The sequence below is a fragment of the Pleurodeles waltl genome, chromosome 3_1 (genome assembly GCF_031143425.1).
Source record: "Pleurodeles waltl isolate 20211129_DDA chromosome 3_1, aPleWal1.hap1.20221129, whole genome shotgun sequence".
NCBI lineage: Eukaryota > Metazoa > Chordata > Amphibia > Caudata > Salamandridae > Pleurodeles > Pleurodeles waltl.
In genome coordinates this window covers 679,140,079-679,428,436 of record NC_090440.1, presented here as the reverse complement: position 1 = coordinate 679,428,436, position 288,358 = coordinate 679,140,079, and the positions used below count along the sequence as shown (strand labels likewise).

At 45.3% G+C, this 288,358-nt stretch overlaps 1 protein-coding gene across 4 annotated transcripts; it reads left to right on the top strand.

Moving 5' to 3' along the window:
- Positions 1-45,649: 45,649 nt before the first annotated feature.
- On the top strand, positions 45,650-285,821 carry LOC138284478 (4-galactosyl-N-acetylglucosaminide 3-alpha-L-fucosyltransferase FUT6-like). 4 transcript variants are annotated; one of them, XM_069223284.1, is made up of 3 exons: positions 45,650-45,707; positions 147,747-147,876; positions 281,298-285,821. In XM_069223284.1, exon 3 carries the CDS (start codon positions 281,306-281,308, stop codon positions 282,365-282,367), a length of 1,062 nt encoding a protein of 353 aa, XP_069079385.1. In that variant the 5' UTR covers positions 45,650-45,707; positions 147,747-147,876; positions 281,298-281,305; the 3' UTR covers positions 282,368-285,821. The 4 variants fall into 4 exon arrangements, with proteins under 4 accessions (XP_069079385.1, XP_069079386.1, XP_069079387.1 ...); XM_069223285.1 differs by lacking the exon at positions 45,650-45,707 and adding an exon at positions 57,656-58,045 and having other exon boundaries at positions 147,747-147,867; XM_069223283.1 differs by lacking the exon at positions 45,650-45,707 and adding an exon at positions 57,658-58,045.
- The last annotated feature ends 2,537 nt before the right edge of the window (positions 285,822-288,358 follow it).

The window sequence follows — 288,358 nt, the reverse complement described above, 5'->3', positions numbered from 1 at the left end:
ACCCAGTTGTGCATTTAAAGTGGAGGACAAATGTATAGAGGTTTCCCTTTGAAGTCCACAGGCATCCTGCCTTCCCTGCTCTGGCCCAAGATTAATTACAGGGGTTGTGCAGCCCTTTTTGTGGAGGCAGGACACAGCCTATTCAAGGCTGAGTAAGGTTGGATCCAACTCTGCTCTCTGATCCTCCGGTGATGGCCCATCCAAGCACAACTAAGCTCTTGAACGTATGTGACTGTCTAGGAAGAATACACAAAGCCAAACTGTCAGCTAAACCTTGTCATGTAACCCAGATTCAGGCTATAGGCACTAAAGGGTTAAGGTAGAAAAATGCCAAATTTCTAAAAGTGTCATTTTCAAAATTGTAATTAAAAATCTGAATTTACCATAAATTAGGATTTTTCTTAACCACTCCAAAGACACCAAACATGAAGGGGTTACCTGGTCCCATCTGGGAAATTACAGCTTGTAAAATGTAATAAGGTAGCACCATTGTTATCCCATGGGCCCTTGCAGTAGTGAAAAATAAGTTTGAGAGTTTTCACTACTAGGAAATAAAAAACTTAAGTACATGTCCTACTTATTATTGTCCTGGTCCTGCATGACCAAATATTCCACAGTTGGTGCTTTATGCCTTTTGGTGCTATTTTTACTAAAATGTATAAAACTGAATATCTCCAGGTCTACTAATTTGATTTTTGGCAATTTGGGTTTGGTTTATGTTTTAAAAATTACTCTACTTGCCTAACTCTGTTGAAGTATTGCACAAATACTTTACACATTGCCTCTCACTTAAGCGTGCCTGCTCTGTGCCAAGCACTAGTTAATTTAGGGTTTTCTTGTGACTTCACCCTGAGAAGAATTGTGACTGCTGCTTAAAAAGGGTTACCTCCAACCCCCAACCAGTACCCCAATTTCTTACAGAGGAATTTATTGTTTTGGGCAAGACATTTTGTGGGATTAGAGAAAGGAGTTGCTGATACCTTGTTTTTTTGCACTGATGTTGAGAACCTGTGAGTTGATACCAGAAGCAGACTGGCACGAGTACCCAGTTCTAGAGAACATGTGGAAGGTAAGCAAAATTCAGTTTTAAGCACTGATGGAACTATTGAAAAGTGGAAATGAATGAGAATGCAGGATGCAGTTGGCACTTTGAGAAACTTCAATCACAAATTAGTGAACTATCATCTTTTTTAACAGTTTTGACCTCCTTTAGATTATTTGTATGTTTCATATTTTAATTAATTTTTAATGTAAATCTCTCTCAAACTTAGCATGTGTTTCTGAAGTCTATTAATAGATTTGATCAGGAATACAAATTATTTATGTTATGCTATCAAATATTAGGTTGCCTTTATTTTTCTAATTCCTTTGACTAGACATTAGATTATATATCCTTTACTTGTTTATCTGACTAATAGGCTAGGGCAGTGGTTCCCAACCTTTTGACTTCTGTGGACCCCCACTTTATCATTAATTGAACCCAGGGACCCCCACTGAATAATCATTGGAATCCAGAGACCCCCCCACTGAGTCATCACTGGAAGTTTGGGACCTAATTTGTCAATATTTATTAATATTTTTTGATTTTCTAAGCAGTTGGCCCCTTGAGAAGGCTTCGCAGACCCACAGGTTGGGAACCACTGGGCTAGGGAAAAACCTATGCATTTAGCATGCTATTAAGAGAGATATTTCTATTTAATTAACAAAAATATCTGCTTGTGATTCTGATGATTGAGTTCTATTCAACAGAACTCTGTTTTCCTACGTTGACCATGCAAGGCTTGAACTAGATCTTATCTCCTTTTTTAAACTCAGATTGCGCCTGTGTTTTCATTGCTTCCCTCTCCACACTTAGCAAAATGTGCATAAATGAAATGCTTTGTGATGGCATGATATTCTTGGTAAGTAACTTTTGAAGGTTCTGGTTGCCTGAAGCTCAATAAACCATTTCTTTCATTTCATAAGTCTGGCATTGTTTTATGAGCAGTGAAATTTGCGCTGTCACATCTGATTACATTAGGGGGCATATTTATACTCTGTTTGCACCGAATTAGCGTCATATTTTTAACTCTAATTCGGTGCAAACCTAACTCCATATTTATGCTTTGGTCTAGACCTGTCTAGCACCAAATTTATGGAGTTAAAGTAATTTTTTGGAAGTGGAAACCTACCTTGCCTTAATGAGATGCAAGGTAGGCGTTCCTGTGCAAAAAATGACTCTATGGCCTTAACGCCATATTTATACTCCCATGCAAAAATGGTGTACGGGAGGGAGGAGGGGTCAAAAATGTTTTTTTAGCTTGCTTTGGCACATTTTTTAACGCCTGGGTCAGAGCAGGCATTAGGGGATCTGTGGGCCTATTTCCACGGTGGAACACCATGGAATAAGCCCACAGGTGCCCTCCCCAGGCCCCAGGGACACCCCTCCCCCACACCAGAGGGACTGCAGAGGATGGGGGACCCCATCCCAGGTAAGTACAGGTAAGTACAGGCAAGTATTGCATTTTATTTTTTTAAAGTGCCATAGGGGGCCCTGAAATGTGCCCCCATACATGGCACAGGGTGCAATGGCCATGCCCAGGGGACACTGGTCCCCTGTGCTGGCCATTGGTGTGTTGGGCATGACTCTTGTCTTTTCTGAGACAGGAGTCATGTGGTATGGATGGTTTTGCATCAGAAAATGACTCTAAGCAGATTAAAGTCATTCTTTTTTACTCTAACCTGCATAGCATCATTTTTTGGGGACAAACCCCCTTCTTCCATACCGCCAGCCCCACCCGACTAACGTCATGTTTTTATGCTAGCCTACCCTTTGCACTGGCTTGCATCATTCCATAAATATGGAGCCCGGCTGGTGCACAGAAATGGTGCAAACCGGTGCTAAATGTTTTGGTGCGAAACTGAGTTAGTGCAATTTTGCACCAAAAAGTATAAATCAGGGACTAGGTCTGAAGGGGTGTCACAAAATGGCTCAAATGTGGCGCAAAAAAAGTACAAACCAGGGCCTCAGTATTCTTGCATTTTATACTGCATTGCGATTTGTTGAACCTATGTAACATTTTTCTTATCACATACTTTCTGTTGTGTATTTTGATAGAAAAAAGGGCTCATTTTGGAGGTGATACAGAGCTTCCTCTCTCGTTCTTGGTGAGCTGATCTATATTCTCAAATTACCAAGATAGCCCTTAAATCATCTCAAACTGCATCTTGTTGCTATTTCACTCTATACCATTGAAAGACTAACTGTATTTTTGCTTTCTGTTATGATTTTAAACTTTTAATAAAACTTTGTGGGTTTTATGCTAATACTGACCCAAGAAGGCCTATTTCTTGTTTAAGCTATTAGATTTCTTGATAATCTCAGTATTATTAGGGGCATATTACCTCATACATTCTTGAGGATAACACTATCCCGATCCTGTGTAGGCTCTCAATTTTAGGTAATCTGAAAGCATCATCATTTTTGGTGGAGAATGAGGACAATCTTTATAGATAAGCGATTAGAGAAGATCAAAAGATTTTCCTATCCCTTGGATATAGCTATACTCTTGGTTCCAATGCTCTTGACAAATTCGATTATTAGCAGTGTTTCAGTGTTTCTAAACCAATTCCCAAGCGGAGGGGTTTGTTTATTAACCCCTTAGCTGCTGGGCATTTCCCCTCCAATGCCGAGCCCTTTTTTGGCTCTTTGGGGTGGTTTGTGCAAAGGGCTCCAAAACATTTTTTCCACCTAAGATATCCACCCCATATTTGCGTCCTTTTTTCCAACATACTGCGAATTCTGAAGGTACCCAGGGTTTGTGGATTCCCCTTTGAGGGGACCGAGAAAATAGGCAAAATATAGCAATTTAAAAATATTTTTAGGAAAAGTGGGCAAAAGTGCTCCAGATAAAAGTACCTTGCTTTAGGAGCATGGCTAACGAGATGGCAGAGTAGCAGTGAAATTCGAGAGCACTGTTGGCCCAACTTTAATCCCTGTTTATTCATGTGTTCCCAGTGGAGCCTGCTGCTCCAAATGATGATCTTTTTACCCTGAAAAGTGGCTTTCAGTGGTGGGAATCAGCTGGAGCCCCCAAAAGATTGTGAGCCATGTGATGTCTCTTTTAAGGACTGGCTGGGCCCTCCAGCAAAATGAATGACGGAGGAGAGTGAGGAACTCATTGGCCCAGAGGGCAAATGTGGCAGGGCTGGTAAAGCCAGAGAGGGTGCAGGTGAGGTGGTGAAGGGGATTGGAGTGCCTCCGCTCTTCTTACTTCCTCCCCCTTCCATCTCCTGTGCCAGCGGGGAGACATTTTCTGCATCAGAGTGGGGCACAGAGCTGGTCCAGGGTCTCCAAATGAGACAGCAAACCCAGAGGGCTGCAACGCTGGGACAGAAGCCACGTGGTCCTGACAGCCTAATCCATCAGAGGGGGCAACGTCATCAGGTGCGGCAGCAGAGCAAGGGAGAGCTCTGTGCGACCCTCCCCCCAATCTGGGCAATGGCCTTATAGTGGAGCAGGCATTCTTTATTCATGTTTCTCCTCCAGGACATAGGCCAGTGACGCGAACAACCTAGGAGCGGCAGACAAGTCCTGGGGCATGGAACATCAGCGCTGCTGAGGGGCCATAGATGAGTGCTCAGGAAGACTGCAGTGGAGAGCAAGGCGGCTTCATGTCTCCACCCCAGTTGCGGAAGCCATGAGGACCAGGTGCACAACACTGAGGCCTGCAGGGTAACAGCACAGAAGAGGTGTGGGGAGTGCTAGAAAGTGCCAACATGCCATCTTTGTCCCATGTCTGAGGAGCAGGATGGAGCAAAGTGGAGAGTGTGTTCTTTACACCTGGTTCTCTCTTCTTTGTCTGTCTTTCGCCCCCCTCACTCTCCCTGCGGGGTCATTTGATACTGGGGGCACAGAGGAGAGGCCAATGCGGTGGGGGTCACTGAAGAGCTGTGTGGTGCATGACACACGGGAGTGAGCAGTACAGTTGTGCATCTACTGGCCCCTACGGACTTGCACTGGGCTATGTGAGGGAGAAGTGATACCCTCTCCTGGAAAGGACTTCACGGAGGAGGGTTGCCAATGCTGGACAGTTAATGGCAGATATGAGGGTAGGTGCAGTGAGCGGAATTACCCCACCTGAAACACTAGACAGAAAGTGCACTGACACAAGGGGTTGTCCTTTCACTCTTCTGCTTTCCCGCTCTAGCTGGACAGGCTGAGGGAGGCCCCTTGGGACACCGCTCCCTGGTTCTGGGGGGAGGACTATAGTCCTGAATGATGGCTAAAGATAAGGACTCAAAACCACCCCTCCAGGGAAAACTGAACCGCATCCCTAAGGTGGTGGCTTCACCGGCAGAGGAGGTGCTGCAAACCATGCAAGACAATGCTGCTTTTCTCCTCATGATTAAGTCAGCCTGAGAGGCCCTGGAAGTGAGGCTGGGGAAAGTGCCCTCCGAGGTCACTCATCTACATCAAGACCTCTGCAATGTGGCTGAAAGAATGACAGCAATTGAAACAAGAAACTCTGAGCTGGGGGACAAGGGACATGGGCTCCAAAAGGAGGTGAGAGAGGTCGGGCCACCACCAAGGATGTGGTCTAGAAGCTGGAGGATCTATAAAATCATGCTAGACAAAAAAGTTTGAGATTTGTAGGGGTCCCAGAAGGGGTAGAGGGACCTAACTTGGTGATATTCTTGGACACTAGGCTGAAAAATACCCTTCCCCATGACACATTCTCCTTCTGCTTTGTAATAGAACTGGCACACCGAGCACAGGGTGGAGGGCCTCCGGCAGGACCACCCTCAAGACCTGTGATTGCAAGGTTTTTCAACTTCCAAAATTGCGATTTGATCCTTACTGAAGATGTGTGCCTGGGGAAAATACGTTTGTTTAATAGGGCATGCACCAGTATTTCTTAATACTTTTATTTGATTTTTAAATTTCATTGTAGTGGGTGGCCTAGAGTTTCAGTAGGAGTTTCATGAGGGGCCTAGTTATTTTTTTGCATTTCATTTTTCACCCTCTTTTAAGGAAAAATGTTGCACAGTTCAGTACCTTTCCTCCATGTTTGTTTGTTACATTTGTAGTGTTCATTTATTTTACTATGTGGTCTAGTCTGCCAATGGGCCATCCAGCCAATGTACCCAATACTAGTCATCAGTGCATGAAAAAACTGTTTCTGTGGTATATGTTGTTGTAATTTAAACATCACTAGGGCAGGGATGGCATTGCATTAAATAAAAATGTGGGTTATTGTTTGTATTTCTCGTGGGGTAATATTTGATGCCATAGGAGAATGTGTGTTGTTCTAAAGTTTTTATAGCTCAGTTAATTTTCATGTTTGGCATTGCTCAATTATTGGTAGTGTTTCTTCAATCTTATCATGCCACCTTTCCCTGTGTGTATGTGTGTGTGTGTGTGTGAGTGTATTTGCCATAGGCCACCATTTATCATTGTTCTCCTAGCCTTGTGGCCAGGGGCCTGTTTGTGTAGTCTGCATCCACAGACCATAATTTCTTCTGTCCTCCTTGTTTGTTAGTTCAGCATGCTGCTGGTGGCCATTTTGTGCAGCCAGCCAGTGTGATGTTGTCATAGGCTAGCATGTGTTCTTTGTTCTGCATGTCTCCTTGTTTGCTGTTGTTTTTTGACCATGTGGTCGGCAACTATTTTATGCAGCCAGCCAGTCTGCTTTTGCCATAGGCTTGCATATGTTCTTTGTTCTCCATGCCTCCTTGCTCACTGTTGTTGTTTGACCATGTGGCTGGCGGTCATTTTGTGTAGCCTGCCTGTGTGCTTTTCTATAGGTTTACTTGTTTTCTTTGTTCTCCATACCTCCTTGCTCGCTGTTGTTGTTTGACCATGTGGCTGGTGGCCATTTTGTGCAGCCAGCCAGTGTGCTTTTGCCATTAGCTTAAATGTATTCTTTGTTCACCATACCTCCATTCTCATTGTTGTTGTCTACCCATGTGGCCAGCGGACATATTATGTAGCCAGCCAGTGTGCTTTTGCCATAAGCTAGCATGTGTTTCTTTTTCTCCATGCCGCCTTGCTCGCTGTTGCTGTTTCACCATGTGGCTGCAAGCCATTTTCGGTAGCCAGCCAGTGTGCTTTTGCCATAGGCTTGTATATGATCTTTGTGCTCCATGCCTCCTTGCTCACTGCTGTTGTTTGACCATGTGGCTGGTGGCCATTTTGTGTAGGCAGCCACTGTGTGTTTCCTTTAGGCTTGCATTTGTTCCTTGTTCTCCATGCCTCTTTGCTCACTGTTGTTGTGTACCATGTGGCTGGTGGCCATTTTGTGTAGTCAGCCATTATGCTTTTGCCATAGGCTTGTGTGTGTTCTTTGTTATCCACTCCTCCTTGCTCACTGTTGTTGCTTGACCATGTGGGTAGTGGCCATGTTGTGTAGTCAGCCATTGTGCTTCTGCCATAGGCTTGCATGTGTTCTTTGTTCTCCTTTCCTCCTTGCTCGCTGTTGTTGTTTGACTATGTGGTTGGTAGCCATTTTGTGTAGCCAGCCAGTGTGCTTTTGCCACAGGCTTGCATATGTTCTTTGTTCTCCATTTCTCCTTGCTCGCTGTTTTTGTTTGACCACGTGGCTGGCGGACATTTTGTGTAGCCAGCCAGTGTGCTTTGCCATAGGTTTACATGTGTTCTTTGTTCTCCATGCCTCCTTGCTCACGTTTGTTGTTTGACCTTAAGGTCAGTGGCCATTGTGTGTGGCCAGAATGTGTGTTTTTGCCATAGGCCAAAAATCGTTCTTTGTTCTCCATGCCTCCTTGCTCGCTCTTGTTGTTTGACCATGTGGCAGGCAGCAATTTTGTGTAGCCAGCTAGTGTACTTTTGCCATAGGCTTGCATGTGTTCTTTGATCTCCATGCCACACTGCTTGCTTTTGTAGTTGTTTGATCATGTGGCTGGATGCCATTTTGTGCAGAAAGCTAGTGTGCTTTTGCCATAGGCTTTCAAGTGTTTTTTTGTTCTTCTTGCCTTCTTGCTCACTGTTGTTGTTTGACCATGTAGCTGGTGACCATTTTGTGCAGCCAGCAAGTGTGCTTTTGCCATAGGCTTGCATGTGTTCTTTTTTCTCCATTCCTCCTTGCTCTCTATTGTTGTTTGACTATGTGGCTGGTGGCCATTTTGTGGAGCCAACCAGCATGCTTTTGCCATAGGCTTGAATGCATTCTTTCTTCAGCATACCTCCTTGCTAGCTGTTGTTTGACCATGTGGCCAGCAGTCATTTTGTGCACCGAACCAGTGTACTGTTCTCATAGGCTAGCATGTGTTTCTTTTTCTCCATGCCTCCTCGCTCGCTGTCGTTGTCTCACCATGTGGCCCGAAGCCATTTTGTGTAGCCAGCCAGTGTGCTTTTGCCAAAGGCCTGCATGTGTTCTTTGTGCTCCATGCCTCCTTGCTAGTTGTTGTTGTTTGACCATGTGGCTGGTGGCCTTTCTGTGTAGCCAGCCAGTGTGATTTTGCCATAGGCTTGCATGTGTTTCTTGTTCTCCATGCCTCCTTGGTCACTATTGTTGTTTGACCATGTGGCTGGTGGCCATTTTGTATAGCCAGCCTGTGTGCTTTTGCTATATGTTTGCATGTGTTCTTTGTTCTCCTTTCCTCCTTGCTCGCTGTTGTTGTAACCATGTGGCCAGTGGCCATTTTGTGTGGCCAGAATGTGTGGTTTTGTCATAGGTAAATAACTGTTTATTTTTATCCATGCCTCCTTGAATGCTGTTGTTGTTGGACCATGTGGCTGTCAGCCATTTTGTGCAACCAGCCAGTGTACTCTTGCCATAGGCTTGCATGTGTTTTTTGATCTCCATGATTTTTTTAACTTTTTAATTTTAATTTTTAAGTTTTAATTTTAATTTTATATTCTAAAAAATGTATTCATTTTTTTATTTAAATTGTTTTTTAATTGTAATTTTTTTTTCATTTATTAAAACTTGTATTTAATTTTAATTTTTGTAAAAAAAAAAAATTGTTTTTTTCTGCTTTTTGCCTCCTACAACCATGCTCAATCCACCCCGTGCCTATAGGTGCACAGCTGCACAACAGCATTCATTTTTTTTAAGTATTATTCCTTTTCCCCCTAGACTCCCTGCCTGCCATAGTAGCTGCACTGCACACACATTAGCATCATTGATTTTTTAATGATTATTCAATTTCCCACTGGACCACGTTACCTGCCTTTGATGCACTCTAGCCTTTATTTTGAAGGATTATTCAATTTTCCCAAGCACCTCCCTGACTGCCACTGGTGTCTCCTTTAGAATAGATGCACATATGGCAAAGAGCTATATCCATATGTTGTGTTAACCTGCTTGGAAATGAACTTTTATGTTATGGTGGTGTGGTTTGACTTTACAATGGTTGGATATATTGTTGTTAATTATTATCTAAGTAATCAATCATACTAAGTTATTTGTCTTTGTCTGTACTAATTCAAACTGCAACAATTCTATGTTTCACTAAATGTTTTTCTTGCTTGTTTGTTTTTTGGTGCACAAGAGAAGAGACATCACCTACAGCACTGCCAAACAGAAGGCCTGCCCAGAACATGTGACCACGCAACATGTGACATCAGTCCTTCAATCTCTTCTGCTTGTTCAGCTCAGTGCCACTGACAGCTGACAGCTGACAGCTTTAATATGGCCCAAAGAACAGTGCTACCAAGAAAGTGCCCAGTAAGAAGACGCAGCTTTCTATCATGGGCAAGCCAACCACAACATTTTTCAGAAGATGTGTGCCTGCCGCACCAGCCTCCAGGGAGGAATCTCGGACCAGCACTCCCTGTATCAACGGCACCACCTCAACCTAAGCCCAAATCCATATCTTTCAGCAAGGTAACCACTGAAATCATTGCGATGCCAACGAGCAGGGAGGTTGAATTGGATTTGTGTCTTTTGCAAAGCAGTACTCAATCGTTTCAGGAAAAAGAGAGCAATAGTAAATCTTCCTGATGCTTGAGCAAAACAAGAGGGTGAGCTTCCTGCTGAGCAAGAGCGACCTCTTTTAGAATCATTAGCTCTCAGATCTCCAGTAAAAAAGGGATGAGTACTCTGCCATATTCTCAAAGCATCCCTTCTGATCATGATGATCTGAAATGGATTGGACCCCGGCAGAGTCTGAGAGATGCTAGGAGAGGCAAGGAAGAAGAAAGGTTCCTGAAAGCCTTAAAATTATAGAAGAGGCGTGCAATGGTGATCTAGTCATTGTTATGGAAGAGGAGACCGAAATGACCCCTCCTTTTCGACCTGCTCCAAGGGAAGTGGCACAGGTACCACCGCCAGCTCCAATATTTGTAAAGACCCTAATGAGACCTGCACGAACCCCTACCTCAGTTAAAGTATACACTGCAGAGAACAATCGATGACACACTCCCCTACTTCCAGTTCTCCTTCAGGCATTGGCACAGGCACATTAAGAAAATACTCCTCCTAAGTTTGGGACTTTTTTGCTTAGCAAGCAGTAAGAGAACATTGCAATATGCTCCATGTACGAGGATGGCAGATTTATGACTCGAGACTTCAGTGTTTTAGTTTTAGAGAACTGTCTTTTATTGTTCTTGAAACTGTATAAATGATAAGTGTTAGATAGTAAGTTGTTGAAATTAGGTAGGTTGTGTGGTTCTTGACTCAGTTGATTTCTTTGGCTCGTCTTCTTCTCTTCTTGCTTCCAATACCTCGCGGGGAGCGTGGAAGAGAAACAGAAAATAGGTACGGTAAGTGGGGGAAGAGTTTTTCCTCTCTCTTCTTTTTCCTTTCTCTCTCCCTCTCCTTCCTTACCCCTGTCCCGGTTGCCTTCTTGACTCCTTTATTTCTTTCCCTTCTTTTCCTTTCTTCTGATTCTCCTGAAATGCTGTGTTTCTACCTTCTCCCTCTTGTGTGACCTTAGTAGATCTTCTTTACTCTTGTGTGTATTTTTTTTCCCCCCGTCTTTCTCTCTCTCTCTCTCTCTTTCTCTTTTGTTTGGATAATACCTCAATTAGGGCCAGATGTAGCAAAGGTTTTTACCCATTCTGAGTCTATGGGAAAAAGTGTTTGTACATATGGCCCTTAGGCCCTCATTCCGACTTTGACCGGCGGCGGTCGCCGCCGGCCTGTCGGGGGCCGCCAGAATACCGCTGCGCGGTCAAAAGACCGCCGCGGTAATTCTGACTTTCCCGCCTTCAGGCCGCCCGCCAGCCCAGCGGGAAAGATGCTTCCACGATGAAGCCGGCTCGGAATCGAGCCGGCGGAGTGGAAGCTGTGCGACGGGTGCAGTGGCACCCGTCGCGTATTTCACTGTCTGCCAAGCAGACAGTGAAATACTTGTAGGGGCCCTCTTACGGGGGCCCCTGCAATGCCCATGCCGCCGGGATCTGGATGGCGGTAGGGGGGGTCGGAATCCCCTCGGCGGCGCAAGCTGCGCCGCCTTGGAGGATTCAATGGGGCGGCGGTACACTGGCGGGAGACCGCCAGTGTTGCCGGTCCGACCGCGGCTTTACCGCCGCGGTCGGAATCCCCATTGGAGCACCGCCGGCCTGTCGGCGGTGCTCCCGCGGTCCTCCGCCCTGGCGGTCTTTGACCGCCAGGGTCAGAATGACCGCCTTAGTCTTTTACCTCTGTCTTCCTTCCCTTTCCCTCTTCGTGTGTATGATCTGTCTTTTGGTGCCTTATTTTCTGTCTTTCTTTTGTTTATCCTTTATCTCTGAGTTTTAGAGATGTTTCTCCTATGTCGTTTCCTGTCACTAAATACTTTCAAAGTCGTGCTCCCACTCCCGTCCCCAAAAGTGCCAGTTTTCCTTTTCTTCCCTTCCTTCCCCACTCTGATCCGCCTCCCTCCTCCCTTCCCCGCTCCTTTTCCCTGTTTACGTCTCCGTACCTGAGAGACCCACGCTTCTCCTGAAGCGTGGCGGCTCATAACTAGGCTCCCCGGGACCATTAGTCTTCCGTTCCTCGCTGCGGATCCTCTGCTCCAGACTGCCCCGTAATCACGCCCGTCCGGCCAGCGGTCTTCGTGGTACCGGGTTTCCCGTCCTCCTGCTTCTCCGATTCTTTCCACTCCTCCGTTGCTACTGGTTCCAGGATGTTGCGGCTCCAGCTCACGTTCTCCCTTTGCACAAGTGAAACGCCACTTTTAACCTGTGGCTGATCCCGCGATTGCGGTAAGCAACCAATCACAGCGGTGGAGTCTCCATTCCTCTCCAGGTCAAAGGAGGTAGAGTCAGCACAAGCAATGGAACTGTGTGGGTCGGATCGTAGCGACCCATCACACTCCATTTGACAAACAAGTATTTAGTCGAGGTAAGCCTGGTTCACTCTATGGTACTGGAGGCCAAACAACCCATATGAAAAAATATCACGCAATCCAGTGGGAGGAGCACATTAAAAAAACTTGCTGAATGTGGTTGTAGTGAGGGTGAGGAGAGCCGGGAAACATCAGCAACAATCATGATGGGAGCTCATGAGGAAGAAGAGGGTGAGATATTTACGCAAAGCAGTCCTACCCCTGTAGTGCACCAGCATCACCCATCTCAGTGACCTCAAAATGGCACAAGACTAAGAGACAGATGGAGACACCACGGGATACAGTGACTGCCCCAAGATGCACATTGAATCTACCACCTCCTACTTCTCAAAAGTTGCCAGCATCAGTGGCCCCACAAAATAATAAAATCCAGGCTGATACGCTCGGGATTGTTTAGGCAGGAGAGGTCCTACTACTGCAACCACTTCACAGCACATTTGTACAATGGGAAGCTGGCTAAAATGCTAGCACAGGACCTCCTCTCTTTTTCTTTTGTGGAAGGAGTGGGCTTTTTAGAATTTGTGGTGGCCATCTGCCCAAATGGAAGGTTCCAATTTGGACCTATTTTGCAAGAGTTGGTGTTCCACCACTCCATTACAATGTTCTGCACTTGGTTGGCCAAGCTTTACAGCAAAGTGCTGCTCACACTATCCACCTGACAACAGACATTTGGACCAGTTGTCAAGCAACTGATTACATGTGTATCATGGCACACTGGATCTCTTTTACAGGGTTAGGCAACAGCTATCTACAAGTCTCAGTGCTGAAGATACTTTTAAAGGCACTCAGCTGCATGCAACAGTGGCCATGTTTGCCATGGAGAAATCCCATACAGCTGCAAACATCTTTAGTGAATTTAACACTAAGGTGTTTGAATGGCTGTGTCCCAGGGGTCTCAGAATTGGATTTGTTGCCATGGACAACAGTAGTAATATAGTCAAGGCCATATCAGATGGTGGCTATTTCAGAGTCATGCGTTTGGCACATTGCATCAACCTAGTTGTGCAGAAGTTTATCAAAAAACAAGACATAGGTGGTCATTACAACCCTGGCGGTCGTGTTAAGGCCGGCAGTAAAAATTTAGCAATTACGACTGTGGCGGAAACTGCCAACAAAGACAGCCACTTTAACACTCCCACCGCCACGGCGGTAAAAACAAACAGCGCAGCTGTCACCACCAACAGACAGGCGGAGGACAAAGTAACGCCCACAGTATCACAACTTACCAATCCGCCACCTTTTCCGGGGCGTTCACCGCGGATAAAAACATGGCGGAAACAGGATTCCGAAGGGAAAACGCTCACCTCTACACACCCCACGAGGACACCATGGACCCAGAACTCCAAATTCTCCCTGCGATTGTCTTCCTGCTCCTCTACCAGGAGCACGAACGCCGGCGGCGAAGACCACAGTGAGTACTGCACCTACAACACATGGGAGGGGGGAGGGAAAAAACAGGGACACACACATGCAACACCCCCACCCCAACCCACTACAACACACACACTAATACAGCATAATACATCACAGTTACACCCCACAACCCCCCCGGAAGAATGCAAAGACAATAAAAAATGAGTGTAACCATTGTAATATATTAAAATCAAGTAGGCAAAAATATATATACATACACCATGTACACAATATATACCAAGCATAGTAGTCCAGGTAGTGCTCCAATTAAGTCCGTGGAACACTGGGCCCACACGGTATGGGCGAGGCCCACACAGGAAAGAACACTGCAGGGGCATCAGAGAGCAAGAAAACAGGCACCTCAGGGGGAGGGAAACGGGGGGGGCACCTCAGCCGGTTGAGTGCACAACGCCAAATCCACGAGAGGGCCACTTGCCCACCGTTCAATCCTGGGGAGTGCAAAGCCACAGTCTCTCAAGTCTCTACAGTGGGTGGGTTGCCCACTGTTCCATCCTGGGGAGAGCAAAGCCACAGTCTCTCAAGTGGATAACAGTCTCCACTGGTTCTGGAGGGGGCATGGTGCCCAGAGTCCTTCATCCTGCTAAGGACAGAGGTAGTGGATGGAGTGGATGGATCTCTCCACTGGTTCTGGAGGGGGCATGGTGCCCAGAGTGCTTCATCCTGCTAAGGACAGAGGTAGTGGATGGATCTCTCAACTGGTTCTTGAGGGGGCATGGTGCCCAGAGTGCTTCATCCTGCTAAGGACAGAGGTAGCGGATGGATCTCTCCACTGGTTCTGGAGGGGGCATGGTGCCCAGAGTGCTTCATTCTGCCCGTGATAGACTCAGTAGCATCAGTGCCCTTGGCGCTCATGAGCCAGCGTTGCTTGAGACAACAGTGCCCTGTGCAGCGGTGCGTGAGACGGCGGTGCCCTGTTTACCGGTGCTTGAGACGGCGGCGCCCTGTTCAGCTGTGCTTGAGGCGGCGGTGCCCTGTTCAGCAGTGCTTGAGACGGCGGTGCCCTGTTCAGCGGTGCTTGAGGCGGCGGTGCCCTGATCAGCGGTGCTTGGAGTGGCGGTCTCCTTTGCAGTGACTCAGCTGCTGGCGGTCCTTCCTGGCCCAGCAGGGCTTTTGCTGGCGGTCCTTCATGGCCCAGCAAGGCTTTTGCCGGCGGTCCTTCATGGCCCAGCGGGGCTTGTGCTGTCGGTGGCCTCCTGGGCAGCTGGGCTGGTGCTTGCGGTGGCCTCCTGGGCAGCTGGGCTTGTGCTGGTGGTGGCCTTCTGGGCAGCTGGGCTGGTGCTGGTGGTGGCCTCCTGGGCAGTGGGGATGATGGCGGTGGCCTCCTGGGCTGCGGGGATGATGGCGGTCTTCTCCACCGTACTGCTCTTCCCAGACTTGCTGAGTTTCTTGTGCCCCTTCCCCACCTTGGAAGGTGTCACAGCTGACTCCACACTCCCACCGGGACCCCTGGGAGCGGCTTTGGTAGCTGGAGTCTTCCCCCTCTCCCGCCAGGCACTGGCCAACTTCTGATGTTTCACAGGTGGGGGACTGTCTGTGCTGTGGCTCCGTGCCATACTGGCTGCCCTGGTGGCTGATGCACTCCAGATTCCGGTGACTACAGGAACCACTGGTCCCGGAGATGTTGTGGATGAGGTGCTAGTTCTGGCCCTAGGAGACGGACGGGGTGGGGGAGGTGTGAGAAAGAGGTCAAGGTTGGACAGGAAAAGTTTTTGGGAGACACTGGGACGGGTAGCTCGAGTGGGTTTGGGAGTGGAGGAATAGGTTGTGGTTGTAGGAGGTGTCCGTTTGCTGACTTTGGGTGAAGGTGCATGCGCTGGAGGCTGTTGTGATGTGGAATGCTGTTGGGTGTGTGTGTGCCTGCTTTTTTGTTTCTTGGGTGGGGGCATCACAGACACACTGGGAGAGGACACAGGGGACGTGTGAATGGTAGTGGGGGTGGTGATTGCACGTGAGCGGGGTGTGCTGGTGGGTGTGCTGGTGATGGTAGTAGTGGCAGTAGAGGTAGTGCATGCAGGTGTGAGTGTAGACGAGACTGGGAAGGAGGAGGGAGACGAGGAGGAGGGGGACACAGTGGAGGCAGTGGATGTTGGTGTGTCTGCATGTGTGTGATGCTTGCGTGAGTGCCTGTGGGATGTGTGGTGCTTATGTTTGCCTGAGCTCCCCTTGTGTGTTGACGTGTGTGCATGCTGGTCTGTAAGTGTGCTTGGGATAGGCTGGGGTACAGGGGATTGGGTCTGGGTGGAGGAAGGTGGAGGGGGGAGGCTAGACACAGGGACAATGGCTGCCATCAGAGTCTGAAAAGCTTGCTGAAGGGCCGCCTGACCAGAATGAATGCCCTCCAGGAATGCATTTGTTTGTTGCAACTACCTTTCTACACCCTGGATGGCATTCAAAATGGTAGCCTGCCCAACAGTGAGGGACCTGAGAGAGGTAAATGGCCTCCTCACTGAGGGCAGCAGGGGTGACTGGGGTAGGGCCTGAGGTGCCTGGGGGCGAAGGTGATGCCCACCCTCCCGGGTGAGCGGGCATGGGGCGAAGGCTGAGGGTCTGCTGGGAGGGCAGTGCTGGAGGGGGGGTAACAGCTGTACCTGTAGATGGGGGTGTCACAGATGTTGCCGCCACCACAAGGGAGCTCCCATCAGAGGATGAGTCCGTGTCACTGGTGTCAGCTCCTGTCCCCCGCCGTGGAGCTCCCCTCGCCCTCTGTCCCACTGGTGAATTCAGATTCCGTAGTGTGGCCCTCCATGGCCATGTGAGATGCAGCCCCCTCGTGCTCCGGTGCCACTGCTCCTCCGCCTGATGATGCTAATGCACACAAGAACAGGGAGATCACAAAAAGGGGGACGACGACAGAAGAAAGACATGTTGAGTGCATGCATTACCACTACCGTTGGCGAACACGACAGACACAGAAGCCCCCTGCACTACGCCATGCTCTTGGACTCCACTGTTCAATTCCTGGGAAATGGCCTACTAGGCTATGGACGACGTCTGCACACATGGATGACACAGGGGCATGACTAGGTGTACTTGACACTCTACAGAGGTGCGGTGGGGTGCCAAATGGCCTGCTTTACGGAGGGACCTTGCCTACGGAACTCGCCCTGGCCTAGGGAAACCCACAGCCCACCTCCCTCACCCAGACACCTCCACTGCGCGCAAAATCAGCAGAATGTGAGTGTACTCACCCCCTTGTGGCTGCTGTGATGCCCTCAAGCTCCCATCCAACTCCAGGTACGCCACCGCCAGGATCCTGAACATCAGCGGGGTCATGGTGCAACGGGCACCCCTCCCACGTTTGGAGGCCATCCCCAGCTGAGCCTCCGCCGTCTTCTTGCTCCAGCTGCGAATGTCCCCCCATCTTTGCCGGCAGTGGGTGCTCCGTGTGTGGTAGACCACCAGGGTCCTGACATCCTTGGCAATGGCACACCAAATATAAATATGTTTTTTCTGGTGGGCGCTGACCTAAATGATTTGTACAGGGGGAAGAGAAAGTTATTACCAACTGCACTGTCAAATTGATTGGCCCCCATCCATACCCTTGGCATGTGGCACATGCACTCACCGTCGTTTAATGCACGCCGCACTCTCCCCCCTTCCTTCTTACATCCACCACTCTCCACACAGGCATAGCCCATACAGCATGCTCCCAGTGTACTTACCTGTTTGTCTGGAGGACCGTAGAGTAGCGTGTACTGGGGGAGGAAACCATCCACAAGTTTCTCCCACTCCTCCGATGTGAAGGCAGGGGCCCTTTCCCCAGACACTCGAGCCATTGTCTCTTCCAGACCGAGGTCACAGCAGCACTTGCAGTGTAGGTCCTCTCCTGTCAAAGATCAGGTATCAAGTGATTGAACAGATAGAAAATGGTGGTCACGTCCGCGGTGGTGCGTACTGTCACCGCCGGCATACATCGTCATTGGCTCCTGGGACCCATAGGGTTCAATGTTAACCAATGCAGCAGTGCGCCGCGGTCTTCGACCGCCTACCGCGACGGTGTACAACGCCAGCGCAGTTACCTCACATCCCATTGTCCCACTTTACATGTCAGTCAGCCGCCATTTCAGGGGCCCACATGGCTACATTTTCAGCTGCGTCACACATACCTAGGCCTAGACTCAACACACATACAGGCCACTTTTTAGATTATGAATGGTGTTCTGTGTAAGCTGTGGTTACGTACCTCTGAGTTGTTTGACTCTGTGCTCGCTGTTGTCCTTCATAGGCACCGTCTGCTGGGACATGTGAGAAGATGGCGGCATCCTCGGTGTACTGACCGTTGGTGGACCTGTCGACCATGGAGGAAAGACATGTGATCATCACCTACAGGCTTGAACATGCCACAATCCAGGAACTGTGTACCCAGTTGAAGCCAGACCTGATGTCAGCTATCCGCCATCCCACAGGAATCCCCCCTCAAGTGCAGGTGCTGTCAGTGCTCCATTTCCTTGCAAGTGGGTCATTTCAAACAACAGTGGCCATAGCATCAGGGATGTCCCAGCCTATGTTTTCTAACGTGTTGTCCAGAGTGTTGTCTGCCCTGCTGAAACACATGCAGAGCTATATCGTTTTCCATCAGGTGGAGGATTTGCCTACAGTGAAAGGTGACTTCTATGCCCTGGGACATATCCCCAACATCATAGGTGCCATTGATGGGACACATGTGGCTTTGCCCCACCTCCCCCACAGGAGTAAACCGGTGTACAGAAACTGAAAGAGTTATCATTCAATGAATGTACAGATGGTATGTTTGGCAGACCAGTAAATTTCCCATGTGAATGCCATGTTCCCTGGCTCTATGCATGACGCCTACATCCTGCGGAGTAGCAGCATCCCTTATGTGATGGGTCAACTCCAGAGGTACCATGTGTGGCTATTAGGTGAGCACCTGGAATCTAGTCAATGGGAATGGTTGTGTGGGTCTAGGGATATCCCTCCAGGTTAGTGTGTGTCTAACAGTTGTCCCTCGCCATTTGCAGGTGACTCTGGTTACCCCAACCTGTCATGGCTACTGACCCCAGTGAGGAATCCCAGGACAAGGGCAGAGGAATGCTGCAATGAGACCCATGGGTGAACTAGGAGGATGATCCACCGGACCTTCGGCCTCCTGAAGGCCAGGTTCCGGTGCCTCCATATGACAGGTGGATCCCTATTCTACTCACCAAAGAAGGTGTGCCAGATCATCGTGGCCTGCTGTATGCTTCACAACTTGGCTTTGCGACAACAGGTGCCTTTTCTGCAGGAGGATGGTCCAGATGGCGGTGTTGTTGCAGCTGTGGAGCCTGTGGACAGTGAAGACGAGGAAGCAGAGGAAGAAGACATGGAAAACAGGGACTCAGTGATCCAGCAATATTTCCAGTGAAACACAGGTAAGAATACAGAGCTGTCTACTACATGTACTTAAACACTACTGCCTCTCTACTGTCTGTTGTTTTCACCCAGTGTATGGTCACTGAGTTGTCACTTTCCCTTACGATTTCACAGATCTGGATCCCACAGTGCGTCATCTGCTTTGATTCCTCATGGACTAGAGCTGTGTGACATAGGTATGTTGACATTACAAATTAAAGAGCTTTTTGCAACAGTTATTGCTAATACAGTATTCCAAAATCACAGACTGACTCCAGATTGTTTTGTGCTTTAAGGGTGTTTATTTAAGTGCTCGATATTGGAGTGGGTTGTAAAATGGTGATGGCGGAGGAATGTCCATGGCAGGGTCCAGTCTATTAGTCTCACAGGTGCATTGCCCAAATGGGCATAGGAAGTGGAGCTGGGGCAGTTTAAGGATGGACAGGGTGACAAAGTGGGACAGAAGGATGACAATCAGGGTGGTCTCCTTTCTTGACGGGGGTCTTGGCATCGTTCTCTGTCTTGTTCCTGGATCTCAGGGACCGTTTGCAAGGTGGTTCTCCCTCTGCAGGGAATGGGGTGCTGATGTGGTGGTCCTGTGGCTGTGCCTCCTGTCCACCTGCGCCGGCGGAGGTGGTGGGCAGTTCATTGTCCATGCTAGTGTCAGGGGCCCCTTGTTGTGCCACAGTGCCCCTCCTGGTGTTGAGTACTTCCTTCAGCACCCCTACGATGGTGCCCAGGGTGGAATTGATGTTTCTGAGTTCCTCCCTGAAGCCCATATACTGTTCCTCCTTCAGGCGCTGGGTCTCCTGAAACTTGTCCAGTACCGCTGTCATCATCTCCTGGGAGTGGTGGTAGGCTCCCATGATGGAGGAGAGGGCCTTGTGGAGAGTGGGTTCCCTTGGCCTGCCCGCCCCCTGTCGCACAGCAGCCCTCCAAGTTCCCCTGTGTTCCTGGGCCTCCATCCCCTGGACCGTGTGCCCACTACCACTGCCCCCAGGTCCCTGTTGTTGTTGTGGTGGTGGGTTAGCCTGAGTTCCCTGTATTGGTGGACACACTGCTGATTGACGGGTCCTGGGGACGGAGGTATGGGCCCGCTGGGTGGGTGCTGTGCTGGTGTTTCCTTAGGGGGGTAGCTCTGTGATGGCCTGTGACTGGGTGTGGGGGACCGACTGTCCAGAGGCCGGGCTGGTCATCTAGATCCAGTTGGACAGAGCTGCTGTCATCACTGTGGGCCTCTTCTGTTGGTGGTGTGGACATGTGTGGACCCTCCTGTTCGGTGACGTTGGGTAGGGGTCCTGCAGGGGTATAAAAGGATGTTTATTACATCTGTGTGTGCCATGGTGTGCAATGGGTGTGTGACCATGTACCCCAGTGCTTTCATTCCTGTGTAGGACCTTGTGTGATGATGGTTTAGGGGGGTGTATGGTTATATGCAGTGGCCATGCTTTAGTGATGTATGTCATGCGTTGTTGTTGCATGCAGGGCTTGGTGTTGGGATGGGTGGGTTGTGATATTTGGACATTTGTGAGGAGTAGGAGTGATGGGGGTGAGGGTGGGGGTATGTGCCGGCATGCAGGTAGGGTGGGGGATGTAATAGTTAAGATTTGACTTACCAGAGTCCATTCCTCCAGCTACTCCTGCAAGGCCCTCAGGATGCAGAATCGCCAAGACCTTCTCCTCCCATGTTGTTAGTTGTGGGGGAGAAAGTGGGGGTCCCCCGCCAGTCCGCTGAACCGCCAGGTGGTGTCTTGAGACCACGGAACGCACCTTCCCCCGTAGGTCGTTCCACCTCTTTCTGATGTCCTCCTGATTTCTTGGGTGCTGTCCCAATGCGTTGACCCTTTCCACTATTCTTCGCCATAGCTGCATCTTCCTTGCAATTGAAGTGTGCTACACCTGTGATCCGAATAGCTGTGGTTCTACACGATTTCTTCCACCATGACCCTGAGCTCCTCCTCCGAGAACCTGGGGTGTCTTTGCCGTGCCATGGGGTGGTGTAGGTGGTGTGTGGGGTGGTGTGTGGGGTGATAAGTGTGCTGATATGTAGTGGTGTGTAGTGTGAGGTGCGTGGACGTTATGTGGGTGATGGTGTTGTGTGCCTGTGGATGCTAGTATTGTTGATGGTGGTGTCTCTCTCTGGCCTTCGTTCATGAAATTTGGTCATAGGGTTTGTGGGTGATGTGGATGTGTGTTTTATATTGTATTGGGTGTGTGGGAGTGGTGTGTGTATGTGTATCAGGTATGTGTATTTGGAATTGTCCAATGTGGCTGTGTTTTGGAGATGTGTGTGTATTTTGAGCGCAGCGGTATGTCCCGCCAATGGAATACCGCGGTTGAAAGACCGCCACGTGGATTCGTGTATCGTGATAGTGTGGGCGTATTTCTGTTGGCGTGATGGTGGAGGATTTGTTTTCACCAGTTTATCACTGACCTTTGGTGTGGCGGACTTGTGTGGGTGTCTGAATTTTGGTGGATTCCGTACTGTGGGTCATAATAGCTGTGGCGGTTTTCCGCGGCGGTGTGTTGGCGGTCTTCTGCACGGCGGTAAGCAGCTTTTACCGCCAATGTTGTAATGAGGGCCATAGTCAACAACATACTGACCACCTGCAGAAGGATCTGCACTCATTTAAGCCATTCTTTTAAAACCCCAAGCAACTGAGAATTATTGTGTGCTAATAGAGTGCCAGTTAAAGTCCTCATACAGAAGTTGCCAACCTGTTGGAACTCAACTTATTACTTGTTGCAATGTCTGTTTGAGCTCTACCGACAGGTCAATGACTATGTCGTTCAAAGAAGAGATGATACAATTGGGAAAACTATGACCATGGATGCGGACAAATGGGTCCTAGTCAAATGCCTGACACAGATGTTATTCCCTTTTGGGGTTTTCACATGGGAAGTTAGCAAGGAGAATGAAATGATGGGCCAAGCTATCCCGTTGTTGCATCTACTACAGGAACATTTAGAGAAGGTGTCTTAAAGGTTTGCACTTGCAGGTGTCAACGAAAATGCAGAAATGTATGCCTTCATTGAGAGCTTAATCCTTCCCTTGGCTGTTATTGCTGCAAAGAGGCATCAAGTTGTCCAAAGAGTACATCTATGCCATACTACTTGATCCATGGTACAAAAAAGATTCTGGCTACTTTCATTCCTTTCTCTGAGGGGAATGTTTTAAAATACAAGAGGTGGATTGCTGAGCAAGCCGGAGGCTTAGAAGAAGAACGACTGGAAATGACTTTCAGTAGCACTACAGGGCAGAAGCTCTGAGGTGCCACCTTCAACTTCCAGAGAGGGCAGTCTTGTCTCACAGTAGGCAACACCAGCAACAAGAACATCAGAAAAAAACATAAAAGCAGGAACAAAAGAATTGGCCTGACCCTCTGCATTGGTTTGGTTTCAAGTGGTAGGTCTTAAGTCCAGTGCAGAGGAGAAAGCAAAAGAGGGCAGATCCAATGACCATTGAGAGGATGTTCCAGGAGTACCTTGATGACCCAAAAGAGGTGTATGTCGATCAAAAGCCATTGGTGTATTGGTATGCAAAGATGCGCCAATGGCCAGTGCTTAGCAAGCTGGCAATAAAGTATCTGGCTTGTCCGGTAGCCACTGTGTCTTCTGAGCATGCAATCACTTCAGCTGTCGCAGAGGTCACGTTAAGAAGGATCAATCTTTCGCCTCATGGAGAGATTGACCATGATCAAAATAAACCAGCACTTCAAACCACATAATTACACTGTTAATGAAATACCACAGCAGGAGGATGATTGTTTAGCTGAGCAACTTCTGGGGGAACCACCTGAGTTTGAAGATAAACTCTACTCCCCTGACTGAGTAGGCCACCATAGTACTTTTTAATTATTTGTTGTTAATCTTCTTGTTTTTCCAAAAAAAAAGAAAAGAAAAACAGGATATACCTACTAGTGAAACATTATGTTTGTGTCTGCCATTTTTAGGCACATGTATGGCTAGATTAGAGTTGGACCAGTGTGCAGTGAAGAATCCTCCCCATTCCCTTTAGGACATTGGAGACAATGCCTGCCTCCTTTACATGCCAATTCTTTTTTTCATTACCTAGCAGGGCTCCCCCAAAAGATAATTGATTTACAAGACTGCCAAATTCCAATATGTTGCTTATATCAAGGAGGAGATACAATTGTGTACCTACCACCACGCTTGGATTGCACCAATGAGTATTGATATATTATTGTGTGATTGTGAGTGATGATTGATCCGCCTGGTCAGGGGTAGTAAGTGCTATATAGATACAATTACAATACAATACAATTTAATGTGACGGCAGACAGTGAGGGAGGGTGTTCAACTAATTTATAAACTTGATGTTGATGATTTCAATGTTTGGGGCCTGATTGGTGATCATTTTTCTTGAAGGTGATTGGCCCTTTCAAACTTTGTGAAATTTACCTGCTGGATCCACTCCTTGTTTTCTGATTCTTTGGAGACCAGACCAGTAACTTTCGTTAACAGACACAAATCTATAGAAAATACTCCAGTTCTGTTTTTCTACATGCTCTTCAAGAGCAGTATGCTACAGGGCTATCTCGCTCTAGTCGGGAGTGGGATGAAGTTACTCAGAGTCAGGAGGAGGTTGGAAGGGCGGGACCACCTCAACAGCCAGAAGAAAAAAGTTATCAACTTCAAAGGGAAACCATGATTATGATGACCCTGAGGCCTAGTACTTAGCTGTGTGGACTGAACAGAAGTGTGTTGATTTGGAACATCCTTCTAAATGTGTGCCGCCGTGCTTTCTGAAATATCAAACCTCTCATGTTCTTTGTGTGCCTCTGAATCTTCTTGGTACACTCCTCATAAAGCTTACTTTCTGTTTTTTTTCTTGACTATACAATACAGTTTATTTTACAATCCAGAGGCCTTCTCCTCTCCTGCATGAAATGCAAAAGCTCAATACTCCTGCTTACCTACTGGACCAGTTCAGCCAGACACTCAAGTGTCAGGGACATTGTGAGAAGAAGGCAGTCATAATTTTTAGATCTGGGTGGGTTCACTTCACTCCAAAATTAATATGTTTCAAACCTAAATGACAGATCACTTAAGTATCTAATAATAACTTGGGTCTCTGGGGTGAAAGGACTGTTTGCAATGCATTTAACACAACTGTCATATTCATTCCTTCGTTTCCTTCCACAACAGATTGATGATGATGTATTGTTCATCTCCCTGATGAATATTGTTGTTGTGTTTTGTAGTGATTGTCTTTGTCACAGCTTTGTCCAAATCCTATTTCCCATCCATTCATGAGACCTCTAACCCTCTTCCCCTGAGCCTTGAGATTTATTGAGGTGTAACTTAATTTAAATGGATCACACACTTGGGTGGGGTGGGTGTGGTTAAATGCAACATCAACTCACTGCAGGATCTTATAATACCTGGGCAATACACCAGCCCCACTTACCCACCCATGCATAAAAGGGATCCATATTTTAGATGTAAAAGAACATCAATCACCAACGTCAACATCATCATTCAGGCCTTGTATAGCGTAAAAGCTTAACCTTGTCAACTCCAGACTTTGAGCGCACTTTATCTGACTCAAAGATTTTGTAAATTTAGAGGCTCAATAACGAGTTTTGTGCTCGGGTGAGCTAAGCAACAAACTTGTGAGAATGAGGCAGCCGTCAACCCGGCGGGCGTACCCCCATCCTATTACGATGTTCCCACTGGGATGACCAACGAGAACATCATATTATGACGTTCCCACAGGTCAGCCTAGTGGGAACAGTGCCACGGTATTGGTCTTGGCTCCCTTAAGGGGAGGCAAGTACGGTTGCACACCAGCACACTCAGAATGCACACTGTCTGCAAAGCAGACAGTGCTCATTCCAAGTTTGCTGGGCAGGTGGGCCCCTGCACTGTCCACGACATGGTCATGCACCCCTAGGGTTCCCAGCCATGAAAAGCCTGGCGGAAACTGGACTCATCATCAGTGCTGTGATGCTGAACTCAGTGCTGCGTGGCTGACCATAACTCTGACCACCATCAGCCCATCGGGCACAATATTCCTGGCAGGGTCAGAGGTACCCTGGCGGTCCGATTACCACCAGGGTCGTAATCTGACAGACGGATCACCTGGCGTGCGGGGGTCCGACTGCCACCACTGCATTGGCAGTCCCTAGTTTTAATTGAATTCCATGCTCCCCATTGCTCCGAATTAGTTACTATTAGTTACTATTACTAGTTTTTGTTATAATATTGAGCATTCTTTGATGTGTTATGGTGCTAGTAGTCTAGTCTCAGTCTTTCTAAAACTATGATATAAATATATAACCCACTTACTCTGTGTTTTTCTTTCAATTTAGTTGCTTGTGATGGATAATTCTTTTGATTAATCCACCAGTTGAAGCTCAGCTAGGTGGGAGTGGGACCTTGTTTGTCAAGCTTTCTCTGTTAGTGGATTACCACCACCATTAAGAAGGCACCTTGGGAAACCATGCAGTAAGGAAAAGAGGGACAGAGCAGCCATCGCTTCATCCATTCAGTTGAGAGAACTAGGGAGTGAAGTGAACTTGTCTAGTTAATAGGTAACAAACTTCGACTGCAGATAAGTAAGTTCTTGTCTATCTAGGTTGTTGTAGGCAATAAAGGCAATGGCAGCATACCCCCTAATAGTCAGTATACAGACAGAGGGTATTAGGACAGGTATATATAACTATAACTAAGGCTCCCAGCTTGCTATTTTTCCTGATTTGTACAGATGAGGACCAACAAAAGACAATTTGCTTTCTGTCTGTATTTACTTTAAGAGCAGAATTTCAGAATCTTGTGAGCAACTCTCCATACAGTTGTTCATGAATTCAAGGCCAACAGCTGAGCAGATACAAGGATGAGGAGTTAAAAAACAGGATGAGATTTCCTTAAATACAGGCATATGTTAACATATATTTGTATGTAATGCTAATATTTATCTGTGCGTGTAGTATTATTATTAGTAGGACATGCCTGTCACTTAATTAAATGTGGAAATATACCATTTTACAACTCTGTTTATTCTCAAACCACAAACTAAATATGGCTACATACAAATAAGGTGGCCACAAAAATAATATGGATAAACACAGTCAGAAAAGTTTAAAAAACAAATACCATAAAACCCAGAGCTCTAACTATAACTAACTGGTATATGATAATCACATTAAAACATGCTGTGCGAAAAGGCAGCAGTGCAAAGTAAAGGTAAAACACAAAAAACGATTCCAGCTTCAAGTATAAGAATATTTTATCCCTTTACTCAACTAGTTCCAACAAGAAAACTCATCCTTTCCATCCACAGTCCTGATCCCTTCCCAGTTCATATCCTCTACACTCACATCAAAAGTCCCTCCCACCAAAACAAAAATTAACAAAGGGCATTTTCTATGAGGGTCCTTAGTTCTTGCTGATGGGCCTCGAGGCATGTCATCCGATTGCCCAAGTGCACCAGCTCAAGCAGCACACGACATTGGAACAGGTGGTCTGAGGGGGGCAGTAATGGTCGTACAGGCACGGGCAGCTGACAGCTGCTGGTTGCACTGACAATGGGCAATGATGTGACCTAGAGGATGGAGGCACAGGCAGCTGACTGGAGGAACTGGGCCCTGGGGCAGGTGCCTAATCCCCCTACTCCCACGGCCATTGGTACTCTGCCCAGGTGGCCTCCAACCTCTGCTGCCACAGCTGGGTTGCTATATCCTGACATGTTGGCAGTGGCGGTGGACCAGCAGGAGTAGCTATCTCAAGACAGAAAAAAGAAGAAAAACCAATGCTCTGTGCAAACATTTGTTTAAAATTGTACAGTGGCACAGTGGCCGTACATTGATGGTCTCCTAGGGCCATTGTATTTGTAGATGTGATTAGGAGAGTCACAGGAATATTATTCTACTCACACATGCCTCACATAAAAGCACTAACTGGCTGAAAGGAATTAAGGCAGCATAACACCAGATTACAAAAAGAGTGTTTTTTTTTTTTGTTTAAAGGATTTCCTAAAACACCAAACAAACACTTTGTGTGGGGAAAAATAAAAATAAATTAACTCTAATTAATGAGTAAGGCATCATCCACCATGGAGTACAAGTATTCTTATTGTGCTAAACTAATGGAGGCATGCTATCTGGCGCATCAGGTACTACGTTGCTACTCGCTGCAGTCTACAGTGGCTGAAATGGACAATTACTTTACTTTATTACAATGGCCCTACTCTTCTCAATTTTACCCTGACTCCAAAGAGTTACATGAATAATATGTCACTCACATCATGTATAACATGCAGATGATTTAGATCCTGTGTGCCGTAAGTAGACAGTGAGAAAAATGATGCACTGCAGTACATGGAATGGGATATGTAGATTTTATTGGACAGAATCATCACAGAGTATCCCATCTGTCAAACACAAAATCAGGCACTGAATCCCACTTTACTCCCTGGTCTCACCCTCCAATTCAAATTATTTCCAACAAATACATCCGCTAAGCAGCAAGAAAAAGACATTTAACTTACTTTACTGCAGGGTAAGTTAGACGGATTAGGTCGGTTGGGTAGAAGTTTTACAATAGAATAGTGGCATGTTACTGATCATCATCATGTGCCTAAGCTTTGGCTTAGTCAGTCACTGTAGTTGACGAATGTCAAAAGTGAAAAATTTGAGCAGGCAGTAATTTAATGTGTACATATAATGTATATTTAATGGCTTATGGAAGCCATTAAATATATGAACCACTTGGCCAGAAAAATGTGGCACAGGCCAAGAATTGATTTTTCAATTGTTTTGGTAGACTGGGACAGAACTTAGGAAAGAATAAAGGAGTGGAGTATTAGGAGGTGATTGAGTGGGCACTGGGAGGGAATGGAAACACACCTTTTTTTCATTTCGGGTCGAAATGCAATGAAAACATTTTAAATGCTGCATTAGCTGAAGCAGATGAACATTGCACTGCGAGCACTGTAGTGCCAAATTGAACCATGCTACAGGAAGATCATAGGTCGCAAAATCCCACAGGCAGGGTGGTAAGCAATGATGAAGGACCATCCTCATACTACTTTTCTGCCATGCTGCACTGTTATCGAAACTGCTTGTATACTAAATAATGCATACAACACAACAATGGGGAGGAAACTATGACCATGGTCACTCTCTTACTTTACTGTTTGAGCATGAGCAAGAAAAAGAAAGCCTTCTCAACAAATATGCATAGAATAGCTTGCTTAGGTCTGCAATCTTCACACTAGAGTAGCTAAAATCCATTCTCTTAGTCTTACAGTACGAATCCACAGGATACATATGGTAGAGGAGAGGGAAAGCTTAAAAACGAAGCAGAAGCTACTGATTAGTACTGTATAGACAGGAGGACATCAGCTACAGAAACATGAAATATAGAAAAAAGGATAATGCAGGGATAACAAGAATAAACAAACATTAGATTAAATGAAAAGGACTTGAAAAAAAAGTCACCTTATAAAAAACACAAGGAAAAGTTATTCTAAATGGGGAGATGAAAGGTTAGGGAAATAAAATTAACAGGAGGCCATACTCGGGCCAGAAGAGACATCAGTCATGACACAGGTGGTGGTACTTCTACCTGTCGTGGCACAGGTGGTGGCAGCCCTGGTTTCAGCCTGACCTCCCTCCAATTCCCTCTTCTTGCCCTTGGGTTTTGATGGAAGAAATAAAGAAGATAACAAAAATAGATTAGTGATACAGTTATTCTCCCAGAAAATATTTGACCTGTAAAGGTAAACGCAGTAACATATTGTACTTTTCTGAATCAGATTGTCTCTGGTTGGCAGTCAGTTTGCACTCGGTTCAAGCAAGGACCCTAATTCTAGTCAGGGCAATGGAGATACACACTTAGATAACCCCTGCTCACCCCCTTGGTAGCTTGGCACAAGCAGTCATGCTTATCTCAGAGGAAATGTGTAAAGTATTTGTACCAACACACACAGTAATACAGTGCAAATGCTACAAAACGGACACCACACCAGTTTAGAAAAATAGGCAATATTTATGAAAATCAAACAAGACCAAAACAACAAAAATCCAAGATATACAAATCAAGATATGAATTTTCAAAGTAAAAAGAGTCTTACTCTATAGAAAACAATTTAAACTTAGATTTTAAACAAATTGCCTGGTTTGCGTCAAAAATAAAGCCATGCAGGCGAATGTGCATCAAAATAGTCAGCGATGAATTGATTCCTTACTCGCAAGTGAGGCTGTGTGTCGTTTTTTTCTCCGGTCGGGTCAGCGATGCGCAGTTTTTCTCTCCCGCAAGAGAGCGATGCGTCGATTTCCAGACAGGCACCTCGGGTCCATGCAAGTTCGCGATTACTTTGAAGCACAGCGACTATGAATGAGAAATCTGTTCTCACGGTGTTGGAATACCTCACTATGTGGGGTTTGCATCGGTATCAGCAGCCGCAACCGGGTTTGCGTTGTTTCCCCCGCCGCAATGTGTCGATCATCCAGCCGCGATGCAGGTGTGGTCAGCCTCATTGTAGGTGGCGTGTTGAAAATTTCCCTGTGCTGTGTTATGTGCCTGGATTTTAGTCCTTGTTCTGCCAACTTCTCCTTTCAAGGGCCCAAGGACTGGATGGGGCACCACTTAGCAGGACAAGAGTCTCAGCAGAGAGTCCAGATGCTGAAAGAGGAAGTCTTTGATGGCCCTGAGACTGCAAAACAGGAGGCGAGCTCAATCCAAGCCCTTGGAGATTCTTCTCAAGCAGGAATGCACAACAAAGTCCAGTCTTTGTCCCCTTTCACAGGCAGAAGCAGCAAATGTGGGATGGCCCAACAAAGCACAGTCATAGGTAGGGGCACCACTTCTACTCAGCACTTCAACTCTTCTCCTTGCAGATGTTCCTCTTGAATCCAGAAGTGATCTAAAAATCTGGGATTTTGGGTCCAATACTTATACCACTTTCTGCCTTTGAAGTAGGCAACCTTCAAAGGAAAGTCTCTGCGGTTCACAAGATCCTGCCTTGCCCATGCCTGGCTCTAGACTCACACCAAGGGGTTGGAGACTGCCTTGTGTGAGGGCAGGCACAGCTCATTCAGATGTGAGTGACCAATCCTCCCTCCACTCTAACCCAGATGGCTCATCAGGATATGCAGGCTCAGTACCTGTCCCACCTTTAACGTACAATGCACCCTGCCCATGGGGTACCTACCTTAGGGGTGCTTTACATGTATAAAAAGGGAAGGTTTGGGCCTTGCAAGTGGGTACACTTGCCAGGTCGAATTGGCAGTTTACAACTGCACTCACAGACACTGCAGTGGCAGGTCAGAGCCATGTTTACAGGGCTACTCATGTGGGTTGCACAACTAGTGCTGCAAGCCCACTAGAAGAATTTGATTTAAAGACCCTGGGCACCATTAGTGCACTTTACTAGGGACTTACTAGTAAATCAAATATGCCAATCATGGAAAAGCCAATTGCACATACAATTTACACAGGAGCACTTGCACTTTAGCACTGGTCAGCAATTGTAAAGTGCCCAGAGTACCAATACAGCAAATACAGAGTCCAGCACACAGTCACAACATGGGAAGCAGAGACAAAAAAGACAGGGGAGACCACACCAAGGATGCCAGGTCTAACACCTAAATTACTAGTATTGAGTTGACCTAGTCCTAAATTCCTAAACCTAGGCCCTACTCTAAATTTCCTAAACTACATTTGGAACTACTAATGCATTGCTAAGAATGATCTTGGCTTCTCAAGAGGATGTAGGAGGTGCGCTACAGAAATCCACATTTCACAGCATACGACAGAAGAGAGTGTGAGAACCACATGTCTCAAAAGCAAACATGTTCTTTTTTTCACATTCACAACCACCTTTGATGGGCTAACTCAGTTTCCCTTTTCAGTGCAGAGATATACACTACACATCACTGGGAGATTGCTAGCGACTGTAGGAGCTACATAAAGAAAGGCACAGAGAAAGCTATTACTATTAATAGTATACATCTACTACCACTATCTTAGTGACAGGACAGAGGAGCCTGCATATAGCTTCTTAAATATTCAGCACAAGCGAGCGCTGGCGGGTAGAATTAGGTAGCGCAGTGCACCTGGCCCGCTCAAACTGGATCACAGAATATTCATAATGTTACATAAACTTCACTTACCTCTGAGCATGAGCACCATGCTATTTTTTTTTTTTTTTTACATTGTGGAACAAAGCAAATAAATAATTACTCACCGAGCCCTGCAACCTGGAGGCCCAGCAGGTCGAGCAGGTCCTGCTCCTGGTTCAGGACGTCAGCCCAGCGGTGCATCAACTGCTGTTGGGCGTGCCTCACTCCAGGCCTCCTCTTCATGCACGAGTGCACCCTCCCCAACAGCAGCCAATGATGCCGCAGTACTCACTCCCAGGCCTGCTGCCAGCACGGAGGGGTGGTGGCGCTGCACTTAAAAAAGAAGTGCAGCCACCTCTGCCTCTGAATAAATGGCACGGGCTGTACCCCTTGCACCTCCAGTGACTTCAAGATGTGCGTTACCAGCCGCACTGGCGCTGCCTTGAGTAGTATAAGGGGATCCCTTCCATCAACCTTTTGATAGGTGCCCCCGCCCTGTGATGACGTAGGCAATTACATAGGCACTGACGTGGCTGCCCCGCCCTGTGCTGACATAGGCACTGAGGTCGGTTAAGGTGTGTCACGTGGGTTGCGACATCATGGGGTCATGTGTTAGTCATGTGGCAGGGTCCTAGCCCCTGTGTCTAGCTCTATGGGCAGTGTAAAATGAGGACCTTGCTGGTGTGCAACTTGAGCCTAAAAGTGCAAGCCGGGACATGTCAGACATTCAGGACCAAGTGGCTGCTTGGGGGCCTCCTCACAGGGCGGAGCATTGGGAATGTAAGGCCAAACCTCCACACTGCTGGCTAATCCAAAAAGAGAGGATGGGCAAATGCTGCAGAGGAATATTTGCATAGTACGACACATGTTTCACATATTACTCAGAGCTGTTCCTTTTACTAGGTCTCAGCGTCACAAGCTTTGATATTTTTATAGCTATACACTCAATAGCTCTAGACATGACTTCCTGCCCCCCCGCCTATAACTCTGGATGCTCAGGATACTGACGGCATTCAACAGTTCATACAGTTCTGGGTCGAACAATACAGAACCTTTATTTGTGAGATAATCTTCAGTCATGAGTTCCAAAGCACGGTATAGCCCAGTCAATGGTGAAAGTCTTAACTCACATGCACGGTCTTTGTACGCGCTCCAGTATTTATCCGTTACGGGTAGCCACATGTTGACACACCAGCTGGCGATACACAGAGGCCTGTCACACTGCAACGTAGTTGGAGGTTTCGAAATGTTCAGATAACGCAGAATCACAAGGTGTATTTCAGCTATTCTTTCTTTAACCAGCACATACATCAATCTCCTGATACAGATGTATCCTGTGTGTAACTCATAGACATCTTGCACCGCCACACTCTGATTCTCGTCCTATAAGTAAGTATGTAGCGTTAAGTAACACAGTTATGTTCTGCTATCCACGACCTCTGTATTTTTTTATTTTTATTTAAAACAACTTTCGTGGGGCTAAAGACCTCATTCTTCTATTTTTATAACAAATATCTGTAGGAAGTTGGCTCTGTATATACTATCTCAAAGTAAGAGATAGTGTGCACAGAGTCCAAGGGTTCCCCTTAGAGGTAAGATAGTGGCAAAATTAGATAATTCTAATGCTCTATTTTGTGGTGGTGTGGTCGAGCAGTAGGCTTATCAGAGGGTAGTGTTAAGCATTTGTAGTACACACCCAGGCAATAAATGAGGAACACACACTCAAAGACAACTTCAGGCCAATAGTTTTTATATAGAAAAATATATTTTCTTAATTTATTTTTAGAACCACAAGTTCAAGTTTTGAAGTAAATACATAAAATGCAAGGTACTCCACACAGGTAAGTTAGGAACTTTGCATTAGAGCAAAGAAATGGCAATAAGCTATTTTAAAAGTGGACACAGTGCCTGGGGGAGCTATTTAAATGGTTAGTTTGTCAGGTAAGTAAGACACTTACAAGTCTAAGTTCCTGGGCATAGGCAGCCCACCGTTGGGGGTTCAAGGCAACCCCAAAGTTACTACACCAACAGCTCAGGGTTGGTCAGGTGCAGAGGTCAAAGAGGTGCCCAAAACACATAGACGCCTATGGAGAACAGGGGTGCTCTGGTTCCAGTCTGCCAGCTGGTAAGTACCCGTGTCCTCGGAGGGCAGACCAGGAGGGTTTTGTAGAGCACTGGGGGGGACACAAGTAGGCACACAAAACACACCCTCAGCAGCAAAGGGCGGCCGGGTGCAGTGTGCAAAGCAGGCATCAGGTTTTGTATAGGAAACAATGGAGGGACCCGGGGGCACTCTAGCTGAGCAGGCAGGGCACAGGGGGGCTTCTCAGGCCACCAACTGGGCTAGGCAGAGGGTTGCCTAGGGGTCACTCCTGCACTGAGATTCGGTTCCTTCTGGTCCTGGGGGCTGCGGGTGCAGTGCTTGGTCCAGGCGTTGGGTTCCTTGTTGCAGGCAGTCGCGGTCAGGGGAGCCTCTGGATTCTCTCTGCATGTGTCGCTGTGGGGGTCCCGGGGGGTCGTCTCGGGCTACTTACGAGGTCACAGTCGCTTGGGAGTCCTCTCTGTGGGGTTGGTTTTCTGGAGCTCGAGCCGGGGGCGTCGGGTGCAGAGGATGAAGTCTTACGCTTCCGGAGAGAACAGTGAAGTCTTTAGTAGTTGCAAGAAAATTGCAAAAGTTGTTTCTGTTGTTGAGCAGAGCCACTGCTCACAGGAGTTCCTTGGTCCTTTGGTTCAGGGCAGTCCTCAGAGGCTTCAGAGGTCGCTGGTCCCTGTCGGATGCGTCGCTGTTGCAGTTTTCTTCGAGTCAGGAGACAGGCCGGTAGGGCTGGGGCCAAAGCAGTTGCCATCTCCGTCGTCTCAGCAGGGCTTTCAGGTCAGCAGTCCTTCTTCTTGGTTCAGGTTGCAGGAATCTGATTTCCTGGGTTCTGGGGTGCCCCAAATACTAAATTTAAGGGTGTGTTTAGGTCTGGGGGGCAGTAGCCAATGGCTTGTCCTGGAGGGTGGCTACACCCTCTATGTGCCTCCTCCCAGTGGGGAAGGGGGTACATCCCTAATCCTATTGGGGGAAACCTCCAAACTTGAGATGTAGGATTTCTAAAGGCAGGGGTCACTTCAGCTCAGGGCACCTTAGGGGTTGTCCTGACTGGTGGGTGACTCCTCCTTTTTTTTTTAACTATCTCCTCCAGCCTTGCGGCCAAACGTAGGGGCAGTGACCAGAGGGGCGGGCATCTCCACTAGATGGGATGCCTTGTGGCGCTGTAACAAAAGGGGTGAGCCTTTGAGGCTCACCGCCAGGTGTTACAGTTCCTGCAGGGGTAAGTGAGAAGCACCTCTACTCATTACAGGCATTGTTCCTGGCCACAGAGTGACAAAGGCACTCTCCCCATGTGGCCAGAAACTTGTATGGTTGTGGCAGGCTGGCAGAAACTGGCCAGCCTATCACTAGGAGTTGGACTGGTGTTCAGGGGGCATCTCTAAGATGCCCTCTGGGTGCATTTTATGATAAATTCCACACTGGTATCAGCGTGCATTTATTGTGCTGAGAGGTTTGATACCAAACTTCCCAGATTTCAGTGTAGCCATTATGGAACTGTAGACTTCGTGTTTGACAAACTCTAAGACCATATACTCTTTATGGCTACCCTGCACTTACAATGGCTAAGGTTTTGCTTAGACACTGTAGGGGCACAGTGCTCTTGCACATATGCCCTCACCTGTGGTATAGTGCACCCTGCCTTAGGGCTATATGGCCTGCTAGAGGGGAGACTTACCTACGCCACGGGCAGTGTGAGGTTGGCATGGCACTCTGAGGGGAATGTCATGTCGACTTAGTCATTTTCTCCCCACCAGCACTCACAAGCTGTGAGGCAGTGTGCATGTGCTGAGTGAGGGGTCCCCAGGGTGGCATAATACATGCTACAGCCCTTAGAGACCTTCCCTGGCATCAGGGCCCTTGGTACCAGGGGTACCATTTACAAGGGACTTATCTGAGTGCCAGGGCTGTGCCAATTGTGGAAGCAAAGGTACAGTTTAGGGAAAGAACACTGGTGCTGGGACCTGGTTAGCAGGGTCCCAGCACACTTTCAATCATAACTTGGCATCAGCAAAAGGCAAAATGTCAGGGGGTAATCATGCCAAGGATGCATTTCCTTACAATATCATACATTTGTCTCTCTCTGACCCTTTCTATCAAGCTTTTATGAAAATAGGTACACAGCCTCTGCATACGTTTGAGTTTTGAGCAGGGCTCAACAGTGTATCAGATCTCATTGACTGCTGCTGCCAAGACCTTAATCATATCAGCATGGACACATTTCTTCACAGCTGACAACCCGTACACTACCCTTACCAACTTAAATACTTTGTGCGGATCTAACCGGCTACATATGTGTCGAATTGTTCTAGCAGTGTACGACTAGTTTAGCCAGTCGCAAGCCTCCTGTTGTGGCTCGTTAATTTTATGCCCGTAACACAGGTTATAATAGTCACTTAGAACACAAGTTTTCACAACGGTCGCCGCAAAACCTTTAACAGGCCATATGGCATCATAGGGTACGCCCGGAGCTTCCTTTTCAAAATCGATGCTATTGTAGGTGCAAATATGTTTCTCACTCAGCTCTTTGTTCTGGCTTGTAAGACTTTCAGACTGTCTGGAACAGCATAAGCAGTAAACATTTACATTGTTAACCTTTGGCGTAGACCCCTCTAGGGCATCTCTTTTTGCAGTTGTTTCTACTGTTCAAACAGAAAGCAAAAGACAAACTATTAGGTAAACATATGATATCAGCGTATACACGGTAATTGTCTATAGAGTTTTTTTTACTAACCTCAGCATTTTTGCTACACTCAGCGGCTGCTCTGATTTCTTGCGAGTCACATAGGTCCATTGGTGTATAAGCGACTTCGGAGTTTACACTTGCTGGCTGTACGGCGACTGCCTCTGGATCAAGGTCCTCCTGAAAGCAATGTTTTCATAGACTCGTAAATTCGGTGGTGCTATACCTTCTTCATCCAACACCAGAGGTGTTAGGGTCCAATAATATCTATTGATGGTGTTCTGGGCCCCTAAGGGGGCAGCTTTTCTGGTGAGCGGATTGTATCTCTTCATATTGCCTTGACAACCTATTTCAGCAATGGTTCACAGTTGGGCATGCTGGTCTAGCCGGCTCCTTGTATGTACTCAATGGTTCAAAAAGGGCTTACCCCTCTACAACACACAGCGGTCACATACTCGCCTTGATGGCTCTGATACGTTGAGGGGTTACATGTAACGCTAACTATATGTCATGCTCTCTGCAGCATTTGCCCATCCCTCTTTTTGGATTAGCCAACAGTGTGGAGGTTTGGCCTTAGATTCCCAATGTTCCGCCCTGTGAGGATGCCCCCAAGCAGCCACATGGTCCTGAATGTGTGACATGTCCAGACTTGCACTCTTAGGCTCAGGTTGCACACCAGCAGGGCCCTCATTTTACACTGCCCATAGACCTAGACACAGGGGCTAGGACCCTGGCACATGACTAACACGTGACCCCATGATGTCACAACCCACGTGACACACCTACACCTACGTCAGTGCCTACGTCAGCACGGTGTGGGGCAGCCACGTCAGTGCCTACGTCATTGATTACGTCATCACAGGGAGAGGGCACCTGTCAAAGGTTTGATGGAAGGTATCCCCTTATACTATTGCCTTTCCCATGTTCTGCCGTGGCACTGGGTGGGGTGAAAGAAATATGAAAAAGGAAGTAGTAAAAAAGGATGAAATAAGCAAGTAAAAGGAAAAACACAAAAAAAGTACAAAAGTCACAGAAAAATGAAAAACAACAAAAACATAAACTACACAAAGACATACACTAACACAGTAAAGGTAAAAGAGGGGTGGATGCATGGGATGGGGGAGGATTTAAAAGATTTAGGGTGGATTGAGAAAACAAGCCCAGCACCATGCACAGAACAGGCAAGCTAAATGTCTGCGTGCACACAGCCATGTGGTGCCATTCATGCTCATTTTCCAGCACGAAACGCGCTACTGGCAATAAGCAGCGTAAATTAGTGGCTGAGCAAAATTCTGCTTGTTTGCAGATTGAGATCGAATCTCGCTGAGTTTTTTAGGAACTTCACGGAATTCCACAGAGCAAAACTCTGCGAGTTCTGCCCTAGCCTAATGTGGATAGAGAGAAATAGTATAAAGGGATGCACACTTTGGGAAACCTAAGGTAACTGGCATATAGGGGCAACTCAAGCAACTGTATGCCATCATAGCTGAACTCTCCATAGTGTACCTTAAATATTGAAGGACCCTGAGTAGAGGTTAGCCAGATGCTAGAAGTGCAAACCAGGCTTGAGCCTGAAGCCCAGCTCTAGCTCATCCCGAGGACATGTTCGAACCTTAAGCCCATAACAAGCCAACCTTTCATGTAGCTTCTGTCTGCCACCCTCGCTTAGCAGTTGTGCACAAAAAAGTAAAAACAAAATTCTAATGTTTCAAATAAAAAAGAGAAAACAAACAGATAACCATTTAGCGGCTGATTGCTAGAAAGTGAAACCAGAAAACCTACATCAATTTAAGCTTTCCTGCTTAATCAAATTGGGTGATGTTCAGATAATATTTTATTTTACCGATCATCCTTTTTTTTCCACAATTGCATATGAAAGCACCATCAAATATAAGAATTCAGAATCCTAGCTTTACAAAAACCTATTGTGTTTAACATCTTGTGTTTAACTTAATAGACTATAATGTTGCTCTATCTATAAGAATCCGGGCTGCACACATTTTCAGTTTGGGGGTCATGTTATAGAGTCTTGAACCTTTTTTATAAAAAATAGTGGGCTGGCAGGGGTAGATGGGCTTCTTCTTTGGTGGATCTAGGGAAGGCAAAGGGCAGGGATTTCCACTGGTTTATCTATTGGGGATGTTGCCCAAGGGTGGGGGTGGGGTTATCAGGAGAGTGGCGGGGCATGTTTTCTTGGAAACTGGGAGAAGGTATTATATTAGTGATGCATGCTGTAACTACTATTAGCATCACCAACACCGCAACACTTCTCTTTGTTGGAATTTGTATTTTCTTTGAGAAATGGCACTAAAACTTCTCTACAAAAAACGTAGCACAGTGTCTTCAAAAGGCATGGAGCTAAAAATGTTTTACAAGTTTTCGTTTTACAAACGTTTCAAAGAGAGTCGGCAATGGATCGAGTCTGTAACTATCCATGGTTTGTGACTGAAATTCCGACAACACGTCTCTTTCAAAGTTTTGAATGGTATCCATTCGCTGACCCATTGTAGGAGACGATAAAACTTTACCCACTCTTTTAATGTGTTTGGTACGTGGGCAAACACATTTTCCTAATCAGAGTGTTTATGACTGCAAAACGTTTCATACATCTGGCCCCAGGAACACATCCCTGGCAAATATAGTGCACCTTTCCCCCACTTCTGGTGGTCTGTCCCCGCTGGTAACATGGATCTTCCTTTGCCTTGCACACCCCTCCTTTGTGCATTCACCACCCCTTTGTGCTGTACTCCCGTGCCTTAACACGCCCTGCCCCACTTTCCAAGCCAGCCGTCTCTAGTCTTGCTTTTTTACAAAAAATCTTTTTATGGTACTTTTTTTTCCCAAGTACAAATGAGTATGAGAGTACCGGCACTTCTCAGAAACAAGCAGTACCTGCACTATTTTTACCATTTCAAGCACTGATGCAAACAGTAAACAAAAGACAGCTGTCCGTATCGTATCGTACAGTCGTTAATGCATAGACCGCCCCCACAGGGGGCATCGAGGGCCGGCGCCTTAACGGTCATCTTGGCCCGGAAGGGACCGGTTAAACCGGTTTTGGGGGGGGGCCACCACAGAGGTGCCAACGCACCCCCCATCCCCCCAGGAAGGTCTCAGGTGGGTTTGGCCATCCTGTGGCCACCAATTGGGGGGATTTGCTATTTACAAACCCCCCCAATAGAATCAAAGTCGGGGGGGGGGACAGGGGACAGGAAAATGGATTTAAGCAGCGCTGCTGGCATGAAGGTCTAATCAAGACCAGGACAACGCACCCCGGCAGCGTCTGCAGAAGAGAAACAAGACTACGACTACGGAAACCAGCGAATATCCTCTGCCTATACCAACGCTCGCCTAGGAGACCTACCCCCCAACGAGGAGCACCCCACGACAGGCACCGGGCACATCGGAGCAGGCTAGCCTTACCTCGAGAAGCATCGAAGGCGGGGGGACCACTCTCTTCCAACGACTCGTTCAACAGAGTGCAAGACAGTCTGAACGCCAGGTCCGTTGGCCAGCTGCTGCGTCGGACTGCCTTTCAGGTACCGCAAACACTCCGCCTGGCCCAAAAAAACAGATCCCAGCCACTGCGGGGGACCGCCTGCAGGCGACGCGACCCCGCAGCTCAACGAGGTCCACGCTCGACAGCTACCCTCCGGCGGGGAGCGTCAGTCCAGTTGTGGGAATCTCTGCCTCTCCGGGGGACCGCCAGGCAGACGACGCGACCCCGCAGTGATTCCGGCGGAGAAACTAAATCCACGCCAGTTCGGCAGCCAGCGGCTGGGAGCACCAACTCAGAGGCGCTGCCGCTGCGGGGGACCGCCTAACAGGCGACGCGACCCCGCGGCAAGCCCCGCGTGGCTGCGAGCTCCGCAGCTGTGCTAAAGAAGCCCGGTTCCGGGGATTTCTGCCACCTCGGGGGACCGCCCAACAGGCGACGCGACCCCGTTGTGAGCTCGGCCGGGAACCAAAACCCCATGCGCCTTTGAGTAGCCATCGGCTGGGAGCTCCAGCTCGGAAGCGCTGCCGTTACGGGGGACCGCCTCGCAGGTGACGCGACCCCGCGACAAGCACTGCGTGGTCGGGAGCGCTGCGCTTCTGCAAGCACAAAAAATAGAGGCGGAATCAACAAGCGCTCTGACTGTGGGGGGCCGCTCTTCAAGCGACGCGTCCCCGCAGGTGCACCGGTGAGGTAACGCCTGCACGCACATTTCCACAGCAACCCACACGCCGCTCCCAACGATCTTTCCTCAAGAAAGGAAAGCAACACCAACGGAGGCGACGAACAAGGCACTGGGCAAACATTAACCTCAGGAGACACCGAATAGCCGCATTTCCGGGAATAAATTGAACAGAGTTGGCCCTCAGTATCTGACTTACACGCAAAAATACACCTGTTGTCCTCCAGAGGACCGCGCGCACAGATAGCGTTGCCCTGCTTCAGGTAAATCACAGCCGGGATAAGACTAGCAGGTGGCACACATCTGCAAGTAAGGGAATCCTCCTCACCCGCAACAGGCCTGAGCACCCGCACCAGTGACATCCCAACGGGCTACTGAAAGCATGGAAGAAGATCAAGTTGTCGAGCAGCAGGATGACTTGGAGAGAATGATCGCTCACATGAGGGCAGAGGCACTAAAACGCGGCAAGGATTGGCTGCGGGCTAAGATAGAGGACGAGGGGGGCGAAGCACAGGAACGCGTGGCTGAACAGCCAGCCCCCCAGAGTGAGACAAACATCCCAACGGCAACGGAGGACACTTCTCCCACAAGGCAGAAGGCAGTCAAAAGGCAGAGGGCGGAGAAGAAATCCGCAGGGAAACCGTCCAAGAGATCTAAAGCTGTGGCGCAGGACACCGTCGAGGGCTCACCAGCGATACCAGAGACCAGCAGACCGCAAATACTAGCAGAGGGTGAGCATATAAGCACACTAATTAAAGAATGCTTTAAATCGCTTGCGCCGCTACTGCTGAGAGGCGAGGGGGCTGGGCTAGTCACAGAGGGGAGCAGTAATTCCAGCAAACAAACAGTAGTAGCAACAGGGCATAGAGACCGCCTTTCCCAGGGGGACCCATTACCTGCTTGGAGCGCGTCTTCTAAGCCAACTGACACAGTCACAGGCACAGGGAATTCTCCCGAGTCTTACACTCGACCATCCCTAGGCCCCCCCTCCATGACCACCAGGGCCGCAGGCCTAGCAGCAGCCATCCCATTGACAGTAAAAGAAAGAATTTGGAGAAAGGAATTTGTAGACATTTTCACACTTTTAGAAATTCAGTTGGAGGGCCTGGACCTCACCGTGTGTGATAAAAAAGATGAAGATAGAAGGAAGAGGAAGAGAGCAAGGAAAGAGAGGAACTTTGAAAATTGGTTAGATGCATTTAGGATCATGGCCTGTGTTATAGTAGAGAAATTTCCCCACTGCGCCGCCGACCTCTGGCTGTACGAGGCCAAAATACATGAAGCACACCGCCAATTCCCAGGGGATGCATGGCTAGAATATGACAAAAGCTTTAGGCTAAAAATGCAAGGTCGTCCAGAGATGGAATGGAACCAAGAGGATGTGTCTAGTTATATACATAAAATGATGGTAGCGAAAGAAGTTGGCGCTTGGGCTGGGAAAGGGGAGCAGTCCTTTCGGACAGCCCATCACAAAGGGAGGCAAGAAAAATACAAAACACCATTCAGACACAAGCCTTGGCACAGTAGCAAAGCACAAGGGGATAAGGGATCCCAGGCTATATGTTGGAAGTTCGAGACGGACGACTGCACCTGGGGACAGAATTGTAAATTCAGACACTCTTGTTCAGCGTGCAGGGGAGACCATCCAGCAACAACATGTAGAAAACACAAGCATAAGTCAGATAGAAAAGACAAGAAGAAAAAGCAATAGATCGCCCCCCGCAAGACACCCCATGACCAACCAATTGAACTTGACTCTGGCCAGGTCCCCAATCAACACAAAAAGGTTGAGAAAATTAGCAAACGAATACCAGAACAAACAAGACGCTTGCACATTAGTAAAGGGTTTTGAAGAAGGATTCATCATTCCAATAAAAGGGCGGGTAACAGGTGGAACCCACCAGTACTTAAAATCAGCAATGCTGCAACTAGAGGTAGTCCAGCAATAAATTGAGAAAGAACTGAAGCTGGGCCTCATTGAGGGCCCCCTCTCAGCCCCACTGCCAGTAGACCTAATCATCTCCCCATTGGGAGTGGTACCCAAGAAAGAACCAGGACAATACAGACTGATACACCATCTGTCATACCCCGAGGGTACATCGGTAAACGACAGCATTCCTGAGGAGGTGTGTGGTAGGGTATGGCACACTGGAGGATGCAATAGATTTTATTAAAGCCGCGGGCAGCAAGGCGCTGCTGGCAAAGGCAGACATAGAGTCGGCATTCCGCCTGGTGCTGGTCCACCCGGACAGTCACCATCTGTTGGGTTTCCAACACAACGGGCAGGTGTTCATAGACAAGGCCATGCCAATAGGTTGTGCCATAGCCTGCGCCTACTTCGAGCAATTCAGCACATTCTTGGAATGGGCTCTACATAAAAAGCATCCGGGAGGGGGGAAGATGCATTACCTGGACGATTTTCTATTCATAGGGGGGCTGACGATGGCACCTGCCCCAGCTTACTAACCGCTTTCCAAACACTGACAAGTGAGTTGGGGGCCCCCCTAGCGCAGAGTGAGTGAAATAGTTGCAGCAGCTAAGAACACAGGGGGCAGGGTTTGCCTTCAAATGGAGGACTGCCGGCTAGAGCCTGACGGGGTTCGCCTCACACTAAGACGATCCAAGACGGACCAGCAGGGTAAGGGCACCGACAGCATACTAAAATGCATTAAGCAAGCAAGGTACTGCCCAGTGTGCAGCATAAGGGATTTTGTAGAAGTACGCCCTGCGGGACCCGGTCCCCTTTTCAAACATACCAACGGGGACCACCTGAGCAAATACCAATTCACGGCAGTTATGCGAAAAGCCATAGGCAAGGGGGGCTTGCGCCCATCAGATTTTAGTCTCATTCCTTTCGCATTGGGGCAGCCACCACAGCCGCCGGTTTGGGGCTAGAAGCAGACGCAGTCAAAGCAGTTGGCAGATGGCGTTCCAAAGCATATAAAGGATACGTTCGCCCAAACTTACTATAATGGTATTTTATAATTTCTGTGGCAGGTGCGCCCAACAAGCTCGTATGGATCATAGGCCACTCATTCATATCCAGGCGAGAAGCCTGGTGGAAGCAGAACCAGAAACCCATCTCAAGAGACAGACCAACAGTTGGCATCAGATGGTGGGGAGTCCCGGGGATGAAATGGGCTCAACTCCAAGTAACAATGCAAAACATAGCCAAAAATGCACATAGCCAACCAGATTCCATCATCATACACCTGGGCGGGAACGATTTAACAACACAAGGTAGAAAGGTACTCCTGAATGAGATCAGGGAAGCGCTCTGAAGTTTCACTAGGCTGTTCGACAAAACCACCATTATATGGTCAGAAATAATCCCCAGAATCACATGGCGCGGGCCAACTTCAGACAAAGCAATAGATAATTCCAGGAGGAAGCTGAACATTGCCGTCGTCAAATTCTGTAAATTCAATGGGCTGGAAAGCATCCGCCATGGGCTGATTCACCCCAGGCGACCAGAGCTGTACGCGCCGGACGGCGTTCATTTGTCAAAGGAAGGGATGGGCATTTTCTGGTCCACCCTGGCAACAACAATGGAGTACTAAAAAAAAAAAAGCAGCAGGGGAGCAGCCAGGAGACGTAAGCCTCTCTGTCTGCGTGGCGGAAGGTAACAAGGTTTTACCAAAAAGCGATTGGAAGACACACCCAGTAAGGGGGTGTGCGAGCAAAACCACACACCTGGGGATGCCTTAACGGCAGGGTGTAAAGTGGTCAAGCAAGGGGAGTGAGCAGAACACGGCACTCGCAGCCCAGACCCGCCACGTCGGATGGCAGGGCATAAGTTACACCAGGTAGCGAGTTGGGCCTAATACTAAGAACTGGAAGCTACCCCCTGAAACAACGCAAGCATGGTAAAACAAACTCTAATGGAGTGAGCCCCTCCAAAATCAAAGGTGGGACTGCCAATATGCGAAGGCCAAAAGGAGGCAAGAAAAATGGAGGCCAGGACTTGAAGGCCCTCCATTTAATCACTGTAATAATTAGAAAAGATAATGTGATGTATCAAATGAATAATATGAATACCTTGGCCTCAGGCCCATATATCTCAAAGCGCTGGGCAGTCACGCTTGTCCACACTAATAAAGCGGCCAGTTATTATTCACTCTAGAAAATGTGTATATGTCTGTTTCATGCATGTGGTTGATTACAATACAACGCATAATGTGAATGATAAATTGTCAATCAAGACCGGCTCTGCAGTGTGACAAGTGCGGGTGTTAATACCAGGGCAAGTAGTACATGTATGTCAGCAGGTAACAGTGGTGCATCTTCCAATGTGACAGGGCGTAGAGAGATCATACAATCACATAACCAGAAAAAGATATAACATTTCGCAGTTACAATTATTAGAACGAGCCTGCGCCCACACAAAATACATGGCTCTGGGTCGAGCGGTAAATGACAGCTATTATTACATGAAGCGCTTATTGGGCGGCATTAACCATCATGTTCTGGTGGCAGGTGAAAGTGCATCGGGGGAGGGAGGTACTCGTACCTCAAGGCAGACGGCAGCTTGGCCAGCAGATTGGGCAGAGGGCGCACCAAGGCATAGTGCGACCCCAGGACAGGTGCAGCCGGATCGGACCGGTTCCGGGCAGCAGCCCAACATGGCTGCTGCGCAAAATTTGAAAATCGCGCGCACCCCTAGGGTTGAGCCGAATGGTTTAAGGGGGTGTGGTGGGGGTTCCTGGCGCAACCGGCAGAGGTAGCTAGACACGATTAAAAGGGAACTCAAGTTCCTCGAGGGTCAGGTTGTTTACCTGACTCTGGCTGACTTTTGCCTCTCCTTGGCCTGGAGGATTGTTCCAGCAACACCCTTGTGCTGCTTTGACCTCTGCTGCCCACGGCCTTGTCTTCGCCTCTCCCTGGCCTGGGGCAAGGGAAGCTGGCTGCCAACAACACGTAGTCGCTGACCCATTGTAGGAGATTATAAAATGTACCCAATCTTTTAATGTGTTTGGTACCGCTGTACAGAATACAGTCGTTAATACCAGGGCAAGTAGTACAGGTATATGTATGTCAGCAGGTAACCGCGGTGCATCTTCCAATGTGACAGGGCGTAGAGAGATCATACAATCACATAACCAGAAAAAGATATAACATTTCGCAGTTACAATCATTAGAACGAGCCTGCGCCCACACAAAATATCCAGCTCTGGGTCGAGGGGTAAATGACAGCTATTATTACATGATGCGCTTATAGGGCGGCATTAACTATCATGTTCTGGTGGCAGGTGAAAGTGCCTCGAGGGAGGGAAGTACTCGAACCTCAAGGCAGACCGCGGCTTGGCCAGCAGATTGTCCCTGCTGGCGGAGATAGGGTTTTTGTGCCGGTCCATAATATCTTTTCGCTGCAAGGCCGAGCTTTCGACTTGAGCCCAGGTCTCCATGGAGAGTGCCCAGGCAGAGCGCATAGGCGTTTTGGGTGCTTCCGTCTCCAAGTGATCACGCGCTTTGCAAAGAGAAGAGCCAAGTTTGGAACAGTACAGTTGCACTCAGTGGCGGATGGTGAAGTTTGAGAGTGGCGGGGCTGGGATTCCGCAGCTTGGGCAAGAGGGGGGCGAGTTAACGTTCGGTGGGCATGGAGTTATTTGGTAAGCCAGCCTCGATTCCCCATGTTTTTTTTTTAATGGTATAAAATGGTGCATTTCCAGCACAATATTTTATGTTAATGAATTAAACATTTGTTTACTTCTACTCTCCGTGTGTTGCTTTGCTAGCTGCCAACACCGGTTATTTGCCATGAAAAAAACACTAAAACAATAGTGACCATTAACTACGCCACATGTCCATCATAAATGAGTATTTACTTACCAAAAGCTCTTGCCTGTCCGCTTAAACACACGCGCAGCAGCATTAACCAGGGTTCACATGTGAGCCTGCATCTTTGTGGTTCCTGCCCATGCAAACAGCAATACAATGGTTGGCTGCGGCTCCATCCACGCTAAGTGGGTCAAACAGCTGTGCAGCAGGTGTGCGGAATGTGCTGTGAATCGGATAACATTCCCCTGGTGAGGGAGGGGGTGCCCCCTCTGAACCTGATGAGCAGCCTTTACTTCAGTGTTTGATGTGAACGTGAGACTGCTGCCTGGAAGAGCTGAGCAGACATTCTGCACAGTCTGGCACCTCAGAAGACAATTTTGCACTTCTAAATGGAACTTGTGTGTTTTCGGTGGTTTTAATGAATATATTGCAGGACAAATTGCATATCTAGTCACCTGGACAAGGCGCTGTACTTGAATAAAAACAATAACTGTAAAAGGGTACTGTTTCAAGGGTCATCTGCGAAGTATCAAATCATGGGCAAGACGTATTTAGAACCTCGGCGGGCTGTTACACAATCGAATACCTCATATCAAGCAGTTTACGAGAGACAGGTGGGGTTGTGGAAATGTCCACTGTGACAAACCCGACCCCTGCCTCCGAAGGTTGCAGTTGCCTTCGATTTGGTAACTCCACTGAGCCCCTTTGGTGTGGGGGAGGGAATGTACCACTGGGATTTGGCAAGTACCTAGCACAGCAAAAAAGATGTCAGATGAGCCTGCATAGATCCGGCTCTCGTGTGATTGACAAGTATAGTAGCACCTTGCCTTCCTCCTCTCACACCATCCGCAGCCCACGGTACCATCTGCAGGAGGAACAAATAATCGGCTGTGCCAAGGAGTCAGCGCCTAGTGCATTCAATGTCTCGTCGGCGATACCAAGCACTAAATAAATGCAATTTCAGTTTCAATGCATGAGGACGTCCGGTACAAAGAATGGGGCAACCGCTCAAAGCTCACCTCGACTAGTAAAACGGTCATTCTTTAAAATGACACGGGAGAGGCACACAGTAACAACACTCCGAAGCGGGCGCATGCAGGAGGCAAACAAGCAGCTTTGTACAGGTGTCTGCCTCAAATGTTAGGTGCGAAAATGCACTTCATCAATGCTTCAACCAAAGTAAAGGATGGAATCTCGCTCAAGACCACTACACCTGCTGAACGTGTAAGAAGTATAATTTCCATACATTACAGTATGTTCCGCACTGGGCAGTAACAGTGCCCGGGCCAGGTATGCCCTACACACAGTTGAAGCACGCACGCAAACCTAGATGTACCTCAGTAAAGTGCTAGAAAATCCACAATAAGCCCCGCGCTATTGGAAAGTATACAGCAGTAGCCATCCATGCACAAAGACGCTTCCCATGTATTTTACGTCCAGCGCCCCCTCTGTAGGGAACCCGCAGCAGGCCCCTTGCAGAATAAACCGTGCAGCCCAGGAGCTCACGAGACCGCTCACTTTGTAATTCCAAGCAGACTGGACCCTCCTCCGATTACAAACAGGCATGTTTCAAAGATAGGGTGCTCTCTGCTGGTGCTAGGCGGTGTGCTCCGGTACAGAGGAGCACGCTTGCAGGAGCCCTCTGTGCAGCAAGGCTGAGGGATGGAAACGTGGAAAGGGAGGAAAGGGAGGAAAGGGAGACGGAAGGGGTCAGAGCATTCCAGAAGGAACGGCAGAGGTGCAGGGGACACCGAGGTCCGTGCGCTGTGTTAAAGGAGACTTAGGCCCTCATTCTGACCTTGGCGGGCGGCGGAGGCCGCCCGCCAAAGTCCCGCCGTCAGATTACCGTTCCGCGGTCGAAAGACCGCGGCGGTAATTCTGACTTTCCCGCTGGGCTGGCGGGCGGTCGCCTTCAGACCGCCCGCCAGCCCAGCGGGAAAGAGGCTTCCACGATGAAGCCGGCTCGGAATCGAGCCGGCGGAGTGGAAGCTGTGCGACGGGTGCAGTTGCACCCGTCGCGTATTTCACTGTCTGCGCAGCAGACAGTGAAATACATGTAGGGGCCCTCTTACGGGGGCCCCTGCAATGCCCATGCCAGTGGCATGGGCACTGCAGGGGCCCCCAGGGGCCCCGCGACCCCCCCTACCGCCATCCGGATCCCGGCGGTCCGACCGCCGGGATCTGGATGGCAGTAGGGGGGGTCGGAATCCCCGCGGCGGTGCCGCAAGCTGCGCCGCCGCGGAGGATTCAATGGGGCGGCGGTACACTGGCGGGACCCCGCCAGTGGTGCCGGTCCGACCGCGGCTTTACCGCCGCGGTCAGAATCCCCATTGGAGCACCGCCGGCCTGTCGGCGGTGCTCCCGCGGTCCTCCGCCCTGGCGGTCAAAGACCGCCAGGGTCAGAATGACCACCTTAGTACTTTGAGTCTTGATATCTCCTCCCAAGTGCAGGGGCCTTCCTCTGCCAGAGCCACAAGGGTCTGCTGATAGCCATCTGGCAAGATGTAGCGGGCCTCATGCGGGGGTGGGGTCTCCTCAGAGGCACGCGGGCTCAGGCTGCTCTGACATGGACCATAAGCACAGGGAGGAGGTCCTTTCCCACCTCGTCACAGGGTGAGTCCCACCCCACCCTGTGACGAGGTGGGAAGGTGGGGTGTCGATACTCTCTCCACTACCTGACTGACGTGGAGGCTTAGCACTTCAGGGATAGGGTCTGAAGCGCCCAGGGCTAACTTATCTCCACGTCCTCAGGGGGTGGAGACTGGCCCTTGTGGAAAGTCTTTGCCGAGCTGATGACCTCACAGACCTCAGGGCTGAGAGATTGTCAGCCCGGCAAAATACTCTCGACTCTGGGCCCGCCCACCAGGGGAGCGACTTGCAAATGTATAAAAAGCATCAGTCTCGCAGAGAAGCCCCTTGTTCAAGTTTCTGTTTGTAAGGGTACATAACAAACAGGTAAAAAAACGTAAATAAAGGCAGATTTAGCAATGCACATTGCTTTCTTTTTCACCCTGGAAGTAAAGAGGGCGTAGCCCCTACGCCCTTACACAGAAACCGCCACTGGTTGCACTGTTCTTTTTGGCCCGGCGCCGCATTCCAAGGAGGCACATCGCCAATGTGTGTAACGAGGAATTTTCCGTACATTATGCTAAAATGTTTGTGACACATATCCAGTTCTTGGTAAGCGATGGGCCCGCCCAGAACATATGTAGGAAATCTGCGTCAAGTAACAGCCAACGGGAGAGAGGAGCAGTCAGGCGGTAGAAGTAGTGGTTAATTTTATCTGGGGTGAGGTAAGCCTGATGCAATATGTATTATCACATTAACAGAAAGCAATAATTGCAGACACCAGGGCAGGGTGTGCCAGGATGCTGTGCCACTTTCTATCTGTGCTTGGATGATTGAACTCGCGGCCCCGGTATTCTCGCAATGAAGTGAGGGATACTGCAGCCTGTGTGCCTAGTGGGCTGGAAAGTCAACTTATTAGGGGGTAACCCATCCCCCTGACATGTAAATATTGAATTGTTAGGTGTATTGCATGTTACTGTTGCATGGCGTCCCCAGTATGATCCTGTCACCCAAATAAGGGAATTATACAACAGAAATTGGCCCGGATGGAGCCCGACATCCGCAAGTAGTTCCTCCATTGAGGCCAGCCGTCCTTGGCCTCTTATCCAGCAATTTACTACTCTTCTTTTCTCAGTTCCGCCCAGTGATGCAGGGTCAGTGCTTGGGCTGCCACAGGGCTCCCCTGCCACCACTCTTCTCCCAACCCTGCTCATCCAGTCTGAACCTGTGGAGAATGAGGAAACATATTGGCCGCAGAGAGCGTGATACCCAGCACCCCTCCCTGCTACACCATCCAGCATCCTCCGGTATTAATAGTTCAGCTCTGCCTTCCCATTAGCAGGCACAGGGTTGGGCATTCTTACTATTCTCTCTCAGGTGTAATTGCCTTATTTCACATCACTGCCGCCACCAGACACTACACAGTTGTCTTATGACAAGCTGAGCACTGAGCCTCGACCTTTTCTGCGTTCTGTCATGCACTCGCATCTACTGGCTAGCCCCCCTTTTGGTGTGCTACACTCCACTGCCCTGATCCTTCAGATTCCCCCTCGGCTCCACCTTCCTGTTCCAAAGCCAGGTGCTTCATTCAGTACTGGTGATATCGGCAGCAATAGAGGAATAATGGCGTTCAGTTGGACTTTACCCATCGGTAGAGGTGCCAGTGGCTCCAAACCAAGCAATGAAAATGGACTCCTCCACCGCGATTGAGTGATAAAAGACAGCCACATTGATACCTTCACAACTCTGGGCCCCGGTGCCACTGCACCTACTGTAGTAGTAATAGTAACACACCTGACACCACCTACTGTCGCCCTTCTGTACTTCAACATCCCAAAAGTTGAGAGAGAAAAAAAGTTGGAATTTTTTTTAAACCAACACATAAATAGAAGGAAGAAATTCATTTTGAAATTAATTTTCACAGTAATAACTTTCTAAAAAAAAAAATAGATTGTGCTTCTGCAAATATTTAAAATATGATTTGTTTCTTTTGTGAGATTTTAGCTGAATACGTTTTGTGTGGGTATTTTAGAATGAAGTTTGGATCTAGAAAAAAAAGATGGGTTTAAGTTAAATATAAAAAGTAAATGTATTTCTGAATGGCTCCTCTGGGGAAAAAATGGGCCCAAACCTACCAGTTTTAAATTCAACACAATTCTTGCAAAAGGGGCAAAAGTTATTGCGCACATTCGCTCACTCACTTTCCCACCCCACTCTTAGTTCCCCGATCACCCTCCCTTAGAGTGCGAGCTGGCCTGGGGTTCCACAAATCTTCTAGATCGGTGGTTCCCAACCTTTTGACTCCTGCGGACCCCCACTGAATCAATATTGGACACCGGGACCTCCAAGCAATTTGTACAGTTTAGATTTCAAACATTAAAACAGTAATTCACAAAAATACAACAACATGTACACACCAAATACCCAAATTACTAAAGATTATTATTTTATATTGAAAATTATACAAACATCAAAAAAGTTAATGGGAAGGTTGGCATTGCATCTCTGTGAATAACTTTTCAATTTTCGTTTTATTAAGAAAAGCTGAATCCTCAGGTCAGGTTTTTATTTTTTAGGTACATAAGATATGAGAAAGTTTTTTCACATAAATATGTGGTGGGGAAAGGAAGTAAAACCTTAATGGCCTCTGATCTCTCAATAACCTCTCAGTCCCATGTAATTCATTTGTTTTATAGCACTTCTTATTTTTTGTCAGCATAAGAAAAATGAAAGACTCAGAAAAAAACATAACTATCTAATTTGTGCCATGCAGTTCGCTTGCAGCTCTTTGATGGCAGCTCTTAGCTCACTGTGCTAGATTGCGATTGGAACTTATGAACTGCACAGTAACATATGAATCTCTGTGACAAAAGCAGTAATCCACTGTGCTGTGCACATAGATACCGTTCTTTGCCTGATACACATTCTTTTCAACAGGCATATTAACCATCTGCCATATCTTGGATAAGTCAAAATTGCCACTAGACAAAACTCACATCTCTCTCCAGCAGGAGCTTTATCACCAGAGTTAGCTTGCCGCTTTTATTTTTGCCCAAAAGCTGCTCAATGTACAAGAAACTTTGCAGTGCTTTTAAAACTGCTGCACAAATGAAGTAATAAATATAAAAAAAAACATGCATGTGTTTCTGTCAAAGGCCCGAGCTGGAGAAGTACCTCCCTGCTGTGTCAGGCCTGCGGACCCTCTGGGAATGTGTCACAGACCCTAGGGGGGCCACGGGTCACAAGTTGGGAGCAACTGTACTAGATCTTCCTACTATGCCCTTAAGCCAAACTACTTGCCTTTCAAGAGAACAATATTAAACAAGCATTGGCAAAGTCAACTGTTCTCGCCTATGATAGAGCTATTGGCTTTAGCAATGTGTTTTGGTCTTGTTGTACACCAGTGTGACTGCTTTTCAGCATGGCTAAAATTTAGTGATGTAGTGTGAGGTGGGGTAGATTGGAGTGGAGTAGATTGGGGTAGAGTGGAATGAGGAAGATTGGAGTAGCGTGGAATGGGGTAGACTAGAGTAGCGTGGAATGGGGTAGACTGGGGTAGAATGGAGAGAGTGAAGTGTGGTAGATCGAATTACAGTGAGTTAGACTGGAATGGGGTAGATTGTAGTGGAGAAGAGTTGAGTAGATTAGAGCAGGATAGACTGCATTGGAGTAAGGGGGTGCATTGGTGATGAGTGGAGTAGATTGGAGTGGGGTAGATTAGAGCGGGGTAGATTGGGGTAGGCTGGGGTGTAATGTGGTAGACTGGAGTGGAGTGGGGTAGAATGGGAAAGATTGGAGTGGGGTAGATTGTTGTGGGGTATTTTGGTTTAGGGTAGATTGTAATGGAGAGGAGTAGAGAGGAGTGGGATAGAGTAGAGAGGAGTGGGATAGAGTAGAGTGAGGTAGAGTGGTGTGGGATAGACTGGTGTGAGGTACATTGGACTGGTGTAGAGTAGGGTAGATTGGGGTGAGGTGGATTGTGGTGGAATGGGTGTGATTGGAGTGGAGTGGGAAAGAGTTTAATGGAGTGTGGTAGATTGGAGTAGGGTAGAATGGAGTGAAGTGGAGTGGGACAGAGTGGAATGAGGTAGATTGTAGTGGACTGGAGTGAAGTAGATTGGGTAGAGTGGGGTAGATTGTAGTTGATTGTAGTTGGTAGATTGTGGTATATTGGAGTGGGGTAGATTGGGTAGAGTGGAGTGGGAAATATTTGGAGTGGAGTGGGTAGATAGGTGTAGAGTGCAGTTTGATATATTGGAGTAGAGTGGATATTTGTGTGGAGTTGGGTAGATTTGGGGAAGAGTGGAGTGAGGTGGATAGAACTAAATTGGAATAGAGTGGGGTAGATTGAAGTGGAGTTTGGTAGACTGGAGTGGAGCAGAGTGGATTAGATTAGGGTGGATTGGAGTGGGGTAGACTGCAGTGGGGCAGTTTGTGTTGGATTACAGAACGGTCGATTGGAGCGTTGTCGGGTAGATTGGTGGTAGATTGAGTGGGACAGATTGGAGTGGGATAGTTTGGAATGGAGTAGATTGTGGTAGATTGGAGTTGAGTGTAGTGGGTTAGTTTGGAGAAGACTTGAGTGTAGTGGGGTAGGTTAGATTGGGATGGGGTGGGGTAGATTGCATTGGGGTGCATTGGAGTGGAGTGTTGTAGGTTGGAGGGAAGTGAGGTAGATTTGGATGGAGTGGCATGGGTAGTTTGGAGGGAAATTGAGTAAATTGGGGAGATTGGGGTAGACTGGAGTGGAGTATGATAGACTGGAGTGGAGTGAGGTAGATTGGGAAGAATGTAGTGGGGTAGACAGAATTGGAATTAGGTAGACTGGCGTGGAGTACATTGGGGTAGATTGGAGTGAAGTGGAATGGGGTTGATTGGAGTGGACTAGGGTAGACTGGAGAGGAGTGGGGTAGAATGGAGTGGATTGGGGTAAGTGGAGTAGAGTGGAAGGCTGTGAAGTGGAGGGGAGTGGCATAGAGTGGCATGGAATGGAGTGGCCAAATGTTTCATAGAGTGTCTTAGAATGCAGTGGCATGTACAGAGTGGAAGGGCATAGAGTGGAGTACAGTAAAGTGTATTGGCACAGTGTGGAGTATGCATGGTCTGGTAGAGCAGTAGTGCTATTTACACATTTCCAATTGAAATGCCCATTACATTTGCACAGACACACAGTTTTACCACAGACTTTTAAGGCATTGGTAAAGGGGGCAATTACCCAGGACCCCCATCATCCAAGGACCCCCTGACAACATGAACATTCTCATTTTTTGCCCTCTGACTATTCTATTTCTTTGTGTAAGCTTCTTTCTGTGGCTGTGCCTATATTTACTTCTGAACCACTCTGACCACTGTCATCTGAAATATTTTTCGGTTTCCGTGCATGTCATATTTTAACTGCTTTTGTAAGTTTCTCAAAGTCTAACATATAACACTTTCTGGCACCATGTGAGCCTGAGTTATAAGGAAACGAGTAATAAAATTCAAAGTTGTTCTGAAAAGGGGCCCCCAAAACGGTCTTGCCCAGAGCCCACAAAATCCTTAAGACAACTCTGAGTTTTACTGCACACAAATGAAAATGTGTGGAAAGTCAATTATCAGTCAACATCAGTACTGAGGTGTTTTGGTTGTATTAAAGTATTTGTTTCCACCACACTTCAGAAGTACAAAAGAAGTGCTTCATTTTTACTTTCCTATTTCTGATGTATTCTAAAATATCAGTGCAGTCTATTTTTTTTGTGTGCTAGAAGAAATATCATTCTACGGCCTGTCCTCTCACAAGGGTACTCTGCAGGATGGATTGGCACATACATTCTCTTGCATTGAAGTCAGCAAAAGAAAAGTAAACACAAGTTCCCTCAGAATACAGTGTCTGGCATTTCACCTCTGCCTTTAAATGCACAGCACGTTACAAGATAAGAACAAGCTTTAAACGCCTGTTTGCAGAAAGAGAGCACTCCGTTTGAGGATCTCATGACCTTGGAAAGAACAAAACTGATATTGAGCCTCTTGAGAATTTCCTTACTGTAATATACCCTGGTGCCACCAGTACCAACTCTGTGTATTCCATCACCTGCATAGCCGTGTCCTCTCAATCACCCTTCTTTGGTGTAGTCAGCCCCTCCTGCCTGAGTCATCCTATGCCTTTCGCTCCACACCAGGACCTTACTATCCATTGTGACACAACTATGAATAGTGTACAAGTCTCTTGCCTGTAGCCACAACCCTGCACATGATAGCAGCGTCCAGGCTCATAGCGCATTTCTTCTTGGGGTTGCCGTGCTGCTGGGACCGTCAGGCAGCTTCTGCCTCTGTTACATCCTTTTGGTCTTTGTCTGGTTTTCACTCCATGCTGTTCCCACCCATTACTTCTCTGCTCAATCTCTGCTCCTCTTCTGCTTCCCTCCCCATCCACCAGCTGATCCCGTCCTCAAATCCTGCATCAGGGTTCCACTTGCAAAATTTAATAACATTTGTGTAATGTGAAAAACAAACATATTATAAGCTTTAACCTTTGTAATAAAACATTTGATGGGGCCTAGTTCTATTCAGTTAACTACTTTTTAAAACTGAATTTGGGCAGCGTCATCTGCCATAGTGAATATAGAATACATTGATTTTACTTTCTGTATGCTATTGAAATTGCCTTTACATGTTTGAGCAATACAGGCTGTTCACCTGTGTTCCCTGATTTGGCTCTGGAACTTTTGCTTACTTTTTATTCCCAATTCTTTCTTTCATTTATTGGACATTTTTGGTCGCATTTGAAGAGCTCTTTCATTCATCTCCAGAACTGCTAAGTGGTTCCCTTGCCACATCTCCATGGTGTTGCCTTGCTGTTCAAATGTAAAGCAGTGATCTCCAGTGTGGTGGATGAGGTCCAGTCTAAAGACAATTAAATAGATTCAGCTTTGTAGGAAGAGAGGAGCACAGGTCACAACAGTTATCATTTTTGTATGTGGATGGTATGGAGAGTGCAGACATTGAGACAGTGGGAGCAGGCACAAGCAGCTGGCTTTTGTGCAGGGAGCCAGCTGGGGTCCTGAGGTGCATGGGGCTCCCCCCATAACCCTCAATGTTATGTTTTGTGGGTGCCCCGGTTGGGCACCGGGTCACCCACTTAAAATATATAGGGCCCGAGGGGTTGCAGCCACTGGGACCACTGGAGGCTCAAGGTGGGGGGTTGTGCACCCCCTACCTGTTTTTAAAGAAAATTCCTTGAATGGGGCGGGGCTTGCGGCTAATAGTGGCTCTGGAATGGGGACCACACAATGCTCTAAAAAGAAAAAAGAAACGGAGTTGGGAAGACCAGGGACCATGAATGTCCATTGAGAGAGAGAAATCTTAAAGAACCCCAGTAAATAAAGGATGCTCCCGGGACTGAGAAGCAACTTGGACAGCCTAAAAACGAATAAAGCCAGCAAGTGGAAAGCCAGAAAAAGAATATTACAAACCACAAAGCCAATATAGTAAGCAATGGGTGAAATGCATTCCCATGGCTTTCCGAATGCCCATAAGAGTCGTGAACTAACCAGACAGTGTGCTGTCTTGTAGGCTTCCATCTAAAAAAACGAATGCAACGCCCTGAAGCGGAATAAAGGTTATTTTGGTATCTAAATTATGCGTTTAAGAAGGACGAGACACGTGCTAAATCCTAAAATTAACCGCTGGTACCTAAATGATGCATTTAAGAAGCATGACGCACGCGCTAAATTCCAAAACGAGCCGGTATATTAACAAAAAATATGGGATCTGCAAAACGTTGTCAGTCAGGAAAGTAGTTATCAGTGGTGTAGCAGGTGCAGAGGTGCAGCTCCCTGGGTGTCCGTGGGAGGGTGGGACGAGAGGCGCGCATCAGCTACTTCCCAAAAGAGGTGTGAAGGTTAGGCCTAATGGAATTACGGAAGGAAGAGAAAGGGATAGAATGCGAGGAAAGTGTTAAACGCACAAATAAACGTGAAAACGAAAAAATGTAGAAATCAAAGAAGGGGAAATGAGAGGAAGGATAGAATGTAGCAAAGAGAATAGTAAAAAAATAAACGAAATACCATAGAACCGCCGAACAAGAGATACAGGATATAAAATATAATAAAGCTAGAGTTAGATAAGAAAGCGTCGGGAAAAAAGTCTCAAATAAATATAGGGAATAGGGAATATAGAAAAGACTTGTAGAAGTGTAATACAAACGAAAAGGTAAAACCACAGCTACAACAAAGAAGAGAAGCAAAACATAGCGTGGAATAAACTACAAGTACGAATAAACAGAAAAACACTTAAGACTAATAAGACTGGAAAGACTGGATATATATAAATATTTGAAGCGCGGCTGAAATGGATAATCCTTAACGTGTACGAACGCGGTATACAATGGGGAAAAGGTAAAATACAATAGAGAAAAGGCGGCATAAAGTGAGAAGATGGAGAACGTAGGAGAAAAAAAACAGAACGAGATAAAGGTGATGGGAAGGAGCAAAAGACGCGAAGCAGTCCTTTATCTGAGCCAGTGGGGGCCACCACACTCACTTTTGAGGACCCGCATTTATTTGTCCACAAAACACAATTACCGAAAGCAAAAGGGAATGTCAAAGAAACCAGGAAAACGGGGAGAACGTCAGAAAGTGAGAAAGCAGGAACCCGCACCACTGATGTAAAGGGGGAGGGAACGTGTGGGAGTGGACTAAAGAAGCAAAACTGGATTTAAGACCACTCAACCTTTATATTCACCGCGCCGAAATTTAATTACACCGCCCGGGGGTTTCTGAGCAAAGCTTTGGGCACCGACACTCTTTGTTTATAAATTAAGCAAGCACTGATAAGTGACTTGTTTGAGAAAAGGAGAGAGTGGGCGGCAGATGTAGCTGTAACCGCGGTGACTTTGATCTTGTCCCGGCTCCAGATTCCGCTTCTCTGCTGCAACGGGCCCGGGGAGACGAGGCAAAGCGACGGCGCTTGGCCATAGCCTCGGTGCAGCGCATGAAACGATTCAATGAGTTTATTCCCGGTCGCGTAGGACACTCCCTGCCGCCGCTCGCTCACTGAGCTCTGAAACTTTAGCACCCAGCTAATTAACGGTGCAGCACACAATCCAAGCACAATAAGTAAGCAGCACCGAGGGACCCCATGTTCCAGCCGTTGCCTAGGTGCACGGTCCCGCGAAGCCGGGACAGCGGCGGCGCTCGCGTGCGCCACTAACACCACACAACAGTGTCTAAAGGCATCTGGTCCCAACGACGAGGAAGTGCGCCAGGTGTGAATGCGGTTAGGAATGAGGGAGCCAGGGCGCGGCAGGTTCGTGTTTCCTAGAACGAGGCTTTTAGATCTGCACCCTCTTAAATTACTCCAAAGAGACGTATGGTAAAATACCTGTCAACTCACCTGACGTGCCCTCTAGCTGATCCACCCTGGATCGGACCGCCCCGTCCTCCACCTGTACCAGCACCACCCAAGCTATAGCCTTTTATTCCAGCCGCAGCTCTTGGCACCGAGAGCAACGGGCCAAGACGAGATTTTGGACACCTTTGCTCGGAGGTGCCAGCGAGAAAGTCTGCCTCTGGTTGTACCTTCATTCACCCGGCATTTACACTCACAATTTACCACTGAAGAAGTAAGCGTGCTCTTATTACTTCTTATATGTGATGTGCGGAATATTGTACCCTGTGTTCCTTGTGGTAGGCTGCCCTCTGTGCAGAGCTGGATCTTCTCTGGAAGGCTTTTCAGGGTCCTCCGTTACCCCCTGTGAAGGGCTGTTTGCTGCACTACCGCTCTGTGTGGTTGGGTTGGATATTACTGGGTGAATGCTATGAGGTACTTCTCTTATGCAATAATTTGCTGTTTAGGGTGGAGTGCGGTTTTTTTCAGGGCTGAACTGGCCATACTGCCACTCCGGCATTATCCCGGTGGGCTGCAGGTACATGATTGCTTTCAGAGCTGGGTAGACAGTCAAGACCCAAGAAAAACAGACCCCTTTACCCTATTCTAGTCAGGTGACCGGCAGAGTGCGCTTGTGTGGCGATTCACGCTAAGCCACATTTTGGATTCCTGTTAGGTAATACTTATTTTCTCCGTGTAATTCTACTAGTGTAGGGTTGTTTGTTGTGTGTTAGCCATTGTGTAGCTTTTCACTGTGTGTTGTCCTGTGTACGTATATCTGTGCGACGTTTCCTTATAGTCAGAGTTACTGGAATTATACGGTGGAGGAGGGCCAATTTAAGGGGCAGGTTTGAGTTAATTTTGGGGCAAGAAAAGAAGAATTATGCAGCATAATGCGGCACATTTTGCGATAGTATTACTTCATACTTGTGTCATTTGTACAAGTGTTAACACTGTCTGGGCTTTGGTTGCACCCCGTTAGTACCAATTTAACACCCAAATGTAGACTTAAACACTATAAAGATGAACAGTTAACTTTTTTGAGGGCCTTCCACTGTGGGCAACACGAGCAACATTTTTTTTGGTAACTGTTGAACAGTTTGAGCTAGAAACACTTTTTTGGTAAAATGTGCAGATTAAGCCCCAGATGATGAATTATGTGGCAAATTCGACAAATCCATAATTATGTGAAAAACTTGCAGCCTATCGCACAATTCAAGTGGCCGTTTATGGTTCCTTATTCACTCTCCATGTCCACGGTTTATTGTTCTGTTCGGTAGGATCGCCTACTACAGTATGCCAGTAGCAGGTGTTATTCAATTTGTTGTACCCCGAGTGTAGAAATGTTTTTATGTAGTTGCCTCGTGTTGAGTGATTTGCTGACTACTAAGCCTTGTGCTGTATTGTTCTAGTTTGCATATCCTTTATAGGTAATCTAATATTGTCTTATTTACCAGTGTAGAGTGTGAATTGTTACGTGACCGCTGCAGTGCTTAATTTGTGAAAGACAGAGTGCCGGAGCCCGAGCTAAGAAGCCGCCCGGCCGGTGAAATTAAACATCGGAGAGCCGCTGCTAGTCTTAATTCACCACAGCCCATTTTTATCGCTCTTGCAGGTTCCTGCTTTCACCTTTTGTGACGGTTTTGCCGTCTTTGTCTTCCCCCGTCTTTCTGATCCGTGTTGTTTTCCCTCTCTTGCACTCGGTAAGCATTGGGGAGCCGCCAGATCACATTCACCACCGCCTTAGTGTAACATCATGCTTGTTTCTGCGCAGCAGAGTTATTCGATATGGGGCGCCGTGTGCAATGTTTTACTTATAAAGAACGGTCGAGCCAAAAAACATAAGCTTCTAAGAGCCAACACCTAAAAGTGACATTGGATTAACATTTGAATAAAGAAGTTCGATAAGAAACCGGACAAATACTCAATTAACAATATAATCAACGTAGCGGTACCATAAAAAGGGAAAACTTAGACTAGTTATTTGGACATCTAATGTTTCATGTCCCTTGTAAACTATAACGTGATGGTGTAGAACGCAAGTGGCGTGCAGAGGCACCTGCTGTTTGTTGCCCGGTGTGTTTTTTCTCTGTCTATGTCAGCCACGGATCGTTGTTCTTTCCCGTGTGTCGATTTGTTTGCAGGTTCATTTTGTATCCGTGCTCGGCATACAAGAGTGACTACAGACGCGCGCTGGCGCTGATACAGTTACTAACGGGTGGGGCTGAAAGAAGAACCCGTAGACTCTAAATGGAAATCACCAAAAGGTTGATGAAAGAAGAGAGAGGCCCTGAGGCATTTCTTGTTGTGATTTTTAGGGAGGGCACACAAGGCTCCATAGAGAAAAACTGTGGGGACATTCACAACGCATCATAATTAGGGCTCCCGGTTTTATGGTTATTTTTTGACATTTCCATCTATATTTATCCATATTTATAATTTGGTAATTGTATCTGTATTTATCCATATTTAGTTTGGGTTTTGTGAAAAAAGGAAGCTCGACAGGGTATTTATCTGCATTTATTTAACCGAAAAAATGTGCACTTATGCCTGAACGCCTGACAGGTTTCAGTGAATTAAACACACTCAGATGATAAAATATGCACTTATAAGCACATATTCACATTTTAGTATAGAGGTTGTGCATATCTACTGCGGTTTAAGTCTCTTTACTAAAATTCCTTTATTTTTTTAACCTCCTTTTCTGTCAATCCACACAGCTAGGGGACTGACAGTCATGTTTGAAGGCATTTAGAATCACTCAAAATAACAACATAATTCCCGTTTGTATCCACATTTAAAAATAAATACAGACAGGAAAATAAATGTTTTTCTGTCTGTATTTATCTGTAAAAATCAGTAAAAATGGAAAACAGGGAGCCTTAATCATGCTGATTATGCACATCCATCGTGTGTGTGTGTTTTAAATATAAAAAAAATGGGAGGCCACCCACATATATATATTAAGCACACATGCACACAATCAGCATGATGCGTTGTGGGTGGCCCCCCCAGTTCTTTTCAATGGTGCCTTTTGTGCCCTCTCTCTCTGTCTCTGTCTCTCTCTCTCTCTATATATATATATAAATATAACCTAGTGGCGGTTGCCATTAGGTAGTTATAGTTAGGACCAAGTTTCCATAGACAGAGCGTTTTTTGTTTTGCCTATAACTTTGGCACTGCTTAACAAATCTTTCAGAAAATTTCCAAACATATACGTTGATCAGTTCAGCTTCTGTCTTGAAAGTTTTGGGGTGATTTAACCAGTGGGGCCAAGAAAAAGGGGGTTCCCTATATGCATTTTACCCCATTTATTTTTCCATAGGACTTTGGACATGCCTACAGCACGAACCATTGAACGGAATTACACGAAAAGCTAGATTTTGTTATGCAACTTACGTTTTTTGTGATTTGGTGTGAATCCATTCAGGAGTTTTGGAGTAACTTGAGGCCAAAAAATATAGATATCTAAGGACGCGGATACTCCATGGGTGTCCCCGTGCTTCTATCTGATTGACTGCCAACACTTCTACAAGGAAGTGTTGATGGTCAACTTGGGACTCAGCTTCAGCTGAGTCACAGAAATATAAGCCAAAAAAAGAATATATATATTCTTGGAATATAAGCCAAAAAAAGAAATATAAGCCGAAAAAAGAATTCTGGCCCTCTCTTTAGACACGTACTTCATTAAAAGCCTCATCATGTTCAAAGATCAAAGAGCTTACTTTCGCATTTTCAGCCCATTCTTCTAATAAATCAGGGTCTGGATATTTCGGACTTGTTGGGTGAATATATATATATATATATATATATATATATATATATATATATACACATATATATATATATATATATATACATATATGTTTACACATACATATAATAACTCAAAACTCAGAAGTTAAACAGTTAGCTTGAGATTTAGAGTGAGGTTATAGCTAAGTGACAATGTCAGTTAAAATATGACATTTTAAAATAAAAAAATCTGAGATTCACTAATGACGTCATTTCAAATGCCATCTGTGATATTATCAATGATATCATAACACATGATTTATGTAATAATTGAGGTCAAAGCAGTGCATGGGAGTTCACAGTTAGTTACTTCAGTAAGAGTAAGTGGAAAGCAAAAATTAAACAGGAAAACATGACTATTCCCACTGAGATTGCAGTGTCTCTTTTTGCTGTCTGCAGCTGTTGCCTGTGGTGGAGCACAAGTTGGTGGGGAGGGGGCGAGGACATTTATGGATGGGGCACTAGCCCCACCGACCTCCCTCCCCAGCGACACCCCTAGAGGGAACGTACATGCCTGGCAACCAAACCCATAAACAATGGTAAACTTAAGGTTGCCAGATGTACTGTTTGCCAGGACACTCCTGTTTTTTCAACTTTTTGTCCCCAAAATATCCAGTAAGTTTATCAAACCCAGATTTTTTGAGAGGTCCAACTAAATGCAGAGGGTGGAAAGTGTTCATACCTACCAATGCAGGATTAGTGAGCAGCCCTTATCCAAAAAACACGGCATAAAAATTACATTTATTTTCATTTTAGTGCCTCATTGTCAAATTTTTGGTATAAGTGACTGCTATCAACTAAATTATTCTGCGTTCCGCTGTCACTAGAACATTTCACTCCTGCTTCTATGTTTATGGCATGTTGCATTTGATTGTTTTGAAAATCTGATCACCAAAGCTACCTACCTTTCACCTGGAAACCGGGGCTGGGGTCTTGAAGGTTCTGGCACAGTAGAGAGCTAGTGAAGCACCGATCAGGTTCATCCTTGAAGAATGCACAATGGGTCCAAGCACTTGTACTTCAGCGATAGTATGTGTGTTCTCGCCGCCAGATAGGCAGCCAAGCAAGGGTCAGCCGAAGCTGCCACTGAGGAGCATCTGATGGCATTTCTTTGGGGAAAAAAATGTGTTTCCTCATCAGACTTTGACCAAGATTAAGGGAGAGAAAAGAAAGAAAGGGGAAGCAAAACTTGGGAAGACAGCGAGAAAGGAAAAAAGCAGGGACGAAAAGGGACACACAAGAGTGAAATAAACAAACAATGAGTGTAGGGTGGTGCACTTAAGAGGTATGAGGTAGATTTGAGGCTATACAGCCTTGGTATTACGCACCAGCTGTATTAAACCACACCGAAATTGGTCTTTGACCTCTAGGAGAGGCGTGGTCCTGGGCTGCAGTCCAATGGCCTCAAAGAGCGGTGTATGAATTTGTGCACTCAGGTGTTTAGGTTGCAGCATACCAGACAGCACAGCTGTGTGGTTTGCTAATTACATTTTGGGAACATTCAGAAAGTTGACGTAGGAATGCATTCTGCCTGTTGCTCACCATTGGGTTTGTGGTTTGTAACTCACATTTTCAGGCTTTCTATTTGCTGGCTTTATTTACTGTAGGCTGTCCAGCTGAGTTTGTCTCTCCCATTGCCTAAACCTTGTTTACTGTATTCTTCCACAAACTCGCCTGCTGTAAACAGGCCTTTAAAACTTGTTCTTATCTTGTCACATTTACTGTGCATTCAAAGACAGAGGCCAAATAGCAAATAGCCAAATAGGAAGCTCGGTGTTTACTTTGCTTTGTCTGATTTCAAAGTGACAATGCTTATATGAAAGAATTAAGTAATTTGAGAATATCTGTTGGGAGGGAACAAGAATCTCTTGGTCTGGGGTTTTTAAAAACGAGGCACACTGTGACAGTCATTTTCTTTTTCCTTACTTGTGTGAGTTTCTCACTGCTTGTTGGTCACCATTGCCATTTGGGGGTGAGCTGTCTACCTGTTGTGTGGGATTGGAAGGGGAGACATAAAAAAGGCATGGTAGCTTGACCGCGCAGCGAGTGCGCATGGTGGGTGTGCCGAAGGTGCACCAAAGGCAAGCTCATCTGCCAGTCTGCGCAGTGTCCATGCACAGCACCAGCCATGCTGCTGGTTTTGGCAGAGATGTAAGGAAGCCTCAGGTAAGGGGACAGTTTAACAGCACAGAGGCAACTATCTTCAGGTATGATCCCACTTCAAATACTGAGTATCGAGGGAGTAACGATTGCAGGCAAGCCAGCAACACGTATCCTTCCACCTTAAAGTTGAATGGGAAGACGCTGAAATGTGGATTAATCAACGCCCGTTCCCAGGTTTAACACTCTTCAGAGTTAAGACTCCTTTTAGAATCTACTAGCCGGGATATTCTTTTCATCACCAAAACATGGATCACTTCGGACTCAGAAGTGGATCTTGGTTTCACTTGCCCTCCAGATTTTAAAGCAGTGCGCCAAACTAGGTTGGAGACAAAAAAGGGGGGGGTTTGTGGACCTGGCGATCATTTAAAAAAATAAATGGGAGCTAGGTGTTCTTCAAATTGACAAAATACAGGGTGCAGAATTAGTTGGCTTTACTATTAAAATAAGTAAAAGTAATGAAGTGTCAGGTCTCTTATGTTACAGGCCACCTGGCCCCTTAAATAGCTTCCTACAGCCCTTTATGCAATTGGTTTCTAATCTCGCCCTCGTTCATGCCAATTTTGTTGTGTTGATTGGTTTCAATATCTGGGCAGAAGATTCCTCCCACTCACAGGACAGGGAACTCTTGCCCACATGTGAGGTTTTGGGACTGAAACATTTAGTAGCAGGCCCCATCCACTTAGGAGGGCATATCCTAGATCTGATATTTGCCTTCTCCAACTTAATTAACTCAATACATTTATCTCCTTTAAGCTGGTTGGATCATGCACTAATTTTCTTTGAATTGGAGTGTCCTGATGCAGGAATGGGGGAGATGAACGTGAGAAAGTGCTTCCAAGGGAGATCATGGCATGAACTAATTTGGGTAAAAAAAAGGAGGATATTTGACGGTCTGAGCTGCCTCCAGGAAGAACGATCAGTGGAGGAGAATTACAGCATTTTCAGGACTCTATAAAGCACATTTTAGATGAAGTCATACCAGTGAAAATGATGACCCATCGGGGAAGACTATTTAAGCCATGATTTAGAGAATCCATGAGGAAGAAAATAAGTCATTGTAGATTGCTAGTAAGACAATGGCAGAGAGTATACCTTGAATTCCACGAAGTGCATTTAAGGTTACCTTTGAAGGACTATAAAGGAGAAATTAGGAAAGCTAAACAGAACTACTACTCTACAATTATTATGGATGCACCAACAAATCCAAAAAGATATTTAGTGTAGTTAGTAACTTAGCTAAACCTAACTGCACAACTCAAACTATAAAGCCTTCACAGGAACTCTGTGATAAGCTTTCAGACTATTTTCACAACAAAATCCAACTAATTCTAGCAGATATTAGCATTACACCCAGTGTCAAGGATCAGTCCTTGGGGGAAGAGACGTAGGACACGCCCCCTCCAGTAGAAACCAAAATAAAACTAGATAGAATTGAACATATAAAAGAAAGAGGAATTTAAATGCTTAACTTGGGGTATATCCTCAGGCTCTTTGTTGGATCCCTTGATTCATATGACTGGAAAGACAGCGAAGAAGAAGTATTCCCTAATCTGTTTAAAATATGAAATATGGAAAAAAGCTCAGGTGACCCCATTATTGAAAAAATCTTCAGCGGACCAGAATGATATGAGCAACTACCATCCAATATCTCTTCTTCCCTATCCAACAAAAAAAGTGGAAAAATATATGAGTAAAATACTCATGGACTTTTTGGAGAAGCATAATGTTCTGGAGGCTGAACAAAATGGTTTCCATCTAGCACATGGAATGGAGCCCGCTCTAATTCTGACTTTGGATGGCGATAGATGGAGGTCAAATGACCCTATTAGTACTATTAGATCTATCAGCGGCCTTTGACACCGTCAACCAATAAATATAGTTACAGAGATTTAAAGAAATAGAATTGGAGAGTAAGTGGTTTGAATCATTCTTGTCGAACCGATTCTAAGCGATCTCTACTCCCCCTTTCCAATCAAAGGTCAGGAAAATTGAACAAGGGGTACCACAGGGCTCAGCATTGAGTTTCTTTCTATTCAACATATAAAAACGCCCTTTACTAAGGTTAATTAGATACTATGGTATCCTTTTTGCGAATTATGCTGACAACACACAGCTTATTGTATTCTGTGAGAAACACTTGGGGTTCGATTCACAAATGTAAACGTTGACCAAACGTCTACATGTACGACTTTGAGCATTCACTTTAGCTTGAATCTTTTTATTTAATTCAAACATGAAAACAAGTACAATTTGTGTACAATCACTGCAGTGAGGAAAATCGAAAGCTTAACTCCTGTCACAGCGTATCCAATTCAATCACACTAACTTACAGAGTACTTTACATCAGTTGGCAATAAGAATTCACCACCAGAGCCGATAGAGTAGTATATGAAGTCTAAGATCTATTACATACCTCCGGTGCTCAGCGTGCTGGGGCATATAATACCCCGGGATAACATCTTGATGGGCATTTGTCTCATATAGCATCATAAAGAAGTTAAGATCCAGCATTAACAGTGCACACATCAGTGTAACGAAAAAACAGTAACCGTAATTGGAATCTGTTACCAATGCTCACAACTTCTACCTCACAACCCCGCAGCTCTGCCCATTCCATCTGTCCAGGTCCCACAATGCGTGGCCGCTGCACCCCTCCCATCTTGCCTTGCTGATTACCCCCCCCCCCCTTGGAGGGGAGGCGGAAGCACGCTGCCAGAGGCGTAGCAATGATCCACAGCACACCAACAGTTTAACAGGCCGCTGTCAGATTAATTTCTACATTCGTTGTGGATGCATCTGCCCCAGCTCACATAGCGCAGACAGCATCTCATCCCATCCAGAAGCCAGGGGATATTTACGCAGTCCCATGTTGTCTTCCCTCCGCAGAGCCACCCCTTCTGCTCCTGCCCAGAACACAAATTACCTCTTCCAGGCCTCTATCAACAGGGGTTATGTGGATTTCCATCTTCTGGTAATTAGGCGTTTGGCTGTCAAAAAGCCCAGGTTCAGGAATCTCGTGGAAGCTTTGTGTTTTTTAGCTCTGGGAAATAGGCCCAGAATACAGGCTTTCCATGTGGTCAACAGTAGGCGCGCTGTGCAATCCAACAACCTCACCAACACATCTCCCCAGTAAAGGTACAATGAGGGACAGGACCATGTCATATGTAGCAAGTCCGCCTCCACCAGTGCACAGCAGGGGCAGGCTGCATCTGTGCGATGGAAATACTAATTGATTTTGGCTGGGGTAAAATAAGCCCTATGGAATATATAGAATTGAATAAGGTGAAATTAAATGTTGCACGGAACTTGGGTTTGGCTTTTCAATGCTGCATCCCCTTCTTTATCTGTGCATGGCCTGGTCAGGTCACCCTCTCAGCTGGCCCGCAATGCAGCGCAGGTATGAACTGTGTGTAACCAGAGCACGTTAGTGAACCAACGTATCAAATGTCTACCCTGTCCCATAACCTGCATGCATTGTACCAGTAGATGCATTGGCGGCTCAACAGAAATGTCCCCCCAGTGCTGAGTTAATGTCACTGTCAAGGAGTTGTGCAACAAAAACTGCCCTGGTAACAGGCCAGTCTCCTCAGCTAGTGTAGCAAAAGGGGTTAGTCTTCCCTCATTATTCAGATCTCGCAGTGTATGTAGCCCAGCAGCATGCCAAGTTTCCAGCTCCATTTTAATTGTGAACCGTGTGCGGCATGGCGTGCCCAGTAGTGCCAGAGTCGGTGCATAAGGAATGACCGTGTGTGTGAGGAGTAAGCTCCTATGATAACAGAGATGTGCCACATTCACCAGGAGCGACTCCGGCCTCCTCAACCATGCAATGGGGTGAAATTGATGGGATATCTCGGATATTGTCCAGGGTTGCGTCACTGCAGCTGTGTCTGAGAACTGGAGTCCAGAAAGCCACCTGGCCGCCCACTGCAGCTGGGAAGCCAGGTAGTATTGCTCCATGTTTGGCACCACCAGACCACCCCAATCCAGTGGTGAGTACAATTTTGTGAGCGCCACTCTACAGGCGACCCTTGTTCCAAATGAGTTCCCAAATTCTGGACTCCAGCTACTTAAAAGAATTTGCCGGATTATATTAGGGTAGATTGAAGAAATAATATAGCAACCATGTGAGGACCACCATTTTCAGAAGAGCTACTCTCCCCATCACTGAGAGCGGTAGAGCTTGCCAGAAATTCATTTGAGCACGGATAGATGTCACAGCTCGCTTGAGGTTTGCATCTTGCAGGTCCTCCTCGGTGTGATATATGTTAATGCCAGATATCGGAATATCCTGGGTTGCTAGGGAATGAGTATCCCAGATAGGTTTAGATCTGAATCTGGCATATCAGGGTTAAAGGGGAATAAGTATGATTTCGTCCAATTTACCCGCAACCTTGAGAGTGCGGCAAAGCGATATAGTATTTCCGCAACTTCATCTGGAACATTGGGAATAATCCTAAAATACAAGAGAAGATCATCTGTGTAGAGGGACACAGTATGTCGACCATCTGCTAACGGGATACCCAAAGCCTCTCCCCTTTGGTGGAACGCCATTGCCGGAGGCTTTATCGCCAGCGAGAACAGCAGCCTGCCAACCTTGATTGGCTCAGAGATAGCAGTGCCACTCCTGACCCTGAGCTGAGGCTGGGCATATAACAGTTTCACCAACCGCAAGAAGCTGGGGCCAAAGCCCAATCAATGCAGCATCTCAAAAAAGAAAGACCATTCTAATGAATCAAAGGCCTTTTCCAGGTCTAATGCCAGACAAGCTGCCCCAGGCCAGTCTTGTTTCAAGTATCTCATGACCCGAAATAAGCGTCTTATACTTGGGGGAGTGCTGCGTGCCGGCACAAAGGCGTTCTGGTAGGGGTGGACCAACTGAGGCACCAGGGGTGCCAGTCACATTGCCATAGTTTTAGCTAGGATTTTATTATCTGTGTTAAGCATCGCAAGTGGCCTATAGGAGCTCAGCTCCACTGGATTTTTGCCAGGTTCAGGAAGAAAGATCAGCAGCGCCTCCCACTGTGGTGCAGTCAGGGATGCCGCCACCAGGGTCTCCTTGTATAGCCGCAGCAGGCGAGGTGCTATAACAGATGAGAATGTTTTATAGAACTCCGAAGGAAAGCCATCAGGGCCCAGGGTTTTGCCAGCAGCTAAAGCGCGTATACTGTCTTGTATCTCCGGTAGCGTTAATGGGTCATCTAGTTCCACTCGCTGGTCCTCTGTCAGACGGGGCAGGGGGAGCGAGAAAAGGAACTCCTCATACTCCATAGGTCCCTCTGTTGTCTTCGATTGATTCAAGACTGTGTAGTGGCGTGTAGTGGCGGTGCAACAGCCTTTAGTCTACAGTACTCTGGACCTCAGTGTCCCCTTCACTACGTCAATCAATGACCTCTGCTCGGATGGGAGTCATCACCCACGTGGCCTGGCTGTGGGCGCACTGAGGCATATGCAGTCACTACGGCAGGGTGCCAGGAACATGGGCGGCCCCCTTGCATGCGCAGTGTGGGAACTAGGGAAGTGCAGCAGCACGAGCAGCACCCCTCACTGGTGGCGACAGCTGCAGGCCAATACGTCACGCTCCCATGCTGCCTGCCTCGCATAAACCCATCGCTGCTATGCAGGGTCCACGCTCAACTCAGCCTCTGTGATCTGGTTGACTATCCCTAAAATTTATGAGGCCTTGGAGCGATGGCCTCACATAGGTTGGGGGCCCCCGGTCCGCATCCAGAGCCCACTTCTGGGGCCCAACCAAGCAGGGGGGAAGGTGAGGGCCCTGCTCGAGGGCCCCAGGGTGCAACCAAATGCACTGTGTCCAGTCGGGCACCAGGCCCAGCAAAAGGCAGGCCCAGTCGCCGGAGGCTCCCTCTCTACTTGGGACCAGGGGGGAGGCATAGGAATCGCACGAGCACCAGGAGATGTTCCTCAGTCCCAGCCAGGCCTCCGGACACAGGCCTCTTACGGGCTACTCGTCGCACATCGGTGTCCCCCTGCAGACCCGCTCACTGTTGTTCGCCTGTAACCCACCTGCCGCAGTCGTCTCTCCGGGAGGGGGGCCGGGGCAGCTGGGGCCAAATCAGCCACGCACATGCAGCGCAGTGCAGGCCCCGTCAGCCTCCGGCCCAGTCACCTAGGTCCTAGCAATGCCGGCTCCACTCCCGGCATCAGCATCCAGCTCCTCTTGGCTGGCATCCTCCAGGCCCCAAGGGGCTTCGCCTGCTTATCTGCCATATTAACACGTCCCGCTTTGTGCCTAGTGTCGGATAATAGACAAATTATTGGGGCTTCACCACAGAGCCTCACTAATCTGCGTCCACCATCTTGGCTGTTCAAGCCACGCACCTCACGACTTTGGGCATTCACAAAGGGCATTTACAAGTAGTCTCTTTAAATCTGCACTCGGGCGGATCCGAGTAGTATCTTTCATCTGCCCTCAGGTTAGATCTCCGCCCGAGTGAGGACGTACAGATACTAGTCGTAAATGGTCTTTGTGAATTCTCAAAGTCGTGAACTGAGACGTTTGGTCTAAGTTTAGAACAAGTGTCTAAGTTTACCTTTGTTTTACCTTTTAGTCTGCTGAGAAACCTGAGGAAAATTGTCCCAATATTGGCTCAGCCAGGACGTAGACCTGCGGGACAAAGAACAATCGTGAACAGATTAGATCATTTTAATACGCTGCTGCTTGGAGTACCAGAGTAACTTATTAACATATTGTACAGGGTACAAAGTACAAACGTTTGCAGCAAAACTGGCCTACAATAAAACAAAAAAGGACTCTTTAGCAGCTTTGAGAGCCTTAGACTGGCTGCCAGTGAAGGAACGAATTTCGCTCAAGGCTCTATGTATAGTTCAGAAAGCAGTAAATGGTACTGGACCACTACTGTTGCAAAATAAGTTTTGTTACTATAGGCCAAGGAGAAACTTACCCTCTGCCACAGCAAACCTGATCCAGATACAAAAATTGAGGAAAGTCAGGGCGGGAGGGATTTTGTTTAAGATTAAAGCGGCCCTGTTATGGAACGACATACCTGCCGAACTCAGAACCAACCGAAATCTGGTTAGTTTTAGGAAAAATCTAGAAACTTGGCTCTTTCTAAAAGAGGATTAGAAATTGAAAGCATAGGGGTGGGCCTGGTAATGTTTTTTGAGGCAGTTGATTGGGGGTAAGAGGAACCTGGCTGAGTTTGCTACAGCGTCAAGATACCTGTAATGATGGATGTTTGCGCTTTATAAATGTTGGTTCATTCATCCTGTCATAGAGGAATGCATATTACTTTCCCGATGGAGCCTGCTTATGCCCTCCTATGCTCCATTTACGAGCCTGTAACCTAACCGTTAAATAGCACATAGTCTAACAGACGGATGACATATTTTTATTTTAGCTAGATAAGTAACTGGATTACTGCTTTTAACACAGAAATACATTTGTTACTTATGGTAATAAATTTTAATCCTTCAAATACAACACAGTGAGCTATGAAGGACATTTGACTCCTACATCTTTCAACCCTCACTGTTTTATGCAACAAACATCTTGTATGTTGAGTTACATACTTACATGATTTATTGTCAATGTATAATAATATCTATGTCGTGTAAAGCACTCTGACACCCTGCACTGGGAACTGGGATGAGTAGCGCTGTGAAATATATAAAATAATGGCATTTACATTGTTATTTGTGCAAATATTGGGACAGACCAGCACAGCTGACAATCATACAGTACATTCATTTCTCTTATAAACAGAGACTGAACAAAGTCAAAATCATGCCTCTCTTAACCACCTCTGAAGTGATAGCAAGCTGTGAGCCTTTTATTCCCCTCATTTCCATTTGCATCTAAGTGTGACCGCCCCCAGCCAGGATCACATTGGAACAAAAGGAGGCTTGATGCCCCCTTAACTTCGTCCTTTATCTGTGGCCTAGCTGGAGGTGAAAATAAATTTAAAAAACCATCTCTGTCTTCATGTTGCTCCTTAGAATGAAAGCAGACAGCAGTGCATGTGCTGTTAATTGTGTCCCAGTGTCTGAAAATTACCCCAGGACAAGTTCAGCATAGGCAAAAGGCAAAGTTGTTCTTCACAAACAACAACATCCCATCACTGCTCCTCTAACCACCTTAAACTACCCCTTCCTTCCCTATCCTTTGAACATGCACTTCCAGGAACTTACTTTATTTTCAAACAGCAAGTGAAGGGATACCAGGAAAATAAGACCTCATTGAATAATTAAACCTAAGCAAATGCTTCAGTGTACATTTTAAACAGACAAAAATAACACAGTTCCTTTACTTGCACTAGGACATACCACACACTGCCTATACCAGAATATACATTTTGACCCTAACTCCATATTAAAATACAAAGTATGGCTATTGTTTACTAACACCACAACTTATCACCCTGCTTCGGGCATACCAACAACACACCTCTCTCTTTATCACTCTTTCTGAACTACACTTCCAGACCAGACATTACTTTTGTGCAGCAGGTACAGTGGCACCATACCTAATACAAGCACAATGAACATAAAACCACAACTTTATTTCAAACAGACACAATCTTAGAGCACTCTGAGAATCCCTCCTCCAACCACTCACAGGTCTAAGCAAACCCCAAACTCCTCTCTCTCCCTCCCTTTCCGACTTCAAAGCTTCCCATTCTGCCTTTAGGTTCTTTTAACAGTTTGCCCGACATTGTGTCTACTTACACCTCACCAGACACTCTAACAACAATTACACTGCATCCTTCATGGTCTTTCATCATGGACAGCAATTAAAAACATATGCTCCTTTCGCTTTTTAAATCACATAAGCAACTCAAACAGGCCTCTCTGTTTTTATTACTTTTCCAGCCCTAGCCTATACAACATTACTTAGTGTGCCTTAATTACATACATTACATGTACTATGTGCAGTAACACCTTATGCCAAAAATAAGTTCAATATACAATAATTTGTTGTTCCACAATAAAATACAAATGCATATTTAAATAATAGGACTACAACTCAGGACACACTACCTCTACCAAAGAGCACTTTTTCATTAGAATAGATTTGACCTGCTTACATAGTAACCTCTAACCTTCGCCAATGTGTTCTTTCAAAACAACAACAAATCTTCATTAGTAATATTTCATCACACTTTAGCAGTCATCTTTCACCGGTCCCTACTTTTTGCACACACACCTATATGTCACTCTTTCTATTTGTGCAACAGGTGCAGTCGCAAAAAAACAATCTGGCATCAAAGACATATTGAAAACAAATTACTGTTTCTGTTTGAATTATTTTTACATGACACAAGGGTACCTTTTCCCCTATCTCTATGCCACTGTACTCTATGCCATTTATCTCAAAGGCCATTTTAGTCTATGCCACTGCACTCTTTGCTACTGCACTCAAACCCACTCTACTTTACACCACTGCACTTTACTCTTCAATGCTGCACTCTCTGCCACTGAACTTTCCGTCACTCTACTCTGGGTCGCTCTACCCTGCTCCACTGCACTCAAAGCAACTGCACTCTATGCCACTGGAGCACTCTATTCTACACACCCTATGCCACGGCACTGTATGTCACTCTAATCTACTGTGCACCAATGCCCTTTAAACCACTGCACTGTACTTTTCTTTACTCTAGACCCCTGTACTGTGCTCTGCCTCACCGTACTCTATGCCAATGCACTCTACTTTACTATGCCCAATTGCACTCTTTGCCACTGCACTCTACACCATTTCAGTCTAGGACACTTCACTCTACTCTGCACCAGTCCAGTCTATGCCAGTGCACTCTACACCACTACTCTATGCCACTCCTCTACCCTGCAACGCTCAACTCTACCCTGCAGCACTTCACTCTTCGTCACTTCAACCTACCTTGAAACAATCTACTCTCCACCACTGCACTGTATGCCTCTCCACTCTATGCTACGCCACTCTACACCAGCCTACTCTAAGGCAGTCTACGCTAAACCACTGCACTCTACCCAATGTACTTTCTACACTATATTATACTCTGCAACACTTTATGCCACTGCACTCTATGCCACTCTACACCATTGTGCTCAACGACACTGCACTCTATGCCACTCTATAACACTGTGTTGTATGCCACTGCTCTCTTTAGCACTCTACTTTGCACCACTACACCCTATACCTCTGCACTCTATGCTGCACCACTCACCTCTATGCCAGTGCAGTCTCCGCCACTACACTCTATGCCACTGTAATCTGCTCTGCACCACCGCACTCCAGGGCTTTAGGGAGGTTCGACCAGTGTAGCCTCACCTGGCACTGACTTTGGTGGCGGGTGCTGTGTTTAAAAATAACTATTGGTTTAAAAGCATGTGAACTTCCTTGTGCGTCCAGCAGTTTTCAGGCAACAATACAAATGTCAAGATAACTCTTGTGATTAATGTTCCTACTGCTCAGAGATCGGAATTATGTCTAGTGGCAGTTTTGACTCATCATAAAGTAGCACTGAGGGTTAATGTGCCTGCTGCAAAGAACATGTACCATGCAGATCACAAAACTGTGAGTGAACTATGAGTAGCGCTATACAAAAATGAAATGTATGTCAGAGAGGTTATGGAGAGATTAGGTGCCCTGTTGGAGAGTGGTAGTGAGGGAATTCATGGAGAAGGAGGACATGGTGGACTCGGTGGTGCTAAAAAAGAAAGACTGTCTTACTGGGCGGCACCAGCACTAAAGCCAGTGCTGCTGCACTCTATGTGACTCTACACCACTGCACTCTATGCCATTCTACTCTGCACCTCTGCACTCTATCCTGCACAACTCCACTTTGCCCTGCATCACTTCACTCTACTCTAAAACAGTCTATTCTGTGCCACTGCACTCTATGCTACTGCATCTATACTACTCTAATCCATCCTGCGCCACTACACCATTGCACTCTATGCCACTCCAATCAATGTTGCACCACTCCACTCTACTCTGCACCACTATTACATGCAACTCTACTTATTCTATGCCACTGCACTTTATGCCAGTGCAGTCTATACAACTTTACTCAAGACCAATGCACTCTAAACCACTGCATTCTATGCCAATCTACTCTGCACCACTGTACTTTATGCCACTTCACTCTAGGCCACCACTCTACTCCACTCTACACCACTCCAATCTGTAACTCTCTACGCCATTAAACTCTATGCCACTCCACTCTTTACCACTCTACAACGCTCAACTCAACTCCCTCTACGCCACTCCATACCACTTTACTTCACTCTATTCTACATCACACTACTCCACTCTACTCCACTCCACTACACCACTCTATAGCACTCCAGTACACCACTCTACGGCACTCCAGTATCCCACTCCACTTTACAACACTCTACTTCACTCTACACCACTCCATGCCATTCCACTCTATTAGACTACTCCACTCTATGCCACATCACTCTACAACAATCTATGCCGCTCTACACCACTCTACGCTATACCACTCAACTCCACTCTACACAACACCCTCTACCCTACTTCACTCTACTCTATACCATTCAACAGCACTATATGCCACTCCACTCTATGACAATCTACTCTGCTCTGACACTCCACTCCACTCTACACCACTCAACTATACAACATTGTACCTCACTCTACGCCCTTCCAGTCTACCACACTCTACTCCCTTCATGACACTCAACAACAAAGCAACTGCACTCTATGCCACTGGAGCACTCTATTCTGCACACCCTATGCCACTGCACTCTTTGCTACTGCACTCTAAACCACTCTACTCTACACCACTGCACTTTACTCTGCAATGCTGCACTCTCTGCCACTGAACTTTCCGTCACTCTACTCTGGGCCGCTCTACCCTGCTCCACTGCACTCAAAGCAAGTGCACTCTATGCCACTGGAGCACTCTATTCTACACACCCTATGCCACGGCACTCTATGTCACTCTAATCTACTGTGCACCAATGCCCTTTAAACCACTGCACTGTACTTTACTTTACTCTAGACCCCTGTACTGTGCTCTGCCTCACCTTACTCTATGCCAATGCACTCTACTTTACTATGCCCAATTGCATGCTTTGCCACAGCACTCTACACCACTCCAGTCTAGGACACTTCACTCTACTCTGCACCAGTCCAGTCTATGCCAGTGCACTCTACACCACTACTCTATGCCACTCCTCTACCCTGCAATACCCTACCCTGCAGCACTTCACTCTTCGTCACTTCAACCTACCTTGAAACAATCTACTCTCCACCACTGCACTGTATGCCACTCCACTCTATGCTACGCCACTCTACACCAGCCTACTCTAAGGCAGTCTACGCTAAACCACTGCACTCTACCCAATGTACTCTATACACTATATTATACTCTGCAACACTTTATGCCACTGCACTCTATGCCACTCTACACCATTGTGCTCAACGACACTGCACTCTATGCCACTCTATAACACTGTGTTGTATGCCACTGCTCTCTATAGCACTCTACTCTGCACCACTACACCCTATACCTCTGCACTCTATGCTGCACCACTCATCTCTATGCCAGTGCAGTCTCCGCCACTACACTCTATGCCACTGTAATCTGCTCTGCACCACCGCACTCCAGGGCTGGCTTTAGGGAGGTTCGACCAGTGTAGCCTCACCTGGCACTGACTTTTGTGGCGGGTGCTGTGTTTAAAAATAACTATTGGTTTAAAAGCATGTGAACTTCCTTGTGCATCCAGCGGTTTTCAGGCAACAATGCAAATGTCAAGATAACTCTTGTGATTAATGTTCCTACTGCTGAGAGATCGGAATTATGTCTAGTGGCAGTTTTGACTCATCATAAAGTAGCACTGAGGGTTAATGTGCCTGCTGCAAAGAACATGTACCATGCAGATCACAGAACTGTGAGTGAACTATGAGTAGCGCTATACAAAAATGAAATGTATGTCAGAGAGGTTATGGAGAGATGAGGTGCCCTGTTGGAGAGTGGTAGTGAGGGAATTCATGGAGAAGGAGGACATGGTGGACTCGGTGGTGCTAAAAAAGAAAGACTGTCTTACTGGGCGGCACCAGCACTGAAGCCAGTGCTGGTGCACTCTATGTGACTCTACACCACTGTACTCTATGCCATTCTACTCTGCACCTCTGCACTCTATCCTGCACGACTCCACTTTGCCCTGCATCACTTCACTCTACTCTAAAACAGTCTATTCTGTGCCACTGCACTCTATGCTGCTGCATCTATACCACTCTAATCCATCCTGCGCCACTACACCATTGCACTCTATGCCACTCCAATCAACTTTGCACCACTCCACTCTACTCTGCACCACTACTACATGCAACTCTACTTATCCTATGCCACTGCACTTTATGCCAGTGCAGTCTATACAACTTTACTCAAAACCAATGCACTCTAAACCACTGCATTCTATGCCAATCTACTCTGCACCACTGTACTTTATGCCACTTCACTCTAGGCCACCACTCTACTCCACTCTACACCACTCCACTCTATAACTCTCTACGCCATTAAACTCTATGCCACTCCACTCTACTCCACTCTTTGCCACTCTACAACGATCAACTCAACTCCCTCTACGCCACTCCATACCACTTTACTTCACTCTATTCTACATCACACTACTCCACTCTACTCCACTCCTCTACTCCACTCTATAGCACTCCAGTACACCACTCTATGGCACTCCAGTATCCCACTCCACTTTACAACACTCTACTTCTCTCTACACCACTCCATGCCATTCCACTCTATTAGACTACTCCACTCTATGCCACTTCACTCTACAACAATCTACTCCGATCTACACCACTCTACGCTACACCACTCAACTCCACTCTACACAACACCCTCTACCCTACTTCACTCTACTCTATACCATTCAACAGCACTATATGCCACTCCACTCTATGACAATCTACTCTGCTCTGACACTCTACTCCACTCTACACCACTCAACTATACAACATTGTACCTCACTCTACGCCCTTCCAGTCTACCACACTCTACTCCCTTCATGACACTCAACAACACTATGCAACTCCACTCTCTGCCAATCATGAAACTCCACACTACTCAATTCTACACCACTCCACGCCTCCTATGCCACTCCACCCCACTCTACTCATTGACACTGTTCTTTAGGACACTCCATGCCCTTCTCCTTTTCACCACTTTTAGCCACGCTGAATAGCTGCAAAGCTGGTGTACAAAATGGCTAAATCATATTGGCAAAGTCAATACCTCTGGCATAGGCAAGACCCATTGGCTTTGCCAGTGCTTGTTTTTCTTTCCTGTTTGGAAGAACTTGATTTTCTTGTGTGCGATGCCACAGTCCGTATTAGGCATATATCTTACTGTATATGGCACACAAGCATGACCCTGAAGAACTGTGGGTCTCCCTGGATGGGCACTGCCAGCTTTACAGACCCTCTTCCACCATACTTATCAGCATTGGGCAGTATAAAGTTAAACTAACAGTAGACTTATTTACTATAAATTGCTAAGACAGTAGAAGGAGAAAAATGTAAAATTTGGACTGAATTATTTCTCATACCATTTTAAAATAACAATACCTCATTTTGCAAGATACTCTGTGCTTTGTTTTTATTTTCCAATTGCACAGATGTGGAGTCAACAGAACCGCACACTAGCTCGTTAATGGCACTTAATTCAATTGTGCAAAACAAAAAAGTGATTGGTAGATTGTTAAAAAGATTCTAAAAACACTGACCAGTGGTTTGTCCACTGAGGAAGCGATATGAAGCTGAGTGTAATACTAGAAGGGTGCCCCAAGCTCCACTACCCATGTTGGCCCTGACCTATGTTAGCGTGTCTGACCTTGATAAGTAAACTTGCAAGGGGACGCAAATAGGTTGATGAACCTTTTGACTCGCAATCAATATGTTCCCACCATAACTCCAGTACATGCATATCAATAATCAATAATTAATCAGTAACATCAATAATCAATGATAATCGATGGCATTTAGTAATCAATGGAGTGTGTAATTGTTACACACCATGCCTTCCCAATCATGAATAACCACACCTTTTAGTAAAGTTAAAATATTTATTTGTCTATGTTAACAATGCTAAGGTCACATAAGTTAATCTCAGAAATCAAATGATATACATACAGAAACAACACTGGCTGTCCAAACCTGCGAAAGAAATGCAATCTAATCAAAGCTTGAACTACTATACATTCTAAGGTTACAGTGCAAATTAATAACAAGAACAATTGCACAAACGATATCACATACATTTATATTCGGCAAAGAAAATTCATCAAACGTTATTCCCTATAGCAAACTCTCATTAGTGAAGGATCCTTATCTAACATCAGATTAGCATCAGCATGTTGGGCTTCATGCAAAACAATTTAGTAAACACAAATTGGAAAACATCTAACTATGGCTCTATCAAAACAGTGCGGTTGGTACCTACAAAGAAAAAGCGAACATTCATAATAACCACATGGGTACAAGAATACCCCTCCTCATTTGGATCGGCAACCTAAGATAGTCTTCGTCATCAGGGCATCAGTTCGGTCAGCAAGGCATCAGGATTTAGCATCAAAGTTCAGAAAACGCAAAGTCTTTAAGCAATAAAGTTAAGTACGTCTCTCATCAAGATGCACAAGAGAATATTGACCTTACGGCCAGCAAGAAAATGGGCAAAAAGGGCTGTCTTCCCTCAGTGCAGTCCCTCTAAGTTAGATTCCCTAAAACTACTTTCCAAGTCCCTATTGGTCAAAGGATCGCATGTTCACACTTTGTCCAATCGAACTAAAACTTCAAACCTATGAATTCTACCACTAATCCATTCACATGTCACTGATTGCCTTCTCCTGTAATATCCTCATCATTCGGCTCATCAGGTAACAATGCTGTTGCAGCTTATACTCCAGTCAGTGTCTTCATTGTTCTCCTCCTGGGAAAGTCAGTCTTACACATTTTACACTCATAATGTTACATTGACAAAGAACAGCATCTTCTAGCAATCAGTTCTCATGAGAAAGGCTTTTAGCTACAAGCACATTTAAACAGTACAGTGGAAAATCACAGTTTAACTCTCTGAACAGCCATTTTATTAAAGGTTAGGAAATAAGGCTTGACATGAGGCCGTGCAGCTAGGCCTAGACCTCCGCTAAGTTAAGGCCTATGATTAATAAAGCTAACACATAATGCATAACCCTTAATATGACATATTACTACATCAATCTAACATATGCTCAACATTTCATATTAATACGATTAATAAGTATACTTTGTGAACTTTGACGCCCACTCATCGTGATCACATTTTCAAATGTGTACATTATTGTTCTATGTTATTACATTTTTTACACAAATCTATTACTCATAGTACACGAACACTCATTAATAATTTATATAAAACACCTGCACTGGCACCTACAATTCTGCAGGAAATAACAGGGATGGGTTGAAAAAGAAGAAATCACAAGAGTAACTCGACTTCTCTCTGGTGGCAATGTAGCTAGTGACATTTGAGGTGATACCTGGTTATGTCTAGCAATTGAGCGGTGGTTAGCTAAAAACAAAAAATAAACATGTCAGTCCCTGTGTGGCACACACTTTCACAAATGTGTTACCCAATAATGTGACTGAAGACAGTTTTTACCTAAAACCCCCTTGTCCCCACTGAATGGTCGGGTTTTATTTATGTGACTTCTCTTGCCACATTACTGCTTCATACCATCTGTTAAAGTAAACACAAAAGGATTTAGGAAATCTGTCACCACAGTCTGATAATATTCACCAATTAACCAGCTTACTTGCCTCTAAAGCTAAAAATGAAGTACTCTAAAAACAAACTATGATTTCAATACAGTACCCTGATACAATACTTATTTGTTCACAAGAAGTAATGTTTACTAGATGAGATCTGCAAGAAATTGAGGTGCTGGGTGACTGGGGTGTGAGCTCTGGCCAAGCAGCAACCACAATCTTTGTCAGGGTGAGGCACAAGCCAACCCTAACTTAACCTGTCCTCAGCCCTCTTGCACAGAGCAGTGAGGCTTAAGTTAGAGGAAATGTGTAAAGATTTGTGTAACACTCATTTAGTAAACAATTGAAAACACCACATAAAAACGGTCTCACACCAAGCTAGACAAATAAAGCTTTTGTTAATAAATAAAACAAGACCAAGACAACAAGCATCCAAGCAGTAGAACTGGAGATATGCAATTTCAAAGATTTCAGTAAAAATAGTGTCAAAAAGCACAAAGCACCAACTATGGATTTCTGGTTGCAGCAGACCAAGGCAAAGTCACAAGGCCGACCACAATAGAGCACAGGTTGACTACAGGGATGTTGTTAGGCCCACTGACCAGAGTACCTTAACTCCTGGTTTGTGGAGCATTGCGAGGATTCGCGCCGAAGATGCAGCGCCCAGTTGGGACCATGCATCAGTTCCTAGGAGCTGCGCAGCTGCACTCATAGTTTGTCGTCGTTATCAAGACTGCTGTCCACAAAGGATGCAAAGGCCTGCACTGAGGATGTATCACATGAGCACCAGCTTTAGGGTGGTGCGACCGGTTAAGCTGCACCTGGCACTGACTGGTGGGGGGTCGCTGGGTTTGAAAATGGCTATAGGTTTCAAAGCACATGAGCTTCTTGATCTTCCTTGTGTATCCAGCAGTTTCAGGCAACAATACACATGTCAAGATAACTCTGGTGATTAACGTTCCTACTGTTGAGAGATCTGTACATTGTCTAGTAGCAGTTTTGACTCATAAACTAGGGCAGAGGCTGCAAACAATGTGTACCATGCAGATCACGGAACTGAGTGAGTTAACTTTGTCTCCTGAGGAAGCGATATGAAGCTGAGTGTAATACTCAGAAGAGATGAGTTGCACTATTGGAGAGAACAAGTAAGGGAATTTGTGGAGAAAGAGGTCATGGGGTGGCGCCAAAAAAGACAATTGCATCGGGTGCCACCAATGGTAAAGCCGGCCCTGCATCATGCAGAGGCAGTTCTGATGAGGCTGCGGCAACGATGTGGGTCTTTGGGATAGGTCAAATCCACACAGCAGTGGCAATGCATTGGTTCTGCCCATGTTTGACTGCAGAGCAGAGGAGCATGTTCTGTTAGGTTGGATCCATAGAGTCTGCTAGAGCACCGTAAGCCTACTCCTAAGGGTCCAGGACTTGGGTGGAACCACTTGGCAGGGAAGACTCACAGACGGCAGCATCCAGGTGCAGGAGCAAGGCTGCTGGAAACCTGTTGTGTTCCTGAGGATTCAGATCAGGAGGCCAGCCAACTAATTCTTGGAGTCACTCTGGGTTCTGGGTCCAAGAGATGCATGTGCAGTCCTTCTCACCCAGGTAAGAGAGCAGCAGGTCAGTGCAGCAGGGCAGCAGCCCTTTCAGGTCGGCAGTCCTGCATAGAGGCAGACCTTTCAGCAGCACAACAGCCTTTTCTCCTGGCAGAGTATCCTCAGGTCCAGAAGTGTACTGAAGAGCTGGTGGCTGAGGTCCAGTATTTATGCCCAGTTGTTCCTTTTAAATGGGGCGAATCGTCTATAGGCATGGTTTTGAAGTGCACAGGTACCCTGCCTTCCTGGCCCTGGCTCAAGACTAACTAAAGGGGACTTGCAGCCTTTTGTGTGGAGGCGGGACACAGCCTATTGAAGTATAAGTGGGGCTGGGTCCAGCTCCTCCCGCCCACCTTGCCAGTGATGTCCCATACAATCACACCTAAGCTCCTCATTGTGTGTGGTTTTCTAGGAGGAATACACAAAGCCCAACTGTTAACCCCTTCGCTGCCAGGCCTTTTCCCCTCCTGTGCCAAGCCTTTTTTATTTAGCTATTTGGGGCAGTTCGTGCTTAGGCGCTCATAACTTTTTGTCCACATAAGCTATCCACTCCAAATTTGTGTCCTTTTTTTCTAACATCCTAGGGATTCTAGAGGTATCCAGAGCTTGTGGGTTCCCCTGGAGGAGACCAAGAAATTAGCCAAAATAAAGCGAAAATTTAGTTTTTTTTTAAAAACAATGGGGAAAAAGGGCTGCAGAAGAAGGCTTGTGGTTTTTTCCCTGAAAATTGCAACAACAAAGGGTTTACGGTGCTAAAATCACCATCTTCCCAGCTTTTAGGAACAGGCAGACTTGAATCAGAAAACCACATTTTCCAACACAATTTTGGCACTTTACTGGGACATACCCCCTTTTTACTATTTTTTGTGCTTTGAGCCCCCTTCCAGTTAGTGACAGAAATGAGTGTGAAACCAATGCTGGATCCCAGAAAGCTAAGCATTTCTGAAAAGTAGACAAAATTCTGAATTCAGCAGGGGGTAATTTGTGTAGATCCTACAAGTGTTTCCGACAGAAAATCACAGCTGAAATAAAAAGAATTGAAATTGAGGTGAAGAAAACAGCAATTTTTCTTCACGTTTTACTATAACTTTTCCTGCAATGTCATATTTTCAAAAGCAATATACCGTTATGTCTGCTAGACTCCTCTGGTTGAGGGGATATATAGGGCTTTGAGGTTCATCAAGAACTCTAGGTACCCAGAGCCAATAAAGGAGATGCACCTTGCAACGTGTTTTCATTGTACACTGGACATACAGCAATTCATTTGGTGAAATATAAAAAGTGAGAAATAGGTATCAAGAAAACCTTTGTATTTCCGAAATGGACACAAGATAAGGTGTTGAGAAACAGTGGTTATTGGCACATCTCTGAATTCCGGGATGCCCATACGAGCATGTGAATTATAGGGCATTTCTCAAATAGACGTCTTTTTTACACACTGTCTTACATTTGGAAGGAAAAAATGTAGAGAAAGACAAGGGGCAATAACACTTGTTTTGCTATCCTGTGTTCCCCTAAGCCTCCCGATAAAAATGGTACCTCACTTGCATGGGTAGGCCTAATGCTCGCGACAGGAAACACAACATGGACACATCACATTTTTACATTGAAATCTGACTAGCAAACCTTTGCATTTTTAAAAAATAGATACCTAGGGAACCCAAGATGGGGTGACTTGTGGGGCTCTGACCAGGTTCTGTTACCCAGAATCCTTTGCAAACCCCAAAATGTGGCCAAAAAAACACTTTTTCATCTCATTTCAGTGCCAGAAAGTTCTGGAATCTGAGAGGAGCCACAAATATCCATCCACCCAGCGTTCCCCCAAGTCTCCCGGTAAAAATGGTACCTCACTTGTGTGGGTAGGCCTAGCGCCCGCGACAGGAAATGCCCCAAAACACAACGTGGACACATCACATTTTCCCAAAGAAAACAAACCTGTTTTTTGCAAAGTGCCTAGATTTTTGCCTCTAGCTCAGCCGGCACCTAGGGAACCCTAGCAAACCTTTGCATTCTTAAAAACTAGACATCTAGGGGAATCCAGGATGGGGTGACTTGTGGGGCTCTGACCAGGTTCTGTTACCCAGAATCCTTTGCAAACCTCAAAATGTGGCCAAAAAAACACTTTTTCCTCTCATTTCGGCAACAGAAAGTTCTGGGATCTGAGAGGAGCCACAACTATCCTTCCACCCAGCGTTCCCCCAAGTCTCCAGATAAAAATGGTACCTCACTTGTTTGGGAATATGCCCCAAAACACAAAGTGGACACATCACATTTTCCCAAAGAAAACAGACCTGTTTTTTGCAAAGTGCCTAGCTGTCGATTTTGGCCTCTAGCTCAGCCGGCACCTAGGGAAACTCAGCAAACCTTTGCATTTTTAAAAACCAGATGCGTAGGGGAATCCAAGATGGGGTGACTTGTGGGGCTCTGACCAGGTTCTGTTACTGAGAATCCTTTGCAAACCTCAATATTTTGGCCAAAAAACACTTTTTCCTCTCATTTCGGTGACAGAAAGTTCTGAAATCTGATAGGAGCCACAAATATCCTTCCACCCAGCATTCCCCCAAGTCTCCCGATAAAAATGGTACCTCACTTGTGTGGGTAGGCCTAGCGCCCCCAAAAAGAAATGCCCCAAAACACAACATGGACACATCACATTTTCCCAAAGAAAACAGACCTGTTTTTTGCAAGGTGCCTAGCTGTGGACTTTGGCCTCTAGCTCAGCCGGCGCCTAGGGAAACCTACCAAACCTGCACATTTTTTAAAACTAGACACCTAGGGGAATCCAAGTTGAGGTGACTTGTGGGGTTCTCACCAGGTTCTGTTACCCAGAAACCTCAAAATGTGGCTAAAAAACACTTTTTCCTCACATTTCGGTGACAGAACGTTCTGGAATCTGAGAGGAGCCACACATTTCTTTCTACCCAGGGTTCTCCCAAGTCTCCCAATAAAAATGGTACCTCACTTTTGTGGGTAGGCCTACTGCTGGCGAGATCCCCCAATGTTTTCTTACCCAGAATCCTCAGCAAACCTCAAATTTAGCTTAAAAATAAAAAAATTCCCACATTTCTGTGTGGGATCACTGCACTGTGACAAATTTCATACCACCCAACGTTCGTTCCCCTCAGTCTCCTGGTAAAAATGATACCTCGCTTGTGTAGGCGGGCCAAGTGCTTGTGACAGGGAAGAGGCAAAAACATGTCGAAATTGAGGGGGAACCAAAGCGGGTCCAAAAGGGCAGTTTGAAAAAAAACATTTTTAGGCTGACAAGTGCAGCAGAATGCTTTGCATTTCTCTTCCGATCGCTCTGCCCTTTTGGTCCAGCTGGGGAGGTGGCCTCTGATGGGGTCAGCGAACGATTGCGCGATGACATCATCAGATGTCACGGGGGCAGGGGGTTGGGTGGGGTCTTGTCACGGTGCGGTGAGGATTCTGGGTAAGAAAACATTGGGAGATCCACGCAACTCACACCTCCCTGTACTCCTCTGGTGTCTAGTTTTCAGAAATGTCTAGGTTTGGTAGGTTTCCCTAGATGGCTTTTGAGCCCAGGACCAAAAACGCAGGTGTCCCCCCACCCACCGAAAAAACAGGTAGTTTTGTATTTGATAATTTTGATGTGTCCAGATAGTGTTTTGGGGCATTTCCTTTCGCCGGCAGTAGGCCTACCCACAAAAGAGAGGTACCATTTTTATTGGGAGACTATCCAATTCTGATCATTTACCACCTGAGACACTTGTCAATGTGCTTAATGCTTCCCTAACTCTACTGCAAAGTATCCTGAATATCAAACCTCAAGTCACCAAAGGCCAAAAGAAGCAGGACCTCATCAGTTTTAGTTTAATGTAACTGAATTGGCTGACCCTACATGTCCCCTCTAGCTTACACAATTAATTGAGAAAGTCAAAGCAATAAAAGAAGCTATGCAATCATCAGACTTGTAACTAAAAAGTCATTGTCATTTATACAACACATACCTTCAAAGCACCATTACCTCACCTTCAGAAGGGTTTACCTGTGCATGTTTGTATGGATGGGAAAATGTTGGTTGACATAACCAATATGAAGAGTGTATGGAGTTGGTGGTTGGTAGCTTCAGATGTGCTTTGATTGGCATTCTGCTGGTTTGCCATGGCATAATAAACATAATAGCAAATGATAGAAATGATGATGATAGTTAAGCCAAGGAAAAGGCCGTAGGCCACAGGGAGGGATTGTCAGGAACAGTGCAGAAACTGGCCACACATTTACAAAGGAGGGGCTAAGTGTCCATGTAGGAGATGTACTCTAATCATGGCACAGTGTGCAGCGAGCATAGTCAGAGGGAAAGTCAGTAGTACATCTTACTTCTTACCAGCATTGGTAGGAAGCAACTTGTGATATGTATAAAGACTTGATGCCATAAGCGGTTTTGGTGCTCCAAGATGTTTGTGGAGATGATGAGGTGTGGTGTTTGAGAACAGCCATGTTTTGGTAGGTCTATGGAAGCGGAGGCAGTCATGTATTTTCTGATGCATACTGGAAGAAAGTTAAATCATTTTGCAGTTTAAAAGGAGACAACTAATTTATTCAGTACGGATCTGACCAAGCTGAGTATTTCTATGTGGAGACATCATTTTAAGAGAAGACAACATTTTGATGGATAAAGAAGTGCCAAAGCAAAAGGCCAGAAGACAAGCCTTCATAAGTTAGACAAAAGGATCTAGAGCAACATTTCACTACAGACAAGCACTTGTTCATCCCTGCCACACATCTGAAAGAGGTTGAAAACTCATCGTTCTAAGGACCTCCTCATTTGTCAATGACATAGACATTCCCAACTTCCTCTCCACAGGGACTAAACTATGATGTGAAGTTCCCCTTCCTGACCCACTTTTATAACACAGTTTTAAATCACTTCCTCTCACCTTTACTTTTAATGATCTTTCAATTTATGTTCATGCTTTATAGGTTCCCTTACATAAATATAACAGCAAGGTATGGTCCACACCATCAAGTAACCATAACCAATCCCTGATTAAAATATTGATAGACTTATCTGAGACTGAAAAGGCTTATGTTACAATTGCCACTTCACAAGAAATCCCAGGACCCCCAAGCGGGCAATTTGTAAGGGAAACATCATGTGTAATGCAGCGCGAACCACGCGCTGCTGTTACATCGCAGGGTTTACCACGCATTCCTTTAACACACATATCGTTAATATGACATGCCTTAGGGAAAGTGGCATTGGACTTTATAAAGCCCGACGCTTTCCCTACTTTTGGGTAGACTGGAGTTGGAACAGTAAATCATACTGCTCTAAAGTCCAACATTTTCCCTAGGACATATCGTTGTAAAGATATGGGTGTTAAAGGAATGCTCGGTAAAAACGCATTTGTTGTGAAGGTTGTGGAGTAACAACATGTGTGGTAAAGGCATGCATTATTTTGACATACAACCGTATGTAACTGTTAGAAATCAGGTTATTGGTTAAGGATGGTGAAAACCCTAATCAAGCAGCAACCACAATCCTTGTTAGGGTGAACCACAAAAGTCATTAAATTAACCTGCGCTACTTCTGGCAGCTTGGCACAAAAGCAGTTAGGCTTAGAGCAAAATATAAAGTATTTATGCAGCACACAAACAATAATAAAGTGAAAATCCCAAACCAATTAAATAGAAACATTTTAATTAATAAAATGATACCAAAACAAATCAAATTCAATTGAACTGGAGTTATGCATTTTTATTTATTTTTAGTGCAAAATAGCATCTAAAAGATAAAAGCACAAACAGCGGGTAACTGGACAAGCGAGACCAGGGCAAAGTTAAGATTTAAGACTGACCCCGATGGATCATGGGTCACATACACAAGGTGACTTGGGCATAGTTAGACTTACCTTTGGACTTAGAAGAAATTTTGAAGTTCATAAGAAGGTGAACTTAATTGGGGCAAGGCAGGACCTAGTGTTCGATGAAGAGGCCTTCAGGGAGTTGTTGAATGGAGTTGCGGTGAAGATTTCTACCTTCAGACTTTATCACTTTTTTGAACGTTGAAAATCTCCAATCGGACGAAGCTGCAGGCTGTAGCTCATGAGGGCTCTAAAAGGCCGGATGCTGAACAAGATTTGCTGCTGTAGAGAAGAAGCTACTGGAGTCAGGCTGACCAGCAATATACCTTGGGCAGATCAGTGAGCAGGTAGGTTCCAGCCTTCTGTCTGTCCTCGTGCTACTTTTTGGTGAAAATGTTTCTAAGTCTCAACTTTTAGCACTAGGCCGGAGCAGCACCATTAACACCACAAACAAGGGCCCAGGACTTGGGGGCACCACTTGATGGGTTAGGATTCACTCCAGCAGAGGCCAGCTGTAGAGGAAACAGATCTGCCCCCAGAAATCAAGACACAATGGCCCATCCTGCTTACACCCAGTTCCCTTTGTCTCACTGTCTGGCAGGAACACCAACAGCAGGGCTATTCACAGTCATGTAATCCAGTACACAGGCAGAGGCACAAAAATGGTTAGGGCAGGAAATTGACAACTTTCTAAAAGTGGCCTTTTAAATTGTAACTTACAATCTGACTTTACTATTAAAGAGGATTTTAAATTAGAATTCAAGTGTAAACATGACATTTTGAACTGCTTCCAATAAAATGTTAGCACTTATTAAATGTAATGAGGTAACCCAATGTTATCCTATGGGAAAGGTAGGCATTAAAGCAGTGAAAAACAAATTTAGGAGTTTTTCTCTATCAAGACATGTAAATCTTAAACCCAAATGTCCTACTTTTTAAATACAGTACACACTGCCCTATGGGCCTTTTAGGTCCTACTCTAGGGGTGTTTTTTATGTATTAAAAAGGAAGGGTTAGGCATGGAAAAAAGGTTTATTTTGCCAGGTTGAAATGGCAGTTTAAGTCTACACTACAGGCTGCAGGGGTAGGCCTAAGACCAGCTTTAAAGTGCTACTTTGGTGGGTGGCACAATGAGTGCTGCAGACCCACTATTAGAATTTAGTTTATAGGCACTGGGTACAACATAGTACCATATACTGGGGACTTATAAGTAATTTAAATATGCCAATCGGTTGTTGGCCAATTTTGCCATGTTATAGGGAGAAAGCAGAAGCACTTTAGCACTGGTTAGCAGTGAAAAGGTGTGCAGAGTCCTAATGCTAACAAAAGCTCATTTTCAGAAAGCAGAATGAAGGAAGGCAAAACGTTTAGCGGAAGACCACACCATGGATGGCACTGCAACAGTAACTTTATCCCCAAAACCAAGTGAGGGGTATTTATTAGTAACCCATAGGGTGGTTTGAAGTGAATGTTCATCCTTAATGTCCTCGACCTTATCGCTCTTACAATTCATGCTGTCACCCAGGTTAACCTAAGGGCAGGCCATTCATGGTAATAAGTGTTGTAGCACACAGCTTCAAGCACTGTAATGAAGGGCCCCATTCCCCTAAATCAACATAATTTGTCAGTTCCTTTCAATGTCATCTGCTTATTAATCCCGAGGCCATGAACACTAGCAGTAAATCAGAAGTACACTGTCAATCCAACTGAAGAGTTTCTGGCAATGCTGTGTTTATGATTAAGTAGTTGCACTATGGATGGTAGAAACACAATGGCCCTTCACCAAATTTTGCACGGTTTTCCATCATTTAACAATCATCCAGTGCAAAAACATATACTTTAGTGCATTTAAAAGGCACGTTAGTTATGTATATTGATATAACAATGCCTGTCTGGAATTTTGCCAGACCTTTTTCACTATCGTTATTCAGGAACAGATCTGCTTATTGTTGGTACAAGCCACCTTAATTAAGTCCAGATACCTAGAATACTGAAGCCACAAGACTGACTTTATCGCATAAGTATTTATTCTCAGGTGTCAACAAGTCTAATGATGTTGAATAATGCCAATCTAGCACCTCAGTGGATTTACAGCCCCTGAAATGTTAAGCATTGCTTTAATCAATTATGTTAATCAATATGCCATGCCCTGGGACCACTACCTTCCTTGGGCTTATTTAATAAAAATAAAATGGGGGTCCTTCGGACCTCACTGGACCTCAGAGACCACCACCACCTTGGGGTTATGTTCATAAACTATGCAGGAGGCCATGAGACCCCCTGCACCCAGCAGGTGATCACCTCTCCAGGACTTGGCTACTAATAATATAGTGGGGGGCTCCTGCGGACCCCTCGGTCCTCCAGGAACCACCACCTCTCAGTGAAACATATACATTTAAGAGGGGGGTCCTGTGGACCTCCCGTGCCCCAGGGACCACCACCTCCCCGGGGCTATAATTTAGAAATATGGGGGGGTGCATGCTCCCGCACCCTGGGGACCACAGCCTCTCAGGGAAACATAGGAAAATAAATACTAAGGGGTCCTGCAGCACCCCCGTGCCCCAGGGACTGCTTCCTCCCGGGGACCACCTCCTCCCCAGGGCAAAATTTAAAAGATGGAGAGGGACCACGCTGTCGCCCTCTTGGAGCCATAGTTGGCCCTGGAGATCTCCACCCCTTAGGGCCGGCTCCTGCTACCTCTTGAGGTGCCCATCCTCGCAAGGTAGCTGTTTGCTTTTGCTTGGTGGAAGCTGACAGCTCCTGCGAAGCAGAAGCAAACATTGCTTTGCTTTCAGCAAGCGGGAGCTGTCAAACAGCTCCTGCTTGCTGAAAGTGGAGTTTTCCTCTTTTCCCGGCCCTCTAACATGCGTGCAGGGAAAGAGATGAAAACATCTCTCCCACAAGCAGGGAGCTGCTATCTGAAGCAGCTCCCTTCGTGTCGGAGCAATGTCGGCTCCTGCAGGAGACAGGAACTGGCAGAGACTGCGGGGGCCTTCAGGATCCCCCCATGATCCCTATGGCAACCAAGTCGATTTTCTCTACTTTGTAAAGTTACCTGATGATGATGCTCAAAGAAGAATCACATTGAGAAAGTTACAGACAAACAAGGTTACTGAAAACATTTCCCCGATGTCCTTTATGCAGCTGTAGTGTAGGAGGTGCACTATACATTTACCCAAAGATGTAGCAATTACGAATTAGCCAGTACAAAGTAATCTAGTTCAGTAGATGTTTTGCACAAAATGCTGTTTCCTATTGGATAAGTAGGCAGGGCAGGATTTATTCTGGCATGATGCTCATCAACAGGAAGCACTTACAGGTATAAATAAAGCTGGTGCCTAGGTTCAACGTCCACTTCTGTAAAGTACTACTCGTCTTAATTTTTCCACATGGTAAATGAAAAGCAAGTGTTTTTAATTTGCATTTTCAGCTTGAAATGTGTCTTTAAAATTTCATGGAGGAGTTTATCCTTGCTTTTTTGAGCGCATTATCTCAAGTAGTGACTGTGACAAGTGGGTTCATTCTTGTCAACTGCTGCTGAGAGCCATGCATTGCATGGTGTTGGGTGATTATAGGGGGTCGGCCTCAGGGCCTGGCTGTAGGCCAACCCCCACCACCCATGGCCAAAGGCTGTGGTTGGATTAACGTATAGTAATTAAAATTACTTTATGTTAAAAAAAAATAGAAATTCACTGAAAAAAACAGAGGTTATGAGGACGTTATAGTTAGGAAGTAGCATTAAAAATAAAAATAGTTAGGCTCACATTTTAAAGGTACAAAACCATAGAAATTCAGCAGTTATATTTTAGAGTTTGTTCAAGTAACTATAACTCATGCCCTAAGGTAACTATAACTTGTGTCCTCACCATGCACTGCTAATTACCCCACATGTTTCAACAGCCAAGACATCTTTGACAACATAATTGATAATATCAGTGTAATATTTGCAGTAAACTTTTTGAAGAGAAAACAGTGCATGGCAGTGGAACGAGTTACAGTTACCTTAACGCATGATTTATAGTTACTTGAAATAACTCTAACTGCTGAATGTCTATGGTTTTGCACATTTAAAATATGAGGCTAACTATAATGTCCCTATAACCTTTGGTCCTTTGGTTTTTTAAATCTATTTCTTTGGGTGATATATATGTATATATAATTATTTTAGGTTCCCTGAGACAGAGATAGTGGAGCTGTGCCCCAAGGTATGGGGTCCCTAGGGTCTTATGTGGCTTGGGCTTGTTTTTTGTATTTTGGACCCAGGGCAGGGGAGTCCATTTGGGACCCTCCCACAAATACTTGGGGAGGGGGCAGAGTATCTCCAACCTGTCCATATATATATATATAATCACTGAAAATAAAAAGGTTATAGGGACGTTATAGTTAGGAAATATAATTTTACAAAAAACAGGGACGTTATAGTTAGGAGATGGAATAAAAAGAACCTTAGAAATTCACAAAAAAAACAAAGGTTACATGGACGTTATAGTTGGGTTCTGAATTTACTCATACAAAATCATAGAAATTTAGCAGTTATAGGTACCTCAGCTAACTATAACGGGCTCTCCCGTAATGCACTGCTTATGACCTCACATATTACATCACTCATGACATGGTCAGTGACATCATTGAAGACATCTCATATGACTTCACTGATGACATCACCAATGACATCATCCAGTGAGTGTAAGCGTTGTATCGATATGTGAGTGTGTCTATGGGTGAATGAGTGGCTGAATAATTTGCTGTATGGGAGTCTGCAATGGCTGTTACCAAAATGATCTCCTGCAGATCTAGATGGTCCAAGGAATAAAAGCTTTTAATGCTAATTAGAAGGCTTTATTTTTTACAGTTGTATTTGAGGGACTCTCATGAGAGACCCTTAAACCCAATTACCCAGATATATAAATATTTTTGTTCCCTAATATCTCATAAACTACAGAACGGATTTATACCAAATCACAGAAAGCATGCTTTCTGGACCAACATCTAGCTTCTTGCCAAATTTTATGTAATTACTTTCAGTAAGTAGTGGTAATGCTGCAAAATGCATGGGGATTTTGCATTTTGGGATCCTCCCTTTTTCATGGACACCGCTTGACTGATCACCCGAAACTTTCCTTGAAGGAGCTGAGGTAGGTTGCCAGTAGGTTGTTTTAGTTACCTAGTATCGATAGGAAAGGTGTTTTTTTGTTTTGCTAATAACTTTGGCACCGATTGACAAATCTGCACAAAATTTTAAAAACTAGTGTGCCAGTCACTTCAACTGCTGTCTGTACCATTTTTGGGTGATCTATCAAGCGGGGATCGAGAGAAAGGGGGTCCCAAAATCCATTTTCCCCATGCAATTTCCCGTAGTGATTTTACATGGCTACAGCCCGAGCCGCTGGTCACCGTTAGATAATTATAGTTACGACCTAGTTTCCATAGGAAAAATAATGTTTGTTTTGTTAATACCTTTGGTGTCGTTTGACGAATCTTCGCAAAATCTTCAAAACTAATGTGCCAGTCACTTCAGCTGCTGTCTGTAAAGTTTTGGGATAATCCATCAAGCAGAGGCCAAGAAAACAGGGGATCCCAAAACTTGTTGTTCCCAGGCAATTTCCCATAGGAATTTTAGACATGGCTACAGCCTGAATTGTTGATATTTGGCAGAAGGCTAGATCTTGGCCCTGAAAGAGTGCTTGTTGTGATTTGGTGTAAATCTATGCAGTCGTTTAGGAGTTACTAAAGTAAAAAGATGAACGCCTGAAAGGAAAGTTGCAGCCACTATTTTGTTCATCAGGACTCAGTTCCCAGTGGGAAACTAAAATGTTAAAGTGATAAAATGGGCCAAGGTAGAGGTACCCTGACCCTGTGGGACTGATGGAGGGGTCTGTGAGGGACCCCTGATGGGCAAGAAATTGTCCCCAAAAGTTTTCTTTAGCTTGCAAGGATTCAAGGATCTACCCAGATCCTCACATAGTCAGGTGGATTTGCAGATCCAGACCCCAATTAAAAACAACAATTTGCAATGCAATGGGTCTCGTATTTGATCGAGGTAGAGCTATTAGCATTGTAAACTCCTAACCGGACTTTTCTTGCAACATAAACTGAAAATGAAAAGTAAAACAGTTTCACATAAGCAAGCAAACGGCCACCTTGAGCGTGAAGGAGACACAAAAGGAAACAGAAGTTCACCCGCAGTCAAACGTATCGGCAAAAGTGCAATTATCCATGTAACGAGTAAATGTGCAATTATCCATGTAACAGGGTAGATATCATGCAAAGCGCTCGACTACTGCCCAGCGAGATAGCGATGCGTAGGAAATAAAAAGAAAAAGTAGTCCAGAAACCATATAGAAAACACAGAGCCTCGTATGTTTTCAGTAGTTTACCGGTGCTTTTGAGGAGGCTAAACACCGGAAAAGGCATAACGTATGCATGCTTTTAACTAATGAAATCAAGCAAATTTTAAAAGGCAAGCCCACGAAACAACCAAACTGATGGTTGTGGTTAAAAACCCAGAGGGAGATTACAACAGGGGCCAGAGCACTTGCTCGCTAGACCCTAAAAATACATACACTCACTTACAGACCCACACACCTACTCACACACTCATCCACACACTCATACACCCACTTACACACCCAAACAACCACTCACATACCATACAGTCACTCACACACCCACTCACAGACCCACAAAACCACTCACAGACCCACACAGCCACTCACACACCCACACAACCATTCACACGCCCACTTACACACCCATATGTCCACACACACCCGCTCACAGACCCACAAAACTACTCACACACCCATACAGCCACTCACACACCTACTCACATGCCCACACAGCCACTCTGACATCTACTCACAGACCCACACAGTCAATCACACATATACTCACACACCCACCATACACTCACACACTCATTAACACACTCACACAACCACTCACACATCCAGGTAACAGGGCCTTTATAGCTAGGAAGTAGCATTAAAAACTGTAGAAATTCACTGAAAAATTCAAAGGTTACAGGGACGTTATAGTTAGGTTCAGGTTATACACCCACACCATAGAAATTCAGCACTTATAGTTATAGTTATCTCAAGTAACTATAACCTGTGAGCTAAGGTAACTTTAACTTGTGCCCTCTCCATGCACTGCTAGTTACCCCACATATTAGATCACTCATGACATCTTCTATGACATCATTGCTAATATCGCTGCAACATTTACAGTGAAATTATTGAGGAGTAAATTGTGCATGGCAGGGGAATACCTGTGTGGATTCTTTGTGTATTGAACTTTAAAAGGTAATAATTCTTGTGAAAACATACTGGGGAAAGGATTTCTACAGCTGCACATCTTGCTTTTTCAAGGCCCTTGGCCTGCTTCAACCCAACTACCCTGTGTTATGTGTGACAATCCTATCCAGTTCTGTTTATTTTGAGCATAAGTACTGTGGTTAAAGTGAACCCACAAGTACCACAATGTGCTGTAAGCAAAAAAAAAAGCATACCTTTGCTAATGGTATCACACATGACATTGAGCCCCTAGGCAAATATGAGGGTAACATAAATTAGTTTCTGATAGAGCCTGGCTCTTAATGTGTGCCTAATCTGAGCAAAGTATCAGCATTATTAAAGTTTTTTTTTTAATGTAGTAATCTTTCACTGTATTTAGATTGCTTGGCAACTTTGCATCATTCACAATCAACTCACCTCACTCATCATTGTGGAAGGATGCTACACAAAACTGTTTCTTGAAGAAGAAAAAAAGCAGGACTAATGTTTGCCTTTCCATACTCATACGCTTTAATGGCAGTTGTGTATCTTGCAAACACCCAGCCGACACGACTCAAAACAGTCAGAAATACGTGGTATTGGCTGGGTGTCAGCAAGTTACAACTGCAGAGAAAGCGTGTGATTACTAAAAGCAATAAAAATGCTCATAAAAACAGTTTTGTGTAGAAGCTCATATCTTTACTTTGACGATGATGAGTAAAACGTTCTTTGCCACAGGGCGACTGTCTGGCACAGGTTTAAGAAAGTACTCTAGGAGAGAAGTGAGACACGCAGGCGCAGTGAAACAAAATTTGTGTCAGTTCCATCTAATATGAATACATGACGATCACAACAAATCTAAAACAAGCATTTGCAACGCAATGGGTCTCGAGTTAGAGCTATTAGCCTTGTAAACTTCTAACCGGACTTTTCTTGCCACACAAATTGAAAATGAAAAATAATACAGTTTCACATAAGTGAGCTGATTCAAAGCGCCACTGCATCAGCACATAAAATGAAAAAGAATTTCACTCACAGCCAAACTTATCGGCAAAAGTACAATTAGCCATGTAACAGGGGCGATGTCCAAGGCCGTAACTAAAGTGCCCCAAGAAGGGACAAACGTAAAGCATTTAGCAACGAAAATAAAGGATATTTGAAGGACAATGCCTATGAACGAGTGATAGTGATGGGCGTGCGGTGGGCAATAAATAAAAAATTAAATACTGTCAGCAAAAACAGGATTTATTTTGGTGTGGCATTTGTGTGTGGGGGGTGAGGGAAACTAAAGCTCTTTACAGCTCACTCGCGCTCTGGAAAATACATAACGAAATGAAAGTTGCAGAGCCAGCACATGAGGGATGTAGCTGAGAAGAGGAAAAAAGCATGTGGAAATGAAAAGAGAAAAATGGAGAGATTGCAGAGAAACACATACTAGCCTTGGAGCTCTGAACACCAAAGAATAAAACAGTCCCTTTGAAATATGCTGTATAAGGAAGAACTCATCCAATCAGAACAATGGGATGAAAATATGACTGTGCAGGACAAACTAAAAAAAAAGAGAGAAAGCTATCAAATCAAGATCAGGCATCTGAGATAGATTACAAAGCCATCCAATCACTCTTAAATAATGTAATGTACTGAAAACAACAAGTCTGCCAAAAAGAAAACTAAAAGTGTTTGTAGTCGAAACTTAACATTAAGTGCCTGAGAAAAACCCTGTTTGCAATTTGCAAATACATAATTACCTATTGCAGCACATCTATACAACTTTCAAACCATTGAGCGCAAGAATCAATGTTCTGCCAGGCAGGAATACCTGCAACCAACACACTTTCAATTAAAAACCTAGCAGCGGGCCCAAGGAGCTGAGGAAAATTCAGCGCACATCAGTGTCATCAACAGTAATTTGATTCCACATAGAAAGTAGCTACTTGCTCAACAATCGAAAAAGCAAATTTGGCCCTGCAAGGGGTACTCAAGGTATGGTATAATTTCCAATACAATACTACCCAACCAAACCCTTCCAACACGCTTTCTCTTCCAGTTTCAGTGAATCCATGGCCTGCTCTAAAACCACTGGACCAACGCAATAAACTAACCTGACGGAGACTATAAGGTATACACAAAACCAGCCAATATACATTCAAATTTAGCGCTGTAAATGCCTCGGATTTTTAGAACATGTTCCTCAGTTTCATATCAAACGGGTGTTTAAAAATGCAACATTAAGGACAAAGGGAACAATGCCAGATTTCAACACAGACAATAAAACATGCAGCCTGTCAAAGTACATTAACTGAACCAAATGTATAACTACCTTTAAACTATCATGTTATTTCTTGAGTTATTCAGCGACAGTGCTTGGAAACTTAACAGCTGTTCTGAAACAAAAATGCCTGGCACAAAATTGTGTGCATTTCCCCTCAATAAATAAGAGCGTAAGTGGGATCTCAAGCAAACTTTTTCCATGATTTCCTAGTAAATAAACTAGAAAAGATTAAACAGCGGTAGCAGGAAATTACTAGTCATGTGTCAAAACAGGTCCCATGTGGTGCGAAATACGCACGACCAAAGCGAGTTAAAGTAAATGGAGATATGAGAACATCACGCTGCTACAGTTCACTCGTAATGAAACCTATCAGCAAAAGTGCAATTATCTACGTAACCTGCAACAGTGCAATTAACTATGTAACAGGGTTGATGCCATGGAAAGCGCTCGACATCTGTCAAGCGAGATCACGCTGCGAACAAAAAATAAAAAGTAGTCCACAAACCTGACTGGAAATAGCGAGCCTCGCATGTTTTCAGTACTTGGTCGCTGCAGTCGAGGAGGGCTAACCACTGGAAAAGGCATGACGTATGCAGGCCTTCCACTAATGAAAGCAAGCAGATTTTAACAGGTAATGAAAGACACTGACGTGACATGGACGGGGCTCCGAGGCATTTTCTAACTCCTAAAGCGTCTTGTAAGCGAAACGCATGCGCAAGCGAATGCGACGCAGATTCGACCCTAAAAAGACACATAAAGAAGTTGAAACAATTCTTTTAAAGTAAAAAAAATTACATTTCTGATCTCTCCCTCGCTGAACCTGTTTTGGGCACTTGTTGTGACTTTAATGCAAACTCCTGTACGTGTGGGCGGCACAGCCATTAGGTAGAGTGGCTGAGGAGCCTGCCCAGCTTTCAGCACGGCCGTAACCAAGACAAGGTCAGTTCACGCCTCCAGAGACTGTATTAGCACCCAGGAGCAGGTTAAACATCTCTGCTTTGGGACTATTATTCTGGCTGGACTGACAGGCTATCATTAAATCCGAGCAATGCTAGATGCTAAAATTGCGTGACACTGCATTTCTGTGCGGCCATGTAGCCACCAGAGTACATCAGTTTAACCCTTGAGGCGTGGCGCTTGGCATGTCTGTGTAAAAACCCCAATCGCTAATGTGAAGAGAGTGGGACAGGGACCCGGCAGAGAGACCCCAAAGCTCCGACCTCAGGGGAGGACTGTGTAATTATGTGTATGTATGTGTACTCTTTCTTTGTGTGATAAACAGTAGAAATAAGCTATTACTGCTGAGCCGCTACATCATTTTCTCATTGCATGGAACTAGAGACGTCACAACTCAACTGTAATAAGGAAATTAGAGACTGGTTTTATTCTGGAATTGCAGACTTCCGTTGATTGTTAATACATTCTTTCCATGTACTACATCGTTTCTATGAGTTATGGATTTCATCCAGTGGGAGGATTAGTCGCAGGCGTTTTTGACCTCCAGCTAATTAGACTATAATCGTCACAATATGTTTTGACAATGAAGGCTACAAAATTAAGATGCTAAGCCTCAACATCAGCATGCTCGTTCGGAAAAGGATACAAAACTTGAACATTCAAATTGGAAGGGAACCAGGGTACATTTCTAGCTGAATTTTCCAAGCAGCAGCTTCAAACATCTCTTTTGCTAATAAAATGTGTTCCTTAGGACAGCAACACATCTTAATAAAAAAACGGATCTTCTGAAAAACATTTTTAAACATTTTCTGTTTAATGTAGACTACCAATTGGTTTAGTACTATGTTTGACTCAATGTTCACTAAAAGCTCTTTCTTGTTTTCCAAAAAGTTTATTTATCACGCAAAAATAATGGGTAACGTTATAAAATGCAAAACAACCATTCTGGGTTTTAGTGACATTTACAAACCCTTTTGCTTTCAGTCTCCTGGTTAATTTTGTTAATAAAACCTCTTGGTTGAATTATTGGACCGTAATACATAGTTTGGGTTATCCTATATATAGGTGTTACATGCCTGTGAAGCTAAATAAACGTTATGTGAAAGGAGTGAAATAAAAAAATATATATATTCACTCATTTATTGCTACTGTGCAAGGTCACTTTTCATGTTATTGCCATAGTGCATCCTAGCTAAATAGAGAAAACACTGCACACTACCTTTGAGATTGCATATTACAGTGACTTTATATGGGAAACCAACATGGTATTACGCACAAGGCCTATTTAATGTGTCTTATGTCGTTGCATTGATTTAACTCCTTACCTTTTACCCTGGTTCAAATGAAACACTTTTGCTTATGCATAATAAAAATGAAAAGTAACACTACAGCTGTCTCTCTTTTCAGATAAATCTGTAATCCCATGATGCTTTTACATATCAAATTTGTTTACATAGCATGCAGTTTACTGATACTCTTCGGAGTAAACAATCTTAAAATGCTTAAATATGCAATAAAAAGAACAAATTACTTCTAATGTTTTGTCATTGTGTATCTTGGATATTGTTTAACATAATCCTGTAACTTTCTCTTATTCTTGTTTTTTTGTTTCTCGAGGGTTGCTTATTTCCATTTTCTACATGGATGATGAGCACATAACTAGGGTGAAACTGGTCCTGGGTTGCTTGTGTTCCGGTTCAGGGAGGGCCTGGCTTGGCAGTTCGGACAGGCTGTTCCTATTGGAGCAGAATGAAGACTAATTTGCAGATAGCTGGGTCCAAATGGAGTTTCAATAGTGTGCATAATAACAATGGGTGGGGATGCAGCCCCAAATGATTGCCACAGGCTGAGATTAACTCCAGGATTCCATCCATCACTGTTTTGTGTATTTACTGCTTCCATTTTATGGCACCTATTTCCTAAGATGTGGCCTGTGTAGGCAGCTCAACAGCTAATAGAGTGCAATTTTATGTCTTTGGAGCATTGCATGGGAATTATCATTTTCCTTAGGTGGGCCCAAGTAGAACAGAGCACACATTTAGAGAAGCCATCTGGGATCGGTACAGAGCGATATGTAGATTTAGTAATGGTGTAGACAGGTGTTAGCGTCAAAATCCATGAGTGAGTGCATGGAAACATATGCCTCCTTGCTCAACTTTATGTTGCTTTAGAGCTACTGTCCAACACAATTCAGAGTTTACTCTACAAAGTAATCCCCAAAACAACACTTTGCACCAGGTTTGCATCACTTTTGTGATCACTTATAGTTACATAGTACTTATACACAAGTAAAGACAATACTCAGTGTTACAATAAATATAGGTATTTATTTGGGTGACACAGTACCAAAAATATATTAGAGACAATACTCCTTCTGGAGGTAAGTATTATACACAATATACACACTAGACACCAAAATTAGACAAGTAAATATTCATAGAACAATGCAAACAGTATGAAACCCTATAGAAAGCAATGGGAGGAAATAGGTCTAGGGGCAACACAAACCATACACTAAAAAAGTGGAATGTGAATCACAAATTCCCCCCTAGACAAGTGTAGTGTGTGCAGAATTGCTGGGAGAGTAAGAATACAGTAAAGGTAAATAAATTACCCCACCCCAGAGCCCAGAAAAGCATGATGAAAAGTACTGCAAGTTTCCTTAGGACACACTACACCTCGTTTTTGGGATTTTGCAGCAGCCAACCAAGTCTGAAAAGAATAACTGCTGGATTATTGGACCTGAGGACCTGCAAAGGAAGGGGACCAAGTCCAGAAGTCCAAAGACGTTCCAGGAAGAACAGGAGCCCCTGCCAACCCAGAAGAGGGTGCAAAAGAAGAGTCCCTGGTTAGTCGAAGACCTCCAAAATGCACACTAGGAAGATGCCAGCGGGTTGCTGCATGATGCAAAAGATTTATTACGGCGTGAAGATCATTGCAGATGAGATTTCGTGTTGGAAGGCACCAAAAAGCCTTGGCAACAACACAAATATGTTTTTTGTCGAAATGGTGCTGGATGGACCCAGGAGGGACCTGAGGGCCTCAACTGTATGTGAGGAGGAAGAAGAGGCTTTCAGCACCCCTTAGAGAGCCCTCAGGATGTCAGCCAGCACCCTCAGAAGCCACAGGATCCGGGTTCAAAGGAGGTGTAGAATGTTGTTGATGCATCACAACAAAAGAAGGTCCCACGCCGCCGGAGAACAACCCAGCGAATTTTGCAAAGAGTGCACAGAGGCCTCAGGAGGTGAAGAAGACACAGTACACAGGGGTACCATCATTCTCGGGGAAGGCAAGGTCTTACCTCCTCCAAATTGCGTCAGCAGGACCTCGGAAAAGTCTATGGTGATGATGTCCACCTTCTGTGTCTTTAGAAGCACGCTCATCGTTGTGAGAGGAGTCCCAGTCGTCATCTTGGAAGGTGCCTGCTTGGAGCAGGGACTCTGTCACTCCCCGGGAGATTTCTTCAGTTCTTCTGGTGCAGGATGAAGACAGGGAGTCCCCAGAGCGTGCACACTGTGGAAACTGTTGCAGTTGTTGACCTGGAGCTGAGGTTGCTGAAGAAAAGTGTCTCTTGTAGACACTTTGTTGCAGTTACAGTGTTTCTTGGAGCAGGCTGCGGTTGATCCAAAGTCAAAAGAGACTGAAGTTGTTGCAGAGGATTCCTGAAGGAAACTTGCAAGCAGAATCTGCAGAGAACCCAAAGGAGAGACCCTGAGAGGGGGATTGGCTACCTTATCAGGTATGGATCTAATCAGGAGGGGTCTCTGACGTCACCTGCTGGCACTGGCCACTCAGAGCCCTCCATAGTGCCCCCACATCTTGCAAAGCAAGATGGCTGAAGTCTGGGACACACTGGAGGAGCTCTGGGCACCACCCTTGGGGTGGTGACGGACAGGGGAGTGTTCCTTCCCCTTTCCTTTGTCCAGTTTCCCACCAGAGCAGGGAAGAAGGGGTCCCTGGACCGGTGTAGACTGGTTTATGCAAGGAGGGCACCATCTGTGCCCTTCAAAGCATTTCCAGAGGCAGCCTCCCCAGCCTGTAACACCCATTTCCAAAGGGAGAGGGTGTAAAGCCCTGCTCTCAGATGAAATGCTTTGTTCTACTTTCCTGGGACTGGGCTGCACTTACCCCAAGAGGGCAGAGCCCTGTCTGTGAGGTGGTAGCAGCTGTAGCTGCAATTCAAGCCTCAGAGAGCTGGTTTAGCAGTACTGTGGATCCATGGTGGAGCCCCAGGATGCATGGGATTGGCTCCCCAATACCAGAGTTGGAATGGGGGGACAATTCCATGATCTTAGACATGTTACATGGCCATATTCAGAGTTACCAATGTGAAGCTGCATATAGGTATTGACCTATATGTAGTGCACACGTGTAATGGTGTCCCCACACTCACAAAGTCCGGGAAAATGGCCCTGAACTATGTGGGGGCACCTTTGCTAGTGCAAGGGTGCCCTCACACTTAGTAACTTTGCACCTAACCTTCAGCAAGTGAAGGTTAGACATATAGGTGACTTATACGTTACTTAAGTGCAGTGAAAATGGCTGTGGAATAGTGTGTGCAATACTTCGCGCAGGCTACAGTGGCAGTCCTGTGAAAGGGTTTGTCTGAGCTCCTTATGGTTGGCAAAAGAAATCCTGCAGCCCATATGGATCTCCTGAAACCCCAATGCCTTGGGTACCTAGGTACCAAATACTAGGGACTTATAAGGGGGGGTCCAGTATGTCAATTGAAATTGGTAAATGAAGTCACTGGCCTACAGTGACAAATTTAAAAGCAGAGAGAGCATAAGCACTGAGGTTCTGGTTAGCAGAGCCTCAGTGATACAATTAGCCACTACATCGGCATACACATTAGGCCACAAACTGTGAGCACTGGGGTCCTGGCTAGCAGGATCTCAGTGAGACAGGCAAAACACTCTGACATATAGGTTTTTATCTATGAGCACTGGGGTCCTGGCTAGCAGGATCCCAGTGACACAGTAAAACACACTGACACACACTCACAAACAGGCCAAAAGCTGGGGTAACCATGCTAGAAAGAGGCTACTTTCTTATTCAGTAGTTGTGGTAGTGGTGTAATAAAGGTAGGAGTGGAGAGGGTCAGAACTAGGTCCATGTGAGGTGCAGAGCAGTGCAGCATAAGTAGTGTAAGTTGTGTATGTGGTGCAAGAGGGAGGATGTAAGAGAAGGAGAGTTGAAAGGTGTGGCAACTCCTCTCCACTGCAGCCAGTGGCAAGTGGACTATTGGGCATTTGAGACAGGTGAGCCCTGAATTCTGGCTTTTCAAAATAATTGAGGTTGAACCAGAGCTGTGGGCAGCAGTTATGTGGGCAGCAGCAGTAGCAGCAGAAAGAGAGTAAAAAGCAGAGATAAGACCTCTGCTGTCTGCCACCCCCAAAAGGGAACAAGGTAAGCTAACCAGTTATACATGTACTCAAGCTAAGTTGATCAGCCAACTTGCCTACAACCGGCCTACCCACCAGTCTACTAGCCCGCCTTACCAGCACAGCCATCACATGCCACAGTTTGCTAGACCACCAGAAATATGGGCTTCCATGGTGCCGACGATGTGACCCATGAGGAAGCAACGGCCGGCATCAGGCTAACAGGGTAGGAGCAGCTGGGTGCAGCGGAGGCGGCCAAGCTAGATGTTGGGGCGGCTTGAGGTCCCTGGCTTGCACCAGCTTACCAATCATCAGTGGCTCAATTACCATCTGCATCAGAATACCTTCAGAACACCATCAGACCCCAGTTCCTCTCTCTCCACCTCTTCGCTCGTTGTTAGACTGGCAAGAGTGCAAAAAAAAAGAAAACACAGCTCAGTCCACATCATCCCAACCTTAACTGCCCAAGCAAGACAAAACTGTACTGAAATCAATTACCAAACAAAATAAACACAATTGGGCTCAAATATGAGGTCCAGGAAAACAAGGGGTGACCCAGGGCAATGCAAGAAAAAAACTACCAAATGTCCCAGAACCCAGTACACAGCAACAAAAGGTGAAGAAGGGAAACCTGAGTCAGAAGCAACCACTCATCTCATTAAAAAGAGAAGATAATTGGCTGTAGAAAAAAGTCTAGAGCACAAAATAACAGACTTTTTGAAACTAAAAATAAAAGATATTGAGGGTATAGCAAATTCCTTCTCAGAAATGAAGGGAGACCAGGTAGAGTTCAACGAGCAAAAGACGAACACCTTGATAGCTAAGGGTCTCTACTGGCCAAACATTCAGCATGTACAAGCTCAGGTTCATAAAGTCAATGTTGTAGAATCCTTTCCACAGTCGTCCATCATAGTAACCAAAGATTCGAGCATCCCTAGTCTTTCAGAAAGGTCTGTCATTAATAATCAATGGCAATTTTCTGAACCACAGGACCGATCCTTGATAGAATTTCTGGACAACCAACAAGATCTCCAAAGAGAAGGAATAAGCTTAGTACAACGACACATGCGCCCTTGTCATCTAAAAGAAATCTTCTTTTTGATTCCACCATAGGCAGTCTGAGCCCTTTCTACTCTCAGGGCTATAATCCTCTGCTCATCTCAAACACCCTTTAGTGTCACTTCAAACCTACTCTAGGCCCAATCAAATTAATAGCATTAGATGTGAACCATGAAACTAAGTGGTGTGCCTCATGGCCCTTCATTAAAAAAGAAGTAATTGCCAAAAGTCACAATCAGAACAAATTTGGACCCGAACAAATGTTTGGGAAAGAGAGTGGAGGTGAAGTTTGATTCAGTTTTACACAACTCAGCCCTTCTTACAAATGATGGCAGCATGGTAAGCTCGACCTGGATAACTCTCTTAAATACAATGGAGGCAATTATTATCGGCCATCCACTTTCAATCAGACAAACAGGAAATCCAGGTAGATCTTAACACACTTGCCATCTATGTATCTGGCATAGATAACAAATTGCAGTCACTGAATGATCTGATCCACACAGCTCAGTATAATTGTCACATACAGTATACTCACTGTTAATGTTCTTCTCTGTTTGATAAGTTACAGACCTTACCAAACACCCTGTCGGAATTTTTGCAAGAAGTTAAAATCCAATCAAATAGTGTGCCAGTGAAACTTTTGGGAAACCAAAACCCAAACATTAAATCACACATTAGCCACCGCTACTTTAGTCAATTTACCATTATCATCTCTGGGTCAATCTCTCAAATAACTCAAAAACAGACATTGTAAACCCTGCACCAACCCATCCGAGGTCAGTGGATATAAATACTGATAAACCTCAACTGCCAGATGTACAAGAATCAGAAACCATAATACTCCCCCAGGAGGAGATCATTAACACAGTAGTCACCCAAAACAAAAGAGAAAAAAAAAGATCTAGGAAAGCTTAGAATAAAGAAAATGTGCCTCAACAATATGACATTTGCCACTCATTCTCCTGCGAAAAAGGGGATGGAGATAATACAATAATAGTTATAAATCACAAGCAAACAAGAACCTTACCAGTGGTTACGGTGCAAAGTCAAAACAGTCTTCAGCTGACTCAATGTAAACAAAACACAGTACCTAATGAAACACTTGGCGAGAATACAGGGGGCATTCACTTAGCTCCAGAACAATTTCAGACAAATCATTTGGCTTCCCATGTTCCTGAAGCCCTGAAAGGGAATCCTCCACCCCACAAGAACGTCACCCTCTCAATTAGGGTGGGGGTGAGCGCCACTGGCAGAGTTAACCGATTTTTTCGCACTCCTGACAAAAAACTCCACTAGGCCTGCTAGCGGAGCGGAGCTCACCGCAGAGTGGAGAGCCTACCTGGCTTTGCTCTCTGCCAGTCAATGTTGAGTTATTGCTGCAAGCTGCTGCTTAGGGCTGCACTGGCACCAGCTCCGGTTCCAGGACTCCCTCCTTTTACTGTCCTCAGCAGCCAGGGAGCAAGGGGAAGAGCGAGGGCGTTGTCTTTATGTGCTCCAGAGGCACTGGGCAAGGACGTTGTTTACATATGACGGGGTGTGGTTGGATGGAAAAAAGGAAACTTGCAGTCAGAGCTCCATGGAAAAAAAGAACCTGTCTCCCCGAGTCCCTGAACTTTCTCAGGGATTCCGGGGAGACAGGTTATTTTCCATGGAGCTCTGATTGAAACTTTTCTTTTTTCCTAGCACAGACCCCTCCCCCTGCAAAATATGCAAATAATGGCCAGGCCCAGTGCACAAAGGGTGATGCTTATGTGACGGAGCGGGGGCCTGTACTTGGAAAAAAGGAAACGTGCAGTGAGAGCTCCTCAGAAAGAACCTGTCTCCCCAGAGACCCGGAGGTACAGGGTGGAGGCCAGCAGGGAGAGCTGGAGACCAGGTGAGCAATGAGCAGTTGGTAAAGGGAAGAGTGCACATACTTACCTGTGCTCGATCTTGGAAGCCCTAAACAGGGTCAGGCCGCCCAACCCTTCTTAGCCCTTCCAAGATCGGGTACATATTTGGCCAGGCAGGTGGCATTACGCCGCACACGGCGTACTCTCAATATGACTGAATCAAAAACTCAGGTAATTCAACATACTAATCATGCTGCTTTCGATGTAGAAGAAGTGATCCCCCACCCGGGACACTACACAGAACCTGCTAAAAACACAGGGGGACCGTATCAATGGGGCCACCCAGAAAACACCATCTAGAAAATTAATGTTAATCCCCATCCATACATCAAGAAGGGCATTTGATACTTTAAATAGGGGGGCGGTGCTAAAATTAACAAAGAAAGTTACTGCATCAGCATGTCTTAAATTATCGCACTTAGAAGCAACAGAATTCCAACCTTATCTCCGCAAAACACAAATGGTCTCAGGAAAATATAGATCTGGGGTTTGAGTGACAGCAGGCTACCATACTATAAACCAAAGGTCAGCACAAGCAGAGGAATGCTCTCATGCTCCTGAATCTATATATCCATCCACACAAATTAAAGAAGGACGAGAGGATTTCGACCCTGCTGACACTAATCAAGACCCTGCAAAGTATGCAACAAAACTCATATTTAATAGTCTCAGGTGATTTTAACATTACACTTCTACAAAATACAACCACCTAAAACTCTTCATCTCCACTGCAAGGTAAGAATCCAAACACAAATGGTCAAACCCCAAACTCCAGGACTAACCACAAGACAAGTCTAAATTCCAATGTTCATCAAAAGCTCGAAAATCAAGGCTTAAACATTCTGAACTGCAATTTCATTGAAGCCAACAGCAACACCCTTTTTAAGCAGTCAGACCAGTACAATCATCGATTACACCCTAATAAAAAGTGAATCATTCTCCCTTGTCAAGCCAATTTCAAATCGACACACACTTGGAAAGGAATCATCTCACCAAAGTGTTTCAAATAGAATTGGTACGCCATCAGCTAATGGCAACCGCCGGATTAATCTCACTTCTCAACTTTCAAAATATTTAAAGACTCAAATGGTGTGACACGGATGGAGGGCAAATCATGGCCCTTTATACATCTTAGCAGACACCACCCAGAGCACCAACCACAAGACAGAAGTTGGATACCACATGTGGGAGGAACTAATTAGGGATGTACTTGATGCATTTCCTATCCGCTCAATGGACAACCAAAACCTGCAAGAAAAACTCACCTTCTCGGGCACCCAAGGTCAGATTTGTTATATGAACCAGCAGTGCAAAAGAAAAAAAAAACATTCGAGAGAAGCCAGATGGTACACTCAGAATGCAAAAAAAGGCATGGTGCTTGGCAAATTATCTTTTCAGCAGCTAAGATAAATCTATAATAAAGAAAGATGGCAAGCAAAAAAGAACTACCAAGAAGGAACATGGAACAAGCGCTTACCCTATAGCAAGCAACCTAACAGTAAACAATTCTGAGTGAGATTAACAAGCTGATCATGAGACAAAATCATCATCACAATGCAGGGATCTTTGATGATGCCTGGGTGTCCCACATTCATGCTGTGTACTCACCCTCAGATAGTAAGATAGTAAATCCATTGGCTGGAAAAGTAGGATCATAAGCAATCTCGGGACACTTAAGCCTGGCACTACTGAGGGACATCTCCAACACTAACCGAGTTCAGCAGATACCAGCAAACAGTCCTCAGCTGCAATTGTAGCTACAACGCAATTCCACTATAATGCAGAGGAAGCATCTTCAACCCAGTATGCAAGAGTGGTAGTCAATCATCCCTAATGAACTACAGACTAATATCCTTAATAGATGTTGAAGCTAAACTGTACTCCTCCTGTTTACTCAAAGAACTCCAGCCGTGGGCGAACGAGAACCAGTTAATACCAAAAACCCAAATAGGATTCAGGTTGGGAATGCTGACAATAACAAGTCTGTCAGTACTCAACAATCTTGGCAGAAAAGGCAATACAACAAAGAGGTTGTCTATTACATGCTTTGTCAACCTCAAATCAGCCTTTAGCAGAGTCCTCCGTGCCCGCCTTTGGGCACAACTAGCAGAATGGGGCCTTCCTGAATAACTGTTAAATTCTATCATTGCTCTGTACAGCAACACATGGGTACAGGTCAAAGTAGATAATGGCAGTAGGGTCACATCTAAGATCCAAGCCAACAACGGCCTCAAACAGGGGTGCATGCTGGCCCCCTGCTTATTCAACCTCTATCTGGCCGACCTACATCATAACTTGGCACAAGTATAGTGTTTTCCACCAAGACTGCCAACAGACAAAATAGGTCATCTGCAGTACCCCAATGATATAGTCATTCTAAGTTAGACTCCAGTCTGCCTTCAGAGGTCGATAAATGCACTGGTTTGGTACATCTATCAACAAGGTCTGGAGTTGAAACTAAAAAAAATAAAATAATCAAAGATGTTCTGTCTGGTTGAGCCAAAGAAAACATCTCCTAATTGGTTTGTGAAAGGCAGCCACATAGAGGTTGCAACCACATAAAAATACCTCGGAATAGCGATAGAGCTCTATCTTTAGCATAAGAGAACAGCACTTTGCCACGATGCGAGCCAAAGCACACACTTTAACTTTCACTTTAACCCAGCTGCAAGAGAAGCTCAGCTGCACATCATAGCAACACCCGCTTACAGTAATGGCAGCACAGCGTCTACCGACAGTTTCATATGGCCTGGAAATCACCAACAGAAAAAGAGACAGGCTTATTAAACTGTTTACAAACAAATATTTACAAGTCCATCATCTGTCTGCCAAGGTCGGTCTCCCAAGCCCATGTACGGCTGGAAGTTAAATAAAAAAATGTGCACTCCTCATCGCACTTTCTGTTTCTCAAGAGTGTCAATCCCTTCATAGAGGGAAACTGACACAATGAGAGTACCACCACTCCTTTGCTGGGCACACCACTCCAGCATCTTAGTGACGTATACTTAACAGATTTTTAGCAAATCACTGATGGTAGGGGGATCAATTGACTCCTATTTGCTGTAGATCTCACGTCTTGCCAACAAAACTAAATAGAAAATGTCTCACCTTATCCTCTTCCCATCCAATTCTTAACATAGGATCGCAGCCAAAGAAAACCAGCTGGAGGACTACCTTGATCGGGCAGCTGGACATGCCATCAGGATCTTGCTTACATCATTACAATAGGCAGACAGAGAAGGGCACGTCAAATCATATGTAGACCATCCTCACACAAAGCGGCTCACCCGGAGACCAGCAGGCCCTACGTATAATAAAGAAGTGACTCTTTTTAAGTAGTGCTGGTTTCCAACGGAATACAATATTTTCAGCAATACTTGCCAAATCTAATCTGCATCGTCCTCAGTCAGAACCCCCTTCGAAATCAAACAAGGCGCAGGGCGATGCTTATCTTCAGCCTCAAGAAGGCATCAGTATCATGTTGCGACTTCTCTTTTCAGAGCCTCATTGCTCCATGTCTGGTCCGCACACTCAGGCCCCAGTCCTGCGATGCCCACCGAGATCTTAACTGGTAATACTTAAATCTTGAGATCGACCCCCGGTGAATACTACCAGATTCTCCCATTCCATCAACCCAGTCCCATTACTCAAGTCTCTCCAACAATTTACACCTGCTTGTTTTAGGGGCTGTCTGAGAGCATCCTTCAGACATTCAGGGGTCCCAGGAAAATTCCAGATAGGGGCAGGAGCAGTATAGTATGGAATATTGAGTATGCTTTTAAAACACCACTATATTGTTAGTGTTGCAAAAAGCACTTTTAACCTAACTTCCATGAAGAATTTGGGATCCCCGTAATTATACAAGAAATAAAAACTTCCTGCATCGTCTAACATGGCTTTATACATGCTGCCTCTGACCAAGTTATCTGGCTCATCTAATAACATCCTAGAATTCTGAAATTGTAAGGCAAGGCAAAAAAGCCAGAAGTCGGGTAGCGCTAACCCACCTGTAGTAAAGTGCCCCTTTTGGCATGGTTATTGTGCATGCCCCATGGTTTTTCCTCTCTGATAAAATGTTTATATGCACAGCCTATGCACGCATTAGAGTTAATGACTCCATCTCAGCCCCATTTCCTATCACAAGAGGTACCCGCCAGGGATGTCCCCTGTCACCACTGCTTTTTGTCATAACACCAGGGGCTTATTTACAAGCCCTTTGAGCCACTGGTGCATCCGTTTTTCCCATATAAAAAGTGAGGCACCAGTGGTGCAAGGGGCGTTAGTCCGACACCTTATTCTATGCCTTCTACATCGCGGTCTGCAATTGAAATTTTGCCCATTACTTATTTCTCTTTAGGCAGGCAACATTCTTCTCTTCACCTGGAGACTAGAGGAAAGCCTTACTTACCCTGGTATTGAACAAGCTGATAAGATTTGAGACACTCTATGGCCTTCAGATCAACTGGTCCAAGTCTGAGGTGTTTCCTATTACCCCTGTTACAAGATGAGCTCCATGCATGTAACCACTGACCTGGTGTGATGGCTCAGTTGAATATTTAGGTATCATAATACATACAGACAAAGTCTGGGTGATGCAACTTAACTACGGTCCTGCTGTGGACACGTTGTCAACACAAATCAATAAATGAATCCAATTGCCTCTTTCAATAGCCTGCAGGATTGCAATGATTAAAATGGTGGTTATTCCATGTTTTCTTTATCTATTCCTCAACATTCCAATCCCTCTTAATAACTCATTTTTTCTTACTCTCCCTGGTATACTAATTAAACTAATCTGGGATGGCTGGAGACCACGTATAAGCTTGGTAGTCCCCTATGAAAATGGTGGATTCGGGGTCCCCCATTTTCAGCTTTACTACCTAGCTGACCAAAGTCAATATGCTCATCATTGGTATCACGCAGATGCTCGGCTACTATATGCCAAGCCTGAGATAGATTTTGCTACGCCCTCTTCTCTTGTCTCTATCCTACCAAGAGGGATCCCCCTGGACTGTAAGGATATTCAAATGCTGTCCACCACCTGCTAGGCATGGAGGAAGCTCTAATGCATCCTAGGCAGAACTCTTCTTTATTCACTGGCCTTGATACTGGAGGATAACCCGTGGCTCCCTATCACTTGCAAGAATTTAGTGAAATGCACCCTATCACAACAGGGCCTTCATATGTTTGATTACCTTATTTGGGATGGCCAGGCTCTAACACACTCCACAGATGCACGTGTCAGTGATGCCACACACATGGATCACTTCATTCCACACCGCATTCACAATGCATTAAGTTATCACAGACCTGGACCGTATATGATTGGTATCCAAAATATATCGAACCAGTATAACACTGCTCCCTGCTCCCTGTTCATGATGACAAACTCTGATCTTCCTGGGAACCTGACCTGGGGATGCCTATTACAAATAAAATATTGGCAGCATGCTGTGTCCATATCAGATTGGTAATCATAATTTTTAATTTCTATGGACTGCCTACATATCCCCTGCTGATCAACATAAGTATGATCAAACACGCACCTCAAACTGTCCTAGATGTCACACTGCTGGAGTGGATTTCATCCACATTGCTTGGTCCTACAAGACTGTTCACTAATACTGGGGCAAAATGTTCCTAAAACTATTCCAAAACCTTGAATTCGAACTTGATTCAGACCCACTACTCACACTGTTGGGCTATACCCTAGATCTCCCTAAAAGCCCCAAGTGATTCACAGCCATGGCTTTCTTTCTGGCTAAACAAGAGGTTGCAATCTATTAGGGTGAACATTTCCCCCTTCCGCGGCCAAGTGACTCACCAGCATGACGTATTGCTACACTACTACTGAAATATATGCATCCCTACAACCCCCGGCCTCCAGGGCCAAGGATATCTGGCACCCACTGTGCACCTATCTACTATCCATTGCTCCCCACTCCCAAGAGTACCCACTCTACGTGAAGTGCTTCACACTAATCTGCCTTGGGCCCCACGCCAAGTATACTTTTTTCAATTCACCCTTATGAAAAGACCCACACATGGCTTGTGCGATGTTTGGTGGTTAGGACATCCGACACAGCCCGAATATTCCTTCTACTCCCCTGTCCACAGTTTACACACCAGGATAGACATGCTCCTTACATCGCCAGCAGTATTGGTAAGAGAGATAGCGGGGCTGGAGTCCAGGTTGCGTGAGGCGGAGATTGCAGTAGCTGGAAATTAGATGCCAGTAAAGGAGCTACACTCGTTGAGGGCCAGTCATAGAGTGGCTGATACCAGATTGAGTAAACATGATTATAGACATTGTATGACACGTCAGTATGCGGAGGGAGATAGGGCGGGCCACTTGCTGGCCTGGCTTGTTCGACAGACTTCTCAGCCCTCACCTATAGGAGCAATCCGTTTAATCTCAGGGAAGATAGTCAATTCCCAAGTGGAAATTAACGATGCCTTTTACACTTACTACCGGTCCTTATACTCGCCCATCCCTCCTCCGCCTGCAGAGCAAATGGATGACTTTTTAATGTCAGCCCCCCGGAGATGCCTGCAGACTGCGCAGGCGGACGCATTGGCTGGCCCGATCGGTATAGAGGAAATTCGCCTAGCACTATCACAGATGGCCCGTAACAAGGCACCTGGGTCAGGCGGCCTGCCAGTGGAGTACTTGACATCCCAAGCTAATCACCTCCTACAGCCATTACTCTGAGTGTTCAATGAAGCATACGATAGGGTGCAATTGCCGGACTCGATGAACGAAGCTCTTATAGTAGTGCTCCCAAAACCTGGTTGTGACCCTCTGGATGTTCGATCATACCGCCCTATTTCCTTGCTCAATTCAGACTGCAAGTTGTTGGGGAAAATTGTAGCTAAAAGACTCCTCCCTTTTTTTCCACATCTGATCCATGAGGATCAATCGGGGTTCATACCCGGTAGAAATACCTTCCTAAATATCAGGAGACTACTTCGTATAGTACACAACAACAACCCCGAGCCCCCCCTTCGGCGCGGTGGCCCTGTCACTGGATATAGAAAAGGCATTTGGTACTCTGAGCTGGGACTTTCTTATTGGTACGTTGGAAGCGATGGGATTCAGCGCAGGATACATTAAATGGATCAAGACATTGTATGCTAAGCCCACGGCCCACGTCAAAACGGGGCAACTTATCTCTGAATCCTTCCCAATAACTAGGAGCACCAGACAGGGCTGCCCGCTGTCTTCCCTACTTTTTGCAATAGCCATGGAACTGCTGGCTGTCAGGCTGCGCATGTGGGCACATATATGGGGCATCCAGGAACTTAACACACATCATATTATCTCTTTGTACGCGGATGACGCCCTGATATATTTGCGTGATCATGCTACCTCCATGGTCGGGGTGATGGAGACACTTGACACCTTTGCAATCATCTCTGGCCTACGGGTCAATTGGTCCAAATCTTGCATTTTCCCTCTCTCCTCTGCACCATTAGTGCTCCGCTCGGCCCAACCGAATTCTCAACTGCCATGATGCCACTCTACTTTTAAGTATTTGGGGATACAGATATCTCATTCCGTAGATGATCTTAGGGAAGGCAACATAGACAGGTTTCTTGGTTCAGTCTGCGGCTCTCTACCATTCTGGGTGGCTCTTCCTTTGTCACCTATGGGGTGGGTGGCCATCGCAAAAAAATGCTCATCCTTCAGAGATTTCTAAATTATTTCACAGCACTCCTGATTGTCATGCTTGATAGCGCTGTCCACAACACAATACCCTCAGAAAAAGGGAGGACTGGGCATGCCCAATCTCGAATTGTATTATGCGGCTGCCCAATTGCAGTGGCCGGCAGCATGGCTTGGCGAGACCCCCTCAGCTGAACGTACAGTGATAATGAAAGCACTAGCGCCGCTTTCGGTGCTAACTTGGCTGTTAGATGGATCATGACGTTCACCACACAGCTCCATTTTACTAGAGGTTGCTAAATCGTGTTGGCAGCAATATGTGCATGTCAGAGGCTCCCTGATGCCATACACTCCTTTGCTCTCATGGGAACAATTACCTAGGGCCCAAGCTTTGACAAAGAAGATGACATATCTATATGGCGTGGAATGGGGCTGGTGAACACAAGAGAGTTCTACCTGGGCTCCACACTGAGGTCTTTTGGTGAGCTTATGGAGACCGTGGGGATACATGCTGGTGCCTTCCTAACATACTGCGCAATCAAACATTTGCTGGGTGTCATGTAGGAACAGGGTAGCGCGGAACCACAGGATTCACAACTGCTCACACTGATTCTCTAGGTTGGAAGTACAAGTGGCACAATATCAAGATTATACTCAACACTATTAGCTCGGGTCTGCTCCAAACTGATATGCGCTAAAGCCCGATGGGACGAGGTACTCCCTTCCCCCTGTCTCAAAACGCCAGGATGGTACTGAATAGACAAATAGCCTCCTCCTACACTCGGGTCAAGTGCGCTTCACCAGGAGCAATCTGCATGTCCTGCCCGCCATACATTATTAGATAGCAACAGACACTGCGCACGTAGGACACTAATTACGATATTGTCTGCCCGTAAGAGGACTGGCTACCTCCAGGCTAGAACGACCCCGGACTGACAAACTTCCCTTACATCTCAAGGTATACAAAATGGGTTAATAATGAGCCCCAATACATAAATAAATAAATACATTATCACACCCCTTGTTCTGGACATGGATAAATCTCACCGCCCCACACACAACACAACCTCAATAATCGATACTAATGTGGCACAGGTCATTGTTATGTTTTCATAGCACATCTATATATGTATTTCATTGCATAAGTTTATATATATGTACATGACTATCCGCCCCTGTGGGCAACTGTTCTGGCAATCTTTATTATGTTTAATAAACAGATTTAAAAAAAATTAAAAGACCCACACCAGGGTTCCAATGCTGGGCCCCTTTTGCTTGTTCATTTAGATGCACCATCCCCTTCCCTAGTCCATATTCCTGGGGGAGAAATGAAATCTCGCTGATCTACGTGCACAGTGTTACGGACGTTATAGTGATGCGGCCACTTCAACTCACCAATTAGGATGTGTTTTACCTTTTCTGGACTTTTTTTTGTTACTATCACCGTTGTTGAGTTTGCTAAATTCCACAGGGCAGATGCATATATGGACTACATTATACTACTTTGTCACTAAAGTTGACTAGATGTATCCTGTTGACTACATATATCAGTGTTGGTATTGCTCTATTGTATTCATCTTCACTTTCCTCTTTCGTGGGCAAATGAATACAAATTGTTTAATAACAAGACACTTTATAATATTTTATGTTATGTTTATTGGTTGATTTAAATCTCAAACATATGCAAGGGTCAGCTTGTGCACACTCTAAGAACTAAGCCATATCCTTGACTCTGCTCTTGTTCTGCTGATCTATTAATTTGTTGGATCGACCACCTGTAATATCTTGTACTCCATGGTGTGTGCGTACATGCAGTGGAGCAGAAAGCCTCGCTCGCTCGAGGCTCTTCCTCCGAGGTTCGATTATCGCCGCGTGGGCTTGCGCAAGGAGAGAACCGAACTTGGGCATTTTGACAGCGGTTGAGGCAGGGAGTAACAGGCAGCTCTGCGCTGCGCTGTCGCTGGGGTGATTTAATATAGACCATTACATAAAGAAAAATAAACCTCTTGAATCGTACAAAGCTGACTTGAGGTTTATTCAGTCACCACACCACCTCCATCCACTCTGGCAGAGTTAAGGGCAAACTCCTTGTCATCACTCCAACCAAAGCATTGTTCTAAGAAAACCGACCCCCGTGATCTCCTACTTGAGGAACCCAAACATGTCAACTTTATTTATTTAGTTATTTACAGCAGCAGCCTGTAATATCGTCGAGAGATGAGGATGGCATAGATAGCAATCAGTAGAATGCATAGGGTATCGTATACAGATACAGATATTGAAGTATGTGCTAGACAACATGTTATTGTCTAGGATAGCTTCCTCCCCATATTAACATTCTTATCATGCTTTGTGATATATAACTGTGTGGTAACGTGCATTCATAGCCAGGGCTGGACAGACCTTTAATTCCACTGGACATTTCCCTAGTGGGCTGGAGCCCTTGGAAGCCGGTTATGAAGGTCCAGGGCCACTCTTTGTGCCTCTGTCACTTTCCCCAGCTCCTCAAGATTATTTGCAGCAGGCTGGGGTGTAGCTTCAATGGGGTGGTTGGGGTGTTACACCCAGGGCCAGAGCTAGGCATTAGCAGTGTGGGCAGCTGCCCAGGGCCCTGCACATAGCCCACTAACTTGGGGCCCTGCACCAATGCAACACAGCCAGGTCACACATGAAAGATGTCTCCTTGGAACGGGGCACACAGGAGGGGGCCCGGCCTCACTGCTATGGTGTAGCAGCCGCCAAGCCCAGGGAAGGGGTGCCCCTCCCAGTTGCAAAGAGGTCCATTCTGCATGTTTGTCTTGCAAGATAGGCACCCACAGGCCCCCTTCCCACACAGAGGCTCTGTCGGATGACTAGTTTCCTACTGTTTAGCTCCCTGGCAGTATTAAGCCTCTCCTGTGATAAGCAACCCTTGCATCTTCAACCGTTTAAGAGCTGTTAACAGGTGCCTGTAGGTGGCTGAGAGGGAGGAGCTGCAACAAAGGAGCGGTCTGTGTACAGCAGCTTCAGGAGCAGAGGCATCTATTGAGATGCAAACAGCCCTGAATGTGTATTCAAATTAGAGGGGCCTCACACATTCCCTTTCTTCCCTGGGCCCCAAAAATCCTAGGACCGGATCTGGTTACACCCCTCTAAAAATGTATTCTATTTTAAATAGTTGGGTACAAGTGCTTTCTGTCGGGTATTGTGAGGTATCTGTCACGTTTCAGTTGTAATTATTAAATACATACAGACATAAACACACGCGCTCTTTCGTCTCTGTTTCAAAGTTGGGGTAGAAAACGTTGGTTAATTTAAAAAATATTGTGTTTTAAATACTCCTAACAATATATATTCTGCCTCTTAAGCTTCCCTATACACCATGCCCTGCTTTTCATATAACGTATTTTAACAAGATATGCCAGCATGATTGTTGGGAAATCTGAAGTTCACAACCCCCAATCACATTGACCAAGCTACGCCCCTGGCAGCAGGTAGAGGGAGGCTTCAAAAGAAAGAGAAGAGGGAGAGAGCGGAAAGTAAGGACGTGACCAGACAAGAAAAAGGGGGGAAGGAGATAGAGGATGGATAAAAAGAGAGAGATTTGCACGATGAGATAATAGCAGGGCTGGTTGCAGCATTTCTGCCATAGCTGCTTTTGGTTCCCCACTCTTGACCTGCTCGTATTCTTGGAGTAACAGGAGATTATTTTTAGGGTTGCTTTGAACATCTGTAGTGTGAAGCATGCTTGATTGAGCTATGGCAACATGTTCCACTGAAGGAGTCCTACTAGATGTAAGGATCAGACTCGGGCCACCTTGGGTGACACAAGGAAGTGCTGACTCGCTGATCTTAGGTTATGGGTGAGAGTTTAGCAGGTTATGATTTCACAGAGATAGTTTTGAGAAGTACTCCAAATTCAAAATCACAACCTCGATTGAGTTTATATGGAATACCGATCAGATTATTAAATGTATGATAAACTTCCTTTCCATAGGCACCCAGCCAGAACGTTTTGTATAGTTGACAATGAAAAGGGAGGTTACCATGGATTATTTTGAATTATTAATGGTGTGCTTATTGTTTATTTTGGATCACTGACAGAATATCACAAAACAAAAATATCATGTGGGCAGAATAGCGTGTCAGAAATATTGAGGACCAAAATAAGGTAAGTGCAAGCAGATAAGTATAGATTTACTATTCTTTTCTCCACATCCACGTATCTTGAACATATATACATCATCAAGATACATATATGTGGAGTTATATATAGTAAACCTTTGCTTACTTATAGAAATGTACCTTCACGATATGTTTGTCCTCAGTACTTTTGACACAATGTTTGTCCACACATTTTTTTTCTCCAATATGTGGTCTAAACACCGTTCATTGCAATGCCTTGAAAAACTGACAAAAGTAGTGACCACGTTTTAGCTAACTGATTGGATATAATTTTAAAATTAAGTATTGTAATTGAACAAGTTTCATGCATTTTGGAAAAGGGGCATAGGATGTATTAAAAAATCTGTTGGAGAACAACGGGTTGAAATAGTGACTAAATAACAATTGAACAACAGAGATGATGACATGTGCATACTGTTTTTTGCGCTGAACTTAACATTTCTTTGCATATCAACAGATACTTACTAAAAATATAGAGGGGTTTCATAAGTATCCCCAAAGCCCATTTAGTGATCCAGCCTTTCAGGAAGTACTAAGCAAAGGTGAAATTGACAACACCGTGCTGCACAAACACAATACACCATTTCATTACTTTATGCCATGGGTTAACCTTGCTATCCATAACCTGCTAAACCCCCACCCATAATCTTGGAACCTCATATATCTATATCTTGTTTGCTGGAGATTATAGCTCCTGGAACAGCAACCCTGGGCATATTCCAAGGACAACGCGTTCTTCGATCTACTTTCTTCTTTAGTTTTCATGTAACAGGTCCAATTACCCACTGATGCTGAGAGAAATATTGTGGATTTAGTATAGCCACGCAACAAACCTAGAAGAAGGTCTTGGAGCTCTCTTGGATATGGTTAGATCACCACATCATTAAATTTGAAGCATTTCTGAGGACTGCTACTGCGCTGAGTAATAAATGTCCGAGCATCTTCCACAACTGGAGCAGGGTGAATCTCCAAGTATTGGATATTACCCTCTGTGAAACCTGCCCAGTCCCCAACCCCTTTGTTGAACAGACTTGAAAGTGTTTTCAACTAGTTGTAGCACACCCTTGATATACATGTTCCAGAACTTACTCAATTGATGAAGCTTCATTTTAAACATACTCCATGGTTCAATGATAAATTGAAAGCGGCAAAGCTCAGGCTACACCAACTTGACAAGCAGAAGCGTATGAGCTACAGCACTTTAGGAAGAGAATGTTTGAGTGAGGGTTTGAGGCAGTATAAAAAACGTGTTCCTTGCCATCAAATCCTCTTTTTATTCTAACCACATTAATTTAGTGGCAAACTTTTATGATATTAAACAAACACACTTGTTCCACTTGAGTACCCCGGGATATAGAACCAGCCCTAACTCTGCCCGAAGTACTCAGTACTTTTTTCAGTGACAAAATTAAATCAGTGAAGGATAGCATTCCAACAACTTCTCCGCCTCAACAACATGGAAAGAATGTGATGTGGACTGTGATGCAATTATTCTCACTCCTTAGTACAGTTTCCCTAGCTCCAGCATTAGATCCTTATTTCTATCATGCACAGGGTAAAATATGGTTCCTCCCTGAATACCAGCACCCCCCTACAATCATGCAAGCTTTGTTTGTAATAACAGCCAACCCTCTCTTAGATATTTTGAATGAGTCACTTGCTCAGGGCACTGTCCCTGACATATTTAAAGCTGTTGTAATACTTTCCTTGTTGAAGAAGCCGGGAGACCATGTAGAAGCTTCTGAAAAATTATCACCCATTCATTTCTCTCCTACACAGCTAAAACATTTGTTACTAAGCTGGTTCCTTTATTTCTCCACCTTTCTTTTTCCATTGTAGGTGTGTTAGACCCATTTTAGTGAGGCCTGTGGGCACATTATTTTAGCAATTAGACCGGTTGCTTGTGCCCTTTAGCCTAGTAACATTTCATTTTATTTCATTTTATTCTTTGAGAATCAGCCACACTTGTGGTGGTGTTTTATTTTCCTTTACCTTGTTCTCCTTTCGCCAAAGGAAAGCAATACATTTCTTAGAACAACATTCTTTCACTCTGTGCTTTCCTGAAGGCCATGGTGAGGTAGGATTGTTGGAACAGGTGGTACACAATGGTGGTCATTGGTAATGTAGCGTCCGTACTGCCAACAGGCTGGCGGTATGGAGGCCCTCATTACGACCGCGGCGGTAGCCCCGTGGTTGCACCGCTGGGGCCGGCGGTTTCCCGCCGTTTTAGCCCCGGGGGTGATAATCCGCCAGGGCAGAGCTGCAAGCAGCACTGCCCTGGGGATTATGACACCCCTACCGGCAGCCTGTTTCTGGCGGTTTGCACCGCCAGGAAAAGGCTGGCGGTAAGGGGTGTCCTGGGGCCCCCTAACAGGGCCCCGGCCAGCTTTTCACTGTCTGCATAGCAGACAGTGAAAAGCGCGACGGGTGCAACTGCACCCGTCGCACGGCCGCAACACCGCCGGCTCCATTAGGAGCCGGCTCTTATGCTGTGGCCTCATCCCTGCTGGCCCGGCGGGCGCAAACTTGGTTTGCGCCCGCCGGCCCAGCGGGAATGTCATTATGGGGGCCGCGGGAGTGCGGCCGCACGGCGGTTACCACCTGGCGGGCGGCAAGGTCGTAATGACCACCTCTGTCTCTAACATCTAGCACACAGATATTTAGAGGTACCTCTATCTTTTCAAGACCATAATAACTGGCTTGATGGCACCCTATCACACACAATACTACATGTTAGCTTAGGTCCTCTGAGCAATGATGGTCTTACCTGGCTTCTATTTCCCACATATAAAACGCATCCTGAAGCAGGCACCTTGGCAGTTGCTGAGGTTCGCCGCTTAACATTGAACTTACAGCAATATATAGCCTCCTAGTACAGTTTGTAATGCAAACATTAAATACCAACCCAGTACGAGCTGCCTCAGCGCAACCGCATGCAGTCACTCCAGGCTTCAACCCTGCAACTGTACATTCGATCATAGGTAAGGTACTCGCCAAACAGGAAGAAACTCTGTTTTAGTTGGCTCAAAAAATAAATGCGCTGGAAGCAGTATTTCCCCCACATGGGACCTCATGATAAACACAGAGCTCTCACTATGTGCTTGCCATTTGGGATGGTTCCCACAGTAGAGAACTACACTACTTGGGGCACGGTATTTGCCACGCTCTATACTACCGCACACTGTACACCAACACTTGCTAATCTGCCAGGAGTGTTAAAACTAATTCAAGATGAATACAAGGCTGCCCCAGCCCTGGATTTAAGGTTGTAATTAATGGGCAAATCTGCCACCGTATCTTCAATAATATTAAATAATCTTAAAGGGAAAGCAGTAGCACTAGCAGTGCACACGCGGCTATGCGACGTTCCAGTACAGGATCAAGAACGTGAGCTGCCGAAGGTTATTGCCGAGACCTTCTCTAGTATTGGTCAGGATAGTCTGGGAGTAGACCCAGTAAACCACAATTACAGGGTAAATCCAATAAGGATTCTACCAAGCAAGCACCTGAGGGTTCTAAAAAACGCTGGGATAAACAAAAACAAACACCTAAAAAAGAAATGGGAGAATCACTGCATCCGGAGCCCTCTCAAAACCACTATAAACTTAGAAATAAAGTATGAAAACTCCTGATAGATATCAACATACTGATACACGCCAATCTTGTTCATTCCAGGTCTCACTGAATAAACGCAGTAAGAGTGGTGGGTGGTCAGAATAATGAACTGAGTACGTGAAACCGAGAAAGGAGTCACGATGCTCGTCAGACGTTTCTATTAAGAAAGAACAGAAACTTCTCCAACAAAAACCTCAATTCAAAAAGAAAAAGATGGCAGCGATTTCGATACGAAATGCCACTCACAATGAGAGCTTTACTGAAGAACAGGAAGTGAGCACTGGCCCTGCTAGACACCTCAGCAGAGGTCTCAATAGTTTGCCAGAATCTTTAAGACCATCTGGGGGTGAAAGCAATTAACAACTTTTTTACAAGTCAAGACTGAAGACATGCGCGTCTCCACACCCGACAGGATGTATAAACTAAAAATACGATTAGAAGGAGTTGTGGAGCGCACAATTGACGCTGTATTTTGGGATCATGTAGCTACCATTTATGATATTTTATTGGCCAAAAAAAGATTGTCCACCAGAATTTGTCTGTAATCCCCCATATGGGGAAGAGGTTATTCAACCCTCTTTCTCGCCCCTTGTTCCAAGAGAGCTCAGGGAGGCTTGCCCCATTGATAGGGTGGGATAAAGAGTCCCCTTACCATATAATACCAATTAGATCCCAACCACAACCTCAACCACAATATCCAATAAAGCATGACGCTAGAGCACCCGTGAGGGAAATTCTCACGCAATTAAAGTACCAGGGTGTGATTGAACCCTGTGACTCACCAATGAACACGCTGGATAAACAAAAACAAACACCTAAAAATGAAATGGGAGAATCACTGCATCCGGAGCCCTCTCAAAACCACTATAAACTTAGAAATAAAGTATGAAAACTCCTGATAGATATCAACATACTGATACACGCCAATCTTGTTCATTCCAGGTCTCACTGAATAAACGCAGTAAGAGTGGTGGGTGGTCAGAATAATGAACTGAGTACGTAAAGCCGAGAAAGGAGTCACGATGCTCGTCAGACGTTTCTATTAAGAAAGAACAGAAACTTCTCCAACAAAAACCTCAATTCAAAAAGAAAAAGATGGCAGCGAATTCGATACGAAATGCCACTCACAATGAGAGCTTTACTGAAGAACAGGAAGTGAGCACTGGCCCTGCTAGACACCTCAGCAGAGGTCTCAATAGTTTGCCAGAATCTTTAAGACCATCTGGGGGTGAAAGCAATTAACAACTTTTTTACAAGTCAAGACTGAAGACATGCGCGTCTCCACACCCGACAGGATGTATAAACTAAAAATACGATTAGAAGGAGTTGTGGAGCGCACAATTGACGCTGTATTTTGGGATCATGTAGCTACCATTTATGATATTTTATTGGCCAAAAAAAGATTGTCCACCAGAATTTGTCTGTAATCCCCCATATGGGGAAGAGGTTATTCAACCCTCTTTCTCGCCCCTTGTTCCAAGAGAGCTCAGGGAGGCTTGCCCCATTGATAGGGTGGGGTAAAGAGTCCCCTTACCATATAATACCAATTAGATCCCAACCACAACCTCAACCACAATATCCAATAAAGCATGACGCTAGACCACCCGTGAGGGAAATTCTCACGCAATTAAAGTACCAGGGTGTGATTGAACCCTGTGACTCACCAATGAACAACCTGTTGTTCCCATAGCTAAACCAGACCATTAATATAGAAAAAATTAAAGACTACAGACATTTGAATAGTCATACACACGCAGTTGCCATTTAAAATGCACACAGTACAGCACTTATTAATGATATAGGGGGTGATTCTGACCGCGGCGGACGGCGGTCGCCGCCCGCCACACGGTTCCCGCCGAAAGACCGCTCCGCGGTCAAAAGACCGCGGCGGTCATTCTGGCTTTCCCACTGGGCTGGCGGGCGACTGCCGAAAGTCCGCCCGCCAGCCCAGCGGGAAACACCCTTCCCACGAGGACGCCGGCTCAGAATTCAGCCGGCGGTGTGGGAAGGTGCGACGGGTGCAGTTGCACCCGTCGCGAATTTCAGTGTCTGCTAGGCAGACACTGAAATTCTTTTTGGGGCCCTCTTACGGGGGCCCCTGCAGTGCCCATGCCATTGGCATGGGCACTGCAGGGGCCCCCAGGGGCCTCGCGGCACCCCCTACCGCCATCCTGTTCCCGGCGGGAGAACCGCCAGGAACTGGATGGCGGTAGGGGGTGTCAGAATCCCCATGGCGGCGGAGCGCGCTCCGCCGCCATGGAGGATTCTCAAGGGCAGCGGAAAGTCGGCGGGACACCGCCGACTTTCCGTTTCTGGCCGCGGCTGAACCGCCGCGGTCAGAATGCCCAGCGGTGCACCGCCAGCCTGTTGGCGGTGCTACCGCCGACCTCCGCCATGGCGGTAATTACCGCCAGGGTCAGAATGACCCCCATAGTGTGCAAAAATACAAAACAACCTTGGATATTTCCAACTTTTTTTCTGCCAAAATATACCACCTTAAATTAGGGATTTAACAAGTTTTAGCACTTTGGGTTCATAGAAAAAAATGTGCTCACTCCTGCCGGGGTATGAAAACAGTCCAGGGTTGTTTTTAGCTCATGTTACTTCAATTGTTCACAACATTGACCCTGAGGCATTGTCCTATGTAGAGGATATCTACCTTACTGATGATGATTTTGTTCAACATATAATACAGGTATGCCACATGGTTGTGGGATTTGCAGAATGAGGCTACAAATGTAATTTCAGAAAAACAAAAATAGCCTTCCCTATTGTCCTATTCTTGGGGTATGAATCTTACGATGAAGGCAAGAGCCTAGTGCCCTAATTTTTAGAAAAATGCGCACAATTGCAAACACCATCAAAAAGCTCCAGTTGTTGGGATTTTTAAACTTTGGCAAAACTTACATTCTAGGTTACGCACAATGCATTAAACCATTATATGACTTAATACATCCTGACTTTCCAAGCAAATATTGGACAGTCAAACATACAAGCATTCACAGAGCATTGCAAGAAGACATGCTAGCAGCTAAACACTTTCACACAAGGGACAACAAAACACATTTGGTCATCAGAGTAATTGCTGGTGCCATTGGTTTCACCTATGTAACATTCAATGAAGGTGATACTGTTTCTATCTCATACAAATCACATTTGTATTCCACAGCTGAACAACTCTTTTCTCCCACAGAAAATATTCTGACTGCTGTTCAGATGGCTCTCATTAAAGATAGATCTCTGGCCAAGGGGAAATGCATTATTGTCAGATCTTTGATCCCGGCCCTTGAGGCTGTCACAAAAGCCAGTGTTCCTAATGCCACGGCACTGCATCCATGTTAGATTCAATGGGCACGTCTCTGATGGCCACTGATGTTGATTATGTGTTTGACCCTCAATTAGGAACTCAAGAATTTCTGCATTGTGAACTAGAATACCCAGTTCCAGCAAACACTTTGCCTACTGAACAATATTAAATAATTATGTACACTGATGGCTCAGCCCAATCAGCAGCAGGCACCAAACATCAATACTTTGCTGCCTGTGCTGTTGTAAGTGGCTAAATGAAGGATGGTGAATTCCATCCACAACACATCTACACGCAGACGTTAGGTGACTGCACTGCACAATTAGCAGAGCTTAAGGCTCTGTTGATGGCACTGGAACACACCCATCCAGGGCAGTTAACATCAATCATCTGTGATTCGTACTACTGTCTACAGTCTTTCAATGAATACCTGTATTACTGGCACCAGAATGGGTTCACAGATTCAAAAGGCAAAGTCATCAAACACAGACTACTGTGGGGGAAAGTAGCGGATCTGAAAGAAACACTACCGAATGTCCATGTAGTTCAAATATTTGGACACCAACGTGTTGGAATGCACGTTACAGGCAATACCTTGGGTGATGAAGCAGCCAAGTCAGCAGTAGCTACAGCTTCTGTTGCTGCAATAACTCGTTCACAGACGAGGTTGGATGCTGAAACATTGGTTGCTGTGAAAGCTTCAGCTGAAAGCAAGCCCATGCCAAAGGCATATCCTACCAACTATTCCTACCGCATATCTAGCCTTAATACTGCCCTAGTAACAATAGCAGCGGTGGGTGATCATGTGATCCCCAACAAAGATCAAAGACCTGAGTTGATTAAAGCAGTACATGAGGGAGTTGCTTCTGCCCATGCTGGTGTGGTGGCTACTATTTCACTAGTACAAGCATGTTACTGGTAGGTTGGTTTCTATTCAGCCCATAGTACAGAAGTAGTGATGCTTTCTGTCCTTCATGATCTATGATAGGAGTTGAATTAGGGGCATGTGTCAGCAAAAGTTCTCTTAGATTTATTGGCTACCTTTAATACTGTCATCCACACGATCCTGAAGAATTGTCTAAAGGAAACTGATCTAGCAGGTCAGGATCTAAGGTAGATATCCTCCTTCCTAGAAGGCTGCACACAGGAAGTGCAGCTTAGCCCATTTTCTTCTTCAGGACTCATGCCATCTGTGTGGTCCCCCAGAGCTCAGCATTATCTCCTTTGCTGGTTAATGTTTACATCTGCCCATCGATCTTAGCGCTGACTAGTCATGGCTGTAGATTCTACAACTAGGCTGATGACTCTCAGCTCATCTTCTGACTTGGGGGTACTGCCCAATCCCACCAGGAATTTTATTATATCCTGAAGTTCATTTGGAACTGGATTGACACTAACTCCCTCAAGCTAAACGCTGATAAGACTGAGCTGGTTATTCTAAATCACAGGAAAGATCTCTGGGCAAACACCTACTGGCCCTCTGACCATGGTATCCCTCTGGTTCAGCAGCCTGTGCAAAGAGCCTGGGCGTTAAAGTAGGCAATCAATTGTCCTTGATCCCCAGATTGAGGCAATCATGGCAAAGTGCTCTGGCCTATTGAAATCCATCAGGAACATTGCTATTCTTCTGTCACCCAATACTTTGAAAGCAGGTATTGCAGCGGCAATTCTGCCCTGTTTTAAGTATGCAAACTCCCTGTATTTGAGCCTCCCTGCAACTACTTTACACAAATTAAAAATCATTCAAAATACAGCAGCGAGGATAATCCATAAACTGCAAAGTCATGTGCATATCTCTCCTGCCTAATGATCGTTCACTGGCTCCCGATCAAACAGAGAGCTCTTTATTAAAACCGCTTGTATCATTTACCAATCCATTCATGACCAGGATCTAGCCTTTGTAACAAGAGGAATTAAGATACATATTCTTTCTCTTACTCTCAGATCCTCTCTTCCCATCCAGTTGAGGATCCCTCAGTTCAAACAACAGAAAGCACGGGGCAGGGGCTTCTCTGTCCTGGCCCCCATCTTATGAAATTCTCTCCCTTCCTCGATCAGGCTGGAACCTCACTTCCTAAAGTTCAGGCAGCTTTTGAAGGCCTGGCTGCTTAAGCAAGCTTTTAATTAGCCTGAGCCCTTTATCCTCTCCCTCCTGGTTTTCACAGTGCCAAGAATCCTTTGGGTGTACATGGGGCTGTATACGTTTTTCTAACATAGGGTAACATAACCTCACATAACATTACCTTCCTCGCCTGTGTTCGTAGACCCACTCCTGATGGATTGCGCAACTTCTCCACATGCACAGATCTCACCCATATATTAAAACCTCTGCATTGGCCCCTTTAAATCACACATCATGATCCCAAGTCACAAATTAGAGGAACAACACTTCCTGTTTGTTTTTGTGTGTCTATTGTTACTGAATCATGTCCAGGGGTAAGTGTTTATTTTATGGATTACTGTCCATGAATTTGATATAGACCTTCTCCAGCTGCCTTTATTTATATATGCCACAAGCGTTTCATTTTTGAGTGTTTGTAGCAGTCGCACTCCTCTGCAGAGCAGTCGCTAGGAGCGTGACAGAAACATGTCTTTCTGTATTGTCCTACTTAGCGATTTGGAATCACAGTCTCTGAATCCCAATTTCTCTTTTCTGGAGTCGGATATTGCCTTTACGGTCGTGGGCTTTAGGCCTGTAGCCTTGAGGATTGGTTGTTAGAAACAGGAAAAGCCCTGGGGATTTACTTCCGCATTCCCTACACATCAGTTGCTAGGCATTGGAAATGCAGGAGGTATTTAAGACAGCAACTTGTTCATAGCTGCCAACGTTTCAGACTGCTTATGTGTGACTTTTCACCATTTCATTGTAATCATGAGTGACTTTCAACGGTTATGAGAGACATGTTCTCGCAAGCACACATCAATCAAGGAAGATGAGTGAAACATATTATTACCTGAAATTACACCCATTTGAGCAACAAGAAATTCTAAGAAGTTCTTAAAACTGCTGCAAAGCACCAGAAATGGAAGGGAACTAAACGGGTGCCCTTGTAACCTGATTGTACCTTTAAACAAATGTGTAAACAAACAGATGGTGCCTTAGGCAGTCTGTACGTGACCGGTGCTCCTGGTTTCTCCCTGGCAATCAAACTACTGCAGCATCATAACAAACATGTATTCAGCCTAAAACAGAATAGCTGTACAGTTTACAGATTGCTTATGTGTGACATTTCCATGGTTTCAGTTCACTTATGAGTGGCTTTCAAATGTGTGACACTTAGAGTAACGATTTCTTGAGGTTAATGAAGTGCATGCAGAGATAAATATCAGAAATGACACTCGAGCAACAAGAAGCTCTCAAACGATCTTGAAACTGCTGCAAAACAAATGGACTTGAGTTTCACTAATGTACTGAACCTTGATAAAATCACCCAAAACACTCTTCTCCAAAACGCTACCATAAGCTTTCACAGTCTACTCCCATCAATGCTTAATTTGTGCTTTTTTTTTCCAGTGTGGAGAACCGGCACTTATTTTGGGGGGCCAGCATTTATTTATCTGCCTCAAGCATGTACTGCGAGCAAAATACACATATGGGAAAGACAGAGGAAGAGAAAAACGAAAAAGCAGCACAAAGGGAGAAAGCAGAAAGCTGCAAGAGGGAGCTGAAGGGGCAGGGAGTGGCTTTGAATGGATTGAAGAGGCCCGAGATGGCTTCATGATTACGCTGCCTCAGTATTCTGTGCTGGCACATTTAATTGCAGCAGCCATGTGTTTAAGAGGAGGGCTTTGGGCACCGGCACGTTTTTATTTACAAACTAAGCACTGCCTCCCATCCTACATTTTACACTTGCTTGCAGTACCACAGACAAATCACATTGCTATCTCCAGTTTAAAATTGGCAAATCATTTCTGTTGTGGGTATACACCAGAGTATACCTCTCCAAATCTACATCAATCACTCTCTAACCAGTGTGGAGGGGAGTCAGACAGTGCTGCTACAGTAAACGGTGAGCTGTATCTGTCACACACTGTTACTCATGCCTTTTAAAGACAATGGCAGTGCAGCTCCTCAGCAGACACAATTATGTGGCCCCCGCTATCATCCCAACACACGTGAAGGGCAGATGAGGTATTTATCATCGTGAGCCCCGACTGGGCAGGGACAATGTTTGGATGGGGCAGTGCTTAATTTGTAAATTAAGAGGTGCTGGTGCTCAAAGCCCTTCTCTTAAACAAGAGGCTGCTGTAATTAAATCTACCAGCATCGAATACTGAGGCAGCGTAATCCAGAAGCCATCTCGGGCCTCTTCAATCCATTTACGGCCACCCCTTTCCCTTCAGGTCATCCAGCAACTTTCTACTTTCTCCCTTTATGACGTGTTTTATTTTTTCCTTCTTCCACTTTTCACATACGTGTCTTTTGCTTGCAGCAAATGCTTGAGGCATAAGAATAAGCCCCGGCCCTCACAAATAAGTGCCGGTGCTCACAGCACCGGAAACAACAAGCACAAATGAAGCACTGGGATGGGGGCCATAGCTGCTGAGGTGGGAGGCCTGCAGGAGCGAAACTCACAGACGTTCTGGAGTATTTTAAAGACGTGACTCTTCTGTTCTGCCTCCTATTAAAGAATCGGATTCACTAGTTTTCTGTCTACCTTATCTCCTGCATCAGCATCTAGCTTAAGTCGACTTTTCCTTAATGGTCACACGACTAAGACCATTCTTGACCCCATAAAGAGTGACAGAGGGCAAACAACCCCCTTTTGTACACTCACTCAATGTTGAAAGGCTTTAGCAGCGTTTTGAAAAATATGGCTTTAACGAACTTTCAGAATGTTCCATATTTTGTGCTGGTCCGTCCAGTCAAGCGCACCAACCTCCTCCACAAAGCAGCACTAAGGGATGTGTCAACCAGTGTCTAAGGTGGGCAATCAAACACTGCCTGATCACAGTGGCATAGCTGCCAAGTTTGCCCTTGATTTATGTACATATGCATACAGAAAAGCCATTAGCAGTGTCTCAAGTATGCAAAGAAAGTGTACATCATAAAAAAGGCTGATACGGCCCTGCTCACCTAGCACCATCGAGCCTCAGAGAACCCCGAATAGTTGCTATTACATGATATCACCGTCTCGCGGCTAGAACAGCCTTGCTGGTATTCTCATGCTTTTTTTGTTTCAGGATGAATTTCCTTTAAGTGTGAAGTTAGACTCTCTAATGGCAGGGAGGGCTTTCAGTGGGTCCATTATTTCAGAGAAAGTGTCTCCAGTGATCCAAACAACAAAAAGGTAGAAGGAGACATCAAGAGAGCATATTCTGCCTTCAATTTTGTGGTGCGTGCTGGGACCTACGTGACCTATATTATCCAGTAGCTTCTCAAAGATTTTCATGCCTTAGCAGAAGAGCTTCAGCAAGAATAATGCTCTATGGCATGTTCGGCATTAATGGAAAAGAAGGTTTGATTTCAATCTAGAAATATCCTTTGATTCTCTATATGCTGCTGTTTTGGCCTTAGATTCAACAGTGGAAGCTAAAAGGGACGTGTGGAAGATTTTACTGGGGAGCAGACAAAAGGTTTTAGTCCTCAGTTAGAGGAACTCATAAAAAAAATCTGCAGAAGACCTTAAACTCCTAGGTTTAGTTTATCCTGCAAGGTGAGAGGTCGAAGTTTGGTTATAAGTGTGCATTTGGTCAATCCACCTCCAAAGCGTCAGGTCAGCACTTTCATGGCAGGGGACGTTTCTGGGGAGGTTCTCCATTAATAAAGTCCTGCAGCAGCATGCAACAGCCTCCAATCCTGGAGAATGTGGCCAGAAGATTTCGTCATTTCCTAAAAGAAGGGCAAGTAGACGTCTCTGATGCATGGATCCTTCAGGTCTTCAGAGTCAAAGGATGTTTTACTTTCTACACCTAGATCATGGTGTCCTCTAAGACGTCAAGGTTTAAAGAAGAAATATTGATCTCCTCAAGAAAGGTGCCATTATTTCAGTACTAGAAAACGTCAAGGGTCTAGGATTTTATTCCACAATTTTCCTAGTTCAGAAGCAATCAGGAGACTTCTACCTTGTTCTGGATTTTAAAAAGGTAAATAAGTACCTACACTGCCAGCAAATCAAGATGGTGATTTTGCAATCCATTCTTACATTAGTATCTCCAGGAATATACCTGGCCTTTCTGAACCTCTAAGGTGAATATATTCTTATACAGATATTTCAGATGTTTTTAAGGCTCAGTCTTTGGAGATCACTTTCAATGTTGTGTGCTGCCATTCAGCCTGGCTTCAGCTTCCAGGGTGTTCACAAACATTCTTAAACCTCTGGTGGGTAACCTTCATGCTTTCGGTCTTTGTTATTTCCCTACCTTGATGACTGGCTAATGTCTGCTTCTTGTTTTTCAAATGCTCTGGAAGCAGTTCAGATGATCTGAGTTCTTTTGTCTCATGGTTTCCTTGTAAACAAAGCCAAGTGTCTCACCTTCAAACCGTATAGATACTGCAATTTATCAGAGCCCTCTTTATGACAGATGTGGGAGAGTGTTCCTCTGCCCTGAGAGACAAGAGAAGCTGATAAATCAATTGGCTCATTTCCTCAGTGGCAGAAAGGCTCCAGCAAGACTGTGGTTGGTGGTTTAGCGAGACATTGTTTCTCTGTCTCTAGCTCCCTAGGCATGGGTTGTATGACAGAACCACGTATGCCACAACAATGCATGCCTTAACAACAAGGTCGGAAGCACCACCGCATCGTTTCAACGCATACATTTTGTTGTAAAAGCATGCCTAGTAAAGGCATATGCTGAAACGGTTTGTGTAGTTCTGTCATACAACCCCCCCCCCACCTGCCCTGAGGCCCAAAAGTACCCCCACCCATATTAGCTAAAGTACCAGACCCCCGACCCGCCCTGAGCCCTAAAAACAAATTCTATCCCAAACCTGCACCCTGCCCCTAAAAACTAAAATACCCTGAACCCCTCACCCACCCTGAACCCTAAAAAAAACCTACCTGATCCCTTCGAACCCTGCCCCATAAAAGTAAACTACCTCAACACACCCCATCCGCCCTGAGCCCCAAATAGAAATTATCCAGACCCTCCTACCCAGCCCCTAAAAACTAAATTACCCCGACCCCCTACCCACCCTGAGCCCTAAAAAATCTACCCTGACCCCCACCCCTGCCCTTAAAAGCTAAACTACCCCAGCGACCCCACATGCCCTGACCCCTAAAACCTTCCCCCTAATAAGTAAACTACCCTGACCCCACCCACCCTCAGCCCTAAAAAAACTATCCTGACCCCCTCACCTATCCCAAAACATTACCCCAACCCCCTACCTGCCCTGAGCCCTAAACAAAAACAACTACCCAACCCCCATCCCTGCCCCTAAAAACTAAAAACCCCAACATCCCCAGCCAACCTAAGCCCTAAATCCACCCCACCTCTAAAAACTACCCACCAACCCTGCCCCAACCCCACTTACCTCACCTTATCCTCTCCTGATACTTCTTCTTCTCTTCCCTTCTCCCGCTCTTCCTTAAACCTTGCTCCACCCCTTTAAAAATAAATGACCCTGCCCCCACCCTAAGCCCTAAAAAAAAAAAAAACTCCCTAAGCCCTAAAAATATACTTAAACCCCCCGCCCCTGCCCCTTATCATCTTGGGAATTAGCTTCTGGATCACTGGAATCCATTGTTGAAGAACTACAAGCTCATGGTCCCCTTTTCTCAGTAGATATTGACCAAGCTGCATTGGTGGCTGATTTCTTCCAACTTGAACAACGGATGGTGTGAGGGGGGAGGGGTCACTGGCATCTCTCCTTAATGTTAAAGTGACCATGGGTGCCAGCAGTCTGAGTTTGGAGCAACCATGCAGACTCACTCAGTACAGGGAGTTTGGTCCAAGGAAGAACAGAAACATTCTCCCAACTGGAAGGAACTCTCAAGAGTATTTCAGGCCCTGGAGGTTTTAGCTTCCTTCCTCGTGCAGTCAGAATCCATGCAGATGCAGACATTCAAGTGGCAGGGGTGTATGTGAATCACCTGGGTAGCACAACAATTTCCACAATTCACCCATCTGGCAGAGCTCATTGGCAACTGGGCAGAGCCAAATTTGAGCTCTTGTTCACCAATTTATCTATCAGAAAAGGAAAATGTTTAGACAGACAAAATTAGTCACCTATTGCTATCCTCAGTGCTCACGACTTGAGTCCCTGCATCTTTCTGAAAATTCAGTGCAAAAGGAGAAAGCCTTGGTTAGACCTCTCTGATTCCCTTCACCGCTCTTCTGACATTTTGCCCTCCTTCCACATCCTCAGGATTGGGAGGTGGATGCTATAAGTTTCAGGTGGCCCAAGGGGCTTCTGTTTGCCTTGCCTCCTTTTCCTTTGCTTACCACAGTCCTAATCAAAATCAGGGAGAATCTAGAAGATATTTTTTCGGTGGTTCCACATTGGTCTTGCAATCAATCCATGGCTTCCTCAGTTGTTCCAGTTGGTGGTGAAACAAGGGTGGAGTCTTCCGACATCTCCATCTACTTTTAGGCTACCTCTGCTGCCTCAGAAAACTCAGCGCTCTCTCTCTCTAGCAATCTTGCATTTGAAAGGCAGCAATTAGAATCCATGGGTTGTTCTTCAGAAGTGATCCTTTCGTCCAGAACTCCAGAAAATTGAGTACTTTAAAACTATGTGTGAGGCATTAGAGATATTTTCATTCTTAGTGTGTTTCTAAGGGTTACAATGCAGCATACTGTCAAGGATCACTCTTTCTAGGCTTTTTGAGAGATGGATTACTATTGTACTTATCGGTTTCTACCTTGCAAAGCTAGTGGGCAGCAACTAGAGTCATTAGGGAAACCGACTTGGATGCTTTTATTATGCTAGCAGTAAGGAAGCTGAGATTTTTCTGCAAAGACTGGGGGTGCATTCTCTGATTCCTTCATGGCAGTTGCCCTTGGTGCTTTTGGCACTCCGATTTCCTCTCTTTGGACCCTTAGATTCATTGTTGCGAATGTTTCTGACTCTTAAGGTTTTCTTTCTTGTTGCTATTTTACCGGGATCCAGTCTAAGTGAGATTGGGGCCTTTCTAGCTGTTGAATCTTTTTGAAACGCCTTAAGAGAGCAAAGTGGTTCTTAAGCCAGATCCTGCCTTCTTCTAAGGTCCCATCTTTTTTCATTCATCTCAGTATTTTGTTTTGCCTATCTTTTTACTATTTCCTTCTAATGATCAGGAACCTCTGTGGCATACTTTTGATATTTATAAATCACTGTCTGTTTATCTACTGAGTAGTGCTTCCGTTCCTTCATTATTCTCTCTTTTTGTGACTTTTGGATTGGCAAACAGTGGCAACCATTAATTGTTCTCAGGCACTCGTCCAGCTGATGTCTCACAAATAGTATACTTTGCAATATATATTCAATATTTATTTTTAACATTCGTTGATTCCTAACAAATCATCTGAAATGCAGATTACAACATTTTGATATAGGCGTCTGGCCCCATAATATCATAGGTAACTTTAATCGTATTACAGTTCTTGTAGTAGTTCTTTACAGTCCATACAAATAACTTTATAGTATTCACAACGATCCTTGCAGCTTTTGGAAAAGTCCTCTAGGTATCTATCCAGGTTCAACTCATGTGAGTTTCGTATCGAATATTCAAAATATTTGGCCTGATATCAGCTTATTCAGCCGTTTTAGATATCCACATAACATCAGCCAACACATGTTTTGTCAGGGAAATCTCCCAATAGACTTCATCAGGGCTATAATGGTATATAGCATACAATATTTTTTTTTATCATGTACCAATATATATTGTTATTGTATTTAAATCACCCTTAAGTGATCAGTAAACAGTGAAAACGACTCCAATATTTTTCATAAAATTGTGTGATTTATATGTGTATATTGTCCCCTCATTATAAGCTCCATAATAAAATTATAAACATATATATATTAAATAGCTCCATTCATATGTTCATAGATGTGAATATATAGTTGAGGTATTAGCCTCATTTACCACTTTATGATCACCCCGTGTACAATGGCAACCACCCTTCTATGTCTACCCTCAGGAGATGGATTAGAATGACTATTTCTTTGCCTTATGAGAAGGCTAGTGTTCCTATCCCAGCCTTGATTCATGGTCGTTCAACCAGAAGCATGTCCTCTTTATGGGCAGCATTTGAGGCGGCTTCCTTAAAGGATATTTCTGCTGCAGCAACTTGGACTTCTCCAAACAGTTTCATTTCACACTACAAAGCGAGAATTGAAGAAATTGTTTCTTCTTCTTCTGGTTTTGCAGTCCTGTCCACAGCATATTAATTTTGGTTGTCAAGTTTCATAAGTATGTTTATACCTGGTGTTTGTGGTGTGTTGACAACTTTTTACCTGCCTTAGGTATATGCTCAATCCATGAGGACTGGGACGAGGAAGATGCGCAAAGAAAGTAATACTTAGATTGCTTACTATTAGTAATCATGACAAGTAGTATGAAGGGGCCAATAACCGAGGTTTTATCATATGGGTGAGATCTGTGCATATGGAGCAATTGAGCAATATGTGAGGACTGGGACAAGGAAGATGACTTGAAGTAAGTAATCCTAGTATTAAGACACTTCAGGTACTCTGACATGTAGAAGCTTACATTATTAGTAGGGGGGACGGAAGTTAAAACAAGAAGCCTATTCTGAAACAACTGAAAAAGCTCAGCGGAGACACAGCTACAAGCAGGTGTTATGCTACAGGGAGTGAACAAGTTAGAGGGGGTGTGGAGATGGGATTTTATACACCTCTCTAAATTAGGTGTGATCAGCAATCGGGGGTAGTGCAGTCCATAGAAGATCTAGAGGGGGAAATTAGCAGAATGAACACCAGTTCTATCAATACCTAAAGGTAGGCCATTCCAAGGGCAACATTAGGGTAGAATGACAGGGTTACCAGAACATAGAGCCACTTGAGGTTAGAGTCAGAAGGGAAAAATAATGAAAGACTGCTATTCCAAATCTACCGAATACAGATAATGTACACACCAGGTGGCATGGGAGAAGTCATGAAGAAAAAATAAGTTAACACAGCATTCCTGGAGCAGGAGGAATGGTAGACTGACCTTATGGGGTCCAAGTGAGTTTTTCTCCTTTTCACGATACTACCTAGTCCAGTTTAACCATATGTATTGCATAAGGAAAACTGGATGGGTTGAGAAGTTAGACTTTGAAAATGTAGTACGCAGTTGCAGGCTTGTTAATAACTTCTGGTATGCTATGGGAGGTACAGTTTCAGCAATTGCAGGGTTAGGCTTAGACTTTGGCCACAAGCTGGTGCTCCTGGGAGTAATCACAGGCTATGTAAAGATCTTAACCTCATTGGCACTAGTGAGAGCATACACACAACAAACCTGCGAGCTAATAGAGACCAATAGGTCCGCGAGATCAGTATGGACTAGAGATATGGGCAGATGTTTGGTGCCGGACTAAAACTGGATGCAAAGCAGAGGAAAGACTGGAAGATGTAAAGTTCCTGGAACTTTCATATTTCAACTCGTGACTAATGGGATGATGCATCTAAAAAGTGTCGAGCGAAGCATTACGTCACTAATGTTTATCAAGTGGCTGTCAAAATAGTGACAATTTTTTTTGTATCTTAAGTAATTCAGCACCCACTGCCTTAGTCCGGACCGGGAAATGCATCTCTGATGCATATCAAGTAGGGAGGGACACTAGACAGGGATGTCCACTCTCCCCTTTATTGTTTGCCATGCTACTTGCAAGCAGGGTGAGATCTGGCACCTCATTTTATGGATTTCAAGTCGAGGGTTAGCCACACTACTCGGCCCTGTATGCGAAAAATATGATATTGTTTCTGCTGCGGGTGGATGAAGACCTCCCAAAGGCGGTCCAACTGCTGGAACGTTTTGGAAGCGTCTCAGGCCTTCGTATAACCTGGCAAAAATCCGATCTCTACCCATTATGTAGGGACATGCCCCAGGCTGGGGATCCCCATGGGCCTACATGAGAGGGTTCCTGTCTGAAATATCTGGGATTTGAAATGTATCATGACCCACCTTGACCTCTTGCAGGGCAATATTGGGGCAGCCCTCAGGGGATTCTGTGCCTCAAAGGATTTTTGAAAACCTTATCACTATCAGTAGCGGGAGGATAACAGTAGCAAAGATGGTGGTTCTCCCCAGGCTGTCGTATTTTTTTTGCTACTGTGCCCCTTGTTATGCCTCCGCTATATCTTTTGAGATCTGAAATCACTTTTAATAAAACTAGTATGGGGTCAAGCAGATGCAGAATGGCACTGGGCAAGTTGCAGCGCCCGACCACATATGGAGGCTTAGCAGCAGCGGACTTTAAAGTAGGGTCCATTGCAAACATTTATTATATGATTAATTAAAATCTTCACAAAATACAATTTTCAAAAGGTAAAAATTTACAGTAAGTCTAAAAATATCAATACCAAAAATATCAAAGTAATTAAAACTAAAAATTAATGTAGTAGCATCAGGGTAAGCAGAATACAATTTTAAAACTAAATCAGTAAAAGTAAGCAACAGATACTAGAGCATATCATCAGTATACCTTCATCTCACCAAAAAGAGGCAACACACTAAAAATTGAGTCCATTAAATAGATTTCCTGCATTAAGGTGATTGCTGATGAAAGGCCTCGGTTTTGATAACTGACCCAAAGTCGCCACGTGTTCTCAGAGCCATCCAAAGAAACACATAAAATCCAAATAATTTAAAGCAAAATATGGTACAAAAACAAGTAAAAGGAAACAGGTCCAGCAAGCAGAGTCTCATACATTAACGTTACATGGAAAAAGGGTCTCCATCTTGGTTGGTGCCTATTTTGAGAGCAAGTGCAAACAAGCATGACAGACAAGCGAGGTCGCATACCTTAAAGTGGCAAGTGCAAAGGGACTCTATCATATATAATACCTCCGTTTTGGGAACAGATACAAACAGGCCAGTAGAGCGAGCAAGGTCTCGTCCCTTAATATGACATATGCAGAAAAGACTCTATTTTAGAAAATGGCCAGCAATCATTTATTTCCACAACAGAAACTAAGTCAAATGCAGTGTAGACATGAGTACAGCAAAGTCTAGCCAACTTTAACGCTGTCATTCAACAGCTTTTGCAGTTGGCAGATTAATTTTCCAAATCTGGCTAGGTTGGTCGGTTCTTTCAATGTGAAAACCACATTCCTGGCTTGAACACAAGTTTTTATACCATGGCTTGAAAAAAGAGGTTGAAATAAAGTGCGACGTGCATCCCTCAGTGCAGGACAACAACAGAGTAGGTGGCTGAATGATTCAGCTCTATACCCGCAAAGTCTACAGTCAGTAATAATGGAAAGGAAGCACCATTTTGGGTTCAGCTCTTTAATTTTGATTCGTGACAGGCAGGCTTTCCCAATTGCACAGCGGGTAAGGATGGAGGTCATAAGATGATATAACGGCGGCTACCACCGGGGAGCTATTCAAGTTTCCCAGATCTGTTATCATAGAAATGGATCTGGTCAGCTTCTTTATAACAGCTTTAAGGGCTGATTGCATAAGGAGCAGCGTATCTAAAGGTGACTGATCAATTTGTAGAGAATGAAATGTGGTGGCTGGAAAATTAGTCCAGGGATTAGCTTTTAGGTTGAAGATAGGATGAATTACCAATTTCAGTGTATTAAGGGGGGCTTTAGCAACCCTGTAATAATATTTTAAAAAGGTACCCACATGGACCTACTTCTGGCTTCTAGACCCAGCTCTAGTCCTACTAAGCAATCTCGGATATACTGTGGCAATTTCAACACCCTCTTGTAGGCGTTTGCTTGAAGCTGATCGACGAATTTAGCAAACTGCCCTTGAAAACTTCATGGCCATAATTTAACACTAACAGTAGCTGCCAGCACTTGTCTGGTGGGATCTGAAGAGGGACTCTCTATCGAGTTGTTGAGCTGGCATACTATTGCAATTTTCAGTTCAGCCTTAGTTCTAAGATGGCAAAGGTGGACTTTAGCAATCCTATTAACTGTAAATCAACCTAAATAGTTGTACAACTTTGCCCCAATAATCTTTAGGGGTCCCATAATCCAGTAGTGACTCTGTAAGGCTTTCCCAGAAGTAACTACCTTTGTCTTTGAGAAATTCACCCTCATCTTATTTGTCTCATATTTGTGGAGAGCAGTTAATGCTTTTTGAAGTCCCACTCTAGTGTGATCTAACAGGACAATGTCGTCAGCATACTGAAGGTGTGTGATTTTACCGTTCCTAATTTTAAGAGGAATCAAATTAGTGCTTTTTAAAGCTGTAGACATGTTAGCTGTGTACAAACTAAAAAGGAGTGGAGCGAGGACGCAGACTTACCTCAGCCCATTATTCACGGGAATCATCCTGCTTCGCGCTGTGGTGGACAGCTTGATTCTTGCCCATGTTGCTGTGTAAAGTAAAACTATGGACCTAAGCAGCTTACTAGGGATGCCCCTGCCTTGGAGTTTCACTTACAGATGGTTTCTGTCCACAGAGTCAAATGCTGCATAATAATCCACAAAATAAGAATTGAGAGGGTGAGTCTTTTTGCTAGAGGCTTTAATATTAAGTAAAAAACTGTCACTGTGCTGTTTATCATCTCTGATTTTGCCCAGAATTCAGTTTGGTAAATTGGAATTATGTTATTAGCTACAACCCAACTTTTCCGTTCTATTAACAACTAAGAGGCAAAAATTTACCCTATATATCAAGAAGGGCAATGAGATGGTAGTTGGCTGGGTCCTGTCAATCCTCTTTCTTATAGATCAGATGTAGTATAGACTCCCTCCAGCTGTTTGGTATCATTTGAGTCAACAGGCACTATACAGAGTCAAGAGAGTGGTTGACCACAGACCAACGTCATCCTTGAATACTTGTGCAGGAATACCGTTGGGCCCCGGAGCGCCTGATGCACTGATATTTTGCAGGAGAATCGAGATGTCTCTGGCCATGGGAGGAAGGTCATTGGGATGTTGCCTTTCTTGTGCTCAGCCCTGATTCCTGAAACTGAATGGGGGAGGGGCAGAGTTAATTACATATAACTTTCTTACATGTTGTATCCAACTTTCTTCATTTATCGTATTGTTTTGTGGGCCCTCTCGACTTATCTTGTTTTTAATGAATCTCTATGGAACTGCTTGGTTATGCTCAGCCAAGACAGAGTAAATATGTAACCCCTCTTTTTCTGTCTGAGCACATTTAAAAGACCAAACCAATTTCTTGTGCTGCATCTTGTGGACTTGAAGTTGTGGCAAGTATTCGAAATTAAGTGGCAATTTTTTATTTTTGTAGCAGAGTTTTTGTAAACTGCAGATATGCCATTTGCTATCCCTTAATGAAGGTGATTGAAAGGTGTGTAAACTTTGAAGTATATTATTTTGCAGTGCAACTCCAGTGGTTTAACCAGTTGCCAACCACCAGACAGCGACCATAGAGCGGTGTTGTTGGGAACATTCCTACTGCACCTGAGACGAGCACCACGTGGCAGAAATAGGGCAATATAGGGCATCCACCATTGCTGGAGGTGTTCTCTCCAGTGCACTCAAACTAATAAGCCCTACTCACCAGACATCCCACTACGAGGCCTGATGCAGCTGGCCCCGGGCATAGCACTGTGGGGTCTCGATGACAGGTTCCAATACAGTGTTCCTCAAGTGGGGGCGCTTTACCGAGATGGGGAACTTATGTCCTTTGCAGATTTTGCTACCACATTTGAAGTGCTGGAGGGTCAGTTCTTCCTATATACAGCTGCAACACCGCCCCTGTAATCCCATTGGCATTCTGGGGTTGCAGAGGCCCCATCTCACAGGGGTTGCCAGATCTTGTGTATCATGGGAGGCCGTATTAAAGCGGAGATTTGCCTGTACTAAGCTTTGCGACAGGGTATGATGCCATCTCCCCGCTGCCAGGGAGACTTACGAGCGAAATGAGAGGAAGACTTAGCGCTGCCAATATCAGACGCAGACTGGACCAAGATACTGGCTAATACTTATAAAGTCTCATAAAACACTTGCTTCAAACTGATCAATTTTTTTTTTTTTTGCAGAGCGTATTTCAGGTAAGATTGTCCGTCTTTTCTGAATGGCCACAGCAGCCTGTCCTAGATGTGCTGAATGGGAGGTCGAAATGCTCCACATGGAGTGGTCCTGCCCAGACTTAACAGATTTTTGGGATGGAGTAGTGGAGTGTGTCAATGAGATCACCCAGAGGCCACACCACGCACTCCATTAGTGTGCCTACTGGGGGGGAGGGTCCCACGCCCACATATCCGCAAGACCACCACCAGGTTTGTGGACCTTTCAGAAGGGCTGGCAAAGCGTGAGATCACATTGATGTGGAGGGCCCCAAGAGGCCCGAACGGAACAGATGGCAGGAGAACCTGCTTAGATGGGTTGATTCTGAAAGCATGGTACTACTCCGGGAAGCTAGGAAAGGGAGGGGTTCGATGGACAAAGCCAAAGCATGGGACCACCTGGTGGACTGTCTAAGGAACCCAGATCTAAATACCCCTGTACAGTCCCCTGACTGAATTGACAGACCTGCGGAGGACCCTGTGTGAATGCTCATAGATCTCAGGGAGGGTACGGATGTAGTGTACAATGTGCCTGAGGATTTCGCATACTACTAGGAGACAGAAATTATGGCATGTGTTAATTTGCACACAGCAGCTGGGAAGGGTTCGGAAGCAGAGGGGAGGTTGGTGTGCTGAGTGGAGAGGTCAGTAGTGGTTTTCATTTTCCCTCTTACATTTCAAGACTAAAGCGCCGCTACTCACCCATGAGGGTCTCAAGGTGCTGGGGGGGCCTCATCCGAAGAGCCACGTCTTGAGGTTCTTCCTTAAGATGGTGAGCGACGGACTTTGTCTAAGGTGCAGGGGGAGGTTGTTCCAGCTCTTTGCTGCAGTGTAGATAAAAGATCGTCATCGGGCGGTGGTGTTGCAGAAGCAAGGGACGGTGGCCAAGGCCATCTGGGCAGAGAGGAGCAATCTGGCGGGAGTGTGGAAGGGGACACGGTGGTTGAGGTAGGCTGGTCCTGCATTCTCTCATCCAGGTGGCGACGGCCTCCATTCCTGCGTGAAAGTTCCTTTTGGCCATGTCTGGGTCTTCGGTGAGGGAAATGATGAGTTGTGTGCCATCGGCATATGACACGATGTTCATACTGTGGCTTCTGACAATGGCAGCAAGAGGGGCCATGTATACGTTTAACAGCATGAGACTGCTGTAATTGCTGCGGGAGCCAGACTGGAAGCTGTCCAGGCAGTTGTGGGCCTCAATGAAATTCCATAGTTGTGCGTTGATTGCTTTCTCCAGTACTTTGACAGGGTAGGGTAGAAGCAAGATGGGACGAAAATTCTTAAGTTCTGATGGGACGACTAAAGGTTTCTTCAAGAGAGGGCGTATTTCGGCATGTTTCCAGTCTTCAGGGAAGGTGCCCATGCTGATGGAGCAGTTGATGGCATTACGGAGCTCTGGGGCGATGGATGCACTAGCTCTGATGTATATGTGGTGCGGGCAGGGGTCCGAGGGGGCTCCAGAGTGGATGTTGTTCATGATGTTGACTGTTTCCTCTGTGGTGAGCGTGGAAAAGTTGTGGATGGTCTGGGTGGGTTCTGGGGGGGTGGGTACGTTACAGGTTCCGGTGCCAGGTGACAGAAAGCTGTCGTAGATGTCCTGGATCTTGTGGTGGAAAAAGGAGGCAAGTTTGTCGCAGAGGTCTTGTGACGAGGGGATGCAGGTGGCTTTGGATTAAGGATCTGTGAACTTGTTGATGGCTGAGAAGAGTTCCTTAGAGTTGTGTGCGGAAGAGTTGATGCACTCCCGGAGTGCGTCCTTCCTTGCGTTCTTGATTCTTCTTCGGTGGGTGGCGGTTGAGGCTCTGAAGGAGGGGAGGTCTTCGCTGGATTGGCTGTTGCTCCATTTTTTCTCTAAACGTCTGAGGGTACGCTTTGATTCTTGGAGTTCGGTGGTAAACCAGCTGGCCTTCTTAGCTATGCGTCTGGCCGATGTCAGCCGGAGAGGGGCTAGAGTGCTGGCTCATTCGGTGATCTATGTGTTGACGTTGCATGCTGCTGTGCTCGCATCGTCAGAGGGAGAGGGAGGGATTTGGCGAGTGATGAGATGAGTTGATCGTTGGTAATTTTGTTCCATTTCCTGTGGGAGGTCCTGGAGGTGCGGGTGCGGTTGCTGAGTGCGGTGATTGTGAAGTGTATGCAGTGGTGGTCAGTCCAGTCTGGGGTGGAGATGGTCTTGAAGGTGATCCGGTTGCTTGAGGTGAAGATGGGGTCCAGTGTGTGCCCTGCAATGTGTGTGGGTGCAGAGGCCAGCTGTCTGAGGCCGAGGGTAGCGAGGTTGTTGAGTACAGCGGTGGTGTTTGGGTCGGTGCGGTCTTCAAAGTGGAAGTTCAGGTCGCCGAAGAGGAGGTAGTCAATTGAAACTAGGGCCTGGAGGGTAGCGATGTCCATGACATTGTCTATGAAAGCTGGGTGGGGGCCAGGTGGCCTGTACACCAGGGGGCCGCGGATGGAGGAGTTGTGGTTGGAGTGGACCAGGAAGTGAAGGTGTTCCATGGGGGTGCAGTGATGGCCTTAACACATAGTGAGGACTTCTGTGTGATGGCGAGTCCTCCACCTGGCTGGGAAGGCCGGTCCCTCCTTAGGATGCTATAACCGTCTGGAATGGAGATGGCGATGTCTGGACCTGAGGTGGGGTTGGTCCAGGTCTCGGTGAGGAAGGCGATGTTCGGTCGGGTGGTGTTGATCAGGTCCCAGAGTTCAGTGGCGTGTTTGTGGAGGGAGCGGATGTTCAGGAGCAGGCAGTTGATGCAGTTGTGGAGGTTTTTGTGTATGGAGAGTACCTTCGGTATGTTGAGGTTGGCACTGAAGTTGCAGTTCCTGCAGGTGAAATGTCCAAGGGTCTCTTTGTGGGAGATGGTGCAGCATTTGTTGAGACGTCTGGTGTTGAAGCGGAGGAGGGTCTCAGAGTCGAAACGGAGGCAGCCCAGGGGTGGTTTAACAGAGATCCAGGGCTCCTGGCACTGGGCGCAGACCAGGTGCGGACAGACGCAGACTGGCTTGCCTTTGGAAAAAGGAAGAAAATGCAAGAGTGAAAGAGTGACAGAGAGAAGAAAAGAAAAGGAAAATACTTACTTGTGATGGCCACTAGACCACCGGGGATGAGGTGCAGGGACGAGCCTGCGGGTGGAAGAGGGCCTCTAACTGAGAGTCAGGAGACTTTCAGTTCGTCCCAGGCAAGAGGCAGCAGCAGCCAGAGGAGCTGGGGAGGCCAGCAGATGCTGACCAGGATGTCAGTGCAGGTGCCCTCTCACAGCGCTGCGGCCGCCATTAAGAAGGGGAAGGGGGTGGGGGGAGCAGTCAGCTGGGAGGCGGGTGGGTTGGAAAGCTGCTTCGCAGGGGGAGGGGGCAGAGGAAGAGGGGAGAAAAGAAAAAACAATAGGGAAAAACAAGGGGTGATAGAGGTAAAAAGGCAGAAAATGCAAGAGTGAAAGAGTGACCGAGAGAAGAAAAGAAAAGGAAAATACTGGACCACCAAGGATGAGGCCACCACGGATGAGGTGCGGGGACCAGCCTGCGGGTGGAGGAGGGCCTAGAACTGAGAGTCAGGAGACTCTCAGTTCGTCTCAGGCCCGAGGCATATCGACGTGGTAAACAAAAAAGAATATAATACTGTTATGATTGAATTATACTATACCACTCTGACTTACCATGAGGTGTATTGTTTGCTTTAAAAACAAATTCTAATAAAATTTTGTTTAAAAAAAATTTGTCATCATAAATATGCGCACCCATTGCTGAATACTGCAAGAAGTGGATGCTGCTGTACAACATGTGAAAAAACATAGACAAAGCCAATAGATCTCGCATTGGCGAAACCTATCGACTTTGCCAATGCTTGTTAGAATTTGTTAGGCATCTGAAGGCAAATAGATCTCACAATTAGTTAGCATACACAAAGTCACAAACGTCCTGGGAAGTACTAGTCTACCTAATAGTGCCCTGCATCTGGCTGTCCTAAACCACTTGTTTTCAACATGGCTGAAGGCGTTTCTTCAAAACGGACCTTACAATGATGTAGCCCTGTTAAAAAATCTCAGGTACTGCCATTCAGGGTTCTTGTATGTCCATACAATGCAGAGGGTGTCTCCGAAGAGTGGAACGCTCGATGCTCATATATGATTTTACCCGCAGGTCACACGTAGAAATCCTGGCAATGTCGACTCAGCATTCAATCCCTTCTAAGTCATTAGGCTGAGCACCATTGCATTCGGTAGTCGTTAAATCAATTATTACAGTGCTTAGAAACCGCAGAAGTGTGGTATAAGGCGCTATCTAAAAAGCACAAATGACTGTTATAAAAAAGCAGGCAATAGGCATATAGCAACGGGAACTATATATAGAAATATTTAAAAGCTCTGCACCGTTTTACAGAACATATAGTTTATCGCCTTCTTCCTAACACTACAAATGCCTTTGTGCTAAGTTGCATACATCAATATGTCATTAGTGAATACCTCCCTTACATGAAATAGATTAAATGAATATTCATACTTACACACCTGCTTAAATCTTTTTTTTTTTATTCTGCCACTGGTACATCACATATTAACACAGAAAATACCCTTAAATGACTACTAAATGTGCAGCTACAGGAAAATCATGTCAAAGACGGACGATAAACGCAGCCACCTTGGTAATGAAAAAAGGTAACTATATTAGGGACATAAAGACCACTTACAGGTGTGTCAAAAGTCAGCCCTTATTAGGGTCTGCTCACTTCGGGTCCTCTCACACTTTAAAGCTCTGCCTTATAGCTCACAATGACAGCATTTCTCGTGGATGACTTGCAGACCCAGATGGTGTGGTTGGCACGCTGACAAATTTCATGGATCTAAAGGTCTACTTGATATTTCAGGTAAATCAATGTGCTAGAAAATGCATCAGCAGCACTGACGATCTATTTCGAGTTACTAACAAAAGGATTCAAATACAAATCAACAAACCAGTTCAATGGTTCAATGTTTGGTTTTTATTAATACTCATTCTCCAATTTGAAATTTTCTATCATTTACACCATGTACTTTGTCAAAATATCTTTTGTGATTATTTTGTTGTTTTAAAAACCTCTGTACAACATATTTGTATTCCTGACATAGATATTTGATATTAAACCATGAACCCAGTCCTGGGTGATCTAGGTGAGTGGAAACTGAGATGGTGAAACAATGGGAATCCTGGGTGGGAAACTAGAAACGTGGCCTCTGTGGCAAACCCGAAGGTATGTGACCGCGGCGAGCTATTGTTGTCAGCTTAGCATCTTCACCTATTTAACTGATCCTGTAACAATACTTCTTGTAATAGTGTATATCATAAGACTACTTCAGATTTTCCTTGCAGTAGGAAGGATTGTGTGACACAATTACAGAGCTGCTTTTGTCTTACACATGCACACTGGAGTAGTATAAAAAATATATCTCAGGTGCAGTTGTAAGGTTGCTCTGGTGAGCAAAGGAATTTCTAGAAATTCCCAGTCGCACTTTTGTTACTTTCCCAGCGTAGTTGTCCATGGTGAAAGATTGCTACCATGGTTTCTTAAATCAACATGGCACATGCTGCTGTCCTTTTCCCACACTAGCAGATAGTAACTGGGCCTCTCTGTTAGCTTATGGAAACCCTGGAGCAGGAATTTAAGCCTGTATTTATTATAAACTATTTGCGATTTTCTGAGCCCGATTCCGTGGGCAAGTCGGTGCCAGTCACTTTTCTGCATCTAGGAACATTGCATTGTCCATCCTATAGCACACCCATGCAAGGATATTGATTGGTACAAGATAACAAAAAGTACTTAGAGGTGAGGCGGCCCATCTGAGACGCATAGTCGTGTACCTGCCCGGACAGCATCCACCTCAAGTGGTACTATTGTCACACTATGTAATATTGGGCTTTACTAGGCGAAGTTCACCAGGCAAAGTGAACCTGTATCACGTTGAGTGTAAACGAGTTTGAGCGTGTGCAGTTTTAAGGTTTTAAAGTGGGGAGTTTGAATGACGTCTTTGGTGTCAAGCTTTTGCACATGAACAGACATGCAATCTGGTCAAGGAAAACATGAATCCGAAAGGGTAATGTTAAGCTGAATGGAAGCCACCGGGGCAGGTAAAGCTGAATAAGATGTTTATTCAATTACAGAGGAGCCCACTTCCAGGACCTCCTCACAGGTGGGATTCGAACCTCAAAGCTCCAAGTCTACAATTGAAATTCCACCACGAGCACGGCCATAAGGTGGAACGCAATACAAAAGATAACAAAGGTAAACAAGGTAAGTGCAATACACAGAACTAAAGGTAGGATTAACCATAGCAAAAAATAAAAGCATGTATCCCGTGATAAAATCATTGCATCTTCTTCCCCCTTTCTACATTTTTTTACATCACACAGAAGAAATTCCAAGCAAGTAAGATAAATGCTATACAGAAAAATGAAAACAAACTTTAATAAAGATAAGAATCCTTATATTTTGCTGCCATGGTGATATTTCTAAGTGGACTTTAATTATGCTCCACAAGACAAAGTTTTGTTGCACACCAGCATTGTTTTGAGAGCTAATAGAGTCAGCAGATTGTGAGGAATGCAACCAGGAAGTTGAGGAATTATACTCATCCATGTTGGAAGATGAGCAGTTACAATCCTCAGACTCATATTGATTGCCATTTCTGTTATCCATAGTACTTTATTCTGATAAAAAAAACACAGGTTGATCAACAGTATCTTGTAGGCAATGATCATAACAAGAACCATCATTAGAATCAGTCATATGTTGTTTGATTCTATCTGCTTGTTCTGGAGACAATTTACCAAAACATCTTTTACTCCACCATCCTTTTTTGTGTGGAGAAGAACAGAGCGTTTAGAAACTCTAATTATCTGTGTTGGGGAAGTAAAGGATGGCACACCTTTTCTTCTTTGTTTGGTTTTTAATCAATTCTCATTCTCCAATTTGAAATTTTCTATCTTTCACCATGTACTTTGTCAAAATATCTTTTGTGATTATTTTGTTGTTTTAAAACCCTCTGTACAACAAATTTGTATTCCTGACATAGATATTTAATCTTAAACCATTAACCCAGTCCTGGGTAATCTAAATGAAAAAATACCTGTGGTATTGTGTAAGTTAGTCAAATATGTCCACAACTTACCTCTAAAAAAGTCAGTCTTCTACTGGTGCACCTATGGTAATTGCAGACTGAATCCCTTACTTTATAAACCTGTTCATCCTCTCAACCAGTCCGCTTGAGGTAGGGACATATAATGACACCCTTGAATGTCTGAATTGATGAGAATTGATGATGTCTTTCATTTGGGAAGACATAAAATGTATTCCATTGTCTGTGACTATTTACTTAGGAGCATCCTCAGTCTTGAAGACCCTCCTAAGAAACCTCATCACAGAAGAAGTATTTGGCGTTGGTGTGTGTCAGACCTGGCAGCTCTTGGTGTGGCTTCCCCTGTCTTCTGACCTCCTATTTTTAATCAATCAATCAATCAAAAAAATGTGTAGAGCGCGCTACCCACCGTGAGGGTCTCAAGGCGCTGGGGGAAACAGGGGTGGGGGCAGGGAGGGTCACTGATCAAACAACCATGTCTTGAGGTTCTTTCTGAAGACTAGTAGGTCTTTGGTTTTGCGAAGGTCGGTGGGGAGGGAGTTCCAGGTTTTGGGGGCGAGGTAGGAGAAGGACCTGCCTCCTGTGGTGGTGCGTTGGATGCGGGGGACTGTGGCTAGGGCGAGGTCGGCTGATCGGAGGTTAAGTGTGGGAGTGTGGAAGTTGACTCTTTCATTGAGATAGGTTGGGCCGGTGTTGTGAAGGGATTTGTGTGCGTGGATGATGATCTTGAATGTGATTCTCTTGTCTATGGGGAGCCCGTGAAGGGATTTGAGGTGTGGTGAGATTCGTTTGTGGCGGGGGAGGCCAAGGACAAGGCATGCAGCTGTATTCTGGATTATCTGGAGTTTGCGTTTGAGTTTGAGTTTGAGTGTGGTGCCGGCGTAGAGGGCATTACCGTAGTCCAATCTGCTGCTGATGAGTGCGTGGGTGACTGTCTTTCTGGTTTCTGGGGGAATCCATTTGAAGGATTGTTTTAGAGTGCGGAGTGTGTGGAAGCAGGAGGAGGTTAGAGCATTGATTGGCTGTGTCATGGAGAGGGAGGGGTCGTGGATGATGCTGAGGTTGTGTGCGTGGGTTGCGGGGGTGGGTGCGGAGCCTAGGGCGGTTGGCCACCAGGACTCATCCCATGTGGTTTTGTTGGGGCCGAAGATGATGATCTCGGTTTTGTTTGAGTTGAGCTTGAGGTGGTTAGTGGTCATCCAGTTGGCAGTGTCGAGGAGAGCGGCGTGTAGGTTGGTTTTGGCAGTGGTGGGGTTGCGGGTGAGGGATAGGATGAGTTGGGTGTCAGCTGCATAAGAGAGGATAGTGATTCCGGGTGCTCGGAGGATGTTTGCTAGGGTGATCATGTAGATGTTGAAGAGTGTGGGGATGAGGGAGGACCCTTGGAGGACTCCGCAGGTGATCTTGGTAGTGTTGTAGTGGAAGGGTGGAAGGCGGACTCTCTGGGTCCGGTCAGTGAGGAAGGAGGTGAGCCAGTCTAAGGCTTTGTGGCGAATTCCTATGTTGTGGAGGCGTGTGCGGAGTGTGTGGTGGCAGACGGTATCAAAGGCAGCGGAGAAGTCTAGGAGGATGAGTGTGACGGTCTCGCCTTTGTCGACTTTGGTCCTGATGTCATCAGTGCATGCGATGAGGGCGGTTTCTGTGCTGTGGTTCTTGCGGAACACAGATTGTGAGAATCTGTGCTGAATTTAGTTTTTGCTGGTTTTAGGAAACTGGGCACTCTACCACTGCTGACCAGTGCTACTTTGCAAGTGCTAACTGTCTAAATTGTATTGGTGTTTGGTTTATCCATAATTGGCATATCTGATTTACTAGTAAGTCCCTAGTATAGTGCACCAGGTGTGCCCAGGGCCTATAAATCAAATGCTACTAGTGTGCCTGCAGCACTAGTTGTGCCACCCACATGAGTAGCCCTACAAACATGTCTCAGGCCCGCTACTGCAGTGTCTGTGTGTGCAGTTTTAAAATGCCATGTCTTCCTGGCAAGTGCACCCACTTGCCAGGCCCAGAGTATCCCTTTTATTACCTGTATGTCACCCCTAGGGTAGGCCCAAGGTAGCCCCATGGGCAGGGTACAGTGTATTCAAACGGTAGGGCATGTACTGGTGTGTTTTACATGTCCTTATAGTGAAATACTACTAATTGGGTTTTTCACTATTGCAAGATCTACCTCCCCCATAGGGTAACATGTGGATTGCCTTGAAATATCTTTTAAGTGTAATTTTCCATTGGGAGCAGATAGAGATGTGGAGTTTGGGGTCTCTGAACTCACAATTTAAAACTACATCTTTTGGTTACTTTTTTTTTACATTTTAAGTTTGAAAATGACACTTTTAGAAAGTGGGCATTTTCTTGTTTAACTATTCTGTGCCTTTGCCTGTCTGCTGAATACACGCCTGGGTCATTATGACAGTTCGGCTTTTGTGATCTCACTCCAGACAGTCACACAAAGAGAGCTGAGGTGTGCCCTGCCTATCCTGATGGCCCATCACTAGGCTCATGGGCCTTCCTGAGCTAGAGTGGTGAGAGGAGCTGACACTTGCACCTAAATAGGACTGTGCCTGTCCTCACACGAAGCAGTCTCCAACCCCCTGGAGTGTGTCTGTAGCCAGGGCAGGGAAAGGCAGGGTCTTGTGCACTGTAAAGACTTCTCTTTGAATCTGCCTATTTCAGAGACAGAAATGGATATAAGTACTGGACCTCTGACACTACATAGTTAGACCACTTCTGGTCTGAGGCATTGTGCTGGGAAGAACAGCTGGATGCTGTAGGAGGGACTGCCACTCTGCCTGTTGCTTTGTTGTGCTGACCTGCTGCTTGCTGCTCCTGTCTTGGGAGTGAAAGGACTGGACTTTGCTTTCTACATCTCCAAGGGCTTGAACTGAGCTTGCCTCCTGTTATGAAGTCTCAGGGCAATCAAAGACTTTACCTGCTAGCACCTGGGCTCTCTTGCTGAGAGTCCTGACTTGTGAGATGGTGACATATCCAGTTCCTGGGACCTTGGAGGTGAGTTCTGGTGATCTTAAGGAGAAAATCCACACATCAACTCCCAGCACCACTGTAAATTGACACAGCGCCTGCTTCGCCGCTGTAGACCAACATATTGCATCTGGATTTTCGACGGATCATCCAGCACTAATTTCTTCCTTGACATCACACTGCAGTAAGAAATGAAGGCTGCATGTCTGGAAACTGATGCCTCACCTCCCCTGACAGTAAGGAACTGACGCATCACCTCCTTCCAACAGTAAGGAACCGACGCATCAACTCCCCTGGCAGTAAGGAACCAACGTGTCGCTTGCTTTTTCTGTGCCTCCCCTGCGCCTGTTCTCGTCTTTTATTTTTGATGCATCTAAGGTGCTTTGCCCTAAAACCAACACATCCATTGATTTCTGTGGATTAACCTTTCTTACATTTTTTAAAGTGATATCTTAACTTGTGTATGTTGGATTTTTGTCGTTTTGGTCTTGTTTTACAAAGATAAATATTGGCTATTTTTTCAAAATTGATGTGGAGTCCTTCTCTAATATTTCACTGTGTTACTGTTTTTTTGTGTACACATTGCCTCTGAGAGAAGCCTGACTGCTGCAGACAAGCTACCAAGGGGGTGAGCCGGGGTTATCTTAGATGTGTAACTCCCTTACCCTGCCTAGAGTGAGGGTCCCTACTTGTAAAAGGTGCAAACCACTGTCAACTAACCCTGGTGATCAGTGGTGAGGATAGGACTTGTATTTGTACTTTACATACAGTGATTGGTGTACACTACTTCCATATCGCAGACCATTGCATGACCACATACTGTTTTTCTTTCTTCTCTTTTTGCCTTCTTGAAACTTTGCAACTTTTGAGTCTTCATCCACAATTATTTCTCAGTCTGCGGAGCCATCAGCAGTTGTTGCAGATTTGGTGTTTGAGTAGGAGAGGTTGGAAGCCTATATGGTGCCTCAGCTCAAAAAGTTTTGCAAGGAGCTCAGATGTTCTTTTAAAGGCCTCACTATAAAGGAGAAGTTGCAAAAGAGGCTGAAGGCCTGGTTGGCAGTCAGGGAGGCAGGTAAGCACCCAGAGGAAGGGAATGATCATGTGGATATGGAGAAATAGAGCCTGAAAGGTAATGCTATGAATAATCTGAATCTGCCTGGGAGAAAGGTACCTTCCAGGGCAAGTAGCAGTGTTTCGTCAAGAGGTCCTGTCCCCAGAAGAGCTGAAGGACAGGCGGGAGCTGGAATGAAGCTGGAAAAGCTCAACATGGAGCAAGAAAGTGAACTCCAATTGGAACTAGCTAGGCTCAAAAGAGAGGCAGAGAAAAAAAATGCTATTGAGGAGAGGAAAATGATTTTAGCTCAAAGGCTGAACTTGAAGGAGCTGGACTTAAAAAGCAGGTCCAGCACAGATTGTGGCAGCAGTTCTGTAGTGCAGTCTGAGGAAAAGGTACATATACCAAAAATGTGGTGAAGGATTTTGCTGTGGAGAATGACATAGAGCAGTGGTTCAGGGGTTATGAAGTAGAAATGATAAGGAACAGAGTCCCTGAAAGAGATTGGGGGGCAGGCCTGTGGAAGTACTTCTCAGTAGAGGGGAGGGACACCATGTTGGCATTAGATCTAGAAAATCATATCAGGTACCTCGCCATGAAAGAAGCCTTAACCAGGAGGTATGGTCTCACTTCAGAACGTTACAGGGTAAAGTTTAGGAAGAGTACTAAACTTAGTTCTCAAATTTGGGTGGAGTATGTTGATTCATTTTTCAGAGCACTGGATGGTTGGGTGAAGGACAGCAAGAAAACAGACTATCAGAGACTGTACAATCTAATTGCATGTGAACACTTGTCTAGTAGTTGTTTTCCAGAGCTGTGCCAGCTCTTGATTGACAGCAATGTTACTGACTCCGGAACAAACAGAGGGAAAGCAGAAAATGAGCAGAAAAGTCACAAACAAAGGGCAACAAACGAGTAGAAAATTAGAAGAAAAGGCAAAAACAGAGTGCAAGATATGAGCAGAAAAGGCACAAAGGGCAAGAAGCAAGCAGAAAATGAGCAGAAAAGGCAAAAACAGATGGCAAGTCACAAGTAGAAAACAAGCAGAAAAAACAAAAACAGAGGGTAAGAAACAAGCTCCCAAGCACAATTAGAGGGCAAGAAACAAGCATAAAATGAACATAAAAGACACAAACAGAGGGCAAGAAAAGAGCATAAAGGCACATACAGAGGGCAAGAAATTAGCAGAAAATGAGTAGACAAGCACAGAGGGCAAGAAATGAGCAGAAAAGGCAAAAACAGGGGCAAAAAACGAGAAGAAAAGAAGCAGAAAAGGCAAAATGGACGGCAAGAAATGAGCAGAAAATGAGCAGAAAAGGCAAAAACAGATGGCAAGAAATGAGCAGAAAGGCACAAACAGAGGGTAAGAAATAAACAGAAAACCAGCAGAAAAGGCACAGACAGAGGACAGCTAGTGACAAAGCAGCAAGAGAGTAGCAAACTCCAGGCAAGCTGGAAAGAGACCTGTTGCAGGGGGCTGGCACTAGGACCTGCTCAGCCTCCATTAAGTAGGTGGCGGGAGACGGGAGAGAAATGGCAGTACAGGGGTGGGAAGAGAGGCAGCAGAAATGCAGAATCATATAGAGGGCAATGAGAAAACAAAAACAAGCAGAAAAAAGACAAAATAGAGGGCAAGGAACAAGCAGGAAGGCATAAACAGAGGGCAATAAATTAGTAAAAAAACGACCAGAAAAGGCAAAAACAGAAAGCAAGAAATGAGCAGAAAAGGCACAAACAGAGGGCAATTAAAGAGCTGAAAACAAGCAGAAAAGGCAAAAACAGAGAGCAAGAAACAAGCTGAAAAGGCACAAACAGAGGGCAAGAAATAAGCAGAAACTAGCAGAAAAGGCAAAAACGGAGGGCAAAAACAAGCAGAAAATGCAAAAACGGAGGGCAAGAAATTAATAGAAAATGCACAAACTGAGGGCAAGAAACGAGCAGAGAAGGAGTAGAAAAGGCACAAACAGAGGACAGCAAGCGACAAAGCAGCAAGAGGGTAGCAGACTCCGGGCAAGATGGACAGGAGACCTGTCGCAGGGAGAGCTGGCACGAGGACCTGTGCAGAATATGTACAGCATGCATGGTCACAATACAAGCTTCCCTCACACACACAACAGGTAGAGAATGAGCAGTAGAAGTTCAAGTCCCACCCCCCACATGACAAGCACATCACTGACACAGCAGTGCACATTACCCTCCACTTGAGGATTAAATAACTGAGAGCAGTTATTGAAATGTTAAAATTAGAAAAAGCAAGAACAAAACACGTGCTTCCCTTGGACAGTTCAAACGATCAGTTGACTTTAGTGACTTATTTATTTGTGTAGGTCTATGCGTTGGTTTTCACACCGAGGCACATAACACATTGATATTTATGCACACACGCAGCATGCAGAAAAGCACACAAACATAACTATTGGCCCCCATAGTCACAGAAAAGCATAGCCACAACATTCCGCAGATCTACAGGCTCCCATGCAGTGAAACATAACCATGTGCAGAAAGAAGCAAAAATAATTAAGGTGCAGCAGCGGAACACAGGATGACGTACGTGAAACAGGGGGCCCAAGGTGAAGTGCTGCATAGGAGCATAGGCTATCGTACACCAGGGGAGCACAAGGCGTGGTACACTGGGGGTACAGAGCAATGTGCAGCAGGGACATTCAGTGGAGTACAGGCTGGTGTGTGATGGGGTAGCACTTCTGATTCACCACAGGTTAACACTGGAGAATGTGCTTGAGCTGAGGTCTTTGGATATGGAGCACTGGGTGATGAGCTTCATGGGAACTTCTGGCGCTATGCATCATGGGAGCAGTGGGTGTTGTGCCTCGAAGGAGCATTCGGAGCTGTGCACCATAAGAGCACTGAACGTTGTGTCTCTTGGCAGCAATGGGGGTTGTTCATCAGTACAGCACTTAGGCCCTCATTACAACCCTGGCGGTCGGTGATAAAGCGGCGGTAATACCGCCAACAGGCCGGCGGTATTGTTTTTAAAATTATGACCACGGCAATAACCGCCAACACAGACAGCCACTTTAACACACAGACAGCCACAACGGTAGCAACAAGCACCGCAGCAGTAACCGTCAACAGCCAGACGGAAGACAATGTACCACCCACTGTATTATGAGAGGCCAATCTGCCACCTTTTCTGGGGTGATACCAACGCCATCAAAAGCACTGCGGAAACAGTACACAGAAGAGAAACAACTCACCTCTTGACACTAAAGAAAGAACTACAACGCCATGGAGCCCGAGTTGCACATATTTCCCATGCTGATATACCTCCTCCTACACCAGGAACAAGAACAGCGGCGAAGACGACCACGGTGAGTACCGCGCCTAGCACACAAGGGAGGGGGAGAGGAAAAAGAAAGTGACACACACACACACACACAACATGCAACACCTCCACCCCCAACACCACACACACAAACAGATGCAACAACATTACATATCCACCCGTAACCCTCAAGAATAACGTAAGGACAAAAGGATGTGAGTAAAGCCAGTGTAATAATAACAATTTAGATAAATATGTCCTTAAAGCACAAAACAGTATCTACAATATATACAAATGGAGGGACAATGCCCAGTCTAAAATGTCGGCGGCCCACAGGGCCATAACACATAGGCAAAGGTCACACTTGACTCCTGCCTCAATATGGAGGGAACACTGCTGGGGCATCAGGTCGCAGATACACAGGCAACTCAGGCGTAAGGGGAATGGGGGGCACGTCATCCCGAAGATGGTACAATGCCACTGCTCCTGGAGGGGGCTACATGCCCTCAGCGACGTCCTGGGGAATGCAAAGCCACAGTCTCTCAAGTGGTATTTGCCCACTGCTTGGTCCTGGGGAGTACAAAGCCACAGTCTCTCAGGTGGGTGGTTTGCCCACTGCTTGGTCCTGGGGAGTGCAAGCCACAGTCTCTCAAGTGGGTGGTTTGCCCACTGCTTGGTCCTGGGGAGTGCAAAGCCACAGTCTCTCGAGTGGGTGGCTCCTCCACTGGTTCTGGAGGAGGCCTTGGGCCCAGTGTGCTTCATCCCGGCAAGGAAGGGGTGAGTGGATGCCCTCTTCCACTGGTTCTAGAGGGGGCCTTGGGCCCAGCGATGCAGATCCTGGATGGTGCAAGGTCACAGTCTCTCACCTGGGTGTCACACCTACAGTTGTTGCAGGACACACTACAGACCATGTAGGCACAACTACACACTGCTCGCCGGCGGGGACGGCTGCTCAGTGGTGGCAGTTGCGGGGCTGGGGGCGGTGCTGCCAGTGGTGGGGGGAGGCTCCAGACCTTCCCCTGCAGCCTCGGACGGATGCCCATTGGGGCTGCTGCTGCTGGCAGTGGTCCTGCTGGCGGTGCAGGTGGCAGTGCTGGCGGCGGTGCAGGTGGCGGTGCTGCCAGTGGTGGGTGGAGGCTCCATCCCTTCTCCTGCAGCCTCGGACGGCTGCCCAATGGGGCTGCTGCTGCTGGCAGTGGTGCTGCTGGCGGTGCAGGTGGCGGTGCAGGTGGAGGTGCTGGCGGCGGTGCTGGTGGCGGTGCAGGTGGCGGTGCTGTCAGTGGTGGGGGGAGGCTCCAGCCCTTCCCCTGCAGCCTCGGATGGCTGAAGTGCCATGGCTGGTGTTATTTGCCCAGATGCTGCTCCAGCCCCAGGCACCAGATCCATCCTGCCTGCGGCGTCTCTGCCTTTTACATTGCCCTTGGCAGCTGGTGTTCCCTTCCTTCCCTTGGCAGCTGGTGGTGCCTCCTTGCCCTTGCTAGCTGGTGGTGCCTCCTTGCCCTTGCTAGCTGGTGGTGCCTCCTTGTTAGCTGGTGGCCCCTTCTTGCCCTTGGCAGGTGGTGCAGGCACACTGGCAGTGCTGACAGGTGCCTTCTTGGAGCCTCTCACACATGCAGTAGCTGCATAAACTACAGTGGCTGTGGACTGGGTGGCTGAGGCGCTGGCCTGGGTTCTGCCCACCCTGGCCCGAAGTAAAGGACGGGGGAGGGAATAGGTCAAGGGTGGAGAGGAAAAGCCTTTTAGGGACACTGGGGTTGTAAGAGGGTGAATGTTTGGGAGTGGAAGAAGAGGGAGTGGTTGTAGGAGGTGTCTGTCTGCTGTGTTTGGGTGCGGGTGCATGGGCTGGATGCTGACATAAGTTCGATGGCTGTTGGGTGCTTGCGTTTGTGTAATTTGGGAGGAGGGGGCATAGACACAGTGGGAGAGTTCAAAAGGGACCTGTGCATGGATGTGGGAGTGGTGACTGCCAGTGAGGGGCGTGTAGTGATAGGTGATGGAGTTAGTGGATGAGGATGTAGTGCATGCAGGTGTGAGTGGAGACGCTTCTGGGAGAGAGGTGGACGAGGAGGAGGAGGGGAACCCAGTGGAGGCATTAGATGTTGGTGTGTCTGCATCTGGATGGTGCTTGTGTGAGCGCCTGTGGGATGAAGTGTGATGCTTGTGTTTGCCTGAGTTTACCTGTGTGTTGATTTGGGTGCATGCTTGACTGAAGGTGCGCTTGGGATAGGCTGGGGTTGAGGGGATTAGGACTGGGTAGAGGAAGTTGGAGGTGGGAGGTTAGAGACAGGGACAATGGCTGCCATCAGTGAGTTGGCCGGAGCCCCGAATGATCTCTGTTGGGCCGCCACACCAGAGTGAATGCCCTCCAGGAATGCATTTGTTTGTTGCAAATGCCCTGCCAGAGCCGGGATGGCATTCAGTATGGTTGACTGCTCAACAGAGATGGATCTCAGGAGGTCAATAGCCTCCTCACTGAGGGCAGCAGGGCTGACTGGGGCAGGGCCTGACGTGCCTGGGGCGAAGGAGATGCCCACCCTCCTGGGTGAGCGGGCACAGGAAACACGCTGAGGGGCTGTTGGGAGGGCGCTGCTGGTACAGGGTGGCGGCTGCGCCTGTAGTTCGGTTGGGCACAGAGGTGCCCGCCACCACCAGGAATCTTCCATCGAAGTAGGTGTTGCTGTCTGAACTGTCCCCTCCAGTCTCTGCCGTGGTGCTCCCCTCGCCCTCCATCCCACTGGTGCCCTCACCGTTAGTGGATTCGGCCTCATGGGCCCTGTGGGATGCAGCTCCCTCCGTCGCCGTTGCCTCTGATCCTCCACCAGACAATGCTAATGCACACAAGGACGGGATGACACAACAAAAAGGGGGGGAAGAGACAGAGGATACACTTGGTCAATGCCAGCAACAATACCACAGATGGCGTACACAACTCACAGGGAACAGTCCTATGCACTAGGCCATGCGCTACCAGTTACAATGCTAGTCACCAGGCCATGGGGTACAATGCCTAACACCATTAGCAGCACACCTGAAACCCACAGGGCCAAGCCCAGTTGTAGATGCCCACTAGCATTATTGGGGTTGGAGTGCATCTGAGCCTGCCCAACATGGAACCTACCCTGCCATGTTCTTCCTGGCCTAGGGGCACCCACAGACCCACACTCCCCACCCAGGTAACACCTCAATGCATGCAATTTCATGATTCTTAAACTGTACTCACCCCTTTGTGGCTGCTGTGATGCCCTCAAGTGCCCATCCAACTCCGGATAGGCCACCGCCAGGGTGCGGAACATCGGGGTGGCAGGGTATGATGAGCACCCCTTCCTCGTTGGGAGGCCATCCACAGCTGGGCCTCCGCTGTCTTCCTTGCCCAGCGGCGCAGGTCCTCCCACTGTTTGTGACAGTGGGTGCTCTGCCTGTGGCACGTCAAATACCCTTTTTCTGATGGGCGCTGACCTGCAGAAAAAGATACATAAGAAAAGGTATTAGTCATACCGTTTGGACTGTTACGCTCATGGCCCACCATATCCCTCCCATCCCCTTACACACAGACATTGCCCACCAAACATGCAGCACTCTGCCCAGGACCCCTCAGCCCCACCCACACGAGGCTTACACACACAGCACTCCATACATTCATGCCCCACGCATCGTGCTCACAGTGTACTCACCTGTTTATCTGGAGGACCATAAAGTAAAGGGTACGGGGGTAGGACCCCATCCACTCCAACTCCTCCAAAGTGAAGGCAGGGGCCCTTTCCCCAGACACTCGAGCCATGGTCGCTTCCAGACACAGGTCACAGCAGCACTTGCAGTGTAGGTCCTCTCCTGTTGAAGGTCAGGTAGCAAGTGAGTGAACAGATAGAAAATGGCGCTTATGTCCGCAGCGGTGCGTACCGTCACCGCCGGCGTATGTCACCATTGCCTCCTGGAACCCGTAGGCCCCAATGATAACCAATGAGGCGTTGCATGGCAGTCAATGACCGCCTCCCACAACGGCGCACAACGTCAGCGGAAATACCTAATTTCCCCTTGTCCCTCCTCACAGGTCAGGTGGCCGCCATTTCAGGGGGGAACAGGTCATGGCACCTAACTGCGTCACAGCAGACATAGGTACATCAATGAACCTACACGTTCACATACTGTTTCTGTAAAAAAATGCAAGGCATTTTAATCTGAGGATATCTTTGAATATGACCATCTGCTCACCATTTTTCACCCTAGAGTACAACCGCTGAGCATGAATTGGAGATGGAGATATACCCCGTGTACAGACCCCTGGTAGACCTGGTGACAATGGAGGACAGGCACATTATCCTAACTTACAGACTTGATAGGGCCACAATCCAAGAGCTGTGTGCCCAATTGGAAATAGACCTGATCTCAGCTATCCGCCACCCCACTGGTAACCCCCCTGTTGTGCCGGTCCCGTCAGTGCTCCATTTCTTGGCAAGTGGGTCCTTCCAAGCGACAGTGTCCATGGCAGAAGGAATGTCACAGCCTATGTTCTCAAATGTGCTGACCAGAGTGTTGTCTGGCCTGATGAAACACATGCACAGCTACATCATATTCCCCCAGGTGGAGGATTTGGCCACAGTGAAGGCTGACTTCTATGCACTGGGACATATCCCCAACATCATTGGTGCTATTGATGGTACACATATTGCCTTTGTCCATCCCCAGAGAAATGAACAGGTGTCCAGAAATCAAAAGAGCTTTCACTCTCTAAATGTGCAGATAGTGTGCCTGGCGGACCAGTACATCTCCCATGTCAATGCAAAGTATCCTGGGTCTGTGCATGATGCCTTTATTTTGAGGAATAACAGCATTCCATATGTGATGTCTCAATTCCAGAGGCACAGGGTGTGGGTAATAGGTGAGTCCATTGTCCCCACCCAGTGTCTGTTGGTATATGGGTGTGGGTTTGGCCCTAAGGGTGAGTGTCTGGCTAACAAGTATCCCTCGATATTTACAAGTGACTCTGGTTACCCCAACCTCTCATGGCTACTGACCCCAGTGAGGATTGCCAGTATAAGGTCAGAGGAACATTACAATGAGGCACATGGGCGAACAAGGAGGATAATTGAGCGCACCTTTGGCCTCCTGAAGGCCAGATTCTGGTGCCTCCATCTGACAGTGGATCCCTGTGCTACTCACCCAAGAAGGTCTGCCAGATCATCGTTGCATGTTGCATAACCTGGCCTTGAGACGCCAGGTGCCTTTTCTGCAGGAGGATGAGGCTGGAGATGGTCGTGTGGCAGTGGTGGAGCCTTTGGACAGTGACAAAGAGGAGGCAGAGGAAGAGGATGTGGACAACAGAACAACTATAATTCAACTGTACTTCCAGTGACACACAGGTAAGACATATAACTTCACCTTCCATTGCAGTTTTGTGTTGGACATTGTACATGGCAGGCTGATTTTCCAAATTCTATGGCCACATACTGTACCCTTTGGCATCTCTATTTTCAGATAGCTGTGCCCCACTCTGGCCCCTGGTGTGTTTACTGCTGCCCACTACAGGTCATACCTGTGTGTATATATAACTGTACAGTTGAATTGCAATGTTTGTTAAACTAATACATATTTCAATCAATTGACAGACGCCATACTTGTATTAGTTCCAAGGGTGTTTATTTAAGTGATAATAAGAGTAGGGGGTATTGCAATGGGCTGGGTTGCTGACTAAACTCCAGGATGGAGTCCAGTCTATTGGTATCACAGGTGCATTGTCCAAGGGGGCATAGGGAGTGGGGCAGTGGCAGTTCAAGGTGGACTGGGTGACTGAGTGGGATACAAGGGTGACATTCAGGGGAGTCTTATTTCCTGGCGGGGGACTTGGCAATGTTATCTGGCTTCTGCCTGGATCATAGGGTCCTTTTGCATGGTGGTTCTCCTTCTGCAGGGGGAGGGGTGCTGGTGGCCTGTTGTTCTTGTGGCGGGTCCTCCTGTCCACTAGCGTTGGCAGAGGTGGGGGGCTGTTCATCGGTGTGGCTAATGTCAGGGGCCCAGTGGTGTGCCACTGCCTGCCTCATGGTGTTGGCCATGTCTGTCAGCACCCCTGCAATGGTGACCAGGGTGGAGTGGATGTCCCTCAGGTCCTCCCTGATCCCCAGGTACTATCCTTCCTGCAGCCGCTGAGTCTCCCGCAACTTGGCCAGTATCTGGCCCATGGTCTCCTGAGAATGGTGGTATGCTTCCAGGATGTTGGTGAGTGCCTCGTGGAGAGTCGGTTCCCTGGGCCTGTCCTCCCCCTGTTGCACAGCAGTCTTCCCAGCTTCCCTGTTGTCCTGTGCCTCTCTCCCCTGAACCGTGTGCCCACTGCCACTGACCCCAGGTCCCTGATCGTCCTGTGTTTGTGGGGTTGCCTGGGGTCCCTGTAGGGGTAGACCCACTGCTGATTGAAGTGTCCTGGGGACAGTGGTATGGGCCCGCTGGGTGGGTGCTGTGGTGGTGTTTCCTGAGGGGGTAGGCTCTGTGGTGGTATGGGACTGTGCCTGGGTCACCGACTGTCCAGAGGTCCCTGATGGGACAGGTTGGTGATCCAGATCCAGGTGTGCAGAGCTGCTGTCATCACTGTGGGCCTCTTCGGGGGGACTTGATGTTAATGGCACCTCCTGTCCGGTGACGTTGTGTGGGGGTCCTGTGGGTATGTGAAAGCAGTGTTATTGTTACTGCATGTGTCATCTTGTGCATGGGTATGTTTCCCCCTATGGTTGTTATTACCAAGGCAGCTTTGGCTTGTTTGAGTTGTTATTTGGTTGGCTAAGTGATTGTCACTAGTGGGCATGCTGTGGTGATGGGTGTCCATGCAGGGCTGTGAGTGGTGTCCATGCATTGGTGTTGCATGCAGGGCTTGGTAGTGGGAAGGTTGGGTTGGAATGGTGGGATGTATGGGAGGTGGTGGGGTGATGGGGGTGAGGGTATGTGATGGCAGGCAGGTATGGGGGTGTTAGTATTAGAGATATGACTTAACAAAGTCCAGTCCTCCTGCTACTCCTGCCATGACTTACCAAAGTCCAGTCCTCCTGCTACTCCTGCCAGGCCCTCAGGATGCATGATTGCCAAGACTTGCTCCTCCCATGTTGTTGCGGGGGAGTCCACCGCCAGTCCTCTGTACAGCTATCTGGTGTTTTGCTACCACGGAACGCACCTTCCCCCGTAGGTCGTTCCACCTCTTCCTGATGTCATCCCTTGATCTGGGGTGCTGTCCCACCACTGATTTCCTCCACCATGACCCTTAGCTCCTCCTCTGAGAACCTGGGGTGTCTTTGTGGTGCGATGGGTGTAGTTTGAGTGGTGTGTGTGAGGGTGTTTGGTGTGATGTGTTGGAGTGTATGCTGTGAGGTGTGTGGATGGTGTATGGGTGATGGTGGTTCTGTGGCTCTGAATCTGTGGGTGCTCCTGGCGTGTCTCTCTCTCAGTTGTAAATTGCTTGTAGTGGTAAAGGGTTGTGGGTAATGGGTGTGTGTGTTTTATAGTGGTTTGTGCGTGTGGGTGTTGTGTGTGTATGTGTGTCAGGTGTGTGTAGTTAGAAATGTCCGATGTGGTGTTGTTTTGTTAGGTTGTGTGTATTTTGAGCACGGCGGTATGTACCAATAGATGAATACTTAGGCCCACAATACAAGTTAGGTATTTCACCCAGAATTATAAATCTGGGTGGAATACATCAAGTTGAAATTCTGAGTCTCTTTTTTCCGAATGATCAGATCTGAAAACGCTGGACACAATATCTCCCATCCTTGAGCCATTGTCCTATTTTAGCTGCTGATGCTGCACATAGCAGCATTTCCAGGCCTTTGTCTGTCCCGTCCAGGAGTCTGGGGGAGCAGATAATGCTCTCGCTAGAGCATTGTCTGCAACCACCTATCGCTGGCACCCACAGGCCCACCAGCACCCTTGCTGACACTTTGCTCCTGTACAGATCAGGTAGAATATGTTTGTGTTTTTATGTCTAACTATGGCCTGTAAAAGGACCTAGTAACTCTGGGTCTAAGCTGTTATTCCCTATTATGATGAAAAAGGTGTAATTGTAAGAAGTTGGTGTAAAGATACTGGTCAGTAAGGTAGAGTCAAGCACATTGGTATCTCTGCAGCAAATTCCGATCAACTCATAATGAGAGCCTTAATCAACTATAAAGTTATAGGTTAAATTTTAAGTGGAAAAGTATGTATGCATGCATATGGTATTTCTATAGGTATTTTTATATCTTGAAGCTTGCCAAAAGGCATCACTCTACATGGTCAAAGGCACGCATAAACTCAACGAGTGATAGTAGAAAAAGCTAGATTGATTGTGGATGGTTATTGTAGTGTTTTTTAAAATGGTGAGTTTTCAACTCTTTCTTAAGTTGGAGCAGCATTGAGGTGGTCCTGATGGATACAGGGATGTCTCTCAAGACCAGGGAGACATAGATTGAAATGGAATGCTGTCTTGTTTTTTCATATTACACTTCCTAGGGTGAGGTTTGATGGTGTCCTTGAGGGTGAGATTGGTGTCCAGACTGAATCCAAGCAACTTGTCATTTTGTAAAGTTGGGGTTTAAAGCTGTCATGGTTCAAGTCATTGAGTCAGACTTGTACTGTATCTGAGTAAATAACAGGAATTATGTCTTGACTGGACTGAACTTCTAGTAGGTGCTGGACATCCAGGTTTGGATGATATGCAAGCAGTGTTTGAGGTGTTACGTTTCTGAAGTAGAGGAGATTTTTAAATAGACTTATGTATCATCATCCTATTAGTGAATATTGATTCTGTTGTCTGTTAGTAGAGCACCAAGTGGCTCCACGTAAATGTTGAAGATGACCGGAGACAATAAGGAAGCCTGGGAGACACCCAAGGTAATAGGATCTTTTGTGATCTGGATGTGCCCATGTGAACAAACTGGTGAAAGTTGGAAAGGTAGGAGGAGAAGTAGTGAAGGACATTGCTAGTGAATCCCATTTGATGCTTGATGGTGCAATGGTTGACTGTGTCAAAGGTAGCTGGGAGGTCCAGCAGTATCAGGAAGCAAGGGTCACCTTCATCTGTGATCAAGAGTGCTTTGTTTACAATGTGTAGGTGAGAGGTCTCCATGCTGCAGCGTGATCTGAAGCCAGATTTGTAATTGAGATGGTAAACATTGATATACTCTTGAGCATAGACTGCTTTTTTAATAATGTTGCTGTTGAATAGTTGGTGAGTAATGGGTGGGTAGTTGGAGAGGTTATTAGGGTCTTGCATTGATTTCTTTAGGAGAGGGAGAATTTGCCATGTATTGAGAGCTCCTAGGAAAATGCCTTGAGTAAGGGAGGCATTGACATTGGTTTGTAGTTGTAGGAGAGTGTCCCCAGAGGGAGTTTTAATGAAGGACGAGTCTAAGACATCATTGTGCTAAGAAGTGGTTTGAGGAAGTTGAGTAAGTCAGCAAGATCTGGGAGTGATAGGGCTATGAAGGCTGACCATTTAGGGTTTCTATAGAAAAGGATTTCTGTAAGGGATGAAGCAAGCCTAACGTTATTGATGTGCTTTCGGTTCTTCTGTATTTTTTCACTGAAAAAGTGGTTGATAGCATTACATTTTTCTGTGGAATGAGGAATAAGTGGGTCCAGGGAGTTGATTCAATTCTTGATTATTTTTAACAGTATTCTGATTCTGTTGATGGATTCATTGATGGTGCTGGTATATTTCTTTGCTTTGGCTGATTTATTTTTTTGTGGTGCTGAGGTTCTTGGGAGCTCTGTTTTTCTTCCATTTTCTTTCCTATCTGCAGATGGGTGGTTTAATGTCAGCAAGGTCTTTACTGTATTGAGGTATTGACTTGCACTTGTGTGTTGTAAATGGGGTGTGGATATTAATGAGTGTGTCATAAAATTGTTGTTTAGAAGGATGTTGGTGTCGGACATAGCACTGGTAAGGTGAGAGATGTGTTCAAGTATTAAGATATATATGGTGAAGTCTTTGAATATGAGGGTGTGTTCCCCTCTGTAATGTTGACCATTGTTTGTTGGTAGGACAATCAACAGGGAGGTTGGGATGGCACAGTGATTGGCCCAGTTCAGAGGAAAGGGTGTTTTGCACTGTGGTGTGGAGAAGACAGAATCAAAGATGTGGTCATTGGAGTGTGGTTGTTGTGTGACATGCTGTACCATGTTGGGTGTATCGATGGGGTTGAAGAAGATATCTCTTGTTTATGTTGTCTGGAAGGTTGAAAAGTTTTTTCACTACCATGACATATAAAAGTAAATGTCCAGCTTTTTAAATATACCATACCCTCTGGGCTGTCCAGGGCCTACCCCCAGGAGTGACTTATCTGTATTAAAAAAAGTCGGTTTGGGCCTGGCAAAAGGTATATTTTGCCAGGTTGAAATGGCAGTTTAAAAATGCACACACAAGGTGCAATGGCAGGCATGGGGTGTGTTTAAAGTGCTACTTAAGTGAATGGTCCACAGGGCACAGGTAGTGCCACTTTACTAGAGACTCACAAGTAAGGATGCCAAAGTGTGTAAGCCAATCTTACCATGGTTTAATGAGAGAGAACAAACACTTTAGCACTGGTTAGCATAGTCCCAAGGCCAGCAAAAACAAAGTCAGAAAAATAGGAGGTTCAAAGGCAAAAACTTAGGGGAAAACCATGTCAAGGATGCCAGATCTAAAATACCTTATCTTTTATTTGGCTGCCAAAACCTTAAGGGTTTTAGTATTTATTGTTGTTTTAGATATTGTTTAGTTTAAACGACAACTAAACGTTTAGCAGAAAACACAAATATGAAATGCACATATTCCATTTCCTTCTAAAGACATTTGTAACTCCTACATTTTCTGTATGTGAACAGTGACAGTCGGTAAGGCAATACAAACCCTTCGCACCCAAACAATCATTTGCAGAAGCTGCTGCTTCTTCTCATAGTGATTCAAAATGTTTCATGCATAAGCTTTCAGAGGAAAGAAAGGCAAGCCCTGGAACATTTGTCCTTACAAGATGTAAAGACAAACCTGCATGGTGTTTCACAATAGACTTTGTTGTTCTTCCTTTGTGATCGCATGTCCCTGACAACAGCCTATTCGGGAGCAAGCACCTGCCTGGCGACATTCCTCATGCCTAATTTAACATACTGCTTTTAAACAGTCTGTTCTGGAACCTCATTTTGGAACAATAAGAGCTCCACATATTCACGGAAAAGTACAGGTGGAGTGTATGCCTCTGTCTGAGCATACTCTTCCAATTTTTTCTTTTCACAAACATTTCTAGTAGCAGTTCTGGAAAGCTGCACCAGACACAGGTTTCCAGGAGTAGTATTAGGAATGTCATGCAACCTTGTACAAAGGTTTCTCTCACCCCTGTGTGGTGTTCTGCATAGTGTAAACATGTTTTTGTCATAAGAGGAAGACATTTATCTTTGTCATAAAGTCCCTTCTCCTCCACCCCTCCACATCTAGGGTAATCTGTTCAGTTTCCCATCTTGGAAAAGCAGTTATTCCAGCAGTACATCTCTGTCCATTTTCCTCATGGGAAGAGGTTAGAGATGTTTTTAAGACATCCACAAAGGTATGTTTTTAGCGTAGGAAAACTTGCACGGCAAGCCATCGTGGAAGAGGATTTACTTCTGTGGGATTCTTTGCACTTTAGACGTAGAAACATGCCATATTACATGCATTTATTCTCACCAGGAAACCCTTTGTGGATTCCTGGCTGGTGCAAAAAATAGGTATGTTTACCACCAAATTTACGTTTGTGAATAATGCCCACACTTATTCCAAAGCAGTGCATTGTAAAGTAATTGAGTTGAGGTTAAAATGTTAACCATATATAAAGTCTCATAATGTATGTGGATCTTTTAACCAGTTGATTGAAAATAGTGAAAAAGGGAAAGAAAAACAAATATTATTTCAAATTACACTTGCGCAGTTGCATATTGCTTCAAATGGGTACACTTGAGCAGAATAGATTTTTTAGACACTAGATTATATGGGTATCATTTACATAGTAGTTGTAAATATGCAGAAGGATGGCCATAAGTGTATCTATTGAGGACATTTATGCCTGTACATTTCTTGAACAAAAGATTGAGCCATTTATGAGGGAAGTTTATGATCTGGGCAACCTTTCTCATGCACATCTGTTTACCTATGCAATGCCATAATAACAAAAACTTGTTTTGTTATGCAAAGTAGGGGCAAATCACATATACTGCATCATTAATTACTGAAACCATAGCAGATAGCAATTACCAGATGAGGTGTTCTTCAACGATTTGAGATTTACAAATCACTAACAACGTATGCCTCAGTATGGCTTAGGCACAGAGAGAAGCTTCTGGCAAGCCATCATTATGGGCATCAGGGTTCCCTCCAGTCCCCCTTTTTACAGCATGATGAGTGTTTATCAGGCTGAACAAAGGCCAGCCTGACAATAACTCATCATTTCACAGTCAAGAGTGCCAAACACTTTGTAGGAGGCTGGCTCTCTATATAGTTTACAAAAATTATGTGCACTGTGCAGAGAGTCCAAGCAATCCCACCGTGGTATTCAGAAGTAATAAATAGATAACCTAATGCTCTATTTTAAATGGTAGCTTGGTCGAGCAGGTAGGCTAATCTTGGAGATGTGTTCAGCATTTGTTGTACTCATCATATCAATAATGGTAGACACAAACTCAAAAGAATAACTTGAGACCAATTTACAAAAATAATTCAAATTTTTATAAAATTGTTAGGATCAAGATCATCAAAAAACAGTACATTTTAAGTTATGATTTTTCAAAGTTTAACAAAAATAGTCTGTGGTCCATAATTATGCATCTTTGGAGTCAATAGGAGAACTTTAAAAAATGCATGTGAAATCAGGTAATGCTCCCACAAGTGTCACCTTCTGTTTTTTAGGTTGAGGTTGTCGAGATGTCCTGTGGGTCAGCTGGAGAAGTTCAGGCGGTTCCCAGTTCGAGTGGGAGCAGCTGCTGAAAGTCTTGGAGCTGGTGCAGAACAGAGAAAGGGACCAATTAGAAACACACTGCACAGGTGGACTTAAAGGTGATCCAGTGGATCCCCTTGCAGAGTAAAGGTTGCAAGGGGTTAGGGACCCCTACAGCACAGCTGTTTTTCTGATGCAGGGGCCAGGGAGGCCAGGTGCAATGCAGATAGGTCAGCTAAGGGTTGTGTGTACTAGGGTCCTTGGAGCCCAATGCAGGTCACTTTGATGGTGGATTTCAGGTCAGCAGGGGGGTGGCTATTGGGTGTTCTGAAGTCCCTCAACTGGAGCTTGGTTTTGGTTCTTGGAGAGTACAGAGTGAACTTTTCTTCTGGGTGTCCGACTTTGGGGGTCTAGTACCTCGGGCTATGGCATGTCTCACTGCCACCAACTTTGACACACTGGCAGGGTCTGTCCTCCAGGTCTGTCAGGTGGAATTTAGTCAGGCTACTGTGTCCGGTTCATTGGTCATTGGCCAGTCAGTGAACTGGACTTCACTGGTTTCTTGCATGCGGTGTGCAGGGGGAAATGCCTTCACTCAGAGAGAGATTCTTGGTGATTTTTAAAAGGTTGGAGGTCCTCTGGGGTTTCTGAGAGTCCGTCCAATGTCCAGTCGATCCCTTTGCGGAGCCCTTTTTTTCTTGCAGCAGCTCTTCTGTTCTCGAGCCCTAGGCCTTCTTTGTCACTGGTCTTCTTGTGTCCCTCCGCAGGTCTAGGGATGCCCACTAAATACTGCATTTAGTAGGCATGAATAGGGATACCAGGTAGTGACCAATGGGCCACTTACCTTAGGATGGCTACATCCACTATGTGACCATGTGATGGCTATTTCCCTGCTATCCAATATTGAGGAAAATGAAATGATCACCTCGCCTGCCACTCCTGGGGGGGGGGGATACAGACTGAGGGGGGCCACATCTCCGACTCTAAGTTTTCCAGCTGTTTTTTTCCACTCAAAGTGGGGGAAAATCATTGGGCGACCATCTGCTGCTAGCAGCAGATACAGAGGTCAGATTTCAAAGGCAGTAAAGATGCATGGGTGTGAGTATGTGTGCTTGTGGATGGGTGGAAGTGAACATGTGTGTGCCTGTCCTACCTACTTCGGCAAGTTACCAGCCACCACTGATGAGTGTATTACATGACAAAACCAAGAGGCATTTTACTGCTTAACATAGGATACCATTAAACGTAAGATGCAACTGGAATAAGCTAGATTTAACCTCATAGAAATTGATTATTTGTTAAAGTAAGTCATATCAGAGAAGCTAGTTCCTTTTGGGAGGTCTCTCTCATGGGTCTATTGTTTCAGTTAAAAATGATTTCTCATAGTGTCCTCAGGGGCATAGCTTTTGGGGGTCAAGTGTTGGTGATTGGGGTGTTACACCCCACTAATAAATGTATTTTCTGGTGAATTGTTGGGGAGAAATGTATTTTCTGGTTAAATATATTTTGTCTGCCATTTTGAGGGGGAAGTGAGGAAGAGCAGGTTAGAATTTTAGTGCTAACTCTGCCATGTGCCCAACCCAGTATAAAAATAGGGCCAATGCCTGGATGTGCCAAAGGTGCACCCAAGGCGCGCCAAAGGCAAGCCCGTCTGTGCCTGGACTGCACCGGAACCCCTGATCAATTTTCCCCAGAAGTATTCCCGAGAACAGCTATTACAGCTCAATATGCCAGGTGACCTCATGTTATGTTGCAACATTAACCTCGAAATGGGCTTATTATTGTGTGCACTGCCATTTTGGGTGTCAAATTGGGCCACTGCCGGCCAAGAAAGTCATAAAATAATCACAATTTCTCCCCAAGTCACCGACACACTGATGCTGAACTGCGTACTGATCAATACAAGATCAGTTATTGGGCACAAATACAAATGTTTTAATCTTTTAGATACCTTTGCCCCACATATAACCTTTTTAGCTGAGACTTGGGCAGATAAAGCATTAAACCTGGATTTAATTGCTGCAATCCCAGTGGGCTACAATACTGCAAGAGTAGACCACTTCGCTAAACACTGGAAGCAGCTTAGCGGTCGTCTTCCGTGATTGTTTAAAGAGTATATACAAGCCAACACGTATCACAGATAGTAAAGCGCTCACCTGTAGCTGTAAACTGTCAAATAACTTTTAATGGTCTCCTGAATTACAGGCCCTAAAGTAAACCTTTTAAGGTCTTTGAGTGAATTTACTGAATCTAGTTTAAATTACGCAAATTGTACTATCTTAGGCAACTTCAACTTCCATTTGGAAGATTTTTTTTATAAACAACTATTGATTTTATTAACAGTGATACAGACTTCTTGGAGGCACTACAAGGTACATTTCGAATACAGTTCGTACTATGCACATGACATCCACTGAGAGATGATGACAACCACTTAGTAATGTAGAACATCAAGAAAACAGAAGCATCACCATGGCACAAACTTCAACCCACTTGACCCAACCATTTACCCCAAACTCGCTCATGCTTCGCTGGACAAACCCTTGCTTCATATACCGGCTTTTTTTGCAGCGCCCATCAGTCAAGTCTCTTACTGCATTGTGTCAGGGTTCAGGGATTGGGGCTTTTCCATTTGACTTTGATGTCACACTTGGCCACAATAGTAATGGTGCCCAGGTGCACATTGTCTGCCCGGGAGCCCCCTGAGCTCTCGAACACTCCCAGAAGGAGGACTAGCAGGGTGTCCGGGATCTCCCACCCCAGGACATGAGTAAGCTTCTTCACTATTTCTGTCCAGTATTTGTGGATTACGGTACAGGACCATACCATGTGGTAAAAGTCAGCTGGGGATTCTGAACAGTGAGGGCAGCCAGGGCCGGGGCGAACACCTGTGCAGTGTAGTCTGATGGGAGTAAGGGTGGCGCAATATATATAGTATACTTGGATTAATCTCAGTCTGGATAAGATGGTTATGATTCGAGGGGCAATAATGGCGTCATATCAATCATCATCTTTCAGGGGAACCAACCATCGTTCCTAGCATGTTCCAAGGTATTTGAGGGTCATGGAGGCATTGATAATGAAGGTGCAATAGGTCTGCGGTATTCCTCGTTTTCCACAGTGACCCCATCAGGACTTTGGCCTCTTTTGGGTTAAACTCCAGTAGGGAAGCCTCATGGGGGACATGAGTGGTGAATGCATGCCGGAGTTCCAATATTTGTAAAATTGTATAGAATGCAAGGAGTACGTGTCTTGTGGATTTTCAAAGGAGCGTGAGTGAGATCTCGACCGGATGTCCCCTAGCTGTGTGATGCCTATGTTTTCCTACTTCTGGAAGCCCTCCAGTGTAATCACCTCCCTCAGCCAGGTACCATGATACAGTGGGGTTTGGAGTGTAAGTTTAGCCTCCCAATTATTTTGTCAGAGTGGAGCTCTCCATGCTAGTAAGATGGCACAAGATACCGCGGTTAGGCTGGCAGGCATTGGGGAGCCGTAGAGCATTGCCGTAATCCAGGGGAACCACAGAGATAGGAGCTCCAGTCAATAAGCCGGGTCCATCCAGCCCCCAGAGAACCAGTCAATGATCACTAGGAGATGGGCTGCTAGCTAATAGAGGTAAAGCTTAGTCTCCCCCAGGCCCTCAGCATAGGGAGCACGTTGGCAGTGAGCCACAGCCAAGTGAGGCCTGAAGTTGCTACAGAGAAACATAATGGCAAACCTATCTAGGGTCTGGAACCAGTGGTGTGGCAAGTGGATCACGAAGTTCTGAAAGACATATTGGAATCTAATGAGGATTATAATTTTGTAAAGGGCAATCCTCCCCATTACGTTCTACGGGAGGCATTGCCAGTGAAGGAGGTCTTCCTTCACCTACCTGGTCAGGGGGTTAAGGTTAAGGGATCAGGTGAGCTCTGGAAGGAGTGTTACCCAAATCCCTAGGTATCAGAAACTGAGGCAACAGACAGGAATCTCAGATTTCCATGCCATGACATGCACTCAAAGGGCTCATTCAGTGTTACCAAGACCAATTTGGCTGGATTTGCCTGCAAACCGGGTGCTTTGCCAAAAATTTGGAGGACCTGGAGGCAGCGAGAGCCCGTCATTATGGGTTGAGACAGAAATAGTAGGACGTCATCTGCATAAAGCGCAATGAGGTCCTCTTGAGTGTCATCCCAACGCCAACCCTGTATCTGGGCATGGCATTGGATAAGGCAGTCCAGCGCCTCGATCGCAAGGGCAAAAAGAAGGGGAGAGAGGGGGCAACTCTGCTGCGTCCCTTGCCTAATGGGAAGGTGTCTGATAAGACTCTGTTGACCTGGGCTAGAGCTGTAGGGTTGGCTTAGAGCACACAGACGAGTCTGTGGAAATGCTTCCCGAAGCCTGTTCTCAACAGCACTCAGTACAGGTATCCCCAGTCCATCATGTCAAATATATTTTCAAAGTATATAAGCATTAAGGCCAGGCTGGGTGTTGGAAGATGGCTAGAGCAACATGGAGCAGTCAAAGGCAGTGCCTCGTACTCCTGTGGGGCATGAAACCACATTGTTCCGGGTGAACAAGTGTTTTAATTACCTGCCTTAAGCGGGTAACCAGAATCATGGCATAGATTTTCACCTCAGTATTTATGATGGAGATCAGACGAAAGTCAGAGCAGGAGGTTGAAGGAGGTTGTGTCTTCATGATGAATGTGATTGTGACAGTGTCTATATCGGAGGGGAAGGCACCGTTTCTGGCTTCCTGACATAAAGCATTAAGTCTGGGTATCTCTAAATATAGAGTAATATTCTGCAGTGATCCTGTCTGGGCCTGGGGTTTTTCCACAAGCCACAGCTGATATGGCTGCGTCAACCTTCTCTATAGAAAAGGGGCTGATCTAATAGTAGGGACTCAGACTTGGAGAGTCTTAGAAGACCTCATCCAGGAGAGGGGGTGTCCTGCTCATGCTTCGCTGCTGTGGGCGCTGTATAGAGTTTGCGGTAGTATTAGGCAAATGTCTGCGTTATACCTCAAAGAGTATGTTGAGGGTGCCCCATGGGCATCCATTACCTCAGGTATTATGTGGTTTGCTAGTCGATGGTATGTGAGCAAGTAAAGGAGTTTGCTATTTTTGTACCCCCCCAACCATAAACCCTCTCTCAAGGCAAAGGGCCTGGGCCTCTAGTTGGGAGAGGTGTTGGGATTGGATACATTCCTTTTGTCTAAGGTAGCTATTGGCATATCCCCTAATTGTGGTCTTGCTGGCCACCTAAGGGTTCCAGGTGACTAGACTGAGCAGCCACGGAGCTGGAAGTAGGCTTGAACCTCCTTGCCCAGTGCTAATCTGTAGCCATTGTCATGGAGAAACCTGCCATTGAGTCTCCACATGGGGCGATGAGCACATTTGGGTGATCCAATGTGAAGGACGTGGTCTGATATGCCACATGACAGGATTTGGATGTGATTGACAGCACGGCAATTTGAAGCAGGCATAAAGATAAGACCTATGCGGGAACGACTGTGCTAGGCCGTGGAGATATGAATGTATTGAAGTTGTCGGGGTTACATGACCTCGATACTTTGCAGAGGCCAAGTGCCTAGCCCAGTCCAAGAGGAGTGTGGCGTCTGTTTGTCGGCCAGTGGAGAGAGTCCCAGTGGCATCCCAGTCAGGATCCAGCACCGTATTGAAGTTGCACCCTATGTCTGTCATTCCCTTCGGAAGGTCTATCAATTTGGAAGAAAGGTACCTAAGGAGGGCATCTACAGACACTGAGGGTGCGTAGGTAGAGATAATATTATTAATAAGCCCTGCCATAGTCCCCGTCAGAGCCAAAAATCGGCCATGAGGGTCTCTGATTTACCTCGTCACCACCAGTAGAAAGGAACGACTAAGGAGAATTGCCTCTCCCCGGCAGCCCTGTGCAAACCCGGCATGAAACACTCTGTCAAATCCCTGGTGTGCCAAAAAAGGACAGTGGATCCCCATCATACGTGTCTCCTGAAGCACTAGGACATCGGGAAAAAAGTGGCAGGAATAATGCAGGAATAATGCAGGACCCCCGTGCATTTCACTCTGTCCAGGAGCTCATTGACATTCCAGGAAAGCACCTGCATGGGCTCTAGGTTAAGGTATGTAGAAGCCATAGTGATGTGCTATAAAGAGTGTAGGCTAGAGTATATGAGCTGTGGCCAAGGTGTCATGCAACATCTAGAGGGAGTGGTGATGTGTCTCCCAAATGGTATCTTGAGCGCAGAAGTGAAACTTGGTTCAGTATAGTACCATGGGAAGTTGTATCTGCAACCTGAGTAAAAGAAAAATACACAACAAAACATCAGTTACTGTAATCTACCCCCACAACAACACCCTCTCTCTATACTTCACCCATTGAAGCATACGTCACCCCAAACGTGTTAACAGAACTAAAGCTCAGTTTGAACTCAGGAATGGAGTAGTGGACCCCTCCAAGTTGTAGGGTCATGAGTAGGATTTCAGAGCTGTGGTAGCTGGTAGCTAATAGAATGTGGTCTGTGTCTGCCCATGATGGGATGAAGGTTATCTCATTGGAGTGTCATGCTCTGTGAAAGATCGGTATCACCTGCTAGGCTGGCTGGCGGCATACTGAGTCATACTAGAAGGTCCCCTGGTGCGGTGTCCAGAGATCCAGGTCATGGAGAGGCTGGAAGCTGAGGATTGGGCTCACCCCAGTCCATTGACAAGGGCGAGGGAGAGGCCACTCATTTGGTGCTACGTTCCTTGTGTGAATGAGTGCGTTGTCTTTTCGGTTTTGGAACATTTTATAAACAAAGATACAGAACAATTTATGGATAATGTAAGTTGTTAATCGTAGATAATTAGTGAATTATGCTAATCATAAGGCTTGCAGCTTGTTGCCATACTACCACTGACGTGATCAGACCATAAAACTGTGTGTTTCAGTTTAAAGATAGCTGCCTCAAAATCTTTATCAGGCAGAACAGTGCAAGTCATATAAACACGGGCATGGCATAAAATCATATAACTGAACTTACTGATATCTTGACTGCTACTCAACCCACTCTGTCGAGCGATTCAAATATAGATATGGCTTAGTATGCTAATTAGATCAATTCAGCAGTATCAAAGCTGGCTCAGCTCAAATCCACTGGTGTCATAGAGTTAAGCCAATAGCTCCCTGGTTCTCTCAGAATCTTAGGGCTCTTAAACAGACATTCTGTAGGCAAGAGAAGATTTGGAAAATAAGCTATGACCCAACTGAAAGAAGTAAACATGAACAATTTATTCAGGATTAGAAAAAGCTAATTATTTCTGAGAAAATTCAGCATTTCACTGACAAAATTAATCTAACTAAAAACTCCTCAAGTGAACTTTTCAAAACAATTAACATGCTTTCCAGATTTAGTTCAACCAACACAGCGACACACAGTTAGTTGCTGTGTGATAATCTAGCTAGTTTTTCAAAGATAAGGTTGAAGCAGTTTATGGAGACTTTGACTCGAGATACTGTAATAACATTGATGTTGTAGAAAAAGATTCATTAGGATCAAGTAAACAGGACCGCGAGTAGCTCCCCCTTCTTACTAAAGAAGGAGTGCTTGAGTTTACACCTCAAACTAAATCCGGAACTCTGTCAGATCCCAGCCCCCCAAAACCACTACACGAGATAGCTGAGACGTAGCAGCTATCCTCACTTCCTTAGTGAATAATATTATCACGTCTGGACGGTAAAAGGTTTCCATACTTCTGCTGTTAAAAATCATTCCCTTAATCCTGAGGAGGAAAATAATTATTACCCAATCTCTCACTTGCCAATGCCAGGGTAAATTCTTGAAAAAACACCTTAACAACAAGGGACAGGTCCAGAATATCTGAGGAAATAGTTCATTTGGTACACAACAAGGAGAGCCTTGTGCTCACCTGTCTCTAAAACAGTTACTATTCCTAAAAGTAACAATGTATACTGGGGAGGTAGGAGTTTTGTCTGCTCCACATGCAAGTTGTGAAATAAACTCCCCTGGGATCCCAAGAATCACCAGAATCTCACCTGTATCAGAAAACAACTCAAGTCCTGCCTTTTTTTCGCTCCCTCTTTAATATTTTTGATCTTTACATTCGATACATGCTAGTGCCAAGACGGCTCTGGACATTTGTACTCTTAATTAACATTATCCATATCAATATCAAGGGGGTCTTTCAGTCAGATATGGTGAGGTGTCTGTTGGATTTCACCAGGAAGTTTTACATACACAGACAAAAAAGCATACATACTCTCACTCTCTCTGTTTTGAATGCCTTCAAATATGTTATTTTACAAAATATTGGCCCTCATTACAACCCTGGCGGATGGTGTTAAAGCAGCGGTAAAAGTGGCAACAGGCCGGCGGAAAAAAAATGGAATCACGACCATGGCGGAAACTGCCAACATAGACAGCCACTTTAACACTCCGACCGCCACGGCGGTAGAAACAAACAGCGCGGCGGTCACCACCAACAGACAGGCGGAGGACAAAGTACCGCCCACTGTATTCCAACAAGCCTATCCGCCACCTTTTCCGGGGCATGAACCAACGCTATGAAAAGCACGGTGGAAACAGTACCTCTCGACACCCAACGAGGAACCAGGACGCAATGGAGGCCGAGTTACACGTCCTGCCCATGCTGGCCTTCCTCCTGCTGTATCAGGAGCAGGACAGACGCCGTCGATAACCACGGTGAGTACTGCACCTACAACACAGGGGAGAGGGGGAGGGAAAAGAGAGTTACACACACACGCAACATGCAATACCCCCACCCCCACCCTCACCCACAACACCATACACACAAATACATGCAGCAACATTACATATACACCCCCTCACCCCCTAGAATAACGCAAGGACAAAAGGAAATGATTGTAACAAGTGTAATCAAGACAAATCAGATAGTGAAAGTTCAAAAAACAGTATAAGCGATTATGTACACCAACTAAACAAGTCCGGATAGTGTTACAATCATTGTCCGTGGACCAGTGGTCCCTAAATGCATGGGCTAAGCCCACACAAGATACCTGACTCAAAACGGAGAGAACAGTCAGGGGCATCAGATCGAAATTAAACAGGCACCTCAGAGGGAAGGGGGGCACCTCAGCCGGATGAATGCACAACGTCACTGCTGCACGAGGGGGCTCCATGCCCATTGCTGTATCCTGGGAAGTGCAAAGCCACAGTCTCTCAAGTCTCTCAAGTGTGTGGTTTGCCCACTGCTTTATCCTGGGGAGTGCAAAGCCACAGCCTCTCAAGTCTTTCCAGTGGGTGGTTTGCCCACTGCATTATCCTGGGGAGTGTAAAGCCACAGTCTCTCAAGTGGATAACAGTCTCCACTGGTTCTGGAGGGGGCTTTGTGCCCAGAGTGCTTCATCCTGCCAAGGACTGAGGTAGTGGATGTGATTGTCCACTGGTTCTGGAGGGGGCTTTGTGCCCAGAGTGCTTCACCCTGCCAAGGACTGAGGTAGTGGATGTGATTGTCCACTGATTCTGGAGGGGGCTCGGTGCCCAGAGTGCTTTATCCTGCCAAGGACTGAGGTAGTGGATGTGATTGTGCACTGGTTCTGGAGGGGGCTAGGTGTCCAGAGTGCTTCATCCTGCCAAGGACTGAGGTAGTGGATGTGATTGTCCACTGGTTCTGGAGGGGGCTTGGTGCCCAGAGTGCTCCACATGCAGTGTGGCTGGCCAATTACCTTACATGGGTGTGTGTGCCACGAGATTGCCTAGGAACAGGTAGCATGATACGCCATGGAGGCAGAGACATACCCCACCCTGCTGCGGCTTCACCTTCCACCTGCAGGTGCAAACAGTGATGATAGTCATGCCTCATGGAAGCTGGGCAGGGTCCAGGAAGTCTCCTCCAGCCTCAGACGGCTGCCCACTGGGGATGGTAGCCATGTCAGCTGGGGTGCCACTGTCTGAGCACGTTGCGGGGCTGGTGGCGGTGCTTGCGGCGGTGTCTGTGGCTGAGGTGCTGGCAGTGGTGCATGTGTCAGCACCTGTTGAGGGACACAGCAGGACGTCTCCTGCAGCTTCGGATGGCTGTCCACTGGGGAAGATGCTGGGGACTGTTGCTGAGGCTGCGGACGTGCAGGTGGCGGTGCAGGTGGCAGTGCAGGTGGCAGTGCTGGTGGCGGTGCAGGTGGCGGTGTTCGCCACCGTACAGGTTGGTGTAGTGGATGACAGAAGGGGTGACTCTAGTCCCTCAGTCGGAGCCACCGTGCCCTGTCCTGACCTGCTCTTTGGCCTGTGTCCCTTCCCCACCTTTGATGATGCCGCAGGTGTCTTACCACTGTCCCCATTTGTTTTGGAGGACCCCTTGGTGGCTGGTAGGTGCGGCTTCTACCTCCGAGATGTGGCCACCTTCTTCACCTTGGCAGGTGGCGGAATGTCCTTGGCTCGCTAGGTGGCACACTGGTAGTACTGATGGGTGGCGCACTCAATGACACCGCAGTTGCTAGCACCACTGTGCCTGGGGATTTGGTGGCTGAGCTGCTGGGCTGGGACCTCAAAAGCCTGGCCCTAGGGGAAGGATGGGGGGGTGTAGGGAAGAGGTCAATGTTAGCCAGGAAAAGCTTCTTAGACACACTGGAATGGGAAGATGGAGAGGGTTTGGGAGTGGAGGAAGAGGTAGTGGTTGTAGGAGGTGTGCGTTTGCTGAATTTGGGTGAAGGTGCGTGGGTCAGAGGCTGTTGTGAGGTGGATGGCTTTTGGGTGGGTGTGTGCCTGCCTTTGTGTACTTTGGGAGGAGGGCTCACAGACACACTGGGAGAGGACACTGGGGATGTGTGAATGGCAGTGGGGGTGGTGATTGCACGTGAGCGGTGTGTGGTGATGGGCGTGCTGGTGATGGAGGTAGTGGTTGAGGATGTAGTGCATGCAGGTGTGTGTGGAGATGAGACAGGGAGGGATGAGGAGGACGTGGAGGAGGGGGACACAGTGGAGGCAGTGGATGTTGCTGTGTCTGCATGGGGATGGTGCTTGTGTGAGTGCTTGTGGGATGTGTGGTGCTTATGTTTGCCAAGTCCACTCTTGTGGGTTGATGAGTGTGCATACTGGTCTGATGGTGTGCTTGAGATAGGCTGAGGTACAGGGGCTTGGGTCTGGGTGGAGGAAGTTGGAGGGGGGAGGCTGGACACAGGGACAATGGCTGCCATCAGTGCCGAGGTCAGAGCCTGCAATGCTCTCTGTTGGGCCGCCTGCCCAGAGTGAATGCCCTCCAAGTATGCATTTGTTTGCTGCAAATGCCTCTCAACACCCTGGATGGCATTCAGAATGGTAGATTGCCCAACAGTGAGGGATCTCAGGAGTTCAATAGCCTCCTCACTGAGGGCAGCAGGGATGACTGGGCAGGGGCTGAGGTGCCTGGGGCGAAGGAAATGCCCACCCTCCTGGGTGAGCTGGCACAAGACACACGCTGAGGGGCTGCTGGGAGGGCGGTGCTGGTAGAGGGGGTGGCGGCTGTACCTGTTGATGCGGTGGGCACAGAGGTGCCCACCACCACAAGGGAGCTCCCATCAGAGGAGGAGTCGCTGTTGCTGGTGTATGCTCCTGTCCCTGTCGTGGAGCTCCCCTCGCCCTCTGTTCCACTGGTGGCTTCAGACTCCGTTGCTTCACCCTCCGGGGCCATGTGGGTTGCAGCTTCCTCCTGCTCCGGTGCCACTGCTCCTCCGCCAGATGATGCTAATGCACGCAAGAACAGGGAGACAAAACAAAAAGGAGGGGGAAGTCAGAAGAAACACATGTTCAGTGCATGCAACACCACTACCGTTGGCAGACACAACACACAAGGAGCAGCCGTATGCACTAAGCCATGCACTAACAGTTCTTAGCAAATTCACATGCCCATGGGGCATGAGGCCTAGGCCCAATTGCTGCACACCTGGAAGTCACAGGAGCCTGACTAGGTGTAGATGGCTATTACCAGTAGTGGGGGTGGGGTGCCACAGAGCCTGCCTAACAAGGGACCTAGCCTACCAAGTTTCTTCTTGCTCCAGCAATGCAGGCCCTCCCATCTTTTACGGCAGTGGGTGCTCCGTTTATGGTAGACCCCCAGGGTCCGGATGTCCTTGCCGATGGCACACCAAATACCCTTCTTCTGGTGGGCGCTGACCTAGAGGAAAAGTGAAGTAAAAATGGATATTTCCATCCCGCACATTTAATCTCACGCATTGCCAAACACCTCCCACCCTGGCCCAGACATACATACACACACACTATACTCAGATGCTGGCCTGTCCCCCTCCCCACCCTCTTCCATCCACGACACTCCATACAATACAATCATGTGCCATCCACCATGCTCACAGTGTACTCACCTGTTTGTCTGGAGGACCCCAACCACCAGTTTCTCCAACTCCTCCAAAGTGAGGGCAGGGACCCATTCCCCAGACACTGTAGTTATTGTCGCTTCCAGACACAGGTCACAGCAGCACTTGCAGTGTAGGTCCTCTCCTGTTGAAGGTCAGGTATCAAGTGAGTGAACGGTTAGAAAATGGCGGCCACGTCCGCTGCGGTGCGTACCGTCACCGACGGAGTACATCGTCATTGGCTCCTGGGACCCATAGGGACCAATGTTAACCAATGCTGCATTGCGCTGCGTTCTTTGACCGCCCACTGCGACGGTGTACAACATGGAAAATAAACTGCGTCACACCTATTTAGGCCTGGAATACGGACAGATAAAGGCACATTGCGAATTTCCAAAGTTTTACCAAATTACACATTGTGATACCTAAGTGTTGGATGACCCTCTGCTCGCTGTTCTCCTCCATAAGGCACTTCTGCTGGGGCAGGTGATGAGATGGCGGCATCCTCCGGTGTACAGACCCCTTGTGGACCTGTTGACAATGGAAGAGAGACACGACATTATCACATACAGACTTAATAGTGCAACAATCCTGGAACTGTGTGCCCAGTTGGAGCCAGCCCTGATTTCAGATATCCGCCATCCCACAGGAATCCCCCCTCTAGTGCAGGTTCTGTCTGTACTCTATATCTTGGCAAGTGGGTCTTTTCAAACAACAGTGGCCCTGACATCAGGGATGTCCCAGCTAATGTTCTCTAACATGTTGTACAGAGTGTTATCTGCCCTGCCGAAACACATGTGCTGCTACATCGTTTTCCCTCAAATGGAGGATTTGCCCACAGTGAAAGGTGACTTTTATGCCCTGGGACATATCCCCAACATCATCGGTGCCACTGATGGTGCACATGTGGCATTTGTCTCCCCCCTCCCCCCCGGTAGGAATGAACATGTGTACAGAAACCGGAAAAGCTACCATTCACTGAATGTGCAGATGGTGTGTTTGGCAGACCAGTACATCTCCCATGTGAATCCCAAGTATCCTGGCTCAGTGCATGATGCTTACATTTTGAGGAATAGCAGCTATTCTTATGTGATGGGGCAACTCCAGATGCACCGGGTGTGGCTAACAGGTGAGCCCAAGGTCCCAATACAGTTGACATAGGTGTCTGGGTATGGGGTTGTCCCTAAGGGTTAGTGTCTGTCTAACAGTTGTCCCTCGACATTTGCAGATGACTCTGGTTACCCCAACCTGTCATGGCTACTGACCCCAGTGAGGAATCCCAGGACAAGGGCAGAGGAACACTAGGAGGATCATAGAACGTACCTTCGGCCTCCTGAAGGCCAGATTCCGGTGCCTCCATCTTACAGGTGGCTCCCCATTCTACTCACCAAAGAAGGGGTGCAAGATAATCGTGGCCTGCTGTAAGTTGCACAACCTAGCTTTGCGACACCAGGTGCCTTTTCTGCAGGAGGATGGGCCTGATGGTGGTCTTGTGGCAGGTGTGGAGCCTGTGGACAGTGAAGAAGAGGAGGCAGAAGAAGAAGATGTAGACAACCGAAACAACATCATCATGCAATACTTCCAGTGAGACACAGGTAAGAAGATGTAACTGCTTCCCACATCTCATACTATTGTTGGAGCTAGCATAAGTCTGTCATTTTCACTCAGTGTATGGACAATGACTTGTTACTTTGCCTTTCCATTTCATGGATCTGGGTTCCACTTTGTGCCCTCTGCTATGTTTACTGCTGGCCTACAGCTGTGTTACATTGGTATTTGAACAAGTACATTGACATTGCTATATTCAGAGGTTTTGCAATTACACATTTGTGAAAGCACAGGCTGACTCCAGATTGTTTGTGATTCAAGGGTGTTTATTTCTGTGCAAATAAGTGGAGGGCGGTGTGAAATTGGCTGGGGTGATGGTGGAGGAATGTCCAGGATGGAGTCCAGTCTATTTGTTTCACAGGTGTATTGACCAATGGGGCAGAGGAATAGAGCAATGGCAGTTTAAGGTGGACAGGGTGTCAAAGTGAGACAGAAGGGTGACATTCAGGGGGGTCTTATTTCCTGGAGGGGTCTTGGCAATGTTCTCTGTCTTGTTCCTGGATCTCCAGGACCGTTTGCGGGGTGGTTCTCCTTCTGCAGGGGGTGGGGTGCTGGTGGCCTGTTGTTCCTGTGGCGGTGCCTTCTGTCCACTAGCGCTGGTGGAGGTGGAGGGCTGTTCATCGTCTAGGCTAGTGTCAGGGGCCCGTTGGTGTGCCACTGTGCCCCTCCTGGTGTTGACAAGGTCTGCCAGCACCCCTGCAATGTTGACCAGGGTGGTGTTGATGGACTTCAAGTCCTCCCTGATCCCCAGGTAGTGTTCCTCCTGCAGCCGCTGGGTCTCCTGAAACTTGGTCTCCTGGGAATGGTGGTAAGCTCTCATGATGTTGGAGAGTGCCTCATGGAGAGTGGGTTCCCTAGGCCTGTCCTCCCCCTATCGCCCAGCACTCCTCCCAGCTTCCCTGTTATCCGGTGCCTCTGTCCCCTGAACCGTGTGCCCACTGCCACTGCCCCCAGGTCCCTGATCATCCTGTGTTAGTGGGTTTGCCTGGGTTCCCTGTAGTGGTGAACACACTGCTGATTGACGTGTCCTGGGGACAGAGGGATTGGCCCGCTGGGTGGGTGCTGTGGCGGTGTTTCCTGAGGGGGGAGGTTCAGTAGTGGTTTGTGACTGTGTCAGGGGAACCGACTGTCCCGAGGTCCCTGATGGGCCAGGCTGGTCATCTTGATCCAGTTGTGCAGAGCTGCTGTCGTCACTATGGGCCTCTTCTGTGGGGAGACTGGATATGTCTGGCACCTCCTGTCCGGTGACGTTGGGCAGGGGTCCTGTTGGGGTGTGAATGCATAATCTTAGTATCTGTGTGTGCCATCTTGTGCAATGGGTGAGTTAACCTCTACTCCTGTGCTTGCATTATTGCCGTGGCCCTTGTGTGATTGGTGATTTTGGGGCTCTCAAGTGGGTGATTTTGGGGCATGAGTGAGTCTCTTTACTGGACATGATTTGGTGATGGGTGTCCATGCATTGGTGTTACATGCAGGGCTTGATTTTGGGATGTGTGGGTTGTGGTAGTGGAGTATCTGTGGGGTGTTGGGGTGATGGGTGTGAGGGTGAGGGTGGGAGTATGTGATGGCATGCAGGTGGGGTGGGGGGATAAAGTAGTTAAGATATGACTTACCAGAGTCCAGTCCCCCTGTTAATCCTGTGAGGCCCTCAGGATGCAGTATTGCCAAGACTTGCTCCTCTCGTTGTTAGTTGTGGGGGAGGAGGTGGGGGTCTACCGCCAGTCCTCTGTACAGCAATCTTGTGTCTGGATACCACTGAACGTACCTTCCCCCGGTCGTTACACCTCTTTCTGATGTCATCCCGCGTTCTTGGATGCTGTCCCACTCCGTTGACCCTGTCGATGATTCTCCGCCATAGCTCCATCTTCCTAGCAATGGATGTCTGCTGCACCTGTGTTCCGAATAGCTGAGGCTCTACCCGGATGATTTCCTCCACCATGACCCTGAGCTCCTCCTCAGAAAACCTGGGGTGTCTTTGAGGTGCCATGATGTGGTGTGGGTGATGTGTGAGGTGCTGTCTGTTGTGATGTGTGAGGGGATGTGTTGGTGTGTGTTCTTTGAGGTGCGTGGATGTTGTATAAGTGATGGTGTTGTGTGTCTGTGGATGCTGGTGTTGTGTTAGCTAATCTCTCTCCCTGGCCTTCTTTCAAATTTTTGGTTGTGAGGGTTTGTGGGTGATGTGGGTGTGTGCTTTATATTGGATTGGGTGTGTGGGTGTGTTGTGTGTATGTGTATCAGGTGTGTGTATTTCGAATTGTCCAATGTGGTTGTGTTTTGTAAGTGTGTGTATATTTGGAGCACGGCAGTGTGTACCGCCAATGGATTACTGCGGTTGAAAGACCGCCGTGTTGATTCGTGGGTCGTGATAGTGTGGGCGTATTCCTGTTGGCGTGACGGTGTGGGTTTTGGTATCGCCAGTTTATCACTGACCTTTGGTGTGGCGGACTTGTTTGGGTGTCTGTATTGTGGCGGATTCCGAGCTGTGAGTCATAATACCTGTAGCGGAATTCCGCAGCCGCAACGGTATGTTGGCGGTCTTCAGCATGGCGGAAAGCGGGATTTACCGCCAGGGTTGTAGTGAGGGCCATTGTCTTTTCTCCCACTTGGTACCATTACCAAACTGGATTCCTCTCCGTTTCCATTGTCCCTTAGTCCCCTTAGCCCCCTCATATGCACCCTGTTATATTTTAACATTTAATACCAGCGTAACTGTTGTGAAAATGTGAAGTTCACACCCCTCTAGTCTTACTGACCAAGCTATGCCCCTGGAAGTCCTGATTTAAGACAATATTTTCATATTTTTACAGTTCTTGCCACATTCTGCACTGTGGAGTGCTCTCCTTCTTGTGGCGTCTGGGTTGCACCTTACTAATATGAAAGGGTTAAAATATGATCTCATTGATACAAGCTCATACTCAGCCCCTGGGGTGTGTACTGTGTTGTCCCTACCGACATGGAATGTTAGAGCACTCAGAGCCTCTCGCCAGTTAGGTGTAGGGGTATAGGGCCAGATGTACTAACATTAAAAAATGCCAATTTCCTAATTACGAGTCTCTCCAAATCGCAATTAGGAAATTGGTAATCATAATGTATGAAACTCCTTTGAATTTCATTAGCGATTCCAAGAGGATCGCAAATAGATCTACCTCATGCACATTAATGAGGTAGGTAGCAATTTGCCACCCATTAGGAATTGCAGCCATCACAGGGATGGTGGCCTTCTGGGCTCAGCAGACCACCATGTTTGTGATTGCTTTTAATAAAGCAAAATATATATTTTTAAATGCAGCCTGTTTTCCTTAAAGGACAATGGGATGCGTTTAAAAATACAAAATGAAACTTTGCAGTTTAAATTTTTAGGAGTAGGCAGTGGTCCATGGAACACTGCCTACTCTTAAAAAATACTATTATTTACATTCTCAAAGGGGGAGGGAAGGAAAATGGGCTGCATTACAAAAAATAAAAAACTGCTTTATTTAAAAAACAGTTGCAGACATGGTGGTCTGCTGATCCCAGCAGGCCACCATCCCTGTGAGTTCTGCCCATTCCCAATGGGTCACAAATTGTCACCTACCTCACGAATATTGATGAGACAGGTCCCTTGCAACCCATTTGAGAATCCCACCCAGTGTTAATCCCACTGTACTACACTGCAGTTTGCGTTTTCCTAATTGCGAATCGCATCGATTCGCAATTAGGAAATCGCAAATTAGATTTTTTATACATCTCGAATAAGCATTTTTCGACCCCATTGTGAATGGCCGCCCTCACAGGGATGGTGGCCTGCTGGAGATAGCAGACCACCATGTCTGTGACTGCTTTTAAATAAAACTGTTTTTTTTTTTTAAATGCAGCCCGGTTTCCTTAAAGGAAAACGAGATGCATTTAAAAAACAAAAAATTAAACGTTTTCTTTTCATTTTTTCCGAGCAGGTAGTGGTCCTTAGGACCACTGCAAGCTCTGAAAAAATATTTTCGCTGCCATTCACAAAGGGGAAGGAGTCCCATGGGGACCCCTTCCCGTTTGCGAAGGGGTTAGCACCAGTTTGAAACTGATGCTAACTGCAATCGTTTTGCACTTGTGGTCACAAAACAATCATACGTGGGACTGCGACTCGCAATTAGGAAGTGAGCACCCCTTCCTGATTGCGACTCGCAAACCTTTTTGCGATTCGGTAAATAGATTACCGAATCGCAAAAATGGGTCTGTACATTCCAAATAGCATTTTTCAAGTCGCAAACAGCCCGATTTGCCGTTTGCGACTTGAAAACTGCTTCTTACATCTGGCCCTCAAACTTTCTTAACTTCTGAGGGGCTTATTGCGGCAGCAATGCAAGCAATATGGCAAGGAGTGTTAAAGGAGCGCAGAGGAAGAATATGAAGAGGAACATAGACACAGTTCCCATAGACCTCCTCTTTCCACCAAAAAAAAACGAAAACAAAAACAAAACAAAAGGTATTTGAGGCTGCTGGTGATGTTCTGGGGTGATTAATGGACATCGCCTGATTGTAGCCTCAATGACTTGCTGGAAATCCACTCTCTGTAGTGGTTTCCATCTGGCCTTGCCTTCCACCCACTTGAGTAACGAAACGTCAGCCCCACCCCGACCTCTGCAAGTACATCGAGTCCCCGCTCCCCTCCCCCTGGATTCATTTAGGAGCTTTCAGCCAGGATACTGTGCTGAGGGTGCCTACAGAAGGTCGTCCTCCGCCCCCCACCCCCCAGCTGCAGGGGCCTTAGTTACGCCACTACGGCCACCGTGTGATTTCGGTGGCACCGTGTGAGCTGGTAGGGCTGGAAGAGTCGGTCTCTGGATTGTAAATTAATGTGTCTAAACATGATGTCTGAAATAAAAAACAGAACTTTAGCCTGGGACACTTTCAAACTCCGGGATTAGCTCCTGAAAATGTTACCTTTTCGGCAAAAAGGCATCAATGTAATCTTGATTTGTTTGGGTTTCATTTTGGATGCTCTTGCTACAAGTTGAAAGCTGCAGTTTTGTTACAGCTGGGCGAGCTGATTGGTGTCCCTTGGTTAGTGGAGCTCGGAGAAGGACACAGAAGGCCCACTGAGTTCTACATGGTGGTGTCCCTTGGTTAGTGTAGCTAGGAGAAGGAAACAGAAGGCCCACTGAGTTCTACATTCCTTTAGTTGACAGAATATGGCCGGGGATACCCGGCTTGTTATTACGAAGTTGAAGCTCATTTCAACCATTAATATTCTTACCTTACTGACGAAAGGTTACATTTTGATCCTTTCCTAAAGATCGCAATAATAATCCCTTATGTGTTATTTATTTTAGAGCAGCAGCTTTCGAGAGCGCTGTCTGTGGCTGCAGTAGTAGTGCTTATACCAGGGTGGATGCACTTATCTGGTCAACCATAGCTGGGAGCGATTTTAGAGGAAAGACAGATACGAATATTGCATAAAGTACATAACATGATCCACCTTTTTGTATGCCCTAAGTTTTGGGGAGCATAGTTTTGAGAATCAAAAGTTTGAGCTAATGGAGTGGGTGAATCTGACACCTTATCACTCCATTTAGAGGGTGTGTGCGTGTGTTTTAGAGTAGCCTTGAATACTGAACAGCATTGAGTGCGTCATAGCTCTTTTTTTAGACATTAAAGCATGTGGCACAGCAGCTCGCACGGCTGTGTAACATGCCTAAAAACATTGACAAAATCAACAGTATTCGCAAAGCTTAAAGCTATTGACTTTGCCAATGCATTTCTTTTATTGGGGTTAAATCTGCTTTATTTTCTGACTCTATGGTCCTGTACAATAATGTCATCAGCCGTCTACCTTTTCCTATTGTCATTATATGGTCCAGTACAGCAAACAGTCCCTTCTCTTGCCTATAAATAAACTCCTTAAGCAGCTCCACTATTTCTTCATTTTTTAAAAATTGTTCTTTGTGAACAGTCTTGTTTTGCATTAAGTCTGGAAAATCTGATTCTGAGCCATTAGAGGATAGTTCTTCCAGAGTACTGACCCATACCTCACTCCAGCTTTTATTCCTGCACTCATCACAATTCTCAAAAGGCCCTGTAAGCTCAGTATTGGTATAATACATGCAGTCAGAATTTCTGCTTTGGAGAGACATTTTTTTACAGTAGTACTGCATTACTCTGACAAGCCGTGTCTTTTCACTTAGTTTAATCTTTCTGTCTAGCTGCCTCCGTGCCAATTCACCCACTATGAGTCCTGCTAGTGCCATTCTGGTATTGCAGGCTTAAGCGTCTGGACACCATCAATGTCCTCTCCTATGCAGATGATACACAACTCATTCTCTCTCTTATGGACAAAACACCCAGTACCTGGATCAATGCCTCCATGACTGAAATAGCCCACTAGATCGGGGTTCTGCAAAGTCGGTCCTGGAGAGCCGGGTCCATGCCAGAGTTTTAGCATAGCCACATTTAGAAAAATGTAGATTTCTGAAACATCTTTTTTCTAAATGTAATTATGCTAAAAACCTGGCATGGACCTGGTTCTCCAGGACTGACTTTGCAAAACCCTGCACTAGATGAAGACCAACTGTCTAAAGCTGAATACAGACATCGCCGAAATCATGATCTTCGGTAAAAGCATATCACCGTGGGACTCAACCTAGTGGCAAACAGAGCTAGGAATGACACTCACCCCCATCACTGATGCTAAGAACCTCAGGATCATCATCAACAGCAAACAACATGATCACCTAAGTCAATGCTGTCACTGCCTCATGCTTTCATTCCAGAAGATGCTCAGGAATATTTTCAAATGGTTCTCAATCAGCACCAAGAAAACTGTCACGCATGCCCTAGTCACAAGCATGTTGGACTCTGGGAGCACCATCTATGCCAGGAGCAACAAACTGACCAGAAGGCTGAAGACCATTCAGAACTTGGAAGCCAGAATCAATCCAGCCTCCCATGCCACATTCACATGACACTACAACTGAAAGAGTTCCATCAGATCCCCATTCACAAATGAGTACAATTCAAACTCCTCAGTCATACTTCAAAGGCACCACAGAAAACTGGCTAAGGATGCCTTAACAATTGATTCTTCTCACAAACCTTCCAAACATCTCCACTCATCAAGACTCCTACTTGCAATAATCCCATGCATATGGAAAACAAGATCTGGCAGTCGAGGATTCTCCTATTATTGCCCCTAAAGCATTGAGCAATCTGCCTCTACACATTAGAGCCCTCTCCTCACTTCAGAAGCTGAAGACTTGGCTTTTTGAGTAGTCCCACTAGACCCCAGGTGCACCTTAGCTCACAGCTACTCAGCACCAGGCTACCCTCTCGGGTGACACTACACTCTATGAATCTACATAACATTACATGATATGGTCATTATGTGACATAACATGACACAAAAGAGCATATCAATAGAGGAGGTGAGATCAATCAATGATAACATTTATTAGGAGATTAAAACCCTGCCCATTATGACAGGTGCAAGCTTATTTGAGAGACTTTGGAAGAGTGAGATCTATATATTTCGAGTATACTAAATGTGCTTATCACTATACCCTTAGCATCAAATTTACTGTGCACTAAGATTTATCTGAATGTATGATGGAACAACGAATGCTGGAACCAAGCACGCCGGAACAACACTGTCGGGACAACAACTGTGTTGTTACCACAAATACCTTTACCACTCATGCCTTTAAAATGATTTTTCATTGTAAAAGCATGCCTAGTAAAGACCTGTGTGGGAGCGGCATGCGTGGTTCTAGCATGCGTCCTCCCACCTTCCCTAAAGCCCAGAATTACCCCCCTAAAACAAAACCACCCCTGATACCTCCCACCCACCCTGAGCCCTAAACCCTTCCCTGACCTCCCCCACCCACCCTAAAAACACCTGACCCCCCCATCCGCCCCTTAAAACCAAACTACTCCAACCCCACCACCCCCAAAAACCAAACTACTCCGATCCCCCACCCCAAAAACCTAACTACCGGAACCCCCATCCCAAAAACAAAAGTACCTCAACCGACCCCCAAAAACCAAACTACCCCAACTCCCCCACCCCACCCCCAAAAGACAAAACTACCCTGACCCCCACCCCCAAAAATCAAAGTACCCCGATCCCCCACCCCTCACTCCCAAAAACCAAACTACCCCGACTCCACCAGCCCCCACAACCAAACTACCATGATCCCCCAATCCCAAAAACCAAACTACCCTGCCACACTCCCAAAAACAAAAGTACCCCGACCCCCGCCGGAAAAAACAACTATACCAACCCCCCACCCCTGCCCCCAAAACCACCCTGTCCCTAAAAAATCAAACTACCCCGGCCCCCCACTCCTAAAAACTACCCCAACCCTGTCCCAGCCCCACTTACCTTACTGCATCTTCTCTCAATGCACTCTCCCTTTTTCTCTGCATTCATGGTTAAGGCAGAGAAAAAGGGAGTCGTTGTTAACTCAAGCGTGGTTCGGCTTGCGTTAACAACGTTGTGGTGGTTCTGGCATCGTTGTTCTGGATGTTTCCCAGATGTATATACTTTCAATGTCTGCCTCAGTATGTAGTGCTTCAAATGGTATACTAGGCTGACCCCATATTAAGCCCCTCTAGCAAATATAGAGTAATGATTGACATATATGTATTTCTTCCATCTCCTGTCAATCTCTTCCCTTCTACCTGGTCCTGATGGGTCTCTTAAAAGAGTTTCTAAGCTTCACTCATCTTTTAATGTTGAAGTGCATTCTGCACCTCTTGACAGGATTGTTCATCCCTGTACATTCGAGGTAAGAAATTTGTATGTTAACTCAATGCCATCACTCATTGTTATCTCGCCATGTGCCACTATTTGGACTCCAGTCCTGTCCCCCGATCACCCCCACTTCCAATCCTCTTTGGGAATGTGGCCTAAATGATTACCAGTGGCCGAGATTACTAAAAGCATTCCATCAACTCCTGTGTTTTATACTTATTGTTTCATCCTAAATGGAACAAGTATGGCCAGATGTAGGTCCCGTGCACACTGTATCACTGGAACCAAGATGTACCCGGCTCATGAGCCCATAAATAGGGCAAAATCAGTCCTGGGTTGCTTGTGTTCTGGTTCAGGGAGGACCTGGCTTGACAGTTCAGGCTGGACTGTTCCTACTAGAGCAAGGTCAAGACTGATTTACATATAGCTGGGTCCAAACTGTGGTGACATTGTGTGCAAAATAATGATGGATTGGGATGAGGCCCCAAGTGATTACCAGTGGCTGAGGTTAATTCAAGCATGCCATCTGTCACTGTTTAGTATACTTCTAGTGCAATGCTTCACCCCTAGCATGCACTCACCTATCCCGTGACTATAACTACCAAAATACAAATTCCCTAATACAAATCCTCATCCAGAGCTGATTAGCAATGAACTCCCAGTTCTCTTACTAGACCAAATATAAATTTGAACTTTAGATCTCTCTGAGTCAGCATGAGACAGTCATTGAGGGGATAGGTGTCCAATTTTCCAGGAAAGTGTTCTCTCTTCTAGCCTGCCCACTTCTATCTTAGAAGCAAAGAGTTACCGTGGATGGTGAATCAGACTGAGCAGTCTAAACCCTAAACCCTAATCAACCCAAGCCCCCACCCCACCCCCAAAAACTAAAAATACCCTGAGTCCCCACCTCGCCTCTAAAACCTAAAGCACCCCAACCCAGCCCTCAAATATGTTCTATCCCCTTTGAGACTAATGCAGGCTCTCATCAGGTACTTTGTGAGGCAACAGTGAGTCAGTAGTTACAGTTCTGAAGCGTCTCTTTTTAATGCTCTGTCAGGGGAGGTCCACAGTGGGAGAGAAGAGCAGGGCTTCAAGGGTAATTGCACATCACCTGAACTGCTACATTCCTTTGACCACTGTGTAGCAGACAAATCCTACATTCCCTTCCACTTCTAGGGGTCCACAATCTGATCTACTGATCCTCTGTTTTACCGGGAACAGGGGCATACCAGGTCTGTATCGGGCACATAGTGCTCCTAGCGGCACATGGAGGAGTTCTGACAGGCTGGGAAAGATTTCAAGTTTGCACCTGCATGCTGCTGCTTTCTTCTGGTGAAGCAGATCCAGCTTACCCCAGTGCCAAGCCTGCAGTAATCTTTTCTTCCCGCTTTCGTCAGCAGTAACCTCCACCTTTATTTGATTTGGATTCAAAAGTCCAGCTACCTCAGCACAGGACAATCTTCTATAGCGGCACTCTCATTCCTTCAATTGATGGCTCCAACCCAACTGGTCACCCGCTCGAGCAATGTTCCATCTGCCTGGGTGCCACCATCTTGCCAATCTGCAAAGGCTGCAGTCTCTGAACACATTTCCATATGTAAGTGGCTACCGGTTCAGTATTCCCATTCCAGCTTTCTCTCTGCAAGTTCCAGGAAGCAGCCAGAAAGTTTTTTGAACTCAGTCAGCCTCTCTTCTCATTTGGATGGTCATGAGAGTACATGGGGGAAGCAGGACGTTAGCCAGCCTTCCCCTAGGTGAGTTTATGCAGGTGGGATATGCCACATTGTCTGGGCCAAGGGGGTAGGCTAGGGACACTTGGAGGCAGGGCTTGGTCAACCGGGGTATTTAAGGTAGTGGGCAGGGAGTTTCAGCCCCTTGCTGACTCCTTCTGCCAGTGGAAGGGGAGGGACAGCTTTATGCAAGGAGCTCTGGGCAAGATAAGTAGTGTTTTTCAGGGGTTGCAGGCTTCCAGATGGAAGATTTGTTGTAGTGACATCCAGCTTCTAACATGTTGAATGGATTTCCAATGCCTCGAGGGGGGTTATCATCTTGCCTTGGCTCCCCTCAAGGACACTGGCTCCGAGGGGACTGTGTTTGGCAGTAACCTCTACAGAAAGTGACTTAAAAGGAGTTTGTATGTGTGGAGGACCAGAGGGCAGCCTTTAGCTTCCACCATGTCCTTAAGCAGCAAAATGACGCCTCTTTATGTTGGATGCTCAGTTTTTTCTTTCTATATTAAGCGTGACCTTGTAAAGTCAGCAGTAAATCAGCGTTACTGGCATTAAAATATATGTGATGCGAGTCATAGATCACTCGGGTGCTGCTGAGTGACATTTTTTCATTATTATGTAGGACATTAATGAAGGGTGTTCCCTGCAAGCTGTGGGTGTGGTCGCACCTAATAGGCATGATAAATCTGCTTTCAGAATCAAAGCTTAAAACAGGAACACTCTAGGAACACTCAAAGATCAAGGGGTAGGATGGACGAGGGTAGCCTATTTTGGGGGGAAATGACTGTGGCAGCCTGAGGGACAGACAGTACGAATTTGGGTTAGCAATATGGACTGCCAAAATTGTCTCTGACCAGGACCCACATTAACAAGCGTTGGCAAGCACATGCTTTCTGGTTTTCACTAGCAGCCTTTTGGCTTTGCCAATGTTTTTTGCACTGTTTTTGTAAGCCTTTATTACAAAAACAAACAAAAAAAACAAGTCCACCATTCCTTGACAGTGAAAGGAATTACTTTCTGTATGGGAGACATCACTCTGCTGTGCTTGGGCAGAATCTCATATCACACAGAAAGAAACCAATAGCTGAGGTGGGTTGGCACTGTCCCACGAATTAAGTTGTGGTGGGCGGAAGCAGAGTGAATCCGTCTACTGATAGAGCGTTCCGTACCAATAATTTACCTGTATTTGGACGCTCTTTAGGCCGATGAATCTTTTGGCTAAGTGGGACTCTCTTCACCCGAGATCAGTCAATTTAATCAGATCAATAATCAATAATGAACATAAGCAATACCCTGATCAACATAACACTTAACAATTAATCCAGAATACATTTCGGCGAACCCTGACCTTTCGGTCATGAATGACCACACCAGTTTATTCAAAGTTAATGAATTTATTTCCCTATATTAACAAAGCTAGCACAATATAGATGTGTCTCAACACCAAATGATAAACATAAATGAACATTAATAGCTGTCCATAACGACGAAAACAGATGCAATCCATGCAGCATTTGAATAACAAGGCATTCGATGATAGCAATGCAAATCACTAAAACTATAATCTGTAATGAGCTAATTGCATACATTAGTCAGCATAACAAGATCTCAAATTGCATCGTGCAACAAAAGGAATCCTCATCTAACCTCAAATTAGCATCGGCATGTGGGACTTCATGCAAAAACAATTTAGCAACATTAATTTGGAAAACTCCTAGCTAGGACTCTTATCAAAAATCAGCAGTTGGTCACCTAAAAGAAACACAATGCAATTGTACAATTTCCTTTCATATTTACCAATTACAATCAGCATTCAAGGAAGTCTTCGTCTCACAGGTACCGTTTCTCGATCAGCATGGGACGGGGCAAAGGGGCAGGGGTGAACGGGGCAATTGCCTCACGGCGGCAAGATAAAACTACTACTTCATGCAAAGGGATCAAAGTTAAAGTCTCTAGGGCAAGAATCATTTAAGTCTCTTTCTCTCGATTAGAGAAAGCATCAAAGTCTCTTTCAAAATGGCGTCGCAGCAAGGTGGGCCATAATAGCTGCAAAGTCTACAAAATGGCGGGATGTCCAATAATGGCCGCAATGGCTCGTAATGGCTGCAAAAGGCGGGTAATAGCTACTTTCTTCTCTTGCACCTGGTTTAAATAGACAACAGTTCAAATCCAGTAGGGTCTTCCATTGGAGGGTTCATAGGTTGGCTTCAAATTGTCCAATCAAAAACAACAGTTCTCAAGCTTTTACTTAAGCATACATTATCCTTGGAGACGGGTACGCAAGTTGCAACATTTTATACCAATTAACTCACTTTCAGAGCTTCCATTGTCCGCACCTGCAGATTGACCTTGGAGCAAAGAGAAAAATGCCAGGCTGGCACGAAACCTTAAGATAAGCATGTGAACGATCTCAGTGGAAAAGTACAGCTTCAAGCAAAAATACACGTTTATTAGCACATTGGAAAAATACGAGCATCTAAACCGTGAGACCAGGCAACTAGGCCAAAGCCTCCACTAAAGTAATGCTAAGCTAAAGCATTTCAAACAAGCAAATCATAGCACACGTTTACGATTATGGCAAATTCGTACATTTCTAATACATCACGTTATATAAAGCACGCTTATAAATGTTGGTGAACTACTCTAAGGGCACATTTTGTCCCCGTACAATCTTTATTAGTTCGGTTAAAGTCACACATGATTATTGCAGTACTACGTTTAAGCGCTAATAAATGTAAAACCTTCATTTCTGCGTCATCAATCCCTCCTCTGATGACTACTTGTCATCACACAAACTATTCCCACAAATTTTATTCCATTAAAATTCTGTCAGTTCTCTTTTCCTTTTAGTTCCCCTAGTTCTTGCTTTATATTCTTCTGCCATTCTTTTCATCATTTTCTCTTCCTTCCTTCTTTTAATTCTTTCCATGATCATTATTATTCCCCTTTTTATTCCCCAAATTCCAAATATGCAAATCAGTACTATTAATATTCCCTGTATTATTTTTAGTAATATTCCATTCCAAATGCCACCAAGCCAATTTCCCACTGAAGCAAGTCCTTTTCCAACCTTCTCCCACACTCCTGGTTCTTTCAATTCCTTCAAGTCTGCACTCTCCTTTGTTAGATTAGCAAGCATAGTTTTAATTTTCACACTGTTGTCTGGAATATACGTGCAACAGTGGCGCGCACCAAGCATTTTGCAAACGCCGCCATCCTTTGCTAAAAGAATGTCTAAGGCAAGCCTATTTTGAAGAGTCATAGCTCTTTCCGCTGCAAGTTCAGCATCTATCAGGATTATAGCACCTGAAAACTTTGTCAACATGTTATCCACTATAGTAGACAACTTTCTTATTTTGATGGAATTCAACACAACTCCCAATGAAGGAATCATGGCTCCAAATATATCTCCTACCACAGCAGCTGCGGTCTCTCTTTTCTGGATACGATGGGATCCAGATGTCTTTGAAATCATCGATAGGTCATCCAGTTGATAAACCTTTGGGAACACTATACCCAAATAACATCTCCCCCACCACCCTTTCGGAAGACGATAATAGGCATTATACCCACAAATGTAATATACACCTGGTATGACAGGGTCAAGTCCGTTCATCATGAATGTCCATTTGGCCTTAAAGATAAACGTATGTTTACACTCACTCGCTCCTACGAAAATGTTGTCATAATAAGATTCACCTCGATATATACAAAATTTCCCTACATGCCATGCATCTAAAGCTATTCTCCCTTGTGTTTTAATTGCGGCAAAAGAATAATTATCTACTGAAGTCCTCTTACTTAGCTCTTTTTCTAATTTCGCATTCATTTGTGCCCTTCTATCATCTGTGCGATCTAAAAAGCTTATTTCTACTGCAGTGAGCGAGCAGGTAAGATTTTCCCTATGAGCGTGAGCTGTTTCAAAAGGTTGCATTGGCTCGAAAAATTCCCTCATTATTTTAGCATCCCAATCTTTAGCAATCTGGCTTAGCTGTGTGATTATAGGAACATATGCAAAGGTGACATCATAATTCGAATAAAAATACTGTATGTTGGTTTGACCATAAAATCTAGAAGTTATTATACTACATGTAATCCCGTATGTAAGAGGCATGTGGTGATAAGTCACCCCTTCCTTTACTGATGTCGGTATCTGTGTACACACATAACAATCTTTCGCATCCATAGTCTCAACATATTCTGTTAGCAAGTGATAGAAAACGTTATACGAAAGTTCCTTCTTATCATGCAAGTGTCTCTCATCTAATTCTAGTCTTTTCAACGCGGTTAGTTCAGTGACAGTAACAGGAGCAAAAGTAGAAGCATCAATTTTCTCATTCTCACCCTTTCCACGTGTAGCAAGCACTATTCCCATTATTATTAGTACACATGCAATTATCAAGCCTATACACACATATTTACAATATTTCACTCTACTGTTTTGTGTAGCCATGATCTGTATAGAATCAGAGAGCTAGAAGCACCTATAAAGAAACTATTTAGCAATTCAGTTACAAAGCTGAACGAGCGCAATGTTCACACAGTTTTCTTCAGGAGGCCAGTCACTTCTCGGTTAGCAGCATTTGTCTGAATTCGGCAATAACTCAGTTCGGCAATAACTCAGTCCTTTTTTTTTTTTTCCTTCAAAGTTCAATCAATAACTCAGTCTTTTATCGGTTCAGCAAATGTCTCATCCGGTTTAGCAATGTCTCAGCTGGTTGTATCACGTTAAATTGTAGCAAGCAATGTCATTTATCACCCTTTCAATCAACACTGTCCATAAAACTTTTCTTTTCTATTGGTATCTCTTCTTCTTCGTTCTCGAGGCTTAGAGATACAAATTTGTCAGTCCAATCGTCATTGACTGCATATGCCCATTCTGGACCGGAATATCTCCTGTTTGGTATCCTTTTCCTTTTCAATTTTGCTTCCCTTTTCGATTCTTTCTCACTGGTACTTTCCTCTTTGGCCAAGTCTTTTCCTTCACTTGAGGTTGGTACCACGACAGACACTTCCTTTCTTTTCTCTTTCACTTTTGGCCTTTCTCCGTCATTCAAATTTTCTCTAGTTCTTAGTTTTATTGGTGATATACTTAGTCTCCTCTTTGCACCGTGTCCATTTGATGGACCTGCGATCTTTTCTGTGGAAGTTGGAACAGTTTCGTTCTGTTCTGCCTTATCCCCTCCTTCTGGGGAATCAATCACGTTCTCTTTTTCCTTTTCTGTACCGTCTGCTTCTGGGAAAGCCCTCCTCTGATCAGGCTCTCCTGCTTCTTCACCTCTTTCGAGCCCTTCGTCACCGTTACTTTCGTCAGGCTCTTTATCACTTTCAGCTGCTTCAGGCTCTTTGTCACCTTCAGCTGCTTCAGGCTCTTTGCTACCCTCAGCTGCTTCAGGCTCTTTGTCACCTTCAGCTGCTTCGTCGCTGTCTGAGGTTTCTCCTTGGTCTTCCCCAAGTGAGTCTGTTGCTTCGTCCTCAGAGAATATCTCTCTCTCTCCTGTTTCTGCCTGTTCGCTTTCAGTTCTGTTTTGCTCTGTCTCAGCGCTCAGCACTGTTTTATCAGGCACTGGCAGTTTCAGCGCTTCAATTTCCTCATCTGTGGGACACAACACTTTCTTTGTGTGACTGGCGTGAATCCAGTTGGGAACTCCCGCACACTTCACAGCGGTAGTTGTCGTCAGGATCACTTGGAAAGGGCCTTTCCAACGGGGTTCCAAACACGACTTCCTCACGTGCTTCTTTACCACGACCCAGTCACCTGCTTTCAGTGTGTGTCCTGGACCTTGGATCGGTGGCAAGGTGGTCGCTTCCACCTGGTGAGAGAAAGAGCGAACCACGTCAGCCAGACCTTTGCAGTAGTCTAACACCATATCATCTGTAATATTCAAAAGCGCGTTTGCGGGAACTGCAGGAAGTCTCATAGCCCTGCCCATGAGAATTTCGTGCGGAGACAATCCAGTCTTTCTGTCAGGGGTGTTTCTCATTGACATTAACACCAAAGGCAACGCGTCAGGCCATTTCAAATTTGTCGATGCACATATTTTCGCCATTCTTGATTTCAATGTACCATTCATCTGCTCCACCAGTCCTGATGCTTCAGGGCGATAGCTACAATGCAGTTTTTGCTCAATGTTCAGCGCTTCGCAAAGTAACTTTATCACCTCGTTATTGAAGTGACTTCCTCTATCTGATTCTAAAGAGATCGGGAATCCGAAACGTGGTATTAACTCCCTCAGCAATAGCTTTGCAACTGTAAGGCTGTCATTTCTACGTGTGGGGTATGCTTCAATCCAGTGACTAAAAATGCACACAATCACCAACACATACTTCAAACCTCCATGCACAGGCATCTCAATGAAATCCATCTGCATTCTACTGAAAGGGCCGCTTGCCCTACCAATGTGGCTCGCGTTCACAACCGTTCCCTTCCCTGGGTTCATCTGCTGGCAAGTGACACATCGATGGCAAACTGCTTCTGCAGCTTGACGAAATCTGGGGTTAAACCAATCAGTTTTGAACAATCTTATCATGGCATCTCTCCCTAGGTGAGCCTGCCCATGATAGAACCGCGCTAGCTGCGATAAGAGACCATTTGGCAAAACAAATTTTCCCTCATTTGAAACCCATAACTCACCTGGTCTCTTTATACATTGTGACTTAATCCAGGAATCTCTTTCATCCTCCCTGACGTTATTCTGTAATGCTTTTAATTCATCCATTGTATCTACGACCTTCAAGGCAAATGCTTCAGCTGGTTCGAGTTCTGGTTCACTTATTGAATTCCATTCATCCCTGAGTAATATACAGTTCAAGGCACAAAATCTTGCGACTTGATCCGCATATGCATTTCCCAGAGAAACATAGTCCTGTCCTTTTGTATGAGCACTACACTTTACCACTGCAACTTCGGCTGGCATTTGAATGGCGTGTAACAATTCCCTTATTCTCTCCCCGTTTTTCACTGGGGATCCTGAAGAAGTCAGGAAACCTCTCTGTGACCATAGTTGGCCAAAGTCGTGCACAATTCCAAACCCGTACTGACTATCAGTATAAATGGTGACTTTCATCAATGCAGACAGTTGACATGCTCTTGTAAGGGCTACAAGTTCTGCTACTTGTGCAGAATAGACTCCTTGAAGCCAGGACGCTTCCAAGACACCTGTTACAGTACATACAGCATATCCTGCTTTCAAAATTCCCATCCCATCTCTTAGACATGAACCATCAACAAAAACAATTTGGTCATTTTCATCAAGCTTAGTATCCTTAATGTCAGGTCGAGGTTTTGTGCAAAATTCAGTCACCTGAAGGCAGTCATGCTCGACGTCTTCAGCGTTCTCAACTTCAGCATTTTCACCGGGAAGCAAGGTTGCTGGATTCAACGTAGTGCACCTTTTCAGCTGCACATTCGGTGAGCCCAGAATTATCGTTTCATACCTTGTGAGTCTTGCTCCAGTCATGTGTTGCGTTCGGGAGCGGGTCAAAAGTATCTCAACTGAGTGAGGGACCATGACTGTTACTGGGTGTCCCATCACTATTCCTTCACTCTGAGTGAGGCTGATACCAACTGCTGCTACGGCGCGCAAACACCCTGGAAGTGCTGCTGCGACCGGATCCAAAGTAGCTGAAAAATACGCTACTGGTCTGTTTATGCCACCATGGGCTTGAGTCAAGACAGACAAAGAACATGCATCACGTTCATGACAAAACAATGTGAAAGGCTTTGTGTAATCAGGCATACCTAAAGCTGGAGCCCTGCACATGCATTCTTTCAATTCAATAAAAGCATCCATCTCATCTCCTTTCAGCTCAATTTGATCCAAGGCATCCTTCTGGGTCAGTTTCAGTAAAGGCTTTGCTAGAGTTGAGAAGTTGGGGATCCACTGACGACAGTAGCTCACCATCCCCAAAAACTTCCTCACCTCCCTCCTCGTCTTTGGTGGACTCATTTGAAGTACACTTGTTATTCTTTCCTTCATTATTCTCCGTGACCCTTTCTCTATTTGGTGACCCAAGTATTTCACTTTCTTCTGACAGAACTGCAACTTCGAAGGAGACACCTTATGTCTATTCCTTCCCAAATGGTTCAACAGAGCAATGGTATCGGCTGTGCAGCCACTTTCTGTCTTTGATGCAATCAGTAAGTCATCGATGTACTGTACTAGGGTTGACTCGGATGGCAATTCTAATGCTTCCAAGTCTTTCTTTAGAATCTGATTAAATATTGACGGTGACTCAGAAAACCCTTGAGGAATCCGACACCAACTGTAGACTCTGTCTAAGAATTTGAAACAAAAGAGAAATTGGCTGTTCTCATGAAGAGGCACCGAGAAGAATGCTTGAGACAAGTCGATGACTGAGAACCACTCAGCATCGCAAGGGACTTGAAACATTATCACAGCTGGATTCGGTACGACAGGGCAGCATTTAATTATGATGTCATTTATTTTCCTCAAGTCCTGTACAATTCGGACCTTTCCACTCGGCTTTATTAGTCCCATGATTGGTGAATTACATGGACTGCTTAACACTTCTTTCAGTACTCCCTGCTTTACAAATTCGTCAATGAGTTGGGCAACTTTCATGAGGGTGTCTTGTGCCATGTGATATTGTGGGGTCTGGGGAAAGATTGCATTGGGTTTTACAGTCACTTTCACTGGTTCCACTCCTTTCATCAATCCCACCTCTTTCCCTGTCATATCCCACACTTCCTTTCCGACTGTTTCCCGTAATTCAGCTGGAATATCTTCTTCAGTTATCATCGGGAAAAGGCAAATCAGAGGATACTCTTCATCGACAGTTTCCATCTCGTCCCCTTCTACACTGTCCTCTTCTTCCCCATCACTGCTCGTCTGAATTTTAATTCCCTCGTTCGAACACATAATCGAACATCCCAACTTGCACAATAGGTCTCTCCCTAACAGTGCTATCGGGCTTGAGTCACATACCACAAATTTATGTAACCCTTGATAGTTACCAATACTGACTGGTACCGGATCTGTAATTGGGTTTGTCAGGTGCCTGTTTGCTACTCCCACCACTTGAACTGTTCTCCCTGAGAGTGGCAAATTTGGTACTTCAATGCTCTTAACAGTTGAACGTGTGGCTCCTGTGTCAACCAAGAATGAAACACGATGACCCATGACTCTTCCCTCTACATATGGACCCTTTTGATCAACTTCCAAGGATGCTGCAAGCACACAATCTCCCTCCTCTCCTGAACTTTCACTCTCCCATACATTGTTTATTCCACTCTCACTGTGTAATGGGAACTGTTGTACTGTGCCATTTGTACTCATTACCTGACCCGAGACCTGTGGAGAAACCATCACTTGCTGCTGACTCATTGGTGCCAAAGGTATTTGCATTTGCTGATTAGGTACCATGGGAAACTGCTGTTGCATTGGCTGCATTTGCGTCATCTGCATACGGGGCATCTGCATCTGCTGCAGCTGCATAAGTTGTAATCCCTGCAACTGATTTATGGTCTGAAAATTTGGGTTTGGACCTCTCATTTTCGGTCCCCTCATTGTCTGAAATGCATTGACATCATTGTTTTGCTGACCAACACCTGCACCTTCCTGCACCACCATCGGGCACTCGCGTTTCCAATGACCGACGATTCCGCACACGTGACACGGCATCACCTTTTTCACTGCCTGCACACCATTCGGAGTCACAACAGTGTTCAAATCTGGACCATTATTTCCAAAACCTCCTCTGCCTCTGCCTCTCGCCTGTGGCTGAAACATCATATTTCCCTGCCACTGCGGCTGCGGTTGCGGTACCTGCTGTTGGAACCCTTGCAACCCCTGCAAACCTTGCAGACCTGTCTGAGCTGCTTTAAGTTGCATCATCATCACTTTCTCCTTCAACTTTTTCTGTTTCACTTCAATTTCGTCGCAACAGTATTTCGCATAATTCAACACCTCATCAATGGGTTTCGACTGCCAACAAATCAAATGCGACTTTATCATCTGACTTATCTCTGGTCTCAGCCCTTCCACAAATCTAAACACAAAATGAAGCATGTCCTTCGCCTCTATTGTTTCCGTGCCACTGTAGTTCTTGAAAGCCTTCAACAACCTCTCATAGTAACTATGAATCGACTCTTTAGCCTCTTGGGCAGTGCAATCAATCTTCTGCCAATCCACATTTTTCGCGGCAACTTTCGTCTTCAAATGCTCAATCACCTTATAGTACAAACTCATCACCATAGGTGATGGTGCACCCGTATCCCTGTCTCTCTCCGGTTCACTTGTCGGCCAACCTACAGCTCTTTTGCAATCCTCCCACAAATCTGCCGGAACCACAATCTCAAAGAGAGTGTTCAGGTCTTCCCAAAGGCATTTCGCAAGTTTCACAAACCTATCAGTCTGTTGATACCATTCAATCGGTTTCTCTCTCAGTTTGGGAAAATCATCCGTAAAAGACTGAATGTCGCTTCTGTGCCATGGTACATGTATTAATTTCCCCCCTGCTGTCTCCCTCATTGGTAACATGGTTACTGCATCACTGCTCTGCGGTCTTTTCTCGTTGAGCTCTGGGACACTCTTTCCTCTTTTCCTTTCTCTTTACCCATCTGCTTTCCCATTTGTCTAAGCACCTCCACACTTGTGCACTCTGCAGCAATTCTCTAAGGTGCGCCTTCATGCCTGCTGACCTCATGTGTTCAAAGTCTGTGGTCCCGAAATCCAACCTGTAGCTCCTGCTCAAGTGTTTCATCTTGTCTATATCAACCCCGTTTTTGTCAGCTATTTCTTGCAAGTTTCTATGTACCTTGTTCACTTCTCTCGTAATCCTGGGACATAGATACCTCAGCTCTTCTTCTGAGTAGGAATCTAACCTATTCACACCCATAGTCCCTTCCACCAATTCTTGTGCTTCCATGTTCAACCTGACTCTATTCAGATAGTCTTCTCCCTTCCCACTGCCTGAGCTTTGTGTGGAATTCAGACTGTTGAACCACTGCGTCAGCTGTTGCGCGTTCAACCCCATTAGTGTAGCATTCACATCGACTGCCATTGATGGTTGCGGCAACTTTTCAGTGTTCGATGATAGCGGTATCATCAGTGGGGGACTCAACCTCACCACTGTTGACTGAGCACATATGGGACTGAACTCCATCAAGGACCCAGATCCAGTTGGCAGAGCCGCTATCGGAGTTGTCTCTGGAGTGTTTTGAATGCACCTCCTTTCCATCCCGCTCTGCACCATTGATCCTTGACTGCTCATACCTGAATTAGGCTGAATGTACAAAGGTACCGGTGGACCTACAGTAATGGGTAGGGATATCGCATCTGCGTTCTGTCCATTCCCCATGTTCTGAGACATGTTCATTCCCACACTATGGGTCATCATTGCCGGCATGCCCATCTGACTCCCCGTCATCTGAGCATGTGCGGTTCCCCCTTGCATCTGCTTTTGAGGCATCAAAAACTGGGTTGATTCAGCTTGTGCCAATGTTGGGTTGTGACCATTCTGTCCTCCCATTACAGTCGGGTATAGAATCATTCCCGTACTGTTATCACTGCTGTAGTACCTTGGGACCTGCGGCTGATAATTTTCTGCTGGTTTCAACATGGGCACATCTGGATATATTCTCCTCACCTGCGGTATCTGCGGGGTGAACAGTAAACTCGGGTCCTTAGATCCCGATGACGCTTCTGAATTCGGAGTTTCATTATTCTGTACCGGAGCCGGAGGGGCAGAACTGGTACTTGGACCTTGTCCATTCTCTGCATAAGGTGGTGGACGGTCGTTCAGCAATTGCATGATTAACTCCTCATCCTCTAACTCCTCTTCTCTTCTCAACTTTTCCTCGTCCTCTCTATCTTTGGAACACCTCCTGTTTGTCTTACAGGTAGCTTTCTTGCCTGTCGTCTCTTCTTCCTTAGTGATTGCGGGAAACAGTTTTATTCCCTGCAATACATCTGACCTCCACACCTTCTGTGCATTATCCCACCTAGCGTCCGCTAGTGTCTTTTCTACCTTCCTTATCCTGGTCTCGAACTTATTTTGCTGTTGTTGTCTAGCCATTAGTTCCCAAATCGCTAGAGCCTCAAACTGTGCTGGCCTTGGGGGTACCTTCATGTCGTACATCGCGAATCTCAAATTCTCTAGGATCCTTATATTGAATGTCCCATGGATCGGGAACGCTATGCTCCCATGTTTCTCTGTCAGCTTGTGCCATTGCTTTAGCCAAAGGCACGGAGCTACCCCTTTTTCCTCCATTACAATGTAAGCTGGTGTACCTTCGGGTGGCGTCTCCTCTCCTACGCTCGCTTTAATGTAAGACTCCCCCTTCATCGCACTCTTTAATGCTTTAAAAAATTTCATTTTCTCGTCTTTTATTTCACAAAGTTTGTAATCAATAGGTGACTTTAATTCCCGGAATACTCTTCGCTTGCCTTTCCCCTTCCAATCGAGCCCCACGGACTGCGTCCAATCCGTGCGCGACCCTCCTCTGCAACCAACCTATCCCAGCGCGGCTCCTAGTGACGTCACACTCACACACACTGCGGCTGACAAAGCCTCGCGGCTAATCCTCCTTCACTCAACTCCTCTCGTAACAACTTCTAGCATATATCGCGAGCTACCAAAAAATTATAATAAAACAGATCTGTCGGTTTACTACAGGAAGGGTAACACAATCGCTTCAGGACCTTAGGGATTTTTCACTAGCCTCAGCAGTTATTCCATCTTTCTCGGTCCCCACGTTCGCAAGCAAATCTGACCCGCAGACTCTGCTCTCAACTTGTCAATGATCTATTCTAGTGCACTTAGAATTTTGTCAGAGCCCGAAGTCGAAGTTTTCTTTCACTCCCTTAACACACGTACCGACTCGTTGACCACGCCCGATCAACCTACTAAACCGACCAGACCACAACATAAAACAAGTGTCTCATACACTTTTCAACATACTCCGGAGTCTCTTGACCTCGCAGGGCCCGTCTCAACAACAACAACCACGTGGACCTTTTTCTGCACAAAGCGCCACACGCACATGAAGTTCGACGACTTCCCTACTCTCACACTCGGAGTCGCACCTCCGCTATTTCTATGAAGTTCGACGACTTCCCTACTCCTACACTCGGAGTCGCACCTCCGCTATTCTCTAAAATCCTCGCAACCCTTTCAAACAATCTGCGGCAATAAGCTGTGCAAGCGCAAAATCCTAACTTCACTCATACCGTCACCAGTACCGCCAACGCTGATCTCACACCTCCGTTCTCTCCATTCGCAAGCTCCGAGATCCCGGGAAAGTCGCGGGGGACTTAGCCCATCATCATTCTCTCAATCTGTTTTACCCAAGAAAGATCTAATTCAACACCATATACCTCTCAAGCGGGGTCTCAAAAGTCTAAACCGTTTAATTCAACACCATGTATGTCTCGAGTGGGGTCCCAAAAGTCGAAACCGTCCTCTGCTACCATCTACTGATAGAGCGTTCCTCCCTAATAATTTACCTGTGTTTGGACGCTCTTCGGGTCGATGAATCTTTTGGCTAAGTGAGACTCTCTTCACCCGAGATCAATCAATTTAATCTAATCAATAATCAATAACGAACATAAGCAATACCCTGATCAACATAACACTTAACAATTAATCCAGAATACATTTCGGCGAACCCTGACCTTTCGGTCATGAATGGTTTATTCAAAGTTAATGAATTTATTTCCCTATATTAACAAAGCTAGCACAATATAGATGTGTCTCAACACCAAATGATAAACATAAATGAACATTAATAGCTGTCCATAACGACGAAAACAGATGCAATCCATGCAGCATTTGAATAACAAGGCATTCGATGATAGAAATGCAAATCACTAAAACTATAATCTGTAATGAGCTAATTGCATACATTAGTCAGCATAACAAGGTCTCAAATTGCATCGTGCAACAAAAGGAATCCTCATCTAACCTCAAATTAGCATCGGCATGTGGGACTTCATGCAAAAACAATTTAGCAACATTAATTTGGAAAACTCCTAGCTAGGACTCTTATCAAAAATCAGCAGTTGGTCACCTAAAAGAAACACAATGCAATTGTACAATTTCCTTTCATATTTACCAATTACAATCAGCATTCAAGGAAGTCTTCGTCTCACAGGTACCGTTTCTCGATCAGCATGGGACGGGGCAAAGGGGCAGGGGTGAACGGGGCAATTGCCTCACGGCGGCAAGATAAAACTACTACTTCATGCAAAGGGATCAAAGTTAAAGTCTCTAGGGCAAGAATCATTTAAGTCTCTTTCTCTCGATTAGAGAAAGCATCAAAGTCTCTTTCAAAATGGCGTCGCAGCAAGGTGGGCCATAATAGCTGCAAAGTCTACAAAATGGCGGGATGTCCAATAATGGCCGCAATGGCTCGTAATGGCTGCAAAAGGCGGGTAATAGCTACTTTCTTCTCGTGCACCTGGTTTAAATAGACAACAGTTCAAATCCAGTAGGGTCTTCCATTGGAGGGTTCATAGGTTGGCTTCAAATTGTCCAATCAAAAACAACAGTTCTCAAGCTTTTACTTAAGCATACATTATCCTTGGAGACGGGTACGCAAGTTGCAACATTTTATACCAATTAACTCACTTTCAGAGCTTCCATTGTTCGCACCTGCAGATTGACCTTTGAGCAAAGAGAAAAATGCCAGGCTGGCACGAAACCTTAAGATAAGCATGTGAACGATCTCAGTGGAAAAGTACAGCTTCAAGCAAAAATACACGTTTATTAGCACATTGGAAAAATACGAGCATCTAAACCGTGAGACCAGGCAACTAGGCCAAAGCCTCCACTAAAGTAATGCTAAGCTAAAGCATTTCAAACAAGCAAATCATAGCACACGTTTACGATTATGGCAAATTCGTACATTTCTAATACATCACGTTATATAAAGCACGCTTATAAATGTTGGTGAACTACTCTAAGGGCACATTTTGTCCCCGTACAATCTTTATTAGTTCGGTTAAAGTCACACATGATTATTGCAGTACTACGTTTAAGCGCTAATAAATGTAAAACCTTCATTTCTGCGTCATCACTACCGCAGACCAATGAATAAAGAGGCCTGGCTAAAACCCATTTAAGTGCATATATTATAGGGATATTTTTTGTAAAATCCATCAAAAAGTTTTGGCTAACGCCAGACCTTACAATTCCCTGATGTTCTGGGATTTTTTCCCTGAACACAGGTGACGCTATATAGGGCTTTAAAGCAGTACTGCCACTGATAACATTCTGATCTCACGGAACAGACACCAAAGGAAATGTCACAGCCCCAGGAACCTTTACGGTGTCAACACCGGGTTCGGACTGCTTTGTACATCAAGCTGGCAGCGTTAGAAGTATTGGTCTGACAGGTGATTGTGTGGTTCAGTTTTTGGCTGTTCATGAGCCTGTTTTATGATCTGGTGGGCCTATTTTTATTGTGAATTTTCCTGATTTTACCATAAACATTTACTGCAGCCAAAACAAATGCATGCATTCTTTTCTTCTATACCATGCAAAACATCTAATCAGCATGGCTTTACAATTTCAACACTGCACAATATGCAAATGAGGGCTCCTTTTTAGGGTCGAGCCTGCGTCGCATGCGCTCCAGCATGCGCATCGCAGCGAGACGCTTTAGGTATTAGAAAAGGGCTCGGAGCCCTGTCGACGTCACGTCAGTGTTTTTTATTGGTTCTTGGACTTGCCTATTAAAATCTGCTTGCTTTCATTAGTCTAAGGCATGCATACGTCTTGCCTTTTCCGGTGGCTAGCCCTCCTCGAGCTTATCGACCAAGTACAGAAAACATGCAAGGCTCACTGTTTTCTATCCGGCTCGTGGACTACTTTTTCTCTATTTTCCTAGCGCGATTTCACTTGGCAGAAGTCGAGCGCCCTACACAGTTAATTGCACTTTTTCGGGTAACGTACATAAATGCACTTTTGCCGATAGTTGAAAAGTCGGGTTAGGAGTTTACAACGCTATCAGCTATATCATGAGCAAACGCGAGACCCGTTGCATTGTAAATGCTTGTTTAGCTATCTGATTTGCTACTGAAGGGTGATTTTATTTTCGTGTCCGTACCTATTTTCTGTCTCAGCGAAAGTGCAGAGGTAGACAGGCCGGCCAACGAGACTTCGGATCATTTTGGCACCAGCCCCCTTACTGTTCGCCTCTAACTCGGGCCCTTAGCCCCCTTGCACAAGGAGAGGTTCCCATGACAACCATGCCTTTCTCCCCGAAGCCCACAGGTGCGTGGGACCTCAGACGCAGGGTCTAGGGTTCTAGGTACTTTATGTACTTCTTGTTTGGCCTGCTCTAAAACCCTCTGAATCCACATAGGTCACCCTAATCGTGGCCGGATGTCTTTATCGATAATTCAGTCTGATTTTGACAGTTAAGAGTAGACTGGGCCTGAATTTATCGCATTCATCTCAAACGTGGGGTGTTCTGCAGAAAGCCTGTATGTGATATCGTTAAATTGTTACTGGAAATCAAGTGAAGAATTCTTCGGCAGCAGGTTCTTCCAATTCCGCGTTTCTCATTGCTTGCATGTTCGCATGCTACATTTAGGGCAGCTCTCTATTGCCTGGCCACACAGCCCCCCCATTGACAATTGCCCCTTTAAAGAGCAGCGTCAACAAGGAGAGTTCTCAGTCAAATCATAGCCACCGAAAGACAAAACCACAACTCTCCAGCACCGGTCCCTCACTTTGCAGTCAATGGCACAGAACGTAGTTTGTCACTGCCAAGGTTTTTCGACAAGCACCAGCCATCCCTTCTGAGGATACTTGGCATCCACAGGTGTCTCAGTGTTGCCTTTCAATCAATCAATCAATCAGTGTATTTGTACAGCACACTACCACCTGTGAGGGTCTCAAGGTGCTGAGGGGGGGGGGGCTGCTACTGCTCAAACAGCCAGGTCTTGAGCCGCTTTCTGAAAGTCAGCAGGTCTTTGGTCTGTTGTAGGGGCAGGGGAAGGTTGTTCCAGGTCTTGGCGGCGAGGTGGGAGAAGGATCTGCCTCCGGTAGTCGCTCTTCGGATGCGGGGGGCGGTGGCAAGGGTGAGTTCGGCTGAGCGGAGTTGAAGGTCCGGGGTGAACCAGCTGCCTCTCTTGTTGGCAGCTCTGTTGGAAGGTTTGTTGAGTGGGGCGAGTATGTTGGCGCAGTCGTCGATCCAGCGCCAGAGGTTGCAGGCAGCGAGGTTGGGATTGGTGGGTTTGTTGGGTGGTTTTTGGGCGAGGCTGGTGTTCAGCTGGTCCTGGTTGATTTTGCTCCAGTTGCGGCGGGGGATCTGTTGGGTGCAGTGGTGCGTGGTGGTTTTCCGGAAGGTGAAGTGGACACAGCCGTGGTCGGTCCATGGGAGTTTGGTGGTGTGGCTGAAGGCGACGTGGGGGCTAGGCTAGCGGAGAAGACGGGATCCAGCGTGTGGACGGCGGAGTGTGTTGGAGTAGTGACGAGTTGTCTGAGTCCAAGGGTGGCAAGGTTGTCAATCAGGGTGGTGCAGCTGGGGTCGTTGTTATTCTCTAGGTGGAAGTTCAGATCGCTGAGGAGGATGTAGTCGGTGGAGGCTAGGGCGTGCCTGCTGACGAGGTCGGCGATAGAGTCACAGAACTGATGCCGTGGTCCGGGGGGCCTGTAGATGAAGGTTCCTCTGAGGGTGGTGTTGGGGTTGGTGTGGATCTGGAAGTGCAGGTGTTCGGCTGTGCTGAGGGTGTCTTCGGTGCAGGTTGTAACCCTGATAGTGTTCTTGTGGACGATGGCGATTCAGCCTCCGATTCCGTTGGTGCGATCTCTGCTGGTGATCTTGTAGCCATCCGGAAGGGCTATGGCGATGTCTGGGGCCGAGGAGGCGTACATCCACGTCTCCATCAGGAAGGCGATGTCCGGGGTGGAGGAGTCGAACAGGTCCCACAGTTCGATGGCGTGTTTGCTTGCGGAACGGGTGTTTAGTAGGATGCATCGGAGGTAGTTGCTGTCCGGTTCAGCCAGTGGTGTGGCGATTTTGAGGCTGGTGAGGCTGCAGTTCCGGCAGGTGAAGGGTCACTGGGTGTGGCCAGGGGAGGCCAGGAAGCAGGCGTGTGATCATCCGGTGTTGAGTGCGTGGAGGGTGCTGGCGGTGTAATGGCATTGCTGGCTGTGGTGGTCATGGGGACCAGGGGTCCTGGCGCTAGGCGTGGTCCAAGCGCAGATGGGCGCAGACAGGCTTGCCTCTAGCACGCCTCCGGAGCACCAGCAGCACGGCTGCACAGCAGCCGCCATTAAGAAGGGGAGGTGGGAGGGAGGAGCAGCTGGGAGGAGGGAGGGGGTGGAACCAATGGGAGCACCGAGGGGGGCTGGGCCCCAGGGGACGCAGTGGCAGGGCCGGGGAACCGGCAAGAGCTGGAGTGAAAAACAAGGCAGCAGGAGCAGCGGGAATAACGAAGTGGGGCACACAAATTGCACAGATTTAAAAGAAATCACAGGTAAAAAGAAATTTTAAATATATGGAACAAAATATAGAGCGAGTGCAGAAAATGCTGGAAGCTCTTACTGTAAATGGCAGTGAGGCAGCAGGGACAGGGCCAGGGACACAGGGGGCAGAGTGGGGGATCCGCCCGACGCGAGGAGTCGAGTCTAGCCTTAAAGCAGGTCAGGGGTCACTTTAGCATCGCGCAGCGGCCGCCATTAAGAAGGGGAGGTGGGAGGGAGGAGCAGCAGGGAGGAGGGAAGGGGTGGAACCAATGGGAGCATGAGGGGGGTGGGGCCGCGGGGGACGCAGCGGCAGGGCCGAGGAACCGGCAAGAGCTGGAGTGAAAAACAAGGCAGCAGGAGCAGCGAGAAAAACGAAGTGGGGCACACAAATGGCACAGATTTAAGAGAAATCACAGGTAAAAATGAAATTTGATATATATGGAACGAAATATAGAGTGCAGAAAATGCTGGAAGCTCTTACTGTAAACGGCAGCGAGGCAGCAGGGACGGGGCCAGGGACACGGGGGCAGAGTGGAGGATCTGCCTGACGCGAAGAGTTGAGCCTGGCATTAAAGCAGGTCAGGGGTTACTCTTCGCGTCGTGCAGCGGCCGCCATAAAGTAGGAGGGGTGGGAGAGAGGAGCAGCTGGGAGGATGGAGGGGGTGAAACCAATGAGAGCACGAGGGGGGCGGGCCGCAGGGCAAACAGCGGCATGGCCAGGGAACCGACAAGAGCCGGAGTGAAAAACAAGGCAGCAGGAGCAGCAAGAAAAACAAAGTGGGGCACACAAATGCACAGATTTAAAAGAAATCACAGGTAAAAACGAAATTTGATATATATGGAACAAAATATTGTGTTGATGCAGTGGGCACCCACACCAGAACTCCACTGCATCTCAGCTCCAACACTTTGCCACTGCTGCATGGAGAACTTCATTGCATCTGCTTGACTGGGTGAGGAAAATCAATGCATCTCCTCAACAGCGTGGTGCTGAACCAGCTCAATGCTCTAGCCCAAGGATTTATCTAAGGTACCTTAGTTCAGCAGGCCCAACTGGGTTACAGTAGCCGGCCCGCACTCCATCGCATTCGGCCTGAACTTTTGCTTTGTCGTGGGTGGGCACGGATTTTGCTTATGAGTGCTTTTCTACAGTTCATACTATAAAAATCCATAACTGAATTTCTACTTACTGAATTGTTATCATGTTGGTCTTGTCTTATTTCTAATGTTATATTTTTCTAACCAGGTGTGGTGTCTTCTTGCATAGTGTGTTCACTGTTTTACTGTTTGAAGTGCTGAGCAAATACTTTACATATTGCCTCTTAAGTTAAGCCTGACTGCTCTGTGCCAAGCCACCAGAGGGTGAGTACAGGTTAATTTAGGGTGTGTTTGTGAATTAGACTGACTAGGATTGGGGTTCTTGCTCGGTCGGGGTGCATAATTCTGTTAACCACAAACCCAATTTCTGTCAGAAGTGTGTTGTCTTTGTTTTTATCCTGTATGGAAAGAGTTTCCATGTCATGCATGATGCAGGATGACTATTGAGATGTTGGTATCATGCTACAGGAGACGCGCTTAACAGTGTGATTAATAAAGAGGTGTGAGAGAAAAGTGTGTAGTTTATAGTTTTCACTAAGCTGGCCGCATCTAGCAGCTCTTCAGGTCTCTTCATAGTATTTCTTATGATCATAGCCTACTTAGCTGATTACTGCACTGATATGCCCTTTTTGGGATACTTTGTCTAACATTTATGGTCCTGAGCAAGCATCGGTTAGAGGGAAAAATGGTGGAGAGATCTGCTGGGATATGTTCTGTTATCCCATATCTGACTGTCATTGTGAGGTGTCAAGTAATGGTTGTAGTGTGTAGTTTTTCAGGACCTGCAGTACAGGACTGAAGCAAACCCATTACATTTTTTCTGGAACTTTTAAATAATGAATGTAACTTTGGCCTTGCTGAAATAAACAAGTCTTCATTACTGTAAACACAGACTATAAAATAGTAAACAGTATGTGCAGGTCCATTAGTATCTGGATTAAATGATTTACAGGCCATGATGTTTTCCACATAAATATGAATCTGCTGATTTCTTGCCACATAAACCAGCATATGCTCAGTTCAAGACGAAATATTACTATTTGCTCTAACTGAAAATGGATACCATATACATGGGATGAAAAGTTTCCTCTGATACCTTGCAAACGATAACTGGTCAACTTTCAGTATTTGATTGCTCTTTATAGGGATTAAAGATGTGACAATATGGTCCAAAAGGTGTTAGTATCCCTAATTAATAAACTGGGGGAGGGAACTTTATCTGGAGCAGGGATTCTCAAATTTTCTTAATCATCGATAGCTCAAAGCACATCGCCAAACAATATTTAGGTGTAGTAGCTCAGTTTATTTCTCAAACAGCATGGCTCATTGCCATTGAAGCTCCAATGAGCAAAGACCATGGCCTTAAGATCCATCTGCTTTTCCACAGGAAGCCAGTACAAGTATCATAGCATGGGTGACACATGGTCAGACTTCACAGGGTCTGCTGTGCTGCACCCTGTGCCATCCTGCACTATATCTTCCTTAGGAGCCTTAAGTAACTGTACGACAGTGCAGCCACAATGACATAAACATGTTCAAAGCTCATACCCGTTGTAGAATAAAAACAACAAGAAGCCCCCTCAAGCCTCTGTGCTGAAAATACCAGCTTTTTGTTACCACTGCTATTGGACAGCATAAGCCTACCAGGACTCCTACATTTCAAAAAAACATTGTTGTTATGGTATTAATAAAAGGATATCCCCTCCATGATCGTGTTCCCCTGCCCTGAATTCTTGATTGACAATTTTTGGTATCCAGATGTTTGATTTTTGTCCTATCCTTATATTAATCTAGTGTGTGCATGAAGGCCAAGACAGGTTTACTGACATTAGTGAGGTTCTTAACTTGTCCTGTGACCTGGCGGAGAGCACCATGCATGCCATCTTTTGAATGATAGTAGACTACCATACGTGTCTTTTGTTTAGCACATAGAGCGGCGGTGGCAACGTACCATGTTTTGTCAATCAGTAGTTGGGACCATATTTTTTTTTACATGTGTTACAGGACAGGGGGTGTACCGGCCCACTTGTGTAAAGTTCTGTTTCTATGTACTAACCCAGATCCTAGTGCTAAATGACAAGTTTATGTTGGTACATACATTGTGCGTATGAGTGAACCAGAGTAATGGTGGGCTGCTGGTTCCATTTTAGAAGCCCCAGCCAGACCAAGTGTGCAAGATGAAGATGAGATTTGTTTCCCCCAGACAGTGGAAGTGTATTGCTGACATTCCTGAGTGAGGAGACCTAGACAATGAAGTGAGGAAAGAGAAGACATTCCTCCTTTAGAAACTCAGAGGGGTTGCTGACCCTGTCAAGAGCAGTATCAAAAATGTCACTCCTGCCTGGGGGTGGTGGGGGTTGGAGTGGGAGGGAGCAAATAAAAGGTGCCAGCCGTGGATGTGGGGGCCTTGGGGCTTCCCTCGTGGCCCTCAACAGTGCCAAGATTGTGGGTGCCCATCCAAAATATCAAAAATGACTTGCATCCATCAGGGGCGCTTGCAGGAGCCACCGAAAATTATATTTCCTAACTATAACGTCCCTGTAACCTTTGTTTTCTTCAGTGAATTTCAATATTTTTTTTAACGTATAGTAATTAAAACTAAAGAAAGAGAGAGGGAAAGAGAGGTTTTATAGGCTTTAATATCTCATATACGTAGAATGAGATATTTATGTTGGATTTAACAAAAAATGTATCTAATATATTTTTCAAAGTATAATTTTTTTGTTAATTAAAAAAAGGAAAAGAGTCCAGCAGGACTCAAACCCCCATAGCTCAGTGCGAAAATCTGCAACCTTCTGAGCTGGGGGGGGGGTTCTTTTTTTTTTTTTTAGTCCTTTGTGGGCTATGTGGAACCGCAAGGGAGCCCTTAAGGGTTCCCCTGTGGTCCCTACTTTATTTTAATTTTTTTAATTTAAATTTTTATTACAAAGCCCTTTACTGGCTATGCAGAGCTGCAAGGGAGCCCTCAAGGGCTCCCCCCCGCAGTCCCTACTTTAAAAAACATTTTTCAATACAAAGCCATTACGGGCTACCTGGCACTGCGGAAGAAGCCTAAAGGCTTCCCCTGCTGTGCTATTGCTTCAGCAAGCACGGAGCTGCTTTGACAGCAGGTCCTTTCTTGCTGAAGCATTTCATGCGTGCAGGGGACAGGGATGAAACTTTGGATTTTGACAGCGGGACCTGCTTTAAAGGTTCGGCAGTCAAAATCCAAAGTGTTTGCTGTGGCTCGGCTACAGTGCTGCAGCCAAGCCACAGCAAACAGCTATGTCCATAGCAGGAACCAGCCCTGGGAGCTGGCTGTCCCCAGGGCCATCAGTGGCTCCACAAAGGGGGCCGCATGGTCCTCGGCAACGAGAACTTAGCCCCAGGGGTTGGTGGTCCCCAGGGTGTGGGGGTCACATAGAGACCCCCTTTCTTTTTGTAAACATTTGCCCTGGCGGCTGGTGGTCCCCAGAGACCACATGGCCCCCAATCCAAATATAGAGTTGAACCGGGGAGAGGTTGTCCCTGGGGCAGTGGGGTGGCACAGGGCCCCCTGCATTAATTAAGAGATCACCTCGGGGAGGTGGTGGTCCCTGGGGCAGCCAGAGGGGGCCAGGAGGCACCCCCCCACCTCCTTTTTTTAGTAAAAAAGCTCCCAGGACTTGGCCTGCCTGGGGCATTAGGCAAACAAAGTGCGGGAGCCTGCGCTTCATTTAAAAAAAAAAAAATGACAAGCAAATTTGTGGATCCACAGCATCTCCACTTGTAAAATACATTTAAAAAAAAGCTTTTTAGCCCGGGGAGGGGGTAGGCGGGGTCCTTTCTGAACCAGAGCTGAGGGATCAGAGTGTTCACATCTTGGTCCCTTTTCTTTTTTTTTAACCTTTTTTTTAGGACTCGGGAGAAGCCACTTCCCAAGATTGCTGACAACACTGCAACAGAATCCACCCACATTTTAAACTTTGTTTGGAGGCTGTAGGGGGAGCCCTAGGACAGGTCGGCAACCATTGTGAGTACCAGCGGAAGTTTGCATTTTTTTCTTCTCCCACAGCTAAACTTTTGTTGGGCTCGAGGAGGAAGCCCCAGGTTTCATGTGGCCATGCACTGCTAACTGACCCACAAATTACGGCGTTCTTGACATTTTTGATAACGTCATTGATAATATCGTTATAATATTTGCAGTAACATTTTTGATGAAAAAACTCTGCATGGCAGGGGCATGAGTTATAGTTACCTTAGGGCACAAGTTATAGTTACTTGAGGTAACTCTAACTATAACTGGTGAATTTCTATGGTGGTTTTGTACGTTTAAAATGCGGGACTAACTATAAACTCCCTGTTGGAAATAGCCCTTTTTGCATGGTCATCCCCAGTTTTTTGCCTCCTGCCTCCTATTTTCTCTGACCTGTTGCTGTTGGCCTTTGAACTCTGAGCACTTTACCACTGCTAACCAGTGCTAAAGTGCATCTGCAATCTGTGTAAAATTGTATGTAATTGGTTTATCCATGATTGCCATATTTGATTTACTAGTAAGTCCCTAGTAACGTGCACTAGAGGGGCCAGGGCCTGTAAATCAAATGCTACTAGTGGGCCTGCAGCACTGGTTGTGCCACCCACATAAGTAGCTCTGTAATCATGTCTCAGATCTGCCACTGCAGTGTCTGTGTGTGCAGTTTTAACTGTAAATTCGACTTGGCAAGTGTACCCACTTGCCAGGCATAAACCTTCCCTTTTCTTACATGTAAGGCACCCCTAAGGTAGGCCCTAGGTAGCCCCAAGGGCAGGGTGCAGAGTATGGTTAAGCTAGGACATATAGGGGGTTATTCTAACTTTGGAGGAGGTGTTAATCCGTCCCAAAAGTGACGGAAAAGTGACGGATTTACCACCAGCCGTATTACGAGTCCATTATATCCTATGGAACTCATAATACGGCTGGTGGTATATCCGTCACTTTACCGTCACTTTTTGGACGGATTAACACTCCTCCAAAGTTAGAATCACCCCCATAGTAATGTATTTTATATGTCCTCACAGTGAAATATTGCTGAATTCATTTTTCACTGCTGCAAGGCCTATCCCTCTCATAGGTTAACACAGGGGCTACCTTTAAATCTGATTAAAGTGTAGATTCCCTTTGGGAGTGAATGGACATGTGGAGTTTGGGGTCTCTGAGCTCACAATTTAAAAACACATCTTTTAGTAAAGTTGATTTTAAGATTGTGCGTTTGAAAATGCCACTTTTATAAAGTGAGCATTTTCTTGCTTATACCATTTCTGTGACTCTGCCTGTTTGTGGATTCCCTGTCTGGGTCAGTTTGACAGTTGGACTGGTTGCACCTCACACTAGACAGTGACACAAAAGGAACTGGGGTGTAGTCTGCATTTCGTGATGAGCCATCTGTGCTAGGACGGAGAGGAGGAATGGTCACTTACACCTGAAAGGGCTCTGCCTGTCCTCACACAATGCAGTCTCCGTCCCCCTGGTGTGTGTCTGCGGCCTGGCCTGGGCAAGGCAGGATTTCACATTCAAAAGAGACATTACTTTGAAGTAGGTCTACTTCAAAGGAGAAATTTGGTATAAGAAGGGCACCCCAAACCACAGACTTTAGAACACTTCTGGAAACAAGAGGAACCTCTGCCTGGAGAAGAGCTGAAGAGCTGAGGAAGAAGAGCTGACCTGCCTGTGACTGTGCTTTGTGGAGATATCCTGAAGTTGCTGTTTCTGCCAGAGTAAGAGGGCAAAGACTGGACTTTGTGTGCCTTCCATCTTGTGAAGAAATCTCCAAGGGCTTGATGTAGAGCTTGAAGTCTCAGGGACAGCAAAGCCTTCTCTCTACCAGCACCTGGAGTCTCTGGAGAGACTCCTGCTCTGACAAGTGGTGCCCTATCTAGTCCCTGGGCTCTTGAAAGGAAAGCTGGTGGAAATCCAAGGAAATCGACTTCTGAAGACTTCGGACCGATGCCGCTTCTGAATCTGGTGACGGCGCCTGCAACCGAATCAGTGATCTTCGCTGGAATGTGATGACCTTCGCAGGCCCAACATCGCTAAAGCCCCGCTGAAGTCCGCGACTCAGTGGAAGTCGCCGCACCACGTCATGACCGACGCCGCTCAAAGTGGGTGGATTCAACGTTTTGCACAGACGCCGCGATCATCGACTTCGCACATCGATTTGTTTTCACTCTTCACCAAAGGTACTGTACTTGGGGGCCTACGCGACTCCATGTCCGGCGCCGCTGGTGTCGGCTTGTTGGGAACAACTCCGTCACGATGCTGTGTTAACACCTCATCGAAGCATTTTGTGTTTCTAAGCGCTATTTTTGAGTTTAATCTTTAAAAATTCATACCTTAACTTGTGTATTGTGGATTTTTGTTGTTTTGGTCTTGTTTTGTTTAGATAAATATTTCCTATTTTTCTAAACCTGTGTTGTGTCATTTTATAGTGCTTTCATTGAGTTACTGTGTGTGTTGGTACAAATACTTTACACCTAGCACTCTGATGTTAAGCCTACTGCTCTGCCAAGCTACCAAGGGGGTAAGCAGGGGTTAGCTGAGGGTGATTCTCTTTTACCCTGACTAGAGTGAGGGTCCTTGCTTGAACAGGGGGCAACCTGACCCCATTTCTAACACTCCCTGTAACCTTTGTTTTTTTAAATATTCATATTTACATTTTTATTTAAGCTTAGTGATATCCCTAGAAATGGCAGGACACCACCAAGCATATTTTAATGTTGTGGTGGGGTTACAGAGAGTGCAACAGCCCCCCAGCAAGACTAAGAATGAAAATAATAAGTCTCCTGGGTCGTTAAATCCAAGACCCCAGGCAAACTACCATATTGTTTAAAAGTACTTCTCCCTGGAGCTCTGTGCTCCTCAGCTGTGGTGCAAGACCAACTTGAGGTTGTTTTTATGATTGCATTTTAGAGGCTGAAAAATATTTAAAAAAAGAGTTAGAGACATGTTGATTTTATTATAGAAAACATGCCTTTGAGTCTTCTTTTAATATTTTTAGTCCACACAATGCAGTCATCAATGCTATGTTAAAAGAAAGACTCAGGAACATTTTGATTTAATTTTTTTATTAGGACTTTTTTAAACATTCTTATAATTATATAATAATCCCTGTTTTTAAACATTGCATTATGTAAATTATTGGAATATACATTTGATTACTAATATTGATGATTGGAGAAAGATGATAGATGTGCTTTATATTTATATTTTGATATGCTCACCTCTTTATAAAGCCAATAGGCACACATTTTAGTTTTTGGTTTTGTCACTCTTTTACAAAGTCAGTCAGTCTGTCTGAGTGTAGCCAGGCCCTGCAAGAACAATAGCACCTTCTGCATGCCAGAAGGCAATGCACTGTGGGAGGTAGGGCACTTGCAGGGCAGTGGGCGCAAGGCCAAGCTCTGCGTCTATGCACATGCCACTCATGGGTTTGGTATTACATATGGTAATAAAATATTAGTTTATGTTAAATAAAACCCTCAAAATTCACTGAAGAAAACAAAGGTTAAAATGATGTTATAGTTAGGTATGGTAATAACATCTGACTTTGTATTAAAAAAAAACATAGAAATTGACTGAAAAAAAGACAAGGTTTAAGGGATGATGTACTTAGGTGAAAATGTCAGTTAAAGCATACTGTTATCAACAAACAAAACCACTAAAATTCACCAGTTTTAAATATCTCAAGTAACTCTTACTCTCCCCATGTACTGCTTATAACCTCACATAATATATCACTCATGACATGTCCTATGACCTAATTGATAAAATCACTCCAACATCTGAAATTACATCATTGATTACAATACTATCCATGGTGGGGGCACAGCCTTGATGACCTCAGGGCACTTTGTAAAAACAAAGTCTTGTTAGGGATGGAGGGAACCTAGTTTGTAACATACTTCTGCCCAAATTTACTGTGATTTTGAGTTGGGGTTGCGCCACTTTTGTAGCACCGCCCGACTCAAAATCTTTGTTGTCATTTACTAAGCCATGCAAAGCCAGTTTGCATGGTTTACTAAATGCAAAGTAATGCAAGGCAGCGCAAAGCCTTCCCTGCTTTACTTTGCATCAGGTAGGTGTCACATGGGTGAAGCATGAGTGTTCCATGCATCCACCCAAGTAATTTGACTACACCCAGGTTTACAAAGACTTGCAAACCTGGGTTTGCGCGAAAACTGTGTGTCTACCCGATAGAGGCTTAACAAGGAGAAATGGCTTTATTTCTCCTTGTTACATCCTCTGTGCATGTGTGTTGCACTATGCAGCACACGTAGAAAGAGGAATATACCTCTAAGGGTTGTTTTGTACAGGAAGGTTTGCTTTCCGGCACAAAAACAATATTCCATGTAAGACAGGCATCTTGTACTTCACTAGTTCCCAAATAAAGCATAGAATATGCTGAGATATATAACAAACATCTGCCGGTAAAACAATACACATGCACACACAGATGCAAGCGCGAAAAAGTACATTTACAATAGCACTCTGTTTTAAAACTAAGCCCTTGCTCGTTTAAATGCTTTGATGAACTGGTTATTTCATAGCTTAGCGGGGTGCATTGAGAATGCACACCTGATTTTGAATATACCCAAACGATTTTCCGTTTTTTTCGTCATGATTAAGGTTTGATGTCTTCGCGATCCCTCTCCCCGCTCCCCATAATGCACTTCACTTCTCCATGGTGGGGTACTAAATGCTGTACAGATGCAAGTACAATTAAGTGTTCAAGGCTGAACCATTTTGCTGCTGAATTTCAGCAAAATGGCAAATTAGGGGCAACTGCTTAATGTTGCAGTTCATGCTTGCAGAAATACGGTTGCGCTGCAAGTAAATGAGGCCCACAACTGAGTTGCCAAGCACACGTTGAAGGAGCGATGAACTGAGACGATCAACCCCAATACATAGTATTCAAGTAAGGTCCACTAGCATTTGAAGCTGACTGCCACTAGGCCACGTACCAAGTGAGGTACTGGAAGCCTGAATATGCCTCTGATCTCCCACAGGCACAGTGACCAGATCTTAGCTCCTAAGCAGGCTTCTGTACACAAGAGAGTAGGATGTCAGATAAACAAGCATTGACAAATGCTATTTCTCATACTAAAGCCTGCCTTGTTTGCTTTGCCAGTGTTGGAAAAACAGTGGCTACTTTCTGTACAGAATGGGTGCAGGAGAATAAGAATAGAATATGACAAACAGCGTTATATTTGAATGAACTTGTCAGATGGAAAATAGCCCCTAATGCGTTCCAACTAAAGCATTTCCTGGAAGGAAGAATGATACGCCGAATAGCCCATAGCAGAAGATGAAGGAGTAATACAACTCTGGATGGAACCAAAACCCACTCAGTGCATCTTTTAACGAGCTGGCGACAAAACATCCTCCAGCAAGCTTAGCCGCAAAGCAAGATCCAAAAAGAAACTATTCTACCAGTTCTTCACGCTCTGACATGATGCCCAAAAACAAGAACATGGAAGAAAACAGCACAATAAGAAAAATGGTTGTGTGTGCCAATTTCTTCAAAGGTGTGGTCGGTTACCCCTTCATATGTAAAACCAAATTTAATCTAGGACTGTACCACCCAGTACCATGGCAGACCCCTTAGAAGTCAGAGACCTGACGGACATTAGAGACAAAGGGGTGAGTAGCTGTCTGAGGATCACATTGAGCTAATGTTGTTCTTAATCGTCCTTGGATGACAGCAGTCTTACATCGCTCGTTTGATTCTCCATCACGACATGCATACTCTTCATTAGAACATCGAATTAAATACTACCAGTTTCGTTAGGCCCGCATATCACTGCAAACAATGGGTTAGCTGGTCTGTGGGGGCATACTTTGCTTGATATAAGCCTTATAGCTCCCCATGCTGTTTGCACAGGGATTGCAGATATAGGGGCCTTTAATTTGTGCAGTGAATGTAACAAAACAGACTACAGCCAAGTATTTTATTTGGATAGGCAACATAAATACTAGACTAATAGTCTGCCTATCATACAATCAGGTGTATATTTTTAGTCTGATGTAGCAGTCATGAATTCTGGAGCTGTTTCAGGTGGGGGGCACCACCTCTCTTTCTTGACTGAGTCTTTGTGAACCATGCTAAAGTCAATGCAATTTGCTTGAAGATTGCGGAAATAAGAGATAACAATGTCCGTTTCAAGTCTCACTGCTTGACATAAAACGATGTGTTGATTTCTTATATACTTGTTAAACAAGCATTGGCAAGGTCAAATGGTCGCCCCTTTGGTACCTATTCACTTTGTCATTGATTTTTAGCCATGCTGTACAGGCAGTCACGTCATTGTGCAAGCTTGTACACCACGCAGGCGTGTGTCTACAAAATGATGTGTGATTTTTTTTTTTTTTTTTTTTAGTGGTTTGTAGTGGGGTTAGGATGACCAGAAATCCCGGATTTCCCAGGACAGTCCTGGTTTTAGAGGACTGTCCCGGTTTTTGGGACAAAAGTTGGATCATATAGGGAAGGATAAGTTAAAGACACCTACAAAGTATGAAATAATTAAAGTAATTTATCTGTTACTGTCAGGCAACACAGTCCCCTGTCTGCTCCCAGCAGAGAGAGGGAGTGGAAAGCAGAGAGAGGCTGGTGGAGGCGGGTTGGGGGTGCAGGGTGGGAGGTCAAGCCATAGCTAATTTTATATGTGTAGTCTTGTAAATGTGTGTGTGTGTGTGTGTGTGTATATATATATACACACACACACACACACACACGTATAGGCACACATTTACAAAGCTGCGCAAAAAAACAGGACAGGCCAGATATAAAAGTGGGAGAAAAGCCTTTAGTCCTTCTTTTATGTCTGACCTGTCCCGGTTTTTGCTCCTTAAAATCTGGTCACCTTAAGTGGGGCTCAGAAGCAATGGGTGAGTGAGGAGGGCATTAGTGGGGGGGGAATCATTTGGAGTGCGGGGTTAGGGGCAAGGAACTTGGGGGTGGGCGGGTGGATGCTACACCGAGGGCAGGGGTGTGGAGGAGATGCAATGGGCAAGAGAGAGCAACATGGATTGCTGAGGGGAGCAAACGGACAAAGAGAGAAACATGGAGTAGGTGGGAAAGAAACACGTGGGTGAAAGATGACAAGTTTATAAGGGCGGCAGCAGGGAGAAGGACTGGGCGAGAGAGAGCGAGCACAAAATGGGTTGGGGGTGGGTGGGTCAAGGGAAGTACACAAGGAAGACAGCTGGAAAATCCATGCAGGATTGTGTCGCTTTGATTCCACCCCTCTTGAGTAAGTCCATGGTGAATGGCTACTGAGTGAAACACATATTGGCTCCACATTTAATAGAACAATTCAATCTTCGGAACCACAACCTTTCTGTGATGGTTTTAGTCATAGCAGTACATTTAATGTAACAGCGGAATCTTCAAAGCCCTTTCCTCCCTGTTTCTTCATAAGGAACGAGGGGTGCAATAAATTGAGAATAAGAAAATAAAAACAAAACTGCTGTTTTGTTTTCCTTAAGGATTTAAAAAGAAAGTCTGCTCACCACGTATCCGGCCTCGGGAAGAATGAACTGAAGCCCTTTTAACAGGTTCATAATGTTGTTCAATAAACGTGTAACCTCGGACCCACTCAAACAGTTAAGGCTTTGTATGCATTTATTTCATGTATTAAGCACCCTCCACAAACTAAATTGTCTTCAGGCAGTCTTAATCTGCAAAAAACAATATTTTATGATTGCCGTGAACACTGCATGTACAAAGGACTTGTCAGAATATTAAATTAAAAATTGTTATCACACATCATTACACGTGCAGCAATGCTCCTTGACACACGTGTGCATACATTAGTGCACATGCATGTCTTTGAAAGCATAGGTAGGCATGCGTCACAAGGCACATGTAGGTATCAGTGGTTATCTTGGACTGTTTTTAATGAATTTCCATCGCAAAACTGCTGTCATGAGTTCCCATACATTCGCATGTAAAAAACACACAAATGCGAATAAAAAGAAAAAGCACTTGCGAAACCATTAGCTCGCTGTTTTCTAGTCCTAGTGGCTTTGTCAATGCTTGTTTCTATTCTAGCAACAACAACTTGATATTATGATACGCTTGCGCCTCTCTGGTTATTCTAGCTGTGCTCTGCATTCTTCTACTTTTCCCATTGAAAGTGTGGGATTGGAATTTTTCAGAAAGCAGATCCCGGTAGAGCTTTGCTCTACTGGATTGGGTTTTGGTGCTTCATAAATACCCTGATTTATAGATTGGGTAAAAAGCAGTACTTCCTGTTTAAGATGTTGCTGGTGATGACATTGAGACCCTCACTACAACCCTGGCGGTCGGTGGAGAAATGGCGGTAAAACCGCCAACAGGCCAGCGGAAAAAATGGCATTACATGCATGGCGGTGACCGCCATGTTAAACCGCCACTTCTCCACTCCGACCGCCAGGGTGGTAACGACTTCTGGGCTGGAGACTTCGGTCTCAAGACCAGCGGGTGTCACTACACCGCTGGTGGTATCACGACCCCGTATACCACCATGGATTTGGTGTGGTTCTGTACTGCCACGAAATCCATGGCGGTAGGCACTATCAGTGCCAGGGAATTCCTTCCCTGACACTGATAGGGGTCTCCCCCACCCACCTCCCCAACCCCCGATTCCTCCACCCACACCATGACCCCCCGACCATCCCCCAAAGGTGTCAGGACCCCACTCCCCCCGACATCAACACACACCCCCCCTACACGCACACAGACAATACAACTACACATACCCGCACACATACTAACAGACTTTCCAACAGACACACACACAGTCATACATGCACACATACATACAAACAGACATGCACACATTTTCAAACACACAACACTCCCTGCATGCATACGTGCACTCACACACCCCCTCACACTCACACCCTCAAGCACGCACACAACACACAACACCCCCCCCTCCCCTAATGGACAATCACCTTACCTGGTCCGGTGATACTCCGGGAGGGAACGGGATCCATAGGGGCTGCTCCGCCACCAGCACCCCGTCAACAGAACACCGCCACACCGAATCATGGGACGTGATTCGGTGGGCGGTGTTCTGATGACGTGGCGGTGGAGTTGGAGCAGCCTCCACTTCCCCGCTGACCGCCAGTATGGCTGCTGGTGGCTCTCTGTTGGAAAAAGGACGGAGGGCTGCCAGCAGTCATAATACGCTGTGCCGAGGTTAAAAGGAGGGCCTGAGTCTTTTCGAAGCCATTCAAGCTGCAGCTTGTGCAATCCTGCTGATGATGTAGACAAGCACAAAGCTCAGACTCTCCAATTTTTGCTTGGTTGCAAGGTTTAGCTTGATGTGTCCTCTCGTCCTCATTTGTCCTACTCTTGGGGGTGGAGAAAGAGGTGAAAGTCACAGATCTGTCTCATTCCACTAGTAATAAAAATGAGATTTCCTTCCCACCACTTGCCTTTGAAGTGGCGTGGTGGTAAGAGAGTCGGGGTGGGGGTGTTCTTTTTGTTTGCTGTGATTAGTGCTGTGGATTTTACTTAATCAGATTCAGGTGCAAGGCGACCTATAGTTTGCCCCCACCCCCTAAAAATTACAGCAGGGCCCAGGGAATGGGGTCCCTGGGGCCCCTGAAAACGATGGCAGGCCCAGCTGATAGGTTCCCCTGGGCCAAAATCGTAAAGTCAGTTCGGGGCTGCAATTTACTTTTCACTTTAATGGGATTACTCTCTTAGAGACTTCACATGACCTGCAATTCTAGTTCAAGAAGTTGATAGGTACACATCTGCCACTGTAAATAAACCTTTCTGTCAGGCTCTATGGACAATGCTTCATAGTTTAGTAAAATACACTACATATATTCCTAGATAGACATAATGGCATACAACCTTAAAGTCATGCTTATAGCACCCGTATGAGATACATCTTCTCCAATAGGGACACCCCAATATCTTACATTATTCAATAATCTCCCATGCCACAAAATCATTATTGAAGTTCTCAGAATAAACATGCACAGCTTATAGAATTTGTCTATATCATTGTATTACAACTATTTAACATAGGCAGGTACCTAGATATCCACTGGTGGTTTATGTACTGTTAACAGCAGCCTTGGTCTTTCCCACAGATTTGATAACAGACTTTGGCTTCGAGCCACAACCTACTTCAAACATACCTCTGCAAGCCTCATCAGGTCAACCCAGCCTTCATCTTCTTTAACACAGAGTACTTCTTCTAACCCCCAAGTGATTTGTAAATGGTGCACTATATAACTTTTAAACTGTCCAATTACACTGGTCTCCACACCAGGGCATACACTATTTCCATGCTATTGACCCATGTGTACATTCAGTATCTATATTCTGATTATGCCTATGATGTTATCAATTAAGGTGTCACTAGTGTCATCAATGATGTTATTTGAGATGTCATCAGTGATGTTATCAGTGCTGTCATTTAACATGTAAGGAGAGATGCAATATGTGAAGTCATAAACAGTCTATGTCTGCGATATAAATTATAGGTAGCTCAGTAAACTATAAACTATAACAGGTGAATTTCAGAGGGTTTTTGGTTATTAAACATTGGTTTGTTGGTGCTAATTATAGTTACCTTAGGGCACAAGTTATAGTTACTTGAGATAACTCTAACTATCAGAGGTAAATTTCAATGGTTTTGTACATTTAAAATGTGAGCCTAACTATATCGTCCCTGTAACCTTTATTTTTTTAAGTAAAAAGAATAGATAGATAATAACAGAGTGGTGGTAGCCACTCAGTAGTTATAGTTAGGGAGACCCTAGATAGGGATGTGTTTGAATTTTGTCCCTTTATAATATTTTACCCATTTAATGAATGTGTATGAAAGTTTGCAGACCTGCTTCACCCATTACATTTTGGCAAGACTGAAAATTATGTGGCATTTCTTCAAGGGGTTGCAAAGAAAAAAGGCGATCCCAATCAGACTTCAAATCCAATGCTTTCACCATAGACTTTTATATTTCACATAGCACAAAAACCGTCAGATGGGATTTTATTAAATTTGGTAGTCTTACATATTAGGGGGCGCATATGATTCTGTGGGGTATTGCAGGTAAGTAGTGTAAGTAAACGTTAAGTTATGACGTTTTTTAACTTAGTGATATCTTGTAGCACAATACTACTAAACATACCATGGAAGCCCCAGCAAACTAGATTGCATATGTAATGTTTCAGATTTTCAACATGAACAACTGAAAGACCCGTTTATGGTCACATGCTAATGGAAACTTATAAACAAATACTTAACAAATAGAATGCACCTTAATCTACATAAGTTTCTTTACATGCTCTCTGACTTACAAAATAAAACTGGCTCAACAAACCAAACAAAACCATCTTTCTTGTGCACCTCTCTGCAACAAAATGAAAAATTGCCTAAGCAGTGAGCTACACAAACTACTATTTGGAGGGCATGATAATTGGCTATTAGGAAAAAATAATAATCTCAATATTTATGACAGTAACAATCATTGCCTTTTATTCACTTTGACCTTCATATTTAGCACAATCCTACTAAAAGTACCAAGCGAGCAGTGGTGGCTGGTGACATTTGAAAGTTGTGGGGCGTAAAAGTTCAGGATGAGTGCCCTGTGGTGAGTGAGCGTAGCAAGCAAGTGAGCCTGACTGTCATAGGAGGGGCTCAGGGGGGGGGTTATCCCCACAGGATTTTTTTTTTAAAAGAGTGGACAAATGGTGTATTTTTAAGAAAATTTGAGAAAGAAAGAATGTTAATAAAGTAATTGTGAAAGTGTAGTTAAGATATCAAAAGAGAGATTACATATGATAATTACATATGTAGCTGCTTATGCAGTATAGCCAGAGAACTTCATAACAGGCTTTGAGATAGCAATGTAGTGAGTCTGTGAACATTATTGAGGTCCACGGAAGGGGTAGTGGTCTGCAGAGTGTCTCTATCATGCCCGTTATGTTAATTCTACATTAGACACTTGCACCTTTTTCTTTACACATCTCGTCCATCTGCATATCTTATCATTTTCAGCAGCCTCCTTTCACTGAGTCCTGAATGCACTTCCTTACATCTCCTTCACTTCTCAACCCCCAACTGCACAGGGCACCAACTCACCTGTAAGCACTGTATTTTCATTTACTTTTTCCTTCCCAATGTATTGGCAACTCTGTACTTCCTTCACACACAGTTGCACAGAATCACAATTGCAGCTGGAATAAGTGACCATTGCTCTGTTTGTTCAGCAGAGAGGCAATCTCTGATCCCATCAGCAAAGCTTTTATGAATCTCAAACACCCAATTACAGACTGAAGAGTAAATCATGGCCACATTGGACTTGCCTCAGAGCCAGAGGCTGGAAATCAAATATTAACCAGAGAAAATTAAATCATGGAATAAAGGTAGGGCCATAAACCAAGCAATTAAAAGGTGCGCCTTGTAACCTGCATTTGACGCAGATGGAAATGAAACTTAAAAATTCTCGGAATGCAAACATATATTTGGGGAAATAAAAGCTAATTGGTGAGCTGAAAATACTGCTGCTGAGTAAAGCAGGACGCGGGGGCAACATGTCATTCGAGCAACACTTTACACGCCCTGCCCTTAATAAACATGTGAGCCCAATTTAGATGTATTAAAACTAATAATTAATAAACCAATAAATTAGCTTAGTGGATGCAATAGGTCGCAGTAATTGGCTTAGAAAGTCACAGCCCCATCTAGAAATCTTACAAACTACTTCTTACAATATAAACATTTGGCCAAGAAGTCCTGGAAGGTATTATCCCTGGGATACACAGATTTGTCCTTGTTGAAAGGAGATCAGTGGGTTGCGCTCCAGGAATTTATCTAGAAATGGCAGACTTTTTGAGAAACAACTTTAAAATATAATATTGGACACCTGCTGCATGTTTAAGTAAAAGCCTTCAAACCATATCAACATATACATGTTCTGTCCAAAATATGTAGATCAACACAGAATATGTGTTTTTGTTAAATAGAAAACTGGGGGCTGCCTTTCAGGTATCGAGATAGCTGCCATCAGGAATGAGGAGCACCACATGTTCCTCTTCAAGCTTCTCAAGTAAAGTGCAACAATAAATTTGACAGATTGCTTACAGTTCTCAAGAGCAAGTGCATTAACTCACTGATGTGTCTCGTTGACTTTCAAGCTAGGCCCTCCCGATTACACAATGATCCCTGCAGGCACAACCCCCTGGACCTAATCCTTAGACTAACTAAAACACTCACCGTCACTCCGTCTCAGAGAAGAACATTTTTGACTCCTGACTTTGTATCCTGGTGTGCCGTGTGCATTATGACCACCAACTTTGCCCTCCAGTCCCTGTTCCACAGCTGCAACTCCTGAGCCAATCCTTGCGCTGCTCCTATACTGTTTATGTTAGGAAACAGCATGAGAGCAGCGCGAGGATTGGGTTCTGTCAGATGCTGCCAACACTCCTTAGGAGCCTGTGGGGCTGTGACAGCAATCCCCTGGGCTCCTACATCGTGCTCATATGTGAGAGTTCAAGTGCATGTGTCGAGCTGGTTAGAGCAAGGCACCCATCCAACCCGCACTTCACCTCAAGGAGGCCCGGCAGCTGACTTGTGTCATTCAAGCAGGCTCTCTTCCCACCACACTCATGTCGACCCACCGTCAATCACTCTCCTGTAAGGCAAACTTTTCCCAGGCCATGCAGTGCACTGTGGCTAAAAAAAATGGTAAAAGTGTAAACATTTAATATGGGGTCCACAGCCTGGGGGCAACAAACAAACAGGGGGGCAATGCTTCCACACCCCATTAAAGAAACTGCAGCTGCAAGGAAGCCCAAATAATAAACTAGACTGCTTACATAAAGTTTCCGATTCACTACATGAACAACTGCAAGACCCATTTATGGCCACATGCTTATAATAACTTATAAGCAAATACATAACATTTAAAATATGTCTTAATCTACTTAAGTTTTCTTTGCCTGCTCTGTGGCACTCAAAAGAGAACTGTGCCCAACAAGCCAAACAAAACATCTTCCTTGTGTAATCCTCTGCAAAAAAACAGAAAAGTGACCTACATTGAACTGCACAAACTACCAAATGGAGGACAAGATGATTGGCTATTAGGAAAAATAGAATAATAGTAATTTTTATAACAATGAATGGCTTTCATTTACTTTGGGCTTTCATATATTCTGGGCTTTGTAAGTAGCAGGTATCAAGGAATCCCAACACATAAGCTTGACTGCTAGCTAAGGCCCAGCTAGATTATTGGTTTGCAGAACCCTTGCATCACTCATGGTGTTACATGGGCAATGCAATACTTAAGTCAGGTTTCCAAATGAATGCAAGGCCACCATGCATGGCCCTGCGTTAATTGGTAAATATGGAGAAACGAAACGCAGAGCAATTCACTGCTTTGCATTACTTGCACACCACAATCTACATTGCTGATAAATTTCACATACATCTGTATGCCATGCTGCTGTAGCCATTCTACTATATGCTATTCCACTCTAAGCCATTCCACTCTACCCCTCTCCATTGTATGAGACTCCACTCTACTCCACTCCACTCTATGCTATCACACTGTATGCAACGCCACTGTATGCCACTCCAGTCTACGTCACTCCACTGGATGCTAATCCACTCTGCGCCATTCTTCTATACGCCACTCCACTTTACTGTATTCCACCAAATGACACTCTACTTTACAAAACTCCACTATACACTATTCCACTGTATGCCATTCCACTGTATGCTACTCCACTATTCACTACTCCAGTTTATGGCACTCCATCCTATGCCACTTTATTTAATACTATTCGATTGTACCCTACTCTAATCTACGCCACTCAACTGTATGCTATTACAATCTACCCCACGCCACTGTACGCCACTCCAGTCTACACCACCCCGTTATACAACACTCCTCTGTACGCCATTCCACTGTAAACTAATACACTCTATGCCATTCTAGTGCCCAACACTCCATTCTATGCAACTCCACTCTACGCTATCACAGATTACACAACTTCATTCTACACCACTCCACTCTACACTATTACAGAGCATGCAGCTCCACTTTAGGTCTCTTCAGTGTACGCTACTCTACTGTATTCTGCTCCCCTATATATTACTCCAGTATATACTATTCCATTCCACACCATTCCCTGTATGCCACTCCACTCCATGCTATTTCACTGTATACCACTCCGCTGTATGCTACTCCACTGTACACCACTCCAGTGTAAGCCACTCCACTCTACCCTCCTCCATTCTATGCTATTCCATTGCACACCACTCAACTGTGTGACACTCCACTGCATGTTTTTACACTCTACGCCATTCTAGTGTATTCCACTCCAGACTACAACACTTCACTGTACGCCACTCTACTGTACACCTCTCCACTTTACGCTATTCCACTGTATGCCAATCCACTATATGCTTCTCCACTCTATGCCACTCCAGTGTAAAGCCCGCCACTCTATACCACTCCAATCCATGCTTGTTCTTTGCACGTCACCCCACTCTACATCACTCTACCACATGCTATTTCACTGTACCCCACTCCACTGTACACAACTCCAATCTACTCCATTCCATTGTGTGGCACTCCATTCTACACTATTACACTCTACCCCACCCCACAATACACCACTCCAGTCTAAACCACTTAACTGTACACCACTCTACTGTACGCTACTGCCTATGCGCTACTTCACTCTACACTATTCCACTTCATGCACTCCAATTATGCTGCGCCACTCTATGCAACTCCATTGTACTCTCCTCCACTCTATATAACGCTACTCTACAAAACTCTACTACACTCTATGCCACTGTACTAGACTCTATTATACAACACTCTCCTCCACCCTTCAACAGTTTCCAACACTGTACTACACAGCACTCCACTCTCCTGTATGAGACGCCACTCCAATGTATATGTGTCCTTGAGTCTATGCTACGCGACTTCAATGTATGTCACCCCACTCTACGCTAATCCACTGTATTGTATGCCACTCCAATGTACACCACTCCACTCTATGCTATTCCACTCCATGCCAATCCACTCTTCTACTGTCTACTGTATAGTATTCCACCATATGCTGTTCCACTGTATACTAGGCCACTCTCCTCCACTCTATATAACTTCATTCTATAAAAGTCTACCACACTTCATGGCACCTACGACATTCTACTCCACTCTATCCCCATACACTCCACTGTCCAACTGTATACTCCACTCCACCGTACAACACTCTATCCCACTATACAACATTTTTCTATATAACACAGCAGTCCACTATACTGTATGACACCTCACCCCAATTTATAACAGTTTACAACCCATGCTACGCCAGTACACTCCATTCCAGGCCACTCTACTCCATGACACACCAATACACTCTATTGCACTTTACTTCACACTACATTACACCACTCCGCTTGACTCTACTCCACTGTACGTGTCTTTACCTCACTCTACGCTACTATACAGCAATCCACTCTACGTACCTCCACTGTTTCACACACTACTGTACTCTATGCAACTCCACTCTACAACACACTGTTACACTGTATGTCACTCTTCAACACTTTACCCGTGTCTATGCCCCTTCACTCTACTGTACAACACTGTACTATACTGTATGCCACTGCACAACACTCTATTTCTCTCTACTTTACAATACTCTATTCCACTCCACAACACTATATGCAACTCTTTGAATGCCACTGCATCCCACTTTACTCCACTGTCCTCTGACAGAGTACTCCACTGTACACCACCATTCCACTCTATGCCACTCTATGCCATTATACTCTATAAGCCTGTATGCCAATTCAGTCTACCACAGTCTACAACAGTATAGTGTACTGTACACCACTCCACTCTCCAAAATACAACTGAACTGCATGCCAATCCATTCTACTGTAGTCTACATCACTTTCCAATGTTGTCCAACACCACACTACACACTAAAATATCATAAATTGGAGTGCTGTGTTGTACAGTATTCAACTGTATGCTGTGCTGCTCTACTATACTGCAATCCACGCCACAATAGTCTATGACATGCCGCTCCACTCTATGACACTTTAATCCACTCTACACTACCCCACTCCAGTGTACTGCACTCCACCATGCTCCAATCAGTGACACATTATCCCACTTTATGCCACTGTACTATTCTCCGCTCTACCCCACTCCACTGCCCGCCACTCTGCTCCACTGTATGTAACCCAACTTTACAACACTGTACTTCAATCAAAGCTGGTCTATGACACACTACTCCATTCTATGCCCATCCACTCTATGCCACTGTACTATACTGTATGACACTCCACGTCACACCACGCTCCCTCCAGGAATTCAGAAGGGGACTTAAGACCTGGCCCTTCAACTGAAGTTCTAAGCAGCCTGGACCTAGCACCTGGATACCCTCATGAGTTATTTGCATGCTCTTACAAATCTGTGATTGATTGATTTATTGATTGATTAAATAGCATAGTACTAGGAGACAGACATCCTGCTATGTCCTTGCAATTAAGGTCTACAGAGACGCACATCAGAGAGAACCAGACCTTTCAGATTACATTGAAAAACATTACATTGCAAATTATCTATCCTACAGAGATGATATAAAAACTGTCAATTAATCAATTACCATATTTCCTTCAAACATATTAATTTCATAGGTGAATGTGGCAATGTATACCAAATTGGTCAGTTCTTATACATTGGTGAAAGCATATTACAGCAGCAATAAAAATAAAATATTTGGCTATATGTATTCACAGGGAACTTCCTGAATGTATGGATATCTCATATTGATTAATTAAAGCTACGTTCATTCTTATATATCAACAGAGTATCATAAATGTATCAATTTGTTTCCATACTGTTGGACTTTTTTGCTTATGCAGGGTCATCCCCAATCTTTTTGCCTCCTGCCTCCTATTTTTTCTGACCTGTTGCTGTTGACTTGTGAACTCTGAGCACTTTACCACTGCTAACTAGTGCTAAAATGCACATGCTTTCTGAGTAAATTGTATGTTTAATTGGTTTATCCATTATTGGCATATTTGATATACTAGTAAGTCCCTAGTAAAGTGCACTAGAGGTGCCAAGGCCCGTAAATCAAATGCTACTAGTGGGCATGCAGCACTGGTTGTGCCACCCACATAAGTAGCTCTGTAATCATGTCTCAGACCTGCCACTGCAGTGTCTGTGTGTGCAGTTTTAACTGTAAATTCGACTTGGCAAGTGTACCCACTTGCCAGACCTAAACCTTCACTTTTCTTACATGTCAGACACCCCTAAGGTAGGCCCTAGGTAGTGCCAAGGGAGGGTGCAGTGTATGGTTAAGGTAGGACATATCGTAATGTGTTTTATATGTCCTGACAGTAAAATATTGCTAAATTCATGTTTGACTGTTGCAAGGCCTGTCCCTCTCATAGGTTAACATGGGGGCTACCTTTAAATCTGATTAAAGTGTAGATTCCCTTTGGGAAGTGGATGGACATGTGGAGTTTGGGGTCTCTGAGCTCACAATTTAAAAATACATCTTTTAGTAAAGTTGATTTTGAGATTGTGTGTTTGAAAATGCCACTTTTAGAAAGTGGGCATTTTCTTGCTTATACCATTTCTGTGACTCTGCCTGTTTGTGGATTCCCTGTCTGGGTCAGTTTGACAGTTGGGCTGGTTGTACCTCACACTTGACAGTGACACAAAGGGAGCTGGGGTGTAGCCTGGGGAGTGTCTGGGGCCTGACCTGGGCAAGGCAGGATTTCACATCCAAAAGAGACTTTACTTTGAAGTAGGCCTACTTCAAAGGAACAATTGGGTATAAGAAGGGCACCCAAAACCACAGACTTTAGAAACACTTCTGGAAACAAGAGGAACCTCTGCCTGGAGAAGAGCTGAAGAAGAGAGCTGCCCTGCCTGTGACTGTGCTTTGTGGAGCTATCCTGCAGTTGCTGCTTTTGCCAGAGTAAGAGGGTAAAGACTGGACTTTGTGTGCCTTCCATCTTGAGAAGAAATCTCCAAGTACTTGATCTAGAGCTTGCCTTCTGTTGTTGAAGTCTCGGGGACAGCAAAGACTTCTCTCTGCCAGCACCTGGAATCTCTAGAAAGACTCCTACTCTGCCCTGTGGCGCACGGAGCAGGAGAAACGACGCACAGCATCGCTGACGGAGGCTGGGAGATCACAACCCACGATGCGCGGTTTTCAGATCATCGTCCGGCTGGTTTTCCGATTCAAGTACCGCTGTGCATGGAAAAACAACGCAAGGCCTGCCCGGACCCGAGAGTGCTGACCGGATCGACGCATTGCTCTCCTCCGGAGAGAAAAAATGATGCACCCTGACCCAGCGAAAGGAGAAACGACACACGGTCCCACTCGTGAGTGGAATCAACGCCTCACAAGCCCTTTTTGATGCACACTTGCCCGTGCAGGATCATTTTTGATGCGCCCAAGGTACCTTTTCACACTGACACCGTTAGTGTGTGTTTAAAACTACTTAAAGACTCTTTTTGATTTTTAATTGATAACTTAACTTGTAAATTGTGGATTTTGGTCATTTTGGTCTTGTTTTGTTTAGATAAATATGTCCTATTTTTCTAAACTGGTGGTGTGTCGTTTTGTAGTGTTTGCATTAAGTTACTGTGTGTTTGGTACAAGTACTTTACACCTAGCACTCTGAAGTTAAGCCTACTGCTCTGCCAAGCTACCAAGGGGGTAAGCAGGGGTTAGCTGAGGGTGATTCTCTTTTACCCTGACTAGAGTGAGGGTCCTTGCTTGAACAGGGGGTAACCTGACTGTCAACCAAAGACCCAATTTCTAACACATACACAGCAGGATTAAAAGGGGACCTTCATTGTAACACAGAGGCTATGACGTCTACAAAGGTTCTTAAGAATATTTGAAGATGTATGACCCACCCATTCGCAGCAGTTTACCCACAGTTACCTAAATGTCACCCAAAGACACTATTTCCACTCATACCAAATTTAAGGTAAAGCAGAGAGGTAGCTCTCCACAAGAAAATCATCTTTTGTAAAAGATATAAGGTGGGATACAGCTACCCTCTCCCGAATTCTGGAGATCCAAAAGATTGCAGCTCTGCGGTGAAAGCCATCTAAAACATAAGAATCCAGAATAGTTTCTCTAAGGAGTGGCAGTTATTATGAAGTCAGCAACATGTGTTAAAATATATTTCAATCTTCCCCTTTCTCTGTGTGCTTTCTACAAAATGCAGAATGTGTTACAAAAATACATATTCAGCATATGTCTAGGAGGACCATACCCATGACAGGCTTTCGGGATATCTTCATAAAATAGAGTAACATACAATACATGTAAATATAACTCATTTACATAATGACAATCCTGAAAATCCTGAAAATATAGCACCTTATGACCTACGTAAAATATGACTGAATTACAGTCTAGTCCAGTTTAAACTGGTTCACACTGACATTGATAAAATAAGCACAAATCCGCAGGAAATGAAAAAAACTGCAACCGCTAAAAGCAAGGTTCAACACCGCGTTTATCATTTCAGACTTATTTTGTCAGTAGTTCATCTTTCTCTCCATAATTGTTTCTCACAGAGGTCTAAGAACTATTAGTGGCCATGGAAATCCATCAGAGAGAGCTGAGGGGGGTTAAGTTGCCATCGTTTCCTCTCTGTGCCTTTCCTCTGGCATTTTTCGAAAAATAAAGTGCTCTGAAGTAGGTTTGGGTGGTGTAAAGAGGCCTAACCTGCGCTGCTCTTCCTGGTTCAAAAGGTGTATGATGTCACTTCTGCTACCCCAGACATTTTTGGTGAATTAAAGTCCATGTCACAGATTGTCACAATTTCTGTCTGTGAGCTGGCCTTGTTATAAATAGATTGTTAGTGAATCATGTTTATTGGTTGGCCTCAATCTGAATGTGTAAGTACTAGAATTGAATTCTGGTTTGTATCCTGGATGTTTGAAGCAGAGGCCCCATTGATATCCGCTTTAAAGTGCTGCATAGTTCGCTCAAGCTAGGTGCCAGAAATGTCAAATTCAAAGATTCTGAAAATTCACCTAATGCAGACATTGATGCAAATAAAAAGCACTATCGGAAGTCATGTGGCAAAAACAAAGGGCTGGATATCCACCTGCACCAAACTGATGACACTTACAAGGGGTTAACTCACTTGCAGGGTCTGAGTTGTGGGTCTTAAAAGCAGTGATTAGCCCAGCTGTTTGTGAACATGTACAAACACATCTTTGTCTTGCCTTGGAGATGGTTATTCATTTACACTAGTCAATGGCTGGAATACACATCTTTGCAAACTCGCACAGAGAGCCCTCCAAACTCTGAGGAGGTGTATGAGAAGGGGTTTTTATGTGCAGACAAAAATGTACAATTGCACAAACTGTAGGCACTAGTTTTCCTAAGGACAGAACTATTTTGTTTATACACTTCCACACTGTTGGAAAACGAATGTATAAACCAATCACACCTTTTCCCAGGAGGGAAAAAGTAAACTCATCATTAAGAGAACCAAGCAGAAGTAGGATCTTGCCAGATTATAAGAGTTAGAGGTGTTTAGAAACTATCACCCACAGTGTGAGAGAAACCGACAGTAATGTGACACAAGAACTGTGTATGACTGGAAAGAAAGTTGTACTTCACAATAATAAGATACCCCATCCACCCATGACGATGGACAACCCAGTATCAGACCAAAGAGAACTGTATAAATATGACAATAAAATGTGAAAGAGTTACCTGATGATGCTACAGTTTCCAATGCATGACAAGTCAGAGAAGCACCATTTGAAAGGCTTCAACAATATCCTCAGAACATGGACCAGGGTAGACCAAGCATTATACCATGTGTGTTAAAAAGTCACCAAGACAACCCCAGCCCTCACAAAATCTGTAAAAGATAGTAAATGTTAAAAAACTATTAACTAAAACCCTAAAAAGATGAAGAAAAAGTAAGTAAAACACAAAGCCCCAGGTGTCATTTCAAAGTGAGACACCAAAAAAGAGCAACATAAATTGAAACCGAACTTTGGTGAAAGAGAATGATGGAGTTGAAAACACCACTGCTCCACCGATATGTCAAGTATATGCAAAAAGAACAACCCGAGTTTTTAAGAACAGTGGAAATAAAAAATTAGCCAAATAAATGGAAATTGAATCGCGGTGGTAGGTAATGTTACAGCTGAAGTAAATCAGTGCTCTACCGAAATGTCGGGTGTAAGCCAGAGATATAAAGATGTCAAAACAACCATAAGAATGATACAACGGGGAGAAGGTCAAGCTATTAATACAGTGAAGGCAGCCAAAAGCCCCAATAAACAATAAGCTGTGTGGCCAAACATGTACAGCGACAAAGAAAAAATGAATAACACAGCGTAAAAGCTTACATTATCAGAAAACGGCGGTGAACGCAAGCGTATCAGTACAAATGCCCCAGGAAACAATACGCGGTGTGGCCAAATGTGCACAGTAACCAAGGAGAAATGATATAACCCAGCGTAAAGGCTTACTGTTATCAGAAAATGGCCAGATACACAAGCGTATCAGTGCAAAAGTCCATAAGATAAACATGGACCATTAAAAGCCTGCAAACGAAATCCAATCGAAATATAAGAAAACACCATGTCAAAATACAAGAAGCTGACCTAACGACCGATGCAAGTGTGAAATAAAACACCATAACTCACCCATAGTTCCAAGTATCTTGGACGCCAAAAGTTAGAACAACCGTGCAAGGCACGAAAATTTTAAAGTCCTGACGTCTATGCGCATGGAAAAAAAGAGGACAGGGCTCGATTGTCCATCAGGTGCATGAGTGTCATGTTGAAAAATACATTAACAAAAAGAAACAATGAAAAAGAGGCAAGGGCTCAGTTGTATGTGAGGCGTGCGAGCGCCATGTTGGAAAGGGAATGATCTAACTCAACAAGAATGACATAGGAAGGTCATGATGTGAATGTAAATGAAAAAGTTGCAATAGGGGAGATAGATAAACAAGTATGCAGAGAGGCGAGCATATGTAAAGGCTTGCAGTCAGAGTGGCAATTTAAGTAAGACATGCATCTGGTACAGACCCCCATATTGTGCATGATGAGAGGAAGAGCGTAGTTTGTAACTACCCAAGTCAAAAAGGAAGATCTTCCTGGAGTCATTCTGAAGTTGTATATTTAGATTAGCTCTCAACACCAAAGTCCATGGAAAAAGGCACAGAGTAACAGTTTTTCAATCTGCATAGCATAGAGATCTTAGTAGCTTTTTCATCATATGCACTTTTTAATAGAAGTATAATGCCTTCAACAACATTTGCATAGAACTTTGCAAAAATATCTATGTAGCTCTACCATAGCTGCCAGATTTTTGGAGTGCTTATGTGTGACATTTCCATGATTTATATGAACATAGGGGTGAAATTCTACAGTCAAATGTGTGACACTTTGAGTCGCACGTATGTTTTGCTGTCTTTAATACAATTAGTGACTTGCACGGTCAAAATGCATTTGCAGTTGCAGGGTGAGACCTCATAGCACTATAAGTAGACATTACTCCCTACACTGCCAACCAGGATTCTTTGCTCTTTCTCGCTCTTTACACACAGAAAGCCATCTGCAGAGGGATTGCATTTACCAATTGAGTTTCACAATGCAAAATAGTGCATTTCCCACCCATAACTTGAACTTGCATTGTTCATTTAAAGTGTGTATGTTATTTTAAACGTAGCTGATTTGAAATGAAAGACCAACATAAATACAGACAGAATAATTTTGTCTCTGTTATTCAGTTTTTGCCCAACCCATCCCATGCTCTAAAACTGCCTCATTCGAGCTTAGTGCTCCGCTGCCAGACTTATCTGTGCCACCAAGACATGACTGCCAGGGCAGGCTAAGACTCAACCAGCAGAAAACATCTTGCATCTGGAACTGTGCTGGAGGTGGGGCACTAAATACATACATTGTGCTGCTATTGACAGCCGTACTACCATCAGTGCTTCATGCGCTAACAGGACCTGGTGGAATCATGGTAATAACGCCACCAGCGCTGCTCAGTCGGGAAATCTATGCCAGCTGAGGGCTGGCTGGATAGTACTTTTAAAGTGTGTGCTCTGACACACCTGATTACTGAGACTCCACACTCGAGTCAGAAGGGCAGATGAGTCCTACAACTTGACTCTTAAGTTAGTATCCAGAGGGTCAGACGGTATGTCTAAAGGCCTGGAGGGGCTGGCTGGAGTCAGGGCCGATCTGAGCGCTGCTGGCACCCTGTGCGACAATATTTGTTGGAAACCCCCAATGACCACCTCCACCATGGATTCCATCACTGCCACCCTTAACCGTGCCTCTCAAGTTTCCATAATTGCCCCTCAAGTTTCCATAAACACTCTCTCTCAGATGCATTTAATCAGTTTTATAGCACCACTCATACCAGTATAGGATGTCAGAGCACTTAACATTGCACTCACCTTGCACCAAAACAATCAATCATAGGTGTGTAAATCAGTGTATAAGAAATGTTACATAAGACAGAGGACTACAGGGTGTAGGAGTCTCATATCATCCATAATGGTAGGGTGTATAGATTGAGTGCTTGGTCTGGAGAATCACAAATTAAGAATGTATAATGGAACACCATGGTTGGGTGTTCCTTTTAACAATAAGAATTGATTTCTACCCAAATGAACCCTTTTTGCAACATTAGGATAATCAAAGACTGAGGAAAAAATCATAACTCTACTCTGTACCTTGCAGTATGCATGCAGAAGAGGAACCATTGTAATGAACCATAAACCCAGTGGCGTAACAAAACTTACGCCGCTGCTACTTCCCTGCTTCACCAAGGTAATGTTTTAACCACTTGGCCTGAAGTTTGTACGTTGGACTTTTTTCCAGCATCAGGGTGACCCAGCCTTTTGCTTTCCAAGGTAGTACAGTGGACAGTGAGAGGGTGGGGTGGGGTCTGGGGTGATGCCCAAACTCTGATAACAATATCTATGGGGGGTGAAGCCCAAGCAACTTTGCTCGATAGCAGGCGATGGTGCATAATGTTGGACTCAGAATCTGATTAGCAAACATGTTTCTGGTAGGGTCTCCGATGGAGACCACCGGCAAGAGGCAAAAGTCAACATTGCAAGAATTTCACTGAAGCTGCCATTTTTTTTACTTTGCAGTACTGCTCTTTAAACAGTTAAAAAGCATGTAAAGTTCCAAGTTGCCTGAGTCTGCAACCCCTTGTTAAAATATCAAGTTGCTAAATTTCACGGAATGTGCAGTATAGTTTGCATTCTTTGAATTCAAAATGTGTTTTTCACCAGCTGCATTATTTAGACAATACTGCACAATAATTTCATACTCTATTGCTGCCTAATCCCATTGGCCCTACCTACAACTGATCAATTGGAATCCAAACTAACATGTTTTTAACATTTTAGCACAATATACTTGTTAATACTGATTATTAAAATAAAATGATGTAAATAAGCTCAAACATATTTACCTGTGAGTGTTCTTACATCTCTTATGAAGCACACTGTATGCTAATTTGCATTTAAAGAAAACTCTTTTGATGCCGAAATAGTGTTCACTGAGTAGTAATCAGCAAATAATTCTAAAATCACACCGCAGTTTGGGACTTTCTTACAAAAAATAAAATCTAAATAGTGGGTGTATTCTTGGGGTAATCAGCAGATCATTCTCAAAACATGTTAGAAATAAATTATGCTTGTGGAGTTTTAGATATATATTTTCAAATCATCAAAAAACACATTGGATCTTATGAAGTAATCAGATACTCATTCTTATGCTCTCCTGAAATCATCAGTAATAGTCACACCTTGTGAAGTCATCACGTACTCATTCTGAAATCATCCTGAAATTAGTAGGAAAGTCACACCTTTTAACGTCATCACATTGTCATTTTTAAATCCTACTGAAGTCATCAGAAACAGTCACACCTTGTGAAGTCATCAGATGCTTATTTTTAAATCCTCCTGAAGTCATCAGGAATAGTCACACCTTGTGAAGTCATCAGATACTCATTTTCAAGTCATCCTCGAATCATCAGGCTTAAGTTTCTAAACTTTTTTGATGACTTCAAGACCTTGATGATGTCTGATGATATAAAAATGACTTCTACAGTAGTTGGATTATCATCCAATGACTCTGGGATAGCTTCCAAAGTAATCCTGTTTGACCTGTGTAGGAGCAAAGGTTTGACAATAATTTCAGTATACCTTCAAAAGTCTACATCTAACTTAAAAACACAAGAGCAAGGTCATTTGTGTGGGGCTAAAACTCTGAAAGGGTATGATTATAAGCAAGGATCGCCTATGGTGTAATCAGGCAGTGCCTGTTGGGCTGGTTTGACAGGTCAGAGTTTGTGCCGTGTTTTGACTGTTTGTGGGTCTGTGTTATTGTTTAGTGGACCTTTTTTTACTGTTACTTCCCTGCTATTACCACAAGCATTGCCTGCAGAAAGCTCAACTGCATACAGTCTCCCATACCTAGCAAAACACAAAGCTGCCTCTGTTTGAAAACCTGGGCCACTTTTTGTAGCTAGCCAATTCACTAATGGGGCCACTTTTATTTTGGTATTTATTTTCTGCCCCTGAGACTTGCGGTAAATGTGTACCTACCCCTATTGTGCAACTAATCTCATCTAATTTTGCCAGAGAAATATTTAGCTGTTCCAATATCTTGAAGGAAAACCCTTTCTGTCTCCTCAGTTGTTACTAAAACCACAATTTTTAGTGAACTATCTCATGTTTACTTATCTTATTTTCAGGTGCTAATAATAAACTGGACATTTTTAGCATGTTAGTGAGTTTTTCATGCGTACTGCAGGGGACAATATGCACATCAAATAATTAAAAACAGCCCTCAACCCCCACATATTGAGTAACCATATATGTTTAAAAATACAAACTAACTGCATGAAAGAGCTCATGATTGGAATTTGCCTGAGTTGTTACTGAAAGCATCATTTTCAGTGAACTATCTAATGTTTATATATTTGCAGATACTAATTATAAACTAGCTACTGGTAGTATTTTAGTTAGTTTTTCAAGCATAACGCAAGGGGCAAAACGCACAACAAAGAATTTAAAACAGTCCTCAACACACACACACATTTTGTAACCATATCTGTTTAAAAATGCAAATTAACTGCATGAAAGCGCTCACGCTTGGAATTTGCCAATGCAAATGGAGTCTACTGATAGTTTGCTTTGCTAAAACGTGTTAAAGGCAGGTGCATCGACCTTCAGCTCTCTAAGCCTTTCTAGGCACACTCCAGGCACCTCTTGTCTTATTCATATCCTTCAGCAGAGTGTCTTGGATTAGCGATTTTGCACTTGCGGTATGTGTGTGGTATGTATATAATATGAACCTAGCCGGAAGGCACTCTACTGAAGGAGTTAACATTCCCCATGTTGATAAGAGACATGAATAGCACCGGTGGAATGTTTTTGAGTAATACTGTGCATTTTGTGCCCACGGCACCAATGTCTACATGTTTCTGTAATTACAGGTCATTTCCCCACTACAAAGCATGTAATTCTGGTTTGTGCAATACCAGAGCAACGTGTTCTACCACAGTATTATCAATGCAATTACATAGGTAATTATAGATTTACTACTCCTAGCTCTACATCTTGATAACATATATCTTCATAGAACATAGATGTGGAGTTAAGAATAGTAAAGCCACACTCACCTGATGATGTTTGCCTCGACCATAAAGTGGTGGTCGATCTTCTGGACAAGAAATTATGTCACTCAATAATGTGACATACAGCAGCAGCTACATTACAAGTAGTGTTTAGCCGTGCTGCTCTGGCTAAAACGTTGCTGCCTTCAATCAGCTAGTAGTCTATCAGATTACCATTACAACAATGTCCAGAATTAGTAAAAGATTACATTGTTAAAGAAAACATTCAATGTTTTCCAGCGTGTAGGACACTGAACAAATTGCAGAACATGGTTTGTTATTTTTTTTTTTACTAACAACCTATTTTCCCTTCTAATTGCTTGGTAAATATGACTGATAATAACTTGTTCGTCCTCTGATCCAGGTCTAGTGCCAGTTTATTGGCGCTCAAGGGGGCTATTTGTTCATCTATTAGCAGGCTGCTATCTGTCTCATTATCCGAAGTGATTGCAACTGATAATATAAAGACACCAATAGTTCACCTCTTCCTTAACAAACCTTAACAGATCACATTTGACCCTGCAAGCTTCCGACCTCTTTGCCTGCTACCGTGAACATCAGACTGTTGCTGATAAACCGCAAGAGTTTTGAAGTCAAATGCTGTTCCTAATCCTTCCCAGGCTGTCTTTCAGCCTAGGAAAACTGGTTTTGGATGAAACACATCAGCTGTTGATCAGGGAGGTGTCAGGATCATTATGTTTTTGGATTTGTTGGCAGCCTTCAACACTGTTGACAGTGCTCGGCTGAATTTTGTCCTTTTTATACCTGTTCATCAGCAAGCTGTCCAGTTCGGTTCTTTCACCTTAACTTTTAGAAAGGAGCCCCGGGGTGTGCCGCATGAGGTCACTCCTTGCCCACTCTTGTTTAGCTTATACATAGCACACATTTAACTCATCTACGAAATGGAGTTGTGGTTTCCTCATTCATATATGCAGGTGTCGCGTAGGCTCTCATTATCCTAATAAGACTACTAGATTTGGGTGGAAGGATCACCTGCACAGTGGGGGACTGAGTCTGAATTCACTACAGGTGACACCTGTCAGCCTAATACGGGTTTTGCTCCGGCTAACTAGCAATGCCTCATCTCCACCCAAAGTAGGGATGATTGGGCAACCGAGCGCACCGAGCGCATGACACAATTAACACCTCAGGGAAATCGTGGTCACTCAGATCTCATCCGTTTCTCTCAGTTACATTAGTCTGACATATGCAAAGACAATCAGAGGCAGAATATAGTTCAATAAGGTTTTATTGAAGTAACTGCATCTTAGATAATAAAGCATGTATTGCAATAACTAGGACGATGAAGCATGACAGGATTAAAATTGTGACACAGAGAGTGAAACATAAAAATAACGCTACCATATTGTCACTAAAATCATTAAGAATAGCTCCTACCTAGGCTATCTTGGAGCACAGCATCTTAGGCTCTAATTCTGCCCTTCAGGTTCCCCTGGGAAGACATAATCCCTCATAGCTGAGCATTAGCCCTGTAGTCTACATAAGCAGCTGCAGCGAAGCGCTCAGCAATCAGCATAGAGTCGTAATCATCTGGCTGGAATCTCCCTCTAACGTATTAGGGTCAAAGTAGTGCTTTTATAATAAAACAGGTGATGTTCCAAGATAGGATTCCCACGTAAGAGTGTGTATGTTTCTGTGAACATTAGAGACAAAGCGTACCACATTTGCCGGCAACCTATCTTACTGCAACCTTGAGAAAAACACAGAGTGAAAGAAATGTCTTGTTTTAAGAACGCAGTGCTGACCTAGGCAAAGAACAGCTAGAGAGAACAAAACAAGACCGCAAATGTGGCTAGTGTTAAAATAATAAAAATGAAGCTGAATAAAATATGTCTAGGTTAAAGTGCACAGCGGTGGGCCTAGTTTGCTAAAATAACGTGTATGAACTAAAATGACTACACAACACATGCAATACATGGACTTAATTGAATGTAGATGGAGAGTAGAAGGTTCTGGTGGCCTCAGATTATCATCTACACTAGAAACATTTTCTGGTGGATGAGTACCACATTTTTCAAGTTACATCCCTCAAACAAGGAGATCCTCTTGGCACCAAATACCCTTAATGCTTGTACGATTATATGTCACAGTACTGACAAACAATATCAGCCTGCAACATATCGTGTCAACAGTAATCACTAGTACGGTGTCATCCAAGTAAGTAAAGGTATGGGAATATTGATTGACTTTTCCCAACTCCCCAGCCACTTACCCTGATGGTTTTGTGATCTCAATATTGTGACCCCACCCCCCCACCATTCATACAGTAGCATATAGCCAGGGCTATTATGAGATTGTGTGGCCATAGCAATTTTTACATAATTATAGATTTGCCACATTTTCCACATGATCCATCATCTGCTGCATAATCTGCAGATTTTAACAAAAAAAAATTCTTCTAGTCCTAAAGGTTCAAAAGTCACTAAAAATGTGACAATACATTGCTGCACAGTGGAAGGCCCTTTGCAAAGCTGGACTAGTCAACTTTCTATTGCTTATTGCTATATTTGGGTGTTAAGCAGGTACTTATGAGATTCAGCCGATGCCCAGACAGTGTTCAATTATTATAAATTAATGACGTAATACTATTACAAAATGTGCCGCATGATGCTGCATAATTTGCCTTTTCTTGCAGCATAATTTGTCCCTCTTCTGCCACATAATTTCAGTGGCCCCGCATATAGACTTGCGAAATGAGTGCCTGTATGAGTCCTCTCCCCATTGAGGAAGTTAGCCATGCAAATGCACTTTGGTGGTACTATAGTTAACCAAATCTCATTACTCTCTTAAAACTGTTTTTTATTCCTCAGAATGCAGAGAACGGTTCTTGACTTTAAAAGTTTGGACCTAAGTCAAATTTTGTCTGCCGAACTGGCTCCCAGTCAGAAAAAGGATTGTGATATTTAGAGTTTGGCAGATGTGGACCACACGTGAAAATTTGGTGGCTGCCCCGTGCACCAAGCTTGTATCTTCCCCGCTCTATTGAGAGTCAGGGGAAGCAGAAGGTTTCAGACGGGAAAGACTCGTCTGGCTCCTCCAATGGAACCCTTTCCTGACGGCCTTCCACTGTGGGCCTGTCAGTCAATCTATGTACATTTTCCTGCTCGAGACAGGTACAGCCTGGCATTCACGACCAGAGCACAGGAGAAATCACCCCCACGTGTCTGAGCTTTTTAGTTTTTTTGTTTAGTATAAATTAACTTCTGCGTTTGGGTGTTTGTTTTCGCAAAACAACAATAAAATGCTGGCCATTCAACATGCATGGTGAACAACCGGATTTTCAGTTTTGCTGACATGGCGTCTGTCTCCTTTTGACAAAATTACACCCGCTGTTTTGCAAGTATGGTGGTCAGTCTGCTGCCAAAAAAGCCTTTACCGGCTGGGTGGACAATTACATGCATTTAATCCAGTTACTTTTTGATATTTTATTGCAAGGTAGATGTGATCATTAAGGGGGGGTTTTGGGTTTTGGTTTGCCTGTTGGTGTGATAGATAGGATGGTGGGGATAAGGCAATGCTACATTACGGGGATAGTGTTTTAAAGAGGAGAGGTTGTGATCAAGGAAAGGAGGTATCAGCTAAATGCAGAAGTACAATTAGAGGATTGAGGCAGGTAGGCATCAGAATGAGAGGGGGCCATACTTAGAAATAGAAGGAAGACGGTAGGAAGAGGGTCACTCTGAAGAAACAAAGGCCCACATTTATACTTTTTTAGCGTCACATTTGCATCATTTTTTGATGCAAAAACGGTGCAAACTCACAAAATACAACTGTATTTTGTAAGTTTTCACCGCTTTTGTGTTAAAAAGCGGAAAAAAATGCGGCGCTAAAAAAGTATAAATATGGGCCAAAGTGTCTCATGGTAAATTTTTCATGCAAGCGTAAAGTGGGAGAAGGCTTTCTGAGATAGCAAACAGTCAGAGAATATAAACTGTACAAATAAGCATTATAGGTAGTACTTTTTATACCCAGGGCAGACAGCTGAAACATTTGATTCTGAGTATATGTATTTAGGTATTAAGAGTGCCAGCTTGTTGTGTGCCAAGCCTGGGACAACTCTTCTAAACATAGTCTGGAGTATCCCAACCTTGGTGCAGGGTCTGTATGCTGCTCAAGGGGAGCTGGCGCAGAAAAAAAAAAGTCTAATTAAAGGTCTTCCCTCAGCATGTAATTAAATATTATTTTCACTCGCTTACCAAATGAGTTATTTGGCACTGGCCGAGAGTGTTTTGCCAATGCGCAGTCAGATTTATACCTTGTTTTACCACCTAATCTCATCCAAGTGTTTGTTATGTGTGTTTGCATGTGTGGCTATTGTAGTGCATGCATTGTACATATAAGGGAAACAGAGTGAAAGAGGCCTGTGGGTTTTATTTAGGCGTATCAGGATCCAGGAGGGAGAAGACATGGACAGTGAAGTGATGACAATGGAGACAAACTCCTACAGGAAATTTGATTAAGTCCTTCCTGTTGCACTGCAACTTGGTAGATAGTGGGGGTGAAGGTAGCTGCAATCTTGTTCAGAGTGAGAATTGTCTTTTAGGTAAAAAACGCCCTTTTGTCTCTTTGTGATCACTGTCTTGGTGCTGTTCACAGCCAGGTGCAGACAGTTCACACCTCTTAGTGCCTCTGTTGTGCTTGATCCAGGCTGGAGATCATGTGCATGCGGTTGGGAGCATCACACTACACAAAGAATGTGTTTGCAAAGCTGCATAGAGGTACTTGAATAAGACACCACAGCAAACCAGTTTTCATTTTTGCAGTTCTTTCCTGTTTGGGAAAAAAAGTACAGTGGATGTGCACATTTTAAGGACAGTGCCCCGCCCCATTGAGAAGAGAATCACTCAATGCATTGCCTATCATCGCTGCACAAAGCCAAGCAACAAAACTGGAAAAGTCTAATTTATTCAATGTTTTTTCTCAAAAGTCGCCTTGCAAAGGGACAGCTTGGAGCATGAAGAGGTTGTCACAAAAGTGAAGTCTCACACATGATTGGAAAGAGCAACATGGAGACCCATTCCTTGGGAAATAAAGCATAACGTGTAAAGGTCCGGACTAAACAAGTGTAATCTCAGCACAGTGGGAATGTTCAGGATCCTCGACATCAGCAAAAGTCTCTATGTAGGGATGAAGTAGAAGAACTGCGCTGCACACATTCCCTCTCTTTGTGAGAATGACCAAAATCTATCAGACAGCTTGTCACACAGGCACAGGACATCATAGGGGTGTCTCTGACTTTTTTAGGGGAATAAAACCTGGGGTTCTTCAACAGTTTGAATGTATGATCGTTTAGTGGTGCTCACTGTTGATGAAATCAATAGAACTGTATTTGACAAACTGGTCTACCTCCATTGCTGGAGGCAAGGTCGGCCTTAGCGCTAGCAGTACCTTCTGTGAAAGTGCTTGTTGGCGTCCCCCAATGACCACCTCCAGCCCGGATTCCCTGACTACCACAATTTAACAGTGCCCCTCAAGTCTCCATAACCACTCTCAGGTGCATTTAATTCGTTTTAAAGCACAACTCATACCAGGGTAGGGTGTCAGAGCACTTTGCATTGCACACACATTACACATATGTGTGTAAATCAGTGTATAAGAAATGTTACACAAGACAGGGCTGCAAGGTGTAAAAGTCACATGCATCCGTACTTGTAGGCTGTATAGTTTAAAAGTGCTTGGTCTGCAGAAGCACAAACTCATAATTTAATGTGTAACACCATGGTTGGGGGTTATCGTTAATAGACGGAATTGATATCTACCCAAAAAACACGTTTTTTTGCTAAATAAGGATAATGAAAGATGGGGGAAAATCATAACACTCTAATCTATAGCTTGCAGTAAGCATGCGGTTCTTTGATTACATTTAATAGCTTACTATTCCTTATTAGGATTTTAACTTATAAACTGCATTTAAAAAGAGGACCTATCTGACAAAAGTAGTAGCCCACTGACCTATTTTCTTTGTTTGTACTTTGTGAGCTGCATGGTACATGCTCTTACAGCAGGCATATTAACCCTTTGTGTTACCTCAAAACATCCACTAGAGAAAACTTTGGTCTCTATCCAGGCAGAAAATTAATCACCACAGTTATCTTGGCATATTTATTGTTGCCTGCAAATTGCCAGAGGCAAAGAACCCAGCAGCAGGTGTTTTTCAAACAATAACATATCCTGCAAACAGGGGCCCCCACCAATGCACCCCATGGGGTCACCGGTCGCACCGTCCTAGAGCCGTCCCTGGTGGAGGAAAAGTGCAGAGCAGACTGAAGCTCTAGTGAATTTTAGAAATATTCTCCATTTATTTACTAAATGCCCCTGTTTGCACGCATACTTAGATAACACGTGTAGAAATAACGCAATGCCCGTCCAGATATAACTACTTGTCACGTACACATTTAACAGAACCAGTGCCAAGTTTAAGTCCCTTATCCTGCATGGCACTTGGCTTCCTGGGGACCGAGGCATTACAGTCACATATTATGTAGCTATCAGTCGCATAGTAAAACGCTATTTTTATTATTTACCGTAATTGTAAAAAGTGAGATCTACAGGGTAAGGGATAACTACATTGTTTTCTTCGAAAACATGCAGTAATTATATTTCAAAGGTAAAACGAATAACATCCAAAGAGAATATGAAAGTTTTAAAAGTTTATAGCCACTGGAACTGAACTTTCAAAATCTTTGACGAAGTGAAAAACGTGGAGGAGAAACAGTGCAGAGTGCCCTTTATCCGAACTAGTGTCAGGGGCACCAGGTCCAGGAGGGTCAACCTTTCTTTCCGAGACCCATCTCGGTGCAGTGCTCTTAAGTGAATAAAGGTAGACAGAAGTGCGGGAACGCAGATGTGTGGGAAGATAAAAAAGACACTTTTGAAAGGCACATGCCGAAAAGGCTACAAACATTTCTCGAAAATGCACAGGGATTAGAACGACGTCGTGCACAGATTAAATACAGACGGTTTTGACGCAATCCCAAGTATCCCCCACTGCCAGGAGGGTGTGTGGCCCAGAATTAGGTGTCAATATAGTGTTGTAGCAAGGGTGCCATGCGGGTTTCGGTGCCCGGTTTTTACAGAAAAAAACACAGCTATTAATTGTGGGATAGTGTGTCCTTGCCCCTGGTTCCGGCGCACCTCCACCTGCTGCGCCACTGGTTTAAGTGTCTCGCGGCCAGGCACTCACCCGCCTGCGGCAGAACAGTATGCCATGCGCCATGATTATTTAGGTTTCGGGTTTCGGGCACGAGCCTGCCTCGATCTTTTTGTGGTTCGTCCACCTCTAATGATTGGGTGAATCACAGCCAGGCGTCAATTTCTACGAAAAGATTTTGAACTCGCACAGTGATTGCTGTGTAATTACAACCTCGGTGCTCCACCTGTTCAAAACAAGGCCGCCGCTGCTCTAAATAGCGCGCATTACAAATGGCTTATTTATTCTGAATGATTATGCAACTCGTACCGACATTCAGTTAAACCGTCGGCTGAAGCTGCTCGTGAGAAACATAATGAGAGGAAGAGCCTTTGAAAGTTAGGGTTTTTAATTTATTAGAGGAGCCAACTTTTACCTACCAGGGTTCTGTACAACTGAAATCAGGCCCGGGCGTTTCTGGCCCTCTGCTCTTGCTTCCTGGTGGTCCTTGTCTTCGACAATCCGGTGTCTGCTTTTCTCTGGGGTGTGGTAAAAACAACGTTGACCTATCATTCCTTTGGGAAACTAGAGGTTTTGGTGACAATAGTCAACATGAATAGACTATTTGAAATTCTATTTTCATCGACACATATTACAAGAGTTTTCTTACAAGCCCGGCCTAAGCACTACTCTTGGAGGCAAGCAGTCAATGGTGTAAGTGACCTGATGCCAAATAATATTTTTCTGGGCCGTAAAGATTACCTTCAATCGTGAAATTACAAGCGGGATATTCCATCTCTCCCTTGACCTAGTCCACTTTAACGATGTCCAGCGTTATGGAGTCACTTTGGTCTCCGCCCCTCATAAGAGATGTGAACCAGTTTATCGCGCTGGATCTGGGCCCCACCTAACGCTTATATTTACTTTAATCTCCTTGGTTGATGGATCTTCGTTCTAATGTCTCAGAATAACTAGCCTCCGGTTCTGTTACACAAAGCTTTTTTTGCGAGCATGGGGGTCTCTCTCCTCACTTTAGCGCTCCTTACGCCTCACTTAGGACTGACTCCTGGATTTAGGAGCAGCAGGCATGCACTGCGGTTTGTGAATCGGGTCCATAATCCTCTGCGTTGAGCCCATGACATGGGCCTCTCGCAACGAAGGTGCACTGCTTGGGTGTGTGCACGGACCGTTTCAGGTCATTTAAGTTACACGCGCGAAAAAATCTTGTCCACAACAACAAAGTGAAATGTGTATATTGAGGTAACGTAGCCCTTCCAACAGAAGTGCTGAGCAGAGCCGATAACGGTATTATAGGTGAGGTGGTCGGCAACGTCAAGAACTGATGGTTGGGTGATGCCGCCTATATCCCTACCGCATGCTACATGGAAACATCCCATACATTTCCAGAGATTTGCATTATTTGCAATCTGGTGACAGGAACTTGTCTGATTTAGGGAGCGGGCAGGCGGCGTTGCAGGCCTGCGTTCTCATGTGTCACGGCACCCCAGTAGAAACAGGGGAAGGAATGAGCACCTTGTGCATAATGGATCTGCCAGGAGGGCTCTGCTTGAACTGACTGGCCTCTAGACATTTCTTCATATCAGGGTTAAAATCACAGCGGATCATGAGGGGTAGAGGCAATAGAGTAATCAAGGAATGAGTCAAGGACTTTCAAGACGTTAATGGTGGCAGGTTGGTCGACTGTAGTAGTATAAAGTCTGAAATGAACAATTATTGTGATGGTGATGTCATCATGTCCTTAAAAGAGGACCTTAGTTAGGGGTGGGATAGGATGAGTAGGCCCAGTATGTAGGTGTTTCCTGCTCCCCCTTTCAGTTTCTGCAAATTAGAAAAACAAGTACAATAAACCCAGGCATATATCACATGGGCGTCTCTCACTCCACAAAGCATTAAGAACTTAGGCGCTGATAATTAGGGGGCAGAGGGGTGCTGCAACATCCCCAAAATAACCATGCTGTAGTTCAGAAAGTGAAGAAGCAATACGGTTGCCTTTAAAGTTTGTTTAAATCTTGCATCATTTGCAATGCCTTCAAAGAGAGGGGAAAATGTAAGGATATCTATGGATGTTTACTTTTCTTTCACTGCAAAGGGGGGGAAGGGATTTTGTAAAGTGAACAACCTGAAATCTTGCTGAAGTACTGGAAGATTGAAAGGGCTGTAGGACGGCATTTTTTCTAACACAAAATAAAAATTAGATACCTTTAAATGAACTTTACAAATATTACAAAATGTATCACCCACAATGAAAGCACAAAGAGTCACATTTTTTATTCTGAATTGTGATGGAATCAAAGATTTTAACATGATCAAAACAAATCAAGACACTTTGGCCCTCATTATGACATTGGCGATAATTCCCACTTGCCGCCACCGTGACTGCCGTCAACATACCGCCACCGCCGCGGATATCCGTTCACCATATTATGACACACACACACCAATCCGTCACTATTTAGCCACACACACAATTCCGCCACACCAAAAGTCAGTGATAAACCGGTGGTATCAAAACCCATACCATTACGCCAACAGAACTACACCCATCACATTATGACCCACGAATCACCACGGCAGACATTAAACGGCGGTAAACCATTGGCGGTACACACCGACGCGCTCAAAATAAAAACAACACACACCTGACACTCATACACACACCACACCCACACCACTATAAAACACACACCCACAGAACCCACAACCCTTTATGACTACAAACCATTGCCACGAGACAGACACCACGACCACAGACAAGACCAGAGCCACACGCCAGCATCACCTATACACCATCCGCGCACCTTGCAACACACACCCCAACACATCACCCTACACACCCTCACCCACACTACTCACACAACACCCATGGCACCACATAGACACCCCCGATTCTCAGAGGAGGAGCTAAGGGTCATGGTGAAGGAAATCATCTGGGTAGAGCCTCAGCTATTTGGAGCACAGCTGCAGCAGATATCCATTGCTAGGAAGATGGAGCTATGGCGGAAAATCGTGGACAGGGTCAACGCCGTGGGACAGCACCCAAGAAGAAGGGATGATATCAGGAACAGGTGGAACGACCTACGGAGGAAGGTACGTTCCATTGCAGCAAGGCACCAACTCACTGTACAGAGGACTGGAAGTGGATTCCCACCTCCTCCCCTACAACTAACAACATGGGAGGAGCAAGTCTTGGCAATCATACATCCTGAGGGCCTGCCAGGAGTAGGAGGAGGTCTGGAGTCTGGTAAGTCAACTCTATACTATTCTCACCACCCTACCTGCATGCCATCACATACCCCCACCCAACCCTCACTCCCATCACTCCACCACCTCATACACAACCCACCATCAAATATCACCCATCCCGATCGCAAGCCCTGCATGCACCACCAATGCATGGACATCACTCACTGCCCTGCATGGACACCTATCACTAAACCAAGCACACAGGCAGACGAGCATGCACACAAGACAACACACAAGAGTGGCACAGGCAAGCACAAGCACCACACAGCATCCCACAGACACTCACACAAACACCATCCAGATGCAGACATAAAAACATCCAATGCCTCACCTGTGTCCCCCTCCTCCTCATCTTCCACCTCCCTCCCAGTTGCGTCTATACTCACACCTGCATGCACTGCACCATCATCCACAACCAGCATCACCAGCATACCTAGCAGAACACACACCTCATTGGCAGACACCTCCACTAAAGCCATGCACATGTCCCCTGTGTCCTCTCCCACTTTGTCTGCTCCCCCCAAGGTAAACAAACGCAAACACTCAGACACCCAACAGCCATCCACCTCACAACAGCATCCAGCCCGTACACCTGCACCCAAACACAGCAGACAGACACCTCCCACAACCACTCCCTCTTCCTCCACTCCCAAACCCTCTCCCTCTTCCCACCCCAATGTCCCTAAGCAGCTTTTCCTCTCCACCATTGACCTCTTCCTTACACACCCATCCTTCACATCTGGCCAGGGTGGCAACAACCCAGGCAAGCACGTCAGCCACACAGTCCATGGACCCAGTAGTCTCCATGCCCACTTGTGGTGGGAAAGTATCCAAGGCACCAGCCAGCCTCAAAGAACGTGTGCCTGCCCCATCGGCTGCCAGGAAGGGCAAGGAGCCTGCCCCAAGTGCTGCCCGGGAGGGCAAGGAGCCTGCCAAAAGTGCTGCCAGGAAGGGCAAGGAGCCTGCCCCAAGTGCTGCCCGTAAGGGCAAGGAGCCTGCCCCAAATGCTGCCAGGATGGGCAAGGGGCTGGCACCAGCAGGCAGGAAGGACAAGGGGCCAGGTGCAGGGACTCAGTCTGAGCCCCCACCACCAACCATGGTTGTGCAGCCATTAGAGGCTGCAGGGGATGGGCTGGAGCCTCCCTCCACCACTACCAGCAGCAGCAGCACCACCACCACCACCAGCAGTGGGCAGCCATCCGAGGATGCAGGGGATGGGCTGGAGCAGCACCACCACTAAGCAGCCATCACCGCCATCGGACAGTCTGTAATCCTGCCTCCATGGGCTGTTGTGCGGCCTGCCCCCTGCAAATCCTGTGGGAATGACACCCAGATGAGAGACTGTGACCTTGCACTCCCAGGATCTAAGGCACAGGGCACAATGACACTCCAGAACCAGTGGGTATGGCACCCACTCACCCCATCCTCACCAGGATCTGAACCACACGGCACAATGCCCCCTCCAGAAACATTGGGAATGGCACCCACTCACCCCATCCTCACCAGGAACAAAGCACAGGGCATGATGCCCCCTCCAGAACCAGTGGGTATTGCACCTACTCACCCCATCCTCACCAGGATCAGGAGCACAGGACACGATTCTCCCTCCAGAACCAGTGGATAATTCACCCACTTGAGTGACAGTGGCCTAAACTCCACAGGACCAAGCACAGGGCATATTGCCACCTCCAGGGCCAGTGGTGTTGTTCCATCTGCCGGCTGAGGTGTTCCCCCCATTACCCATCCCCCTGAGGTGCCTGCCTATTTTCCAACAGATGCCCCTGCAGTGTTTTCTCTGTGTTGGTGCAGGAGACAAGTGGGGCTTTGTCATGTGGCCCAGTGGCCCACAGGCATTGACGACTGGGATGTGTCCCTTGAACTGTACATATGTATATACCATTAGATTGTATTTTCGTATTTCTACTATATTTATATTATTACACTCACTTTCATCTATTCCTGTAGTCCTTGCATTATTCCTGAGGGGTACGGGATCAAGATGTTTTCTGACTGAATCTGGCTGTGTGTACGGTGTTAGGGGTGGGGTGTGTGTTGCGTGTGTGTGTCTCTCTATTTTTCCTCCACCCCTCCCCTGTGTGCTAGGCGGATGCACTCACCGTGGTCGTCTTTGCCGGCGTTGGTGTTCGTGGTGGAACAGGACGTAGAAGATCACTGGAAAGATCTGCAGCTCGGGCTCCATGGCGGTGTGGTTGTTCCTTGTGTCTCCAATGGTGAGTCCTTTACTTTCTGTGGAAGTGTTTCTGCCAGGCTTTTGATGTCGTTGGTACCGCCCCGGAAAAGGTGGCAGATTGGGTTGTCTTAATATGGTGGGTGGAACATTGGCTTCCGCCTGACTCTAGGCAGCTACCGACATGGTAGCTGTTGTTTCCGCCCTGGCGGTCGGTGTGGTTAAGTGGCTATCTATGGCAGATATCACCACCATGGTCATAATTAGGCAGTAATTACCACCAGCCTGTTGGCGGTATTACCACCACTTAATCACCGACCGCCAGGTTTGTAACGAGGGCCTTTATTTGGTGATGCGCAAATCAAACAGTTTTACTGAAACCTGTTTCATACATTATCATTTCTTTGTCAGTTGTTTTATCAGTAAGACTGTATGTTTGCACAAATTTAGTGGGCATATCAATGAAAAATGTGCTATCTGTAAATGCCAGGGTATTACCACACCATACTACGCTTTAGTAATGTATTTGAGATAGAATGTTCCAAAATACACCACTGAAAGCACTACACCCTTACCACTCTCCTGCTGAATGGATGTGGGTAATTTGCTACACTAGTTCTTTGTGTGACCTTGGATTTCACAAAACCCCTGTGATTTCTGTGATGTAACATCGATGACAGCACATCCATTGCAAAAATTGTTCCAGCACACACCAGAAATGTGAAGCCAGTTCAAAGGGAGCTTGTCCTGGATTTGGGGAATGCACATTGAAGTAATTAGGATTTATAGCATCCTCACATAACATCCAGTAATTAGAACTTTAGATTGAACCATCGGCTGTTTTGCAAATGTATGCTGAGGTGACACAATGCAGTGCCTGGCTCGCATGAGAGTTCCAGGCCAATCCCTGACAGACTGGCATTGAGGTTTCATAAGCATGAGTAATATCTACTGACTGACTCACGCAGGGCAGAACGGCCAGAATGCTGAAATCAGTGACTGGATTAAAAGCATTCTGTTCTCAGAAAAGATGAGTTTGGAGTATACTTCTATGAGTGCTGAGTGGGTACCTTTATCCTCGCTTGCTCCCTCTCCCCTGCATACCTGTAATCTGTGCAGTCCTGTGCTGTGAATAACATTCCAAATTTACTTTTCAGAAGATAAATCATTTTATAATCATGCTTTTCTAAGAATAAGCACGTTATTTCATACCTTAATGAAAATACGATCTCTTAATAATACTTGGGATCGTTTGGCTCTCACCGCTTTAGCTATTATTCTATTATGTTTATATCTAAGCCACATATTATATTATTGAGACCTATGAACGGCGAAAACACTATTAACATATGAAGTCAATAAGATTGGACAGGTAAATATAAATAAAATATAATTCACAGGTGATGTATATAAAGGCCAAACCAAAATCCTTTGTTACAGTATAAAGAAAAAGAAGACATGAACAGCAAAAAAACAGACCTGATCCCTGGGTGTGCGATTATAAACGTGCCTTCAACATTGAAGAGTTATAAAAGGGACATCAATAATGTCTGGCATTAGAAATAATGGGGAAGCCAAGAACTGGACTCTACAAGTCACATTCAAATAGGAATAAGGTAAATGGGTAACACCTTGGTCATCCAATCCCATGACGTAGACATGGGTGCGGGCTACGCAGTCTCCCTTTCAGACTAGAAGGTTACTTTACTATTAGTAAGTTTACAAAGGGCTTTCCAGTACTGATTTGACCACTCAGACAGCTATGAAGGGTATTCACGAGACACGTTTCCAACAAAATGTTTTTTGTATGAAAATAAGAAGTGGAGTGACTTAGAGGGGGATGTGGAGGTTTTACAATACGTTGGTGACAGTGAAAGATAGGTAGCACTGGGGCTGGCTTTGCCTCACATGCGCCTGCTTTTTCCACAGCCATGGATGCCCATCTACCCATCTCTGAAGGATGCCCTTGTTTTAGTTCATGCTCTGTTGCGATGCCAGCTTAGAAGGTGAGGTGTTGTTGGGAAGTTGGAATGTTTTGTGCCTTGTGCAGGCGCACCATCCATCAGCCCGCAGGCATGGTCTACTATGGAAGCAGGCATACCACGGCAGGGTCTCCCGAGTGCTGTGCCCTCATGGCCTGCATCTCAGGCCTAGAGATCAGACGCTTCCCTTTTTCTCCCTTTGGTGGTTGCTGCCTGAAAGTGGGGCCACAATCATCCTTTTCGCAGGCTCGAGTCCACTACCACAGGCTCAGGTCACAATCAAGTCGGGGAGGCTGGGGCAGGACTTCACAACACACGCGGAAGTTCACAGGTCCGAGATCTCATTATGCATTTCGCACTTGGTTCTCCATTGTGCCTTCTTCTACCTACACATTATCAATCAATCAATAAATCAAAATCTGTAAAGCACACTACTCACCCGCTAGGGTCTCAAGGCGCTGAAGAGGGGGGAGGGTCTGCTACTGTTCGAATAGCCAGGTCTTGGGGTGTTTCCTGAAGGTCAGCAGTTCCTAGGTCTGTGGTAGGTGAGCCGGGAGGAAATTCCACGTCTTGGCGGCGAGGTGGTATCACCTACCTCTAGGAGTATGAAGAACTTCCCCCTATAGTCTTCCCAACTCAGTATGGCACCCTCACAACTCATAGCATTCAACATCTTCATTAACCAAGAAGAAACAAAAGTGCATAAGTACAGCAACTAATGTGAGGTTAGGTGCAGTTTTATACTGTCTAAGGCGCCTAAAATCAACGGAAGATGCATCACAATTAACTTGAAATTTGTATTCGCTTTTTAAAAGTTATAACACGCTGCAATACTTTTACAGATCTGGTGTTCATACGATGCACGTCGGTAGAATATTTTTCTACACGTTCATCGACACTTGCTCTGATTTTTTCCTCTCCATGTGCCATTTAATATTTTCCAAATTCTTTCTCTTGAGTTCTCTAAGTCGTTTCCCGCCCGCTCTGAGTTTAGTGCGTTTAGTGTTCAATCACTTCTTCAATTCATTAGCCAGAGTTCACATAGTTCGTCTATCAAATCCTGCGTTTTCAATGATTTATTTTGTTCCAATCACAGCGGGTATTAGGCTACTTCCTAAATAATGACTCTTCTTTGGAAATAATGATTTCCTTACTTATTGATATAAGATCGTAAGCAACACTGTGACTATGGTACGGAGTCTCCCCTCGTTCTGGCAGTCAAGGCAAGACAAGGAGGCACAGCCAATCCCTCCAGCTCTTGGCAGGAAGCGCTTTAGGTTTGGCTGGAGGATGTGGCCTGTAGTCTACACTGAGGAACATTGCAACAACTTCTTACATCCACCTCCTTTGGCCCCTCCCTTCCCCTGTAACACCACCCAGAGCTTGCCCAGTGCGCTTTCCAGGACAATGCTGGTATCCGAAGGCTGCTTTCCAGAGTATGGCAGATAGTTTACATGGAATAACGCAACTCAAGCAAAGCAAACAGAGAAAATAAAAATACCAATTGTATTGTTTTAGGGTCAAAAGCAGCCTTTGGTCCTGAAGCAAATCAATATACCTGATGCCTGGGAGTTTACCCCTAATTCACCAAGGACATCGCTCCTTTTAACCTTTCCAGCACCACCATGGCAGACTCTGGCAGGAAAAATCAGTCTCAGGGGTCACCCCCTAATGGGTCAGGGCTTTTAATGCCATGGCAATAGCAGTCTGGGAGCAGAAGGATATTCCTGATGGCTAACAACCCTCTCTAGCAGAAACTAAGTAGTTCTCCCCCTTCTGACTGAGGCAGAATAATCAAGGATGGTGGCATTCAGAAATCTACTCGCTGCACCGTACACAGTGAAGCAGAACATCTAAAGGGCTGAAGGTTGTAGAAAACTCAGGAATGTTGACTTTAATCATTTTGTTGCAAAATACTTTGCTTAGCTTTTTGCTGAGTCTCTTATATGTGAAAAGTTCATGGAGACCTATTTTTTAGGTCGCACCCTACCAGAAAGCACAGCTGTCTAGTTTGCTACTGACATTTTGGGAATATTCGGAATACCTTCCTGGTAATGCATTCCACCCATTGCTCCACAATACGTATTTGCTTGCTTTCTATTTGCTGGCTCTATTTGTTTTAAGTTGTCCAGCTTGAGTTCTTGTTTTCTGTTGCCCAAAACTTATTTACTGCATTCTTCCACCAGTGTTCAATTTCTGAAAACAGGCCTGTAAATCTTGTTCTTATTTTATCACATATGCTGTGCATTCAAAAACAGAGGTGAAATATCAGGCTTCGATTTCATGGGTTCTTGGTGTTTACCTTTCTTTCTTTGACTTCACAGTGAAAGGATTTATGTGACAATCATGTTATCTACTGGGGGTGTGGTTGAAGATGGCTGTACAATCTTATTTTTATTTTCAAGCACACAACAAAATTTAAAAGTCTGTAATTGAACTGTGCAGATAGTTAACTATATGTCAGAAGTTAGAAAATCACAAATAATGCACATTTTAGTTAATTCTGAAGTGTGGTGGAAACAAATATTTTAATACAATCAAAACAATACGCTAGGTGATAATAGTTCCACACATTACCGTTTTCGATGTGTACTTTCATCAGTAAAACTGTCAGTGCAAATGTCATGATCATGTCAATTGAAGATGTGTTGTATGCTAACACATCATGCATACTCCACTCTACTCTACACCACACCACTGCAGTCTACTCTACAGCGCTCCACATGAAACCACTCAAATCCACACTGCATCACTACACTCTACTCTGCATTGCTCCACTCTTCTCCACTTCACTCTATGCCTCTACACCACTCTATGCCTTTACACTCTACCGCAGCATTGCTCTACTATGCACCGCTGCACTTTAGGTCATTGCAATCTATGTCATTCCAGTCTGTGCAACACCACTATATGCAACTCCACTTTGGAACTCTACACTCTATGCCACTGCACTCTATGCTAATGCACTCTACTATGTACCACACCATTCCACGCCAGTGCACTCTATGCCAACGCACTCCACAGCACTGTAATCTACTCTGTACTCTATGCTATTCTACAGCACTGTACTATACCATGCACCACTCCACTCTACTCTGAAACAATCTACCTATGCCACTGAACTCAGCCCAACTGCATTTGATGCTACTCCACACTACTATGCACCACTCCACTCTAGTCTGCGCCACTGTACTTTATGCCAAAGCACTCTATACCACTGCACTGAAAATCTGCTCTGCACCACTGCACTCTACGCCACTATACTATACTTTGCAACACTTTACACCACAGCACTATATGCCACTGCAGTGGATGCCATTGTACTCTACAACAGTGCACTCTATGCCAGTCTATTTTACTCTGCACCACGGTACTCTTTAGGCCACTCTGCTCTGCACCATTTCATACCACTATATTCCACGCCACTCTACTATGTACCACTGCACTCTATGCCATTGCCCTTTATCCTGCACCACTCCACTCTGCCCTGCACCATTTCACACCACTTCTCTCTACGCCTCTGCACTTTCTGCCACTGAACTCTGTCACTCTGCTCTGCACCTCTGCACTTTATGCCACTACACTCTACTCTGTGCCACTTGACTGCACTGTCTGTCAATGCGCTGTATGCCACTACACTCGTCACTCTGCTCTGCATTGTTTCACTCTATGCCAATCCACTCTAAGCCACTATACTTTACACATTTCTACTGCACTCTGCCACTGCATTTGACACCACTCCACTCTATGCCACTCCACAACAATGCACTCTAAGCCACTGAACTCCACACCAATATACTATATTCTGTACCACTCCACTCTATGCCAGTACACTCTGTTGCAGACCTCTCCATGCCACTCTAATCTACTCTGCACTCTACACCGCTCTACTCTATCCATTGTACTCTACCATGCACCACTCCACTCTAATCTGAAGCAATCTACTCTACAACACTGCACTCTGTGCCACTCCATTCCACTCTGCACTATTATACTCTATGCCACACCACACTATCCCTCTGTAATTTTACCGTGGACAGCTCCATGCTATTCTATTCTAAGCCACTGCACCCTATGTCACTGCACTCAATGCCAATGCACTCTACACTACTTTATTCAGAACCAATACACTCTACTCCCCTATGCTCTACTCTGCAACTGTATGCCACTGCACTCCACACCACTCTACAACACAGCATTGCACTCTATGCCACTTTACTCGACACCACTCTATCCCACTGCACTCTACACCAATGCACTCTTCACCACTCTGCTCTACACCATTACGCTGTACAACACTCTACTCTGCAACACTGCACTCTCTACCACTGAACCTCTGTCGTTCTACTCTGCATCACTCTACTCTGCACCTCCACACTTTATGCACTGCACTCTACTCTGTACCATTCTGCACCATTACACTCTATGTCACTGCTTAACTACAGTTTATGCCTCTACACTCTATGTCACTCTAATCTGCTGTGCACTACTGCACTCTACACTGCTTCTCTCTACACGTCTATTGTACACAGCACCACCCTACTCTGTGCCACTACACTGTACTCTACTACGCACCACTGCACTCTTCTCCATTCCACTGTATAACTCCAGTCTAGGCCACTCTGCTCTAAACCACTCCAGTCTGTGCCAATATATTCTGCGACACTGCACTTTATACCACTGTACTCTACACCACTACTCTATGCCACTCCACTCTACCCTGCACCATTCCACTTTTCCCTGCACCACTTCACTCTTCGCCACATCAATCTACTCTGAAACAAACTACTCTACGCCATTACACTCTACTCCACTCTCACTCTCCGCCACTCCACTCTATGCCACTGCACTCTATACTGTACCACTCTGCTCTATGCCACCACTCTATGCCACTGCACTTTACCCTGCACCACTCCACCCTGCACTAATCCACTCCACATTACTCCACAACACTCTACTCCACTCTGACACTCTACTCCACTCAACTCTACTCCACGCGACACTCTTCCACTCTACTCTGTCCATGACACTCCAGAACACACTGCACTACTCCACGCCTCTCTATGATATTCTTCTTCACTGCACGCCACTCAGCTCTACTATGTACCACTCTACACCTCTTTAGCCACTCCATATTACTCCTCTCTACTCTACTTTATGACATTCAACTCCATGCCAACTCTCCGTTACCCCACTAACTTTTAACCATGCTGAACAGGAGCCACCCTCGTGTGCAACGTGGTTAAAACACATTGACAAAGACAATACCTCTTGCATAGGCAAGACCTATTGGCTTTACCAGTGCCTGTTAAGTTAAAATAAATGTTGTTCCTACATTACAGTTTACTACGGTGTTGCCTTTGCAAATGAGTCTGGTAAGTTATGTCAGGGGCAGGAGATCCTCTTTTCTAAGCACTTCTCATTTGTAATTCAATTTAAAGTTCTACTAAAAAAAATAGTTATTAAGTAATAGTCAAGCGGTCCTAGAGGAAGGATCTTTAAGGCAAATTTTCAAACCAGAATCTGGAGTAATCAGAATTAAAGACTTAGAAAACAGGGAAAACAGGGATTTTTGCAAATCGCAATTAAGTAATTGCTATTGGGATGAATGAAACTCCAGGAGTTTCATGTAGCGATTCGCAAGGGGTCGCAAATACCTACCTCAATAATATTCATGAGGTAGGTCGCAATTTGTGACCCATTGTGAATGGCTACAATCACAGAGATGGTGGCCTGCTAGGCTCAGTAGACCACCATGTCAGTGACTGCTTTTTAGTAAAGCAATCTTTTTTTTTTTAAATGCAGCCCGTTTTCCAGGATGCTTTTAAAAAAGAAAAATGAAAAGTTTTCTTTTCAATTTTTAAGAGTAGGCAGTGGTCTGTGGGACCACTGCCTGCTCTTAAAAAATGTTTTCGCATGCATTCACAAAGTGGAAGGGGACCCCTTCCACTTTGCGAATGGGTTACCATCAATTTGACATTGGTGGTAACTGCGATTGTTTTGTGACCGCAGTCACGGTCACAAAACAATCATACATACCTCTGCAATTCGGTATTAGGAAGGGATGCCCGTGACATGCCCCTTCCTAATACCAAATCGGTATGTAGTCGCAAATTCAATTTGCGATTCGGTAGCAAGTTACTGAATCGCAAACTGGATTTAATACATACCAAAATGCATTTCTGCAATCGCAAACGGCCCAACGCATAATGTCTGATAGATCTGGCCCAAGGTTTCTAGTCCTCATGCTCTGGTTAATGAACAATACTGTATAACCCCAGCATGCATTTTTATTCAGCTGTGGCGGACGTACCACACAAGGAATGAGCTACTATGCACCTTGGAAACTTTTGACGATCATCCTTGGTGCACACTGTGCAGTCCAGTGATCTTTTGCCTTGACCCATCTCTTAGTAAGGGCCAAAACTCACCTAGTAACTTTTTCTTCTGCCACCATATCAAGAGGAGAAATGGGGAAAAGCTACTCAGGCGTCTTTTTGCATATCTCTTAATAATATTCAGAGTACAGAGAGCTTAGATTTGGCCTCTACTCTTTACTACTTAATATAACGACCTGCATATCAAACACAAGATGGAGGTCACTAACTCTTCTCTCTTCCTCTCCTTACTGAAGTGTAGGCCACTTACATTACGCTTAGTTTGTATTCCTTAGATACTCATTTGCTAAGATCATAGGGGAGGGGCACTCAATTGTAACTATACATAACCAAACAGTAAAACAAAGGTTTCTTAAAAAAATGCACAAGTTCATATGCATACATCGATTGACAAATAAACTGTTACAGAAATTAATATCTGTGATGGTGTAAATTGTATGTAGCATTCTAATATACTGTCAAATGTATTTAAATATGTATTGAGGTAATTGTATGTACAAACTTATGAAACAGTAAATTCAAGGAGGATGATGCTTTAACACTTATTAATAAAACAGAGGTTGAACTGATATAAAGGGTTTTTCGAGGAGCAACATAAAAATCATATAACTAAATCTCTACATTAAATTATTTCTTGTGAACATATGATTGTCATACAAAATATGATATGTCATGAAACTGAAGACAAATTCAAAAATGTAATTGGCAAAGTTGATGTCACTGATTTGTTATGTGGTGACTTTTGTGGTGTCATCATTGATATGGTATGTCATGCATGCTGTCATGAGCAAAGCGTTAAGAGGCCTGAGTGGGTTTTGCCCAGGCATGTGAATTTTATATTCTTAGAGACTCCACTAGCTATGAATGAATATGCATTGCAGAGGAGACAAATGAAAATAGTGCTGCCATAGTGAAGAAATACCAGCTTTGATACCTCTTCCTGTCAGGAATTTCTAATGAATAAGAAGGGGGGACAATCAATCAATCAGGGAATTTGTAAAGCGCACTACTCACCTGTGAGGGTCTCAAGGTGCTGAAGGGGGGGACGGGAGGCCTGCTATTGCTTGAACAGCCATGTCTTGAGATGTCTCATGAAGGTAAGGAGGTCCTTGGTTTGCCGCAGGGGGGTCGGAAGGGTATTCCACGTCTTGGCGGCAAGGTGCAAGAATGATCTGCTGCTGCTGGTTGATCTGCAGATGCGTGGGACGGTGGCGAGGGCAAGGTCGGCGGAGCGAAGCTGTCGGGTTGGGTGGAGAAGGAGAGCCGTCTGTTGAGGTATTCTGGTCCAGTGTTGTGCAGTGCCTTGTGAGCGTGGTTGAGGAGATTGAAGGTGATTCTCTTGTTGATGGGAGCCAATGCAGGTCTCTCAGGGGGGCTGTGATGTGGCAGTGGCAGGGGATGTCCAGGAATGAGGCATGCAGAGGTGTTCTGGATGCATTGCAGTCTTTTCTGGAGTTTGGCCGTGGTGCCTGCATAGAGGGCATTGTCGTAGTCCAGTTTGCTGCTTACGAGGGCTAGGGTGACTGTTCTTCTGGTTTCAGTGGGGATCCATTTGTAGATCTTCTAAAGCATGAGGGTGTTGAAGCAGGAGGAGGAGATGGCGTTGAATTGCTGGGTCATAGATAGTGAAGAGTCCAGGATGAATCCGAAGTTGCATGCGTGGTCGGTGGGTGTCTGTGCGGTTCCCGGTGTGCGGTTCCCAGTGTCCCATGTTAAGGGGGTGGAGCCAAAGATGAGGACCTCAGTCTTGTAGGAATTCAGTTTCAGGCAGCTGTTCTTCATCAATTCAGCAATGGCCTTCATTCCTTCATGGAGGTTGGTCTTGGCGGCGTCCTTGGTGAGGGAGAGGATCAGCTGGGTGTCATCGGCATATGAGATGATGTTGAGGTTGTGGGATCAGAGATGCTAGCAAGCGGAGCCATGTAGATGTTGAAAAGGGTCCGGCTGAGGGATGAACCCTGGGATACACCGCAGATGATTTTGGTTTTTGGTGGCTTCAGAGTGGAATGGACGGAGATGGACTCTCTGAGGTAGGACATATATTCTACCAAAGGGTACAATAAAACCAAAGCCAGGTTAGCTAAGTCTCTTAGAAATACTTTGAGTGGACTTATTGTTGCAAACTGTTGTTTAGTTCACTCACATTATATATTAAACATTGGCTCAGTGTGTCACATTTTGAGCCTTACTTTGAAATACCATCAAGTGCAATTGTCGCACGAATTGTAGTTGAAAATGGCCTAATCAGTGACATGGATTGACTTTCATAAAGGGAACCATCACCTGCTAAACTGGAAAATAGTTTCTGACAGCTGGTACTAAATTAAGTCTAAGCATTTATGGTGCAATCAATCTAAAGGGAAGAGAGACACACTCTGGGAAATATGGTTTCACAAGGGAACTGCCAATATTATGTATTTAAACTGTTACTATTATTATACTGAAGAGGGTTGGTATCCTTCTTTGGAATACAAAATCCAAAACAGCAGAAATGTATACATTGGATAATGACATTAAGCCAAAGTGGTGTAGTATTACATATACCGAGATGGAGAGACATTGGGGATTTATTTCTACTACTCCAAAATAAAGATTGTCAAAAGGAAAGCTTTCAGAATTTTGTCAGTGAAACCAAATGTTCAAGACCAACAGAGCTATTCCAAAACACGATGTGAAAAAGTAACACGATCAGCAAAATTATGTTTACCTGTAGCTGCATGAGAACTGACTTATTAGGGATAGCACTGAATACACCATTCAATGGGGTATAAATATATTTGAAAACGTACAGGAAATGTTAAAGAATGACTTTACAGATGCAATCTTGAAAAGATAAATAAGAAATATAGGAACGTTATTTGTTTTAATGGTGGTATAATTTTTATCTATTTGTGTGCACTGTATCAAATAAAATAATGTTTTGTACAATGGGCTATTTCCTCTGCTGAATTTTTTGGTGCTGATTAAAGTACATATAAATATGCTGAACAATATGGGAGATTTGCTTTTACAGCATAAAAAGTATATACACAGGAGATCCTTAACATTTGGGTACAGTCCTAGAAAAAGTGACAGTAGAGACATGCCAGTAGACAGAAAAGACATGCCTTTGAAAATATCAAACAATTGCAACCATTCACATCTACTGTACACACATGGAAAAACCATCAGGCTTTCTCACCTCCAGTGCAGGCTTGGGTAAAGCTACCAGTAACACATAGCCAACATATAGAAAGAAGATAGCTATCTGCCATTCATATTCTCCTGTGATGTATTAGTAAGTAATTATCAAGAGTGGCTTACATTACCTCAATGATTGCCCTCCAAATGGACTGTGATAGAGAAGCTCGTAGTAATGATTTCGAAAGATGTAGTGCTAAACTTTAGTGTGCAAATAAGAAAGACCACTTCTTTAAAAAGGCTCTACAGCAGATGCAGAGTACTTGGAATATGTTTCTGGTTTCAGTAGTAAATAGGGAATGATGCAACTCCAAAGTGCTGATCGGTGTATAATTCGGCATGATTCTGCGTTCTGCACTAGATGCAGAGCCACTTGGAATGGTTCTGGTTTCAGTAGTAAATAGGAAAAGATGCAACTCAAAAATGCTGATCATTGAATAATTCGGTTTGATTCTGCACTAGTTGCAATTTGAACCTTATCTTTGGTCAGGACCTGCGAGTAGCGTTTGCTTTTGATTATTCATTCGAATTGGTGGTGGGCCGGGTTGTTTCCTTTGGTTAATTCGTGGACATACTGAAGGCAAGGCATGATGTTTGCAGAGACATTTTGGTCATTGTTTAAGTTGATGTGCACGGAGCAATCGTTATATTACATGTAGTATACAACTTCATTTCTGTGAATTATACTAGCAAGGGTCTCACATATGGATTGAAGAGTAAATGAGATAAGGATGACATTAATGGAACATCTATTTCTAGACAGTGATGATTTTATCCAACGTGTTCAGATCAATAGTCAATTAAGAGTGGTTGAATCTATGAAAAAGCAGATTTTGTGTTTTCTACAATTTGCTGTAGACGATACTACAGCAAGAGATGCTATACAGTCTTAAATACAGCACTGGAGTGTAGTAGAGTGGTAATTCTGGTGATTGTTTTGTCATGGGTGAATAGATGATCCTTATGAACATCTCTTAAGCAGTTTTCAAGATGATATGCAGCTGAAGATGTATTTTTATGTAACGATTTGTATGTTATGGTATGGTATGTTTCTTGAGTTTGTAGAGCAGGCTATCACCAAGGATGGTATCCAGGTACCATGCAGGTGTGGACTGTGGCCTCAAGTCAGAGTCCTTCAAAAAGCAAGGTCTTCAGCATCTTGCAGAACTCAAGAAGTGAGGAGGATGCTCTGATAGCTAAAGGAAGGTTGTTCCATGCTTTAGGAGTGATGTACGAGAAGGATCAAGCTCTAGTTCTGGTTCTATGTATGTATGATATGTATGCAAATAGGAGTTTGGCTGAGCAGAGGTGCCTTGCAAATGATGGAAGAAGTTGTTAAGGTAGACTGGTCCTTTGCTGTGTAGTGCTTTGTATGTTGTGGTGAACGGTTTGAACTGTGTGTATTTGTGTATAAGAAGCCAGTGGAGATCCCCCAGTTGTGGTATGATGTGTTCTGTATGGTTAGGGATGTGTCTAGCCATTGCATTTATGGTGGTTTGTAACCTTCTGGTGTGATGTTTGGTTATTCTAACAGAAAGAGAAAGCTCCTGTAATCCAAACAGCTAGTGAGAAATGTACCTGGGATGATCTTTCTGGTGTTCTTCAGGAGCCACTGAAAGATCTTCCTGAGATCTCCAGGGTGTTGAAGCAGGAAGCCGTGTTGGTGTAGAACATGGTGACATGTTTAGATTGTTGCTGGCATGTGATCTGGATGTGGGAGTAGGTTCTAGGCCGGTTGCCCACCAAGTGGAATCCCACAAGGACATGTGATTTTTCTAATGATCACCACTTCTATCTGGCTAGAGTTGACTTTGACACAGTTGAACTTCATCCAGGAGGTTACTTCCGTCATGCAGGCGGTGAATCTGTTTCTCGGTTTGGGGTGTGTGTCTGAGAGGGCAGTATGAGTTGTGCCTCATTGGCATAGGGGAGGAAGTTGATGTTGTGGGATTGGATTATGTTGGCCAGTGGGGTTATCTAGGTGTTGAAGAGGGTCAGTCTGAGGCATGAACCTGGGGTACGAAACAGAAGAGTTTTTGAGTTTCCAATCCTTATGGCATTAGGTTTACTGTCAGAGTTTTTTCCTTAAAAAAACAGTAGATCCATTGTGGGGATGCCGAAGGCGTCTGGTGAGGATGGGTTGTGATATCTTGTCAAATGCCGCCAAGAGGTCCGGTAGAATGAAGGCTGCCATCTCTTCTCTGTCTAGGATATTGAGGATGTCATCTATGGCTGAGATGATTTGAGTTTCTATGCTATGGTGAGGTCTAAATAAGGACTGTGTGAATTTGAGGAGCTGGCAGTTGAGAACGTGGTCGGTTAGGCATCTGTTGATTGCTTTCTCTAGTACTTTGGCCAAGTATGGTAGGAGAGAGATTGGTCAGTAGTTGGTGAGTTTGGCAGTGTTCGCAGAGTGTTTCTTCAGCAGGACAGTGACAGCAGCTTGCTTCAAGGCTTCAGGGAACATGGCTGCATTGGTGGACTTGTTCAGGATGTGACTGTGAACTTCTGTGATGAGTATGAACCCTTGATTAAAGGTGTGGTGGGGGCAAAAGTCTGATGAGTGGATGGTCTTCATGTGTGTAACGGTCTCTTCTGTGGTGATGACATCTCACCTGTTAAGGGTCTGTTCTTCAGCAGAGATTGGAAGACTATCTGTGAGGTTGATGAGGTCTATTTGAGTCCATGTTTGACATAAAGTTTTTCATGCAACAATTTTGAGGCCATTCACTTAATGGTCTTAGGGAGGCAATGGAGGTTAATTACGGATTTGTTATTAGACAAATCTGTTGCATCATGGTTTGATTTTTTGACAATTTGTATGATGTTGGTGTAGGAAAGTACCATCTTGCCTGGCATGTTACCCCCATATTTCACTGTATATATGTTGTTTTAGTCTATGTGTCACTGGGACCCTGCCAGGCAGGGCCCCAGTGCTCATAAGTGTGTGCCCTGTATGTGTTCCCTGTGTGATGACTATCTGTCTCACTGAGGCTCTGCTAACCAGAACCTCAGTGGTTATGCTCTCTCTGCTTTCCAAATTGTCACTAACAGGCTAGTGACCAATTTCACCAATTCACATTGGCATACTGGTACACCCATATAATTCCCTAGTATATGGTACTGAGGTACCCAGGGTATTGGGGTTCCAGGAGATCCCTATGGGCTGCAGCATTTCTTTTGCCACCCATAGGGAGATCTGACAATTCTTACACAGGCCTGCCAGTGCAGCCTGACTGAAATAACGTCCACGTTATTTCACAGCCATTTACCACTGCACTTAAGTAACTTATAAGTCACCTATATGTCTAACCTTCACCTGGTGAAGGTTGGGTGCAAAGTTACTTAGTGTGAGGGCACCCTGGCACTAGCCAAGGTGCCCCCACACCGTCCAGGGCAAATTCCCTGGACTTTGTGAGTGCGGGGACACCATTACAAGCGTGCACTATACATAGGTCACTACCTATGTATAGCGTCACAATGGTAACTCCGAACATGGCCATGTAACATGTCTAAGATCATGGAATTGTCACCCCAATGCCATTCTGGCATGGGGGGGACAATTCCATGATCCCCTGGGTCTCTAGCACAGAACCAGGGTACTGACAAACTGCCTTTCCGGGGTTTCCACTGCAACTGCTGCTGCTGCCAAGCCCTCAGACAGGTTTCTGCCCTCCTGGTGTCCATGCAGCCCTGGCCCAGGAAGGCAGAACAAAGGATTTCCTCTGAGAGAGGGTGTAACACCCTCTCCCTTTGGAAATAGGTGTGAAGGCTGGGGAGGAGTAGCCTCCCCCAGCCTCTGGAAATGCTTTGATGGGCACAGATGCTGCCCATCTCTGCATAAGCCAGTCTACACCGGTTTAGGGATCCCCCAGCCCTGCTCTGGAGCGAAACTGGACAAAGGAAAGGGGAATGACCACTCCCCTGACCTGCACCTCCCAGGGCAGGTGCCCAGAGCGCCTCCATTGTGCCCCCAGACCTCTGCCATCTTGGAAACAGAGGTGTTGCTGGCACACTGGACTGCTCTGAGTGGCCAGTGCCAGCAGGTGACGTCAGAGACTCCCTCTGATAGGCTCTTACCTCTCTTAATAGCCAATCCTCCTTCCTAGGTAGCCAAACCTCCTTTTCTGGCTATTTAGGGTCTCTGCTTTGGGGAATTCTTCAGATACCGAATGCAAGAGATCACCAGAGTTCCTCTGCATCTCCCTCTTCACCTTCTGCCAAAGGATCGGCCGCTGACTGATCAGGACGCCTGCAAAAACTCAACAAAGTAGCAAAGACGACTACTGCAACCTTGTATCGCTTCATCCTGCCGGCTTTCTTGACTGTTTCCTGGTGGTGCATGCTCTGGGGGTAGCCTGCCTCCTTCTTGCACCAGGAGCTCTGAAGAAATCTCCCATGGGTCGACGGAATCTTCCCCCTGCAACCGCAGGCAACAAACAACTGCATTGCCGGTCCTCTGGGTCCCCTCTCAGCACAACGAGCGTGGTCCCTGGAACTCAGAAACTCTGTCCAAGTGACTCCCACAGTCCAGTGACTCTTCAGTCCAAGTTTGGTGGAGGTAAGTCCTTGCCTCCCCACGCTAGACTGCACTGCTGGGTACCGCGTGATTTGCAGCTGCTCCGGCTCCTGTGCACTCTTCCAGGATTTCCTTCGTGCACAGCCAGGCCTGGGTCCCCGACACTCTAACCTGCAGTGCACAACCTTCTGAGTTGTCCTCTGGTGTTGTGGGACTCCCTTTTCTGACTTCGGGTGGACTCTGGTTCACTCCTCTTCTAAGTGCCTGTTCCGGTACTTCTGTGGGTGCTGCCTGCTTCTGTGAGGGCTCCCTGACTTGCTGGGTGCCCCTCTGTCTCCTCATCCAAGTGGCTACATCCTGGTCCCTCCTGGGCTACAGCAGCATCCAAAAACCCCAACCGCGACCCTTGCAGTTAGCAAGGCTTGTTTGCGATATTTCTGCGTGGGAACACCTCTGCAAGCTTCTTCACGGCGTGGGACACCCATCCTCCAAAGGGGAAGTTTCTAGTCCTCTTCGTTCTTGCAAAACACCAAGCTTCTTCAATCCAGTGGCAGCTTCCTTGCACCCTCAGCTGGCATTTCCTGGGCTCCTGCCCACTCTCGACACTGTCGCGACTCTTGGACTTGGTCCCCTTGTCTTACAGGTACTCAGGTCTGGAAATCCACTGTTGTTGTATTGCTGGTGTTGGTTTTCCTTGCAGAATCCCCCTATCACGACTTCTGTGCTCTCTGGGGGTTGTAGGTGCACTTTACACCTACCTTACAGGGTCTTGGGGTGGGCTATTTTTCTAACCCTCACTGCCTTCTTACAGTCCCAGCGACCCTCTACAAGCTCACATAGGTTTGGGGTCCATTCGTTTTTTGCATTCCACTTTTGGAGTATATGGTTTGTGTTGCCCCTATACCTATGTGCTCCTATTGCAATCTATTGCAACTTTACACTGCTTGCATTACTTCCTTTTGCTATTACTGCATAATTTTGGTATTGTGTACATATATCTTGTGTATATTTGTCATCCTCATACTGAGGGTACTCACTGAGATACTTCTGGCATATTGTCATAAAAATAAAGTACCTTTATTTTTAGTATATCTGTGTATTGTGTTTTCTTATGATATTGTGCATATGACACCAGTGGTATAGTAGGAGCTTTACATGTCTCCTAGTTCAGCCTAAGCTGCTTTGCTATAGCTACCTTCTATCAGCCTAAGCTGCTAGAAACACCTCTTCTACATTAATAAGGGATAACTGGACCTGGCACAAAGTGTAAGTACCTCTGGTACCCACCACAAGCCAGGCCAGGCCAGCCTCCTACAGTTGGCTTGTTTGCAAACTTGTGATACAATGCAGTGTACCAGTAATATTTTCATTTTGTGTGTAATGTCTGATGTCATGGTTTGAACTCAGGCTTTCAGACGAACTGCCAAAAGGGGTCCTATATGTCAATAAATATTTTACCTATTTTGATAGAAAAGTGGGACTTGACTTTAGACTAGAGATGACTCAGGCTTTGTGGAGGCTTTTAATGTTGGCTTTGATCAAAAGACTTTAAATAGCTCAGATGTGGTGTTTTTGACATTTTTGATCAGCTCTGTGTAACAGTGTTTGATTTGCTTTATAAGGGTTTATGATATCCTCTATTGTTTATATGGCATGAGTTTTTAATGGAATTGATTACAGATTATGTCCATCATTTTTAAAGAAGACATCTTTCCTTGTTGAGTGGTGTTTGTTCAGAGATGATCATTTGTTGTTTGTATATTTGTTTCATTTGATTTTTCCTTTGAAGACTGACTGAGTGTCATTTAATGTATGCTGGACCTTTTTGATAAAAAGATTTCAGCTTACAAGTTCTAATGGTGTTGTTAGCTTGGAGAAGTTTAGGTAAGAGTAAGCAGGTCCATTGAACCATTTGGTACACCATTTCTCAGATTGTGGTTAGGTTTTGGTAAAGTGTAGGGCTAGATGGTGAACAATGAGAATGAGAGCAAGGGATGGTCAAACTATACTTGGGGTGCAGTATTGGAAGCTCTGTTGTTTCAGCAGAATTTCCCATTAAGAGACTGTTAATTATAATGCCTTCAGCCTTCGTTGTATTTATGAAGTCAAAGATAGTCTAGTGTATTGAGGAAATCCTTGCCTTAAGGATAGAGGGCTCCTCAAGCCACTTGATGAATTTGGGCATGACCGTTTTACAGATGAGAGAAGCCAACTCTTTGATGAAAGCAGTTAGAAAGTTGCATGGTCTCTAAACAGTGATGGTGACCAAGGTTTGGATACTGTTAAACATATTATTTTATAAGGAGGGTGGTGATTTTCAGACAAGTAATGAATGATTGGTGAATTAAGGTGACTGTCCCACCTTTACTAGTTGGACTGCTGTGGCACAGGATATTGTTATCTATTAGGATCATAAATGTAATGGCAAGACCAGCTGCAGGTCATACCTACATCTCCTTCTGACCTATATCATGTCAGATGCTAGAAGCCAGTAGCCATTCATGTCTATAATAGACACATGTGGAATGATCGACCATTCACAATTGCTGTGCACATGGATCAGCTATGTATCAATCACATACACTGCACACACAGAAGAAGCTCTGCCACCTATTCTTAGACACCAGAAACATAGAAGCTAAATCATTAATTTACTTCTACTGTGCACACATAAGGAGCTTCTCACCTACAGGGTATGTACAATGAGCCATTACCTTTCAGAGTAGGCAGAATAGAAGATGCCAGTTATTGACATCTTTAGTGTCTTGGAACTGTGAGCATTAAGATACAACATTTGAGGATGGACTCAAGGAAAGAGATTACACAATCATTCTGGGAGGAGTTAAGGTGTTATCTTTAACAGTTACAGGATATTGAAATGTTAGTAGAGTGTTATACACTGAGGAATAAAGATGTTAGATAAGTGCTCCATGTAAGGTGTGTTCCTGTGCATGCTCCTGGGCTGGGGAGGAAGCAACAAATGGCAACAATTAGTGAATAGGTGTTCTGAAGAGAAAAAGAACTGCTCTCACTGAGTGTTTGCAGTGAAATACCTAACTGCTCATGCGTGCCATAAGCTTTACTCCAGCCCGTCTAAGGCCTTGTGGAGAAGTTGAAGGCTAGTAGAGAAGCACCATTGGAGTGCCTGCCAGCACTTGATGGCCAGGTTAAAAAAGAATAAAAGGTGCTGCTCCACAACACAGAGATATCAGTCATATGAAGAATCCAATAAAGGCAGTGACAACAAGGTACAACACAGTCAGCAACAACCAAATATAACACTAGAAGACAGCGACAACCAAGTATGGCTAGTGAACTTTACCTACTGGTTTTAGGACCTCAAAATCGGATGAGGTGACTCAAGAGCAAACACGAGGGTTGTGCTCGAAAGGGTTATTGGTTCCCAGAGAAACTGAGAAGTCAGCAGCTGGTAACTTTCAGTACAACTCAAAAAGTCTTCAAGATAGTGAAGGCCCCCCCACTAGCTGCCACAAAAGACATTGAGCTGCTGCATTTTTGAAACCTCTGTTGCCATTTGATACTGACAAAAAACAGAATTTTGGCACCAGATGAACCATATAAATCGAGACTTTCAATGAATTCATAGATGCCCAGGAATAAGTAAATGATGACAAAATCATGAAATACTTAAAGAATCTCACTGGTAATTAAGTGAAAGAACTGATAAAGAAGATCTTGCAAACTGAGACCATGTCATACCATCAAATCAAAGAAGCTTTATGAATCACGTTCAATTTGATGCTGAACATTGACTATGAAAGGTACATTTTAAATCAAGTGAGACAACAAGTTGGTGAGACGAGTTTGTTGAGAGACTTGATGTGCTCATCAAACACTGCTAATGTTGTGAATTTAATTATAAGGAAGCCATCGTCTCAGAGTTATTGATGGTTGTTTGTCAAACTCATTCAGAAGATACATGTTACAAGAGACACTCAGTGTAGAAAAAGTACTGATGGCTGCCAGAGCTGAGGAATTAGCAGATCGGCAGGAAAAGGTGAATCCTCCTTGGTCATAAAGAGTAGTCATGCACCGAGCAGATGCCCGCAAGCCGACGTCTCCAAAGAAAGAAATACTGTGGAAGGGGTGTGGAATGGAGAATCATTTCATAACGATTTGCCAAGGAAAAACCAACTGCATCACGGTGAGATGAGAAAATGGATGCCAGAAAGTTCCTGAAACATTTTCACCACACCCATAAACACAACAAGCTACCTCAACTGTGGCATGTGGAAACTAAACGAAGTGATTGTCATCAATGTCACCTTGCACAAGTTCCTTATCGTCACCATCGAACAACAGTGAAGAGGATGAATAGCCAATGATCATAAACAAAAAGGAGTGATGTGCACATGTGGGTCTTGCCACTTGCAAAGAAGATAAACAAATACAAACCACAAGCAAGTTAATGAAACAAAATAACTCACATGGACATTGCCCAAGATCAAACTCAAGATCAACGGCTTTCCCATAACCTTTGAAATTGACAGTGGTGCATCAATCAACATCATGCCAGTCGAACAATTTCACAGTTTGATACCTGTATCACATGTTAAAGTGTCATATACAAAGGTGTATACATAGGCTGCTTCCAAACCTTTACAAAGTCAAGGATCATTCACAGCAACATTGCAACACAAGAAGATGTCTGTGCAGGTCCCAGTCCATGTTCTTCAAGGTACTCCATTTGCTGCATACTTACTTAGTTTCTTAACATCTGCTGACATGGAACTGATATCTATCAATTACAACCTAAAAACGCAATTTGACATTGAGCATCAGTTCCCATTCCTGTTCCATGGTCTGGGAAAGCTCAAGACAATGAAGGTGCAACTTCACATCAATGAAGAAATCTGACCTGTTGCCAAGCGACATCGCAGACTAGCTTTTCATCTACAAGAAGCAGCCGAGAAGGAACTAGAACCCCTGCTAAAACACAAGATTTTTGAGTGCTCTATTGGTTCTACACCATGGGTGTCGCCCATAGCGGCGCTCCAAACAAGAACAGTGGCAGTGCAGTGTGCATCTGCATGGATACACCAGGCTAACAAGGCAATCAGAGAGAAAGTCATCTTAGTCCGCACACTGCAGATATGATCATGTAGTTGAATAGAACCAGTCTTCTCCCGTCTTGACTTGAACAAAGGTTACCATCAGCCCAAACTTGGAGAAAACTGCAGGTACATTACCACTTTTCTGACTCATGTTGGTTCATTCAGATACAAATGACTGAGCACTGTCTGCAACCAGTTCTCCACAAGATGTCTCCATGGTACGATCGTTCTTCAGCTATTTCATGTGAGTGCCCCATTGCGAGACCTGACAAAACAAAAGTTGTGATGATCCACTGAATGTGACCACAGTTTCAAGAGTATAGAGCACGTGATTGCAAATGCAACTGCAATGGCTTACTTTGAGACTAGACTGCAAACTGAGATCACTACTGATGTGAGCCCAGTTGGGTTGAGAGAGATCCTTGTTCAACATAGTGGACATCTTAATCCTTGTAGACTCAACGTGGCGTATGGCAGTCAAAGTTAATCCGACACAGAATGTGCCTACCCCCAGCCAGAATAAGAAAGTCTAGCTGCAGTATTGGCCTGTGAACATTTTCATGTGTTTTTGTATGTAAAGAATTTCATGATCGTCACAGACATCCAGGCGCTTCTCACCATTTTATTAAATCCAAAGGCCAAGATGCCCCCTGACATTGAAAGGTGGGGGTGGGTCTACAAGAGTACGACTGAACGATTGTGCACAAGCCAGGCAAGAATCAAAATCCTGCAGATTTATTTTCAAAAGTACCCCTGCTGCGGCAAAGCTCAACATCAAAAACCGATGAGAAATACATCAATTTCATTGTAAAAGTCAAGCACATCTACAGCTCTGGCCAGATTGTCGCTGCCACAAATACTATAAGGACTTGTTGGCCCTTAAAAACATTACCTCAGAAACCTCAGAAAAATCATGCAGACAGAGTCTTCGACAATGTTGAATTTAAAAATACCGAAATGTCCAAGATGAACTGTCTGCAGCCAAAGATGGCATTATGCTAAGAGAAACCCAGATTTTCATACTTGCGAGTCTAAGACAGCAAGTCATTAAACTTGCTCATGAAGGACATTGAGTCATTGTAGTCACCAAGATGGCATTGAGAGATCGAGTGTGGATCCCTCAACTGGATGAGAAAGTCAAAAGGGAGTTAAAGGGGTGTCACACAATTGTCTGTCTCCCACCGTGACCCCCCATCCTCCAACCATGTCTGATCTTTCTGCTCATGGTTGGGAGATAATAGCTGTCAACTTGTTTGGGCCCCTGGCAAATGGACACCATCTCATGGTGGTCACTGACAAATATTGTCGGTTTTCTTTGGTGGAGGGTATGTCATTGACAACTAACAACAAAGTTATTGAAAAGCGAGACAAAATATTTGCAAATCTGGCAAAACATCCACTGTTCAACAGTAAGGAGTTTCTGATGAGACTCAATGTCAAGCAGCAGAAAAGCATACCCTTGTGGCCTCAAGCCATCAGTATTGTAGAATAATTTATGGGTACCCTGAAACGAGCGAACCGACGAGCCTTGATGGAGGGATCGAGCTTAGTCAAGCAGTATGCCAGGCCCTCTGTGCCTATTGGTCATCTCCTTACTCCACCACTGGTGAGAATCCTGCCACACTGAAGTTTGAGGGAGCTTTGAGAACCAAATTACCACAAAGGACCAGTAATCAAACTCTGAAAGATGATGAGGTTCATGCTACTGACACTGGTCAGAAACATCAGATCAAGACTTATGCTGATCAAGTTCGTCAGGCACGGGTGGTCACGTGCAATGAAGGTGACTGGATTCTCATCAACCAAAAACAGAAATGAAAAACAGATCTTTCATTTCATATTGAACCTCTGAAAGTCGTGCAGAGCAAAGGAACATTTTGTAATAGCGCGCCAACCTGGCAAATCCATTACAAGGGACTCGTCCCACTTCAGACATCTGTCTAGGTCATTCCCAGTCCCTGCAAGCCCAGAAGAAGCTTTTCCACCTGAAAGCCCTGACCAGACCACCCTGGGGTCCACCCCAGGTACAGCTCAACTATCTTATGTCATTCGGTCTGACCGAGCTGTGCGAGCACCCAGACAGCTAATCACGGACTTGTAATGATGCTATTTGTTCATGTTTCTCTGTGCGTCTTTTTGTTTAATAAGGGGTGAGATGTAGTGTCTTGGGACCGTGAGAATTAACACCCCATAGCTAGGGGTCAGGCTGAAGCAAAGGAATGACACAATCAATTTTATGTAGTACACTGAGGAATAAAGATGCTACATATTAGCTCAGTGTGTGGCGTGTTATTGTGCATGCTCCTGGGCAGTGGAGGACGTGACAACATCCACCATGCAAACACTAATAAAGAGGGATTCAACATCAGTGGTGACACAATAATTTCTCAGTAATTCACATCCACGGTCTAGCAGAGGGCAGCTGTAAGCAGTCATGCACACATACATTCATGACCACATAAGACGAGTGCTAGTCCTCCTGGTATCCTTTTATCTTTCCTCTGTAAATCTCACTAGTAACAGACAGCCTTTTAAGCTGTCCCTTCCTGTCCTCCTCTATCTCCCTATATTCTGCCCATCCTTCTCTTCTCATGGAAGTCCCACTCTCTGTGCAGTTAATCAGATTAGTATTTGTAGGCTGTGAGACACGTAAGAAATAGAGGGGACGTGCTCTAAAAACTAAAGTCAGTATGCAGGGCTGGTGACCTGTCTCTGAAACTGTGTCCTTTGTTACTGCAGATTTATCATAGGCCACAGCACGTCAATGAATTTCAGCATGTTCAAATAGGGCCGGAGATGTGCACAGTCATCGGGGGACTGCGCCATCTGCAAAACATCGGTATGGCTATGCGTTGAAATGTCACTGCCTAGAAGTGCTGTCACTATCACCTATCTTTAGTGCCTGCACTAATGTTTTCTCCATGTTCTGTCACTCTCTCAGGCCATCAAATCTTCGCTTTGTTACCGTTTATCGATATTGCTTTTTAGTGTCTAATCTCCTTCTGCTTTCTCCTCTCCAGGCTCTGACATGGAGTCCAAGAAACTGACGCAGCTGCCTTCGATCAGAAATATATTCTTCATTTTCTTCATGCAGTTCTTTGTTGGCTTTTGCATATTCAGCTATGTCAGGATCTACGACGACTCCAGCATCGTCATATGTCCTACGGCAGCACCGGACCTTCCTGCTGAAGCCAAAAACAAGGTGGTAATGCTTCTGTGGACCTGGCCTTTTGGGGGACATTTTGACCTACACAAGTGTGAGGAGGATTATGGAATCTCAGGTTGTTACTTGACAGCAAACAGGAGCTGGTACGCGCAGGCTGATGCTGTTGTTTTCCATCACAGGGATGTGTGCAATTCTATAAAGCAACTGCCCCAGGAACCAAGGCCTCAAAATCAGCACTGGCTTTGGTTCAACCTGGAGTCACCCAGCCACAGCCCCAATCTGGGCCTTATGGACAACCTAATTAATATCACCATGTCTTACAGACGAGACTCTGATATTTTTGCTCCCTATGGTTGGGTAGAAATAGCAAAAGAACCTCGAAACTTCACTATCCCACCCAAGTCAAAGCTGGTGTCCTGGGTGGTCAGTAATTGGAACCCATTGTCCAAGCGTGTGCAGTATTTTCAGGAGTTGCAGAAACACATAACAGTAGATGTCTTTGGCCGGGGACACCTCCCTCTGGCTAGGGAGGAGAAACACTCCACCATTTCTCAGTACAAGTTCTACCTGGCCTTCGAGAACTCGCAGCACGAAGACTACATCACAGAGAAACTTTGGAATAATGCACTTCTCTCAGGAACAGTGCCCATCGTTCTTGGTACTACCCGGGAGAACTATCAACGCTTTCTTCCTGCGGAAGCTTTTATCCATGTGGACGATTTTAATACTCATAAGGAAATGGCAGATTACCTGAAACTCTTGGATTCCAATGATGAGAAGTACCAGAAATATTTTGAATGGCGACGCCGGCTTCGCGTTGTGGGTGAAACTGGTTGGAGCACTCATTACTGCAAAGCCTGTCGGTACCTGACACAGTACCAAAACTACAGGACTATCCCCAGTTTGGCTAAGTGGTACAAGTGAACAATCACATAGTAGTATTGGGAAGGCTCCAGGCACAGTCAATTTTCATTAGCACAGAATGCTGGAAACAACTCAAAAAAATATATTTATAGATATTTAATAAATATGCCCGGAATAGCATTAAATTCCTCCACCAACCTTGCTCTCCACCAATCTTGCTCTCCACTATTATGACCTAGAGATGATCTGTCACCAGATCCTCTCACCAGGACCCACTGACAGGTTCTAGCTATAGTCAATGTGCCAAATACAACATGGTGGGCCAGGTGGTTTTATCGAAGAAGGGAAAATCTGCAGAATGGTCGAAACCTGTATGTGCAAAGCAGGGATGAACAATTCATGAGGTAGCCATAGAGAAAGAATGAGATCAAATATTACTTTTTAGACATCAGATAATGAAAGCCTTAGTCTCTCCGAAAATCAATGTGTAAATTAACATTATTTGTGAATGCCCACTCAACCGGACTTGAAATGTAGAGCCGTTTGACTTTATACACACAAGATTGAATTAGGATCTCATTGACCACCCACTTTTGTTTGATTTCATTTTCATATATTAGCTGGATTTTCAAATTATAGAACAGCAACATATGCAAGATGGAGCCAGTGGAGCAAAGTACTTATAGTTCTAAGTGGCTCACTCATCATTATTCATGACAGAATAATGCACACTGGAGTAGAATATAGTAGACACTTGCCCAAATATTTTGCTCTGCCTACTTGAAATTAACAGATACTGTATTAATTACGGTTTCTGCTTAGATATCACCACCGAATATAATGTGGGTATGATGTACTACCCGATCATTCTCAATAGTGAGTGGCAGAAGAAACGTGGGTGATAACTGGACACTGCTTTCAATATAAATTATCACAAATATAAAAAAAGTGGTTGGATTATCCCAAAAAAAAAAAACACACAAGGTCCCCCTCAAAGCCCTATTCAGTGCACAAGTCAACAAACGTATCAATGATCCACTAGTTACTTTATTAGTAAATTTTAAATGCAACCCCTCACCTTTCCTTTGAAGCCTCAGTCAAGTCACTTCAGAAATATCCTTCCCAAGTTCCAGTTGTAGAGCTGTAAGAGTCTGAAGAATTCTTCTTTTGCAGACATGATGAGGATGTTCAGGGATTGCGAAGGGCTGTATTGATTTTGCATGGGAACAGCGCACCTCTATAAAATGAATGGAGTAGCATCCAGGCAAGCCAAAGTGGGCAGTTTATTTGGACCACAATGCCTCAATTACCTCAGGACAACCACAAATACACTGTTTGGGCCAGATTTACAAGAAAGTGTCTCATTAATACTGATGCGCCACTTTTCTTGCGTCGCCCTTACCCACCTAATGACACCATGTGTGCACTGTATTTACAATAAGGCACAACATAGCAGTTGTTAGAACCATAGCATCAACATTTTTGACACTATTGTGGTGCTTTGTTACACTAGCATCAAAAATGTTGACACTAGTGTAGCAAAGTGCAAAGAGACCCAATGATTTCAATGGGTGCATCGTTTTAATGCTTGCTTTGAGCAGGCGTTAAAAATGACGCCAAACATGGCTCAGTGAAATCTTGTAGATTTCACTGTGCCATTTTTTCAGGCCTCCTAACGCTGGAAAGCTACCATTGTATACATTATTCCCGCCGCAGGCATATAGTGGCACAAGGGGTCGCAAAGTGGTGCAATCCATGCATTGAGCCACTTTGTAAATATGGAACGGCGAAAACTGCCTTCTTGAGCGATATTAACGTAAAAAAAGAAATGACGCTAATGTGGCACAAGGAGTTAGGGCCTTGTAAATCCGTCCCTTTGTCTGAACAAAACAACAGTGACTCGGACCACTTAAGACAATCCCAGGTTGTTTGACTGAACAACACAAAAGTACCTCGGATATTTCAGGACAACCTCAGGTAGACTCTCTGAGCAGCACAAGTGGGTTTCGACTGTCTCAGGACAACCCCAGGTATACTCTGCCCGGTCCCTCTCACTGCTTACGGCTCCCACCTTTGAAGAAAGGTTTCCACTTTCTGAACTAAGATTCCACCCGTTCCTTTTTTTACCACATACATAATGTCTTTGCTTTATGTCCATTTCATATGTATCAGCATTATGTCCCCCTTTGTCTCACACCTTGTGTCTTTGAAATGATGCTCATGGAAGTTTAAAAGATACTTCAATCTTGTTTGAATGCTGCTGCCTACAGAGGGCCCCAAAAGAGTAATAGATTTTAATGAATTGGCCCCAAGGCTTGAAAGAACATCTACAATGCACCAATGGACCCTTTCTTTCCTCTCTGTTTATGGCCATATAATGTGATTTTCTCCTGCCGGGAACAGCTCGGTGGATCAAGACCAGGCCCCCAAACGTGCAACAAAGTACTAAAAATTATGCAGCAGTAATTAATCAACCACAGCTGGTACCTGAAAAACAAAGGACAAATAACAAACACAGATATACATTACCAATAATCTACAGATAACAGCAACATCGTCTACTTCTTCAGTGGTACACCATCAGGCACCAACATTAGGTTAAGAACGGAATAAGGACAGGGGTAATGGTTTAGAATTTGGACTGTAATATACGCATATTTAAGCATTAAACGTCATAAAGCAAAACTAAGTATCACTTCAAGAATGATTTAAAGGAACTGAACCCAAAAGAATGGTTGAGTAAAGTAGGCAAGAATGGGCACCCAACCATCAAGAAGGAAGATTAGGGGAATGGGGCCCGAACAATGGTGACTAAACATTAAATTAAACTAGTCAAATGAAAATGATTGGATGAAGCATAAGGTGAGAAAGGTATGACCAATAAGAACATTAACAGAAATCTTTTTTTTTTTTTAAATAAGTCTACAACAAGTTTTCTATTTGTTGTTGCTCTATTGAAGACATTTTATATTCTTGACATCTTTTTCTTCCGCCTCATCTGTGGATACTTTGTTCCCACTCCACCAAGAATACGATGTCACAGGAAAAGCGATTACATATTGTTATTTCTTTATTCCACTTTCCTAGAGGGAAAAACATACAAGTTAGACGCATATCTCCAAACAATGAAGTCAGTCAGACTAGGGAACACATTAGTAACATTTTATACAGCTTTTAGTACACAATAACCTTGCATCTGCTTCTACTTAGGTCCATCAGAAGTCACTATTTACACATCTATTTCTATCACTTGTTTAGTCAAGAAACACACTTGTGGTATTGTATTCTGACTGTTGTACTAATTTACCTGTTGCTAAGCACTGTGTATATACTTGTTTGTTATTGGAAACTCTGATTCCTGTGAGCAAGACAGTTCTAAGAATATGGAACATGGAATACTAGGAATATAACAAGGTTCCTGAGTTGGGCAGTTGGAGGTGAAGGTCTTGCTGACAGGATGAGTCTTCTGTATACTGGACTTATATTCAATAAAATGGATTAAACTTTGAAGAAACTGTATGGTTGGTTACTTCAACACTCTCTTGTGAAGACAGAATAACAGAATAGTTCCATTAGTTTGAGTTAGCACGAGCAAAATATAGGCCTTACATAAGATGGTGTCCATTCAATTAGTCACACGTTTGTCAATATAATATCATTATCAAAATTAATCCACCCATTAGTCTGTAAAATATGATTATGTAATGACTCAACATTTTATCAATAAAATCTCTTCTTCCACAGCCATAGGTGCACATTATTCCTGTGCAATAAATGCATCCTACAATGTAAGTACCAACCATTGTAGCCTAATATATTGATGTCAATGTCCTGTACCATGATGGTGTATTGCAGGATAATATTCTTGTTTTCTGGGTTTGAGGATGTTTGTAAAGTGATGAGTCTGTGAGGATATCTGTGAGCAATGCAGCAGGTTTTCTCACAAAATTAATAAACGGGTAACAAGAGTTGACGCAAAACACCCCAACAGTGGAGCATAAGTACAAGCCCCTTGCACCACCTTAGTGCCTCTACAGTGTCATATTGTTTTATGCCAAGGCAGCGCTAAGGCGTCTTTTCTGCTGCACCAGATTTACAAAGTAGAGCAGTGCTTGCATTGCACCACTTTGCAACCCCTTACGCCACCTGATGCGCCAGGCATAATGTATGCAAGGGGGTGTTCCGGTGCTGGGAGGTATGAAAAAGTGTCGCAGTGAAATTTACAATATTTCGCTGCACCATTTTTTCTGTCATTTTTAACCCCTGCTAAGAGCGGACATTAACATGATGCACCCATTGTAGTCAATGGGCCTACCTGCACTTCAAAATGTTTGAAACTAGTGTAGCAAAGCGCCACAATAGCATCAACAATTTTTATGCAATTGTGCTAACGACCACAATGGTGCACTGTATCATAAATATGGCGCAACCATGGTATTGTTAGGTTCCGGTAGAGGGCAGCAAGAAAAGTGGTGCATCATCTGTGATGCACCATTTTCTTGTAAGTGTGGGCCAGTATTCTTCCAAAAGTCCTTACATTCAACATCCTTTTAATGTTCCACCTGCCAGAGGGGTAGCGACTAACACCCTTAAAATATGGCAATACCCAATATTAATGACTAATTCCTGGTGGGGCAAATCAAAGGTCACACACATAGGGGGTCATTCCGACAGGGCCGCAACTGCACCCGTCGCACCCCTTCCACTCCGCCGGCTCCATTCGGAGCCGGCATCCTCATGGAAGGGGGTTTCCCGCTGGGCTGGCGGGTGGCCTTCTGGCGGTCGCCCGCCAGCCCAGCGGGAAACTCAGAATGACCGCTGCGGTCTTCTGACCGCGGTACGGTCTTCTGGCGGTTCCCGTTTGGCTGGCGGCGCCCGCCGCCAGCCAAACTCGGAATCACCCCCATAGTTTGTTTGTAGCATTCAAAGGTTAATCTTTTATTTTCATTGGTTTCCTCTAGACAACACGTGTCCATTTGCCACAACTGTGTCAGGGCTAGTAAAAACATAAACAAATATAATATAAAATAAAGACTTAGGGCCTGATTTAGATCTTGACAGATGAGTTACTCTGTCACAACGGTGACTGATATCCCATCTGCCGAAATATAAATCCCATCTTATTCTATGGGATTTATATTTTGGTGGATGGGATAGCTATCAAAGTTGTGATGGAGCAACTTGTGCATCAAGATCTCATTCCGGCCATTAGTGTCCTAGTACAAAGTTCTTCATAGCCATCATCCAAAAGTAACCCCTTGTAAATCTCACAATTTGTTTTTTTAAATTTGTATATAGTATAGATTCTTCTCCCAATCACCAGTGTCAGCAGATATCTTAGGTATGCTAAACTATATGACACAGTAGAGTTGATCCTCAGATCCATAAGTGACCAAAACAGTATGCCCACTTTGTACCACATTGTGAACCAGAAGGCAGCTTCTACTTAGAGAAATAAATCAACCCACAATTTCAATTGAGCAAAGATTAATGTGTCTCATTCAAAACATACAGGCCCTCATTCCAACCCTGGCGGTTTGAAACCGCCAGGGCGGAGGACAGCGGAAGCACCGCCAACAGGCTGGCGGTGCTTCCTGGGCTTCCTGGTGCTTCCTGGGCTTTTCCAGTGAAAATCGCGACGGGTGCCACTGCACCCGTCGCACCCCTGCATCTCCGCCGTCTCCATTCGAAGCCGGCTTCATGGTTGCAGGGGCTTTCCAGCTGGGCCGGTGGGCGCTCTTTTGGAGGGCGCCCGCCGGCCCAGCGGGAAAGTTGGAATGGCCGCCGCGGTCTTTTGACCGCCACAGTGTATATAAATTGTAAGATCTCAATTATTAAAACCAATGAGGCTAAAATGAGTCGAAAATCCCAACCTAAGGGCCTGATTGTGAGTTCAGCGGACGGTTTACAAAGCAGACAGTGAACAGTGCAAGCGTGCTGGCTAGGGGGGCCCCTGCACTGCCCATGCCAAGTGCATGGGCAGTGCAGGGTCCCCCGGGGTCACCTGAAACCGCTCTCTACCAGCCTGTTCATGGCAGTCCTACCGCCATG

Coding starts and splice junctions, on each gene's coding strand:
- LOC138284478 (XM_069223284.1), top strand. CDS start 281,306: ATGGAGTCCAAGAAACTGACGCAGCTGCCTTCGATCAGAAATATATTC.